General features: G+C 43.1%; 1 protein-coding gene across 50 annotated transcripts; it reads left to right on the plus strand.

Moving 5' to 3' along the window:
* The first annotated feature begins 37,303 nt into the window (after positions 1 to 37,303).
* LRRFIP1 (LRR binding FLII interacting protein 1) lies at positions 37,304 to 224,479 on the plus strand. 50 transcript variants are annotated; one of them, XM_077448303.1, is made up of 27 exons: positions 37,316 to 37,615; positions 37,704 to 37,969; positions 133,192 to 133,278; positions 143,040 to 143,057; positions 143,616 to 143,663; positions 146,721 to 146,765; positions 149,767 to 149,817; positions 150,830 to 150,886; positions 151,117 to 151,179; positions 153,432 to 153,509; positions 154,568 to 154,612; positions 154,728 to 154,787; positions 159,578 to 159,655; positions 164,162 to 164,266; positions 165,240 to 165,275; positions 165,595 to 165,720; positions 180,759 to 180,830; positions 181,020 to 181,190; positions 185,794 to 185,886; positions 186,129 to 186,221; positions 188,226 to 188,318; positions 188,926 to 189,037; positions 199,546 to 199,595; positions 211,928 to 212,027; positions 219,789 to 219,868; positions 220,777 to 220,881; positions 223,130 to 224,479. In XM_077448303.1, the coding sequence occupies exons 2-27, from the start codon at positions 37,880 to 37,882 to the stop codon at positions 223,238 to 223,240; spliced, it is 2,067 nt and encodes a 688-aa protein (XP_077304429.1). In that variant the 5' UTR covers positions 37,316 to 37,615; positions 37,704 to 37,879; the 3' UTR covers positions 223,241 to 224,479. The 50 variants fall into 50 exon arrangements, with proteins under 50 accessions (XP_077304397.1, XP_077304402.1, XP_077304406.1 ...); XM_077448304.1 differs by lacking the exons at positions 186,129 to 186,221; positions 188,226 to 188,318 and having other exon boundaries at positions 37,313 to 37,615; XM_077448255.1 differs by lacking the exons at positions 199,546 to 199,595; positions 211,928 to 212,027; positions 219,789 to 219,868; positions 220,777 to 220,881; positions 223,130 to 224,479 and adding an exon at positions 190,750 to 195,321 and having other exon boundaries at positions 37,306 to 37,615.
* The last annotated feature ends 1,881 nt before the right edge of the window (positions 224,480 to 226,360 follow it).

Consider the following 226,360-nt stretch of genomic DNA (forward strand, 5'->3'; position numbering starts at 1 on the left):
ATGTTTTGGAGCAGTTAGTGGCCGTAGCAGCCCCTTTATTATCAAAATATAGTTAACATGTAAACCAAAACAACAATATAACAACATACTTTTAACTTAACACTGAGCACGTTGGTCTTCCACAGGACATTCCCCCTCCTCACCCATTATCATATTGATCAAACAGGCACTGCGGTGATATTACTGTAACTAGGCCTCAAGCTGACATGCTAGCTCAAAGACATCCCAACTCTTGACCGCAGTGCACCCCATTACCAGTTACCATATAGACCCTCGCTATATGGCATATCAGCAGCGAGCCCATATCTCCAATGGGTCCCGCATCAACAATTCTCTGTGGGGAGGGGTTATCTTCCTTTGCCTGCACCGACCAACACCCGCCACCGCTACGACATCCAGCACTAAGTCCTGAAAGGAAAATAAGTTAAAATCGGAACACCATATGAAACTACATCAAACCCAGGGAGAACCACCGTGTATCCAAACATTGTGCACCCCTCCATGCCCCGCGAGCACCACCTTGCGCTAACAACCCACCAACCAATAATTGCCAGAAAAAATATAAAAACATAAAATGGAAATAAATAATGTAAGGGAGGGAGGGTGGGAATCTTCTCTCTTGCCGACTGACGCTGGGGCGTGGAGCGCGCTCTCCTCCACGCTCAGGCTCCGCCCCCTAAAATGAACTGGCCAATCCCTGCCCAGCCCTCTGTCATGCCTTTACTGCGCCTACCCTTCGGTCTTGCTCCGTGCAGTTCTTGACTATAGTATGGCTGATGCTGCGCTGTTATTCTAAATGCCCACCTACATACCATTCCCGTTCCCATTAAAGAGACCACACATGTTTTGGAGCAGTTAGTGGCCGTAGCAGCCCCTTTATTATCAAAATATAGTTAACATGTAAACCAAAACAACAATATAACAACATACTTTTAACTTAACACTGAGCACGTTGGTCTTCCACAGGACATTCCCCCTCCTCACCCATTATCATATTGATCAAACAGGCACTGCGGTGATATTACTGTAACTAGGCCTCAAGCTGACATGCTAGCTCAAAGACATCCCAACTCTTGACCGCAGTGCACCCCATTACCAGTTACCATATAGACCCTCGCTATATGGCATATCAGCAGCGAGCCCATATCTCCAATGGGTCCCGCATCAACAATTCTCTGTGGGGAGGGGTTATCTTCCTTTGCCTGCACCGACCAACACCCGCCACCGCAATCAAGGATAAAACCTTATCCTTGAGAGCACCTCCACACCCTCAAAGCTCGCTCAATCCCGTCCTGTAAGCCAAGAGTCCACAAATCAATACCAACCGCATTGAGGTGTACCCCATCATCCTTCAGGTACCGCCACGTGTCCACCTCCAGCTCCAAATGTCGAACAGCCAACCCCCCATTGCGCACTACAAAACGGCTAACCTCCTGGTTCACCTTCCTCCTGGCCTTGTTGATCTTATCCACCGAACGCGCAAATCTCCACTGAGTCCTGGCCACTATATCCGACCATACAATAATCATTTGCTGAAAGGCCGCTCGCAGGCGCAAAAGATCATACTTAATGTCCCTAGTGACGTCCAGCTTAGTGCGGAGGCCCAGATCATTGCCCCCCATGTGCAAAACTAGAACGTCCGGGGCCCTAACGAACCCCGCCCCGGGCCTGACCCCTCCCGCCTCCAACCTCCCCACCAGCTCCCGCAACCCCGCCAGGAGACCCGCTAGCCCCCCATCCGCCGGGGTGCGGTCAACGACCGCGTGAGCCAGAGGGAGGGTGGACGGGGAGGGATCCCCCCCGTCGCGGGCAACTCCAGAGCTCCAGACCCGCCCCGCCACCCGACCCCTCCCCCCCCAAGAACCCATAAGAAAACTGGACTTACCGGGCCGCCTGGAAGACTCGCCTCCAGCCGCCGATCCACTCCCGACCGCCGACGGAACGCCTCTCGGTCCTTCCTCATCCGATGACGACAATTCCCCTTCCGACCGGACAGGGCTCTCCTCCCCCACCACTGGCGACACGCGATCCGTCCGCGTTGGGCTGCTCCTGGGCCGTCCTCTGCTCCGCCCCGTGGCCGACTTCCGTGCTGCTTTTCCCCGGCCCTTGAAACTGTATGCTGATGTCGCAGAGGGTGGGCTGTGTGCCGCCCCCGCCCCTCTGTAAGCTTGGCCGCCATCTTCAAGGTCCTCCTGCGCCCAGGCACACGGGCCGACACGGTCTGCAAGCGGGCCCCCGCCCCTGCCGCGGCCGCGACAGGAGCAGGGCCCGAATCCGTTCTCCTGGGCCTTATCACATGTCCTGAGGCCACCGCCGCTCCGGCGGACGGCCTCACAGCGGATCCGCCATCGCCCCCCCTGCGCCCAGAGGCCTCCTCTGCCCGAACGGCCGGCCGTTTCGCGGGCGGCTCGTGGTGGGCGGAGCTAGCGGTGTTAGCATGGCGGGTGGTAGGAGCCCGGAGCGGGTCCGGGGAGAAGCGTGCCGGCGGGCGGGAGCGCCGCGCCCGGACCGCTCCATCCGCCGCCGCCCCGGAATCAGCAGTTCGGCCCCCGAGTACCTCCTCCACCTGCTCCCGGAGCCAGCGTTCCCCGTTCACCGCGGCTGCAGCCCGCAGCTGTAAGACGAGATCACCGAGCGAGGACGCCATCCTTCCGCGAATCTTCTCTCTTGCCGACTGACGCTGGGGCGTGGAGCGCGCTCTCCTCCACGCTCAGGCTCCGCCCCCTAAAATGAACTGGCCAATCCTTGCCCAGCCCTCTGTCATGCCTTTACTGCGCCTACCCTTCGGTCTTGCTCCGTGCAGTTCTAGCAATGAAAAATCTGCTTTTGCTCTGTTCTTTGAAATCTACCATGGTTGCCCTTTATACTTTATTTGTGTATTAGCTATAAAGGGTTTCACACAATTAAAAGCAGTGCAGGATCTAGCTTATCTGATTCAGTGGTGCAATTAAAAAAAAAAAAAGTCAGAGGGCATAATGTCAACAGTATAACAATGATGCAAGGAATCACAATTCACTGTCCAGTCAGTGTGCTTGTGTACCATGAGTCACAACTTGGAGGTATAGTTTGACAGGTACTATAATGCAGATGCAGCTCAAGAGTGAATAGAGAACACTAGTATGTATTAGGCTGTCATTAGATTAGGATGAATAAACAGAACATATGCCCCCTTTATCAGGTGTACCTATCAGAGTTCCCCTGACATCAGGAATTTTCAGATCAGAGTCACTTTTTTTTATCAGGGTCCCCATCTGAATCCCATCTAACATCAGGGTCTCCATCAGAGTACAACCTCAATAAGTATGGAATCGCCAAGCAATTGTTTAATTGTGTAGAAAAAAAAAACATTCCAACCTTCTGGCTTTAAGAAACAGTTTAAAATATTTAAAAAAGAAAGAAAACTGTAGTCAGTTGCAATTGATTTTTCAGATCATGCGGAGGAAAAAATAATTGTGAGGAAAATATTATGGAATCACCATGTACTTTGCAGTTCTAAAACAAACATCTGCATCAGATTACATTCTGAAAAATGATGTCATCATCACCACCAAACAAGCTTTCAATTGATGGAATAAGAAAAGTGTCCAAAATCTCAATATAAACTTGTGCATTTATTGAATATTTAATGACTGTCATCTCCCCCGTACCTTTACCTCACATGCAAACCATTATTAGGGATGGGCCAAACAGACCCCTGTTCGGTTCGCACCAGAACTTCCAAACACCGCGAAAATTCGGACTCAAATAATGAACCCCATTAAAGTCAACTTCATTAATCAAAAGTGCCCATTTTGAAGGCTTATATGCAAGTAATTGGGCATACAATGGTTATAGTGGTCCAAGTCCTGCCCTGGGAGACATGTAGCAATAAAAAAAGTTTGTGAAAAACATAATTTTTAAATGAGCAGTGATTTTTTGATTTTTAAAGTGAAAGCCTTAACTGAAAAATTCCTTCCAATATAGTGCCTGGGGTGTCCACTTTACCTGTAAAGTGACAGATCTGTACCATGTCTAGAATCTGCTGCAGCAATAATTGCATTTATAAAGCCAAAAAAATACATTTTCCCTGCCAGCTGCCTTTATTTTGCTCAGCAACTGCTGGGGAGCTCGTGTCTATGATGAGGCCACAATGTAGTGCACTGGAAAAACAAGATTAGAGATTTTTTGGATACGGTGTCACTTTGACTTTGTATAGAAGTAATGGGTGCGTAAAAATTGGTCTTTGGATGTCGTGGCGCCGTCCCACCGTAACCCTATACAGGTAATCTTGATGAAAGCAAGAATTGGCCTTGCTGTAAAAAATTGCAATGTTTTGCACCTGTCAAACAGGTGCAGAAAAATTGGTATTTGGGTGTCGGTGGCACCACCGTAACCCTATAAAGGTAATCTTGATGAAAGCAAGAATTGGCCTTGATGTAAAACATTGTAATGATATGCACCTGTCAAACAGGTTCAGAAAAATTGGTCTTTGGGTGTCGGTGGCACCTTCCCACCATAACCCTATAGAGGTACTCTTAATGTAAGAAAGAACATGCTCTTTGGGTGTCGAGGGGGGCATTCCCACCGTAACCCTATAGAGGTGCTCTTGATGAAGGCAAAAAAACCTGCAATGATATGCACCTGTCAAACAGGTGCTGAAAAATTGGTCTTTGGGTGTTAATTGTGCCCATGAAACCTATACCAAAAACATTCGTCCAGATGAAATGATTGAATACTCTCAAAGCTAGGCAGCCTCAAAGTCCTGCAGAGATTCCACATCCCAAAAAGACTTAATCAATGACATCAGCATCAGGGGCTTCATAGCTGGTAATCCAGGACTGATTCATTTTTATAAGTCAAACGGTCCACAGAGTCTGTGAACAGACGTGTTCTATGATCAGTAACAAAATCTCCTGCAGCACTGAATGCCTGTTCTGAAAGAATGCTGGATGCAGGGCAGCCCAACAACTCAATAGCATACTGGGCAACCAGTAAGTCAGTGGATCGTCAACTGAAAAGCTCTCCATCTCTGTTTTGGCCCCAAGGTAATCGTCCACCATGTGATGCAGGCGCTGCCGATGGGATGTGGAAGCTGACAGCCCTGGGCGACGAGGACTAAAAAAAATCTGAAATGCCTCACTTAGGCGGATGCCTTCTCCAAAGCCCCTCTCTTGACAAACAGAAGACTCAAAACTATAATTTCTCAAATCGCCTTTCAGGACAACCCCGGAGAGAGTGTAGCTCCACCTTGTCATTAGGAAACACATGCCCACTTTAAAAACACCTCCTCTTCCTCCATGGCTTCAGTTATTGTGTTTCCTCCATGGAGGAAACATGTGCCTGAACCAGGGGAGAGCTACACTCTCTGCAGGGGAGTAATGCCCCGTACACACGAGCGGACTTTTCAACATCCAAAGTCCGTCAGACCGAGTCCGTCAGACTATCCGATCGTGTGTGGGCTGCAACGGACTTTAGCTTCGCAAAAGTCTGACGGACTTTAGAAATGAAGCATGCTTCAAATTTTCCCGACGGAACTCCGCCGGACCCAGGTCCGATGTAGAAGTCCGCTCGTCTGTATGCTGTTCCGACAGTCCTAAAACGACACATGCTCTGAAGCAAGTATGAGACGGAAGTGCTCGGTCTTGTAAAACTCCAGTTCGTATTGGAAGTAGCACATTCGTCATGCTGCAAATTCTGTGCTCGTTTAAATGTATAGCGCATCTTCTTTATAATGCTAGAAGAACGAAGCCTTTTTATTTATAATGCTAGAAGAACGAAGTTGCTTTGCTGCTCATATTCACTCACAGAGTTCTCACCAAACACATTTCTGTTTTATTTCTCCTCATCTCATGAATGATCTTGTTTTTATTTTAAAGCCCCATCTCAATATTTTTTTTTTTTTTTTGACTAATTTTTTTCCTCCATATTTTTGGTAGAATTCTTTACCATGTTTTTCTTGTGATCTCCATATTTAATTATTCTGTCAATTAAAAAAAAAAAAAAAAAAAGTTGTTAACTTGACCGAATAATTAAATATGGAGATCACAAGAAAAAAAATGTTCATGATTTCACAAAAAAATATTGATGAAAAAATTACTCCCAACAAATAAAAAAAATAAATAAAAAATGTTGTTGACTAATTTTTTGCCTCCATATTTTTGGTAGAATTCTTTACCATGTTTTTCTTGTGATCTCCATATTTAATTATTCTGTCAATTAAAACAAAAAAAAAAAAAAGTTGTTAACTTGACCGAATAATTAAATATGGAGATCACAAGAAAAAAAATGTTCATGATTTCACAAAAAAATATTGATGAAAAAATTACTCCAAAAAAATAAAAAAAATAAATAAAAAATGTTGTTGACTAATTTTTTGCCTACATATTTTTGGTACAATTCTTTACCATTTTTTTTTATTGTGATCTCCATATTTAATTGTTCCGTCAAGTTAACACCAAAAACATTTTTTTTTTTTTTTTTTTTTTCATTACCACAATAACCTTTTTATTTTAATTCTGGTGACAAGTTACCACAATAACATTTTTATTTTGTTTATAACCTCAAGGAGGTTAGTGTCCCTTGTTAATTTCACATTGTCTTTTCTAGAAAGGTATTTGACCAAAAAACACATAGGCAATTATATTTTCAAACAAAAATATCCATTTATTCTGGTTCAACAAACAAAAAAATGAAGGCAACACTGGAGAAACTTGTGACATTTGTGTAGCCTTTTGGCCCCAGGGCAAACGTGAAACTCTGTGGAAACGAAAATTCAAATATTACAAAATCCAATATGGTCCCAGAATCCCAGACATCAAGAGCAGCATCAGATGGTATATATGTCCCCAGGCTGTGGTACAACAGGCTGTGTCTTTTTGGTCGGACCAGAGTGAAGCCAGGTCATCACCTTCTTCTCTTCGCTCCACCCTTCACTGCACCCTTCCCTGCAGACTTCCCTGTAGCCTTCCTGGGAGGCTGTGTCTCCGGTGGTGGACTCGTGGCAGGAGGAGGAGGAGGAGGAGGAGGAACAGGAGGAACTTGCTCCACAATATTGCTGTTGGCCGATAATTCTCCACTGAGCCCCTTCTGTAATGCCAAGAAAATGAGCCTTTCACAGTGGAAACATTGGCCCATCTCTAATTGGTGGAGACGGCTGGCGATGTAGCAGCCATAGGCCTCTTCTGCGTCAGGGGGGCTGTTTAAAACATTAGTAGCCTCTCTAATTAGTCGCAGGGATTCCTCCTGTGCCAGCGTATTTTTTTTGGCCCTTTTTGATGGAAGACGGAGGGGAGGCACTTGAGATGTTGTCATGCTTCTACTAGGCCCGGCCACCTCCTGCCTGACAGAGGGCATGGACTCCTCCTGGCTGAGAGTGGGCATAGCCTCCTCCTGCCTGCCACTTTCCCCACCTTCCTCCTGGCTGAGCTCCTCCTGTGTATAAAAAAGGGACATTGTTTTAGTTTTTTGTTCATCAATCCTAAACATTTTTCAGCTCCTGACTTCAAAATTCTGTTAATACATATAAAAGAGTATCATTATGACACCACTATTTCTTGTTTCTGCTGGTGACAAACATTTGTGGCCACTACTGTAAATTGATATGTCCAAATTTTAACTATTTTTTAACATCAATAATAGCGTACAAATTCGAATAACATCTAGTTAACATCATTAATATTATGAATATCACTATTTTTGGTAAAAAAATACCTGGCTCCAGCTGGGTGCATCCGCTTCTTCCAGGGTGGAAGGCTCATCAGCCTCTGCTGAGGCGGAGGGAATGCTGCAGGGAAGGGTGGAGGGAAGGGTGGAGGGAAGAGTAGAAAGCGACTCCCTGGGTTTACACCGGTCGTCCAGGAACCGTAGCTTTTCAAAGTACCACAGCCTGGGTACATATACATCACCTGGTGCTGCTCCTGATGTTTTGGATTGATCGATTTTCCTCTTTTCCTTTCGGTACATATTTTGCAATATTTGAATTTTCTTCTCCACAAAGTCCACGTCTGCCTCTGGGATCCAAGTCTGCACAAATGTCAAAAATTTCTCCAGTGTTGCCCTCCTTACTGGTTTATTAAAATAATCCTTGTGCTTGGCATGCCACAGATTTGACATCTCTTTATACTTGTCGATAAACAGACTTAAAAATTCAGGATCCCTGAATTTTTGATTCATTTTTCTGAAAGACAATACACAAGCCAAAAAACATAATGTTAGCTCAGACTCTCCTAATCTTAGCCCAAGATAGACTCCAGGATCTGCCACTTATTTGGGGAAATGGTTTAAACTTACCTTCGTTTTGCTTGCTCCCAACTTCTGTTCCTATTTTCGCAAACGAACATACGACATGTGATTTTTGTCGTTATATACAGTGCGTACGCGTAGAACTACGCCTGCGTTGCCCGCCCCTGACGTTCTTTTAGTCAAGTTCATGGTTTCCCGCCCCTTTCTGCGCACTTAACGTACGTACGACGTGTGATTTTTGTCGTAAGATCCAGTGCGTACGCGTAGAACTACGCCTGCGTTGCCCGCCCCTGACGTTCTTTTAGTCAAGTTCATGGTTTCCCGCCCTTTCTGCGCACTTAACGTACGTACGACGTGTGATTTTGTCGTAAGATCCAGTGCGTACGCGTAGAACTACGCCTGCGTTGCCCGCCCCTGACGTTCTTTTAGTCAAGTTCATGGTTTCCCGCCCTTTCTGCGCACTTAACGTACGTACGACGTGTGATTTTTGTCGTAAGATCCAGTGCGTACGCGTAGAACTACGCCTGCGTTGCCCGCCCCTGACGTTCTTTTAGTCTAGTTCATGTTTTCCCGCCCCTTTCTGCGCACTTAACGTACGTACGACGTGTGATTTTGGCGTAAGATCCAGTGCGTACGCGTAGAACTACGCCTGCTTTGCCCGCCCATGACGTTCTTTTACAAGAATATTTCCCGCCCCCTTTTCTCTACGGTGCGCAGTAGGAGAAACATGGCGGAAACACAACAGGTGCTTGATCTTAACGACTCCAGTAGTCACGAATCCCCGGAGCCACAAACGTCCCGATCCGGAAAGCGGAGATTTAAGGCCTCAAATATGGCATTTCAAGAGATGGTGGAGATGGTGGCAATCTTGCGAAGTAAAGATTATGATGGCAAGCATGGACCATACACCCATCCGAACTTGCGCAAGGCCAGAATCATGGCCAAAGTAGTTAAGACCCTGCATAATCGTTTTGGGGTACGACGGTCAAAAGACCAATTGAGGAAACGGTGGTCCGACCTGAAATTGAGGGAGCCGGATCAATACAGAAGGATCAAGAAAGTTCTGAAAAAAAGTAAGTACTTGTCGTGTGTTCCTATTTTATGATTATTGCATACAGATCCATATGCTTTACCTTTGTACAATGTAAAAAATTGCTGCTTTCATGTTGTATACAGTAAAAGAATCGTATCGTTTTAACAAACCCTCGTAAATTGTTCGTGGCAAACCTCGTTTATGATACAGGGTTTGAACAGCATTTTTTGGCTGTGTAATTTTTAGGACACAACAAATGATTAGGACATTGTGGTTTAGATGTGTTTTAAAATACAATGACTAGAAAAGAACATTCAGTGTAATTGAAGGAGAGGACACTTGGCAGCTGGGTAAAAACACATCTGCACTCATGAGCAAAGGTGTGGGACACCAGAGAACATTTATTAGGGTAAACCACACGCCACACGGGGTTCCCTGGTATACTTGGGGGGGGGGGGGGGGTTGGGCATGTGTGAACCTTGGCACAAAAAGCAAATTATTTGCTTTTTTGGCAAAGTGAATTGATTTCTCATGTCTTCACATTTTGCATCTCTTCATAAACCGACAATTGTACAACACTTCTAATCAAGGTTTCATCTTCCTAGTTCTGGCCTTAAATATCTGTGTGCTAAAGTATACCTTTTTGTTTGTTAATTTCTCATAGGGGAGAAAAGCCTCACAAAGCAGGATCCCAGGGACCGCCACCCTTGCCAGCAGGAATGTGAGGTTAGCCCCATCCCCCCCGTGGATGTGCATGTGGAGGAAGGAGAGGTGGAAGAAGGAGAGGAGATGGGCACCCCACCAGGTGAGTGTCTGACACCACAGCTTCAGGTAATCGATGTATACCTGCATATTTCCAAACACATTTTTTTACATCTATTTTAGGTGATGTTGTGGTTGTGGAAAGCGACACATTTCCAAGCACCAGTGCCCCCCCCCGAGGATGTCGAGGAAGGAGAGGTTGAGGAAGGAGAGGTGGAGGAAGTAGGGGAGCTGGGCACCCCACCAGGTGAGTGTCTGACACCCCAGCTTGTTGAAATCCATGTATGACTGCATCATTTTTGACCCAATTTTTCCCATCTATTGTAGGTGATGTTCTGTTTGTGGAAAGGGCCCCGTTTTCCAGTGACAGCGCACAAAGGCTGATTGGCCAGATAATGGGCTGGAATGGGGAACTAGATGACATGCGAACTAGCCTGGATCTCATGAAGACTCAGATTGACAATATGCAGCTGGAAATGAAGAACATGATCGATATTTTGGGGAGAATATAAACCGTTTCTCCATAATATCGATCATGTTCTTCATTTCCCTTGTTTTAGTTCAAAGATTGTTACTTCACCAATTTTTACGATTGTGGCTGATTGTTGTTATACATTTTTCATATTTTTTCTAGAAAAATAAAAACCACAAAAAAAAAAAAAAAAAAATGTTTTTAAAAAATTGAAAAAAAAGGAAACAAAAAAATGTTTGGCAAAGAAAGTTAAATAAACCCCAAAAAAAATTTAGATCACTAAATATTCAATGGCACATGTGAATGTGGCCAAATTAAAATTTTGAATAATCAAGAATGTGTGGCGTATTCTTTCAATGCTTAATACCAGTTTGGGAAAAGGGATTTTGTGTATCCAGTGACAATGGGCCTTATTGAATTTAATGAAAATACACTTGGCACTACAAGTGCACTAGGATAACATAGGAGACAGCACAAACCAAAAGCAAGCAAGAAAACACATTTCAGATTTGAGGTTCTTTTATTATTTTCCTCTTTTTAAAAATTAAATATTGGGTGGCATTGCAATGGCCCCCCTACCGTTAAAATAAGTCACATATCTTTCGCGCACTTCACGTGCACTTTGGGGGGCCAAGCCAGTACGGCCAGTATCCAGGCCTGTCATGGATTCTGGACCAACTCCAGCCTCCGGCATTATTCCTGATAAATACGTATTTGAGTATTTGTGTAAAAAATTGTGCAAAATGCAGCACGTAAGTATGACATAGTTCAGTTTGTATTCCGCTAGGTTTAGAGCCGTCAGAAATACACGGAACCGGCTGGCCATTATTCCAAATGCATTTTCCACCACTCTTCTCGCTCTGGCCAGCCGGTAGTTGAAAACCCTCCTCTCCGGGGTGAGGGCTCTTTGGGGGAATGGCCTCATGATGTGGTTGTCAAGAGCAAAAGCCTCATCAGCGATGAATACGAAGGGTAGTTCCTCCACATTCTCCGAATCAGGTGGCAAGCCCAGGCCACCTGTCTATAGACGGCGGTAGAACTCCGTCTGGGCGAAGACTCCTCCATCCGACATGCGGCCATTCTTCCCCACGTCCACATAGAGAAATTCATACTGTGCCGACACCACCGCCATTAACACAATACTGTGAAACCCCTTGTAATTAAAAAAGTATGACCCCGAATGGGGTGGTGGCACAATGTGGACGTGCTTCCCATCTATCGCACCACCGCAGTTAGGAAAGTCCCAACGGGTGGCAAAATGGGATGCCACAGTCTGCCATTCCTGTGGCGATGAAGGAAACTGGGGAGGCAAAAAGCAGAAAAAAAACAAAATAAGTACTTTTGCACATTAAACATTGTACATTACAACACAAACTTTATTTCACGCTTCTGCCTAGTCACATGACGCCGATCGTCTGCTCCCTGTCATTGGGAGCAGTGATCAGGGTCATGTCACTGCTAGCCCATCCCCCAGACAGTTAAGAAAAACACTCACCCAGAACACACTTTAAACCATTCCTTGGCCCCCTTGTGCTTAATAAAACACCTTCACTGCATGTGACATTTTTACAGTAATCAAGACAATTTTTGACAGCATTGATCACTGTATTAATGACAATGGTCACAAAAATGTATGGAAATTGGCCAATGTGTCCGCCATAATGTGGCAGTCACCAGAAAAAAAAAAAAAAAAAAAAACCAAACGGTTAGCAACGCCATTAGTATTTTAAAAAATGGCAAGATTTTACAAATGCCAGCAAAATAGACCATATTTACGAAACGATTGAACTTTTAACCAAAACAATCAAGAAACGCTTAAATTGTGATTCATTTTAACACATTTTTGTTTACTAAAAGACTACGTATCAGCATCAAATGATGTCCCAAAAAATCATGGTGATATATTTTTGTGCCTATCTTTCTTTAGAGCGAAAAGAGAGAAAAAAAAGCATATTTAGAAAAATGCATTTTGGGTTTGTTGGTGGTTAATCACCAAAACTAAAAAAGCAGAGGTGATCAAAGACAACCAAATACAAAATCGCTTTGTGCTAATAAAATGAAGATAATTTACTAGGAGGAGCCATGTTACAAGGACGCACAATTGTCAATTCAAACAACGCACTGCCAAATCACCCAAAAAAGTGATGAAGGTCAGGAAGGGGGGAAAATCATTCCAGGGTTGAAGTGTGTTAAAAATACAATATATAATTCAACATTAATTTAAGGACACACAGACTCGTTGGAATTATATTAAGTGTGTGTGTGGGGGATCCAGTTAAAGGACACACAGACCATTTGGGATACTATTAAGGGGGGGGGGGGGATTCAGTTAAGGGGACACAGACCATTTGGAATAATCTTTAAAATGTTTGGTTTTAGGATAAAGCAATAGAATGGAGCTGACAAAAGACATTTTAAGTGACTAGACTAGGTGGATATGGGCCTACCATAGCATGTTGGTGAGGTTTAATGAAGGCAAATATGCATGAAAAAGAAAAAAGGAGCATTAAAAGATTGCAGCATGCATGAGGACAAAGGGGACATTCACAGCATATTGCAATCATGGTAATTAGAGATTGAGGAAAGAAATACAAGGCATTAGCAAACATTAAAGACAATAAAATGTGATGTTAAATGCTAAATCTTACCTTAATATAGTCCTCCTGCAGGACCTGTATAATGGCAGAACAGGTCTCTGGGATAATGATCCCCAGAGCCTGGGGGGAGATGCCTGTCGAGAACTTCAGGTCCTGAAGGCTGCTCCCTGTCGCCAAGTAGCGCAACGTGGCGACGAGCCTCTGCTCCGGAGTGATGGCTTGCCGCATGCAGGTATCCTGCCTGCTGATATAAGGGGTCAGCAAAGCCAGCAGACGGTGAAAAACGGGGTCCGTCATCCGGAGATAATTCCTGAAATCATCAGGATTATTCTCCCGGATCTCACGAAGCAAAGGCATGTGCGAGAACTGGTCACGCTGGAGCAACCAATTCTTCGTCCATGAACTCCTCAACACCCCGTCCAAGGACTGTTCTTGGGTTGCAGAATGAACTACAACACCAAGCGCAAGCAAAGCACGAACTCGACGACGAGTACGTACACGCAACATGGCTTCAAAACGGTCGGATTGTCAGAGCGAACTTAACAGACGTCACTGAAGAACAGCAAGGCCTGTGAAGAGCGAGCTGAAAGTCAGCGAGCGCAGTTAGATCGCACTGCAAAATACAGAGACGAACTGACTACACGCACTAAAAAACAGATACAAACCTCACAAGCACAAACTGAAAAGCAGTGAAAAACGGTCTGAAAAATACGAGTCTGAAAACCGCGAATCGTCTCTCACCAAACTTCTACTAACACGAGATAAACACGAAATTAGCAGAAGGAGCCCAAAGGGTGGCGCACTTGGTATTGAACTTCCGTTTTATAGTCTCGTCGGACCTGGTGTACGTCACCGCGGACCAGACGGGCGGACTTTAGTGGGATCGTGTGTAGGCAAGTCCGTTGCGTCGGAACTCTGTCGGAACTCCGGCGGAACTCCGGCGGAACTCCGGCGGAAACTCCTTCGGATTTAAGTCCGCTCGTGTGTACGGGGCATAAGGCTTACCTTAGGTACTGGTTGTTTTTTCTTTTGACCCCCAGCAGCATCTCCAGTGGGAGAGGACTCCTGGAGCTCCTGGTCCCGCCATCTCAGGGGACTAAGGACCCTCGGAGTGCCGGCGTCGGGTGCCCGGTGTCCGCTGGATTAGCGCAGGGAGGGCTCTGTCGCTGGCGGAGGTCGCTGCAGGTCAGCGGCGTGGCTCCGGTGTGGCGCTGTGGTTCAAGCGCCTGGAACGCAGGGATCATGGGGCGGGTCAGGTGACCGCGTGCTTCCGCTTCCGGCTGGCCCTGGTGACGCGGCGGCCGGGAAAATTTAAAAAAAATGGCGGAGCTGTTTGTGAATGCTGCCTTACTCAGTGATGGAGGAATGTAAGCCAGCTATGGCGGAGACAGGCGCCCCAAGCACCGGTCCAGCCCAGGTATGTAAGGTGCAGTGGCACCCTCTGCTTCACTATTGGGCTATGTCTTTGTCTGTTCCCCCCTCTTGGGGGCCTGTCGCTGCAGGTCAGAGGTGACTTCGCTCTGACCCTTTGCAGCCTAGTTCTGGGGTCTCACTAGTGGTCTGTTTGGTGGTGGGTCTCTGCACTGGCTTGGTGTTAAGCAACTGGTTGTTGAGAGCTTTTAGTGAGTTAAGCCTGCATGTCGTTTCAGGAAAAATCACTAGGAAAAGCTAGACCAGGTCAGAGAAAATGTCCTTCTTGCAAGACCCCCCTCAGAGATTCGTGGCAGAAGGCAATGTGCAGAAATTGTATCAGAGAATTGGTGGAAGAGGAAACATCCCAGCAGTATAAGAATTTGTTTTCTTCGGTTAAAGAGCTGACAAACTCCTTGAGTTCAGTCAGGTCCATCCTGATACAAAACCCTCTCGCACAGACCGAGCCTCAGAACTTGCCGCCCAGCCCCAGGGCGTCGTCGTCCAGACAGGTGGAGACCGAGGATTCTGGAGACGAATGGGGTAGTACTCTCATCTCCTTCAGGGACTCTGAGGAGGAGGAAGAGGAAGAAGATAGCAGGGGCTCTAAGTACAAGCTATCACTAGAGGAAGTAGATGACATTCTTAAAGCAATCTACACTACTCTAGAAATTCAAGAAGAAAAGGTACAGCTGTCAATTCATGACAAAATGTACCAGGGGTTGGACGAAACAAAACGGAGAGTTTTTCCAGTCCACAGGGTCCTCTCAGATTCGGTGAGAAAGGAGTGGAAGGACCCAGAAAAAGTCCCTTTCATCGCTAAAGCTCTCAAGAGAAGGTTTCCCTTCGAAGATAAAGACTCAGAGGTTTGGAACAAAAAACCCAGAGTTGATGCAGCTTTCTCGCAGGTATCCAGACGAACGGATCTAGCCTTTGAGGATATGGGGATCCTTAAAGACCCAATGGACAAAAAAGCTCACTCCATCCTTAAAAAGGCTTGGGATGCTGCATCAGTCAGTCTAAAGCCAGCTATGGCAGCTACGGTAGTGGCCAGGAACCTGGAATGTTGGGTAGAGAAACTGAAGAGCCATATTGAAGCGGGGACACCCCGCAAGGATCTCTTAGAGTCCTTTCCACTGATCCTGAATGCTGTCAAATATATGGCAGATGCATTAGCAGAATCGGTCAAACTAGCCGCCAGGTCCTCGGCTCTTGTAAATTCAGCCAGGAGAGCAGTTTGGCTGAAAACATGGTCTGGGGACATGGCCTCTAAGGTCAAGCTGTGTGGTCTGCCCTTCTCGGGTGACTTGCTCTTTGGACCCGATTTAGAGTCTGTGCTGGATAGGACGGCCGATAAAAAGAAGGCTTTTCCAGCTAAGAAAAAGCAGGTTGCCAAAAAGAATTTTCGTGCTTTTCAGCAGTCCCATAAAAAAGACCAGGATCGCAAGAGCAGATGGGGTTCGCAGAAGGGCAAAGGCAAGGGTGGAGTCCTTTTTAGATCTCCCCCAGAGCAGACCCCCAAGAGCAAGTGACATAGTTCTACTATGTTTGCATACCAACTTTGGGGTTTATAGCTGCAAGTGGCCCCGAGATACGCGGCCCCAAATTCGGGTCGAAAAATGTAATTTGGTAATTCAGATGCATCCGAATGTCCGAATAATGAAAATTCGTCCGAATTTCAATTCGGGAACTAAACGAAATGCACATGTCTAAAAGGATCCTGATAGGACCAGCTTGACAGAACCTCCCTCTGAAGGGGTCTGGAATGGAACCTGGCCCACTGAACAGCCGGGATTGCTGCCGTAAGCAGGCCCAGAACTGCCATAGCCGTCCTGACCGAGACTGCCTGGTTGCTCTGTATCCGCTGTACAGCTAGCTGCAACTTTTCCTGTTTTTCCAGCAGCAGGAAAACTTTCTGGAGAATCGAGTTTAACGTCTACCCCAGAAATTTCACTTCCTGTGAGGGGATCAGGTTCGACTGCTCTAGAGTTAGAAGCCACCCCAGGCCCTCGAGGTGAGACTGGGCCCTATGGAGATTGACTAGGACCTGCTCCCTGGAGTCTGCAAAAAACAAAAGGTCGTCCAGATAAGGGACGACTGAAATCCCCTTCAACTTCAGGGGCTCCAGAGCCTCTGCCATAATCTTTGTAAAGACCCTGGGAGAGGACGAGAGTCCGAATGGCAGAGCCCTGAATTGGAGGTGCCATACCGAACTCCCCACCTTCAATGCCAGTTGCAGGAACTGCTGCGATGCCTGATGAATGGGTATATGAAGGTAGGCATCCCTTAGATCCAGGGATGCCATGAAGCATTCTGGGGTCAACAACTTTGTGATGGAAAAAATTGTATCCATCCTGAAATGTTTGTACCGAATGAACCTGTTCAGAACTTTCAGATTCAAGATTAAACGATACTTCCCTGGGGGTTTTTTCACCAGAAAAATATGTGAGTAAAAACCCCTGCCCTGCTGGTTTATTGGGACTTGAATTAGAACCTCTTGCTGTATCAGCTCCTGTAATAAAAGCTTCATTGCAGAGGCCTTCTCCTGATCCCTTGGCAATGTTGTCACATAAAACCTGCTCGGGGGTGGTTCTGAAAATTCCAACCTGTACCCCTGATCGACAATGCTCTTCACGAATAGATTTGGAGACAGCCTGTCCCATTGTTCGCGAAAAGCTGACAGTCTCCCCCCCCACTGGGGAGAGAATGTCACTTGCTCTTGGGGGTCTGCTCTGGGGGAGATCTAAAGAGGACTCCACCCTTGCCTTTGCCCTTCTGCGAACCCCATCTGCTCTTGCGATCCTGGTCTTTTTTATGGGACTGCTGAAAAGCACGAAAATATTTCAACCAAATTCGAAAATATTTCTACCGGATTCGAAATGATTTCAACATGATTCGAAATTATTTCAACTGCATTGGAAACTATTTCAACCGGATTCGAAAATATTTTGCGACCCGACTTTAGGGCCATGTATTTCGGGGTCACTTGGTGCTAGAAACCCCAAATTTGGAGATGTTGTAGTGCTAGTTATATTGTGTTTGCAAGCCAAATTTGGGGTTTCTAGCTCTAAGTGACCCCGAGTTGCTCATCTCACTCCCCAATTGCTGATGTTGGGGCTATGGCAGGAATAGATGTGGACAAGGAGGCAGGTTTATGCACTCTGGCAACTGCAGGGGACTGCATGCTTGTCTCTGCTTGCGTGACAGAGGATGAGGAGGACGAGAAAAGTTTAGTAAGCCACCACCTCCTCTAAATGTTGTGGCTGGATAGCACAGGCAAACTCACTAAACAGATGAAATGATGCCTTGCCTGAGGACTGACCACCACATCCACCTTTGCCTGTGGACACATTTGTGTCAAGGGAACGTCTGCCTCTCCTTGTTGTCCTCCCAGACATTATTGGGAGGGAGGGGGCGGTGCTTATAAGCAAATGTAAAGAAGAAGTTGAAATCTGTACGTACAGTAGATGCACTTTAATCAATGTAAAGTGTTGTTTGGTGCACTTTAATTTGAATACTCATACTATACAGACACACTCCACGGATACACTATAATAAACTGCAATATAATGTGTAAAATGTCCAGTGGCGCACAGAACTATATGGCGTTAAACTGGCAGTAACGTGCACAAAAGTAAATAGCGTTAAACTGGCAGTAACATACAAAACTATATGACGTTAAACTGGCAGTAACGCACACAGAACTGTATGGCATTAAACTGACTGTAACTCACAAAACGATATGGTGTTAAACTGGCAGTAACGCACACAGAAGTATATGGCATTAAACTGGCAGTAACGCACACAGAACTATATATTGTTAAACTGGCAGTAATGCACACAAAACTATATGCCGTTAAACTGGCAGTTACCCACACAGAACTATATGGCGTTAAACTGGCAGTAAAGCACACAGAAGTAAATGGCGTTAAACTGGCAGTAGCGCACACAGAACTATATGGTGTTAAACTGACAGTAGCGCACACAGAACTATATGGCGTTAAACTGGCAGTAGCGCACACAGAACTATGTGGCGTTAAACTGGCAGTAACGCACACAGAACTCTATGGTGTTAAACTGGCAGTAACGCACACAGAACTATATGGTGTTAAACTGGCAGTAACGCACACAGAACTATATGGCATTAAACTGGCAGTAACACACACTGTTCTTTGAGCTATATTGGAGTACCTTGATGGAGTTTACACGGACAGAGATCTGAGAGCGATTCCCCGAGGTCCCCCTCCTTCCTCTCTTCCCCCTGTTGCATCTGTAAGGAGGCTGCATATACGCTATATTTTATATAGCGGGGAGGTACTTACCTAGTGTGTACACTTACACGAGGAATCACTTTTGTGGAGGAAGATCCCTTTTGATGCACTTTAGAAGCACGGAATCACTTTATATGCATATGTAATATTGCCAATGGACTGTGTTCACCCAGTTAGATGTTACGCATATTCCTGTTCTTTTGTTTACTATATGCACTCAGCACTTTCTTTGATTGATTTGATTGATTTTTTTTTTGATTATTGTGTGTGTTTTAAGATTTTTATGTTTACTATTGCACTTAGCACTTTTTGTCATATCACGGAGATATAAGTTGCACTTGGCACTTGGATATTTAATTACTATATATACACAGTCCAATCTATACGAACACTCTTATTAGGTGATAGATTAACTCTTTTTTTTTTTTCCAAATAACAGTTTATTTATTTTTCGTAGTCGCATGACAAAAGTAATAGTACAGGCATACATCAACAGCAGTATGGCTCCCAAACTATGAGGGGCCCAGTGCAAGTAGACAGTGCAGAATAACACAGTATTGGGAGGTGCAGCAAGATCAGGCAATCCGACCAAGGGTGCACAGCCGGACGAAAGACACCATAAGTCAGTTATCTGTGCTGGCAACCAGAAGGCCACCCAGGGTCTGCTGCCTAGCTTATATGCCAGATTCAAAACAAAGCAAGGACCATCAACAGTATTGACAATGAGAGTAGAAGAGAGAAGAAGAGAGAGAAGTAAAGAAAAAGAAATAGAACGCCAGCGGTCTACATCACCGTGCCCGTACCGGTTCGCCATCAATCCTCCAGCAGCTGCCATCTCCCCCAGACCAGGTCGTGCTCCTCAAGCCTATCCCTCACCCTGGCAGTCATTCTCTCCATAAGTTCAACATCCTTGATCCTGGAGTATAAGGCCTCTGTGGACGGGGGCAATACATTTTTCCAGTTAAGGGCTATTAGGCAACGAGCCGCTGTCAGGACATGCCTAAGGAGCTTCCGACCTGGCCTGGCCAGTGCGGGTTGGGACAGGCCTAGTAAGAAAAATTTAGGGGAGTGGGGTACAGACACGTCAAATAAACGCTGGAGCAGCCTTCGGGTCATGAGCCAGTATGGGGCAATCAGGGGGCAGGCCCAGTAGATGTGGAACAGAGAGCCCCGCTCCTTCAGACATTGCCAACAGCGGTCTGAGGTGGAGGGGTATATTTTGTGGAGTATGTCTGGGGTCTGATACCAGAAAAGAGGATTTTGTAGAAGTTCTCTTTGTACAGTGTACACAGAGAGGACTTGGCCGCCTGGCTCCACACCCCCTGCCAAGCCTCAAGGGGGAGCTCCTCATCTAGTTCCCTCTCCCAGCGTCTCATGTAGGAATGTTTACCTCTCGTTTGGAAGTGGTGTGTGTTGAGGATGCGATAAATGTCAGAGATCAGCCCTCTGCGATTCCTTCCTTCTAGAATTATCTGCTCGAATGGGGAGGGTGGGGAGAACCGTAGGTGAGGGGCCATGGCTTGTGCGAAGTATCTGATTTGTAAGTAGCTGTAGAACATCTGTCGGGGGAGGTCGTGCTTGGCCTGGAGCTCCGAGAAGGTCAACAGCTTTCTTGTTCTGGGGTCCACCAGATGCCCTAGATGAAACAGGTTACGCGAAGCCCAGGGCCAGGACATCTGGTGAGTCAGGCTAGTCGGCAACTTTGGGTTGCAGAGAAAGGAAGTCATTAGGGAGAACTCCGAGTGGAGACTGTGTTCGCGGGAAAGCTTCCGCCAGAGCAGGCGGAGCTGGGCCATCGGCCCTAGTAGCCAACCCGAATCTATCTCGACGCTCGCGCCCCATAAGAAGCTGTTCGGGTGTACCAGAGCTAGACAGATTTTTTCAATCTCCTACAATTTGTTATATGACCTCTGCGGGAACCAGGAGACTATGGCCCGTAGCTGAGTGGCCTGGTAGTCTGAACGTAGGGCCGTCATGACAGAACTCGGCACCCGGTGTTTTTTGTAGTTCCATACAAATTTCAACAGGTCCTTCTGAAGTGTGCGTAAATGTGCGTATGGGACCGGGATCGGCAGTGTCTGAAATAAATACAGGAGCTTGGGGAGGATCACCATTTTAATAGATGTGATCTGTCCCAGGAGCGATATGTGGTGCGCCTTCCATTTGTGGATTAGTTCCCTAATTGCCCGATAAAGGGGGGGAAATTAGCCTGGTATAAGGTATGGAACGATGGTGTAAGGAAAACCCCCAGGTATTTAAGGGAAGAGCTTTCCCATTTATATGGGAATATGGAGTGTAGGTGGGTCGTCTCAACCGTCGCCATGTTTAGTGGGAGGGCCACCGATTTGGACGTGTTAATTTTGTAGCCCGAAAGCTCCCTGTATCGGTCTAGCTCAGAGTGAAGGTTGGGTAGTGAGGTCCTGGGCTGAGTCAGGGTAAGGATAACATCATCTGCGAAGAGCGATATCTTGAATTCCTTGCCCCTAACCAGGATCCCCCGAATATCGGGGTTGCTTCTAATGGCAGCCGCCAGAGGCTCCACGCACAGTGCAAAAAGGAGAAGGGGCAGCGTACAACCCTGGCGGGTGCCATTAGCAATAGAGAAAGTTGAGGACATGGCGAAGGGGGTCTTAACCTGCGAGGAGGGAGTAGTGTAGAGGTGCTGGACCGCACGCAGAAATGGGCCCCGAAAGCCCATACGGTGTAATGTAGCCTCCATAAAGGGCCAGCTGAGGCAGTCAAACGCCTTCTCGCCGTCTAAACTAAGGACCAGAGATGCTAGGTTGTCCCTATTTGCCACATCAATAAGATCAATGATCTTCCTAGTGTTGTCCCCTGCTTTTCTCAGAGGGACAAAGCCCACTTGATCCTTATGTATTAAGGAAGGGAGGATCGTATTTAAGCGATTTGCTAAGAGCTTCGTGAAAATTTTTAGGTCTGCGTTCAGTAAGGCTATGGGCTGATAACTCGCGCAGGAGGTTGGATCTTTGTCTGGTTTGGGGATGAGGGAAATGAAGGAGCCTAGCATTTCGGTCGGGACCGGGGAGTGTTGGAGAAAGGAATTGAATAGTTTGGTCATATGTGGGCTCAGGAGAGGTAAAAACGCCTTGTAGTACTCGTAGGGGAGCCCGTCTGGTCCCGAAGACTTGTGGGTCGGGAGAGCCTTTACAGTCGCTAGGAGTTCCTCCTCAGTGATAGAGGCGTTCAGGTCCTGGAGGTCCGTGTCTTGCAGTCGGGGTAGTACTATATTTTCTAAGTACTGGGTGATACGATTAGACAGGCCCAAGGTCGGGGGGTTGTGGGGGATGTCCGGCCTGTTGTACAGATCGGTATAAAAGTCCGTCTCCCCCCCATTTTTAATTTGGGCCGGTGCAGAGGTCAGTGCACGGTCCGCCAGTTTCCGGACCAACAGCGACTGCGCTTTGTTTCCCTTGTCGTAGTAGAGTTGTCGCAGGCGGATTAGTGCCTTCTCTACAGACCCCAACGCCAGGTTCCGGAGTGTCTGCCGAGTCTGGACAATGTGCTTAAGGGTGGAGATAGAGGGGGATCCCAGAAGACGGGCTTCAAGGGTCTTAAGCCGTTTTTCGGCCAGTAGCCTGGCGGCCCGTGCGTCCCACTTCAGGGCTGAGGATAGGGCAATACAGCGACCTCGGATGACTGCCTTGTGGGCAGCCCACAGGGTAGCGTGCGAGGCGTCTGGGGTATTGTTCTCAACAAAGTAGTGCCGGAGTGATGTCTCCAGCTCTGCCTTTGCCGGAGCATGCTGCAGGAGATAATTATTCAGCCTCCAGGTACAGGGCTTACAAAGGGGGTGGTCCAATTCTAGGGTTAGAGTTATGGGGGCGTGATCGGACCAGGAGATGGGCAGTATATGTGCAGAGTGGACCGCCCTCAGTGTCGTGTTATTGACAAAAAAATGATCAATACGCGAGTGTGTGCTGTGGGGAGCAGAGTAGAAGGTGTACTGGTGGTCCTGTGGGTGCAGAGCTCGCCAGGCATCAAAAAGGCCCAGTCTTCTGGTGATCTGGCGGAAGAGCTTAGAGTCTCTTAGGGTCCTAGCCTGAGGCTCCCGGGAATCCACCGCTAGGCGATCATAGAGTACGGACTGAGTGAGGTTAAAGTCCCCCCCTATCACCAGAAGCCCGGGGGGTGTCCTAAACAGGCGGGAAAGCACCCTAGACAGGAATTGATGTTGATGGACATTGGGGGGCATAGAGGACTTCATAGGGTCAAAGCCTGTGTACGCCACAGACCATGGAGAATAATGTAGTGGCCCCGTGGGTCTAAGTATACGGAGGTGCAAGTGAAAGGGGCTCCCTGCCGGAAAAGAATGACCACTCCCGCTCTCTTACGTGGGTTGAAAGCCTGATAAATCTGAGGGAAATGTCTGGAGGCGAATGTAAAGGAATCCCCCCGGTTAAAGTGTGTTTCCTGGACCATCACTATGTCTGCCCCCGCCTGTCGGAACTCCCTAAGCCAGGGGTGTCCAAACTTTTTTCAAAGAGGGCCAGATTTGATGAAGTGAACATACTCGAGGGCCGACCATTTTGTCTGACATTCTTTAAACCATTAAAATTCGGTCTAAGTGTGTTCATCCGAGCACTAATACACGGCCCAACAAGAATTCTCTTGCCTTTGTGCTGTGTGTGGTGAACAGATGAGCTCGGGTGTGTTATTTGGATATACTGTATTTAATTGGCTTATACCACACACCTTGACTTTAAAAAGGAAGTCTAAGGAAAAAAAATAAAATAAAAATCTTACATTTTAAATAAAGAAATGTGAAGCAAAATAAGTGTCAGTGCCCATCTGCAGCCCCCAGAGTATTGCCCCCACATTGCCATGAATGCAGCCCACACATTGCCATGAATGCAGCCCACACATTGCCACGAATGCAGCCCCCATATTGCCACGAATGCAGCCCCCCCATTGCCACGAATGCAGCCCCCACATTGTCATGAATGCAGCCCCCACATTGCCATGAATGCAGCCCCCATATTGCCATGAATGCAGCCTCCATATTGCCATGAATGCAGACTCACCATTACCATCAGTGCGGCCTGATTCATGTCCTCTGCAGCCTTGGAGGAGACAGGGAGGGGGGCGGGATGAGCGCAGATAGACATACAGGAGAAACTCCTGTTTCTATTGACGGCCTCTTTAATTGAAAGTCCCGCCTCCTGTGATGGACAAAATGGTTGTCCAATGGCAGCGCAGGACGGGACTTCCTTTACACAGGATGCTGTGTAAACAGGAAATACTCTGTCCTGTATCTACAGCACTCGTCCCGCCCCCTCCATGGGAGCCAGCAAATCTATCTTTTGTGGCCCCCGGCGATCGGGGATTCGTTGGGGGCCACAAAAGATATATATGTGAACATGACCAGACGGGCCGTCCGAAACCGGAACATGGGCCGCGATTGGCCCGCGGGCTGGACTTTGGACATGCCTGCCCTAAGCGCTAGATGCCTCCTTTTCTTGGAGTTCAGACCATGTACATTAAGGGACAGAATCTTAGCCATGATCAAGTAGGGGTGAAGTAGGGGTGATGTATAGTGCCTACTTAGCTTGGTTTGTTGGAGGCCTACGCGCCTCGGGAGGAGCGGCGACCACTGGAGGAGGGCCGGCGACTGGGAAAACCACTGGCAGGGCGTCGCTGGAGGAGCGAGAAGAGGAGAGAACCTAGAGAGAAGGGAAATAGAAACAATAACACAATACAAAGTAAAAGAAAACATTAACAAAAGACAGGTCCAGAGGTCCTATAGGGACACTGGATCTGTACGGTTCCTTAACGGCTCCCCAACCAAGAAGTCCAAAAATTCGGGTTAGGGAGGCACCAACAGTCCACTCCACGAAAGGAACCAACAGGTGGAAAACCACGGGGGGGGGGGGGGCAGTAACCCGGGAGTCGATCCGTCCTTGGACTCAACCTAGGCCAGCCCGGGGTAAGAAAAACAAGTAATATATGTGGCTCCAGCAATCGGGGAAGAAGGAGAAACAGAACCCCAAAAATAGGGGAAAAGAAAAACTGTGGAGGGGAGGCGTCCATTGGACTGGGTGTATACTTCAGTTACGTTTGGTGGGTGGGGATCCGGGCCTCTGTGCCGCTTGGCCGAGTGAACTTTCTGCCAGATCACCGGCATCGGGGGGGAGAGGCAACCAAGTCCCAGTCGGGCTGTTGAGGGACAGAAATGTCCAGAGTGTCGCAAAAGGGGACCAGGTCTTCCGGGTATCGTAAAGTCGCCGACTTTCCTTGGTGTCTAGCGGTCAGGCTGAAGGGGAAGCCCCATCTGTAGAGGACATTCTTGTCTTGCAGGGCCCGGAGAAGAGGCTGCAACAGCCTGCGTCTTTTGAAGCGTGATCCAGGATAAATCCGGGTAAAGCTGAACCGGAGAGTTGTCAAAGGCCAGGTCGTGGATGGAGCGGGATTTGCGCATGATGTCTTCCTTAAGTGGGAAGGAGTGGATTCTGCAGATAACATCCCTGGGTTTTGAAGCCGGGCCTTTGGGTCTCAGGGCCCAATGGGCCCTGTCCATTTCTATGTGCTTGTCCGGGTCCTCCCCTAACATCTCATTGAATAGTGTTTGCAGCGAGGTTTGAAGGTCCTCCGTGGCCTCCGTCTCAGGCAAGCCGCAGATGCGGATGTTGTTTCTGCGGCCTCTGTTATCGAGGTCTTCCACTTGGCGTTGCATATCCCGTAGCAAGAGGCGGTAGTCAGAAGTCTCCAACTGAGCGCGGTGGACCGCCAGCTTAGTCTCCTGGATATCTTCCTCCGCCATCTCCACACGGTCAGCTAGGTGTTTAAGGCCAGTGTGCAGAGTCTGGATTTCAGCGCGGCAAGTGGCTTGCACCTCCGCTACAAGCTGTTTAAAGTCATCCTTCGTCGGTATGGTTTGCAGATACGCTTGCCAGTAGGGGTGGATGGTCTCTTGCTGTTGGAGGAGAGGCAGAGAAGGTAGAGAGTGGAGGGGCGGCTCTCCTCGTGGTGGTCCCCGAGTAGGAGAAGGGGGCCACAATGGCTGTGGTTTCCAGGGGTCTGCCCAGGATGTAGCATGAGGAGAACAGGGTGAAGGGTCCGGTTGGGCTGTTCCTCGAGGGTGGCCAGAGGCCCGGGCCACCTGAGCATAGGAGGGGAGAGCAGCTGTGCGGTCTTTGGCTTTGCTGGAGTCCCGAGAGCGGGGGAGCCTCTGTGCTTTAGGAGAGGCAGGCAATGGCCGTACTGCCCGATTTCCCCCCCCCACAGCAACGGGGGGTGCCCCATCATCCCTACCATGTGCAGGGTCCGAGCGGGCCTGAGAGTCCTCCATAAGGTCCGAGGACGTAGGGGAGAGGCAGGCACTGGTGGCCGTACTTGGGAGAGGAGAGGTGCGGAGGAGGCGTGGGAAGGCCTCCGAGCATTGGGTGTATGGCATAGAAGGTGGTGGATCAGTGGCCCGCTCCCCCAAGAACGCAGGGGGGGGTGGGAGATGGGAAGCCCTGGTGATCCACCCCAGTAAATTGCCTGCTCTGCGGGGAGTCCCGTGGGAGAGCCGGCAGGAGCAGGGGCTGTGTGGCTTCAGGCAGAGGGGAGGGCCGGCGTACCTGCGGTGGCGCTGTGGGACCGGTCTGCGCCATCTTGCTGCTGCAGCCTAGTCCGTGGTGGAGGTCCTGGGCCGGCTCGGCCGGGGCTTCCAGGCAGTCCCGAACAGAGCCCGGTGGGCGGTATGAGGCATCCAGTTCCCCCGCGGCCTCAGGGGGGCGCGGGGGCTGTCGAGCAGGGTCCGGATGGGGATTATGGAGCAGAGAGCGAGACACTGTGGGGACCCGGCGGTGAGGATCTGCGCCATACGGCGCCATCTTGCCCCCGCTGCCCGGCTGAAAATAGGTTTTGAAAGCCGAGGCGGAGCCCAGCGGGGGCTGAGGTGTGCCCCGGAGGGAAGAGGAGCGCGTAGCCCAGCGGGGGCTGAGGTGTGCCCCGGAGTAAAGAGGAGCGCGTAGCCCGTGATCTCCCCATATTTTAGCAGGTGGGACCCCCGATTGAAGCCTCTGTAGCGTCGGGCTGGAGGAGAGCTCTCACTCCGTGCGTCCTTCCAGCTCGGCTTCCGGACACGCCCCCCAAAAGATTAACTCTTATATGTTGTATAGAGGTTTTCTACAAAATTATTTTACATTTTAAGTTTAATGGGTGACTATACACCATTAGATCACACTCCCATTCGAAGGAATCAGCCCTCTGGGGTTCCTTTTTAAGGCTCCACTTCTCTGGAAGCGCAACACCATTTCATTTTTATTTTGTCTGAATACATGAGTTGGTGTCTCGTGAAAGTGTTTGCGGCATCCAGTGTATGAGAATAGTCCACTCTAATTCCATATAAAGCGCAGGAGCCCATCTAACATTTACTAACACACACAGAACTATATGGCGTTAAACTGGCAGTAAAGCACACAGAAGTAAATGGCGTTAAACTGGCAGTAGCGCACACAGAACTATATGGCGTTAAACTGGCAGTAACACACACAGAACTCTATGGTGGTTTTTTTACCCAAAAGTCCAGCGGACTTAGAAAGTAGTTTTGCATCAAAATTTGTCCGCCGGCCTTCGGCCGTGTGTGTGCTAGTCCGCCACACTTTTGAAATGAAAGGGCTTTTCCCGCACTGAGAAAAGTCTGTTCATTTTGAGAGCGGCTCCAGGTAGCCGGGACTAGCGAAGGAAGTCAATGCTGGGGATGCTGGGACTGTGACATCATAATGGGCGGGGACATCACCCCGACGATGTCCCTATATAAGTCGCCGCACACCGCGTCCCTGTCATTGCTGCCAGAGACAGCGACGAGGCAACATCTCAAGAAGAGAAGAACAGAAGAACAGAAGGTGACGAAGACAGAGGCGACAGAAGACCGGGCCACCGCTAGTAAAAGAGGTGGAAAAAGGAGTGGAGGCCCGGCAAGCAGAACCGAAGAGGGGGACAAGACCCCCGAAGTCGGAAGAAGACCCCCAGGAGAAGAAGAAAGCCGAGCTTCTCCGCTAGTAAAAGAGCTAGCAGAAGATAGCAGAGGAGTCCGACGAGAAGACCCCCCAAGACAGAAGAAGACCCCCGGAGCTGTGCAATAAACTATTTTTAACCCTTGTGTGTTGTGTTTTATTTTAAAAATTTTCACAGGTGAATGGGTAGGGGTACCCCGACAACCAACGGCCAGGGTTGTCGGGAAGAGGCCCTTGTCCTCATCAACATGGGGACAAGGTGCTTTGGGGTGGGGGGGGGGGCTGGAAAAATAGCAAAAAAAGAGAAAGAAAAAACACAATGTTGCACCCCCACTGTACCTGGCGAGACAGCCCTGTATTATTATTATTTTTTTAACCTTTCTTTTTTTTTTAAACCATTATACTCAGAGATGGAGGTACCTGACAGTAATTAGTCATGACCTCATCTAAAGTCCCACCCCTCTTTTTTTCAAACAACAATATTTTTTTATTGTTTTTCAACACAAGTTTAAACAGAAAGAAACAACAAGAACAGTACCAGGTGCCCGACAAAAGGCGTTCTGGTATAACAAATTTGAATTGTACAAAAATGAGTGAGTCTCATTCTACTGAGGTATTGCCAGTCCAGGCATGGGGTCATGATTTTGGGGTTGGGTGGTCTCTCAAAGAGTACTCACCATTGAGAGTCTGTGCTACAGTTTATCTGAAGTAGAGTAATGCCTCCAGATACTCCAGATAAAGGAGAATTTTGTATATTTATGTAGGGATTTGGCTTGCATCTCCTCCATAAGCATAATGTCGTTTATCTCGAGGTAGTTTTCCAGTGTCTAGGAATTAGTTGCTGACATGCATTGAGGAAAAATTTTAGGAGGTTGTGCTTTTGAGATTTAACAGTACCAGGTAGTATGGAAAGGAGGGCAATGGAAGGGGAGGGTGTGAGTGGTTTGTCATATATTTCAGTATAAATTTGAAAGATTTGTGCCCAAAATGGGCGAATATCATCACATTCCCACCAGATGTGGTTGTACATACCTTTCGCTGAGTTACCTCTCCAGCAGATGTCGATGACTGATGGGAACTTGATCTTTAGGTTGGTTGGCACATGATACCACCTAGATACCAGCTTGTAATTTTTTTCCTGAGTGTAGTTCAAGATAAATGACTTATGGGTAAAGAGAAAGGCTTTACTCCATTCTGCCTCAGATATGTCTCTCCCAAGCTCCTCCTCCGCCTGGGGGTTTCTGAGAGTGTGCATTACTGTTCAAAGCCAGTCAGGGGTCTATGGATCTGTTTGGAGTCATGACGTTTCTATCAGTAGAAGGACAAATGTAGAAGAGTAAGCCACATTATACTGAAGGTTGTAGTGGTGTGGTTCGTCACAAAGGTACCCTGAGTGTCGTGGACAAATTGTTGTGCTGTGGGCCAGGAGGTTCTGTTGTAATTATATAAGGTTTGGGTTGACCTGCCTTCTGAGAAGGCTGGGTTATCAAATAGGGGGGTGAGTGGGCCCAGTTCAGTGGATAGCGCATAGCTCTCCTTTCTTCGGTACCAGATTACTAAGGTGTCTCTCGTGAGGGGGAACAGTGTTGGAAGAGATTTGTAAGTTCGATTGTGACCCCAGAGAAGTGCTCGGAGGTCGACTGATGACAAAGCTTGTTCCACCAGGGTGGAGGCTTTGATCAGAGGATGGGGGAACCACTCCAGGACTCAGGAGACCACTGCTGACATGTGATAGAGCTCAAAATCTGGTAGGCCTGTCCCACCTTTAGGGGTGGGAGAGCATAAGAGCTTATGTTTCAGTCTTGGACGATTACCCCTCCATACAAATCGAATGGCCATGAAGCGAAGGGTACGTAAGAAAGTGGATGGGAGAGCAAATTGAAATAGATACAGTAGTTTGGGGAGTATGTCCATTTTTTTAGTGTGTTCATGCGACCAAACCATGACACTGGTAGGTCCATTCTGCCTTTAGTGAGACGTCTAAGTTTTGTGAGTAGTGGGCTAAAGTTTAGAGCATATATATCTGATGTGTGTGTTGGAATGGCCGTTCCTAGGTATGATATGGATTTTGTTTGCCATTGAAAGGAGATATTGGCCTTAAGGGAGGAGAGGGTAGGTTGTGTTAAGGAGAGGTTCAGTGCTTCAGTTTTGGAGATGTTCAGTTTATAGTTGCTGAAACTGCCGAACTGGTGGATCTCTACTAGTATGGATGGAATGCTGATATGGGGTAGAGTCACATAAAGGAGAAGGTCATCCGCGTATTGGGAGAGTTTGCATTGAGAGGAGGTGGTTTGTATACCATGTATGTTTGGGTTTGCTCTGATGGCTCAGGCTAAATGTTAAATTATATGTTAAGTCTTTTTGGGCTTTGACTGGACCATTCCTTCCAATTTACAATTATGTGCCACTTTGTTTTGGTCTATCACATAAAATTCCAATAAAATACATTTAAGTTTTTGGTTGTAACATGACAATATGTGGAAAATGTCAAGGGGTATGAATACTTTTTCAAGGCACTGTGTATGTATGTATGTATGTATATATATTGTGGTAGTATGGTACCCCACCAGCGGAAGAATGCAGGGTTCTCAACCAGGCAGGTTGAGGGGCTCCAGGAAAGTTCTTTGTTTGTGAGGAAACTGGCTTTTCAGTTTCCTCATTGTTTTCAAGAATCCAGTTTGGGACCTGGAGCCTGGAGATTCCATAGTGTTATGGGTGGGACGGAATCTCCAATCCTGGGACCGGGTTTTGGGAACAGCCAGAAGTCTTTCTGGATGATTGCACAGGTGGGTCCTGGGTTTAAAACAGAGCCAAGACCATGGTTCTGGGCTCCACCCTCCCGAGGAGTCCAGGCGAGTAAGGGAGAAGCATGCATGTCTGCATGGTATAGCTAGAGGGCCCAAAGCTGTGGGCTGAGCAGCGAAGAACAGAAAAGAGGTACAGTAGTTGTACGACATCCCTGTTATAGGGATAAGAGGGCTGAAGTGTAAGCCTGAACGGCGGTATTGCTGAGGAGAGCCAGGTGGCTTGGTACTTTTCATTTTATGACTACGCTGTTGCTGTGTGAAGCTGAAACCCTCCTGTTATTTGACTTATTTTGTTTTACCTTTAATAAAAGTGGGCCAACAAGCCCTTAAATTATATAACTGGCATGGACTCTGCTCACTGGTGTGCTCTACCCTTAAGCTAAAATAACCCCCAAATATTACAATATATATATCAATAAGTACACCCCTCACATTTTTTGTAAATATTTTATTATATTTTTTCACGTGACAACACTGAAGAAATTACACTTTGCTACAATGTAAAGTAGTGAGTGTACTGCTTATATAACAGTGTAAATTTGCTGCCCCCCTCAAAATAACTCAGCACACAGCCATTAATGTCTAAACTGCTGGCTAGTGAGTACGCCCCCTGGTGTCATGTGACTCGTTAGTGTTACAAGGTCTTAAGTGTGAATGGGGAGCAGGTGTGTTAACTGGTCACTGGAAGTTCAACATGGCACCACATGGCAAAGAACTCTGTCAGGATCTGAAAAAAAGAATTGTTGCTCTACATAAAGATGGCATAGGCCAGTGAGGGTGAACCTTGGCACCCCAGATGTTTTGGAACTACATTTCCCATGATGCTCAGGCACTCTACAGTGTAGTTGAGCATCATGGGAAATGTAGTTCCAAAACATCTGGAATGCCAAGGTTTGCTATCACTGGCCTAGGCTATAAGAAGATTGGCAAGACCCTGAAACTGAGCTGCAGTACGGTGGCCAAGACCATGCAGCTGTTTAACCACTTGCCGACCGCCGCACGACGATGTACGTCGACAGAATGGCACGGGCAGGCATAAGGGCTTACATGTACGTCCTTGCCTGCCCGCGGGTCGGGGGCCCGATCGGGCCCCCGCCCGGTGCCTGCGGCGGTCGGTATTCGTTCGGGAGCGATCCCGGACGAGGGGACGGCCATTCATTCATGGCCACCCCCTCGCGATCGCTCCCGACGAATGAAAATGTCCGGTGACATCACTTCCTCTCCTGTAATGTAAACACAGGAGAGGAAGTGATGTATTCTCTCCTCCGTGTCGGTATTTTTCGTTCCGGCACCGAGGAGAGAGCATCGGTGAGTTGCACAAGCACTACACTACACAGTAGAACATGCCAGGCACACTCACACCCCCCCTTTACCCCCCGATCACCCCCCAATTACCCCTGCCCCCCCAGTCACAGTGACACCAATTGCTTTTTTTTTTTTTTTTTTTTTGCATTGGTGTCATTTGTGACTGTAATAACTGTTAGGGCAGTTAGGGTTAGCCCCCCTTAGTTCTAATGTGCCCCCCTAACCCCCCCAATAAAGGTTTAACCCCGTGATCACCCCCCCTCGCCAGTGTCACTAAGGCTGGGTTCACATTGCAGCGGTTTATGAGAACGAATGTGATTCGCACCGCACTGCAGTGCAAATCACATCCGATCTCTGTGCGATTCGAGTTCAGCCATACAGATAGTATGGCTGAATTCGTGTCGCACCCGCCGCACCCGCCGCAAATTCGCACGGGACCCTTTTTTTTGCCCGCAGCAGAGTCGGATCGCATGGGTGTTCACACCATGCGATCCGAGTTTGCAGATCGCACTGCGATATGCGAACTGATCTGGGGGTGTCATTAACATTTCACTGACACTCCCAGCAGTTCGCATAGGGCAGTGTGAACTGCCGCCGGGAGGCATGCGATGCGGGAACCCGCCGCGGATTCATGGCGTTCCCGCATCGCTCCAGTGTGAACCCAGCCTAATAAGCGATCATTTTTCTAATCGCTGTATTAGTGTCACAGGTGACGCTAGTTAGGCAGGTAGGTATTTAGGTTCGCCGCAGCTTTTTATAGCGCCAGGGACCCCCATATACTACCGCATAAAGCCCCCTGATTTCCCCCTAGTTAACCCTTTCACCAGTGATCACCATATAACTGTTACAGGTGACGCTGGTTGGTTAGTTATTTTTTTATAGTTTCAGGGCACCCGCCATTTATTACCTAATAAAGGTTTAACCCCCTGATCACCCGGGGGGTGTCATTTGTGACTGTAATAACTGTTAGGGCAGTTAGGGTTAGCCCCCTTTAGTTCTAAGGTACCCCCCTAACCCCCCCAATAAAGGTTTAACCCCGTGATCACCCCCGTCGCCAGTGTCACTAAGGCTGGGTTCACATTGCAGCGGTTTATGAGAACGGATGTGATTCGCACCGCACTGCAGTGCAAATCACATCCGATCTCTGTGCGATTCGAGTTCAGCCATACAGATAGTATGGCTGAATTCGTGTCGCACCCGCCGCAAACTCGCACGGGACCCTTTTTTTGGTCCGCAGCAGAATCGGATCGCATGGGTGTTCACACCATGCGATCCGAGTTTGCAGATCGCACTGCGATATGCGAACTGATTTGGGGGTGTCATTAACATTTCACTGACACTCCCAGCAGTTCGCATAGGGCAGTGTGAACTGCCGCCGGGAGGCATGTGATGCGGGAACCCGCCGCGCATTCGTGGCGTTCCCACATTGCTCCAGTGTGAACCCAGCCTAATAAGCGATCGTTTTTCTGATCACTGTATTAGTGTCACAGGTGACGCTAGTTAGGCAGGTAGGTATTTAGGTTCGCCGCAGCTTTTTATAGCGCCAGGGACCCCCATATACTACCGCATAAAGCCCCCTGATTGCCCCCTAGTTAACCCTTTCACCAGTGATCACCATATAACTGTTACAGGTGACGCTGGTTGGTTAGTTATTTTTTTTATAGTTTCAGGGCACCCGCCATTTATTACCTAGTCTCACTAGTGTACCCCTAAATTTAGGGGTGTCTACTTTCCAAAATGGGGTCATTTGGGGGGGGTTTGTGCCATCTTGGCATTTTATGGCCTTCAAAACTGTAACGCCCTTAGAAAGCCTGAAGGCGGTGCTTGGTTTTCGGGGCCCCGTACGCGGCTAGGCTCCCAAAAAGTCCCACATATGGGGTATCCCCGTACTCAGGAGAAGCAGCAGAATTTATTTTGGGGTGTCATTTCACATATGCCCATGGCATGCGTGAGCAATATATCATTTAGTGACAACTTTGTGAAAAAAAAAAAAAAAAAAAGTTTGTAAATTTCCCGCAACTTGTGGCAAAATATAAAATATTCCATGGACTCAACATGCCTCTCAGCAAATAGCTTGGGGTGTCTACTTTCTAAAATGGGGTCATTTGTGGGGGTTTTGTGCCATCTTGGCATTTTATGGCCTTCAAAACTGTAATAGGTAGTGAGGAGTGAAGTCAAATATTTACGCCCTTAGAAAACCTGAAGGCGGTTCTTGGTTTTCGGGGCCCCGTACGCGGCTAGGCTCCCAAAAAGTCCCACATATGTGGTATCCCCGTACTCAGGAGAAGCAGCAGAATTTATTTTGGGGTGTCATTTCACATATGCCCATAGCATGTGTGAGCAATATATCATTTAGTGACAACTTTGTGAAAAAAAAATAAAATTAAATTAAAGTTTGTAATTTTCCCGCAACTTGTGGCAAAATATAAAATATTCCATGGACTCAAAATGCCTCTCAGCAAATAGCTTGGGGTGTCTACTTTCTAAAATGGGGTCATTTGTGGGTGTTTTGTGCCATCTTGGCATTTTATGGCCTTCAAAACTGTAATAGGTAGTGAGAAGTGAAATCAAAAATTTACGCCCTTAGAAAGCCTGAAGGCGGTGCTTCGTTTTCGGGGCCCCGTACGCGGCTAGGCTCCCAAAAAGTCCCACATATGTGGTATCTCCGTACTCAGGAGAAGCAGCAGAATTTATTTTGGGGTGTCATTTCACATATGCCCATAGCATGTGTGAACAATATATCATTTAGTGACAACTTTGTGTAAAAAAAAAAAAAAAAAAAATATTTTTTGTCATTATTCAATCGCTTGAGGCAAAAAAATAAAATATTCAATGGGCTCAACATGCCACTTATCAATTTCCTTAGGGTGTCTACTTTCCAAAATGGGGTCATTTGGGGGGGTTTTGTACTGCCCTGCCATTTTAGCACCTCAAGAAATGAGATAGGCAGTCGTAAACTAAAAGCTGCGTAAATTCCAGAAAACGTACCTTAGTTTGTAGATGTGACAACTTTTGCGCAAACCAATAAATATACAATTATTGACTTTTTTTTTACCAAAGACATGTGGCTGAATACATTTTGGCCTAAATGTATGACTAAAATTGAGTTTATTGGATTTTTCTAATAACAAAAAGTAGAAAATATCATTTTTTTTCAAAATTTGCGGTCTTTTTACGTTTATATCGCAAAAAATAAAAATCACAGAGGCAATCAAATACCATCAAAAGAAATCTCTATTTGTGGGAAGAAAAGGACGCAAATTTTGTTTGGGTACAACATTGCATGACCGCGCAATTACCAGTTAAAGCAGCGCAGTGCCAAATTGTAAAAAGACCTCTGGTCATTTACCAGCAAAATGGTCCGGTCTGAAGGTGGTTAAAGCGGGAGTCCACCGGGAGTCCGCGTTTTTTTTTTAAAAAGCCAGCAGCTACAAATACTGCAGCTGCTGACTTTTAAAATAGTGACACTTGCCTGTCCAGCGCGCCCGCGATGTCGGCACCCGAAGCCGATCTCTCGATCGTCTCTCGGGTGCTGCCGCCGCCATCTTGGGTATGGGAATCAGGAAGTGGAGCCTTTCGGCTTCATTTCCCGGTTCCCTACTGCGCATGCGCGAGTCGCGCTGCGCAATAAGGATGGACCCGCTGCCTCTGGGATCTGTGTGTTTCCCAGCAGGCAGCGGGGGACTTTCGGAAAGGGGCGTAATCTACGCCCCTTTCCGCAGAGAGCTATCCCGGAAGTGGGTGCAGATACCTGTACTGTACAGGTACCTGCACCCCCCTCCCCCCTGAAAGGTGCCAATTGTGGCGCCGGAGGGGGGGAGGATTCCAATGAGCGGAAGGTCCACTTTAGGGTGGACATCCGCTTTAACAGGATAGGTTCCACTCAGAACAGGTCAACCAAAGAAGTTGAGTGCCCATGCTCAGCATCATATCCAGAGGTTGTCTTTGGGAAATAGACGTATGAGTGCTGCTAGCATTGCTGCAGAGGTTGAAGGGGTGGGGAGTCAGCCTGTCAGTGCTCAGACCATATGCCGCACACTGCATCAAATTGGTCTGCATGGCTGTTGTCTAAGCCCTTGTACACACGGTCGGAGAATCCGTCGGAATGTGTCCTATCGGACCGTGTTGTCGGATAATCCGACTGTGTGTGGTATGCATCAGACTGTTTCCGTCGGAATATCCGTCGGACCAAATTTTCCAACTGGTCCGATAGGACATACTCCGATCATGTGTAGAGAATTTCGATCCGACAAAGTGCCACGCATGCTCAGATCAAATTCCCACATCAAAGCTATTGGCTACTAGCCTGAACGTAGTCCCATTGTAACGAAATTACGTCATCACGTTCTGAAAGATCGGATTTTTCGACAACTTTGTCCGACCGTGTGTATGCAACAGTTTCGGACAAGATCCGACGGACAAAATCCGATGGACAAAATCCGACAGATTTGGTTGTCGAAATGTCCGACCGTGTGTACAGGGGCTAAGAAGGAAGCATCTTCTAAAAATTATGCAAAAGAAAGCACGCAAACAGTTTGTGGTCTGATGAGACTAAGATAAATGTATTTGGTTCAGATGGGGTTCAAGCGTGTGGGTGCGTCTGCAGTAAAACGCCTCTATTTTTAGCGGCACTTTACCATCAATTTTGCGCCACTATTCGGCCGCTAGCAGGGTCGTGCTACTCCTGCTAGCAGGGCCGTGCTTACCCCTGCTAGCGGCTGAGAAAGGGTTAAAACCAGCCTAAAAAGGGTTAAAACCACCCACAAAGTGCTGCTGCAGCAGCGCTTTGCCAGCGGTGTAGCTGCGCTGCCCATTGATTTCAATGGGCAGGAGCAGTATACGCGCGGCTCTTTCACCACTCCAAAGATGCTGCTAGCAGGACTTTTTTTAGCATCCTGCCAGAGCACCGCTCCAGTATGAAGGCCCTCAGGCTTTCACATTGGAGAGACAGGAGCGTCTCTTTCAGGGCGCTTTGCAGGCTTTTTTTTTAGCACTGCAGCGCCTGCAAAGCGCCCAATGTGAAAGGGGTCTTAAACAAGCTGTACACTCACTACTTTACATTGTTGCAAAGTGTCATTTCTTCAGTGTTGTCACATGAAAAGGTATAAATTATTTACAAAAATGTGAAGGGTGTGTATATGTATGTGTGTTTGTGTGTGTGTGTGTGTGTATATGTGTATATATATATATATATATATATATATATATATATATATATATATATATATATATATATATATATGTGTGTATATACTGTATACAGTCAGTGGTGATAGTGTAATTGCCATTGGTTTAATGTATTCCTTAATGTGATGGATGGTTTCATTGTAAGAATGTATGGATTGTTCTCTGAAATCAAATTGTGCGTCTACTATAAAATCCTCCCCCTGGCATGTCCTTCTTCCACACCCTCTGATGTCAGCTGCAGAGCTCAGGGGGGAGAGGAGAGATGAGGAGGTGAGAGAAAGAGGAGGGAGACATAGAGGAGTACCCTGCAGAGAGGAAGAGCATCTGACCCATTTCCTTTTGCAATCTCAGTGCTAGGAACAGTAGCCGAGTAGGGGGGGGGATAGTATAACAAGAGTGGGCTTAGATCTGGTGTCATTAGAAGACATGACAGGCAGGTATCTGCATCCAGAGCTAAGGAAACAATATCAGCATCAGCAGGGACGGGATCAGTAGAGGACACGCTGTGACAAGGACAGCAGAACCATAGACACACATATACCGGCAGCAAATACACTGTATTGTGAAGATAAGGAGAGACACAGTGCCACTGTAAGTACCAGATAAAAAAAGAAGACAGGAATGCATTACCGCTTTAGCCAAAAAAAGCAGCATACATTGTTGTATTAACTGTCATTAGGATTATAGGAGACCACGCTGTGGAGGCCAACGCAACCCCCTTCATCACCAAATTGGCTCTGATACAATCATTGACGTGGACTGCTCTATTGCTGTGGGTTTACCTAACGAGGGCTGCATGTGGATATCGAATTGATCTGTCCCTTCTCTTCTTACCACTGCCAGCTTGGAGCTAAGATGGGCACCCAGGGCACCGGTAGGAAAAGACACCCCAACCGGGAAAGACTGTCTGCTGAGGACCATGCCTTGAATCAGATAGCTCGAGAGGTGAGTGATGGGATGCACAATAGATCTGTTTTATAATCAGAGGGTATACTGATGTGTGTACTTGAGTATAATAATATGTAATATATCCAGATGTATCCTACAATGTGCCACCCACATTATCCCTCTGTTGGCACAGAAATGACATTGTGGGGGATTTAGCTGCCATCAGTCTATCTTCTGACTGCTTGTCTCTCAACATCTCATAACGTGTGCGTCTGTCATTGGATTAAAAGAAAGAAAAGTTCCCAGACATTGTGTGAAACTTCATGGTACACAATGGGTTAAAGGCCAAAAGAAAGAATGAGCGATTCCCAGGAGTGCTCCTCATTCCTTGTCATATGGCCAACCTCAGATTGTGACAAGGCTCTTTCAGCTGTCCCGTCACCTGGTGCTGCTGTCAGGCATTAAGATGTCCTAAGCCTTATGTCCCTGATAATGAAGCCCTGTTAACCCCTCCTGTGGTTGTTTACATATGCAGTCTGTCTTTCTTCTTTTGCAGTCTGTATGTTCAGCTTTAAAAAGAAAAAAAAAAGAAGTACGTCAGATGGAAAATGATGTTTTGCCAAATAAGACGTTACAGTTTAAAAAAAAAAACAAAGGACATATTGCGGATGATCTACTAAAAGAGCAGAGAGCATTCACTATGTAAAGGGACTTTTCACTTAGCTTAATACATGCGGTGAACATTTGCTATGCAAAGAATACCCAATCATGAGCAAGGAAATTAAAAAAAAAATATTTTTGCTTGATTGGATGCTAGAAGTCAGGACAACTTTACCACATTCACTAAGCTAAGAGAAAATTCTCCTGCACACAAAAAGTTGACTTTGCAAAGTGAACAGCCTATACTTCTTTAGTAAACGGATGCCATGGTTGACATGTAACTACACTTTGAAGCATTGATCCACCCAGTACTTATATTTCAGTTTAGTACAGATGCTGACAGTGGTGAGATCTTTCTCTGTAGCTCCTAATTATGTTCCTTGGTATTCGGTCTCGCTCCTCCTGCTGCACAAAGACATCTCACTCTCCTTCAACTGCATTCTTTCCTTCATACATAAAATAATTGAAACAACAAAAAGGAAAGTAAAGCTGACCATACAATGAGCAAATTGTGGCCAGTTCCTGATAAACCAGACAAAATTCGCTCAGTGGGTTGACCTTCTGGCTCTGCTCCATCCAACAAAAGTTAATGGATCGATCAAATTTTGTTGAAGAAGCCTGCTGAAAAACTTTATGTCGAACAGCTGCTGCATCCAGTTAAACACAGCCACTGTTGTCAGCAGCTGTCAGAAAACAATAGACCAATTGGGTGAATCACCCATCTGTGCCATTTAGAGTCAAAGAGTCAGATTCCATTTTTTCTGGTCAAAACTTAATTGAACTCGCTGAATTTAGAAGCTGATTGGCTACCATGCTCAGCTGCACCAGAATGTGCATGCTTCAGTTTTAGTAAATCAACCCCTGTATGTCCAACTTAAAGTGGAAGCTCCACTTATCTGTCTCCTCCTGTTTTTGACAGGTACCCGCTCACACTTCCGGGTGATCTCACTACAACAAGATAACCCAGAAGTTTGGCCCCCCCTCCCCTTTGCCCCACCACTGGGCCATTCACAAAGTGCAGTGTGCTTCGCGCATGCGCAGTAGCTTCACTGCTGGTTTACCTTACAAGCAATTGTGGTGGCAGCACCCGAGAGCAGATTGAAAAATTGGATATTCAGGGACAGAGATCTTGCCATGGGGGAACACATGAGTTAGAAAGAAGTGATTAATTCATTCAAATCAACAAGATCCAGCAACAATTTAAATAACTATCACTTTGAAGTGTGTCTTTAAGGGAAACCTGTGGTAACAGAATTATAGGGGCTGCCATTACTGACCTACTCCTAAAAAAGTGCTATTTGCTTGGCAGTCTCTAGCTTCAATACTTTTGACCTGGGCCAAATATGCAGCAACCAAAGTCATAGTTAAAATGACATTAAAGTGGCTGTAAATCTACTCTCATCCTTTCTAAACTACTGCCATAGGGGTTATCTATAAGGATATTCATGCCTCCTGCATGTATCCTTACCTGTCAAATGTCTCCCCTCTGTCGGTTATGAGACCTAAAAAACTGCAGATTCTGTGGGTGGGTCTGTTGTCTGGAGCTCGTTGGGTGGAGTCGTGATGTCAGTAGACTCCCCACCCACCTCTACACTCCCCTTGTCAACATGCATTTCTCCTGTGTATTTCTTACACTGATCTTCTGCTATGGTCTCTAACATCCAGTCAAAACCCAGAAAAGTCACCACATGACTTCAGCATGCCCAATCATTGTTGTGTGGAGCATCCCATCCTGGGGAAGCTGGAGAAGAAAGGAGGAGGGGATCTGAAGTACACAGAATGTCTCTCTCAGGCTCCTGCATGAGATATGTAAATCAGCTGTCACTCACAGCAAGGGGGAAGAACTGACTCTTATTTCTCTGTCAGTTTTTATCTCTGATAAAAGATAAGAGGGCTGCTCAGAGCTGGATTTACTCTTCATGGCAAGACTGGGCATAGATGACATGAAATCCTATATTGTACAAGGTGTAAGCCTTAATTAAAAAAAAAAAAAAAGTTTTCTGGTTTACATCCACTTTAAACTGAAATTAAGAATAAAAAATCTATTCAAGTATGTATTCCAAAACTCAAAAAAGTACCTTCTATTGCTCTTAGCCTCCTCCAAATTCCTTTTTTTTACTGCTGTGATCTGACTTCCTGCTAGAGGATGGCTACATTAATTCTCCATGGTCCCACTGTATGTAGGAACAAAGCCACCCTCTCTTGCCTGCTCCTGAGATGAACTAGGGACTATGGAGTATGGGATTTGCAGTGTACATAGAGCAGTGCATATGACCGCAACTAATGTGCACTGCTCCTGCCAAACAAATAGAAGTGAGGGGAAAAGGAGAGGTTCAGGGGCTCATAGAGGACTCCCAGGCAACTCTATTTCCTCCTTACAAATTTCCTTTAATGTCTGCAATGAACTTCATTTAGATGGATTAGGAAAGATTTCATTAGAAGTCATAACACTCATTGCTCAACCATTGATGACTATGTTTCTGAAATCCGTCCAATAGATTAATCATCTACAAGAATTATTCAAGTATGCCCTGGTATTTCTTATGATACTAAGCTTCTCACCCCGTCATACACTATATATAAATATGTATTTATAGTTATAGACTAGATATAGCTGAAGTCCAGTGTATAAAGCCGGGGTATTAGTGTGGGCAGAGCAGAATGCTTCCTGCTGAGACACGGCCTAAAATAGGCAGCTCTGGGTCAAGGCAGATGGCAGGTCTGTGTTCCAGCAGTCAAGCCTGATCTGTGTCATGTCGATGGTTTAGTGGCAGGCTAATAGTTTAGATAACCCCCAGCTCTGCTTTGGTGTCACTAAACAGTTTGGAAAAAACTCTGCTGTTATTGTGCCAACCCTATCAATTATTTTTTTAGAAAGTGACAGTTTCTCATTTCAATAAATTGTCTACTAATTTCAAATTAACATGCTTCTTAGAATATTAATGTCGTGGTAATTTATGTATGTCTATTGAGATAAAAAGAAGAGATATTGAGGGTTTGACTACTAAATATTTACTGTGTCCTTATTTATTATTTATTTATTTCAGGTACTTATATAGTGCCGTCAATTTACGCAGCCCTTTACATATACATTGAACATTCACATCAGTCTCTTCCCTCAAGGAGCTTACAATCTAATGTCCCTAACACACATTCATACATACACATACTAGGGCCAATTTAGAAAGGATCTAAATAATCTACCAAAATGTCTTATACATGCTTACATGTAAAAAAGTGGCCTCCACAATATTAAAGAGAGAATCTATTTGGTTGGTATGTGCCACAGGACCTGCTTTTCCTTGAGGGTCAAAACATACTTTTGTGATGCAGTGTGTACACTGCAACACATGTTATGTGAATAAGCGTATTGTGGTGCTATTCATTTTGAATGGCATTTCAACTTATTAAGGCAATGCAGCCACGGCACTGCAATACAACACATGGATAGCCCTGCCTAGATACATTCCAGGTACAATAAAGAAAAAGGTGAGCAAAGATTTAAGCCTCAAACACACAATAAGAATTTTGGATGAATGATTGTCCGTTTTATTTGTATGATAGTCTCATATCTAAAATGAGGTTACTAAACTTACAAAAATTTGCATAGACAGAATAGACAGAAACGCTCAGGTGTGAATAGGGCCTTAGGCCAATAGGATTGTTTAATTGCCATTATATTCTAAAAATCACATGCACTAGCAAATAGTTAGAGCCAGAAGAGATGATGTGCATTTATAATGAGTATGAATCTCCTCCTGAATGCAGGACTCTCCATGCAGACTGTTGCTCCTACTCTGCTTAACTCTCGCAATCTATTCCTTCCAAGAATTCCCCATCCTGCACCATGTAAAGGATGAGGACATCACTTTTAACCATGTAAAAGTGATGGTCTCAGAACTTCTCCTCCTGCACAAACGTATTTCCTCCTGCACAAACTTATTAATACTGAGGTTAAATAATGTCACATCTTCTTTTTTGGTCAAGAAGGATCCACTCTGAATGAATCCTTAAGCAGGTTCTGGTTGCTCGCTGCTACTAGGCCTGAGGTCTGCAGTACCTCTCCCCAGAGGCCTAGTAGTTTAAAAGAATTATTTTGGATGGAGGACTACTGTTCCCAGCCAGCCCATCTTGCAAATCCTGTGCCCTCAGGCCACATCGATTTGACACAGATCCCCATAGTCTCTCCTCTGATCCAGGACTCCTCGTCATTCACCATGTAAATGATAAAGACTTTGCCAATGACCTTGTAGAAGCAAAGTTCCCTCCTGGCACATCCAGCCCTCCACTGTGGTAACACTCACCGACCTTTCACTGCCCTGAGTCCTTGATGGAGAACTTGACCGGACCATACGTTCTGACAGCTTCACCTGCCCCTCTGCTCCAGGAGTTCATTATCGACCATCGTGTGATGATAAAGACATTGCCAATGACCGTGTAGAGGCAAAGTTCCCTCACAGCTCTCCCTGGGCCTCCTCCTGCGATTGACGCAGCCCACTCAGATGGGGGTGCCCTCTTGCTGGTGCCTAGTATTCTATCTGCCACTTCACTCAGCCGACATCTCCCCCCCAGTGGCATGTTACCTCAGCTTATATAGTAGGCCCACCCCATGCCAATACCAATTGGGGATTCCCACATGAGCTGCCTGCCACTCCAGTTCTAGGCCCTACCCCGCTTCCAGAACATTCTCCCTGGAAGCAGGGGAGGCGCCTCAGAACTGGAGTACAGGTGGTCACACCCACTGCTACTCTGACCACTCCCAGCCCCCAGATCAAAACAGACATTCCTAGCTTGCAGCATAGGCCTGCCTAAATTTGCCTGTACTGACAGTTCCTAGTAAAAAGAATCTATTACTAGCACCTACCTATTGCCAGAGGGTGCTACACTACAAAACACTTAAGGGGAAAAAATCCATTATTCTCTATGGAGATGGTTCACATCTCCACTCCAGGTCGCCTGAAGCCCAACGCCTGAAGCTCAAACAAGTTCTGGTCCCTTTTTTTGTCACTCGAATCGGGCAGATTTGGGCTTTTTTGGAGTACTGTGTGGAATACTGTGGGTGCTGATATTTAATATAAGGACATTTATTTGTCCAGAAATCCAGTGATGTCCTCAAGGAGCCAATTTTTCAATCTGGTTCGGATGCAGGCGTTGGCATCAAAAGTAAGGGTTTACTACTGCACATGCGCGAGTTGCATTGCGCTTTGTGAGTGGTCCCACAGTCTTCTGGGACATGTGATGTGTCCCAGAAGGCTGTGAGAAAGGAGCCATGGCCTGAACTTCCAGCTTAGATTGCCACATCTGAAAGAAAGTGGGAGCGGGTACCTCCCCCCCCCCCCCAAAAAAAAAGTGTCAAATGTGGCAGAGGAGGCCGGGGGGGGGGGGGATGCAAACAAACAGAACTTCCCTTTTTAGGTGATGTTCTGCTTTAATTACACTGCTAGAAAAAAAACAAAAATGTGTTTATTGCTTTGCATAGATGCTTTCATATCTTTAAAACTCAATTCCAGGTATGTTTTTTTGCATAGATACACCCCATTACCCAAAGTATTGGGACGCCTGCCATTACATGCACATGAGTTTAATGGAATCCCAGTCTTAGTCCGTAGAGTTCAAAATTGAGTTGACCCACCCTTTGCAGCTTTAACAGATTTAACTCTTCTGGGGAGGCTGTCCACAAGTTTTAGTAGTGTGTCTATGGGAATGTTTGACCATTCTGCCAGAAGTGTATTTGTCAGGTCAGGCACTCATGTTGGATGAGAAGGACTGGCTTGCAGGCTCCGCTCTAATTCATTCCAAAGGTGTTCTATCGGGTTGCGGTCAGGTCTCTGTGCAGGCCAGTCAAGTCCCTTCACTCCAAACTCTCTCATCCATGTCTTTATGGACCTTGATTTGTGCACTGGTCCAAATCATCTGGTAGAGGGGGGGTTATGGCATGGGGTTGTCTTTAAGGGGTTGGGCTTGGTCCCCTAGTTCCAGTGAAGGGGACTCTTAAGGTGTCAGCATACCAACTTCATGCTCCCAACTTTGAAGGAACAGATTGGGGATAGACCCTTCTTGTTCAAACATGACTGTGCACCAGTGCACAAATCAAGGTCCATAAAGACATGGATGAGCGAGTTTGGGGTGCAGGAACTTGACTAGCCTGCACAGAGTCCTGACCGCAACCTGATAGAACACTTTTGGATTGAATTGGGGTGGAGAATGCAAGCCAGGCCTTCTCGTACAACATCAGTGCCTGACCTCACAAATGCGCTTATGGAAGAATGGGCAAACATTCCCATAGACACACTCCTAAACCTTGTGGACAGAAAAATTGAAGCTGTTATAGCTGCAAAGGGTGGGCCAATGCTATATTGAACCCTGCAGACTAAGACTGGGATGCCATTAAAGTTCATGTGCATGTAAAGGCAGCTGTCCCAAAACATCTGGTAATATAGTGGGTATATATTGGTCCACTTTGGACCAATGCAAGTATGCATGTTCCATACCTGGCCGATCCCTGTAAAAGCTGGAAATCACTTTAGTGGACACTGTACTACAGTGATCTTCTTTGTTTTCTGGGTCCAATGCCACCATACAAAGCGTTCTCTGATTGGACAAGCTGGTGAGTCAAGGCAGTGACATTGATCGCCACCTCATCCAATAAGAGAATGCCTTGTATTCACTGAAAAAAATACAAAGAATTCTCTGAATGGTGCCCAATGCCCATGCTGAGCAAGCAACCCTTTGCATTCACTATGCAGCAGGGTAGCTGCACAACATGGGACCCTGAAGACACCAAGGACCATTGTAGTAGTGGTGGCTACTACAGTGACCCTCCGCTTCCACGGGGATTGAATACTTACTTACATACTTACTTTGGTCCAACTATGCAAAAAATCCATATCTAGAATTCAGCTTTAACATTTCCTAAGACACAGAATATCACCAGGATAAGAATGAAAATATGTGTATAAAAATATCCCAAAAAATCCCAGTTGTTTTAATACTTGGCCATGACATGTAGAACGCTGCCTGGAATTTGGCTTTAATGCTGAAGTTTGGTAATTTTTTGGGGGATATAGCATCAAACATGCTAGTTACTTGTAAGGATGTGTATTTAATGTCCTGCAAGGCCATTCACAGAACTCATACAGAACACAGATATTTGAAATATCTCTTTCTCTCTTGCTCTCCTACACATACAGTATATAAATATATGTAAAAGATTGACAAGCATTTAAACACAATACATTACGGGCAATTAGCCATTCTCTGCATGCTTCCGTTTACTGTATGCCCATGTGCATGCACAAAACAACATTAGCTCTATCCATCCACTTAACATCACTTACTTCAGTTTAATGATTTATGACACTCATCCTCATGACCACTGTAATGTGTTACAAAAAAGATTGCTCGTTGTTACCTTGTTTTCAACTATGTACATTAACATAACCACTGATTAAATATTTTATGTGTTAGGTGCTTAGGTGCAGGGCTTTTTTTATTGGAGAATAGGTGCAGGAACCCCCCCCCCCCCCGTCTGATTCACCCCTCGTCTCTGCCCTTTACCCACCTCTGACCACCGTCCCTTGATTCCACCCCCTACTCACCACCAGTACTGCCCCTTTTAGAGAATACAGAACCAAGTATAATGTTTTGGTGCTAAATCATTTGTATGGAACATGTTGATGATAAAAAAGAAAGCAGTAAAATAGATCCCCTGCAGCCAGCAACAATATAATCCCAGCAATAGATCCCCACACAATAGACTCCCCCAGCAACAATGGACTCCACCCCAACAATAGATTCCCTGCAGCAACAGTGAACTACCCACAACAAAATATCACACCCAATAACGCAATAACAAAATATCCACGCAAGCAGCATTAGATCCCCCCAGCAGTAACAACAGACCTCCCAGTAGCCAGCATCAATAGATACTCCAGCAGCCAGTAAAAATAGACCTCTCCCTCAACAGTAGATCCCTTCCAGAAACATAAGACCCCCCAGCAACAATAGATTCCCCATCAGCAACAATAAACCCTCAGACAAAATCAGATCCCCACCAGTGACAATAGATCCCCCAGCAGCCAACATCAATAGACCCTCCAGCATACCCTACACCCTATGATATTACATAAATTCAGTGATGGCGGTGCCAGAAAGGCGTTCCCCCGCGTTCCCGCTGAAAAAAAGCCCTGGTTAGGTGAAGGATAAACAAAATATGGTACAGTATTTCACCCATCTAAAATCGAATGTTTAGTATCTACTAATTAAATTTACCACGATTTATTCAAAATAACCTTGAACTCGCATAATGTATTTTTCATTTTGTAAAGATGATTCTGTCATCAGAATTAACCTAGTTATTGATTACAGTACAATAGTGCTCAACATCTGGTATATGGACCAGTGATCCATTGCAGCCAGCCAGGCACAGATGAAATGACTGTTTTCTGTTGTTCTCACATTAAGGAAAAATTCAAAATGATAATATTATGATTGGTAATCATTTTATCTTCAGTGCCAAGCGTGTGCTTGAAGCTTTTTTTCTTTGTTCTGTGGGGGAGGCGGCCAGTTGTAGTTAATACGGTGGGCTTTTAGCCCTCTCTGGCTTGAAGTCCTCTTGGACTAATAAGGTAAATGAGAAGAGGCTGGGCATTGAGCTATGTCTGGTATGCACTGATAGGGACAGCTGGGCCTCTCCGCCAGGGTGTCCCTGGTGACTGAGTTGCCTGTCCTTTAGCTCCAATTCTACAGACCTCATTTCTATATGCCAAAAATTATATTTTTATTTGGGTAAACTTGGATCGCTGCTAGCTAGATATCACAGCAAAGTTCCTTACCAATCTACGTGCGTTACAATTATTAGCGAGAGCTGTTGACTGCAATCATTACTTGTCTAAATAGCTCAAAGTTAATATGTTTGTGTTTAAATAATTGAGACCAGGAGAAATTAATTAGCAATGTTAATTGCATAAAGATGTGGGAGTGCCACATAACGCGTCATATTTATGAAAAAATAGCAAATGTATCATAATCTTTTTTAGCTACATGCTACAAGGATATTTATACCCTTGACATCATCAATTATTTAAATTCCTCTTTTTTTAAGTTTATCAGTTACAGCTGCTGTCTTGATGTTAGTTTAGTATTTAAGCTTGTCACACATGCAATCCGACTAGTGAACAATTCATACTTTGCCTGCAACACATATGTGCTACTTTTGACTTGCAGGAGAGTAAGTCCAGTGCTCCGATAATCATTGTACTCGCAGCAGTGGATAAAGTGGAAAAATGTCACCCATGATAAATGCTTAAAGGTCCCCACTCAGGCTGTCATGGTCCGATGCCTTGGGTGTCGCTGGATAGCGAGGGTGCAGGCTGAGGAAAGGTCTGACCAGTTCCAAAGCATACTGCAAAACTAGGAAGAGATAACCCGAATGGCACACGGATCTCCATGATCAGGCATGTCCAAAGTCTGGCCCGCGGGCCAATCGTGGCCCGTGGTCCGGTTTTGAACGGCCCGCCTGGTTATTTAAACATATACATCTTTTGTGGCCCCCGGAGATCTCCCAGCGCCGGGGTCACAAAAGATATATAGTCCGGCTGCCTCGGAGGGAGGAGGCGGGACGAGTGCCGTGCACACAGGAGGAGAATTTCCTGTTTACACGGCAGCTGTAATAGGAAGTCCCATCTCTGCCATTGGACGACTGTTCTGTCCATCAGAGGAGACGGGACTTTCTCTTAAAGGGGCCATTGTGTAAACAGGAAATTCTCCTGTAGGATGTCTTTGGCGCTCGTCCTGCCCTCCATGGCTGCACTGATGGTAATGGTGGCTGCATTCCTAGCAATTGCAATTGTGGGGCTGCGTTCCTGGCAATGGTAAGTGAATTCCTAGCAATGGTGGCTACATTCCTGGCAATGGTGAGTGAATTCATAGCAATGGTGGCTGCATTCCTGGCAATGGTGGCTGCATTCCTGGCAATGGTGGCTGCATTCCTGGCAATGGTGGGGCTGCATTCCTAGCAATAGTGGGTGCATTCCCGGCAATGGTGGGGCTGCATTCCTAGCAATGGTGAGTGAATTTCTAGCAATGGTGGGTGCATTCCTGGCAATGGTAGCTGCATTCCTGGCAATGGTGAGTGAATTCATAGCAATGGTGGCTGCATTCCTGGCAATGGTGGCTGCATTCCTGGCAATGGTGGGGCTGTATTCCTGGCAATGGTGAGTACATTCCTGGCAATGGTGGGTGCTGCATTCCTAGCAATGGTGGTCGCTGCATTCCTGGCAATGGTGGGCGCTGCATTCCTGGCAATTGTGGGTCTGCAGATGGGCACTGACCCTTATTTTGCTTCACAGTTCTTTATTTAAAATGTAAAAAATTTTTTTCCTGAAGCTTCCCTCTTAAAGTGAAGGTGTGTGTTATACGCCAATAAATATGGTGTATCCAAATAATACACTTGAGTTCATCTCTTCACCACACACAGCCACAAAGGCAAGAGAATTCTTGTTGGGTAGTGTATTAGTACTCGGACGAACACACTTAGACCGAATTTTAATGGTTCAAAGAATGTCAGGCAAAATGGTCGGCCCTCGCACATGTTCAGTTCATCAAATCTGGCCCTCTTTGAAAAAAGTTTGGACATCCCTGAGGACGGGGCGAAACACGTTGGAGTTGTGTTCTGGATGAATCAAGCTGAGACTGAGCTATCTCTTCCTTTTTTGTGGAAAAATTTGAAGCACAAAAGATCCACTTTTTCCTCCAAGCAAAGCTTTTATTTGTTTTCATTAGTAACAGACACTGGTGAAAGTTGTTGGATGAGGGAGAAAAGGAAATGTGTCAGAACTACCAGAGCTAAGTAAAACTAAGCTAAGTAAAACTAAACTAAGCTAAGTAAACTATCTAAAAAATTAAAAAATTCCCCTTAACCTCTTGGCGCCAGCCACACATAAATATGTGGCCTCTCGGCGGGTGGGCTTGCTCACTCCGTACACACAGTTACCGGCGGCTAACGGAAAGCTCCCAAACGCTGCTTGCAATTGGGAGCTTTCTGATCATGTGACTGCCATGATAGCCAATCAATAATTTTTTTTTAAGGGGACTGTGTCAAAATAAAAAATAAAAAGTAAAGTAGATAGAATTTTTTTTTTTAAAGTGCCCCAACCCACCAAGCTCACAGGCATGAGAGAACGCATATGTGAGTAGCGCCCACATATGAAAACGCTGTTCAAATCACACATGCTAGGTATCGCCACGATCGAGAGCAATAATTCTAGCCTCAGACCCCCCTGTAACTCAGAACTGGTAACCTGTAAAAAAAATTGCCTATGGAGATTTTTAACGGTAAAAGCAGGCGCAATTTTAAAGCGTGACATGTTGGGTATCAAATTACTCGGCATAACATTATCTTTCACAATATAAAAAAAATGTGCTAACTCTACTGTTGTCTTATTTTTTCATTTAAAAAAAGTGTATTTTTTCCAAATAAAGTGCGCTTGTAAGACCGCTGAGAAAATACGGTGTGACAGAAAGTATTGAAATGACCGCCATTTTATTCTCTAGGGTGTTAGAAAAAATATATATAAAATGTTTGGGGTTTCTAAGTAATTTTCTAGCATAAAAATATATATTTTAACTAGTAAACACTGATTCTGAAAAATAGGCCTGGTCCTTAAGTGGTTAAAAGAGAAGTAAGTTTTTTTTTCCATATTCATACTTACCTAGGTGGATGTAACATTGGTCCGATGCTGCATCTGTCCCCCTCTACACTGAGAACCGAGCGATCGAACATCACAATGGCTCTGTTCTCTCAGATCCCTGAGCAAAGAGCTGCTGACTGTCAATACGCAGCTCTCCGCTCTGCTCCTCCACACTCACTGGAGCGCTGCATTGCAGAGTGATGAGGAGCGGCCGTCTCAGGCTCTCTGCGGCTCACTGAGAGGCTCAGATGGGAGTCACATACCTCCCAACTTTCAAACTTCAGAATGAGGGACACCTGCGGTGCACGGATTGCGCCGCTGCTACATGTGGTCGTAGACAAACAGTGGGAGGGGCTTAAGGGAATGTCAAAATGCCGATGTGCTTAAACAAAACTCAGGCTTCCTTGTACGTATAAAATATGCTTTGATTGCTTTGCCTGAGCCTACCTTAAAGAAGTACTTCATTAAAATAGTCAGGGATTGCACAGCAACTAGCAACTGTTGAGACAATGAACACTTTGGTGAGCGGTATGTAATGTACAGTAATGTGTATATAGTATAAGAATGTGTAAGGCAGAGCACAGGGGTTGGGGATATCCAATGCAATGAGTGCTGCAGTCAGTGTCTGGTTTAGGATACATAATGCAGAGTACAGGGGTTAGGGTGTGCAATGCAATGTGTTCAATAATCAGGATAAGTATTGCACTGAGGGGCTTTAGTTGTGGGGTTTAAGAGTACATGACACATCGAGAGCAGGGTCCAGGAGTGCAGAAAGCACTGAATGCAGGGGACGGGAGTGTGTAATGCATAGTAAGGAGTACAAAACAAAAAGAGTGCAGGAGTCAGGGGTGTGTAACGCACAGGTAGGGGTAAGGAGTGTGCAAACTCCCCCCCCTACAAGCAATACTTTCCCCCACTTTACCTTTTCAGTAAAAAATCTCACTCACTCCCCTCCCAAAAAAAAAACCATCACTAATTTGCGCACTAACCCCCCCCGGTACAAATCCTCTCTCCCCCTCCCAGAATGAATCCTCCCACACGAATGCCCCCCCCCCCCCAATTTCTTCTCCTAGCAAAAATTCTCTCCCCCTCAAGCACATTTCCATTGTCCAATCCTTCTTTTAGCACAGATCCTTCTCCTCCCAGTGTAAATCATTTTCCTTATTCCCAGCACAAATCTTCTCCCCCCCCCCCCCCCCGCGCGCGCGGTCCATGCTCATTTCCCGAACCGCGTTGGAGACTCACTGCAGTTGTGATCTGCAGCAGGTGTCTATGTCAACTTAAAGATACCCCAAACACTGGATGCAAATGCAGTGTGTTTGCATGTATCGGATCGCATGGTACAAGAATACCATGTGATTTGGTTGCTGTACATTTTTTTGAAGCAGTGCACGCACTACTTTTGATGCGGTCTGGTGTGATTACAGCACACTGCACCCAGCTTACATGTGAATCGTATAGAAAACACAGCTTTTTCCTGTGCGATTCGCCGAGACATATATCCAACCCCAGGGCGGTTCGGCAAATCAGTGACAGTTGGAAGATTGGTGTGTATTTATGAACCCCTTCCACAGGCCAATTATGTTTTGCTTTCATCAAAACAACAACTAAATCAAAGCAGCAATATCCCGGATGACACTTGTTGCTTCATCCCAAAATTCTACTGCAGAAAATCCAAAGGCAGCAAAGTAAGTTTTAGGTCTTTTTATTTTTCACCAGTAAACAGGGAAATGCTGGTAAATATAACTCACCCATTCCTATCTAATAGCATCATTTGAACTCCTGTGTGACTAGCACAATGCTCTACAACATACAATACACAAATTGCAAACACACATGCATGAAATTGGTATTTATTACAGACCTCAGCTACAGAGATCAACGCTGCTCAGACCAGAGTGGTGTGCCTCATCCCGGCCGCCTCCTCCTCCTGTGTACTGGAAAACATCACAGCAGGAGGAGGAGGGGGCAAGTTCAGGTCTCTCCGCTCTGAGTTAGAGGCAGCTAGCGGGGAGAGATGCCAGTGTTCTTTTTGTCAGAACACCGGCTGTCATACAAAGCTTTGTGTGCAGCATGCGGGTATCCAAACACCCCGCATTAGCCGTGGGCGGGTTGTAACAGGTGCTCGTGCTAGTGCCCCTGTGCTGGGTGACTCATTGGAGCTTGTTTCGGCATTCAGTTCCATTCCGGGACTCAGCCTTGATTCGCGGGACTCCGGGATTTGACATACATCAAATCCCGGGATGATCCCGGCGAATCAGGGATAGTTGGGAGGTATGGGTGTCAGTCCAGGCACCTGGCCTATCTATACTTTATTGTCACAATGAAGAGAAGTGTGATTCGTCACTCCAGAGAACACATCTCCACTGCTCTAGAGTTCAGTGGCGGCGTGCTTTACACCACTGCATCCAACCCTTTGCATTGTACTTGGAGATGTAAGGCTCGGATGCAGCTGCTTGGCCATGGAAACTCATTCCATGAAGCTCTCTACACATTGTTGTGCTAATCTGAAGGCCACACGAAGTTTGGAGGTCTGTAACTATTGACTCTGCAGACAGTTGGCGACTTCTGCGCACTGTGAGCTTCCGCATGCGCTGACCCAGCCCTATCATTTTATGTGACCTTCTACTTTGTGGCTGAGTTGCTGTTGTTCCCAGTTGCTTCCACTTTGTTATAATACGGATGGACTTATTGCACAGAGGTGGAAACATATCACAGTACCTAGCTTGAATTCACTGAGCTCCTGAGAGAAACCTCTTCTTTCACAAATGTTTGTAGACTGTATGCCTAGGTTCTTGATTTTATATACTTGTGGCCATGGAGGTGATTGGAACACCTGAATCCAATGATTTGGAGGGGTGCCCCAATACTTTTGCCAATATATGTTCTAGCATGCCTTATTCACGCGTACATTTACATATGTGCATGCCTACAAAGTTGGCTAGGTGTACCAAAACACCTTAAGGAGTGAGTCCCTCCCAAAATCTATTGCTGAAAGATTTTTCCTGCACCCTAGTATGTTGAACTTTGATCTACAGGGCTTCCTGTTGTAGCCTGGTATGATTTAACCTTCAGTCTCCCTTTTTTCTTGGCTGCCTTGACTTGACATTTAGACTTTCTATTGCTGACTTCAGCTTGATTCTGACCTCACTCTGTCTGCTGCTGTAATATCCATGATCACTTGGTACAAATCCAAGATTGTTTATTGATCTAATTGAAGCTCACAGTTCAGATTGTTCTATTATATACTTTGTTACAAACTGTATATCTACAACAGTCCTGTAGTTATATGACTGGGTGCTACATATGGACTGTGTATTAATACAGGTATCACACAAACTGATGAACATGATGGTGGCACACACCTAAAAATAATTTAAAAGATGTAAAAAAATGCAAATTTTTATATCACAAAATCAAAATGATCTTTTGATCAGATCTATCTAAAAAAACAATAAACACTTTTCTAAAAAAAAAGGGGTGTGACTGCCAGTTTGTCAGCTGTCCCCTGAGACCACACTCACCACACTCACCACACTCACATTTCTATGAGAGAAGGCTCTCCTCCATCCCTCTTTCACCAGAGAGGTATTCTCCACCAGAAGGGCGAGAAATCCTAAGGATTACATGCCCGTCCTTAATGACTTTAAGGCCCGTTTCATACTAATGGACATTACACAGAATTCTACAAACAAAAACCCATAATGACAATGTGAAAGAAGTTTGTTTGAAATCTTAGCACATTTATTAAAAATAAAAAATCACATGTGCATAAGTATTCACAGTCTTTGCTCAATACTTTGTTGAAACGCCTTTGGCACCAATTAGAGCCTCGGGTCTTTTTGAGTATGATGACACAAGGTTGGCACACCTATTTGTGGGCAGTTTCTCCCATTCTTCCTTGCAGGAGCTCTCAAGCTGCATCAGGTTGGATGGGGAGCGTCGTGCACAGCCATTTTCAGATCTCTCCAGAGATCTTCAATAGGATTCAGGTCTGGGCTCTGGCTGAGCCACTCAAGGACATTCACAGAGTTGTCCTGTAGACACCTCTTTGTTATCTTGGCTGTGTGCTTAGGGTTGTTGTCCTGTTGGAAGATGAGACTTAGCCCCAGTCTGAGGTCCAGAGCGCTCTGCAGCAGGTTTTCATGAAGAATGTCTCTGTACATTGCTGCATTCATCTTTCCCTCGATCCTGACTAGTCTACCAATTCCTGCCACTGAAAAACATCCCAACAGCATGATGCTGCCACCACCATGCTTCAGTGTGGGGATGGTATTTGGCTGGTAATGAGCGGTGCCAGGTTTCCTGCAGACATGATGCTTGACATTCAGAGAGTTCAATCTTTGTTTCATCAGACCAGAGAATTTTGTTTCTCATGACCTTCAGGTGCCTTTTGGCAAACTCCAGGCAGGATGTTATGTGCCTTTTACTGAGAAGTGGTTTCCGTCTGGCCACTCTACCATACAGGCCCAATTGGTTAGTTGTTCTTCTGGAAGGTTTTCCTCTCTCCACAGAGAAATGCTGGAGCTCTGTCAGCGTGACCATCGGGTTCTTGGTCACCTCCCTGACTAAGGTCCTTCTCCGATCGCTCAGTCTGGCCGGGTGGCCCACTGTAGGAAGAGTCCTGGTGGTTCTAAACTTCTTCCATTTATGGATGATGGAGGTCACTGTGCTCATTGGGACCTTCAATGCTGCAGAAATGTTTCTGTACCCTTCCCCAGATCTGTGCCTCGATACAATCCTGTCTTGGAGGCCTACAGACAAATCCTTGCACTCCATGGCTTGGTTTGTGCTCTGACATGCACTGTTGACTGTGGGACCTTATATAGACAGGTGTGTGCCTTTCCAAATTATGTCCAATCAACTTTATCACAGGTGGACTCCAATCACGTTGTAGAAACAGCTCAAGGATGATTAGTAAAAACAGGATGCACCTGAGCTCAATTTTGAGTGTCATGGCAAAGGCTGCGAATACTTATGTACATGTGATTATTTTTGTTTTTTAGTTTTAATAAATTTGCAAAGATTTCAAACAAACTTCTTTCACGTTGTCATTATGGGTTATTGTTTGTAGAATTTTGAGGAATATAATACATTTAATCAGTTTTGGAGCAAGGCTGTAACATAACAAAATTTGGAAAAGGTGAAGCTCTGTGAATACTTTCCGGATGCACTGTATATCACTCCTTCTGGTTGATTTCATTTTTTCTATTAAATCTAAATTCTAAGTAAAAAAAGGAAAACACACTGTTTTTAAGTTAAAAAAAAAAAAAACAGTTCTAAGTGCTAGAGCTGTCAAGAATCAGAAATGGTATGGAAAGCTGACAGCACTACATTTCAATCTGCCAGAATTTTTTCTGTACTGGTTCTACAATAGATATTGGTGGCTATTATTGGGACAGCGGGTGGAAGAAAGTGCTGTAAAGCAGGTCTCATAAAGGATGCTTGCTATAGCCTTTAGCATTTCATTTATAAGTGAACAGCTAGAATATTGAAAATATTCCTAAAAAAGGGCAACAAGGGCAGCAGATTAAATTTCTACATAAGATTTACAAACAATAATATTCTGATGCAAGCACAAACTCTAACTAGTAGAGTGGATCTTTTTTGTTATGTTCTATGATAGTATTATATAATTTCTTACGCTACGTATGAACTCAGAATCTGTTTTTGCAGTTCCCTATTGCCGAATTGGAGTCTATTGTATAATGTGCCAGCCATAGTATGAACAATGATACATTTGTGTCTGTACATATTGTATATTTCTCATGCAATCCTAGATACTTTTGTTATTATGTATATAACTTTTAATTGTTTGGACCCTGCCAAGGGAAATTATTATGTTACATAAAACAATAATTACTTAAAGCAGTAATAAATCCAAGACCAAAAATGTAATACATTGCAGCTTGCAAATCATTACATGTGCTGGTTGCATTAGTTTTTTTTTTTTCCCCTCCATTTTCACCTTCTAATCTGGCCAGTATACCAAACCTCATGTGTTAGAGCACCTACACTCTGGATGAATGTGTATTAGAGACATCTTTGGATGGCAGTATTGTCTGTCTGGGGGGAGAGTAGTGTTAGTTGTGCTAGCAGATTTAAATACACTAATAAATTGAAGCCAGATTTCAGCTAATACTTTTAAGTAGTTAAAGCAACAGATTTTTCTTTTGGCAATAAAGGTTTTACATGAATAAATAAAAGCTGTTCCGTGAAAGCACCCCTTCCAATGGTAAATGGTTTATCTCAATTCTATGTCTGCAGGACAGCATGTTCTGTTGAAAAACAACAGACTTATTAGCCAGATCATGAAACTACAAGAAAGAAAGCATAAAAAAAAATGATTGCAGCCCTCACATCTAAGAATTGGTAAGCTGCAATATACTGTAATACATGTTTGCTTTTGGGTTTTATACCACTTTAAAGTGGGCCTTCATCCGAACATGATAATCCCACCTGTAATTCTCCCCTACCCAATGTGGGTGGGGGCAATAACACACTCCAGGTGCAATTGAAAGTACTGAAGTAAACTCAAAACAGTTCACAACAAGCCCGGCAGAAGGAAGCCCAAACAGGAACACTCACGGTTGACAGCATCTATCTGGAGGGGCAGAATGCAACAAGGTTGGTCGAAGCCCAAGTCAGGAGGTTTCCAGGAACCTATACACTCCTGTTCCTTGACAGCTGCTGGTCTCTTTCCAGCATCCTGGCTATGATGCATCCCCATCCGTCTGTCCTACTGCAAGGTGATTGATGTGGCCAGTTTCTGGGTGGAGACCAAACCTGATTTAAGCCAGACAAGCCTGCAGTCTCATGCTTGTGACTGGTTACATGTGCTCAAGCTGCCTGTTTTTCTTACCTGCTCTGCTGTTTTTATTCCCTTGTTGATGACCTCGGATTTGATATTATTATTATTTAAGATACTTATATAGTGCCATCACATTCATAAACTAGGGCCAATTTAGAGAGAAGCCAATTAACCTACCAGCATGTCTTTGGAGTGTGGGAAGAAACCAGAGTAACTGGAGGAAACCCACTCAGGCACAGGGAGAACATGCAAACTCCAGGCAGGTAGTGTTGGGATTGGGATTCAAACCAGCGACCCTTTTTACTGCTAGGCAAGAGTTCTACCAACTACACCACTGTGCCACCCCGTATTGGACTATTCTCTGCACTTTGCCTATCTTTTGACTAAGAATTGACCCTGACTATTCTGAACTTTTCCTGGCTTGTACTTGGACTGTCATTGAACCCATCTGCCATCTGCAAGTACCTGCTTGCTTTTCTCAGTTCGTGTCTGCCCTGGAATAGTGGCCAGTCACTATAGCACTGTATATAAGACCTGGGGCAACCAAGTACCAATAGGCCTGCTGGCCTTATGGGAAAAGGGGCTGCAATAGGTGTAGAAAACAGAAGCTATCTATAGTGTCTGAGCACCTACCATAGGGGTAAACTTTTAAACCAGGTCAACGACACTACAGAGGGTAGAACTTCTCCTGGTTTCATGAGATTATCACTTCCAGGCATAAAGCTTGGGTGGTAAAAAAATTGGTAGTTGAGCCATGGTTTTACTAACTCTCCCCTTAACCCAACACAGCTGCCAGAGGGGGGTTGTACACATCACTGCAGAGATGCTTTGCTTCATTGTTGAAGAAAAATTATACCAACTGTTATATTCGGAGGGCAGTATTTTCAAGTGAATGGAGCCATGTCACAACTGCCAATTCAGATGCATGCCATACACATGGTTGCAGCATGGTGGTTCGGGTTAAAACAAGAGATAAGGATGCCATGCATAACCTCCTAGCTGGGCTGCTGCAAGTGTAAATGGGGCCTAATACCCAAGCAAAAACCTATTTAAATATTTAAATCATTCTGCAGAACTTTGAGTGGTAAGTCGAATGCAGTGTTTCTCAACCTTTTTTCAGTTAAGGTGCCCTTTAAAATTCTGCACAATCTTTAGGTGCCCTATTCAAAAATGTAAAAAACTAAACTAAGAGTTTTACAAAACACAGCAACATCCACACTTGTAGGACACCCAACGTTTTTTCTTCTAAAGCAAATGCACTTTTGCACACTGATACTGACTAGTATTCCAATGTTTCTCTTCTCCCTCATTCGCCTAATGTGACCTAATGTGACCCCAGTGATGGGGAGAGGCAAACAAGGATAATGTCATTGGTTGTTAGAAGGCTGGCAGCTGGAAGGTTGTAATGGTGCAAAATTAAAACCTGTGACTTTGTGCAACTAGAGGGCACTATACAATTTGTGGCCAATTTAGACATTTGCCAAGGCACCCCTGAAGAAACCTGAAGGCATCCCAGGGTCCCTGGACACCCTGGTTGAAAAAGGCTGGTCTAATGTGTAAATTACTCTTACCTCCGAGGCAATCTTGTAGATATATTGTAGCAAAACCTTACCGCTCCCCCCTGTTCAACCATTACCTACATGCTTTCAGTTCCTACATGCTGCTCTGGATAGTTGGGAAGGCCTTAAAGTGGGTTGATTTTTACCTATATATAAGCCTATATATGGCTTACCTAAAGGTACAGTAAATATCTCTTAAATGTATTTAGGAGATATGCAGAGTCCTGTGCTGTGACATCATCGCGCCTTGTCCAATCAAAGGACCAAAGCCTGCCAATCCGGAAGGAAGACTGGGTGAAAATGGAAGCCCTGTCAGCAATGAGAGAACGCTGCCGGAGATCTTCGTTTTTGGGGAAGTTTCACATAATGTGCTAGTATGAGGCAACTCTAAAAGGGACATGTACACTGCTAATCAGGGCACTGATTATCAGTGTAGTCCCAACAGTGCCCACCAGTGCTGCCATTCTGTGCCCACCACTGCTGTCAATCTGGGCCCACCAGTGCTGCTAATCAGTGCCCATCAGCGCTGACAATCAGTGGCCATCAGTGCAGCCTATTAATGGCACCTATCAGTGCCCATCAGTGTCGCCTATCAGTACCACCTATCAGTGCCCATCAGTGCCGCCTATCAGCGCCTTCTTATCAGTGCCCCCCAGTGCCGCCTCATCAGTGCCCATCAGTGTAGCCTATCAGTGCAGCTTCATCAGCGCACATCAGTGAAGGAGAAAAATTACCTGTTTGCAAAATTTTATAACAAACTATGAAAACTTTATTTTTTTCAAAATGTTGGGTCTTTAGTCATTTATTTAGTAAAAAATAAATAAAAAAAAAGTAGTAATCAAATACCACCAAAAGAAGGCTCTAGTAATGTGAAAAAAAATTATAAACATTTTGTTTGGGTACAGTACAATGTTGCATGACAGCGCAATTGTCATTCAAAGTATGACAGCGCTGAAAGCTGAAAATTGGCCTGGGCAGGAAGGGGGTTTAAGTACGCAAGTTGTTAAAGAGCCGAGAACTTGTTGCAGTATATCTAACTTAACTTCTCAAAGATTTCTCAACATGCATTTTGGAGTTTAATACTTAAAAAAAATAAAAAAAATGTACATTCTAATCTGTCATCATGCTTTGTAAGATCTAATAAAAATACTGAGCTGCAGTGCAATTGGATGTTTATTTGGTTTTATGCTGAGAGAAATGCTCTGAAAGTTTACTGTAAAAGGAAAGATTCTAAGAATAGCTAATACTCCTGCACATTTTTTCCAAAATAAATTGTCATTGATTTACTGACTGAAAGTATGCTTTCATATGTTGGCATATTTCCTCAGAAAAAGACATTTAAAAACAATAAAATTGTACAAGGACAAAATACAAAAAAGCTGCAACCATCTTACAGATATTAAAAACCCACAAATGACTAGAGTGAAAAAAACAGTTGTGCAAACCTTCTAGCTATTATGCCCTGTACACACGGTCGGACTTTCCGATGGAAAATGTGCGATCGGATCGTGCTGTTGGAAAATCCGATTGTGTGTGTGCTCCATCAGACTTTTTCCGTCGGAATTTCCGACACACAAAGTTTGAGAGCATGATCTAAGATTTTCCGACAACAAATCCGATCATTTAAATTGCGATCGTGTGTAGACAATTTTTACAGACAAAGTGCCACGCATGCTCAGAATAAATTACGAGGCAAAAGCTATTGGCTCCTGGCCCGTTTATAGTCCCGTCGTCCGTGGTTTACGTCACCTCGTTCTGAACGATCAGATTTTCCAACTTTGTGCGACCGTGTGTATGCAAGACAAATTGGGCCAAAATCCACCCGAAAAAATCAGACGGATTTTGTGGTTGGAAAGTGCGAACGTGTGTACAGGGCATTTTTAGGTGGTTGTAAAGGCTAAAGGTATTTTACCTTAATGTATTCTCTGCATTAAAGCGGGACTGTACTGGGGAAAAAAATATTAAAAGCCAGCAGCTATAAATACTACAGCTGCTGACTTTTAATAAATGGACACTCACCTGTCCCGGGGTCCAGCGATGCCAGCAGCCGAGGCAGATCGCTCGCTCGGCTGCTGCTGCCACCATTCTAGGTGAGGGAATCAGGAAGTGAAGCGAATCGGCTTCACTTCCCGGTTCCCTACTGCGCATGCGCGAGTCGCGCAGCGCAATAGGAATTGTCCGCGCTGTCTCTGGGACCCGTGTGTGTCCCAGCAGACAGCGCGGCAGGACAGGAAGAGGCATAGACTCCCACGGGAGTCTATGGCCGGAAGTGGGTGTAAATACCTGTCTTTGACAGGTATCTCCACCCCCCTCCCCCCTGAAAGGTGCCAATTGTGACACTGGAGGGGGGGAGGGTTCCGATCAGTGGAAGTTCCACTTTAGGGTGGAACCCCACTTTAAGTTAAAAAAAAAAGTTTTAGGTGCAGCTCCCCCCTGCTCCCCTAAATACATCCCTGAGCCCAATCTCAATCCAGTGCTGTACCCAAAAGCATCTCTCTCTCTCTCTGCCACCTCATTGAACTTCATTTAATTTACTAAAACTGGAGACTGCAAAATCTGGTGCAGCTCTGCATATAAACCAATCAGCTTCCAGATTTTTTTGTCTAAGCTTAATTGAACAAGCTGAAGTTGGAAGCTGATTGGCTACCATGCACAGCTGCACCAGTTTTATTTTATAAACCCCAGTAAGAGCAGTGAGAGCCATTTGCTTTTGCTGCTGTCAATCAAATGCAGTAACAAGGGAGTGGGGGAGGGGCTGAGCCACACTGTGTGCGTTAATAGATGCACACAGTGGAGCTCGGGATTAAGCCTGCATGAGTATGCCCGCTAGCAAGCAACTTGTTAGAGGAGTACTCGGAAAACAGGAGAAGCAAGTAGCACTTGTGGGGGACCCCAGAAAGAGGAGGGTCGGAGCTGCTCTGAGCAAACCACTGCACAGTGCAGGTAAGTATAACATGTTTGTTATAAAAAAAAGATCCTTTACAACCATGTTAAACACTAAGGGAGGAAGCAATGAATAAGGTAGCTTAAGTATTGGGAAAAATAACCGTTTCAATGTTCTCCCACCACTCTGCTACCCAGGCATGTTCTTCCTCTGCTAACGCCTCCATGCCACAAACCCCAGGAGCCGTGCACTTGATTTTCACTTCAGGTCAGGATCTGCAGAAATTCCCACTGTACCGATCTCAGGCTCTCTCTTTCCAATCACAGTGCTTTTCAGAGGCGAATAAGACCTCGTCACAGCCTCATATCACAATATAATGCTGCACTACCACTCCACAAGCCCATGCTTTGGGACACAGCTCCATTGAACTCATTGGGTGAGTTTGACAAGAGGTGCCACTTGTTAGGCCTCATTCAGACGAGGCGGATCCGCTTGCACGGAGTCCGCCGGCTCAGCGGGAGATCTCTCCGTTGATCTCCGCTGAGCCGGCGGATGACAGGTCCCTCTCTGCTCACTGAGCGGGGAGGGGCTTGTCGAGCGCCGCTGGTTTCTATGGAGAGATTGGATGAAAATGGACAGCAGGTTGGATGTCAGCGAACATGTCACTGCTGACATCCATTGCTCCATAGACCCGCATGGAGTGCCTGTTCAGGTCCGCCATCAAAACTGACAGGCGGCCTGTGTGAAAGAGGCCTAAAAATCTGCACTCCAAGTTAAAAATTCCGCTCCAGTGGCATGTGAACAGCCCCATCAGGCTTTCATTTTACAGTTCGGGTAGGTGGCTGGGTGGGCAGTAAAAATGTACCTCAGTTGCCCGTTTTTACAACCGCCCATCTGAAAGACACCTATTTCATGAGCAGATGTACCTAATATTCCTAGCTGTTTGTTTTCTCTATGATAACATGCTTACAAACTTTACCAGGTCCAAAATTATTACTGAGAAGTATTAAGTTCAGCCCTTCACAACATTCCCAATTTTTCATGTGGCCACTTGGGAAAATGAATTGCCCACCCCTAATAAATTCAGACATAAATAAAGTTAGTAATTGACAGTATCCAAAATTTAGGTCCCACATTTACCACTCCAGTAGACCACATTATTTGTCACAAAATCATTTTACAAAAACTCGACTCTGTGCTTCCTCCAAGCAGTGGAGGACACATTCTTATGCCGCGTACACACGGTCGGAGAATCCGTCGGAATGCGTCTTATCGGACCGTGTCGTCAGATAATCCGACTGTGTGTGGTATGCATCGGATTGATTCCATCCGAATCTCCGTCGGACCCAATTTTCCAACATGTTGAAAATATTTCCCAACCAACTGGGCCGGTCGGACGTAATCCGATCATGTGTAGAGAATTTTGATCGGACCAAATGCCACGCATGCTCAGATCAAATTCCTACATCAAAGCTATTGGCTACTAGCCTGAATCTAGTCCCATCGTAACGAAATTACGTCATCACGTTCTGAAAGATTGGATTTTTCGACAATTTAGTCGGACCGTGTGTATGCAACAGTTTCGGACAAGATCCGACGGACAAAATCCGACTGAGAAAATCCAATGGATTTGGTTGTCGAAATCTCCGACCGTGTGTACAGGGGCTTAGACTGGAATTCTGGCAGCACAGGCTATGGCCCGGGGCGACAAGCTACGTGTAGCTGTACAAAGTCATTGACACATCATATTGTTGAGTGTCGGTAACACAAAACAAAAGGTTCCTGATTGACAACCTACCTACCAGTGCCTCGTCATTGCTGTATCTATATAATGTCTGCATTTTTTTAGAAGTAGTGGACTGTGTCATTGCACTCTAATCATTCCTAGCTGAAATATGTAAAACCAAACTGCTAGCAGAGTAAGCGGGGTACACACTATAAACAAATGGGACAAACAATTCTGTATTCGGAATTTAAGTGTTACTAAACCCAGGACCCTGCATTCACTATATCTGGTCTCCCACAGTACGCAGAACTTGGAAATGAAATTATTTTAGTAAATATAACCTGTTAAATACATTTTTTCATCAGCAATATACATCATAATGTCTTATGACTTCTCTGTGTCTGGTTAAAGCTTGTAAGAGAAGTTTTCATTCTCCTCTGACTGTCCTATGAGGCTGCATGGCCCCTGGCCCTCTGTCTGGACAGTGCTGACTGGACAGTGCTGATTGGCCCTGTGCTGATCACACTTCCAAGAAAAAAAAAACCTCTCTAGCAATACACACAAAACTGAGCAAGTGCAGAGTGACTCCAAATGCTCTGTCTTATCAGGAGATGGATTGGGGACAGTTGAAGAAGGGGAGGATCAGAGAAGATAGGATCAAACAGCCTTTTTACACAATGCAGAGGGGGAAGTACGAATCCGAAATACTAATTTTTATGCATACAAATTCTGTATGAAATACAAAATTTCATTTACGAATTTCGGATCCAAATTCATAACGAAAATTCATAATTGTTACGATAAGTTAACAAACATAAAAGTTAAAAACCCAGGATGTCAACACAGCACAGGGATGGTGGGAACCCCTCATAATGATTAATTCATCATAACGAACATTCGTTATTTTTACGAAAAGTTAACGCAACTAAAGGTTAAAAACCCAGGAAGTCAGCACAGCACAGGGATGGTGGGAGCCCCTCATAATGATAAATTCATCATAACGAACTTTCGCTATTTTAACGAAGAGTTTAAGAATCTAATGAAAATTCGTATTTCGTACGAATCCAAATTGTATTTCGGACACGAATTATGTAATACTTTTTTTTTTTAATACGGAACGAAACTAAAAAAAAATTTTGGATGGTGCCCATGTCTAGTGGTTATGTCGCTATGGCCAATCTGCTGGGATAGGAGGAAAAAACACAAAACAACTGGCCTAGGGAGACAGGAGTCTTGCACACACCTGCCACCACATTTTAAAGGTGGCAGGTGTATCTTAAGCCGAAAAACAGGGGGGAAAACACTGCGCTGTAACTTAACTAAGCAAAAAAACTGCTGCCAACACTTAAAACAAACAAAGTTCAACAATTTTAGGGTAAAGATAGTGTAGCGCTTCTACAATAGTGAATGTGATGAACACACACATAACCAAAAAATGTATAGAAAGTGGTCACATAGGAAAATCCATAATATGGGAGAAGTCCAATTGAAATGGAGGAAAACTCCGTGATGTGACTGGTGCAGAAATAATATCTTAAGCCGGCCATAGATGATACGAGTTTATCTCTTTTGTCTCCAAATCGCTTGATACCCCATCAACACAGTCACTGTGTGCCTGGATCCATATGCTGCCAGTCACATCCTTACCAGGCTCCCTGATCGCTCAGAAAACCAGGTAATGGAGTAGAGGGTGGCCGGAGGGGAGGGATGGGGAGGTTACTTTTTACTGCCTTCAGAATCAGCGTCCGAAAACACTGATAACTCGGTCATTGCTGCAGCTGTGAGAGATGAGAGTAAAAAACTTTGAGCCTTTACAATCACTTTAGCACAGCCAACACTTACAATACTCCACCTCACTCCCTCCCTTATAGGCACAAACATGCAGGTTCATCTGATGCTAGCTTGCATATTTGTATAATGGTCAATCCTTAGAATGCGTGTTTGGTGGCCAGATAGAGCAAGCACACCCATCCACCAAATGCTGTTTTTCGTATTTTGGGTGGGGACAGAGGAAACAATACAGTATAATAATGTTCTACAGGTTCCCAGATCTCTATCTTGGTTGGTGTACAGTAGTTCTTAGTTGTTAAAATCATGTCCATTAAACATACCACCTTCACATGTGTAGCGGCCATAATCCTTTGTAGGGCGGCCTTGACTTACTGGGCTTACCGGTTACCTCCTCTTCGCTTGTTCTTCCACATCTTGGGGTTCCCAGGGTTGATACCCAACAACTTAAAACACTGACACAAAGTCCTTTTTGAAAGGTTTTATTTTGCAGTGATAACATCCAATAACACAGTCTCTCATGGGAACAGAGGGCACGGGTGAAGAACTCAGGTACCTTGAACTGCAGGTCTAACAAAGTCTCTAATTCCACCCAGAGAGTAGCCACTCGCAGCTGGGTACTTCAAGGCTGAACAGATCTCTAGCCAGAGATCATGGCAGTCAGCACGTTGACTCAAAACTTGGAGCAATCCTATGAACGTGTACAGGTTGTAACTGTGAGTGAACAGGAACCTTTTTCCTCAGTACCTGGAATGTTCTCTGTCTCTTTAGTAGTACTGGAAAAAGCGTGGATTTGTCAATGTCCTTCCCAACTCAGTAACCAGGCACTTCTCAGGATGCCACTTGTTGGCCCTCCTCAGAAGAGTCCTCCCCCGGTCACTTCCTTGAGCTGTGGTGCCCCTCCAAGCTGAGAGCACACTCAGACATCTTAAATCCTCCCTCAGTTACTGCGCCTTGGACCAGCCGGTTCCGAGACTCAGCAAAGGACAGATCCCTACCCCAGGCCAGATGGGTCTATTGGGGGTAACTAAAAGGAACATGTTGCGGGATGTCAGACACCCCATGACCGGGACCCCTCACGGGGCTACCCCGATCCTGGAAAAAGAACAGACCACACGGGCCTCACAAACTCCTCTACCTAAACACGTGACCCCAACATCTTAAATACCCCTCCCAGACTCCTCAGCGAGGCCCGGCACTCCTTCTGATTGGCTCCACGAAGGCTGATACCCAAAACATCCAACCAGGCCTGGTTCTGGCCTGTCATGTGCATCTCACCACACACATGACCAAGCAGAACTTCTAACATAGCCCAGCCAAACTGATGTCAAATTCACCCTACATAATTAACCCTCAGAACCCCTACTGTTCTGAGGCAAAAACTAAATTTACACCTGTGTGACACTTTAGCCAAAATGTCACCCGCTACACATGCTAACCACCTCCAGATGTCCCCATTTTGGATCACTCCAATTAATATTCCAAGGGTTATACATAATTATTTGAGAAAGCAGTAAATTCAGGTGCTAGGACCTCTGCACTGGCATCTTTGGCACAGGAATGGTTTGTCTTCAATTTGGTAGATCAAACAAGAGTTGAGTTTACTGTACGTAAGCGTGTTAGCTATAGAGTTACAGGGAGCATTAAAAGTTAAAGAAAGAGTTAGTGTAGAAGGTTTGAATGTGTTAGGTTGGCCATACATGGTTGAATTGCGTTTGTGCGTTTTGTGATCCGATGGTGCCACCATTGATTTTGAAATTCGGCCAACCAAGCCTTCAATTTCACCTCATGTTGCTTCCAGAAATTTTATTTTCTTGCGCATTTCTTTTTCGATTACATTTCTCGCACGATTCTCCCATCATTGATTAGAAAATCATTTGTTTTTCAAAAAATTTCCAACATGTCCGATTATTAAAATTTGATTGCGGCACGAAAATCAGCTGTTGCTGCAGCCCACTAATGGTGCGAAATACAAACGAAAATTCTTAGATAAGATTTTCGAAAGAAAATTCTTTTGAAATTCGACCCATCCATGGCCTGCCTTATGCCGCATACACACGAGCGGACTTCTCCTCGGACTGAACTCCGAAGGACTTTTCCATGGAGTTTCGCCGAAATGGACTTGCCTACACCAAAGTCCGATCGTTTAGAACGCGATGACGTACAACGGGACTAGAAAAAGGAAGTTCAATAGCCAGTAGCCAATAGCTGTCCTTGCGTTGTTTTTGGTCCATTGGAACAGCATACAGACGAGCGGTTTTCTCAATAGGAACTGGTTCCGGCGGAAAGATTTGAAGCATTTTTTTTTTCTTTAGGTCCGTCAGAAAAGTCAGATGAAGCCCACACACGAATGTCCGACAGAATGATTCCATCGGACCTTTTCTGCCGGAAAGTCCGGTCGTGTGTACAGGGCATTAGACATAGGTGCAGGATCAGCAATTAAAAGTAAGTAAAGGAAATGTAACATTTATCTGTACTTGTAGAATCATTTTGTAAAACAAAGTGATTCATTGGAATTCTGTACAGAGTTTGTATTCATAATACTAATTGTGAAGGATTAGTTCACTGACCACTAGTTTTCATAGGGTCTCCATGGAAAAAAGAGGAATGATAATCTGCATTTGGCAGAAGTAAATATAATAGTTTTACTGTTTATTTGACACAGATAATTGTTTTTTTCCTAGTAGAGTCTTTAAAATCAGCATTTCTGTGTTGTTCAAGCAGAACTATACTCTCAATCAACATTAACATTTTTTTTTTTTTTTTTACTCCTTATGCTGCATTAGTAAATAGATAGGAAAAGTATATCATATTTACTTGTTTTAAACTTTTCTTGTACATTTATAGTTACTTCCTGGTTCCCAGGCCTAGGCAAATGTTGTCATACATCCCGGGAGTCTTCAGGAGAGGAGGAGGGGTTTTCCTTAGCTAAGCACACCCTCCTGCATGCCTGAGCATAGGGCAGATGTGTTTAAGGAAATAATTACTACATGAATCATTTGCCCTTACTTACCGTATATACTCGAGTATAAGCCGAGATTTTCAGCCTCTTTTTTGAGGCTGAAAGTGCCCCCTCGGCTTATACTCGAGTCACCGCTGTCTGACTGCTCGATCAGCGTATCGAGCAGACAGACGGCGGACATTAAAATTTAAAAGCCGCGCCTCCTTCTCCGCCTCCGCCTGTGATAGGCGGAACACTGAATTTCCCAGCAGTCAGTGTTCCACCTATCACGGACATCCGCTCATTCTCATACTACGGACGAGTATGAGAGGATGTCCGTGATAGGCGGAACACAGGCTGCTGGGAAATTGAGTGTTCCGCCTATCACAGGCGGAGGCGGAATTTTGAATTGTAGAATGGCCGCCGAGAAGAGCGGCGATCCATCGGCACGGCACGGGACGGAGGAGGCACGGGACGGAGGAGGCACGGCACGGGACGGAGGAGGCACGGGAAGGAGGAGGCACGGCACGGGACGGAGGAGGCACGGGACGGAGGAGGCACGGCACGGGTCGGAGGAGGCTCGGGACGACGGCGGCTCGGGACGGAGGCTTGGGACACAGGTAGGCTGGACACACACACAAGGCTGCACGGACACACACACACACACACACACACACACACACACACACACACACACACACACAAGGCTGCACGGACACACACACACACACACACACAGGGATGGATGGATGGATGGATACACACACACACACACAGGGATGGATGGATGGATGGATACACACACACACACACACACACACACAGGGATGGATGGATGGATGAATACACACACACACACACACACACACAGGGATGGATGGATGGATGGATGGATACACACACAGGGATGGATGGACGGACACACACACAGGGATGGATGGACACACAGGGATGGACGGACACACACACAGGGATGGACAGCCATGTCTCACCCTCGGCTTATACACGAGTCAATAAGTTTTCCAGTTTTTTGGGGGTAAATTGGGGGCCTCGGCTTATATTCGGGTCGGCCTATACTCGAGTATATACGGTAACCTCCCTGGTGGTAAACCCAAGTGTGGCTCGGGGTGAATTTTTCATTACCAAAAGTGGTAACACATTCGGGATTGCATCGCAGTATCCTGCAAAAGTTACCTACCTTGTCTCCCCTCGGTGTGTCCTCCGCTCAACCCATCAGTGTGCCGGCCTCCGTTCCCTGCGAGCGTCACAACGCATGGGGAAGGAGCCCGGTGCCAAATTCAAAAAGGGCAAAAAAAAAAAAAAAAAACACATACAGTATACTGTAATCTTACAGATTACATTACTGTATCAAATTATTTCACATCCCCTTTGACCCAAATGCTTTGTCCAGTGTCCTGCCTACAGTTTAAAATTATATATGCTATTCTTTCTGCCTTGAAACTTGAGATTGCCCATGGCAACCAAAAAGCACCCCTTGATGTCAAAAGCGGTTTTAGACCAGCTAGAAAACAGCAATAGTAATTTAGAATCCTTTACAGAATTGAGCGATAGTGATTCATGGGGAAATTCGTCATCAGACACTGAAAGTAATGACAGTGACAAATTTCAGTGTTTTTGATTTGATTACATTATTGAATACATTTTATTATTATTATATTATTATTTGTTATAATTATTTATAGTTATTTATTATATTATGATTTTGTATTTCAAACTTTATCATACCTGGGATGTCTACTAGACTCTTGTTTGGACAGATTTAAGTGAGTTAGTCCTAATAATTACAGGCCTACAATATAAAACGCCAAATTTCTGAAACAATGTACCACTTTAAGACGCAAAAATCTGACATAATTATACCACCAGGGAGGTTAAGATGGCCATGTCCAGAAATGCTAGGGAGTGTTTTTCAAAGTGATTTCTCTGAAAAATTAAGCATAGAGACATGGTTGGATGGGTTTTTGTTGAATTTTAAAAATGAATTAACCACTTGCCGACCGGCTCGCTCCGATATACGTCGGCAAAGTGGCATGGGTGCACAAAACGACATACTCGTATGTCACTATGTCATCGACGGCTAGCGGGCGTGCACACGGGCACATGGGCGTGGACCCGCGGAGCATGTCCGCGGGGTCCCACAGACCTGATGTCCACTAGTAGCCCGCGATCATGGCTCGGAGAAGCAGATTGGGGAGATGCCTATGTAAACAAGGCATTTCCCTGTTCTGCCTAGCAACATGACAGGGATATATTGCTCCCAGTGATCAAGAGCAGTGATCTGTCATGTTATAGTGAGCCCACCCCCCTACAGTTAGAACACACTAAGGGAACACACGTAACCCCTTGATCGCCCCTTAGTGTTTAACCCCTTCCCCGCCAGTGACATTTACACAGTAATCAGGCAATTTTTATAGCACTGATTGCTGTATAAATGCCCATGGTCCCACAATAGTGTCAAAAGTGTTCTATCTGTCTGCCGCAATGTCGCAGTCACAATAAAAATCGCAGATCGCTGCCATTACTAATAAAAAAAAATTATAAATAAAAATGCCATAAATCTATCCTCTATTTTGTAATCAATATACGCTTACTGCAATAGAAGAAGTAGAAGAATACATATTGGCATAAACTGAGGAAGAAATTTGTTTTATTATATCATTTTTGGGGATAGTTAGCAAAAAGTAAAAAATATTGCATTTTTTTTTCAAAATTGTCACTCTTATTTTGTTTATAGCGCAAAAAATAAAAACCCACCAAAAGAAAGCTCTGTTTGTGGGGAAAAACAGGTGTCAATTTTGTTTGGGTACAACGTCACACCACCGCGCAATTGTCAGTTAAATGGACGCAAGTGCCATATCGCAAAAAAAGGGCTTGGTCAGGTTAAATAGCATTTTTGGTTTGTGGTGCTCAGATGCAGTTGTTTAACTTAGTGTATTTTCTATCTTCACTTCCACAAGTGGTGATATATGAAATACATTGCATAAAGCCATGATCTGTCCCAACAATGATGTACACTGGGGGAGATCTTTTGTGAGATACTGGGCTCTGTGTATATGTCAGTGCAGCCTTAAAGTGAACCCTTAGTTCGCTCATACAGGTTTACTTAACTGCCCATCTGCACCTAATAATTTTCCTTTTTCCGTACTAATTTGGTGCATTGACTACAGTGAGCTAATAGAGGAAGCCCTGTGTAAGCTCCACTTGGATCTTACTCAAATCAGAAGACTGTTGCTCTATATCCATGTGACAAGCACCAGGTGGAGTGGCCCACCTGCTCCACATTCCCAGATGTATCATGTATTTCTGCTCACTCTTGACAAGCAAACAAAATGGCTGGGCAGTGAACATAAGGTGAGTGTGTGGTACTAGGGAGGGCCGACTAAAGTCCTGTTATGAAATAGGGGTTTGGGAGCCTGGTCCCCAAGCGGGACTCAACAAGGGAAAGAGTGGGGGGCAAGTGGACTATCTCAGTACAAAGAAGGGATACAATTAAGTATGTAGACAGTCATATAAAAATTAGAAAAGTTTTATTTATACATAATGCATGCCAATGGTTGTCAGTAGTAAATTAAAAACATAGATGACTTGGTCATGGACAGTATTTCAACTAATTTCGCGGACTGGGCCGCTTCATCAGGAAAACATCTATAATGTAATTGTCACAAGATCAATAACAATATAGTCAATCATATACAATTCAGCAATGTGTACATGTTGCGGGGGGAGGGGTGCAAAGCTGCTTTCCCAAATTCTGGTGTGCACGCGGCACAAGGCGTCACCAGTCGGGGGGTCTCCAGTGGCGACTGGGGGAGACTAACAGACTAAAGTCCTATTATTTACATATAATAGTTCCCAAAGAGAAATACTATATATTATGACTGCTCTACACAATTATATTTTACAGCAAAAGTCATCAAGAAAGGATGGCTTAAATGAAATATAGTATATGTGATATGATGGAAATGCTACAGTATATATTAATTGGGGACTTTACAGATTTAACAGTTATATTTTAAATAGTTGATAATTTTTTTTCTGTATACATTAGAGACGGTTCTGATCATTGTTAGATTTTAACTGTCTGTAATTCTTGATGGACAGGAAGCAAAGGGAAATCTCTCCATGGAGTCATAGACAGCCAGTGGCCCTGCAATTAAAGAAATGTTTTTGATTGTTGTATTTGTATATTTCCACCTCTGTCCCAAGTGGTACCAATCACCAGAACTGGAGGTCAGAGGCAATCTGCCAAAAGAGACCCAGACCACAAGAAATCTCTGATGGAGGTTCTAACCCTTCTTCTCCCTGACTTCAACCCTAAACTTTTTCTGTATGTCCTCTGTACCATTGAGGAAGTAGTCCGATCTTTTACCAAAGTGGATGTATTTCATAAAATGGTAACTACAGTGATACCTCGATTCACAAACTTAATTTGTAAAACGATTCTGGTCGTGAACTGAATTGGTCGCAAACCGAAGCAAATTTTCCCATGGGGTTCAATGTAAATCAGGTTAATCCATTCTGAACTTTTTTTTGTTTTTGAACCACAAAAATATGAAACAAAGTACAGTACAGTATGAAGAGAGAGAGAACACTAACCTTGCTTGAGACCTTCTTACCTTCTTCTTCTTACCACCATACTTGCTCTGAAAAGTCTTGTGACCTTCATTACTGCTCTACACTTTCTTCTTACCACCATGTTTACTCTGAATTTTCTTTGGAGCCATACTGGATGTCCGGTACAGTACAGTATGTGATAAAAAGCACACAAAAAAGCTTTACAGAAAGTTTGCACAGGGATGTACAGTACGGTACTGTACAGTATGTGCTAAAAAGCACACCAAAAGCTACTCAACACTGTAGTGTCTTCACAGTACACTTTCAGTATCTCTCTATGTTTGCGATCTCACCTACAGGAAGTCGCGTGGCTTGTGTTTGTGAACAGAATCGGAGTCCGTGTGCCGAAGCAAATTTTTGTGAACTCTTCTGTTTGCGAACCGAGTTGTTCGTGAAAAGAAGTGTTCGTGAACCGAGGTATCAATGTACTTATATGTAACTGTATGCTTGCAAATTTCAAATGAATAATATTATTTACAGGATGACGTACTTGCGTTTTGATAGAAAATGCTGAGTTTTTTTAACCATGAAGATTATATTCTATAGTTGTACAAATTCTGATATAGAGATGAAGTTGTTAGAGGACATAGGCTAACCCAACTGACCACATTAAAAATACATTTTTAAAATACTGTCTTCCCATCATACACGCATTCCCCTGGTGGATTGTTATAATCTGCAGGTCAATTGCTTTTTGCTGTTCTGCTCCTGCAAAGTAATTAGAGTCATGTAGATAAAAGGTTTTAGTAGTAGATATCTAAAATAAGGAATTTCTGAACAAATGTTCATTTTCAAGAGCTGCAAATAATTAAAGCTAAGTTATTTTAGGGGCAATTGAATCTTTCTAAAGAACTAATTACACTGATAACCTGTTTAATTTGCATATTGCCAGTTCCAATGAAGTGTCCTTCTAACGATCTTTGAATCCCCTGAGCTGAATCAACATCTAATTGCTTCACAGATTAGCAAACAGCCCCCCGCCCCCATTTCTCTTACAATGACCCTCTTCCTATAATTGTGAACAAAGGCAATATAGGTGCCATTTAAACAGACACTAAAACTTTTCCAATCTTCATCAGTGTGTTTATTCTTTAGACGCAACATTCAGAACAAATAAGTGATAACTATTTGTATGGATAAAAGCGCAGAAAACACTATTAGCTTTTTTATTCGTAGAAAATGTAGACATTGTGGGGTGTGTGTGCGCAACTTATGGTATGCTAAGGGCATAAACTAGGTGAACAGCTTTTTTTTCTTAGGCCATGCACATATGTTGGCTCTCAACCACATGGAAGGCTTCCCTGTATGACAGCCTTGAATGAAGAGACTTCCTTTATGGCATGGATAAACAGACAAAAAAAGGCACATCTAAGTGCATCGATAAATGGACCACCCTGGTCCATCATCAGAGTGGTCCAAGTTATGGAGGTCCTTGTGGTGGTCTGATGTGCAGCAGGGGATCCCAGCTGACCATCAGAGGGAAGCTGACTTTTTTAGTCCCGCCTACAGCTTCGCCCCCTGACACTATAAGAAGCCACATATCCTGGCTTCTAGCCATTGGTATGAAGAAGGAATTAGACTTTTCTGAAACGCATCCTGCCCCCTTTCATCATTTCTGGTCCATGTGGTTCACGCTGGTTTTGCTCCCCTTCCGCTGAGGTCACTTCTGGGTCCTGCATTCCACTCTGATCCCGGCAGAGCGGCTGATCCTTTTGGTGCTGGTTGGCTGGTATCCCCAGCTGCACAATTGGACCACCTCCAGGACCTCCTAAACTGTGACCACCCTGATGCTGGACCACCATCCCAATAAACTTACCATAATGAGCCTATTTTCATCGAATGTCTTGTAAGTGTATTTAATCCTTTTGGCTATTAAAGTCATTTGTTGCTGCACTTAGAGGCGCCTTTTTTTGTTTGCTTATCCTTACCAGAGATTGCTTCCCTCATTGAGTGCCGAAGTGTTTGAAGACACCACCTTGCCTGTATTGTATCCATCTTTATTGCGGACATTGCATCTGGTCAGTCCTGGTATCCTGAGTGCCCTACAATATTTTATCTTGTTCCTTTATGGCATACGCCTTCCTTTTGAAAACATGTATTCAAGAAATGTCACTCTTTATATACAGTGCCTTGAAAAAGTATTCATACCCCTTGAAATTTTTCACATTTTGTCAACCAAAAACTTTTTTATTTGGATTTTATGTGATAGACCAAATCAAAGTGGCACATGTGGAAGGAAAATTATAAATGGTTTTCAATTTTTTTTATAAATAAATATCTGAAAAGTGTAGCATGCATTTGTATTCAGCCCCCTTTACTCTCATACCCCTAACTATAATCTAGTGGAACTAATTGCCTTCAGAAGTCACCTTATTAATAAATATAGTAAAGTTGTTGAGAATTTTAAAGCAGCATTCGGTTATAAAAAAATTTCCAAGCTTTGAACATCTCACGAAGCACTGTTCAATCCATCATGAGTATGGGACAGCTGCAAACCTGCCAAGACAAGGCCGTCCACCAAAACTGACAGGCTGGACAAGGAGAAAATTAATCAGAGAAACATCCAAAAGGCCCATGGTAACTCTGGAGGTGCAGCAGAGATCCACAGCTCAGGTGGGAGAATCTGTCCACAGGACAACTATTAGTTGCGCACTCCAAAAATCTGACCTTTATAGAAGAGTGGCAAATAGAAAACCATTGTTGAAAGAAAGCCATAAAAAGTCCCATTTGCAGTTTGCGAGAAGCCATGTGGGGGACAGAGAAAATATGTGGAAGAAGGTGAGACCAAAATGTAACTTTTTAGCCTAAAAGCAAAACGCAATGTGTGGTGGAAAATTAACACTACACATCACCCTGGACACACAGCAGGGACAGGAAATCTGGTCAGAGTTGATGGGAAGATGGATTTAGCCAAATACAGGCAATCTTAGAAGAAAACCTGTTAGATTCTGCAAAAGATTTGAGACTGGGGCAGAGGTTCACCTTCCAGCAGGATAACGACCCTAAACATACAGCCAGAGCTACAATGGAATGGTTTAGATCAAAGTATATTCATGTGTTAGAATGGCCCAGTCAAAGTCCAGACCTAAATCCAATTGAGAATCTGTGGCAAGACTTGAAAGTTGCTGTTCAATAGACTCTTGCCATCCAATCTGACAGAGCTTGAGCTATTTTGCAAAGAAGAATGGGCAAAGATGTCACTTTCTAGATTTTCACAGCTGGTAGAGACATACCCAAAAAGACTTGCAGCCGTAATTGCAGCGAAAGATGGTTCTACAAAGTATTGACTCAGGGGGACTGAATACAAAAACACACCACACTTCAAATATTTATTTGTAAAAAAAATGATTATAATTTTCCTTCCACTTCACAATTATGTGCCATTTTGTGTTGGTCTATCACATAAAACCACTATAAAATACATTTAAGTTTTTGGTTGTAACATGACAAAATGTGAAAAATGTTAAGGATATGAATACTTTTTCAACGCACTGTACCTAAACCATTTTCAAAGGCCTCTGCTACTTATTGACCAGCATGTCAAAAGAATTAGCCTAATTTTTTCATCTATATAGGCCAGAATACTATTTTTACATGATACTTTTTTATGACCCTTGGCCTGGACAGGAAGGGGTTGAAAATGCCCAATATTGAAGTGGTTATTACCTGCAATAGGTAAACAATAGGGATGAACTTTGAGTTCGAGTATAACTCATGTTCGACTCGAACATTGCCTGTTCATTTGTTCGCCAAACAGCGAACAATTTGGGGTGTGAGTGGCAAAAGCTGCGAAACATCCTGTGAAAGTCTATGGAAGAAATATAAAGTGCTAATTTTAAGGGCTTATATGCACGTCATTGTCATAAAAAGTGTTTGGGGACCTGGGTCCTGCCCCATGGGACATGTATCAATGGAAAAAAAAGTTTTAAAAATGGAAGTTTTTTTGGGAGCAGTGATTTTAATAATGCTTAAAGTGAAACAATAAAAGTGAAATACTCCTTTGAATTTCGTACCTAGGGGGGGTGTAAAGTAGCACTTGTTTCCCGTGCTTAGAACTGTCCCTGCACAAAGTGTAGTTTCACAAACAAAAGGGCATGGGGGTCCCCCCAAATTCAATTACCAGGCCCTTCAGGTCTGGTATGGATATTAAGGGGAACCCTGCGTCAAATTTTTAAAAAAATGACGTGGGGTTCCCCCCAAATATCCATCCCGGACACTTCAGGTCTGGTATGGATTTTAAGGGGAACTCCCCGCCAAATAAAAAAAAAATGGCGTGGGGTTCCCCTCAAAAATCCATACCAGACCCTTTATCCTGCAACCTGGCAGGCCACAGGAAAAGGAGGGATGAGAGAGTGCCCCCCCTCCTGAACCATACCAGGCCACATGCCCTCAACATGGGGAGGATGCTTTGGGGGTTTGTGACCTCTCAAAGCACCATGTACCCATGTTGATTGGTACAAGGGCCTCATACCCACAACCCTTCCCTGGTGGTTGTGGGGATCTGTGGGCGGGGGGCTTATTGGAATCAGGAAGCCCCCTTTAACAAGGGGACCCCCAGATCCCAGCCCCCCGTTTAAAATGGTAACGGGTACATTGTACCCCTACCATTTCACAAAGAAAGTGTAAAAAATAAAAAAAATACACATACAAAAAAAAAAGATTCCAGCAGTGGTAATCCACTCTCGGTATCCTGCAATTGGTGGTCTCCAGGGTCCAGCGATGGATGATCTCTCCTCTCCAAGTCCAGTGTCTAATGATGATGTCCAGCGTAGCGCATCCTGTCTCCACTGGGGACACCGCAGGAATCCCGGCAGCCTGACAGGTCTCTTAGCTGAGGACGGGGCCACCTGTCACGTGACCCCGTCCCCCTCTGACGCAAGGGGAAACCCGGGCTTCCCCGGTGACATGCAGGTGACCCCGCCCCACTCTGATGTAACGGAAACCTGCGTGCTTACTATCCTAAAAAAAGAACAAACCCCTTGTTTTCTAAGTGCCGGTTCACATCTGAATTGGAACCGAGTTCACGTGCAATTCCTGTGTGACTAAAGCTGAATACACATTTTATAACTGTAGCAGTACCCTCATAAGAGCTGCTGAGTGTTGTGGTCCGTCTGTCACCATGCCCAGCCAGGCACACACTTTTCAAGCATCCAATGGCATGAAACAGTCATTGCACTTGTTTTTATGTTTTTTATTGAGGGGAATAAACTTGGATGGGGATAGGGAAATTATGAGATGCCCAGTTGATTATTAGTCAATTCAAGGACTTGAGACCAGGCCCGGACTGGGGCAAAAAATAGGAATTTTAGACATTTTAGATTGAACGAAAGAGTGCTCCCCGCTGAAGAGACTATATATCAAAGCATATAAAAATAAAAGAATCTTTGCTAGAAAAAAGACACCAGCTTAGAACAAAGCCCTCCAGTGCCGCACTGCCACCATTGAGAAGGCTTTCATCTTCACCCGGTCTTCCTTCTGGGTTCCGGGTTCACTGTATGCTGGACCTTTAGAAAGCATACGTCGGTGATGTCTGCACTCTGATTATCTCCTAAGCTGTGAAAGTTTAGGAGATATTCAAAGTACCTAACACTCAGGGACAACCCCCCCCCCCACACCTTTGCATTCAGGGTGGGGTAAACTGTGCAATAACAATAGACATATAGGTCAGGTGTATTCAAACTTCTCATCAGGGAGGGGCTGCTGGAGGAATCCCCCCACCCCCCTCCTCCACATAGATATACAGTATCTCACAAAAGTAAGTACACCCCTCCTATTTTTGTAAATATTTTATTCTATCTTTTCATGTGACAACACTGAAGAAATTACACTTTGCTACAATGTAAAGTAGTGAGTGTACAGCTTGTGTAACAGTGTAAATTTGCTGTCTCCTCAAAATAACTTAACACAAAGCCATTTATGTCTAAACCCCTGGCAACAAAAGTGAGTACACCCCTAAGTGAAAATGTTCAAATTGGGCCCAAAGTGTTAATATTTTGTGTGGCCACCATTATTTTTCAACACTGCCTTAGCTCTCTTGGGCATGGGCATTCAGTGCACTTTCAAGTGTACTTGCAGTGCAAAGTGGATTTGCCTTTTAAAAATAACCCCAATATATATATATATATATATATATATATATATATATATATATATATATATATATATATATATATTATACCCTGTTTCCCCAAAAATAAGACCTAGCGTGATTGTCGGTGATAGCTGCAATATAAGCCCTACCCCCCAAATAAGCCCTACCCTGTTTCCCCAAAAATAAGCCCTACCCTGAAAATAAGACCTACAAGGACTTTAACTTGGGCTTATTTTGCAGTTAGGGCTTATATTGCAGCCATCACCGACAATCACACTAGGTCTTATTCTCGGGGGAAACAGGGTATATATATTATATATATATATATATATATATATATATATATACACATACACACACACACACAACATTCCAGTGTGGCTGTAGAGTGAGTCCGATTAGTACAGATCAGACTGGATTTCTCGGTTAGCCTGTGCCCCTATTAGAGACATAGGATCATTTAGACATAGAAGGTGCATGGGGAGCTGAAACAAGGGTTTCTCAACCTCCCCAGGGAATTTTGGGTTCCACGGGCCCCCCGCCCAAAGTGACTCTCATCAAATCTACCATTTTAAATAGACACGAAGACACAGACAGCAGCAAAAACCCTACAGGTTCTAAACCTTCCCTACTCTATCCATAACCAAACCAGCAGTAATGCTGTGCTTTACAGTGCTTCAATGGACGTCTTTTTGATTAATTTTAGCCTCCTCAACATACACCGACTGGTTATCCATTTTAAAGTAGCAGAATATTATAATTTACACCAGTTTGTAAGAAGCACGGTATATTTTGATATGTGTAAGAAGCAATTAGCTGTTTAACACCTGACTTAAACTTTATAGCCTGACAGCTGTTCACCTCGGACTGGATAAGTAACCTGATTCTAATAACTGTCATGAGTGTTGTTGGCATCACCTGTGATGTCACGACAAGGTAAGGTTACACATGGAGACTAACCCAATAGTGTAAGAGCATAGTAATATCCAGGAATAAAGGCAATACAAGGTCGTGCATTCAGCGCTACATATGAATGTTGAGCTCACTGTGTTGTGATCCAAAGGTAATGCATATACATTACTGACTGGAAACTCATCATCTTTACCATTTTTATTTCCAAAAGGTTGTAGCCACAGAGTGAGTAATCATTCGAGTGATAAACTGTGAATCATGTGAGCTGAATCCTGTTTTCATAATGAACATTCTCTCACACTGGCCTTAATAGAACTGTCAGTTGTGCACAGGGAAACAAAACTGAATATTATCACACAGAGGGGGGTATTTACGAAAGGAACATCCACTTTGCACTGAAAGTGCAGTTGGAAGTAAAGTCGCTGTAGATCCGAGGGGGACATGTAAGGAAAATATAAAAAACAGCATTTTAACTTGCACATGATTGGATGATAAAATCAGCAGAGCTTCCCCTCATTTCAGATCTACCCCTTAGATTTAGAGCGACCGCACTTTCAAGTGCACTTGCAGTGCAAAGTGGATTTGCCCTTCGTAAATAACCCCCAGAGCATTATAATGTCTGATGCAGCATTGTACAATACATTATTCTGATACTCAGTATCTTTTTTACCTTATTACAGATATTGTCTTGCTGCCAGAAAACCCCATTACAGGGGATATCTTTCTTTTTCTTTTTTCAATCATGATTCAGGGGTGAGCAACACTCTCTAACCTTCTAGTAGTGTGCTACTTTTTTTCTTTTTTATTCTGATAATTTACCAATAGATTTGGCTTGATGAGGTATAGAAACCCTTTTAAACCTTATGACCCCTTTCACATGCCTGAATGAAGCCTCCTCTGCAAACCCAATGTGAAAGCCCGAGCTTTTTCACACAGAGGCGCTGCGCTGGCAGGGCATCAAAAAGTTCTGCAAGCAGCTTCTTTGTAGCGCTGCAACGCTAAAGAGCCTGAAAAACGCCCTAGTGTGAAAGGGGTCTTAAAGTACATGTATTGAAACTTTTTCACCTGCAAAAGGATTTGTAAATTTGTGCAGTCGGTATTGTGATCAAGGCACCCTTGCCCAGACAGCACAGTCAGTTGCTTGACCTGCACGGCAGCAGTATAGCTTGATTAACCGATTCAGCCCCGGAAGATTTTACCCCCTTCCTGACCAGAGCACTTTTTACGATTCGGCACTGCATCACTTTAACTGACAATTTTGCAGTCGTGCACCGTTGCACCCAAACAAAATTGGTGTCCTTTTTCCCACAAATAGAGCATTCTTTGGTGGTATTTGATCGCCTCTGTGGTTTTTATTTTTTGCGCTATAACCAAAAAAAGAGCAACAATTTTGAAGAAAACGCAATATTTTTTACTTTTGGTATAATAAATATCCCCCAAAAATATATAAAAAAAACGATTTTTTTCCTCAGTTTAAGCCGATATGTATTCTTCTACATATTTTTGGTAAAAAAAAATTGTAATAAGCGTATATTGATTGGTTTGCGCAAAAGATATAGCGTCTACAAAATAGGTGATAGTTTTATGGCATTTTTATTAGTAATGACGGCAACCTGCGATTTTTTATAAGGACTGAGACATTATGGCGGACACATCGAACAATTTTGACACAATCAGTGCTATAAAAATGCATTAATTACTGTGCAAATGACACTGGCAGGAAAGCAGTTAACTACTAGGGAGCGATTAAGGGGTTAAGTGTGTCCTAGTGAGTGATTCTAACTGTGGAGGGATGGGCTTCAACTCACATGACACCAACACCCCCGCAATGATGGTATTTGGCTATTTGAAGAATCTTTCACATTGTGTTGGTGGATGCCATGATGGACGGATGTTTGTGAAACAACACCCAGCTAAGGACTGTTCGCTTTGCCCCAGTGTCTCTTCCGGGTGGGAGCCAAATAGCTCCAACTGCCCATCATTGCGGGGGTGTTGGTCCATTTCTTTAATATCTTGCCAGTTTTCTACCGGAGCGATCTTATGGGAAGACCTCAAGGGGGCAGAACAATCACTGATAACAACTACCCTGGCTCTCCGTCGTGTTTTTAAAATGGAATGTCTTTACAACACACTGTTTTGAAAATATTATATCTTACAGTTGTACATATTCCCTGAAGAAGAAGATTTAATTTCTTTGAAACACGTAGGAACTTGAAGTAACTTATATATGTACAGACTTTCAGTGTATCTATACATTCCTTGTTTTATATATACTCTACTACTTTTGTTTTTATTTTTTCAATAAAATTGTTGTTTGAATCTTTGGAAGAATTTTTTTGGATACCGTATATACTCGAGTATAAGCCGAGATTTTCAGCCTCTTTTTTGAGGCTGAAAGTGCCCCCCTCGGCTTATACTCGAGTCATCGCCGTCTGCCTGCCCGATCAGCGTATCGAGCAGACAGACGGCGGCCATTCAACTATTCAAAAGCCGCGCCTCCCTCTCTGTGATAGGCGGAACACTCAATTTCCCAGCAGTCAGTGTTCCGCCTATCACGGACATCCGCTCATTCTCATACTATGGACAAGGATGAGAGGATGTCCGTGATAGGCGGAACACTGACTGCTGGGAAATTGAGTGTTCCGCCTATCACAGAGAGGGAGGCGCGGCTTTTGAACAGAGGAATGGCCGCCGTCTGCCAGGAGGAGAGCGTGGCACACAGAGAGGCTGCAGATTGGCACAGGTAGGCAGGGATGGACGGACAGCACAGCACAGCGACGGACGGGACACAGGGACACAGCGACGGACGGGACACAGCGACGGACGGGACACAGCGACGGGCGGGACACAGGGACACAGCGACGGACGGGACACAGCGACGGACGGGACACAGGGACGGACGGGACACAGGGATGGACACAGGGATGGACACAGGGACACAGGGATGGACACAGGGACACAGGGACGGACGGGACACAGGGACGGACGGGACACAGGAATGGACACAGGGATGGACGGGACACAGGGATGTCTCACCCTCGGCTTATACACGAGTCAATAAGTTTCCCAGTTTTTTGGGGGTAAATTGGGGGCCTCGGCTTATACTCGGGTCGGCCTATACTCAAGTATATACGGTAGTTATTGTATGTGCCTTAAAAGTCCACCACTAGGGGTATCTTAAAAGTTTCGTCTTAAATTTTGGATGTGGCACACAAATGTAAAATTATTGCCTCCCATACATTTCTTCCCTTAAAAGCAGCACATATAGTAAACACAAACACTGATTAGGCACACATTCAATCCTTTGATCAGCCTAGATGTTCAACCCCTTCCCAGCCAGTGTCATTAGTACAATGACAGTGCATATGTTTACCACTGATCACAGTATTAGTGTCACTGATTCCCACAAAGTGTCAGACTGACCACCACAATATCGCAGTACCGCTGTAAGTCACTGATCGGCGCATTACTGATATAAAAAAATAAAAATAAAAATTACAGTATATTTCCCATAGTTTGTAGATGCTATAACGTTTGCACAAACCAATCAATATATGCTTATTGGGATTTTTTTAACCAAAAATATGTAGCAGAATACATATTGGCCTACATTTTTTGAACAAATATGAGTTTTAATTTATTTTTTTTTAATATGTTTTATAGCACAAAGGAAAATAAAAAGCGCAGCGGTGATCAAATACCACCAAAAGAAAGCCCTATTTGTGGGGGAAAAAATGACACAAGTTTCATTTGAGTACAGAGCTGCATGACTGTGCAATTGTCAGTTAAAGTAATGCAGCGCTGTATCCCAAAAAATGTCCTGGTCATTAAGGGGGGTAAATCTTCTGGAGGTCATGTGGCTATCATGGATTCAATAACAAGATCTAAACCTCTTCCCTTTTCCAATCCACTGTGCAAACTTTACAGAAGGCTTATATCAAGACTAAAACAGTTACTTTATCTAGATGCATTTAAAAATACATTTGATGATTTATTTATTTTTTAATTAAAGCTCAACTCTTGACTTCACATTCCTCCCAAGCCACCCTTCTCCTTCCCATGTAGCTCTCAACATGTTTTATTGATTACTTTTATTTTTAAAGTTAGCTTTTGTGAAGTCTCCATGAGTCTTGTTGATCCACAGGGTCCTTTTCTGTCTCACCTCTTGTCTGGGCTGGGTGGCTCTCCTGAAACATATACAGTAGAAGTGCTCATTTTACACCAGTACATTGTGAAGGAAGGGCACATTAGGGTCCATGACACCCTATGTTCACAGTTGAGTTCTCAGCCTTCTAAAATAAATAACACTGGGCACTATTAACCTGGAAGACTGAGGACACTTTGTGGCTAAAAAGAGTTACTGAAGGAGAAAGCTTCAAATTGAAGTTCAGGTTTACATCCTGAGCTGCAACACCTGGAGGACATTTATACCATAAATAAATGTAACCAAGACTTGGGTTTTAACGGCTACGTTTTCTTAATATCAGCTTCCGTATGTACCAATACATCATTAATGTATCACGAGGAAATGATTCCAGATGGATGCACTTCCAAAAATCCTTTTATTGAAGCTTCATATGACAAGCGGTTGACAGATGGAGCAGGGGACAAAGAGGTAGATGCGTTTTGCGCAAATGTTAGCACTTAGTCATTTGACTAAGCGCTAATATTTGTGTGAAACGCGTCTACCTCGTTATCCCCTTCTCCATCTGTCAACCGCTTGTCATATGAAGCTTCAATAAAAGGATTTTTGAAGGTGCAGCTGTCCAGAATAATGTCTTTATGTTATGCAGCATGCAAGCTGGGCTAGTACCTGACTAGTGTGTGTGGGCATTAACTTGACAACTTACCTGGAGTGGCTTTTTTGTTTAATTGAAGACCATTAGGGTACCTCTGTTGCAGAAAAGAAAAAGCTTTCTTTATATTCTAGGACAGGAATTACCTCGGCCTCTAGTCTCCTATAGAAGACTCCTCCATTAGGTCATGCTATTTGTCCTGGTATTTGAAACATGAAAACTGTTAGACCCCTTTCCGATTGAGGCACTTTACAGGTGTTATAGCGCAAAAAATAGCGCCTCTCTTTCATACTGGAGCGGTGCACTGGCAGAACATCAAAAAAAAGTCCTGCTAGCAGCTTCTTTGAGGCACTTTAGGAGCGATGTATACACCACTCCTAAAGCACCCTGTCCATTGAAATGAAGGCTTTTAATCCTTTTTTCGGCCGCTAGCGGGGGTTAAAAGCTCCCCGCTAGCGGGCGAAACCCGGCACTAAAACTACGGTAAAGCGCAGCTAAAAACATAAATCTTGTTTTTAAACTTCCAACTTCCTGCATTTATCTACGGCTAACAGAAAAATACTCTACTACTACATGTAAGGTATGAAACTGTCAGTAGAGGGTACTAGAGAGTTATGGAGAGCCCTGTAAGTTCATGTAGATACAGGTAACCAGAATGAATGAACACCCATGGAACTCTTTTGTTAGTTATCAGGAAAGATCTGAATGTTTGCAGTTCTCAAGTGAATGGAGTAAACATATTTTGGCATAACTGAAGACTTCTTCAGCTGGTGTTGATTTATATTGTTGATACCTTAATAACAACTGAGAACAGCTATAAATGTGTATGTCTAGTACTTGAATGCCTAGAACACACAATCAGATAATTGGATGACAAAAATCGACAAGTGATTGTACAATAATCTAATGGTTAGTACATGAGAGCGGATGATGACAATTCACCCAACAATATCTGAAGGGAAAAGCACGAAAACCTTTCTCGTTCAATACGAGATCGTATAATTTTTCTTTAATTGGTATAGTATTTGTGTGAAAAAAGTCAGAAGACCAAGACCACGCAGGGCTTGGAAATGAAAGCATAGATTACAATACAATACAACACATTACATCACTTCCGAAGTTGTATTCTGTCGTATGAGAATTTTTGTAAGCTTAGTAACCTCTTCATTTTCGATATGAGACTAGCATGCAACAAAAAGCGGGCGATCATTCGTCCGATAATCTCATCGTGTGTACGAGGCTTTACAAGCAAACAGTATATAGTTGGAGAGTTTATATACATTTTCTTTTTTGGAACTGGATACTTTTTTATATCTAATTTTTTTCATACACTATATTACCAAGTATTGGGCCACTATTTGACATGAACATTAATGTCATCTCAGTGTTAGTCCGTAGGGTTCAATATTGCGCTGGCCCAACCTTTGCAGCTATAACAGCTTCAACTCTTCTGGGAAGGCTGTCCACAAGGTTTAGGAGTGTGTCTATGGGAATGTTTGACCATTCTTCCAGAAGCGCATTTGTGAGGTCAGGCACTGATGTGGACAAGAAGGTCTGTTTCGCAGTCTCCACTCTAATTCATCCCAAAGGTGTTCTAACAGGTTTAAGTCAGGACTCTTGCAGGCCAGTCAAGTTCCTCCACCCAAACTCACTGATCCATGTCTTTATGGACCTTGTTTTGTGCACTGGTCCAAATAATTTGATGGAGGGTGGATTATGGTGTGGGGTTGTCTTTCAGGGGTTGGGCTTGGCCCATTAGTTCCAGTGAAGGGAACTCTTAAGGCATCAGCATATAAAGACATTTAAGACAATTTCACGCTCCCAACTTTGTGGGAACATTTTGGGGATGGCTCCAACTTCCTGCTCCAACACAAATGCACAAATCAAGGTCCAAAAAGATACCCTTGAAAAAGTCATGTGTGTTGTGATGCAACATGTCGGGAGGAGCCGGGTGATGTCACTTCCGGTCACGGCCGAGACCGGAAGTCTTTGCGTTTGACACATTTTCTCAAGTATGCTGCTGACTCTGCCATTTTTTAGATGTTATCGTGTCTATTTTATATAAAAGACCTACGATTTGTTAAACTACTGCACCGTGGAGGTTCTTTTATCCTTTATGTAACATCCTGGATCTGGAGATAATATTGGAAGAGTTTGTTGTGGAACATGGACCGTATGGGAAAACATCCATCCATCCCTTGAGGCTACAGTTGTTCCTTATCCCGCTGGGATATTTCCATTGAGGAGGAAGATAGCACAGTTCACCAGGATCCAACATCTTGATGCATGACTAGACCCATTGGGGTGTATCCTTGATGTGAGAGGCTAGAACACACTGGGTATGGATTGTTGGAGATTATCTACAGGCTATCATCACATTTTGTCCTGCTGATTTACACTTGGACACTTTTTTCTCCTCCCTCCCCCTCCTATTTTTGGCACTAATTTTGCACAATTGAGACTTTCAATCCTTGTGATATTTGATACACATTTTTTATTGTCATTGGACTATTTTTTGATGATATATGATTGTACTTTTGCACATTGACATGGGATTTGTTTATTGCATTTTCACTTTATTTTATATATAGCACTTTATATTGTTTTAGTATTGGTTATGGTTATAGTATATAGCGCTGCTTCACTTTACTATTTACATATCTGTTGGTGCTGGTGACACTCTAGAAGTTCAGCAGCTATATACACCTTGATTTACACTACTTTAATCGTCAACAATTCTAGTAGTGCATAAGTACTTCACAAAAAAAAAAAAATACATTCCCATAGACACACTCCTAAACTTTGTGGACAGCCTTGCCAGAAGATTGAAGCTGTTATAGCTGCATAGGGTGGCCAACTCAATATCGAACCCTACAGACTAAGACTGGTATATCATTAAAATCCATGTGCCTGTAAAGGCAGGTGTCCCAATACTTTTGGTAATATAGTGTAGCTGTATGTTCTATTGGAAATTAACATTGTTGCAGATTATTGAAGATTCTCTAGGGTTTTACTTTTGAATTTATACTGTTACTATTTACAGTATGTATATATTATAAAGACTACAGCTGGTGTGCACCCCTGGGAACTTGAGTGCAGAGATCTTGCCACCAGTGTCCCTGAGAGTTGTACAGTTTGTAAGCAGGCAAGGTAGCAGGAAAGAATGTATGATTCATTATTACTGACAGTAACTTTTATAAAAATAAAAAATAAAATATATATATATATATATATATATATATATATATATATATATATAGAAAATTTTGAATGTGACACGCACAGGATGTGGGTAAGTAGAGTTCCATGATCTCCACCCTCTAAAGCTTCCTGACACTTCTTATTCCACTGGCAACAATAGAAGGTGTTGGCATACAAAGATGTTTCATGAGTAGCGGAGATCAGAACTATGTACAGCGAGAGCAATGCAACAAGGGTGTCAAGATGGCAATACAATCAGTAGTGGATGATGCGTAGATTTTGCCAATGGATAGAAGAGGCCCAGCAGCATCCTCCCATATTCAGCCTTGGTTCACACTGTTGCTGGATTAAAATTGTTTGAGTTCAGCTGAACTTGCACAATTTCAACCCAGCAATGCAGTCTGACTTCTGCGGCATTTGACAGACATCTGTGCGAGTTCCTGCACATATGTCTGTACAAATCACCCCTCAAAGTTGGCAAAAGTAGTACAGGAATTACTTTTGGGAATCGTTGCCATTTCGGATTGTGCCATTGCCAGCAATAGCTGCCGATGTGAACCTAGGCTTAAAATATAAGTGGAGTAGACAGATCCTTTAGAGCAGGGATCCTCAAACTATGGCCCTCCAGCTGCTGCAGAACTACACATCCCATGAGGCATTGTAAAACTCTGACATTGACGGACATAACTAGGCATGATGGGGATTGTAGTTTCTGAACAACTGGAGGGCCGTAGTTTGAAGACACCTGCTTTAGAGTAATGATTTCTGTTTTACAGGTGGATCTCTGTGAGTAGAGGGTTAATTCTTTGTTTGGTTGATGGCAGAATGTAGTTAATGCTTTATGGATTACTGCCAGTGTAATCTCTCCCATGAAGTGCTGGCGGCCCATGGTTGTGATCTCTCTCGTGTTTATGCACAGCTCCTAAACTAGCCTTATATGGTCACATGCATGACATCATGAGAAGGAACTATGGAAACGCAGAGTGACTTCACACACAACACTAGCTGCTTTATATAGCTTAAAGCTTAACCAAAAATGAAACTTGTGAGGATGAAAATGTGTAAACTTCCCAAAAATGTAAAGATTTCTCTTGGGTCCCATGGGTTGCAGGAAAGAAATTCACTTGATTCCCGCATCAACACAAAAAGTGTTGATGCAGGAATCCCTCCTGCAGAGCCATTGCATACCTCCCAACTTTTGAACTTCAGAAGGAGGGACACTGGAGGAGTAAAAAGACCTGCGGCGTGCTACGTCACAGGAAATTATGGACGTGGTCAAGCATCTAGCAGTGGGAGGGGCTTAAGTGATATGGTTAAACAAAACCCATGCTTCCTTGTACCTATAAAAAATGTTTTGATTGCTTTGTCTGAGCCTAACTTAAAGAACTTCATTAAAATAGTCAGAGACTGCATAACAGAGGTATGGACATAATACAGAAGATGGTCAGAGACTGCAGACATGATATAAGAGATGGTCAGAGACTGCAGACATGATATAAGAGATGGTCAGAGACTGCAGACATGATACAAGAGATGGTCAGAAACTGCAGATATCATACAAGAAGTGGTCAGAGACTGCAGACATGATACAAGAGACATAATACGGGAGATGGTCAGAGACTGCAGACATGCTCCAAGAGACTCTCAGAGACTGCAGACATGCTCCAACAGACTGTGATGACGCGTACACACGGTCGGAGAATCCGTCGGAATGCGTCTTATCGGACCGTGTCGTCAGATAATCCGACTGTGTGTGGTATGCATCGGACTGATTCCGTCCGAATCTCCATCGGACCCAATTTTCCAACATGTTGGAAATATTTCCAGACCAACTGGGCCGGTCGGACATAATCCGATCATGTGTAGCGAATTTTGATCGGACCAAGTGCCACGCATGCTCAGATCAAGTTCCTACATCAAAGCTATTGTCTACTAGCCTAAATGTAGTCCCATCGTAACGAAATTACGTCACCGCGTTCTTGGCAACCGCTAAATCAGACAACTTGGCCCGACCGTGTGTATGCAACAGTTTCGGACACAATCCTTCGGACTAAATCCGACGGACAAAAAAAAATCCTGGAGGGATCAGGCACATGAGTTGGGACTTGTATCCCCCGAACATGCCCGATCCCATCTCTATATCATTCGTTCTGAACATTTTGTCTAGGTTTTCTAGTATTGCTCACTGGTTTTAGCATGTGGCCTTGGATATATTATATATAATTCTTAAGAAAGCGAGTTACATTTTTAATCAAACCTGATAAAAAAAATGTAGTCAATGTTTTACAGTGTTAAAAATATTATCTTATCATACAACACCAATTCAATTAAGAATATATGAGATCTGGTGACTTCTTTTGTATTATTAAACCAATCCATCTGTAATTTCTAGCCCTGGGGCAGACAGTAAAGCTGGATACACACTATACAATTTTCTGTAGATTTTTTCCTTTAGATTTACTAAAACCATATAATATGAGGTCAAACCTTAGGGGTTTGAATTTGTATGCAATCAGGCAGGCCCTTGCACTACATGGTTTTGGTAAATCTAAAGGAAACCAGACAATAAAGGTGATCACCTTGTAATAACTATAGCAGACCTGTAACTGTACAGGTCACAATTGTATTCACTGCAGAAAAGTACAAAGAACAAGAGTACTTGTAAGAGCTTCTTATCAGATCTTACACATGCTCTAGATTCCATTATAGTGTGTAATGCTGATAACATTAGGATTAGAATGTGCTGCCTGCCATATACTAAAATATTTAGCCTGGTTGTCAGCTTGTAAGAATTACATTCAGTAATAAATTTGTGATTACTGCTTAGATAATGATATAGTCTATTTAAAGAAAATGAAAAATAAAACCAAAATGTATGTACATGTACATTCGAATGGGGCAAAAAAACAAACAAAAGTTTTTAGGTTATTTCCTCTGCTGGTCAGATGTTTTTCCTTGATTTAAAGTATAAAATATTGCATTTGACCACTAGATGGTATGAAAAAAATGATACCGTCAGACCTTAGGACAGCAATATTGGAGCAGTGGTTATGCCACTCATTGTGCAATTGTCATTAATGATAGTTATTTGCGGTTAAGGAAATAAAGGTAAGTATAGGCGGGTACTGTTTAACAAAACACAACAGTTTTAGAATTCTATAATTTGAATCCAGCTTAAATGTAACACTGTCTGACATCAGCCTTAATCACTTGACCTCCAGAAGATTTACCCCCCTTCATGACCAGCCCATTTTTTGCGGCATGGCATTGCGTTACTTTAACAATTGTGCAGTCATTTAACGCTGTACCCGAATCAAATTTATGTCCTTTTTTTTCCCACACAAATAATGCTCTCTTTTGGTGGTATTTGACCACCTGCATTTTTTCTTTTTTGTGCTGTAAACAAAAAAAGACTGACAATTTTGAAAAAAAAAAAAAAAAAAAAATTTTTTTTACTTTCTGCTATAAAACATATGCAATAGCAAAATTGAAAAATCGAACGTCTTCATAAATTTAGGCCAAAATGTATTCTGCTACATATTTTTGGTAAAAAAAAAAAAAAAAAAAAAAAAATCCCAATAAGCATGTATTGATTGGTTTGCACAAAAGTTATAGCGTCTACAAACTGTGGGATATTTTTATTTATTTTTTACATTTTTTTGCGGTGGACATTCAGACACTAACTGACACTTTTGACACTTTTTAGTTACCAGCGATCGGCTTATACGGTATATATATGATCAGGCGCACAGGTGCCTCCCTGTAGCAGTAAAACTGCTATAGGGCGAACCTAAAGGGGTTAAGCTGAGTACACACAGGCCGAAAATCGTCAGAAAACCATCAATTTGTCAGGATGCAGGCAACTTTTGGGCCGTGTATACAGCTGTCTGTTCGACAAAAGTCGGTCTCATGACTGGTTTCTGTTGAATGGGCATGCTGGAAAACCAACATTCGACCACCATCCTATCAGCCCTGGCAGCCAATGGCAGACTACCAACACTGATCAGTGTGTTCGAATGGGGGGGATCCCCCTGTCACAATGCAATAGCACAGTGGGGGAGATCACCACACTATCATCGCTTGTGTAAGTACAGTGATCTCTCGTTCATCTTTAGTTCAGGCCGCTGGACCCCACATTAGAAAATAAGGACGTTCATTTTAACGAAACGCGTCGGCTGGAGTCTATGTCCGTGAGGTATCACGCACAACAATCAGTATATAGGTATCAGTATACTGGTCGATCAACTTCTGGAATGTTTTGGATCTATTAATGCTTGTTTTTCCTGGATTTCTGCCCTATTATGGAGTAAACTTTACCATCAGCTATGACAGTACCACCACATGCAATATTATAGAGGAAGCCGATTGGACCTTCTATACTTGCATATTATGACTGTCTAGACTTTTATAATTTGGAGTCTAGACCTCTTGTAATTAGGCATTTTATATGAATATTGGTGGAGGTGCACTTGGGTGATCAAAATAAACATCAGTTATACTCATTGTTACCGGATGTTCATCAAAGAATTCATCGGCACTATTTAGAACAGAACCAGTTGCTCACACTTTATGGACACTTGTTTATTCAATATCTATGTACATACTGTATGCTAGAGCTTATAGATGTTTAGTATTTGTCAGTGACATGTTTTGCTCAATCCTAGATGTGAAGTCTATAGTTATATATTAAGCTATCATCCAGCATTTTCATTCTTTCCTCTGTCACCTTCCCATTTTGCCTGGAAAAGAAAAGTATACATACAAAAATAGCCCAGAGCAGGGTGTGTCTGTGGAAGTCATCAGCCGCCCTCCCTGCAAGCCTCAGATGTTATTAATAGAGCGTCCCACATTAGCTGCATATAATATACAGTGGTGAGTTCTGTGTATAGAAAAGAGGAATATTGTACCATAATGAATTGTTTATCCTAGGCTATAGATTATTGGACACCTTCTCTGCCTTTACCATACTATGTTACCATTTACTAGATGCTTTAGGGCCTGTACAAATGGACGGCCCGGAGGGTGGTAAAAGCAGGTGTTTGAGCTGCCGTTTTACCTCCCCCCAACCACCTGCCTAAACTAAGGCAGGCAGCCACTCAGGGCTGTACAGCGTCATTGACATATTCAGTGGGCGATACCATCACTGAACGCAACCCATTTAAAACCGCTTCAATACCGGGCCTATTCTGGCACTTCTCTCCTGCATGTAAAAATCATAATTTTTTTGCTAGAAAATTACTCAGAACCCCCAATCATTATATATGTTTTTTTAGCAGACGCCCTGGGGAATAAAATGGCAGTCATTGTAACTTTTTATCTCACACGATATTTGCGCAATAGTTTTTCCAACGCCTTTTAAAAAAAAAAAAATGGTTTCACAAATTAAAAAGTAACAAAACAGTAAAGTTAGCCCAATTTTTTTGTATAATGTGAAAGATGATGTTACAGCGAGTAAATAGATACAGTGGTGTGAAAAAGTGTTTGCCCCCTTCCTCATTTCCTGTTCCTTTGCATGTTTGTCACACTTAAGTGTTTCGGAACATCAAACCAATTTAAACAATAGTCAAGGACAACACAAGTAAACACAAAATGCAATTTGTAAATGAAGGTGTTTATTATTAAAGGTGAAAAAAAATCCAAACCATCATGGCCCTGTGTGAAAAAGTGATTGCCCCCCTTGTTAAAACATACTATAACTGTGGTTGTCCACACCTGAGTTCAATTTCTCTAGCCACACCCAGGCCTGATTATTGCCACACCTGTTCACAATCAAGGCATCACTTAAATAGGAGCTGCTTGACACAGTAAGGTCCACCAGAAGATCCTTAAAAGCTACACATCATGCCGAGACCCAAAGAAATTCAGGAACAATTGAGAAAGAAAGTAATTGAGATCTATCAGTCTGGAAAGGGTTATAAAGCCATTTCCAAAGCTTTGGGAATCCAGCGAACCACAGTGAGAGCCATTATCCACAAATGGCGAAGACATGGAACAGTGATGAACCTTCCCAGGAGTGGTCGGCCGCCCAAAATTACCCCAAGAGCGCAGCGACGACTCATCCAAGAGGTCACAAAAGACCCCACAACAACGTCCAAGGAACTGCAGGCCTCACTTGCCTCAGTTAAGGTCAGCGTTCATGCCTCCACCATCAGGAAAAGACTGGGCAAAAATGGCCTGCATGGCAGAGTTCCAAGGAGAAAACCACTGCTGAGCAAAAAGAACATCAAAGCTCGTCTCAATTTCTCCACAACACATCTTGATGATCCCCAAGACTTTTGGGACAACATTCTGTGGACCGATGAGACAAAAGTGGAACTCTTTGGAAGGTGTGTGTCCAAGTATATCTGGCGTAGAAGGAACACTGCATTTCATAAAAAGAACATTATACCAACAGTAAAATATGGTGGTGGTAGTGTGATGGTCTGGGGCTGTTTTGCTGCTTCAGGACCTGGAAGACTTGCCGTGATAAAAGGAACTATGAATTCTGCTGTCTACCAAGAGATCCTGAAGGAGAATGTCCGACCATCTGTTTGTGTACTCAAGCTGAAACGAACTTGGGTTCTGCAGCAGGACAATGATCCTAAACACACCAGCAAGTCCACCACCGAATGGCTGAAGAAAAACAAAATGAAGACTTTGGAGTGGCCTAGCCAAAGTCCTGACCTGAATCCTATTGAGATGTTGTGGTATGACCTTAAAAAGGCCGTTCATGCTCGAAAACCCTCTAATGTAACTGAATTAGGACAATTCTGCAAAGATGAGTGGGCCAAAATTCCTCCAGGACGCTGTAAAAGCCTCATTGCACGTTATCGCAAACGCTTGGTTGCAGTTGTTGCTGCTAAGGGTGGCCCAACCAGTTATTAGGTTTAGGGGGCAATCACTTTTTCACACAGGGCCATGATGGTTTGGATTTTTTTTCACCTTTAATAATAAACACCTTCATTTACAAATTGCATTTTCTGTTTACTTGTGTTGTCCTTGACTATTGTTTAAATTAGTTTGATGTTCCGAAACACTTAAGTGTGACAAACATGCAAAGGAACAGGAAATGAGGAAGGGGGCAAACACTTTTTCACACCACTGTACCTAACATGTCACGCTTCAAAATTGCGCACACTCATGGAATGGCGCCAAACTTCGGTACTTAAAAATCTCCATAGGCGACGCTTTGAAATTTTTTACAAGTTACCAGTTTAGAGTTACAGAGGAGGTCTAGTGCTAGAATTGTTGCACATGCCCTACCGCACGCGGCGATACCTCACATGTGTGGTTTGAACAGCGTTTACATATATGGGCGAGACTTTGTGTGGGTTCGCTTCTGAGCTTGAGCTACCGGGGATAGGGGCGTTTTACATTTTTTTTTTTTTTTTTTATATTATTATTTTTATTTTACTTAATTTTTTTTTATTTTTACACTTTTTTTACATTTTTTTTTTGATCACTTTTATTCCTATTACAAGGAATGTAAATATCCCTTGTAATAGGAATCTATGAGACAGGTCCTCTTTATGGAGAGATGCTGGGTCAATAAGACCCCACATCTCTCCTCCAGGCTGGAAAGCATGAGATTGGTAAAAAAAAATTCACCGATCTCATGCTGACAGCCGCGATCGCGGCTTTGTTTACATCCAGGAACCCAGGTCATAACGTCATGCCTGGTCATAGAGATGACTGGTGACCATCTGGTCACCAGAAATCTCTATCGTAGTCATTCGGCGTGGGCCAATTCTTTCTCTGGGCCCCTGATGGCATGGGAGAGCCCGGAGAAGCACAGGATGGCAGTGGGGGGGGGGGGTCCCCTCCCGTCGCCTATAGGAATGAAGTGTGGAACTGCCGCTATTATAATTCTTATGGTGCACAGAATCGCTGGCTGGAAATAAGGATATCTGAATGATGCCTCTAACTGCAGGCATCATTCAGATATCCCCTCACAAATTCAAAGACGTAATTTTACTATGGCCCGGTAGGGAAGTGTTGCCCTGTAACAATGTGCAATGCAAACAGTTTCAGCATGAGGGTCATAATTTGAGTATAAAGCCCTGTACACACGGTTGGACATTCTGACAAAAAAATACATCTGATTTTTTCCGATGGATTTTGGCCCAAACTTGTCTTGCATACACACGGCCGTACAAAGTTGTTGGAAAATCCGATTGTTCAGAACGAGGTGACGTACAACAACTACGACAGAGCTATAAAGAGACCAGTAGCCAATAGCTTTTGTCTCGTAATTTATTCTGAGAATGTGTGGCACTTTGTGCGTCGGAATTGTCTACACACGATTGGAATTTAAAAGATTCGGATTTTGTTGTCGGAAAATTTTAGATCCAGATGTCAAACTTTGTGTGTCGGAAATTCCGAAAGAAAAAGTCCGATGGAGCCCACATACGATCGGAATTTCTGACAACACAGTCCGATGCACATTTTCCGTCGGAAAGTCCGACCATGTGTACAGGGCATTAGAGTGGTAGTAAAGTTGTGTCTGCCATTTTTACCTACAGGTAATCTTATAATAAAGCTTACCTGTAAGTAAAATGAATATCTCCTAAATGTGCACCATTCAGGACAAGGATCTCCAACCTCCAGCTGTTGCAAAACTACAAGTCCCACAATGCCTTTGCCTGGGGGAGTCATGCTTGTAACTGTCAGCCTTGCAATGCCTTATGGGACTTGTAGTTTCACAAAAGCTGGAGGGCCGCCAGTTTGAGACCCCTGGTTTAGGAGATTCCATGGAGCAACAGCCGGTGACGTCACTGGTGAATGCGCTCTGAAGGAACAGCATACAGTGCCTTTCCTTCAGAGGTCTGTGCCGTAAACAGTGACTCCCGTGCGGATGCACAGATGGACAGAGTACACAAACCTGGAAGACTGGGTGGAGATGGAAGCCCTGTCAGCTGTGACAGCGCACTGCTGGAGGGCTTCATTTAAGGTAAGTCTTTCATAATGTACTAGTATGCATCGCTTATTAGCACATTATGACATTGTCTTGCAGAGTGACATTCTTTTTTTTACAAACTTTACTACCGCTTTAAAACAGGCAGTGAGGAGGTGTGACATATCGCCTACTCACCACTTTTCAACGCTTTTCAGAAGGGAAACAATAATAGCTGCACATGTGAACAAGCCCATAGACCACATGGTTTGGAGCCAGCCAAGAGAAATTATGTATGTGCATGTTGATAATTTCTCTTCCTGTAAAATCTAGGATAAAATGTAATTCAAACCAAATGACCAGTGTAGATCAGTTGTCCCACCTTCTTTGTTGTCTGCCCAACCATAGGTACTCACCATATCCCTTGCTATTACCTAAATTAATGAGACCACACATGAACTGAAGTATAAATGGCCATAACAGCTTTTTTATTAACAAAAACAACTTATTAAAATTCACATTATTTTTCCAACATCTGAAACACAACTAACAATCCTCAGCCTGTTGGTCTTTGACGGCACCCAGAATTCCAACTTGTTCCACTTGTAACACTGCGGGACCTTTTACCATACTAGGCCTCCAGCTGTAACACACCAGCTCGGAGACAACCCACACCCGCAGCGCAACCATTACCATATTCTAGCTAACCTTAGTTAACTGGAATAAACAAGAGGGGAGCATACCACCAATGTGTCCCGCACACTTCAATCACTATCGTATTTTCTTCCACCTTCAAAAGACCAACCACTGCCACCATCCACTAGGGGGACACACTACCCTTGAGGGCCCCTCCACACCCACAATGCACATTGAATGCCATTCTGCAACCCCAGGGACCACAAATCAATACCCACCACAGATAAATGGACCCCATCCCCCTTAGTTACAGTCCGGTATCTGACTCCAATTCTAAATGGCGAATGACCATGCCCACATTCCGAATAAATAATCGAACCCACCACTTTATTAACTTTTATCCGAGTTTTATTAATTCTCGCTACCGACCGTGCCATATGCCAAGTCGGCCGAGCCACCATGTCAGACCACTGGACCAGCATATCCGGGAAGGCTGTATGAATTTAACCTCCTGAATGAGCTCCCTACTGGAGCGAACCCCCAGATCGTTCCCACCAACATGGAGTACCAGAATGTCCGGTGGCCTGTCAAGCGTGCAAAGTGATGCACCTCGTGCACAACCCTGCTCCACATCCTCCCCGGTACCCCCAACCAGCGGACTCCTCCTGGAAATACCTAGCTGCCTGCCATCCGGCCTAACATAAGCTCGCCTGGCCCCCCAAAAAACATAACAGTGGCCCAAGATCCAAACGAGGCGTATCTGCACTCCATCTGAAAGGAAAGAACAAAACCACTGGATAACACCCACACCACCATAAATACTAGCCCAGTATGATAAATCCCCCCCCCCCCACCATTTTTCAACAATTAATCAGCCAACAAATGAGGGCAAATGTAAGTACGGAATCTTCTGGAGTCCTATCTTAACAGCCGCCTTATCCAACCCATACTGAGCATCCTCTGTGACTGCCCCGATATGGAAGGAGTGCAAGGCATACTGTTTTTCCTCCAAACTCGCCACCCGTAGACCCTTCCGGAAAATGGCTATAGACTGAAACTAGGACAAAGGAGACCCATCCCCATGTAACAGAAATGCCCCCCCCCCCCCCCACTATCGGGAAAACCTCCAAAAACTCCCTCACCACCCTCACCGGACAAACAGGAGAACCTGGCAAGGGAAATAGTTGTACCCATGCACCACTGCCCTCCTGGTCCGTTTTTGACCTGCGCAGCAATACGCGCAACATCTCCCTACTACAGATCACATCCTGTACCCAAATACCCCCCTGAACCTTCCCAGATGGACTGACCAGCTCGCTAATCCGAAATGCCCCCCAAAAAAAGACCAGTGAAAAAGCCACATTGAATAAGGCAACTTCGGGGCTGGATGAACATAAATATCCCAGCTGTGCAAAAATGGCCTGTAAATTAGCAAAGGACACAGGCCATCTAGCATCCTTGCGGTTATGTGACTTCTGATATCCTTTTACTGCCTGTCGAACCCAAAAATCTTTTGTAAAATCCACCCGCCCTATAACTTAAAGAAAAACGCTAAGCCTGCCAGCTTCTTCTCTATGGCGGACACCGACACACCCTGCTCCATGTTCCTAGAGACGAAGTAAAGGACCATCAACCTTACCTCTAAATCTACCTGATACACCCCAGCTAGCCACCACATCTCCAATCACTAGCCGCCATACCTTGGTGTTAACTGTCCACGTAGCCACACTCGTTGTCCGGCCAACAGAAACCCCCTTCTTAGTGGCCGTTTGTCCAGGGGAAGCTGCACCACCAGGCCCTTCTGGGAAAAAATGGTTTGGGGTCTGCGCTGAGGACATGAGCCGCATCCAGAGGCTGATGTCTTTGTGATTCCACCAAAGGGAAGGTCGGGCGGCCCTCCACTGCTTGAACTGTTCATCGTACTGCAGCCAAGCAGACCCCCTGTATACTCTATGGGCTTTACTGACAGCATCCATATAACAAAAGAGCGCTGAACAGTGCTCTGGGTTCTTCTCCCCTATGACACTCGCCATAATGGCAAATGCCTGTAGCCAATTGGTGAAAGTCCTCGGTATCAGTCTGTACCCCTGCCGTTCCTCCTTCTTCGAGTCATCGGGCTTAACCCTATCTAGGTTAAACTTCTCAAGAGGTAGCAGGGAGAAAATCTCTACAAACTCACCCTGGCAAATCTTATGCCGGACATCCTGCTTTAAGTTTGGCCCTTCAAAGCACACATAAACCTCGCACTTAGCTGCGTTGGCAATCCGGACAGCGTCCACCTTTCCCAGGACCTCCTGCAGCATTCCGGCCTTCTCCCCTGTCGATACTTTGGGCCCCATGGTTGTGGTCACTACTGCCGTAACCAGGGGGAGGGGGTACCACACTGGGTCCCATCCCTATCTTGTCCACGACTACTCTGACACCCAGCTGAACCCACGGAGCCACTTGAAATTGCCCCCCCCCCCCCGCAAACCAATGCACCAAATCTCACAGACCCCTAATAAATCCTGCAACTGCACATCCATTCTGGACGCGGCAGGTGCAACACCTGCCACCTGTGGGCCAGACCCTACCCGCGACATGGCACCGTGAGGGGCTACCACGCTCCCATCAGCTACCCCCAACAAGCTACCCAATATATTGCCAACAGAGCTGTTAACTAAATTAGCCGACTTACCAACAGCCGCTGCTCCAGAATCCTCCGTGCCAGATGTCCCTGCAATTCGTCTTCTTTAGAATAGGACAGTTCATCCTCTAACCGCAGTTCTGGGATCTGTGCGAGGAAGGCCCAGATGCTGTAGATCCGTGCCTTACCTAGCTCCGCTTCCCCGTACTGGATCCGCCCATTGATAGACCTCCAGGATGTACTCCTGTCTGGGGTCACCGCCGACACATTGGAGCCACTGGCCGCGGCTGATAACAGCCCAGCGGCCACGACATTGCTCCTCCCACACTGAGACTCCCCCCTTTCCACAGCATCAGAAGGGGAGGAGTTCGCTAGCTCTGGACAAAGCGCACGCTTCCTGATGCCTCGCCCGCCAAGCTCTGCCCACACCGAGGATTCCGTCCAGGTCCACCACTGCGAAAGCTTGTGATCGCTTTGCCAGTGGTCCTGATAGGTCCTGGGCAGTGCTCCTACACTGGCACAAAGCTCGGGGGAGGATCCAGGGGTAAAACACTTCGGTGGCCGAGACCGCCGGACACATGGGATGTTCTGCCCCCCCTGCTGCTGACCCAACGCTTTGTCCTCTAGCAGGGCAGATACCTGGCTTTAAAGCCACTCTGGCCCATTGGAAGCTGCCAAAGCCTGCAGCCGTGCCAGGATCCTGTCCACCTCAGCCATGCTGCTTGTCACGATATTTCTTGTGGCTGCTTGTCACCTGTCCCTCCTCTGCTGCCCAGATGACCCCACCTATCCCTTAAATAAACTCCAACAAACCCCTCCTCATCCTGTTGCTCCAACCAATCCTACATCTCCCCTATTCTCCACCTACAATCCTTAACCCCACAGTTGCTTCCCCTTCTCATCCTGTCATGCCGCCCCTACACTATCTTTCATTTTATTTCTCTCACTCCGGGCCTTATGTTCAGTTGTACTCTGTGCTTTGACCAACCAGAATGCAGGTATTACAAACAGTAAAGCAAGAAAGACAAATTGTGATGTCAGAATGTTCGTAACTATACCTTCATGAGTTTTTGAGTATCACATTTCTTTCTTTTGTATGAATACAAAGACGAAAGGAATTAAAAATTTATTATAAGGACATGAATATTGGATCTTGGTCATCAAGGTGACACAGTAAAACTAACCTATAGGCTCACATCAGTAAAGCCATTGCTCCTTTAGGCCTGGTTCACATCTATGCATTTATGTGCGTTTTCAATTTTGCAGAAACACACTACAGTCCATTTAACATGGTTTCCTATGGATGTAGTTCACATCTGTGCATTTTGTGGAAAGGGCCAGGGATTTTTTTTTTACGGTTTTTGGTTCCATAGTCCTCAATGGATCAAAAATGTGTGTTGAAAAACACAAAATGCACCTGGAATATGCAAACTGAAACCTGCATACGTGAGAATCAGGTCTTAGGTCAGGTTCACACTTATGCTAATTGTATGCTTTTCCCGCATCTAATTTGCATAGCAGGAGATTGTGACCAACTCTCTATGGAGGCTCTAATAGGCTTCAAAATAGGTTGAGCTTGGGGCGCAGAGAATGCACTCGGAGCCCACCCAGGTGTGTACCAATAGCGAATGAATATTCACTGTTGTAACACTGATCCTCCTCTTGGCCAATCAGGAAGTGGGTCTGAGACTCGTCACCCGATTGGCTGATAGGACAGGTGATCCTATTGGACACTTAGGGGAAGGGGAGTATGGAGGAATATGGACACAGGAGCCGCTGCCCGATGCCTGCTGCTTAGATGGAGTAAGTCCCGGACTGACCAGCAGACAGCGAGGGGGGGAGGGGAGGTTTGAGGTGCCGCCAGGGGTGGCTGTTTGCCACCCCCTCTACCTCCCAAAAAAAAAACACATTAGATCTTTGGTGGTGGGTCTTGGAATCAATCTTGATTTGATGTGTTTTTCTGCTTTAATATTTTTTACTACTCTGGATTGCCCAATGTCCTCTCTTAGGCCCTTTTCACACCAGGTTGGGAGGTGCGTCGGCGGTAAATATTTAGTAGAGCTTTACCGTCGGATTTGTGGCGCTATTCGGCTGCTAGCAGGGTGGTTTTACCCCCCCACTAGCGGCCAAGAAAGAGTTAAAAACCAACACAAATCGTCTCTGCAGAGGTGCTTTGCAGAGGTGCTTTGCTGGCGGTATAGCCACACTGCCCCATTGATTTCAATGGGCTGGAGCAGTGAAGGAGTGGTTTATACACCGCTCCTTCACCGCTCCAAAGATGCTGCTAGCAGGACTTTTTTTTTACTGTCTTGCTAGTGCACCGCTCCAGTGTGAAAGCCCTGGGGGCTTTCACACTGGAGAGACAGCAACAGCTGTTTCAGGTTGGTTTGCAGACGCTATTTTTAGCGCAATAGCATCTGCAAAATGACCCAGTGTGAAAGGGGTCTTATACACCAAATGTTTAAACTTTATTTAACTTGTTTTTTTTTTTTGTTTTTTTTACTGTGCGACTCTGAAATTGCACCAGTGTGAACATAGCCTTAACCACTTGCCACCAAATCACGTACATGGTACATCATTTGACTTCAAGTGGTTGTACCAGGGATTATGCATGCAGCTGCTCTCTTCTAATAGCAATCAGAGTCGCTAACTAGCCACTCAGTTGCTATTACAAGCAGCGGGACAATCCCCCGCCATCTCCTGTGGCTCTATCAGGCTCTCCCGTACCACCAGGAGACTCAAGTTATTAGCCGTCATGTCCACCGGCCTGGCTGGAGAGCCAAACAAGACCGGTGTTCTATCAGAAAGGGCAACCAACGTGACGTTCCATCACAGCCATCTTGGTACACCGACACCTGTTCGCATTAAGCCTACAGTCAGAAGGCGGCAAGTGGACATCTTTTTACACCCACGAAGTCTTGCATTTCACACTTAATTTTATCAGTAAACTAAGCATTTATAGTGAAATACAGTATCTTGAAATCCGTCAAACTGTTTTGATGTTGAATCTTAAAAGCAGCGTTGTTCTGTCAGATTAGCAAACCTGTGAGATCAGCAGGCTTGCCTCTGCTTTTAAAATTCAACATCAAACAAAACAGTGTCACAGATTTCAAAATACTGTATTTCACTATATAAGCTCAGTTTACTGTTAAAAATATTTGTGAAATGCAAGACTTTGGTGGGAGTAAAAAGATGTCCGCTTGCTGCCTTCTCATTGTAGGCTTACTGCAGGCGAGTGCGGGTGTACCAAGATGGCCACAACAGAACGTCACTTCCGTTGCATTTTCTAATGGGTAGCGGCTTTCTGACAGGACACCGTAAGCGGCTTTGAGCTGGTCTCCGCTACGCTAACCCGGAAGCGATGATCTGACATCACTTCTGGTTTACCTGGCTGTCAATGGCGCCATTTTTTGAAGATGTTAAGTATTCAAAAACGCATATCTTAGTGTTTTGAATACTTTCAAGTGCAGAGGAGGGATTTGAGGTCTTTTAGACCCCAGATCCCTCCATAAAGAGTACCCGTCACATGCTTATTGCTGTCACAAAGATGTTTACGTTCCTTGTGACAGCAATAAAAGTGATATAAAAAAAAAATTGAAGCAACAGTGTAAAAATCTTTTTTTTTTTTTTTTATTGAAAAATAAAGAAATAAAAAAGTTTAACCACTTCAGCCCCGGAAGAATTTACCCCCTTCCTGACCAGAGTACTTTCCCACAAATAGAGCTTTCTTTTGGTGGTATTTGATCGCCTCTGCGTTTTTTATTTTTTGCGCTATAAACTAAAAAAAGTGTAAATTTTGAAAAAAAAGCTATATTTTTTACTTTTTTCTATAATACATATACTCAAAAAATATATAAAAAAATGAATTTCTTTCTCAGTTTAGGCCGATATGTATTCTTCTATATATTTATGGTAAAAAAAAATCGCAATAAGTGTATATTAATTGGTTTGCGCAAAAGTTATAGCGTCTACAAAATAGGGGATAGATTATGGCATTTTTATTATTAATTTTTTTTTTTACTAGTAATGGCGGCAATCTGCGATTTTTATCATGACTGCGACATTATGGCGGACACATCGGACACTTTTGACACCATTTTGCGATCATTGCCATTTATACAGCGATCAGTGCTATAAAAATGCACTGATTATTGTGTAAATGACACTGGCAGAGAAGGGGGTCGATCAAGGGGTTAAGTGTGTCCTAGGGAGTGATTCTAACTGTGGGGGGGGGGGGTGGGCTTTCACTGACATGACAGCAATCACCACTCCCAATCAAAGGCAGCAGTAGATCTCTGTCATGTCACTAGGCAAAATGGGGAAATGCCTTGTTTACAAAGGCATCTCCCCATTCTTCTGCTCCCTGACAGATATCGAGTCTGCGGGACCTGTGGGCATGGTCACGGAGTACGCAGCAGGCGCGCCCACAATGCTGCGATTTAAAGGGACGCACCTGTATGCCCGTTTGCCCAGCCATGCCATTGTGCCGACATACATCGACCTGCGCTGGTTGGATAGTGGTTAAATTGCCCCTTGCCTGCGTGCAAATGCAAACGCGTGCGTCGGTCCCGAATACGTGCAAACAGCGATCGTCTCACACGTGTGGGGTATCACCGTGAACGTCAGATCATGGGCATTAATTCTAGCACCAGACCTCTTCTGTAAATTTAAAGTGGTAACCTGTAATGGCTTTTAAAACATTGCCTGTGGATTGTAAAAATGACGTCGTTTGTCGCCGCTGTGCAGGCGTGCGCCATTTTAAAGTGTGACATGCTTGGTATCTATTTACTCGGCGTAACATCATCTCTTATATTTAAAAAAAAAAAAAAAAGGTTATGTATTATGTTGCTTTGCATTAAAATTTAAAAGAGTGTATTTTTTCCACAAAAATTGTGTTTGAAAAACTGCTGCCGTGTGACTTAAAAAAAACAATATATATATATATAATGTTTGGGAGTTCTAGGTAATTTTATAGCAACAATAAAAAGATTGATACAGATGTATACAAAAGTGTCAGCGAAGGCCTGGTCTTCACGTGGGTAAAGTTAGCAGCCACAGTGCTTGTAGTTGGTGATTTTTACTTTTCATCTGGGGATGAGGTTCCTCAGATACATGGTGTGGGTCCTGAGGGGTTTATTTTGTAATGTTCAGGTTACTTCTTGTATTATTTGTATGTCAGTGTTATAATACAGTCTGTAGCGTTGAACATGTCTGTGAGTGGAAGGAGCACAGTGCTGAGTGACTAGAAGGAGAACAGTGCTGAGGTAGAACTTCTCCACACTGGTGACCCGTGCAGTAACCAGAGCCGCCGGGGTCATGTGACTGCAGCCACCTCCCACACATGTCGGCCAGTCAGGGGGTGGCGGGGAAAGAAGCTCGGACACAGGTTGTTGGTAGAAGGCAGAGCTCCTGTTAGGGAGATGTGATGAAGTTGTGTGTCAGTTAGGGGGCGGTGCTGAGTCCGTGAGAGGAACTCGTCTCCTGTGTGCTCACACTTCCCGCACCTCCTCCACCTGCCCGGCCGGTGTGTGCGCTGTGCTCTCCTCACTGAGTCACCTGCCCGGCCTCCCTCACCCCTCCCGGGGGCGGCACATGACTGGCAGCCCCGGAATAATCCTCTTCTAAGCGGCTGAACCCGGAGTGTGACCGAGCGGGGTACATGAGAGGAAGGCTGCCGGAGGAGCCGCCATGCAGGACATATCGGACTGCCTCAGCCTGGAGGCTCAGAATGTGGTAAGAGAGCTGAGTGTGTGCTGGTCAGTTGTTGGGGGGCAGAGCCCACCAGGGGGCGCCTCACTGAGGAGTGGAGTGTCTATAGGTCTCTATGGGTGGTGTGGAAATACAGGGACGTCACCCAGTGCTGATCACACACACACACCCAGCAATCTGATTGTACAATCATCATGTAATGCTCCCTCACCACATACAAATGACTACCTGTGTTTAGTGGGCCCCATTCACACCTGTGCGTTCCCACAGCTTATTTAAGTGGATGGGTTACCTTTATGCTGTTGTGCCAAAAACTTGTATGGGAAAGACTCGGTTCACACTGCTGCTACCTGCAGTGCGACTTTGCCTGCTGATTTGTTGATGTGACTTTCAGGGAAGGCCTGGGTATTCTTCCTGTAATGTCAGATCCAAATGACATCAGTATTATAGACGAGGATCCGACCTGGAGGGGACTTCCATTAAAGTCTATGGACACAAGTCGGATAGAAGTCGCCTTGAAGTAGTGCAGGAACCTTTTTCTAAAGTCGGAACAAGTTCAGTAGTAGGGATGAGCTCTGGAGTGTTCGCACTGCACATGTGCAGAGCCCGCCAGGAAGTCAGCACTGCGCTAATCACAGGCAGTGAGACATTTCCAGATCTGTGCAGCCGCGCGTCGGGACAATGTCTCGCTGCCTTGATCAGCGCAGCGCCGACTTCCTGGCGGGCTCTGCACATGGGCAGTGCGAACACTCCGGAGCTCATCACTATTCAGTAGTGTTAACACAGCTCTCATTGACTAACATGGGATTTCACATGTCACACCACTTGGGAGTCTCACAAGTCGGATCTCAAGTCGCAAGTACGACTCTGAAGTTGTGCTGACTTTGAAGTCCAACTTTGGATGGGTGCAACTTGGATAAGGCTTTGACTAGCTATAATTGTCAACTCTTGCTTTGTATAACATTCAGGTACAAATTTCATGCATTTTTTGAGGGTTAACATTGAAGTCTATGGTCCTAAAGTTTCAAGCACATTTGTTCACAATGAATTGGAATTGTGCAACTTCATCTGAGATCGCACAATTTCAAAGCCGCATGTCGGTGTGACTTCAGATGCGACTTTGAAGACATCTTTGCTGCTTCATGTACAGATGTCTATTTAAGTCATACCGAAAATTGCCAAAATGAGTGCAGGAACGACTTTTTTAAATTGATGCGGCACTGCAAAGTCTGTGTCTCATTGATTTGAATATGGCCATTGCCAACAATAGGGTGCAATTTGTCGTGCCGTTTGACCTGTCAAATGGTATGACCAGTTTCTCCAATCTAACCGGGGGGCTAACAGTTGGACATATATGAATGGGTATCATTGGAAAACATGGGGAGTGACTTGTCCAAAGTTGCATGACATATTGCATGTGTGAATGGAGCCTTAGCTGGAAAGACAGTGGCTGGGGGTGTGCACACGCTGCAGCAAGACCACCCACCAAATATGACCCTTTCAAGTGAATAGGGGCACTCTGCAGCCTCCCCACAATGCAATGCACACAGTTGCAGTGGGGAGTGTGACATTTAGGGGGTTAAAAGATGAGAAGGTGATAAAACGCCCCCTTCCTGTCTGTCTCATATTTTTTTTTGAAGAGCGATCTGGACGCAGGGTAATTTTTCAGAGAGAATTGCTAGTTGAAAGGAGCCCTAGGGGGGGCATTGTGCCCTCTACTATAAGGGGGCATTCTTCCCGTTTACCCCCTAAGAACTTTAGCAGGGCCCCCCCAATACCTGAAAAATGAGTTCATGGCTTTCTATAGGGTAAATTAATAAAATACAATTGACAGGCCGGTATAGCAATTGTGCAATCGCATTGTATGGCCAGTTTAAGATTTTGTGGCAGATGTGATCTGTCAGATCCGAGTCAGTGAAGTGTGAGGTCTTCTGATTGCTTGAAATATGAATGAATTGCTCAGGTAGCTGCTCATTATCTGTCTATGTAAAGTATGATCAGACCCTCAGTAACGCATACTATGTTTACTTGCAAGTGTATCTAAACTCGGGAGCAAAAATGTAATCTAATCCCTCTCACTGGTCCTTGGATACGATTGCTGCATTCGTTTTCATTTTAGTCTTTTTTTTTTTTTTTCTTTTCCTTAATGCCTCATTCACACTGGCAGTGTTGGACCTGCATTTGGGTGCTTTTAGAGGACATTTCTATACACATATAAATGCATGTTCAATGGTGTCATTCACATTGAGTATTTACCTGCATTTATGTGCAGTCAGTTTCACTGGGCTTAGACAAAATAAAATTCTGTGCATCCAGAATCTGATTAGACGCTTCAAACGCAGCAGAGTTAGTGTTTACATATACTTTGAGCTCAGGTAGCCAGTGTTCATTTTGGCAGCAAATTTTCGATTTAGTTTTAGTCTTAGGACTAAAATGGCATTTTAGTCTTCTGCAATTGTTTTAGTCGTTTTTTTAATAGTCTAAAATAGTATTCATTTAGTCAACTAAAATGTTTTAGTCGCTGAAATTAACACTGCAGTTAGCTCTGCATGATTGCTTTTTTCCCCCTTAGGCTCGGTTCACACAGGGGCGACTTGTCCAGGCGACTTCGCCGCCTGACAAGTCGCGCTCCATTCTGTACTATGGAACCGTTCTAATAGGAGCGACTCAAGCCGCTCCGACTTAGAAAAAAGGTTCCTGTACTACTTTTGCGGCGACTTCGGGCGACTTGCATTGACTTCTATACAGAAGTCGTTTTGCAAGTCGCCGCTGATCGTGTGCAGGTCGCGATGCTGCAAGTCGTGCCACGTACTGTGTGAACCGAGCCTTAACCTCTTCCCACCGACATGCTCATGTATCCTGTTGGCAGGTGGGCTTTAACGACGAGAGGCCGGAAAGCTCCTAATGCATACTGTTTTTTTTTTTTTTTTTAAATTCTTTTTGCTCCTAATGCATACTTAAGATTGGGAGCTTTCCAATCATTTGATCGCTGTGACAGCCAATCACAGTATTCACATGACTGAAATGCCTGCCTCTGCCACCCAACATTTAGAATCTCCTAAAGGGCTGGGTGGTGGGGAGAAGTTAAAGTGGCATTAAACCACCTTTTTTATTAGTATAACAAACATGTTATACTTACCTGCTGTGTGCAATGCTTTTCCTCTGGGGTCCCCTGCTGGCGTTCTTTGGCGGTAGTCCCCACGGAAAGCCATTTGGACACCGTGCATTCTTGCCCCTGAGTGGCCCTGTCTGCGTCTATTGACACGGAGCAGGTGGCTCAGCCCCACCTTCTGCTCCTTCGTCATAGAATTTGTTTGACAGCAGCAGGAGCCAATGACCCCTGCTGCTATCAATCTGCCCAGTGAGCAGGGAGATGGCGGCGAGAGCTGCTACTCTTGTGCTCATCGGTGGATCGGATTGGACTCTGGTAAGAAAAAGGAGGGGCTGGGGGGATCCTGAGGGAACAGAAGGTTTTTACCATAATGTGTAAAATGCAATAAAGTAAAAAACCTTAGGGCTTTAGAACCCCTTTAAATGCATTTTGTAATTTCCATCAACTGTCCCAATATATGTGGCAGCTTAGCACTGGGATGGACCAATATTCTGCCATTTATATGCACACAGTGTTGCTGTTCTGTGCTGATAGAGTAATTGTACACCTCTAGCACTGTGACCAAGCTATCACTGACATCTCCTGCTCACTTTTTAGCTGGTAGGATGGGGTTCCAGTCACAGTGACCACATGATCAGGAAGCCAATCAAACTGCCTGTGGCGTTTGGATGTCTTTTTTTTTTTTAGGTTCCATTTACACTTCATGACTTGGAATTGCAGGCAAAATCGCTGCGATTCTGCCCGTGATTCCAAATCACATGGCGATCCCTGCACAATGTGCAGCACACGTCTGGGTGCCATTATCCCTTAATGGCACCCCAAGCCCACTGAGATTCTGCTGTGATTGTCACGCTACAGGACGGTACAACAGTTGTCAAACTGCGCTTTCCAAAATCGCGTGAAGCTTGTCACCCAAAAAAGGAGCTTTTTTTTGGGCGACAAAGGAGTGTAGAGTAGCCCATTCAAGTGAATGTACTGGCCCTATGCGACGCACAAATTTGCTTGCAAGTAGACGTTGCAGGTTAACCTCCATGGAAGGGGATTAACCTAATTCTGATGTATTTTGTATTCCAACACATTGTGGCTGTAAAACCCAAGTACTTTCATTGCCTGTGCAGGCCTCATGTCACTTTTCTCTGCAGATATTCTAAAGAACTACAAGTTCATGTTAGTGGTATGCTGTTCAAATAAGAGATTGCAGAGGCGATTGGGTGCACAAACCGATCACGTTATAGTCCATTGCGCTGAGATCACACAGCTTCAGCATGCAGACCCTGGAAGGCAGCATTGTCATCCTTTTATAGGAAGTGACTGGACAGACTTTTGCAAGTACAATTAACACTATGACACTGAAAACCTGCACAGGAATAAGTACTGTTATAGAAATGATTGAAAGGTACAAATATGTTCTCTTAGTCTTTAGGGTTAAAGGATAGGTGCTTTAAAAAAAAAAAAGTGAACACCTGCTTTAAATTCTCTTGTTCTGACAGATGACATCTCCAACAGAATATGAACAGTCCAGGACCAGTTACAGCCTCATTTTACCTAAACCTGGATTGGCGGATACAATTTGAAATAATTCCGTTCCCATCAGTCAGGTCAAGACATGAAATCTGATATGTAGTGGTGGGTTGCTGCACAACACTGATGTTTTATTATCACTGCAGTGCAGAGCACCTGCTAGGGCTGGTGTACACAGGCGGTTTGTCTCATACAGCATAAAAACTGGGCATTTTTGGGGCACAAGGGAGGCCAAGGCTTCACCATACTAGGGCTGCAACTACCAATTATTTTCATAATCGATTAGTTGGTCGATTATTATTTCGATTAATCGGTTAGTAACCTTTTAAAAAAGAAATTTTTTTTGCTACGATCTGCATTTTTACATTTTTATGGGCCAATTTGTTGTTGGGCAGATTAAAAAACACAAATTGCCGCAAAGACTCATTATTACATGCTTTTCTGCAGCTTCTTCATTGAAGTATATGGACCCAAAAAAAAAAAAAAAATAGCACCGTTTTGCCTTAAAAAAAAGGTCCTTGTATTTTCCAAATACGCAGCAGCTGAAAAAAAATCATGGATGTGAACGTGTCCCATAGAAAACCATGTAAATGAATTGTAGTGTGTTTCTGCAAAAAGCACCAAAAAACAGAGGTGTGACCCAGGCCTCAGATGTTTAGTAACATAATGGGGTTAAAAAAACTAAAATTAGTACAAAAAGAGCAAATAATCACTACTGTAAGGGGTTCATTTTTTACTATGGGACAGTGAAAGTAATATCTTTACAGTAGCAATTTGCTCTTTTTGTACTATAAAGGGCTAATTTTAGTTTTTTTAACCCCATTATATTAGTGGGCGATTAATCGATTATGAAAATAGTAATCGATTAATTTCATAATCGATTCGTTGTTTCGGCCGTACACCATACAGCCAAATGCATGTATTAATAACCGATGCACACATACAGCAGCTTGCCATTGTTCAGAGCGGTACTTGTCTTTAGGGCCCTATGTGTTCAGAGATGTATATTCCCCCCGAGTGCAGAAATTCAACATTTGGGTCATACGTCCCTGAATACTGCTCCGAAGAGTGTACCGCTACTATGTATATCAGCCTGTCATTGATTTTTATACACTGCACCCAAAAATATTTTTTACTCTCTCCATGTAAAAATGCACATGTGGCTGAAGCTTTATTTTTGTAAAAGATGCTGTCTTGATGTGCAGTCTGTGGCTTTTCTCTACTACTGCTTTCTGGCGGTGTCATCGCTTGAGTAACAGGAAGCTGTCACTGCATCAGTTTCCTTGTACAGAGATAGTGGAAAGTCTATGTAGAGTCATGTAGTCAAATTCAAACTGCTTTTACTACATCCGCTTCATAAGTTCTGCAGTTGTTTAGTACATCTGATTAACTCAGTTTTGCGAATACGTGTTTTAGTAATTCATTTGTTTTATTATCAGCAACTGAATTTAGGATCAGCAATACAATTATTTTACTACATGTGCTAGTTTTACAGCATACAAACCTTTCAGTATCATATTTTACATGCATGCTGAAGTGCAGGTGTTTCCCCCCTGGTATATATCACATGTCATAGATAGTAGTATTCCCCCTGACAATGCCTTCATTGTTTATCTCCCCAAAAGGTACCATCTTTGTTCATTTTGTATTGAAGGTCCTCATCTTTGACCTGGGCTAAGGACTAGGGTTGCCTGAGGGGTGACAGTCATGAAATTGTTGCTTGCACAGTAATGCCAGGTATATATAGATATATATAGATTAAGGCTTACCTGTAGGTCCAAGAGTATCTCCTAAACCTATACGGTTTAGGAGATATTTGCCCGAAGACAGGCACCATGCGCCGTAGACAGAGGCGCACTGAGCGCGGCATCGTCAATGACGAAGATGTCGCGCGGGTCGGCTCCCGTGCGCATGCGCGGGAGTGATGTCATTGCGGCTTTGCCGAATGACAGCGGCGGAGCTGCGAGACCCCACCGAGAAGATGGATGCGCCAGACTACAGGGGACAGCGGTGACTTCTCTCGCTCCTGTGTCAGGTAAGTGACACATAATGGACTACTATGCGATGCATAGTAGTCCATTATGCTTTGCCTTTGCAGGGAATGAAAGAGGAAGTAAACCCATCAGGGTTTACTTCCTCTTTAACTGAGCCCCTCTCTGTCCAGCGTTGCTCTCGGCCATTTCTTTGGCTGAGATGAAGAAGCTGCGCGATTGGCTCCCGTGCCTGTCAGTCAATTAGCAAATCGTGGGAGAGAGGGGGCAGGGCCAAATGGCAACTTTGTGTCTGAATAGACAAACAGAGCTGCTGCTTGCTGTGGTGGCACTCGACAGGAGGGGCCAGAAGCAGCAAAGAGGGACCTGAGAAGAGGAGGATCCGGGCTGCTCTGTGCAAAACCAACTTTACGTTTTTTTTTTTTGTTTTTTTTTTGGGACTGTGGTTTTATATACTGTTGTATAAATTCTATAAGATCATGTACACTAGTGTCTAGGGTTGCACCGATACCAAAAGTATGCGCTGCAGCTGGATCACGTGGTACTGTGGTACCATACAATCTGTTGCAGGCAGATGCACTGCTTTTGCGGTGTTAAGAATACAGTGACACCTGCAGCAGCTCCCACACCCAGTACATTTTGAACGCGATGTGGGAAATGTGCAAAGAACACTGATATCCTGAACCACTTTGGTGTGAACGGACACTAGTAGAAGAAAGTGACCTGGAAGGAATAAAAGCTGTTTATTTCCCCAGATCATTTCTCCTGCGCCTTAAAAGCTAAATTCAGTACTGCCAGTGTGCATGAGGCCTAAACCAAAACCAAGACATAAAAATAGAATGGAATAAGACAATAAAATAAGGTGTGACCTGCAGGACTGCTGTGTTCTTCTTGCAAGAGCAGAATGGCAACTACAAATATCCATATGTCGGCACATGACTTTGGCTGTTCTGGGTGGAGTACAGTTGGTACTGCTTTTTCAGTTTTGCTCATAAAATTTATGAATCCCAGTAAGAAACAAGCTTTGTAAGATATCATACAAATATATATTATAGTTTAGGAACTAATAAGCAATCCAGACAAGACGAGATTATATATAAGGCCCCTTTCACACATGCGGACGATATGTCCGTATTTCATCCATCCGTTTGTGGATGAAATACGGGCATACATTCATCCCTATGGGATAGCGGGTGTCTGCGGATGAACATCCGCAGACACCCAATTTCATCCGCCTCCGCTACTGTCCGATTCTGCAGACGGAGGAAAATCCTATTTTTCTATCCGTCTGTAGAGCGGATCGGATGAACACGGACAGACGGTCCGTGCTCATCCGATCCCCCATAGAGGAGAGCGGAGAGCTGACAGGGCGGTCCCTGCACAGTGTGCGGAGACCGCCCTGTCCACAGCCAGCTCACCGGGGACAACGGAGCGATCCCCGCTGAGCGAGCGGATCATCACGGGGCGGATCATTACTGATCCGTCCCGTGTGAAAGGGGCCTTAGGCTGGGTTCACACTTGTGCGATGCAAATTCAGCCATACAAACACTATGGCTGAGATCGCATCGCATTCACACCTGAATGGCGCAGGACCCTTTTTTTTGGTCCGGACTGGAATTGGATTGCATGGGTGTCCACACCTATGTGATCCGATTCATGCACCATTTTGCAGTTCGCACTGCGATGGGGATGAAACAACGAATTGATCGACAACTAATTGATTATGAAATGAATCGATTATGAAAATAGTAATCAAATAAATCGGCCAGTAACATAATGGGATTAAAAAATACAAAAAATGTGTCCTTTATAGTACAAAAAGAGCAAATCGCTACTGTAAATATTTTGCTGTTCCACAGTAAAGAGAAGGAACCCTTACAGTAGCGATTATTTGCTCCTTTTTGTACTATAAAGGCCTCATTTCATTTTTTTTTTTTTTTTTCCCTTGATAATGTTACTAAACGTGTAAGTCCTGGATCACACCTATGTTTTTTGGTGCTTTTTGCAGAAACCCACTACAGTTTATTAAACATGGTTTCCTATGGGATACTGTAACATCCTATGCTTTTTTTTTTTCAACTGCTGCATATTTGGAAAGGGTCAAAGACTTTTCAACACAAAAACAGTGCTTTTTTTTGGTTCAATATACTTCAATGGGGAAGCTGAAGAAAAGCATGTAATGCGTTTTTGCAGCAATTTGTGGTTTTTAATCTGCCCAACAAATTGGCAAAAAAAATAAATAAATAAAAAAAAAAGCAAAATTGCGTGCCCAAAAATCAAAACGCACAGCAAAATCAGATCAAAAGCAAACTGCATGGAAGTGTACTGAGCATTATGCTGGCCACACGGATCAATTTTCAGACAAGGATATTCATGCGAAAAATATTTTTACATTCACTGAATGAGAATTTTGTTTGAAAATGTCACTTGCTTTTAACATTCTGTTTTAAAAATTAATGTAATTTCTGAACGAAAACCACATACACGTTCTAAAAATTCCTTTGACCAAGAAGTTTTCTATTTCTAAATTTTCCCATCACTGTGGTTGTAAACCAACATCGATTTGACCCCCACTAACAATTAGAAAGTCGAACGATTGTTCTTAAATTTACATTTTTATTTGAAGGAAGACATTGTTTTTGTATATTACAGTTCTGTTTGAAAATCTGCAAAACAGTCTAACTGATATTTACCAGATTCAACCTTCTAATAGTATATACAGTATATCTCTTCTGTCATTCTCAGAGATTTTGCTCCCTAGCAATATAGTTGGTTATTTAGATTTACCACTGCATAGAGCTATTTAAGAATAAATTGCCTTTTTTTTTAAACTTTACATATTAACTAAATTATACACCACACTTTTTTTTTTTTTTAAGATTATTAACCGATTAATCAAAACCATAATCAGCTAGCTAATTGATTATGAAAATCGTTAGTTGCAGCCCTACACTGCGATCTGCTAACTGATCTGGGGGTGTCATTAACTTTACATTAACACCCCTAGCGGTTCGTCAGTCTGAACCAGTGTGTCTGATTCAGGTTCAATGCGGGAACCCGCACTGAATCGCAAGGTTTCCCACATTGCACCAATGTGAACCAGGACTAAAGGATAACAAAACCTCTCTTTTTCTAATGAACAAATTAATCACTTGAGTGCTAGCCTGAATGTACCCCTTTATTACCAGGCCATTTTTCAGTTTTCAGTGCTGTTGTAGTTTGACTGACAGTTACTCTGCTACCCAAATTAATTTTATATTGATTTTTAAGACGGAGCTTATATTTGGTGACATTTAATAATCACTTTATTTTTTACTATCTAAGAGTAAAAACGCCAACCGTTTTGAATCCGAATTGTTTCGTTTAGCAAATGTATATGTATGTGTATACAGTGCAGGAGTCGGGGCTATTTATTGCACAGAACATCTTGCAGATATGAGAGGTCAGGAATTCCTTTGCTGGTGCTTGGTGGTGTGTGTCTCCTTTTTAATGTTGCAGGTCAGTGGTGTTTTCCCTCATAACATTGGTGGTTGTTGTGTGCTTATTGATGCTCAGTACTCCTCATTCTAATCCATTCCAACTATTCTAAACTAGAAAATATATATATATATATATGTATGTATATTTTTTTACCTTGGCACACTTTGTCTACATTTACATCTTTTTAATGCTTCAGTTAAAGGGGGGGGGGTGAGAATTTTCCAGATGTCTGACAGCTGCGACCCTGCCAACTCCCTGACCTCGCATACAGTTTACAGTAGGTGGGAGACTATGTGGGAGACTTGATGGGGTCAGGCAATTTGTATCTATGGCTACCTTTTTAGAGTGTAGAAACGCCTGCCCCCTTCCCATTTCTTTATTTTTTTTTTTTTTTTTTTATTCTGATAGAATTGGAAAAGGGTTAGAATCCAAGGAAGTATTCCTTCACTTACTCTCATGGAGACATAACAAGAAGTAGCAATCTGTATAAAGTGTGTGGGGGGGGGGGGGGGGGCGCGATAGGGTTTTTTTTCCCCTCACTTTGTGTATGGCAATAATGGTCACCAGAACAAATCAAGAGAATGCATCACCCCAGGGACACAGGTGGCAATAAAAACCTGGCATTGCTGTCTAACCCCCTACTCTATCCAAAAATAGAAGGTTTTGGATGGAGGTACACTTTTTAACAAGTGATCATCACCCCTCCGTCCCCCTGTTCATGTACCTAGAAACCATAAATCATGCCGAGTGCCAGATTAGAGGGTTGATTTACTAAAGGCAAATATACTGTGCACTGTAAGTTCTACTTGCTCCAGAGCTTAGTAAATTGGGTAAAGCTTCACTTTGCAAAGAATGCTCAATCACATGCAAGTAAAATAAAAAAAACAGCATTTTTGTTTACATGATTGCATGATAGAAACTAGCAGAGCTTTCCCTCAGATCCTAGAGCAAATGCAAAATGCAAAATGCAAAAATGCAAAAGTGTGCAGTATATTTGCCTTTAGTAAATTGTCCTCTAGGTGTTAAAAAAAAAGAAAAAAAAAAAAATAGCCAGAGGGACAGACTTAGAGATCTAAAACTGGTGCATGTGTGTTGTCGCTAGTTATATTGTGCTGCTTCTGACTGGAAGTGAGGATATGATGTGTTTCCTGCAGAAATGTAGTGTACCTTTTGTAAGTGGGGCCTGAGCATTTGAGTCACTGACATTCTCTACAGTACCAAATTATTTGAGCTTCACATGTAACAATCATCCGGGTTTCCAACAGATAAGAACTGTCTGTATTGTTTCATAGCAACAAAACAACCTGCAATGGAAATTTACAGTCAGGAAATTAATGTGGAAGTACAGTTGCTGTGATTCGGGACAAATAGCTCTTCTTATCAGACACATTGGTTGCATAGATCTTGTATAACAATTTAAGGTCTCCTAAAGCAGCCCAAAGATGACAGTTTTTTTTTTTTTTTTTTTTCAACCAGCGTGTTAGAATATAATAGCTCAGAGGGGAGGGACCCCCCCATCTACACACTTGATCAAGTCTGTTATTGTTTTAACAGCGGGGAAACCTTCCTGCCAATGGATTACACTGAGCGGTGTTGTAGGTTACAACCTGCAGCACTGATCGAGCAGAGAAAAACTGATAGGGTAGTTGATTGATAGATCTATGCCTGTACAACCACAATGCCATACATCAAAATTCATCCAGTTGCTGCTAAACTGGCTGAATTTTGATCCATGAATGAGTTGTCTACCACATTAGAAAGTTAAATTTAAAGGTTGTATGGCTCAGAACAGTGGGAAACATTCTTACTTTGGGAGTTTGCAGTCAGGGTGTCCTAGCCGAGGTGTTCTCCCACACCAACAGTCATCAAGAAAAGGAAGCAGCCAGCAACTCCATAACATCAAGCGTATTTATTGTAAAGCCTTCACAGTGACTACAGTCAGCGGCGGACGTGTTTCAGTGATGAGAGAGTTATTGCCGAAATGCGTCTGCCACTGAATAGTCACAGGCTTTACAATAAATACGCTTGATGTTATTGAGTTGCTGGCTGCTTCTTTTTCTTGATGAACATGAGAAAGTTATCCTTGTCCGTACATGGTTCTGTTTTTTTTTTTTTTTTGTTAAGTATAAAAACTGAACCGATTACCCTATCCACACATTCAATATACATTGGGGAATCCTCCCCTCCGTGTCATTGTATTCTGACAATGGGACTCCCCTGCCATCAATACATTGATCGGCTCTGCAGTCGTCTAATCAAACGAAAACTACCAATTTACCAACAAGCTGGTTCTTGAAAAAGTCAATCAGTAGACTGTATTCTAATGAACGGGAGTGGCCATACATTCGTCTAGTTCCTGCTGACCTGGTTGAATTTTCAATCTATGAATTGAAAATTCTGGCTATAGAGTGAAGTCAGAACTCCTGATCTGTTTGCTTGCTCTAGATCAGGAGTCTCCAAACTGCGACCGGGGGCCAGATGTGGCCCTTTGCTGGCTTTTATCTGGCTCTTGGGGCACTATTTTCATCCACTAATGCCTACAATGGGACATATTTACCCCCACTGGATACCATTTGAAAGATCGGAATTCTTCCCACTGATGCCAAAAATGGGGCTCCAATGAGGGGGTGCTACTCCTCCTATGGACACCAAAGATGCAGCATTGTTTGTTTATTCCCAAGATCCAGGTCTTTATGGACCTTGCTTTGTGCACTGGTCCAAATCATTTGGTGGAGGGGGATTACGTGTGGGGTTGTTTTTCAGGAGTTGAATTCCAATAGTTAGTTCCATTTAAGGGAACTCTTAAGGCATCAGCATACCAAGACATTTTGGACAAATTCATGTTCCCAACTTTGTGGGAACAGTTTGGGGACAACTTCCTATTCCAATATGACTGCACACCATTGCACAAAGCAAGATGCATAAAGACATGGATGAGCGGGTTTGGGGTGGAGGAGTTTGACTGGCCTCTACAGAGTCCTGACCCCAACCATATAGAACACCTTTGGGATGAATTAGAGTGGAGACTGTGAGCCAGGCCTTCTCATCCACATCAGTGCCTGACCTCACAAATGTGCTTCTGGAAGAATGGTCAAACATTCCCATAGACACACTCCTAAACTTTGTGGACAGCCTTCCCAGAAGAGTTGAAGCTGTTATAGCTGCAAAGGGTGGGCCAACTCAATATTGAACCCTACAGACTAACATTGAGATGACATTAATGTTCATGTCAAATAGTAAGTGTTGCTCTGCGCTGATGGAAAATCCTTTTCTGAAGAAAGCTGCTGCCTCCACCGTGACACCTACCTAGATAGGGTCTGACTAGTATAAGCGGAAAGGGTTAAAGGTGGATGTGGTGCTGCTCTGGGATTCTATTAAAGTGCTGTAATGTGACCTCTGTACATGTATATACAACAATGTGTAGGTAAAAAAAAAACAACAACCCTTTCAATAAAGTGACAAGTGCAAATATAATAGATGTGGCTGTCAACAGCTGTGGCTGTAGCTCCTGGAGGTGGGAACAGGATACCTGCCAAAGGTGGCATCGGGGGGAACAAATGAGCGGAAGTTCCACTTTTGGGTGGAACTCCACTTTTAGGTGCAGGTGCTTCACTCTGTGCTCTCCTATATATATAATACACTCACCAGAGGGCTCTCCCCTTTAGGGGGTGTTGCGCCTTCACTGCTACACTGCTGTATGTGTATATAGACCTCCTCTGTGTTCTTCCTTTATTGGCCCTTTCACCTCCGGTAGTAAGCAGTATATGCAAGAAGAATAATACTCTGTAGTCCAGTACTGTTAGGACTCCTTTTATTTGTAAAAAAAAAAAACTTGTGGTTTTACATTTAGTGCAAAGATAGTAAGCAATGAAAAACCAGGAGGCCCGTGATTCCCCTGTATTCCACGGACCACAGCCGAGCCTCACTCGTGAGAGAAGATTTTATACTCACCGAATATAAAAATGGGATACTTCATAAGCTTAAGTTCTTTTGGAGGGCAATCTTTGTGTTCACAAGGCTGTTTGACTTGGTGTAAACAGAAATAATCACACAGCGCAATATGTTTTAAATGTTGATCAAACACCAGTAGGGAAATAGAAGTGCTCACACACACATTAAGGTGCTCGTCTGTTAGCACCAACAAGTACAGCAATCTTTAGCCGGAATTGAGACACAGTCTCTCCACCTCTCAGCATGCATTCCACCCCAGCAAGATCTGGAACAGCCTGAATTGGGCTGTTTTTGGGTAGGCCAAGGTCTGCCTGAATGCACCTCAGTTGCTGCGTTACAAAGACTGAATGGTGGAAATGGCCAGCATGCCAATTATATCTATCAAAGCACTCTGGCTTGACAGACCATTTTACCACAAGTTGCAGGGTGTGTGCCATGCAACCGAGGTCTGACGCTTCAGCAAACCTCATTCCTTTCACCGTGTTTGTGCCGCTGTCATGAAGCACAAGCATCACTTGAGCTTTGTTTATTTCCCAGTCTTGAAGCATGCCTAGAAACATTTCTCTAATGTACTCCCCAGTGTGGGATCCTTGCATCACCTTTGTATTCAACACCATTTGCCTTTTTGTCCATCCACTGTCAAGGAAGTGGCATGTAAAGCTTCATACACACAATCGGACTTTGTACAAACTTTCCCATGGACTTTTGTACAAAGGGCGTTGGCTGTAAGTTTGTATTGCATATGCACGATCTGACTTTTTAGGCAACAAACACGAACGTAGTGATGTTTCATCGTACTGACGACACTTCAAAAGAGCACGTTCAATTACTCCAGCGCCACTTTTGGTCAACTTCTGTATTGCCTGATCTTTTGCATTGGTTCTGAGCATGCGGGTTTGTACAAAAGTCAGATGGTTTTGTGTACAAATGATCAGACTTTGCTCCATCGGATTTATGTTGTCAAAAAATTTGTCCGTTCGCACAGCCAACAAAAGTCAGATGAAAACTGAAAAAGTTTGTCCGATGGAGCGTACACACGGTCGGATGTTGCTCCAAAACAGCTAATTTGCATTTTTGTTGTCAAAAAGTCTGATTGTGTGTATGGGCCTTTAGAATCATTAGTTACTATGTTGGTCCTGACCAGTAGTCAGTCATGAATGAATGAATGAGTGAGTTTCAAGCATTCTCTGGTTGCAGTATAGCCTTTACTATCTCAACTACCTATTTTGGTGACTCTTTGCCGGCATTTCGGTTTGATAATACTTTTCACTCCTCAGTGAGTATCTTTGCTCAGCTATGGACATCGACCACAAATCCAGAGTCAGACACCATTGTAAATGACTAGTTATCTGTAACCATCTCTGTGATTTCTTTGTTCAGATGTTGGGATCTTCCATCCTAATTTAGCCACTTAGCTTTTTTTCTGAAACATATTTTTTATTGTTTTGGTAGAATTGTGGTATTTCACTTTGTGATTCAGTTTTTTTCTGTACTTCATTATCTAATTCAACATGAACTCTAATGCCATGTACACACGGCTGGACTTTTCGATAGCAAAGGTCTGAGGGAGCGAATCCGTCGGACAATTCGACCGTGAGTGGGCTTCATTGCTGTTGAAAAATCAGATGGACTTTAGATTTAGAACATGTTTCAAATCTTTCCGATGGACTTGAGTCTGGTGGAAAAAATCCGTTCGTCTGTATGCCAGTCCGACGGACAAAAACCGATGCTAGGGCAGCTGTTGGCTACTGGCTATGAACTTCCTTATTCTAGTCCGGTCGTACGTCATCGCATTCAAATCCGTCTAACTTTAGTGTGATTGTGTGTGGCCAAGTCCGTTCGGAAAGTCCGTCGGAACTCCGCTGAAAAGTCAGTCGGGAAGACTATCGGACCTAGTCTGCTGGAAAGTCTGGTCGCGTGTACATGGCATAAGGCGGTAAGAGGTTGTAAAAATGTCCTGTGTACATGAAGCCTTAGATGGGCCCAAAGATTTGACGTATTTTTGTATTTTGCAGTTGATCCCATGCTCACTTGGTTTGTGTTTTTTACCAAAAACTGAGGAAAAAATTATTATTATTTTTTAAATTGTCGCTCTTTTTTTTGTTTATAGCACAAAAAATAAAAACCGCAGAGGTGATGAGGTGAGGTGAGGTCAAATACCACCAAACGAAAGCTCTATTTGTGGGGGAAAAAAGGACATCAATTTTGTTTGGGTACAACGTCGCACGATCGCCCAGTTGCCAGTTAACGCGACACAGTGCTGTATTGCAAAAAGTGCTCTGGTCAGGAAAGGGGTAAATTCTTCTGGGGCTGAAGTGGTTAAAGTGAGATCAGATTTTTACTCTGTTGGTTCACGTGGCATGGATATGGATCAGTTCCAGAGACTGAGGATTTGACTCGCCTAGCCCCCAAGTCTGTGGTGAGTTGTATGCCGGATAATCTCACTGCAGATGAGAAAATGGCAATAAAAGATTTCAAAGCTGATGACAGTATTGTCATTAGAAATGCAGACAAAGGAGGGCTAATGGTCATCATGGATAGTGAGGCATACAAGGCCGAGTCTATGCATTAGCTATCTGACTCTGAAACATACACACGCCTCAGAGGTGATCCCACACAATCATTTATGAAAGAACTATCATTCTTAAACAGGGGAGTCACAGATGGCATATTCACAAGTATGGAAAAAGATATGTTCATTCCAGAATACCCCATTAAACCCATTTTCAATTTTTTTTTAAATTTTTTGCCCAAAGTTCACAAAGGATGTAACCCCTAATAGGTAGACCAATTGTGGCTGGCATAGGCTCATTGAATGAACGCTTGGGTCAATGGATTGACTATCAGTTACAGCCTTTAGTTGTCACCCTTCTGGGCTACCTTAGGGACACAAAACAACTCCTCACTAAATTTGGGGATTTCACATGGAATAATGGGTTTAGACGGGTGACTTGTGATGTCACAAGCTTGTACTTGAGTATCCCCCATTCTGTGGGTTTGCGGGCAGTGTGCGTCTTCTTGTCGAGATACAGTGGCTATTCATTGGTACATAAGGAGTTCGTTCTATTGAGTATGGAATACCTCCTCACATAATTACTTCATGTTTGACAGGGACTATTACCTGCCGAGATGCGTGGCCTCGATGGGAGCCAAGTTCTCCCCTTCCCTTGCCAGTCTCTACATGGGATGGTGGGAGAGGTCCCACATGTGATAGCCCCTGTCATTCTGACATCCTTTTCTACTGTCGCTACATAGATGACTTGTTTGTTGTTTCTAAAAAAAGCTGGTAGCCTGGAAGAATGTTTATCGTTTCTAAACGATAACTATTTAAGTCTGAGATTCACAGGTTGCAGTAGCTCCATCTTGGTTGATTTCCTGGATGTTAGGTTAGAAGGAGAATGCAGAAGAGTGAGAAGTCTCTTCCACGGCTGGCAATGCGCTCCTACATGCGGATTCCAGCCACCCCAAACGCACCCTAATGCCACGTACACGACCGGATTTTCAGGCAGAAAAAGTCACACGGAATGATTTCATTGGATATTGCGATTGTGTGTGGGCTTTAGCTGACTTTTCAGAAATTCTGACGGACCTAGAAATAGAACATGTTTTAAAGCTTTCTGACGCAATCAGTTCCTATCGGGAAAACAGTTCGTCTGTATGCTATTCCGATGGACCAAAAGCGACGCAAGGGCAGCTATTGGCTACTGGCTTTTGAACTTCCTTTTTTCTAGTCCCGTTGTACGTCATCGCGTTCTAAACTAACGGACTTTGGTGTGATCGTGTGTAAGCAAGTCCGTTTCAGCGGAACTCCGTCGGGAAGACCGTCGGTTTATTGTGACGGAAAGTTTGGTTGTGTGTAGGCGGCATAAGAGGAATCCCCGTTTGGACAATTTTTGAGACTGAAATGGATTTGTAAGGACAGCAATGATTATAAATGGGAGGCAGAGATTATGTTTAAACAAGTTGAAGACAGAGGCTATTATAAAACAATATTACATAGAGCCATAAATATTGCTGATAACGCTCCACGGGAACATTTGCTACGATGGTAAAGGCAATAAAACGAGTGACAAAATTAAAAATCTGGATAAAAATAGGAACAAACGCACTATTACAAAAAAATTGAGGCAGGATCCTTACCGCTGTCTTCTTCACCCTATTCAGCTTGGAGTTCAATAAAATCAAAAAATATTGTTTTAAAATATCTACCAGTTTTATCCAATGATCCAGTTAATGCTGAAATTCTCTGTAAAGGGGCTAAATCGCGTAGAGCCACCACCTTGGGTAGAACTCTGTCACCCAGTCTTTATACAAGTAAACAAGTATGACCACACTGGCTACAGTTCAAGGGCACCTTTCCATGTGGGTCCAACGGGTGTTCATGTTGTTCGCATGTTTTGAAGGGGGATATTCAAGCCACTGCCTTCAACAAATCATCCAGAATAAAATTTTTCATTAATTGTAGCACAAGATACCTGGTGTATGTCATTACATGCAAGTCATGCCGTATGCAGTATGTTTGGCCGAACGACACGCAGGTTGCGTGATTGACTTGAGGACCACTTGTATGACATACAAAAAGATCACAACACCAATGTGGCCAGGCATTGGAATGAAATACACCATAAAGATGTTTCCGATCTAGTCATTCAGGCAGTTGAAAAAATAGTCTCACCATTTAGAGGAGACAAGTTCAAGATCTTGTGTAAAAAGAAGTTTATTGGATCTTCTTTTTTTAACACCAGGATACCATCAGATATGAACTTTGAGTGGGATGTCACTCATTATTATGAGTAATCTCTTATATCGACCTATTTGGGTCTAAAATGGGTTTTCATGTGAATTCCAATAGGGTGCATAGCTAGTTGTTTTTTTTTAGACAATGGTGATTGTCGTTCAAACACTTCAATTCGGATCAAAACCAGTGAGCGTGGTAATTCGTACCACTACACTGGTTATATAAATATATATAAAGAATACACTTTTGAAAAATGTTGTGCAATGTGCACCTGTATGTGTATACCTATGTTATGTAGATGCCATACTTTTATATTGGCATTTTTTGTTACTACAACAATATACTCTCTCCTTGTCCCCTGATGCGCATACATATTCTCAAATCAGAATGCTTCGGATTCATCAGATTTGACTTCAGAAGATATTTAAAATGTCAGCATCGTGGGAGATTATGTCTGATGACGGTGTCAGGAGTGTTCTGCATTTGGCCGGGGGTTTATTTGTGCTGAAAACCCTACAGGCTAATTTTCATGTATGAAATACACATAAGCATAATATTTTAAATTTGTTACCTAATATAACTTTATGTCAGGGTTTCTTTTTACAAGTGCTGCACATCAATCCCCCCCACCAGCTTCAATGTACATATGTACACGTCAATACATGTGCCTCGTTTTCTTCTGATGGTTTTATTGTCTGTTTTTTTTTTTTTTTTTTTTTTTTTTTCTTGGCGAGTTGTCGTTTACTGGCAAATCCTTATATTATGAAACGTATGTATCAAAGTAAGGATTTGGAGTTTGTTGCCTAAACCACATCACCAACAATGAGACTGCTATGAAAATCTTAGTTCCAGCTGATTCACCTCAGTGTTTATCTTGGTGTTGATCTAAGCCAGATTGCCACCTGCCATGGGTGTATGCCAGTCTTTCAGTTAAGCCCATGTTGTATGTATTGGTATGTGGTTCTATAAGTCATTGTTGTTAGTTTAAGATCTAGCTATGAGTAAGCACCAGTAGTTACCGTGTGAAACGTATTGGCGATCTGTTTTAGCCTTGTTTCTGTATGGACTGTTATTAATAAAGAGATTTTTGTCGAAGTTTGGCCATCAAGATTATAATCTTTGCTATATGCTATTTGCATACTGAGCCGTCACCCGTACCTGCTGGGGGAGGAGATATTGTGGCTCAGACACCTGGAGCGGTTTTCTCTGTCTGCACCCTGCTGTGGGTGACATGTTGGCTGGCACCCTGCTGTGGCTGGCTTGCTGGCCTGGCACCCTGCTGTCTATCCGAGCCTTGAGGCGAGGGGGGCCTTTCAGACTCAGACCGTTAGGCCCAGTGGCGTAATGATGTGTGCGTGTCCTGCGCCCTCCTGTGCACTGGGTCTGCAGGCTTCTGGGCCCCAAAAAGATGCCCGCGGAGACCTATATCGGTCTAGTTTGGGACCGATGTTTCGAAAAAATGCTGATATTGGCCTACAGTAATCAGCCTTACCATTAATCGATCGATCCCTAGACGCAATGACACTGTGGCTCCGTCCTATGTGTTTCACCATCAAGGCGTCACGGGGAGCGGTGAGTGCATTATAAATAGGAGAGCACGGAGTGAAGCACCTTAATATATACTCTAGTAATATGTACCATAGGAAGCATGGAGGAAAAGAGGAACAAGTCATCTTGTTTTTGTGTGTTGCGTGCCACATCCACCTTTAACCCTTTCCGCTTATATTAAAAGTTCATATGCGTGTAAAGGCAGGCGCCCCAATACTTTTGTTAATATTGTGAATATATTTAAATACTAGGTTTGTAAATGTAACCTTGTTTTCTTTTTTCCAAACACTTGTGCACATTAAAAAGGGGTATTTACATTAGGCAGACTCAGAGGTGTGTATACATTTCAAAGACTGAATTCTTTTTGTGCTCTCCAGTTATGGAAGAGGTTTCTTGTCCTGTGCCCCGCTGTATTACGTTTTTTCAGTAGCGTGTATAGTTGGGGTTGCTGTCATTCTCAGGTTTCCTGTGTTAGTTAAATGTGTGTGTTAATTTTTTTCTTCCTTCCTTCCTGTGGGCGGATGAGTTGTTTAAAAAGCTTTTTGGGTTGCTTGTCTTTTTAATCATTTGCTGTCCTTCCACCTTGTACGCAGACCCACCTGTAATGACACAAGATTATCAGCCTATTTTGTTTCAGGCTAAATGAAAGATTAGTTAAGTCTCCAGCATTGACATCTATTTATCTTGTTATTTTTTAAGAAATCCTTTCAGGAAAGGAATATGAAAGGGTTTTTAACCACTTTAAATGATTCAAAAGGCAAAAGTTTTTTTTTTTTTTCTTTAATTAAAAAAGAATGTTATACTGTCCACTTCTCCCAGCGGGTGCCCCCATAGCAAGCCGTGGTTTCTTATGTACTGTAATTATGTAACTATATTTTTTAAAACTAGAACATAAATGAAGATATGTATTAAAAGCTTTTAGGCCCAGTTAATATCTGGCGTTTTAATAATCTCTGCTGTGATTCTGCCTCAGAGCCCAAATTGCAGTGCAATAATGACAAAACGCACCACGTGTGTTCGGGTGCCATTCATTTTCAAACATAACTAAATGCGGTGTGGTGCGGTTTTGTTGTGTGGCAAACTGCAATGCTCAAAGCTTGTCACCCAAAAGCAGCTCTTGCCCCCCCCTCCTCCCGTTTAGGGGCCATCGAGGGACCCCAGAAGAGGAGGATCGGGGCCACTCTATGCAAAACGAACTGCACAATGGAGGCAAGTATGGCATGTTGTTTAACCACTAGGCGTCCGCGCTATAGCCGAAAGACGGCTGCAGTACGGGAGGCCGTCCCTCGACACCCTCCTGTTTACTTCTGTAATGCACGCTCCTGCGGGCGCGCATCAGGGAAGTCCTGTGCTGGTCGTGTCCCTTGGACACAGCCAGTCACAGATCGCTGTAAATGGCCAATCACAGCGCTGTATACAGAGCGATCAGCGTGTCCAGTGAGAAATTATCTCGTATGTAAACATATGTGATCATCTCTCATCGCCGGCTCTCCCTCCTCACACAGAGACAGTGTGTGAGCAGGGAGAGATGAACCGCTGCAGTGGTCAGTGTAGCCCCCCCCCCCCGGAAATAAAGTGCCACATGTCCCGCCATCTGTCCCCAGTGCCACATATAAGTGTGTGTCAGTGCTATCTGTCATCAGTGCCACGTCAGTGTCACGTGTCATTGTCCTGGTCCTCCAGGGCCTTCAAAAGTTTAATAGTCAACAAGTTAGATATGTAATTTATGCTCCTAAAACACGTGATGACACGTGTCCCTGCATGTTGGGCCTCTCTATGTGGCTAGGCTGTGGAAAAGTCCCACACGTGGTATCGCAATACTCAGGAGGATTAGCAGAATGTATTTTGGGGCATTATTTGTGGTATACACATGCCATGTGCGAGAAATAACCTTTACAATACCTTTAATCACTTCCATACCGCAGAACATCATATGACGTCCTGGACTTTCAGTGGTTATAGCTGAATGATGCCTGCAGCAGGCATCATTAAGGTATAATTTCTTTCAGCCAGCTTTCGGTGCTTCTACAGGCCTGCCTGTACAATCAGCGAGCCAGAGAAGGGATCTGCTGGCGCCAGAAGTTGGTCATAGAGAAAACCAAGGGCCAGACTGTCCCAGTTTGACTCTCGTAGGCTTGATTTGTGCTCTGACATGCATTAACTGTGGAACCTTATATAGACAGGTGTGTGCCTTTCCAAATCGTGTCCACTCAGCTGAATTTACCACAGGTGGACCCCAATCAAGTTGTAGAAATATCTCAAGGATGATTAGCTGAAACAGGATGCACCTGAGCTAAATTTTGAGTGTCATGGCAAAGGTGTGTATATTTGTGTGTGTGTGTGGTGTGCGTTTTTTTTTTTTAATTGGCAAAGATTTCAAACAAACTCCTTTCTTATCGTATATCACGGGACACAGAGCCATAGTAGTTACTATGTGGGTTATAGGCCACCTTCAAGTGATGGACACTGGCGCGCCCTAAATGTAAAAAGGGCACTCCCTATATAACCCCCTCCCACTGGTTTTTCGCCAGTGTCTAAGGTGTTGGTCCCGAGTACCGAATTGAATGGTACCCAGGCCTCGTATCCGAAGAAACGAGTTCTTGCCTGAAGCGCTTCTCTCTTTAGAGCGCTCAACCCCGGGATCCAGTACTTTTTGGTATTAAGGCCATAAAGTTTTATTGGTGGAGGTGCTATTACAGGTCCAAGATTGTAGGTGTCCTCGAGGATCCCCAGCTCCTGAAGGTTTAATGGAACCCACCGTGAAGGGTGAAGATTGGGTCTGTTGGTTTACCACAGAAAACCCAGTGGCGGGAAAGGTAAAGGAGTTTTTCTAAGACATTTTCTAATGAATGTCTCCTTTTAATTAGTAAATGTTGTCATGCCTATGTGTCACCACTGGGGGCTGTATAGAGCACTTAAGTCTCATGCTTCTCAGAGAGCCCACGATGTGTCCAGGAAACAGCATTTTTCTCTTCCTCTGGCCAACAGCAGACCTCCAGTAAGTCTGCAGGGGTTTTGCCTCCCCATCAGACGCCCCCCTGTGCTGTTTTTTTTTCTTCAGGGAAAGGGCGCTCAAAGAAAAAAAGAAGCGTGAATGGCATGCCGCTCAGCGACTTCTAGGTCCCCGGGTCGGAGAGAGGAAGGGCCGTAGCGACGTGGGGGGCAGGGCTTAGCCCGACGTTGGCGTCCTCCAATGCTCAGTGCGGAGAATGTGTGTTTTTAAAGGCACCATTTTTGCTGTTTCAAGCTGTGGAGGGACACGAGAGTGAAGGTATATATGAGGTTTGGTGACATTACTTTGACACATTTGCTACTGCATAAGGCTGATCATTAATAGTAGCAGCAGAGCTGGACTATTGCTCAAGCAATGCATGCATTCCTTCTGGTAGTACTTGTGCATCAGGCTATGGTCGGAAGGGAGGTTAAAATCACCTCAAAAAAGGGCTCTAGAATGACTATAGTCACTAGGGAGCCTAGACCCATCTCAAAAAAGAGGTCATCCTCTCCTGAGAGTAATATGGCTGGTCAGAATGAGCCATCAGTAGGGGCAAGGGTTGCACCTGCTTTGAGCCTTACAGCCCCTGTATATATGACTAAGGAGGTTTTTTTCTCCAACCAGTCTAAGTTTGGAGCAAAAAAATTGATGCTTTAATCGTATCCCACACTGGGACTAAGCATACCAGGTCTCTGTCCATTGCTCAAGACCCTCATGCTGAGGAACAAGGGGCGAGAGATGACTAATTTCTCTCAAGGGACCAAGAAGAGGCTGATGTCCAAAGAACCTAGTAGGAAAGGATTAGGCTCGCACGAAAGGTGGTTGGTACAGTCTCTCACTGAATTGGTCCGCTCCACATTTTTACTGCCAATAAGCACAGTCAGTCGATGAGCCCCCTTCTGGTTTGGGTTTACTAAAGCCTCCTCAATCTGTTCATGCTTCTCCTATCCATTCTTGGCTAAAAAAGCTTATGTATTCTGAGTGGGAGCACCCAGATAAACAGTTTTTTCTTTGTCCAAAAATGTTTTCGAAACTTTCTCCTATGGAGGAAAAGTTCTATAAGAAATTGGGATTTCCAGCAGTTGACGCTGCTATATCCTCTGTACTTGACTTGTCCAGTAGACAATGCTCGTATGCTAAAGGATCCAACAGATAAGAAGTTGGAATTCCTTTTTTAAAGCTATATTTCGCTCTCGGGTTTAGCCTGCACTGGCAGCGATTACAGTATCTCAGTCCTTAAAGGACCAGTTTATGGAGGTACCGGTCACTGACAGTTTTTATTTATTTTTATTTTTTTCAGCTTAATGTATAGGATGCATTAGGGCGAAAAAACACAAGGGTTTACAACCCCTTTTTTTAAGGTTTAGTTCACATCTTGGCATTCAGAATCGTAAGCCCACTTGCCGCGATTCTGCCCACGATTTTAAATTTTGGGGTGCCCGTTTGATCTCCGTCACTTTCAATGGCCCAATCGTGCCACTAATTTTGCCGCGCTTCGTTGGGCAACAAGTTCTTGTACTACTTTTGGGCGACCGGCGTCCTGCAGTTCTGTTTGCATGATTTTACCGCGGATGTCACCCAACAATTCGCTGCATAATCGCACTGGTATCTGTGTTCCATTGGAATTGATAGGGATCGCACAGGCGTCCTGTGATTTGCTGCTATTTTAAATTGTGGGAGAGACGGGCAGAGAGGGCGAGAGAGATGGAGAGACGGGCAGAGAGAAAATCCATAGTTAAAGCACACTGCACTCTCTTCTCTCTTTTGCCTGCTTTGTGGACATTTTGAGGGTCTCCTGAGGTTCTTTAACCACTTCAATACAGGGCACTTAGACACCTTCCTGCTGAGGCCAATTTTCATCTTTCAGCACTGTCGCAATTTGAATGACAATTGCGCGGTCATACAACACTGTATCCAAACTATTTTTTTTTTCCTTTAGTTCCCACAAATAGAGCTTTCTTTTGGTGGTATTTGATCACCTCTACGGTTTGTATTTTTTGCGCAACAAATAAAAAAAGACTGAAAATTTGGAAAAAAACACGTTTCCTTTGTTTCTGTTACATTTTTTTGTAAATAAGTACGATTTCTTCATTGACAGCCACTGATATGGCTGCACTGATGAGCACTGGTATGCAGCACTGATGGGCACTTATGGGTGGCACAGGTAGGTGGCACGGATGGGCACTGATAGACACTGGGTGGCACTGACACTGATGGGTGACATTGCTGGGCAACACGTTATATAATGGTTCCAGTCAGTGCCCATTTGTGGGCACTGATTGGCACAGATTGGGCATAATTTGCACATGTGGATGGCCATGGGGTACATACCTGGCCATCCACATGTTGCCCCCTTCCCTGGTGGTCCTGGCGGTCTAGTCGGGGCATCCGAGGGGGTGCTGTGCTGATAATCGGCGCAGACTCCCCCTGTCAGGAGAGCTGCCATTCGGCTCGCCTCTACTCGCGTCTGGCTTTTCCTCACTCGTGTCTGACAATCAATGGCTTTTCCTGTTGACGTCGTGACCAGCCGTGATTGGACACGGCTGATTACGTGGTAAAGAGCCTCCGTCGGAGGCTCTTTACCAAGAACGGTGTAGCGGTGTGTCAGACTGACACACTGCACCACCGATCGCCGCGATGTGCTCCCCCACGGGCGCTCTGCGGCTGTTATCCTGAAGGACGTCATGGCGCCCAGTCAGGATAACTGAACCACCCAGCCTATAGCAAAATGACTGCCGGGCGGGAAGTGGTTAAAAAAGCTTCTAACCTCAACTGCTGATAACTGCCGCTAAACACAGTATGTAAAAAAAAAAAATGGACATCAGCTGTCAGTTTCCAGCATTCAGAAGAGGTTTTCAACTGCCCAGTGTACATGAGGCCTAAAGGTTTAAACCTTTTAAAAATCACTGTGCGTGAAGTGACGCTTTTAAAGTTACACTAAATATTTTTTTCTGAAGTGAGATAGACTAGGTTCTTTCTGTGCTGTACTTTGCTTATGTAGTTGCTTCACTTCTTCTGTTTCCATCTATGGTTTGTTTTGTTTTCCAAAATGATATAGTGCTGACCTATTCTACAGCACTCTACAGAATACTGTCATAAATAGAGGACTGCTGGTCGGGGCCTGGAGGATTGACTCTTGGGGTCTGAGGCTCTCATGAAATGTGTGATTATTTGTGTATATATATATATATATATATATTATTATATAAAATAAATGTATTTATAATTTTGAACCACATGCAAATAAGAGAGTGAAGGTTTGCTTCATATGGAAGTAAAACCATGCACACTTGAGGAGAACATTAAAATGCGATATAGCAAGTCTTGTTTTTAGAATTCAATTCAGCATACCAAGGTCACTGTACTAACATTAAGACCCTTTTCACACTGAGGTTTTTTTTAAGGTGCTAAAGGGCTCAAAATAGCGAATGTAAAACGCGTCCCCTGCCACCCCAATGTGAAAGCTCGAGTACTTTCACACAGGGGTGCTGCGTGGCAGGATGTTAAAGTCCTGCAAGCAGCATCTTTGGGGTGATGGAGGAGCGGTGTATACACCGCTTCTCCATAGTCCCTGCCCATTGAAATGCATGGGCACCACTGCCCGAAGTGCCTACAACACGCTTCAGGCGCCTTTTAACCCTTGGGGCGCTAGCGGGAGTGAAAAGCGCCCCACTAGTGGCCGAATAGTGCCACTAAAACTAGTGGCGCTTTACCGCTAGCGCTACACGCAGCTCAGTGTGAAAGGGCACTTAAGCTGTTGATTTATATGCAGTATTCTTTCTTTGATGTTGGTCTTTGTTTGCATATTACACCCAGTTATTTCCAGAAATATGTTAGAACCTTCTTAATTATTACAGGTACTTCTCCTTATTAGATGGTAAGCTCTTCTAAGCAGGGCCCTCTTAATCCTCTTGTTTTATTGTATTGTAACTGTATTGTCTCCCTTTTATATTGTAAAGCGCTGCGTAAACTGTTGGCACTATATAAATCCTGTATAATAATAATATAGGGCCATCAATTTACACAGCACTTTACATATGTATTGTAAATTTACATTAATCCCTGCCCTCAAGGAGCTTACAATTCAAGGTCTCTAACTCTGTTTCATACATACACATACTAGGGCCAATTTAGACAAGAGCCAATGTACCTACCAGCATTTCTTTGGAGAGTGGGAAGAAACCAGGGTACCTGGAGGGAACCCATACAGGCAGAAGGGTAACATGCAAGCTCCAGGCAGGTAATGCCATGGTTGGGACCCTAGAGCTGCTCGCTGAAAGTGCTAACCGTTTAGCCACTGTGCTGTTCTATAAATAGTAATGATAGTGGATGTTTTGGGGGGGATCTCCATTTGAAGCCTGCTGGATAATTATTAAAATATAAAAATTATATATTTGTTTTGACAGGCAGAGGCAAGGTTGGCAGCAAAGAGAGCTGCACGGGCTGAAGCAAGAGAAATTCGAATGAAAGAGCTGGAGCGACAACAGAAAGAGGTAAAAACAAACTATACACAGATCCCTGTTTTGTATTCACAATGTTACTGTTCTGCTTTCTTTTTACATTTTTGGATTGTGGGGGGATGGGGGAGCCTGTGTTCTACACCTTCATCTAAAGCTAAACTTTAGGTAAATCATTAAATACACAGATGGGAATTTTTTTTTATGTATGTGTATATATGTATGTGTGTGTATATATATATATATATATATATATGTGTATATATATATGTATATGTGTGTGTGTGTGTGTGTATATATATATATATATATATATATATATATATATATATATATATATATAGTATGTATATATATGTGTGTATATATATATATATATGTCACTATCTCCTTTGTGTGTGTACAGTTTCCCCGAAAATAAGACCTAGCATGATTGTCTGTGATGGCTGCAATATAAGCCCTACCCCCCAAATAAGCCCTAATTAAAGTCCTTGTAGGTCTTATTTTCAGGGAAACAGGGTAGGGCTTATATTGCAGCCATCACCGACAAGCACGCTAGGTCTTATTTTTGGGGAAACGGGAGATATATAATATATATACTGTATACTATTTTTAAAATGAATTTGAGGTATACCTGCTTGTCGTTCAGAAAACACTTTGCATTTTCTTAGTGAGTGCAAATAGTTTTCTGATTGGACAAGATGTAGATCATGACATCATGACATCACCGCCTTGCCTCTCCATCTTATTGAATCAGAGAACATTTTACATTTATTGAGAATATGCAAAGCAATCTCTGAATGATGCCCATGCAAAATGAGTGACCACCTGTGTTCACAGTGCAGCCGCTGCACTGAACCTATGCAACAATATCCATACCCGGAATTCATTGTTAACCTTACAAAGGATTTGTATATGTGACTTCCTTTTCTAAAAGATGCTATGACACACCGCAAACAGCCCTGGCAGGAGAGGGAGAGGGGTTCTGTAAGCAACCATCCTGATGTGCATTTTCATTTTGTTATATTAAACACATTCATTACTATATGCCTGGAGTTTAGCTTTAAAGGCCATAAATGAATAGTATTTCAAACGCAAATTCTTAGGAAAAAGGTTGTTGTTGGGAAGCTTTCATTTGCTTTTGAACATTCAATTTTGGAGTAAATGGACTTTAGTGAACGAAAACCGCATACACTGCTAGAAATTTGTTCTTTTGAGAAGAATTTTTTCAACTTCACCACAGTTGAAAACGAACATCGATTTGACCCCACTAATGAGTGGAAAAATGAACAAACTTTCTTAGAACCTTCTTTTCCCAAGAATTTTCCTTCAAAAACAGGGGCTGCATCCAATCAGAGGCTTGGGTATTCTGTTGCCTGTCATACAATATCCCAGTAGGGGAATTCGTCCATCCCTATTGTTCAGCAAGGATGAAGGAATCTGTTTGCTTTCTTTTGGTTCCACCTGCTGAATGAGAAAAAAAAATCTTTGCACAGCCTCCTTTATTTTCTATCTAGTTTTTAGTTTGAATTGCTCTGAATCTGAGACTGTTAAAATACTGTATGGTCAACGTATACCTATTTCTGCACTCCTTGTGTATTAGATGCTGGCCTAGCACATCTTGGAAGAAGGTGAAAAGGCAAATTAATATGCTTGCAATGGACTACTTTTCTTAGCATTTCCAAAGCTACTGTGTTTCCAAAATGGCATTCAGCAGCAAACCAAACAGTTCTTTTGGTTTTTTGCTTGTTATTGAGAATTGCTAACAATAACCCCCCCCCCCCCCCCCCCCCCAAGACTGTTTCTATCTCTAGTTCAGGTATCATCCAGGGTCAGTTTCTTCATACAGACCTGTAACTGTGGGCCAAAGATGTTGTTCATGATGCTTGTATAGTAGTTTTTTTTTCCCCCACACTGCTAGACAGTGTAAGCAAGCCATACACACCAACTTCTCCATCAATGTTAAACTGCATAGATGGAGACATCATCTTTGCTATTGTATTCAAACGGTCGTGACATACAATTCTGCTTGAATTCCTGAACAGTGACTGCATCTGATAGTTGCAGACTGCAGTCACTGTTTAGCCACTCAGCTCCTTTAAATCTTCAAAGTTTGTTGAGCCAAGTGGCGTTGTCAAGGTTACCCACAGCTTTAATTTTTGCTAATTTCACAGGCATTCAAGCTGTGTATGGATAGCTTAAAGTAGAACTATAGGCAAAACATTTTTTTTTTTCCATTTATTCTCACCCCTGTAAGGTTTATTTTATTTATTTTGCTTTTTTCCATTGTGGAAATTTCCTTTCACTTCCTGTCCCACAGCAAAATCAGGAAGTGAGTGTAAATCTCAGCAAATTAAGGTTATCCCTTGAGGCCCCCCAGGTCCACAGAATGAATGTCCCTCTTGGGACTCTTCTTTTACTTTCACTGATAATGATAAATGGGACAAATCGTTTCCTGTGCCCCCGTGAATTTCCTTCATGGGGCCCAGACAGCTATAAAGACCTGACGGGTTCTAACCCCTCTCTCCTCTATCCAAAACAAAAAAAAGTTTTTCCTTTTAGTTATACTTTAAGAATCCATTGCATTCACACTTACCAATAGCCCCAAAAAGACATTGGGGTTTATTTACTAAAGCTAGAGAATGCAAAATCGGGCTCACTTCGGCTTCTAACCTCAGCTTGTGCAATTTAGCTTTGGCAATAAAACCTTGGAAGCTGATTGGTTTCTATGCAGAAGTGAGCCTGATTTTGCACTCTTCAGTTTTAGTAAACAAACCCCATTGTCAGGCATGTTTTTTTTTTATTTTTATTTATTTTTTAGCCCCTAAAAGTATAGTATACAGTATATTAGTTATGTGCTAGGAATGTATTTATGCAAATGTGTATAGTCTGGGTGGTTTGAATTTTTTTCATACAGTTTTATATCTAGCTCATTTGCCTTGCCTTTCTTACACAAATTTTAAATATGGAGATATTTTTACTTGGGACCGCCAAGCTTTCTTCTGTCACGTTACTGCTTGAACAAAATGCTGTTTACGTGTTGGTGATTCTTTCTTTCTTGTCTGCTTCTCAGGCTGGGTTCACACTGCTGCGGGGGGAGATCCGGATGTGATTCGCACCGCAAATCACATCCGATCTCCGTAGCGATGCGAGTTCAGCCATACAGATAGTATGGCTGAATTCGCATCGCTCCCGCAGCAAACTCGCACGGGACCCTATTTTTGGTCCGCAACAGAATCGGATCGCATGGGGGTTCACACGCGATCCGATTCCTGTGCGAGTCGGCAGATCGCACTGCGATATGCGGACGGATCTAGGGGTGTCATTAACATATCATTGACACTCCCAGCCGTCCGCATAGGGCAGTGTGAACTGCCGGTGGGAGTAATGCGATGCGGGAAAACGCCGCGGATTTGCGGCGTTCCCGCATCGCAGCGGTGTGAACCCGGCCTCAGTGCCGAGTTGCTGGATCACGGTTATATTTTTTACAGTTCGTGCCTGCAGAATTTTCAATGCCTAGCGTAAATTTTTCTGCGCTGGGGGAACTGCACATGCCATATACACCTTGCCATACATGTGAATGGCTGTACATTACCATACTCTTGTAAATGCTGTTACAGTATAGTTCTGTGCAACATGTGCACTTCCACAGGCATGGAAAGCTCCTGGAAATGTATGCCAAGGATAGAAAATTCCTACAACTGTCCTTGTGCATGAACACCGTATGTGTATGTTTGTATGTATATATATATATATATATATATATATATATATATATATATATATATATATATATATATATATATATATATATATATATATATATATATATATGTGTATATATATATGTGTATATATATATATATATATATATATATATATATATATATATATATATATTATAATGTATGTATATGTGTGTGTTTTAACTGTAACGATTCTACCATCTATGCTACATTGTAATTTTTCACCTTGCTCTTTAGATTTTATTTATTTTTTTAAGTTGAGGGATGCCGGAGGGGGTGTTGGGGGAGATGGCAAACAGGGCCATCCATTGAGTGAGTTTATCTGGTTCAAATTGGGCAAAATTCACTCCATGTATGGCCAGCTTTACTGTCACATATACAATTTTAGATGACCATATGAGTCCATTAACTGAGGGCTAACAAAGCACACTCTTGTGTTCCTAAGCCATCCACAAAATAAATTAATATTTTAATAGCTACCACAATGCTTGCGGTCTGTGGTTGGCAAGTTCTGCGCTAAGTAGACTCTGTAGTGTTTAAGAATCGTTCGTTTATGGCATCTGTATATGTATGGACTTTGCAGTCCCAGAATTTAAATTAACTTTGCCAGTTTGCAGGCTGGGTTGGTCATTTGGCTATTCTTATATTTGCTAGATGTCTGAATGTATTAGCAGATTGTTTGGAATCCTCCTATAGGATGCCTAACTTCAAAATGGCATGATGCCCTTAGAAACGATACTAAACTATACTAAATCATCAGTAGTGTTTTAATTAAACAATAGAGTTGTATTAAAGAGGAAGTAAACCCTGATGGGTTTACTTCCTCTTTTTTTCCCTGCAAAGGTAAAGCATAATGGACTACTATGCATCGCATAGTAGCTCATTATGTGTCACTTACCTGACACAGGAGCCAGCGAAGTCGCCGCTGTCCCCTGTAGTCCGCCGCATCCATCTTGCTGGTGGCATCTCGCAGCTCCGCCGAATGACAGCGGCGAAGCCGCGATGACGTCACTCCTGCGCATGCGCACGGGAGTCGCGTCTCGCAGCTCCGCCTCTGTCATTCGGCGAAGCCGCGATGACGTCACTCCCGCGCATGCGCACGGGAGTCGACAAATTAGGCAGCTCCATTCTTGGACTTGCCGCATTTAGTGCGCCTGCGCGCCGCTGTCTACGGCGCATGCGCCGTAGACAGCGGTGCCCATTTTCGGGCAAATATCTCCTAAACCATATAGGTTTAGGAGATATTGCTTGGACCTACAGGTAAGCCTTAATCTAGGCTTACCTGTAGGTCAAAGTGGTTTGTAAGGGTTTACAACCACTTTAAGCATGGTTGAATTAGTTGTTTTATAAATATGCTTATCTCAGCCTAAAGCCGAACTAAACCTCTTGATTGAACCATTTCCCTCCTAAACCAGTGTTTCTCAACTAATGTTTGGTGTTCTGCCCATTTTCAATGCGCTCCTCTCTAAAATGCAAAAAATAAATAAACAAATAGGTTTACATAACGCAGCAACATCCACACATGTAGGACACCCAACGTTAGAGGGGAATTATTCTTCCAAAGCAAACCTCTTTGCACACTGGTACGGACAAGTATTCCAATGTTTCTCGTCTCCCTCACTCAGCTCATGTGACCCCACTGCTGATGGAGAGGGACAAACCAAGATACTGTGCAGGTGCATGACATCCTCCTTATCAACCAATGACACCATTGGTTATTGGGATGCCAGCGGTAGAAGGTTGTAATGGTGCACAATGAAAACCTTTGGCTTTGTGTATCTAAAAGGCAGGCTTGTATACAATTTTTGGACACTTTTTAGACATTTTGCCAGGGCAAAACCAGAAGGCACCCTGGTTGAAAAGGGAGATGACCTGGTTGGAGGAGGGAATGACTTCCCAGGAAGGGCATTTGTTTTAGCAGCATAACACATTATACTTTTTCAGCTCCTCTGACATTAAATTCATCAGGTGAGCCTTCAACTGCCATAGAGGAGATGTGCAGAGGCAGACATGAATAAAGAATTCACATCACCCGCAAGGCCCATTTCCTGCCAATAAAGCCCAATATAATGTGGATCAAATGTTACACCCTATAGATGATGGGTAGGAACACTGTATTAGCTATCCCTTGCCTGGTTTTCTTTTCCTTTTGGACTGTTTAGTAAAGTCTGAAATTGTAATTTGCAAAATGGTTGCAACATTGAAATTCCTGAGAAAGGGTTGGTCATGTTAGTAAAGTATTTCTGTACCTATTATACAGTTTGCTGAAATCCTTCCTTATCAGGCAACCCGATAAGAAAGAGGAGGAGGAGAAGCTACAAGCTGAGCTGAAGGAGAGAAGGTGCTAGAAGTCTTAGTTTAGTTATTACTCAGCAAAGAAATGTTATAGCAAGAAGGATTTTTATATTCATCATTGTCTACTTGGGAGGTGATACCAGTAATAAAAATAGTATCATACCATAGGATATTTAACATTAGTTACTACTGAAGATGCACCTTATTAGTTAGACCATTTTTTTTATTTTTGGATGACTGGCTATATATTATGAAAAACTGTTGTTGCTGGAAGTATATTGCTTGATTACAAGTCAGAATCATTTTACAGCTCCTATCAATCTTCCTGCTCCGCTTGGAAATGGATTGAAGTTGGAATCAGTATAATGTGGATGTTAGCTTTGACACATGCCTATTTTATGTTCTTAAATCTTAAAAGTATTTAATCCTGCAACTGATCATTCTAAATGATGAATAAATTACTTTAAAAGAGAAGTATGGGAATTACCGTATTTATCGGCGTATAACGCGCCCCCCAAGTTTAGGAGGGAATTTTAAGGAAGAAAACTTACATTTAAATGCCCATCAATGCAGCCTTATCAGTGTCCATCTGCAGCCTTGTTGGTGTCATTTGCAGCCTTGCCATTTAAAAAAATGGCGCCACTGAGATACAGAGCCGGATGTCCTGCGTATCTTGGTAGCTCTCGGCAGCTCACGTGGGACTGCGAGAGCGGCCGAAAGCCACCAAGAACGGCCGAGAGGCTCACAATCACCGGGGGATCGACGTATAACACGCACCCGCGATTTCCCCCTCATTTTAAGGGGAAAAAAAGTGTGTGTTATATACCAATAAATATGGTATTTTGTTTTCTTAAAATCATGCTTACCTAGAGGCTGTGTCTGTCCCCCGCCAGGTCTAAGGCTTAGAACCAAGCAATCAAAGACAGCAGATCGCTCAGTTTTCAGTGCTTCTTGAGCAGAGAGCTGGTGACTGTCAGTCCCCCCCCCCCCCTGAGCTTACTGGACTGTGGAGGGGTGGAAGCGGCTGCCTCAGGCTCTCAGCGGCTTGCTGAGAGGCCGAGCCGGGTGCTGGTCCAGGCATCTGGGTGAATTCCAATCATATGGCTGCAATCTTTCCTGAGCCTGGACCGGCTCTGCGACGTCAGCTGAGAGCGGGATTCAGCCCGTTGTCTGCTGAAAATGGGTCACAGAAATGCAAAACTATCTGCACGTCTGTGATCCACAGGAGAAACTGAGCCAATCAAGCTTTGGGTGTAGTTCGCCTTTAAAGTTACAAAGTGGAGAGGCTTATGATACTACAGTATGCCAATATTTTTCATGGATTAACTTGAAAATGTATTTCTGAAACGGTACCATTAAACCCTGGGCATTATTCTGGTGCATGCATTGTGTATTAATAATCTAGATTATTTCTGAAGAATTTACTTCTTCTTATAGACATTAAAGCTGAGTTTTAGGCAAACTGCTAGAACCACAGATGACTTGCATATAAGGGACCATTTTACCTGCCAAAAATGTTTTTTTTTTTTTTTCTCCTTCCATTTAATGGAGTTTTACACAGTACAGCCCTGTATGGAAATACAGTATACCTGACATTTTGGTGCTGCAGTCCAATAACACCTCCATGTGCCTGGACGGTAAAAGGAGAAGCAACACATTGATTTGCTTTTTGCACTACAGCACAAGAAATTGGTTTCCTTTTGCTGCTTCTCCCTCCCCAACTCTGAGCTCTGCTGTGGGACTGCTGACACCAAGTAAAATTTAAATACTTGCACTGCTTTCTTTAAAAATGCTTTTAAGAAATAATAAATACATATTTGCATTAATTTGTGTAATATATTTGCCTGGACTTCTGCTTTATCAGTATCGGTCTGATCCCGCACTAGCAGAGCACGTTATGTCTTTATACCATTATTATAAAAGACTGACAGCTGCTCTCCAAAGGTGTGCCCTTGTGCTCCTTCATCCAGAGTGAGGGCATTCTAATACAGGAGATGTTGTTACTGGCAAGATCACCAGGTGAAAACAGAGAAAAAAACAAAAAAAAAGAAAATGAATGCAGCCACTACCTGTAAAGATTGGTAAGCTGCAACATATTGTGTGTTTGGTTTTGAATTTATTAACGCTCTAGCGTACCTGTACTGACGTATGTCCGATGTCATGCAAGCCGCTGGATCCAGAAGAAATCTTCTGTGCCTGATGACAGGACCTCATCCTGGCACTGAACTTTGGCACTGAGGGAGTTAATAGATTTGGCTCACTGGGGAGAACACAGTAGAAAAAGCTCCCTCTTCTCCATTGAGAATAGCCAGTGCATAGTGTACCTGATCTGTATATCAATGTAGCTCAATCTGTAAATGGGTAAGAGAACCTTATCGTTCGTGCGACTTTCCTCCATTCACAGATCGTTCTTCATGCAGTGTAAACAATGCACATCCTATTCTCAATGGATGAGGAGGGGGCGGGTCCCCGTTGGGAGCTTTTTCTATTGAATTCAGCCCAGACACCCCCTTCAGCACCAAGGAAAAGGAGAATTTCTCTGGGATCCTGCAGCCTGCACTACGTGGGACATACCTCATTACAGGTAAGTCACTAAAGCTGTAGGGAAAAACATTTTTTAGCTAAACCTCAGCTTTAAATATCCTGCCTGATATTTTTCTATTATTGGTTTGGGCTGGTAGTGTAGGGCTGATTCTTTCCTGAGATGTGATCACTTTTTAGAAGTGTTTTTGTTCTTTGGCGTTATTGTAAGAGTGGCAGATTCTTCTCACAACCCCTCCTGCTTCCATCCGATTAAGTCATTAGCTTCCTCTCTGTATAAAAACATAGGGGGAGGGAGGAGTATTACCTGTGTTTGTTAGCTCTCAGTGACTGGACGAGAGTGCTCAGACCTGTCTGGGTGGTTATAATAGCCACCTTTGTTTATGTACCGAGTTGTGCAACTGTATCAAACCTTGCAGGCTGGGCAACTCTGCTTTATTCACTAATAAGAGAACCATTAGGTTGGCATTGCACATACTGCAAACCTCCATATAGAGGATTTGTCAGCGCTGGGTGGGTAATATATTAAGAAATTTTTTTTTATTAGAAGAGTTTACAAAGAGCCTATTGTGTTCTTTACTACAGACCTGAAAATGGGCAGCCTGGCACATTAACAACAAGTACATTTACATCTCTAGCTCTGGTTACTTGTAACACAAGTCGGCAGCACAGCTCAAATCACAGACCCAGTGGTATACTCTAGGTTTGTCATGTGCCAGCCTGACCTAAATTGTACCCTTGATCCTGCCAATCCCAAGTGTTGGAGGCTGAGGGGTTGTCCACACCCCCTCTCTTAGGATTGTGTATATATAAATGTCTCCAGGCCTCTCCATGAAAGATTCCAGAGATAGCAGGTGCCCTGCGAGGAGATTGACTGTCTATAGCCACACCATATTTAAACACCTCCCAACACAGAGAGCCGTCTCCAGGAGAGATTGTTTGCAGCTTCTCTTTTGTAACTGAGGCAACCGTGAGAAATCCGACTCATGATCTCTTTCTGCTAACTTACTCCTCCGATGTTATACTGCAAACGTTTACTGTACTTGCTGGAAACACAGTGACAGAGTAGCAATTGATGTAATAATCCCAGTAAGGCATTGGACACAAACAACAAAAAATTGCTGTAGTTTACATTCCTTTTAGCTGTACACATCTGTCACTATAACTCTGCTTGCTTGTTTCCCTCTGACTCTTCTCTTTTCTCTCTATATACAGATCTACCAGGTTCAGAAGGTAATGTCTGTTTGTGTGTGTGTGTGTGATTCCATGCATGACTGGGTAGTTATCTGTTTATTTACTTCACTCTTTTTGTTCTGTATTCGCTGTGTGGCTTATTTTTGTATTGACATTGTTTAACAGTTTCTAGAATTTGTTGTGCTTGTTAATGATGTAACCTGAAATTCTACGGTGCATCTCATAGAACAGTCATTCAAATGACAGGTGCCTCACCCAGGATTTTACTGCATGTTTTGAGGTAATCAACATAAGCATACACATTATATGTAGGTATTCTGTTTTATATGGAGTTGACATTGCCTATTTGAGCTTAGGGTTTATGTGTAGGCAATATATTTTACTGTGATGTCTATATCAATTCTATTTCAAGCATATGCAAAAGAAAAATAGATTTGTACTGTGCTTTTATGTTTTGTTCTTGTAGCCTATAGTGACATCCTGACCTGACAGCTAGTGCATGGAGCTGTATACTAATCAATTGTTTGCTGTGTGTGATGTGCTTTTTTCTAAATGTTTACCAGTCTTGCTGACCTGCCACTTCTCTTCTTCCTTCAGAAATATTATGGTTTGGATGCCAAGTGGGGTGACATTGAGCAGTGGATGGTAGGCTTTAACGAACAATCCCTGTGTGTTATGTTTAATAAACCTTGTGAGCTGCATAATGTCAGAGACAGTCGGTGCCAAATCGCTGTATGAAGAATATGTCTATGAGCTGCATGCTCAAAGTGTAGCTATCCCAAGGCAACTGTGAAAGCTGGTTCTATGCTCGCCATGAAGAAGCAATAATGAACAAACTTTTAAAATCCAAAATATTCTGTATTATTTTGGAATTCTAAGGCTCCTTTCACATCAGAGGTTCGATCAGGGTCTGCCTGTTTGTTTTTCAGGAGGTTACGATTTCACCACCAATTGTTCTTTATGGCGCAGTGGATGTCAGCAGACGTGTCGATTGTCACTTGCCGGCATCCGCTCCGCTAAAGACAGACGGATCGGGATTCATTCACCCGCTGTTGATTAAATTGGGTGACCATTGGAGGGAAAAACGCTCTGCATAAAGAACATGGACCTGTCATGTTCAGCGAAGAGATCCCTCACTCTGCAGGCGGATTCACTTGGACGGATTCCGCCCCGTGTGAAAGGGGCCTAAATACTGTCCAGATCAAGGTGTCCTTTTATGAAGCAGTGAAATCTATTCACTGCTTCATTCTCCGGCATTAACAGAGGAGATCTTTCTTCTCTGTATGCCAGTTTATAAAGCGGAGTAGATCGCTTCACCCTTGGAGGAGTGAAGCGATCTACAAACGCTTCTAACACTGGAGAACGGCCCCTAATACTGGAATCTCGTGAGACTTTACGAGATTACAGTACTAGAAATTCACCGATACACAGAGATGTCAATTTATTAAGCAGTGATAAATTATCACAGCTCAATACACTGACACACGGTGTGATGTTAGTAAAATAAAGCGTCCCCCTACATAATATATACATGTATATACACACACATTATATATATATATATATATATATATATATATATATATATATATATATATATATACACATACATAAATATGACAGGGGGACATGGTTACAGTGTTGGGGAGTCTGAACGAGGCATAGGGAAGTTAATTATCTTCCTCTTTCCTCCTCAGATCCCCCCACATTCTCTCTTCACTCCCCGGTTCTCCACCTCTGAGCTGGTGAATCAGGGAGTGTGAATTCTGACACAGATCGCCAGTGAAGCGCTGAGATCTCATAAACTGGCCGTTGCTGTGTCATTCTATGAGTATTCTCAGTGTGCGGAGATAATCGGCGGGAGAACAAGTTCAAACACTTCTCCCCCGATTATCTCTGGTTTATAAACTGTTTATAGGCTGTGATCAGCGGCGATCCTCTGGATCTCCACTGATCACTGCTTCATAAACGGACACCATAGAGTAATAAAAGTTCTGTAGCTATTTATTTTTGTTAGAGATAAAAAACAAAGTGGTCTGCCTTATTTATCACATTTGTATCCATATTTATTTCTTGGCTTACTGCTAAAGTATAAAAGAAGTTCTGTGGAAAACCTGTACTGAGATTTCTGTCCCCCATCTGAACACATACGTTGCCTGGATAATTTTGGCTGTAATGATTGAAAGCAACGCTTTTGCTCCTGTGTAAAAGAAGTAACCTACTTATCTTTCTGGTGGCCTATGTCTTCCACCTTCGCTTCCCCTGAAGGACACCAGCAGTTGATCTAGGGCAGCAGTCTCCAAACTTTCTAAACAAAGGGCCAGATTCCGGTCCCTCAGACTTTGAGGGGGGGTGGGCGCTGGTGTCAGTGGGAGGAATAGTACCCCATTGTTGTCAGTGGGAGGAATAGTGTCCCATCATTGGTGTCGATGGGAAGAATAATGCCCCATCAATGGGGGAAATTCTGTCCCATTGTTGGTTTGTGGTTGGAAACACTGCCTCAAGGGCCGGATTAAAGCAAACAAAGGACTGCATCTGGCCCGCTGGGCCGCAGTTTTTTTTGACCACTGGTCTAGGGGTTGAACAATGGAACTGCAATATGCGGTGCGGATCACAGGTATCCAACACTACCAGAAGTGTTGAATACTGAAAAGTCTAATGGAGACTGGAGCACTGAATCAGAACAAAGGTAGAGACAGGAACCATCAGAGGGGTGAGTATAATGGGTCTCCCACAAGGACCTGCATTTATGTTTTTGGGTGGTGATGTCACTCTGAAACACTTGGCTGGAGCAAGCGTGCAGATCACAGGAGTCGGCATACTTGTTCCAGGTCAATAATTGAGAAGCGCTGAAGCAATTGGATCAACCTGACAGCCAGGGAACTAGTATTTTCAGGGGGAGAAGTTGGCAGTGGCAGTCTTCATAGTTCCTCTGTACTGGTTTCATTTAACTGTTACATGGTAGGAGAACATATAATGGCATGTTTATGGACTATAAAAAAAAGGTTAGATGTTGCCTTCAAAGGTTAACTCCCCTAAAACTGTTATTACAGATTTGGTGGGTGCAGGTTGGTTTAAACTGTGCTGGGATAGGGTCATCCAGTGCTCAGGTCAAAGATGTTACCTGTGAACCTAGGAGAATCAGTGGGTGGGGGTAACATGCCAAAATGTATGGTGGTAAACGTGGCGAAGGAAGGATTGCCCTGATATTGGTGTTAAAAATGCCCCTGCGTTGGTGCTGTCACTGGAAGGAAAACGTGTCCCTGAATCAGTGTTTAAAAGAAAAAATGCCTCTTTGTCTCTGGGTGAAAGGTATGCAGCTGCATTGGTAGTGTTAATCTGAAACTACTTTTCACTTGATGTCAGTAAGATATAGGAGGGGGGGGGGGGGGGGCTCTGTGGGTGGCATTTAAATAAGAGGCCCTGTGTGGCTCAAGGGGCAAGAGGGTAGCTGAAGGGTTCTGAGATTGGCAGCAGGGTTATGGGACACTTTGGGGATTTGAGAGAAGTTTTTCACTATTTGTAGGTTTCTAACATCCTGTGTTCTTGTGTTTCATCATTACACTACTAGCTTACCGTGCCCCCATTCCCTTGTTTTACTTTTCCCCTGATCTCCCATCCCTCCTTGTCTCTTGCCTGTTTTTATCCTCTTTGCTGTGAACTGCTTCATGTATTTTTCTTGTCCCTGCAATGCTTTTCCAGGAAGACAGTGAGCGATACTCACACAGACCACGGAGGAATCTCCAGGTCAGTCTTTACCCATTTAACATTATGTAAACCATGCAAACCTACTGGTCTTTATAATCACTTAAAAAAGTGCATCAGTGCTGAGCTGCATGATCGTCCAGTACATTTCTCCTTTTACTCATTTATCCTTTGTCATTTAATTTTCAAATTTTTACCCAAATGGCTTTTAAGCAAGGCTTAACTCTCTCTATCACCCAACTACACTTCAAACCAATAACAAATGATTGAAATAACTTGATTAAGACTTTACCAAATGTATGCTAATAGATGTGTAGTTTCTTCTATGGGCCTACCCTTTTTCATCTTTTACAGATTAATGTGGATCTCCAGGCAAACGCCTTTTAAAAGGATTTGTAATCTTGAAATCCCTTTTTACAATTTAGGCCTTGTTCACACTGGCCTATCTATGCTTACACCTGTGCGAAAGGCTGTCTTTGCCAAATCTGGTTCCAAAGGAGTTCTGTGCGTCCACTTACAGGCAATCCCATTCATGTCCCCTGCGCAAAGGGCCATCTTGGACTGCATTAGATGCGCAGAAGTTCCATGTAGCCACATGCAGGCAGTCTGTTGGGATGCAGCTACTGCAATTACTTCTTTCATTTATTACACTGTTAATAACACGATCTCTGAATGGGGACGAGAATCCTGTGACTAATCAGACTTTTCCCAAGTTATGTTACAGGCAGAACCCTTTTCAATGGGGGATGAGGAAGAAGGGGGCACGTCCTCATTGGACCATCTGTACTAGTTTTCTGCCTTAATGGAAGATAAATCCACTTTAATTCATTCTTGAAGATCACAACAAAAACTCTGAAGTGGTTTCTGTGGCAGACCATACATATTTCATGTTTTTTTTTTTTTTTTTTTTTCCGTTCAACCACGGGTTGACTGAAAAAAGGAAAAAAAAATTACTAGTTTCCACCATCCATATACTTGATGTGGATAGGGAGATCCTTCCCGCTTTATTGTAGTCTGACAGTGGGAATACTTCCCTGCCACCAGAATACACTGATCAGTGTTGCAGGGTATAGCCGGCAGCGCTGATTGAGAAGGAAAAACCCAACAGGCTGGTTTGTACAAAAGATGATTAGTAGATCCACAACTAGCCTGCCTATATTTTGACCGAAATTTGTCTGGTCCCTGCTGAACCACCTGAAATTCGTTCCATGTGTGACCGGCTTTACAGTCAATGAAAACAATACCCTGGCTTTAGGCTACGCTCACATGAGCGAATAGGGCTGGTGAAAATAACTGCGGTGGGAATCCATTGCTGTCTTCCCAGCCTACCTTGTGTGTGTCCAGCAGTGATCACTGCAGATAATCGCTGGCTGGACAACGACGGATAGCTGTGGTCACCGACCTGTCATTAAAGTGTACAGGGCTCGGCAGAAGCAGTTACAGGTGACAGAAACAGTTGAGGAAATCGGCAGATTCCTGACGCTGTCATTTGTACTGCCGCTGGTAAACTACCTGTGCTGTAAACTGTGGGAAAAAATTCTCAATGCAGATACATAGATGAATGAGGGCTTGTTTTAAAGTGCCTTTACATTAAAACAAATCTTCATATGCGTTTTTTTTGTTTTTTTGCTTTTGTCCTGCTGCTCCTGTGGAACACAGTAGTGCAGTTCCTTCTACACTCCTGTGACCTATTTTCAGCCGACAGTGGGCTAAACTCAGCTCGTCTAGGTTTTGGAATAATCTTTACTTTACCAGCGGTATCCACTCGGATGCCTGGACTGGCAGCTGGCTCAGCCTTTTGGCGAGCCGCTGAGAGGCTGAGCCAGATGTTCCTGTCCCCTTCGCAGCCCAGCGCTCCAGTGAGAGCTGGAGTAGAAGAGAGTGGTGACTGACAGTAACCAGCTCTGTGCTCAGAGCAGAGGTTAGAGCTGAGCGATCATCAGTGTTTGGACGCACAGCTCTCAGTAGAGCCATCGGGGGACAGATGCAGGATTGGACCGATGCTGCATCCACCTAGGTGAAAACAAATGTTTATTTTTATTTTTTTGTCAACCTGAACTTTTAACAATTTACCTGGAGTTCCACTTACTGCTCATTGCATATAATAAAATCTAGGATTGAATGATCCCTTAACATTGGTTTTAAGAGCGCCTGTCCATGTGCGCATAGGACACGTTGAAAGATTTTATAGAGAAATGAAGCAGATCTAAGGAGATTCTGGTGTACTCAGTGTGTGGCACCGATCATAAGACCAAGCATAAATGGCAACTTCCTGCACATAGAAATGGCCAGCTATTTATCACAGTTTATAGACAAGATTTCCTTCTTTTCATGGTGTAAAATAATTGTTTGCACCTTGAAAGAGGCACCACCAGCACTGTTTGAACATTGGGGATTAGCACTGACTATTCTATTTATTCTGCTCTTTATAGCAGTCTTGAAGCAAACTGGATATTTAACCTAACATTTTATATTTTTTTTTTTTAGGAAAGGCATGTGAGGTAATGGCTGCAATGTGTAGTGGTTTATGTGAAATTCCATTTTTTTTTTTTTTTTTAAAGATCTAGCTGAATGCATTGTATGCCCTTAAGTTTGTAAAATTGCAAATTTTGAACCTGGAATAAGTGTGCAAAGGTTATTCTGATATATTTTTAATAAACTGAGCTGCCAGAAAATCTGTCGAGACTGATGTGTAGCTGCCATTGATAAGTTTCTTCTGAAAAGGCTAGTTGCTATTCTGTCCTTGTTTTCCATACTGAGTCACTATCTCGAATTAGGCATGTGGCCAGTGAAGCCATAATTGCTGATGCGAATACTTTTTTTGGTTCAGAGACTTAAAGCTATTGGATTGGAATGATAGCCAGGCAACTAGAATGTTCAGTAAAAAGAAACACTAGCATTGTCAATCTTTCTCTTCAGCCGAGTTTCCTTCAATCAAAGTATTCCTTTTCTGTGAACTAGGAGCATCCCTCCAGAGTGATTAGTGATTTCTTGAGCCTTTTTATTAATGATTATTTAACTTTTTGGCCTTTTCCACCTTCAGGTTTCAGATGATGATGATCTCATGTCTGTGACTAGCAGAAGCAGTCTTAGGGTTAGTACCCTGTGCTTTTCTATGTGCATAATGAGTGTTGTGCATTATTAATTGAAAAGTAATGCATGTGAAACTATTGTGATCTAAGTGGTATTGTCTTGTACCAGTTACTCCAGCATAAGGTACAATACAACTTGTCTGTTACCCATAAAAACTAGCATGTGATGAGTAATCCATGTGGCTGTAAGCAACAACTGCACACCCTGCGTTCTTAAGTGTTCACTTCCTATTTCATTAGCAGAATAGCCATTTTCCAGAAACTCACAAGTTAGTCATGCTGCATGCCATTGTTTTACTGTGTAGAATGTTTAGCTCTTAAAATGAAATTCTATTTGAGATATATACTGTGTGTGTGTATATATATATATATATATATATATATATATATATATATATATATATATATATATAGTGCGTGTATGTATAGGATGGAGTTCTAATCGGTATGCTTTTTCCTCCATTCAGCCAGTTTCCACTGCTAAGCTGACCACACAGTCAGATTTTGTTACTGGATGTAAATTGAATGGTTTGTTAGGTATTTAGGTAAGACCTCACAAATCAAGGTCACATCACAGGTCCCAGGAGGCTGTGGGTCCATTCATAAAGTTTAGTATAGCCTGTGCATGCATAGGGGGATGCTGGCTGGAAAGTGGCATGGAGTCACAGCTGGCTTCCCACAGTAGACCTGGATCCCTGGACATGGAAGTGTCATTTCATTCAGCTGACCTAATGAATTTTTTTTTCGTTTTTTTTTTTTTTAAGGCTGGGGAACCTTTTTAAACCACTTTGGGCCCTACAGGCTTATGTGCATATGGGTTCAGCTATAGATGCAAATTCAACTTTTCTGTTTCTTTGGGGGGGGGGGGGGACTTTTTTTTTATATACACAATGATAAATGAGGCTCGTTATGTTTGGGTGGTTTCTTGTCTTGCTATGTACAGTCGTGCATTCTGTGTAACTGGCTGCAGCATGGTTTTTCTTTACTTTAGCCCTTTTTTTCTTTTTCTGACAGACCAATGGTTACGAGGATGAATTACTTGGACCATCACAGTATAGGAAGTCCAGCAGGGTCAGTTAACAGTCCAAGCTTAGCATGTGGCCTCGTATACAATTGGGTTGGACATGTACTTTATGTGGACACTAAAACCGTTGTAAAGACCAGCTTTATTTTTCGATGTTGGATGCTGATTTTAGGGCATCTGTTGGCAGGTTTTACAATGGCCTGCTTAATTTACAAGGCATGACCAATGCTCGGTGTCTTATTTTTAACTTTTTTTTGTTTTTGTTTTTTTTACTCAGAGCTCCACAGGTAGTGGAGAGACCTTTCAGTCATCCCGGGGGGCACGTAAAGACGAGCCAATGGTTGGTTGTATACCTTCAGCTTTTGCCTCGTTTGTGTGGAGCTGGTGCATGGGACCCATCTATAACAAGCCATTAATGTGTGCTTTATTACAGCTGAATGTCACAGCTGTTTTTATTTAACCAGATTATACATTTACAATTAATATTAATGATGCGAACTAGACATTTATGTTGTCTGTTATTGTTTTTGGAGCCTGAGGATACTGACTCAGTTGTATGCTGCGAGGAATAAAGGTAAAGGTGTTGATTGGCCATGTTTACTGATTTTCAGCAGCTCCCAGCTTTTTTTTTTTAAATTAAACTGTAGTTTTCAGAATGTGAATATTCTGCAGCAATTGGCTGTGTATCTAGGCGAGTCTAAAACTGGACATGTGTATATGATAAGATTTACAGGCACAATTTGGTTCTCTGGAGATATGTCTACTAGCTGTCACTTTATGCAAATGGAGCTGACTTATTTTGGGGACGGAAATAACAGGGGGACAAGGTATCGAACCTCTCCCACTGATTCAACTTTGTCTCCATGGATGGTGTCATCTATCTACTGCCACAGAGAGTAGATGATCCAGTCGAAAAACGGATGTACTGACCGCTGTATAAATGATGGCCTGTGTGCCGTAAAATAGTATTCCGTTATAAAAAAAATTTATATAGTAAAAAAAACTGATTTGTTGGACAAACATTATCTTCTCTCTATGGGTAGCTTTATGGCGTCGGGGTACCTGCACATTGAACCATCTGAGACTTCTTTGCTGGAGGCAGAACAATATTTGACATCTGGGTGGATGGCAACTGATGATCATGATATCATGCAGGGAACAATAAAATTTGTGTTCGAAAGCTGTGTACGCATAGTGGCGTTCCTCGAACAGTCGATTTTCCATTTCATCTAAATGTGATTAGAGCAGATTTTGTAGTAAGTTGTCCGATACATGCTCTGATCAGTGGTAGAGAAGGGGGAAACAAATGATCCTGAACTAGTATGTTTATTACTTTGCTTGTGAATGTGTTGCTGGTAGGGAGAGTACCTGTCTATGTCTGAGCACCACATCTGCTTGTGCAGGCACACAGTTGCCTGCAATAATACAATACAAGCGCCTCTTCTTTATAGTATATTAATACAAAATATAGTTGGTGCAACATTTAACATACCGCGTTGTCATTCCTATGGAGTAAAGAACAGCTTGGCGCATACTGCACCACTTTTGGTGCTAGTTTCTTTTAATTCAAACATCTGTCAAAACCATAGTAGAATTGTTTTTTATTTCATCAGTATTATAAAAAGGAGGTATTTGCCAGTTTCATTGCCATAGTTTTGAGGAAGTATAATTTTTAATCTCCCCACACGCCTAGTATAAGGGGCTTAGTACTGGTGACCAACACAAATCGGGAATAACCGAAGCTTTACAGCACATTAAAATGACAATAAACAAAGCATCATTTTACACAAGCTTTATAGTGCCGGTTCACACTGTTGCAATTTCTGATGCAACTTGAGTGACACAGAATTGCTTGACAAGGAAATCCACATTTTCAGTGGTGCCCATTCACATCAATGCGACTGTGCTGTGCGGTTTTGTAAAAGGTTCCTATGCTACTTTGATGTGATTTTAGTACAATTTTTGGCTCCATAGAATATGCCACATGCAAAGTCGCACTGCATAATTGCACTGAAAAGTGCATCAAAAGTGCATTGCAGTAGTGTGAACCGAGCCATAGTAGACAGACAAGTTACAGCATTTTTGCATACACTCATCGGTGTAGATCCGAATGATTGTGATACATTATTTATTTATATATATATATATATATATATATATATATATATATATATAATTATAATGTATCTATTATACTGGTGCCGTTTACAATTTAGAAGGGTTAATGAAATGAAACTGAGTCTACATGCATATAGTTTGAGCATCACTTTTTGAGTAAACGTGTTAATTAGTTGCACAGTTCAAGAAATATTTTATTCTGAAAGATCATTTGTAGGATTAATAAAATGTATTTAATATGAGCCAGCAGATGTCCTATAACTGTACACATCAGTTCCTGCATGGAAATGTTATAATGGGAGTGCATGTCACGGCTTCACTTGCTAACAGGCATCAGCAAGTAATGTTAGATTTATATACATGCTAAGTTGTGAAGTGAGTGTTGGTATGTTTTTACAATTGAAAGGTTAAAGTTGTTGTTGTGCATGAACAGCTTCCATCTTTCATGGCTTTTCCTGTCTCCTCCATACGCAGAGCGCTTATTACTCTGACCTTAGCCTGGCCAGTGCTTCTCTCTCCAAGCAGCAGCAATCCGTGCACAATGGAAGTCGGGTCGGTTACTCCACATTTTTCCTCTGTCACACATGCGTAGCACGTAGCTCATTTCTTCTCTGTCTTGCTCGCTCTCTCCTGTGCCCTATCATTCTTTTTTTTTTTTTTCTTGTTTTATTTCAAATGGAGATAAATTTGATTCCGATATTAACATTGACATGCAGTGAATGACTCTTTACTGATACTTTAGTATGGGTTGTAATTATAAAGTCACAATTTGGACACGTGTTAAAGCTGAACTCTAGGCAAATAAAAGCACCCCATAGTCCAGAGTTGGTGATCTCTAGATTGGGTCTATTGTGGTCACTTGTGGGATAAAGTTGAGCATTGTGACCTCATCAGTGAATTGCATTTTTTTTTTTTTAAGTTTTTATTTCAGTACCCTTTTTGTCCAGTTACATGTAATACAAGATCATTTAATGTTAACATTACCGGTCATCCTATAATCTTCTGCAGCATGAGATGAGCATGAGATCATCCTAGGAACTGACCCAGGGTCTGTTGAGTTCTGCCAGTCTAGCTTGTTTCAGGCAATAGTAGCTATAAAGGGTAGCTGTTGATACAGCTTGTATGGGCAGACACGGACAGGGAAGACTTACCTAATATATTGACACTTATAGCTCACTGAGCAGACAGCTGAAAAGCTGCTTCTTGGAAATTTGGTATTCCTGCTTACCTCTAAGTTGCTGCAGAAGTATAATACAAAACAAATCATTTGGCAGGTAGCAGGGTTCTTGTATATGTATTTCTGCTGTGAAGTACATAGCTGTTTGCATGTAGTTTTACTTTAATCATTTAATCAGCCCCATAGTGAGCACACAGTTGAGTATACAGTAATAAAGTAGGCAAGGGGCAGTAACACAAAGCAACCAATTGAAATTCTTATTTCACTGACCTGACTCTAGAAGGTAAAGTCTGATTGGTTGCTGTGGGTTACTGCAGTTCACCTTTACTTGATGTCCGTGCTAATTGGGGATCATAGAGTTTATTTTTAGCCATTATTTGAAGCTTGCCCTATCACAGTTTACATCTGCTTAATGTATTCCTTCCTTTTCCAGCCTTCACTTCTGAACTGCAACTCTCTGCCTTCCAGATCTCAGCGGGTGGGTCATTTATTGCACTCTTTTCTGCTGTTAAACATTTCATGAATCCTTTCCCTGTCCCTACCTCTCTTTTATGTTTATATCTGACTGTTTGCTCTCTGTTCCTTGGTGCTAGGGGTCCCTGTATGAGGAGGGTGTCAACAATAGCAGCCGTCGTTCTTCCAGTTCTCGGCCTGTGAGAGTTTCTTGGTTTTATTTTATCATCTGTATATCTACTTGTTGAATACAGATCCAGCATAAGTACTTTGTTCAGTAATGTAGTTGTAAGCCTATCACAAATGTAATTTTGTAAGCTAGCTTTTTTTTTTAAATTACAGGTCTTATGAAAAATGTACTGCATAAATTGTATATGCTTATTAAAAAGGGTAAATTTCCCCAGACATTTTCACAGTCTTAGGCCATTGTCTTCTCCCAGTGGGGCAAGCTGTCCCTGCCAGGAGAAGACGGTGATTATTGCTAGCAGCCGCTAGCAATAATTGTGAGTAAAACTTGGCATGCTGGTTGTACCCAAGTTGATCGATCAACTTGGTACATTCAGCCTGCCCATACACGCTTTGAATCTTGGCCAGCTCCTACTGGTCTGACCAAGATTCATACTGTGTATGGACCTGCCTTAGATTCAAATACATACAATATTTTAAGGGAAAGCTGTTGCTAAATTATTCATAGCCATAGGGCTCATTCACATGGGTGTTAAAAACCTCAAGCACAGATGTGTAGAGTGTATGTTGTATGCACCGTTTTTCAAATTTATAGATTCATTTTGACAGCTGCACTGGCAGCGTAATGTTGTGTTGCATTCAGCAGTGTAAACAAGAGAATACAACACAGCCTGTGCCTAGGGCCAAAAATCCATATAAAATATAGATCGATATAAAAATGTGCTAATGTTTACATACTCAAAGCGTTATTGCCCCTTGTTGGCCATAGCCATCGTTTATTCAGTGTGGGCATGTCAACATCAATAGTGTTTAATAAGTGGTGCAGGTGCTGCTGGCTACACAATGTTGGCATTGACATGTCGCCCCCGAGCAGCAGCCAAAAGGGTGCATTAAATTAGTACTTATGTAATTGTTGCAGAAATGTTCCATCCTCATCATGTAAAGATAGGTTTAAACACAGAATCTTGCTTTAAAGAGGAAGTAAAGGCAAATTTTTTATTTTTTTTTTAAAGCACACCCTGTAAGGCAAAGGCATAATGAGATAGTATGCATAGCATACTAGCTCATTATGAATAACTTGCCTGAGAACGAAGCCCTCGAAGCGGTCCTCCATCTTCCTCTTCGCCGCTGCCATGGATCCCAGAGTGGCTTCCGGGTCTCGCGGCTCCGGCGCTGTGATTCGCCGGAGTCGTGATGACGTCACTCCCGTGCATGTGCACGGGAGCCGACACTCACGGCATATCGCCGCGATCTGCGGCCTGCCCAGTGTGCCTGTGAACCGCTGTCTACGGCGCATGCGCCGTAGACAGCGGTGGCTGTCTTCGGGTAAATATCTCCTAAACCGTGTAGGTTTAGCAGATATTTCTTGGACCTACAGGTAAGCCTTAATCTAGGCTTACCTGTAGGTCAAAGTTGGTTGTAAGGGTTTACAACCCCTGAAAGAGCTTTGGCTAGCAAGATCCTGCATCGGTAATATGCCCGTGTGAATAATCCCTCAGATCATGTCCAGTCCTGTTGAGTATATTCCTAATTGACAGCCGGTACGCCTCTGCTGGTACATTGATTACCACTGTCAACTAGCAAGACGCAGGTCAAATTACAGCATAGATCTACAAGGCTGGCTGCACATAGACAACCATTGTCACATGATACAGCTTGTCCTGCTTCATATATGTGGAGAGCTAATTCCTGAAGGGAGAGACCAGATTCAACTAAAGCTGGGAACGCCATTGCTGACCTATCAAGTGCTAGTTGCTTGACTGTTATGTTGACCCACTGGCTGCCAAATGCCAGGTTTTTGAGATGTAAAAAAAATCTGACAAAAATAAATCACTATAGAAATGTTTTCTACCTTTTTTTAAATGTGATCTTTAATCTGTGCAATTTATTTAAAATCAACTGAAATTGTTATGTAGTGGCAAAAATAAAATGTGATTGCATAGGTGTATGCAGCCTTTTATCATTAGGGATGTGGCTGTGTGTAGAAGTAACCAATTACATTAACCGCTTGGTGCCCATACTACGTCTATTGACGTCATGGGCTTTGTGGCGGTATATCTGAATGATGCCTGAGGCCACAGACATCATTCAGATATCGGCGTTTTCAGCCGGCAATTCCCTGCACCATAAGAATGATCATAGCGGCTGTTCCGCCGCTTGATCGTTCTTACGGGAGGGGACGCCCTCCCGCCGCCCTCCGGTGCTTGTACCGACTTACCGCTTCCATCGGTGAGTCGGTCACAGGATCCGCCGGCCCCCCAGAAGTTGCCATAGAGATTTCCGGCGGACCAGATAGTCCCCGGAGTCTCTATGATCATTCGGAGGCCGGGCGCGATGTTATGAAGTCACGCCTGGCCTCTGCATTCAAATTAACGGCGCCGATTTGGCTAGGAAGGCAGGATCATTTATTTATTTTTTTATTATTTTATTTTAGGCTTCCCAGCCTAGAGGTGAGATATGGGGTCCAATGTTTGGCGCCATTCCACGAGCGTGTGCAATTTGAAGCGTGACATGTTGGGTATCTATTTACTCGGCGTATCTTCCTCTTTCACATTATGCAAAAAAATTGCGCTAACTTTACTGTTTTTTTTCTTTTTCTTAAAAAAACGTGCTCGAAAAATTGCTTCACAAATACCGTGCGAGATAAAAAGTTGCAACGACCGCCATTGTATTCTCTAGGGTCTTTGCTAAAAAAACATATATAATGTTTGGGGGTTCTATGTAATTTTCTAGCAAAAAAATTAGGAATTTTACATGTAGGAGAGAAATGTCAGAATTGGCCTGGGCGTGAAGTGGTTAAATAGTAGTGGTTTTAGTCAAGATGGAGAGACTTGTCAACAGTTCCAAATATCAGTAAATTCTGGTATAAAACCCTAGGCCCCAGGCATACTGAAGCTCATTAACGGACGTTTTTGGGTGTTTTTTTTTTTTTTTTAACAGGCTGTAAACTCCCCTCTGTTATCCTATTTGTTCATGCACACTTGGATGTTTATCAGCAGTCGAGTTTATGGGCCATTTTCTGAACATCATAAAATCGCGTTCAGGAGTTAATTTTGCTGACCACAAAAAACGCTAAAAAACATAGCTCACCAGCGGTTTTAACATTATTTTTTTTAGCCATTTAAAAAAAAAAATGAAAAAGCTAATGCGGAAAAATGCTATTGCAAATACGTTAAAACGTTGAAAGACTCACTGCAAAGCTACTTGAGTTTTTATAATATTTTAACGTCCTGTGTGCATGGAGCCTTAAGGCCTCTGCTGGAGATGAGAGGAATTTCACCTTTCAGCAGGACAACAACCCAAAGTATACCTCCAAATCAATAAAAGAATGTCTTCATCAGAAGGAAATGAACGTTTTGGAATGTCCCAGCCAGGGTCCAGACTTGAATCCAACACTGGAGATGCCCTCACAATTTAACAGTTGGAGCAACTTTGCAAGCAAGAGTAGGGAAAAGGCAAGATGTGCCGTGCTGATGGACTCCTGTCCCAAAAGACTGCGGTCGTAAACTCAAAAGGTGCTTCAAAAAAAGTATTCTTTTAAGGGTCTTTTTTTATTTTTTTCCCCTTTTACAGACTTCAGTTTGTTTTTAATTGAGATGCACATATTATAGGTCACAGGTGGAAGTAAATCGGAAGTGATTTATCTTTGTCTGATATTTTTTTTTAATCTCTCAAACACCTGGCATTTATACAGGGGTGTGTAGACTTTTTAGGGCCTCTTTCACATGGTGCAGACTCTACCAGCACAGCTGGGAATCTGTCCGCCGATCTCCACTGAGCAGGCGCGTGTGGTTTGTCTGTGTACACTCTGCTTATGCTGTCGTACTATGGGCCGTCGGATGTAAACAAACCGCCTGTCCTTGTACACTCGATGGCCATCCGATCTGCCAGACAGATGGGTGACCCTCATCTGTCTGTTTTTAGCGCATATGATTGGTCTGCCTGTGTGAAATGTATCTTGTATCCATTGTATATGAATATAATCAGCAACTCAAATTATTTAGACAAGATAATTGGCATTTTACAGCAGTTTACAAAGAGATCAATAATGGTAGACTCTGTTCTAATCTCACAAGTTTCCTTTGGAGTTGGCGTATAGGTGGGAATCTGTTTTAGTTATATTTTTTTTTATTTTTTATTTTTTTGTGGTAGAGATGAGGTAAAATATTACCAGATAGGCTGTAGTGAAGGGGGTTTCCTATAAATATATTGGATAGTAGATGTTGTTGCAAGATTTCCAAGCCCCCTTCACTGCCCTAAGTATTAAGTTGTTTGATGTAACATCCTTTCCAGCAGCTTTCAGCAACTCATCTGAATGTTTGTTTTTATTTTTTTAATTATGAATCTGCATAGTTTATATAAAAAAAAATTGTACCACCTTAAAGTTAGAGTATTTTGTATGATACGCTGTATATTCGTACACTGGTAGTGTTATGATCACTGCATATTTGTAATCCATCCCCTGAGATGGCTTATCTAAGCTGTATTTCTAGTAACCTCTTGCACAGCCAGTTATTTTTAGTAGGTTGTGGTTTCATAGGAGGGGAGGTGGACAGTGGAGATTAGGCCAGATTTGCTGGTAGATGAATGTCACAGCTTCACAATATGCTGCAGGTTATTATATTTACATCATTCTTCTGCATGTTTTGTCTGTGATGAGAAGACAAGGGTATCTTTTTTTCCTGCTTTGCTCCCTTTGCACCATCCTGTGTGATTACAGTTTTTCTCCACTCACTTGTTCTTTTTTTTTTTTTTTTTTTCCCACACTGTCTCTCATGCTGTCTTCTCTGCCTTTCTATGGAAGCCCTCTGAGTACAGCTGTTACCCGGGCTCTGGATCTCGTGCCTCCTCTCGTGCCAGTTCTGCCCGTGCCAGCCCTGTGGTGAGGATTGCTTTTATTTTGTTCCCTTAGAGCAGAGGTCTCAAACCTCCAGCTTTTGCAAAACTACAAGTCCCATGAGTCATTGCAAGGATGACCGTTACAAGCATGACTCCCACAGGCAGAGGCATGATGGGGCTTGTAGTTTCGCAACAGCTTGAGGGCTGCCAGTTTGAGACCCCCTGCCTTAGAGTTTGTGAAAAGGTCATCTTTAAGACATAAGTGTGGCAAACCCAAAGAGAAGGTAATGGGCAGCAGTAAGATGAATGCATGCGGAGTTGCCTTTCTATGTCACGTTTTTAAAATACTGTGAATCCCTCTATGCATGATTATGTCTTTCTAAACTTTTGAAACCATAACAAGTTTATGGAAATTGCTGTTCTACTGTTCTTACTGACCCCTTGTGCTTCTGTAGAGATTAAAAAGGTTTATAGCTTATGATTTGAAATAAAGTACTGAAGCCCCCATTACTTGTTTATAAACCTGGAGGAATATTTAAGTTGCATCAAAGAAAGTTGGTACAGAAGGTTTTTCCTGAAATACTCTTTATTGTTAAAACAAAAAACAATAGCATAGCATTTTTACAGGGACAGGTTCTCTTTTAGACAGCAGGGATCTTGGTTCCCTAATATCTCCCCTGCACTCCTCTTCAGCTAATTGAGCAAAAATGATGCTTCATTAGCTGATTTCCCACTCAGAGATGCTGGAAAGAGACCGTTCAGTGCTAGGAAGTAACCATGTTGCTTCCCGGTTCATTCATCAGAAGGAACTCTCGTCCACAATATCCTGTGAAATCTGCTATGCTGTTGTCGGACTGACACACTGCTCCATTCTGGTGCCTGTAGAATCCCTTGCAGGAGAAAGGCGCTGGTCAGCTTGTCACACGCTGTCCTGACAGCCACAGGTGTTTAAAAGCAGTTGCTATTACCAAGCATTATGTTGGTGACAACCAATGGGTTAAAGTCGTATTAGACCCAAAACAAACTTTTTTTTTTTTTTGCTTTTGCTCCTTACCCACTTAGATGTGATGGCTGCATTCATTTTCCTAGGCTTTCTTTTGTTTTCACCTCGTGATCTGGCCAGTAAGTCTGTTGTTTTTCTACAGAACAAGCTGTTCTCAAAATGTAGCAGAGAAGTGAGACAAGCCATTTACCACTGACGGGGGTGCTTACAATGATCAGGATTTATTCATGTAAACCCTTATCTCAAAAGAAAAAAACGGTTGTATAACTGCAGTGTGAGTTGGAGTTTGGCTTCAATTTGTGTATATAAATCTGCTAGGACATCTAACCTTGGTTTACCCCCAGATTAACAATGTTGATGTGCCCCTGTGCTCCTTCATCCAGAGTGGGGTCACTGTAATACAGGTGTCTTACTTGCTAGATCACCAGGTGGAAACGGAAGGGAAAAAAACAAAAAAAATAGAAAACAAATGCAGCCATCACATCTAATGCTTTAGTAACCTGCAATATATTACATTTTTAGATTTTTGGTTTGATACCCACTTTAAATCTAACCATGAGCTACACAAAGATTTGAAAGTGTCAACCTTTATTAATACCAATATGATGTTGACCTCTACGGGGTTTCTTTTCTTATTTGAATTCTATAAAGCAGCAGGTTCAGTCAGACCTGTATGAACCCTCTGCTGGGAATAACTCCAAAGGTGACATCTTCAGGAGAATAACACACTATAATAGAACAAGTTTTTGTTTTCATAGTAATGGCCTTTTCTTTTTTCTTTTTTATGACGTTTATCTGTATTGTATGATCTGCATTGTAATATGTACATTGTTGTTAAGAGTATTGTAGCAGGCAATATGTTCATATTTTATTGGTGTGCTGCAAGCATGAATGTTATTTCAGGTGCAATGAAAGCAGTTCCTAGTATTATGTTGTCTTTCAAGGACACCGTAGTTTAAAGGGTTAATCCTTTTAAGACAACCTTTTGAGTTATGAGTGAATCTTAGCAAATCTACCTACTGGCACCTTATATGACCTAGAGTGCCCTGGTGTGGTGTCACTATAATGGGGTTGATTTACTAAAGGCAAATCCACTTTGCACTACAAGTGCCCTTTGAAGTGCAGTCTTTTCATTTGAGGGGAAGATCTGAAATGAAGGGAAGCTCTGCTGATTTTTTCAGCCAATCAAGTACAAGCAAAAATGCTGTTTTTTATTTTCCTTGCATGTCCCCCTCAGATCTATAGAGACTGCACTTGTAGTGCAAAGTGGATTTGCCTTTGGTAAATAAATCCAAATGTATGGTTCTGCTACTTTTTGCCTGAGAGTCTGTATTCTTGCTGCAAAATAAAACACAATCTTAGTGCCTGCGAAATATAAGTAGCTGTGAAAACACAAAATTCAGTATCTCAAACTAGAATATTACATAAGATCAATAAAAAAGGCTTTTTTAATACAAAAATGTTAGCTTATGGAAAAGTATGTCCATGTACAGTATGCACTCAATACTTGGTCGTGTCTCCTTTCACATGAATTACTGCATCAATGTGGCTTGGCATGGAGACAATCGGCCTGTGGCACTGCTGAGGTGTTATGGAAGCCCAGGTTGCTTTCATAGTGGCCTTCAGCTCATCCACATCTTTCTGACAATACCCCACAGATTCAATATGGGATTTAGGTGAGGTGAGTTTGCTGGCCAATCAAGCACAGTGATACCATGATCATTAAGCCAGGTATTAGTCATTTTGGCAGTGTGGGCAGGTTCCAAGTCCTGCTGGAACATGAAATCAGCATCTTCATAAAGCTGGTCAGCAGAGGGAAGCAAGAAGTGCTCTAGAATTTCCTGCGCAGACTTTGGACTTGATAAAACACAGTGGACCAACACCATCAGATGACATTGCTCCACAAATCACCACCGACTGTGGAAACTTCACATTGGACCTCATGCAACATGGATTCTGTGCCTCTCTACTCTTCCTCCAGACTTGCTGCACCTTAATTTCCAAATTAATTGCAAAATTTTCCACAGTCCGTAAACATTAAAGGGAGTCATGTTATCTTATGGTGTTGGCCCACTGTGTTTTATCAAGTCCAAAGTCAGCACAGCCCTCTAGAAGGAAATTCTAGAGCACTTCATGCTTCCCTCAGCTGGCCAGCTTTATGGAGATGCTGATTTCATTTTCCAGCAGGACTTGGCACCTTCTCACTCTGCCAAAAGTACCAATTGCCTGGTTTAATGATCATTATATCACTGTGCTTGATTGACCAGCAAACTCACCTTACCTAAACCCCATAGAGAATCTGTGGGGTATTGTCAAGAGAAAGATGAGACGCCAGACCCAGCAATGCAGACGAGGTGAAGGCTGCTATCAAAGCAACCTGGACTTCCATAACACCTTAGCAGTGCCACAGGCTGATTGACTCCATGCCACATCGCATTAATGCAGTACTTCATGTAAAAGGAGCACCTACTAAGTATTGGTATATTGCATACTATACCATACATGGACATACTTTTCAGTAAGCCAACATTTCTGTATTAACTAATTCCCACCCAAGGTACCTCATATGACATCCTTGAATTTGCTGGGGTATATCTGAATGATGCCTGCAGCTACAGGCATCATTTAGATATCCGCTTTTTCAGCTGGCGATTCCCTACTCCATACAAATGATGTTCTGCTGCTTGATTGTTCTTACGGGCGGTGAGATATCGCTGCAAAGATTAGAGCGAGAGCAATAATTATAGCTCTAGACTTCCTCTGTAACTAAAAACATGGAACCAGTAAAAATGTTTAAAGCGTTACCTATGGGGATTTTTAAGTACTGATGTTTGGCGCTATTCTATGAGTGTGTGCAATTTTGAAGCATGACATGTTGGGAATCTATTTACTCGGCGTAGCTTCATCTTTCACATTTCGCAGAAAAATTGGGCTAACTTTAATATATATTTTTTTAAATATTAGAAAAATTGCTGCACAAATACCGTGCGAGATAAAAAAAAGTTGCAACAACCGCCATTGTATTCTCTAGGGTGTTTGCTAAAAAAAAATATAAATTGTTTGGGGGTTCTATGTAATCTTCTAGCAAAAACATGATGAAATTTACATGTAGGATAGAAATGTCAGAATTGGCCTGGATGGGAAGTGTTTAAAATAATTTTTTATTTTTTTTATTGGTCTTGTGCAATATTCTAATTTTTCTGAGATACTGAATTTTGGGTTTTCACAAGCTGTAAGCCATAATTATCAAAATAAAAAAAATAAAAAAATGTTTGAAATATATCACTCTGTGTGTAACGCATCTATATAATGAGTTTCACTTTTTGAATTGAATTACTGAAATTAATGAACTTTTTGATGATCAAATTTTATGAGATGCACCTGTATGTGTGTAAAAGCTCAGCGAAAATTGGCAGTGCTATAGAAGTACCTGGAATGAATAAATAAACATCATCATCCTCCCAAAGCTGAAATAAATGTTTTGGTTAGAGATAAACTTTTAATATGCATATTCAGTTTTAAAAGAGAAATGTCCTCTTTATGCAGTCCTCGGAGCCCCCTGGTCCATCTGTAGTTCGTCGTGGCTCCAACAGCGCCAGTATTCCTTCACTTAATCATTCAGACGACGTGTCTATTCCTGCTATGAGCAGAGTGAGTGCGCCTGCGGGTGTAGACTGATATGACAGAGTGCGCTTTGTTTGCTTTCTGTGCTAAATTTTATATATCTGTTCAGTTTGCTGTATTTTCAAAACCATATCTTTTTTTTTTTTAGTTTGGTATAAACTTGTATATCTACACACTCTGCATAATCTTGTTAATGGTTTAAAATCCTTGTGTGTTTGCATGTGCATATTTACTTGTTGCATTCACAGGTTCTGCTTCCCGTTTAAAGGACTGTACTGAGACAAATATGAAGGTTTAAGGAGAAGGTCACCTTTTGGGAGAAATAATTACACATTTTTGCAGGAAAAAAAGTGCATTTATTTTTTCTCTAAGGAGCCTGGAAAGCATTACATCCATGATCAGGAGTGCGGTGCCAGACTCTTGCAGACAAGCCCTGCAGCTCTCAGCCCGTACCTGCATATGGGCTGACTGTTTACACGCTGCAGGGCTTGTGAATGAATTACTGGAGCGCTCATTAGTGACCTCGCAGCACGTTCAGAACTACAAGATAAACTTATCCTGTAAATTGCTGATCGTTTACAGAAAATGCTAGTTTCCTGTCTCTGGCTTCCATATCAGCACATCACTGGCTAAACGCAGAACTCCAGATCAGCTGCTTGCTTTAGGTCACGTCTCCAATAAGGAAGCCACAGGGTACGAAAGGCAGGAAACTAGAATTGTCAGAGGTCAGTCTGGTTTTACGTTAACCATTCTGCACAGTGATTGGGCTTTACTGCTGCATGCTCACTATGGGGTGGATTCAGCCTTACTTGTTTTGCTTAACAACCGTTTTGTGTGTCATAACTATATGGTGCGTATACAAGTTGTATAATTTTTGAAATGGTGACTAACATTCTATTGCTGATTCATTTCAGGCCGATGAGTGTAAACTCTGAACCATCATGGTGGTTAACTGTTTCAACAGAGTTTAACTTGTGTTTATTTTTCTTAACTCTTACAGGTGGAAGAAAGATCAGACAAAGATTTTGGAGAAAAGGTAAGGATACTGTCTCCCACCTCACTGTTGCCGCATTGTGTTATTTGTGTTGTGGACTCTAAGGTAGAACTTAGCGTAGTATATTTTGCATTGTAAAAAAAAAAAACATACTTGGTAACACAATATGCAGTAGAAGTTTATCTTGAAGAATGGCACACTAAAGTATCATTTAGTTGAATAAAGTGGTTTCATTTTATATTTTATTCACGTTCTCTGGTAGATCAAAGTTTTTTCTTTAGTCTTGCTACAGTGGGAATTTCACAAATCGTCTTCCTAATGTAATATATCTCGTAGACCCTGATTGTTTTACTTTTTTTAGGGTAGTCGTCCAGTGTCCAGCTTGTCGGCAGCTACACTTGCTTCATTGGGTGGGACGTCCTCACGAAGGGGCAGCGGAGACACTTCAATTTCTGTAGATACAGAGGCGTCTATCAGGGAAATAAAGGTAGCTGCAATCAGTTACAATGACCTTTTTTAAGGGATACAAGTGTAACTGCATGTCCATTACTGTTACACTTATTTTTTTGTAACCCCCGCCCCGCCTTCCCTGCCAGCCTTGTACTCGCCTTTCTCTGATACACTGGGATCTTGGCTGTGCAGTTTCCTTGGTGTCACAGATTCTCCTCTGTTGTTCTCATGCATGCAACCCTATTTGAAAATCCATTACCATATTACCATGCTCTGTGTTCTCATACAGGATTTTTTTTTGCTTACATGGAAGCTGTGACAGGTCAAGCCCCTTCTATTTCTACAGCAAGCAGAGGCTTGAGTGTCTGTCCTCCCTCAATGCTCTGTATAGAGTTAGGATGGGTTTACAAAAGGTCATTCTCACCATCTTAATTTGTTAACATTCCACGAGGAAGTGAGCTGCCATCTAAACGGGAAGGCCCGTGGATTTAGTTTACCTGGATTTTTGCAAAAGCATTTGATACAGTCCCCCATAAACTCTTAGGGCCGGTTCACACTGCAGGCGCGGCGAGGCGTCTCCGACTTGCCTCGCCGCGACCTGCGGTGACCTCAGCGGCGACTTGCAGAGGACTTCTGTATAGAAGTCAATGCAAGTCGCCCCCGAAGTCGCCCAGAAGTAGTACAGGAACCTTTTTTCTGAGTCGGAGTGACTCGAGTCGCTCCTCTCAGAACGGTTCCATTGTACAGAACGGGGGCGACTTGCGCGAGCGAGGCGAGGCGTGTCGCCTCGCATCGCCCGCTGTGTGAACCGGCCCTTAATCTACATGCTGAGTTCTGCAGGCGTGGACCATAAGGTTTGTTCTTTGGTTAAAAACTGGTTACAGGGATGTGTCCAAAGGGTAGTGATAAAAAATGTGTACTCAGACAATAACTTCACATCAAGATATACATTTTACAGAAAGACCTGAACAAAATAATGGAGTGGGCAGCTACGTGGCTGAGGTTTAATGTGGAGAAATGTAAAGTAGGGCACTTGGGGGCAAAAAAAATAACTGCAAACTACTTACTAGAGGGAGAACCGATGGGAGAATCAAGGATAGAGAAAGATCTGCGGGTTCTAGTAGACAGAATGAGAAATATCATGCAATGTCAAGCTGCAGCTACCAAAGCAGGCAGAATATTAGCATGCATAAAAAAAGGGCTATATGCCAGAGATAGAACAATAATCCTGCTACTTTACCTTGGTTAGACCACATCTGGAGTATTCTGTCCAGTTCTGGTCACCAGTCCTCAGAAGGGATGTGCTGGAACTGAAGAGAGTCCAAAGCAGGACAACAAAACTAATAAGGGGACTGGAGGACCTAAATTACAAGGAAAGACTGCAAACACTAAACTTATTCTTGCTGGAGAAAAGATGCTTGAGAGGGATATGCTAGCGATTTACAAATCCCTCAATGGCGATCCCAGCATAGGAAAAAAAATGATTCGGTCTCATCTAGTGTAAGAGGACAAGGGGCCGCACATTCTGATTGGAAGAGAAGCGGTTTAATCTTAAACTGTGAAGGGGATTTTTCACTGTTGGGGCAATAAAGATGTGGAACGCTCTTCCACAATTGGTGGTGCCTGACCTACTATGATACAAGGAATGGTTAGAACCCTAACAGGGTTTTCCAGAGTTTCCTGCTCACAATTTTTTCAATTCCAGCAAAGTTCTGCCTTAAAGGAGAAGTCCAGCCTGAGCTTGTTTGGCTCCTATGGGTCACGCATCAATAAAGTCTGGATCCAACAGGGGCCTGAACTGATACCCATCTCAGCCTCTCAGTGAGCCACTGAGAGAGGCTGAGCCGGCCGCTCCCCACCCCTCCATAACTCAGCATTCCTGTGTGTGTGTGTGTGGGGGGGGGGGGGGGCTTAAAGCCTGCTCCAATGGCTTTAGGAATGTCCATGACATCAGTTTAACATTAGTTTGAGACTCTTGAGGTCATTCAGATTTCATTGATGGGTGCATTTGAACTTTTACTGAACCGCTTTCGACCCAATTTATGCAGTTTGCATTTCTACAGACTTGTGGGAATAAAAAAAAAAAAAAACACTTCAAGGAAATCTAAACCTTCCTACCTGTACCTTTTGTGTTTTTCACATGTATAAGATGTGCTTTGATCATTTAGTTTCATGGTGTCATTTTTTGGCCTGTACGCACAAGCCTACAGTAGTGTAAATCTTCACATTACTGTGTCAGAACTTTGCGTTCAAATACGAGGCATGCAGCGATGTACTGCACAGCTTAATGCATGACCTCTGTAGTCTATAAACCAACCCTTCCTATGAAGAAACGACATATTGCTAAATCACTGGGTCTCTCAATCTAGCACTAGTATAGGTGCAGTAATTTGATTTGACACAGCCACAGGCAGGCCATTCATATATAGGCTACCATGCTGGAAGACATGTTTTCATCACAGTAGCACTCCCACATTTATGATGCAACACAAAGGAAATGGCAAGGCATGCATTGGATGCTGCTTGACCCAGAACAGAAAGTGGCATTTCTCTATTTTAGCGAATAGGGACAAGCTAGGTAAGAAAATACATGGACATAGGGGAGTTGATCTGCCATGACACTAAAAAATGCAACCATGACATGTGAGTAGAGTTGCACCGATACCACTTTTTTTACAAGTACCAATACTTTTTTTTTCAAGTACTCGCCAATACCAATTTAATACTTTTTTTTTTTTTTTTTGTGTCTGATTAACTTTTTTTTTATGTCATGTAAAAGTGGCACTAATATTCAGCAGTGTCCAGTGTTTTTTTTTTTTTTTTTTTTTTACAATTTAACTTTTAAATATTCATTACGGTACTTTTTTTTGTTTGTCTGATAACAGACCACTGATATCTCCCATTTGAGATAGGGAAAGGGACTAAGGACACAGATTCCCCAGTCCCTTTCTCTGCAGCAGGCTCCGCTGTACTGGAGATGAATGTACAGGAGACAGAGGCTGCTCTCCAGTCATAAACTTAAGCATCGTAACACACAAGGAAGGAGGTGGTAAATCACATTTACTGTCTCCTTCCTCCGCTCCCCATCCTGACAGGTCAGGGACCGGGGGACCTGGAGGAGGACACGGATCGGGACAATCAGTGTGGTGGGGGGGGGCAGTTAAAGGTACAAGTACTCGTGCAAATGCTCGCTATCGGCACTGGTACCAATACTAGTATCTATCGGTGCAACCCTACATGTGACCCCATCAATTTAATAGGTAAGGTAAATGGATTACACAGGGAATAATACCTACACTAATACTTAGTTAAAACAACAAAAACATTTGAAGGTGTATAATGCCTTTAACCGCTTCCCATCCTTAGGTCATCTATAAATGGCCTAAGGTTTACGTGGTTATACCAGGATCATGAATGCAGCTACAGCTTTACAGGCAGCAGGAGGTTATCTCTAATAGACCCCAGATCTACCCATAAAGAATATGTCGGGGCCCATGCAATCACAAAGGGATGTTGTTCATCCCATGTTATAGCAAAAAATGAAATAATAATTAAAAAAATGTAAGCGCCCCCGTGCTCACGCACAAAGACCAATGCACTTGCCAGTCCCGCACACTTCTGTACACGCCTATCACATGTGTGAGGCATCACCGTGAAGTCAGAGAAAAAGCAATACGTCTAGCACCAGTCCTTTGTAACTATATTGGTAACCTGTAAAGGCCTTCAAAGTGTTGCCTGTGGAGATATTTAGGTACTGTAGTTTGGGGGGCGTACGCAATTTTAAAGCATGACATGTTTGGTGTCTGATTAGATGAAATAACATCTTTCATATTTTGCCAAACAATTGGGCATTATATTCTTTTTGTGCATTAAAATTCATTACAAAAATTGTGTTTGAAAAATGGTTGCGCAAAAATTGTGTGACCTAAAAATATGCAACACCCACCATTTTATTTTCTAGGGCCTCTACTTACAAAATCTATAATGTTTGGCGTTTCTAAGTAGTGTTCTAGCAAACAAATGCACATTTTTACATGTAGGAGAGGAATGCCAGAATTGGCCTGGACTTGAAGTGGTTAAAGCAAATACGCCCTCAGCTATCTTTAGTGGAACAGTTTTTCATGTGGTAGATGGGTTAGACTGAGCCTATGCCTCCTATTCTGCAATGTCACCGGAACCACATTAAAGGAGAATAGCTTTTTTGGCCATATGTCTCATGCAATTCACAGGCGTGCATTTAGTCTTACACTCCTGTGCCCCTGATTCATCTAACATCACAGTGCCAGTCCAGGCTCTGTAAGAATCCCAACTTTGATGTTGGGATCAGATGCCAGGCCAGGAACTATCTCAGCTTTAGTGCACTGCTGAGAGCCTGAGCAAACTCCTCTCGCTCCCTCTTTGCTTGCCGCTCCAGTGAGTGCTGGAGGGGCAGAGCAGAAAGCTGGTGAACGACGGTCAAGGCTCTCTGCTCAGTGAAGACAGAAGTGAGCGATCAATGGTCATGTAATCGCTCAGTTCTGTCTTAGAGCTGGTGGGGGACAGCTGAAGCATTGGATTGAGGCTGCAGGCACATAGGTGAGTATAGATGTTTTTCCATATCCCACACGTCTCTTCTAGTGCAATAGATCAGGGATTGTTGAGACCAGCTGTGTAATTTGTACTTTTATAGGACAGAATTAAAAGTAAGATTGGTAGTCCCCTTGTTTGTGGAATATACATTATTCATCTCCTCACTATAATCGGAAAAATAATTTGAGTATCTGAACAGACGTTCCCTTGCAACTGATGACGACGTGGGTCAAAGCTTCTTATTACATCAGAAAACCTACAGAAAGATTAAGATTTTGATTGAAGAAGTTGATTAATCTGATCAGTTTGAAGCAAACTTCATCTTACACTATACTTTAGTTTTGGGAGGACGACAGCAGACCAAATTTTCTTTGTGCCTGTAACCCAGTCCTGTGATGGTGTTTAAGACCTCGTCACAGCAGTTTTTTGTCTCCCCTCCCCCCTTTCCTTTTTTTTCCTTCTTATTACATTACAAGCAGTGCATCAGGAGAGAGCTGCATTCTTCTCTCTCATAAAGAACTCCACTGAGGCAATTTTACATTTGAATCAAAACTATGATACCAGATAAACAAGTGCTTATTTTGGAAAATCATTTGGGGATTCCTATGCTGCTGGCTGCTGTCAGGCACCTGTGAAAGAATTCAAGAAAATTTAGCTGTACATAATTGTTCCCCAAAATGTCACAGATGTAAAGTTTTAAATTAGCAAATTCATGAACCAATAGTCACTTGCCCTGTGAAAGATTCCTTACCCCTAACCTCTCGTACACCTGATGCTATGGCTTCACGCCATATGCTTACTAGTGTATATATGGTCATTTCTGCTGTGTGCAAAAGACCTTGGTAGAGTTGTAGTTGATTCTCGTCATTCCTGCCAGGCCTCTATGGATATTATAAGAGACCAGCAAAATCTAAAAAAAAAAAAAAACATTCCACGTTGAACAAAAGGATGAGTAAATGTAGCAATTTGTGTTTCTTCTGAAAAGGTCTCCATCCCTCTGAGAATCATTGTCTAGCTTTTCTCAGTTGTAAAGAAATGTACTAAAAAGTAAACTGTTCCAGTAGTAGACCCTGCTTTCTCAGTCTTAAAGTGATTGTAAAGTCTTGTTTAAAAAAAAATAACAAACATGTTATAATTCCTTACCCTGTGCCGTTGGTATTGCACAGAGCAGCCTGAATCCTCCTCTTCTCGGCTCTCTCTTTGCTGCTCCTGGCCCCCCCATCTATAGAGATCCCATCCATCTATTGAGTGCCCCCCACAGTTAGCAGCTTCCGATGGGGGCACTAGAACCGCGTAACCGCTCCATGTGTCCATTCAGACACAGCCCCGTGCCCTCTGTCCCCTGATTGGCTGACTGACTTTGACAGCTGTGGGATCCAATGGTCTGCTGTGTCCCAGCAATTAGGAGGAGTGTCCGTGATGGATTAGACATTCGTGGACATCGCTGATGAGGTAGAACAGTGGTGTAGTGGGTAGCAGTAAAAAGGGTCACTGGTTCGTATCCCAACCACGACACTACCTGCCTGGAGTTTGCATGTTCTCCCTGTGCCTGAGTGGGTTTCCTTCAGGTACTCTGGTTTCCTCCCACGCTCCAAAGACATGCTGGTAGGTTTATTGGCTTCTGTCCAAAAAATTGGCCCTAGTGTATGAATGCGAGTTGGGGACCTTTGGACTGTGGGCTCCTTGAGGGTAGGGACCGATGTGAGTGTGTGATGTATGTGTGGAGCGCTACGTAAAATTGATGGCACTATATGGGTACCTTTTTAAATAAATGAATAATAGATGAGCATCTTAATGAGACACAATGTATAGGGATAGGGACAGTTGTAGACAGGCACCCACACTCGCTCAGGTTGAACTGGATGCACTGGTGTCTTTATTCAACCTTACTATGAGACTCGGGTAAGTAACTAGGGGGGTGTTGGGGTGCCTGCCACATGCAAGGTTTTTATCTTTATGCATAGAATGCATGAAGAAAAATAAAAAAACTTCCGCCTTTACAACTCATTTAAACAAACATCTTAGTGTGCCAATAGAAGATGTTCATTCATGATTCTGCAGACAGAACATGAAATGCTTTTCTTCATACTTGCAAGTTCAGGCCTGCAACAGGATTTGTTGGAACCTGTGTGTGTCAAACAGCTAATTGGACTAGGGCACTCAACTGGATCCTGTCTTTCAGGACAAAACTCTAACAGAGCACTTGTAGACACTGCCTTACTTTTCTGTGTTGATGCCCAAGAACATGCCACAACACAAATTTCCAGAATGGCTCTTATTCCTGCGAATATGCACAGAATCTTATGCTGAAAGCCTAGGCAGCTGAAGTTGCATGTTAAAAACACCTCACTCGTAAACCCTTTGAAGAAGGATGTCTCTTTGGTGAACACAACAGAACAAATGGGTTGCTGGATTCAGATTTTTTTTTAAAGGATTGCTGAAATTGTAACAGAGCACACTGGATCTGGTTCAGCTGCACTCCATAAAATAGGAACCCCCCCTCAGAAAAAAAGGAAAGGACCCATAGTCTAGAATCCATGCACATACAACCCAATGAGAGCACAAAATGTCAGAGTCCAAAGTAATTTTAATGATTGAGTCATAGCAAACTAGGGTCAACAAGTTTCAGGGGGGGGGGGGGGGCTTCATTTTGGTGCACAATGAAGTGGTACCCTTGCTCCCCTCATGGGCTTAAATCCCTAAACAAGTACCTTTTTGTGTTCACAGGTTTTGCATGGAATATGCAAGGTCAGTTTTTGGCCTCTCTGAGACTAAGTTGAATACCTGGCATCGGTAGACATTCAAGATGCCTACCTCCATTTACCCTCCTCATCAGCACTTTCTGCACTTTGTAGTAGGATGCAAACACTTCCTATTTGTCACACTGTCATTCAGCCTGTCATCTGCCCCCAGTGTATTCATAAAGTTCACAAATGTGTTTGTGCATCTTCTTGCTGTCCTAAAAATGCATGGCATTTGGGTACGTGGACAACCTTCTTCTGAAAGATTTATCTTCCTCGCAACTGACTGTAAACATCCAAAGGCCATACACATTCTCATCCTAGAAGAGGTCAAGCCATGGGTCTTCCTTTTGCTAAACAAGCCTCTCTTTCTAAAGCCTTGTGCTCTGGCCTTAAGATCAAAAAGTCATCCCTCTGTGGGATTCTCCATGAGCTCCAAGCCTCATGTTTTCCTCTTTTTTTTTTTTTTTTAAAGCTTTCCCTTCACTCGGTTACACAAAAGGCCCTTCAACATTCTATTGGCCTGGACCAAACACTCTCCACTCTCGCTTTCCCTGTGCCTCTTTCCAGCCAAGCAAGAGATGCCCTGGCTTGGTAGACTAACGAAACCTCATAGGAAATTAGTCTTTCCTCCCACCTTCGTGGAAGGTGGTAAAAACAGATGCCAACCTCACAGGCTGGGTGACTGTTTTTCAATTTCTCACAGTTCAGAGACTCTAATTAACCTTAGAAGTAAAGCTGCACATTAACCTCTTGAAGCCCAGATCCATGAACTTGGCTCTACCCTTTGGCACCCTTCTGCAGGGACACCCAGTCAGGGTGCAATCAGACACTGTCACAGATCTTAATCATAAGGGGGAAACAGGAGCCAGGCAGCCTTGATGGATGCAAGTCTGATCAGCTCCTGGGTGGAAAAGCACTGCCCAGCATGGTCCACTGTTCACATCCCAAAGTGGATAGAATTCCTCAGCCAGTATCATCTGGACCAAAGGGAATGGGGCTTCCATCTGCACATCTTCAATGTCAGAAAAATAGGGTCACAGATGTGGATAACCTGGCCTTCAGTTTCAACAAGTTTTTCACAATTTGTGGCCAGGACAAGGATTTTCTAACACTGAAACTCCGGTAATCCCAATAATTTGCTTCAGGTTAATATATGCCTTCCCTCCAGTGTGAATTCTTGACTCCACAAAATGGTGGAAAAGAAGAACCTGGTACACAAGATCAAACAGGTCAGACCTGCTATCTTTTTTACCTGTACAATTTTTCTTCTCAGTCAATGGCTTTAACAGCAGGGCTGTTGAAGCCCCAGGTCTTGAACAGGGGAATATTATACTCTTGTCATTCCTACATTACTCAAGGCCAGAAAAGCCACTTTGAGAAAAATGAAATCTACTACCGTATCTAGAGATTCTTTTTCGCCTGTTACTACAGCTTCTATGAATGAAACCAGATCAATGAATGGAGGATGGGCAGATGATTGATAGGTCCACTCTCACCATTTATAAATTCTGTTTGTCATACCGTAGGATCTGTAGCATCAGTAAATTCCAGGTACAGGGTTCTGGGTACAGTGCAGAACACAAACCAAGCTCCCCGCTATTTATGTTATTCTGCATTGCTTGCTGAATAAAAACATGGAACTCGCATACTGGAGTAGAGTTTGGACAGGTTCACACTACAATGGACAGCTGCTAGCATTCTGCGGTGGGGGAAATGTGGTTTGTGCTGCAGCACATCACCCGGGTCCCTTTTACAGAAGATACTAAACTTCATCTATGGCAATGTACAGCAGTGTGCTGCACTGATGTACAGTGTAAACACACAGAACGTATTGCACAGGTATAAAGACTAACTATAAAAGTGCAAGCTGCTGGCAACAACGCAACAGGACAGTCATGATAAATGTGAAACAATAAAAAATATTGCCTCTAAACATGGATATTCAATAAACTAGTGTCCATTAAGTTTGGTTCTGTTCTAAATAGTGCAGATAAATTCCTTGATAAACATCCAGTAATAATGAGTATAATTGATGCGTGTTTTGATCACCCAAGTGCACCCCCCATCAATATTGATATAAAATACCTCCTTACCAGAGGTCTAGACTCCAATTTTATAAGTCTAGACAGGCGTGATATGCAAGTATACAAGATCCAACCAGCTTCCTCTATTATATTGCAGGTAGTGGTACTGTCATTGTAACATTTACTCCCAAGTAGAGCCCATGAAGGAAAGCTAAAACAGCCACGTAGTGTAAACTGCTTAACAGTTTATTACAAGAAATCTGTGCTAAACTCTTCCAGAAATCCAGTATAAAACGAGCATTAATAGACCCAAGACATCCTAGAAGTCGATCGACCAGTATACAGGATTGGCTTGCGTGGTACCTCACGGACATGGACTCCATCCATCCGCTGATGTACAGTGGCATGCTATTCGGCGCGTGCATTGTAATAAAATGAAGCATGTCTGCATTTTATTGCAGCGTGCTGCAGCATAGCCCTAGGGTGCTTTGCAGTGTTAATGGGACATCTAGGAAACAATTGTTTCCTGTGTGTCCTTGTGGTAAAAGATGTTTTTACATTACAGTAAAACATCTCACCCCACATAGTGTGAATTCAGCTTTATAGGTGTATGCCCAAGGGAGGCATGTCCAAAAGCTTTGCCAGTGTGTAATCACTTGAAGGTAGCATCCTATAATCCAGCCTGTCTTGTACTTTCCTGTAAATTCTGTTTCTTTAAAGTAAAGTCGGTTCTTTGTCTTCCTCTGGATCAAGCACAGGTGTAGGGTTGTGAACACTTAGTTTTTTTTGTGGACCAAAGTCTGTGTTTTTTTTGTTTAGCCTGAGGAACTTTGTTCAAGCTGGGTGGGTGGACTTGGTTGCTAAATTTAGATAATGGGCTGAAGAGTCTGAGTAATTTTTAAGTTTCAGGCAAAAGCTTTTTTTTTCTGCTCTTGAAGATGAGAAAACGACTCTCATAATGATTCTTAATGTACAATGTTTACCTCTACTTCAGTGTACCTATATATAGTTCTTAAATACCTGCACAGACTTTGAAGTTGGTGTATATATGTGCATAATTACTGCATGAAAGCCTAGATAAATGAAGACTAAAAGACACACTGCTACTTGGAGTTTCTGTATGACTTGTTTAGAGGGAGGTGTCTGGCTGTGTGCAGAGAATTAGGCAGAGTACCTTTCCGTGGCTTCCCCTTTTTTTTATGATGCTCTTGATCTATAACCTGTTTAGTCATGTTCTTTATTTTTTTTGCCCTTTGTTTCTGCAATTATCTTTCTTTTCAGTATTCCAACTTACCACAAAATAATTTTTGCTAAAATAACCAGACACCTGTGCCCTTTGTTCAGACTCTGTTACCTGGGCTGCAGCATTCTTTACCAGTCCCAACAGGCTTGTTTCTTTCTTGTATTGTTAAATAAGTTGCTGTTAATGCCACCATAAAGGTCTCACTTTGGATGTGGCCACGCGACACATTTTGTGTTGATTTAGTAAAACTGGAGAGTGCAAAATTTCGTCCAAATGTACAAGCCAATCAACTTCTAACTTCAGCTTGTTCAATTTGTTTTCCCCATAAAAAAAAAAACTGAAAGCTGATTGGTTTCTATGCAGAGCCGCACCAGATTTAGCATTCTCCAGTTTTAGTAAATCAGCCCCATTTTGCACACAATGTACACACTGTATTCCTTTTTCTCCACAGAAATGCCATAGAGGTGACACCTTTCTCCACGTTTTTACAGCAGCTTAATAAAATATTTGAGCGCTATAATAACTATTGGACAGGCTGATGTGCTGGTCATTACTATGTGGTTAACCCCTACATGGCAAGTTCTCGTGAATGATGCTTGACCTACTTGTATCATTTTCTGGAATCGAGCTGTGTATGCAAACACATCTGTAAGTGATCACATGTCTCTCTCTGCACTGCACAATCTGCTACTTTACAAGAGGGTGAGGCCGCAGTATCCCAGTGCCTCTTAAATAAAATAGAAAAGCACAACTTGCTATTCCACAAAAATATAAATGTCATGAGGAAGGTTTTCCATTTTAAATTCCCTTCCTTTCAGCTGGGAGGTGACATTTCCTTGTTTTTCATATTATGGTACTTATTTAGAGTCTCTAAAAGGAAACCTGTCATGAGAGAAATATTTAGGCTGCCATTAGTGGCCTCTCTTTCTGAAAGTGCTCGTTCCAAGACTTTCATTGCGACTGTCTAGCAAAGCTGAACAATGTATGCAGCTTTTTTTTTGTATGCTTATTCTGGGACTTAAGTGGTTGGATATGATTATTGTATGGCCTTATATCCATGAGACACTCAAATGAAATTGCCTTGTTGTTAGTATGCGAATTGTGGACATGTCCAAAACAAGTTGTCATTTTAACTTGATTTATTTTAATAGTGCTGCTAACAGCAATCTTGGTTTCTTGGAACCTATTAAAATTAAATATGGTGGCTGATTTTCTAAAGGAGTAGAGCATGGGCACTTCTCTGAAGCCTGGTACATGCTCCTGAAGAGCACAGGAGGAGATCCTGTACAAACAGTCTGATGTTAGTACAGTGACCTCCTCACTGAGCTATTGTGTTCTGACAGAGGGATTCCCCCCACCCCCACAACACACTGCTCAGTGCTCCCATTGGCTGAGAGCGCTGATAGGGTCCTGATCAGCAGACTTTTTTTTTATTTTTTTTGTTCATGCCCCTCTGACAGAAGGTAGCCCGTCTGCCATACACAAGGCCAAATATCAGCAGGTTGCTATTGAACCGACAGGTGACACCCAATACGTGTGTATGGCCCTTTAGTCTTGATTTTGTGATTTTCTCTTTCTAACACTTGGTAGCTTCTTTTTTTATTTATTTATTTTGATTTCCCTCCCTGTAATTTGTAGTGTTGGTTAGAAGGTTTATTCATGTCCATCATAACCACATTTCTGTCCCAGCAGTTGCAAGTGTTTTTTTTCCCTTCTGGCTCTTTATTTTTGTTTTATGGTAAGAAGAATACAACAGGCAGAGTAAGGCTCGTTCACACAGGGGCGACTGCGATCCGACTTTAGGTCGCCCCAGGTCAGACAACATTTAAAAATCAATGTAAGTGAATGAGAGCCGTCTTAATGCACGCTACTGAAGTCGCCTCCGACTTCAAAAGAAGTCCTGTACTACTTGAATCCGACTTGTAGGCGACTTGTACCCATTGATTTCAATGGAGGTCGCCTCCAAGTCGGATCTCTGTCTATACGGAGGAGACTTTGACAGAATTATTAGCTCTGAAGGGGAAACTCCACGCCAAATTTCTGAAAAAAAATTTGGTGTGGGTTCCCCCTCCGAGAGCATACCAGGCCCTTAGGTCTGGTATGGATTCCAAGGGTAACCCCCTACGCCGAAAAAACGGCATGGGGGTCCCCCCCAGATCCACACCAGACCCTTATCTGAGCACGCTACCCGGACGGCCAGGAAAGGGGGTGGGGACGAGCGGGCCCCCCCCCCCCTCTTGAGCCGTACCAGGCCGCGTGCCCTCAACATGGGGGGGTGCCGCCCCCCCACCCCAAAGCACCTTGTCCCCATGTTGATGAGGACAAGGGCCTCTTCCCGACAACCCTGCCCATTGGTTGTCGGGGTCTGCGGGCGGGGGGCTTATCGGAATCCGGGAGCCCCCTTTAATAAGGGGGCCCCCGGATACCGGCCCCCCACCCTATGAGTATGGGGTACAATGTACCCCTACCCATTCACCTGTAAAATAAAGTACAAAAAAAAAACACAACACACAAGATAAAATAATTTATTGCACAGCTCCGGGGGTCTTCCGTCTTCGGGGGTCTTCTCGCCGGACTCCTCCGCTATCTTCTTGTAGCTCTTTTACTAGCGGAGGAGCCCAGCTTTCTTCTTCGTCGCTGCGGCCTCTTCTTCCGACTTCGGGGGTCTTGTCCCCCTCTTCGGTTCTTCTGCCGGGCCACCGCGCCTTCTTATAGCTCTTTTACAGGCGGTGGCCCGGTCTTCTGTCGCCGCCGCCGCCTTCCGTTCTTCTTCTCCTGGAGATGTTGACTCGACGTTCTCTCCGGCCGCAATGCCAGGGGCGCGCTGCGCTGCCACTTATATAGGGACAAGGGGCAGTGTCACATGGGTTGATGTCACATGGGTTGGTCACATGGGTTGATGTCACATGGTGACCCCGCCCCCTTATGATGTCACAGTCCCGGAGGATGCTGGGACTGTCGCCATGTGACATCAACCCATGTGACCCTGCCCCTTGTCCCTATATAAGTGGCAGCGCGTCCCTGGCATTGCGGCCGGAGAGAACGTAGAGTCAACATCTCCAGGAGAAGAAGAAGAACGGAAGGCGGCGGCGACAGAAGACGGGGCCACCGCCTGTAAAAGAGCTATAAGAAGGCGCGGTGGCCTGGCAGAAGAACCGAAGAGGGGGACAAGACCCCCGAAGTTGGTAGAAGAGGCCGCGGCGACGAAGAAGAATGCCGGGCTCCTCCGTTAGCAAAAGAGCTACAAGAAGATAGCGGAGGAGTCCAGCGAGAAGACCCCCGAAGACGGAAGACCCCCGGAGCTGTGCAATAAATTATTTTATCTTGTGTGTTGTGTTTTTTTTTTTTGTACTTTATTTTACAGGTGAATGGGTAGGGTACTCATTCACATGGGTGGGGGGCCGGTATCCGGGGGCCCCCTTATTAAAGGGGGCTCCCGGATTCCGATAAGCCCCCCGCCCGCAGACCCCGACAACCAACGGCCAGGGTTGTCGGGAAGAGGCCCTTGTCCTCATCAACATGTGGACAAGGTGCTTTGGGGTGGGGGGGCCGCACGCCCCCACTCCCCCAAGGCACCCCCCCATGTTGAGAGCACGCGGCCTGGTACGGCTCAGGAGGGGGGGGCGCCCGCTCGTCCCCACCCCCTTTCCTGGCCGTCCGGGTAGCGTGCTCGGATAAGGGTCTGGTGTGGATCTGGGGGGGACCCCCATGCCGTTTTTTCGGCGTAGGGGGTTCCCCTTGGAATCCATACCAGACCTAAGGGCCTGGTATGCTCTCGAGGGGAAACCCACGCCAATTTTTTTTCAGAAATTTGGCGTGGAGTTCCCCCTTCAGAGCTCATTCTCTGATTGGCCACGGCAAAAGTCGCCCCAGGTCGTGTCTAAAAGTCGTGTTTAAGTCGTCTCCAAGTTGCCTCACAAAGTCGTCCTGAAGTCGTGTCGCCCCTGTGTGAACCGAGCCTAAAACTCATGAAAGACTTGTATTTTCAGCATGAGGATGTCACCACTAGTGTTCCCAAAGGATATAATAATCGGCCCATCAGCTCTGAACAATTAATATAATTTTTTTAAGGCATGTCCCTTTAGGGGGTATTTATTTTATTTTTGACAGTAAATGTTGTATCAGTTTTAGAAGACTATAGCAGTGAAGTAAAACACTTATCTTTTATGGGAGTTGTGTTCTCCCTTGGAAATAACTTCTCTCTTTCTTGCCTTTTTATAATTGTATATTTTCTCATTTTCTTCTGATGTCATGCAGGGAGTGTCTGTACGATGTAGGTTCTGTGTTCTGGCGGAGTTATAATCCAGCTGCAGACAGCTGTCTTACCCAGGTCTACTGGGCTTCTGACACTGGCTGAAGATATGGGTGACGTTCTGTTTCATCCGCAGTAGAAAAGCTACTCTCAACAAAGTTTAAATATGTGTGTGTGTTCTGTTTTCTTTCATACCTTCCTTTGTCTGCCGCTTCATCCCTGTGCATTCTCTCACCCCGTCAGGAGATCAGTGAGTTGAAGGAGCAAATTGAGGATGTAGAAGGCAGATACATGCAAGGGCTAAAGGAGATGAAGGTACTAGTTTGCGTTGCACTAATCCTGTCAAAGGGCACGAAAAAAGTGTAGCTTAACCATTGTCTGTCTGCAGGGTTGAACAAATGTTTTAACCTTGAGTTCACTTCATGTTAATTTCATTACCATTATCTTGCTTTATTTTTCTTTTATTAAACTGTTTCTAATATCACCGATTCTTGTATTTTCCAGGACTCACTGGCAGAAGTGGAGGAGAAGTATAAAAGGTCTATGGTAACAAATGCCCAGTTAGACAATGAGAAAACATCTTTACAATATCAAGTAGACACACTACGGGAAGTTCTCTTGGAGTTTGAGGAGGAACTAGCAGAGTCTCGGCGTCAGTATGAAGATAAACATAAAGTGAGTGATGAAACCTCTCTTCAAAGTCTAACTACACTGTTCAGCTGGATCTACACTATACAATCTGATTGCACAATCCCTGTACGACCTCCTTTTTATATCTACCTTCACTAATATAATGGACAAACATTAACAATTCATTTAATTATTATCATACCAGGCAGGCCCTTACACTGTAGTTGATGGTGCAGTTTGATTGTATAGTGTATGGTAAGCTTTAGAGTCTACAGGTCCAGTGTCTGAAAACAAAGTGCATCTTAAGACAGATATGATTAAACAACCTTAATCATAGCAATAACATCTGGCCAGCATTAATATTTCAGACTCCACTAAATATAAATTTACTTCACTTTACGTCACTCTGAATTGGTGAACTTGGCACATCTTTCATTTGAAAAATCCTTAAATTATTTGCTTATGTGTGCCAGGCCCTTTTTATATGCATACATGTTGAGTAGCATCTTCGGCTTGATATAGTAAATTTCACTTGAGTTCTAATTGCAGGATTATAACTCATACCTAAAGGGTATGTCCATTTGTTTAATCTGCCTAGTAACAAGGAGATATCCAGTCACTGCTTCCCTATCGTAAACAAAAGCAGGCTCATCTATTGTTTTTGTCATTCAGTTAGAGGTTTAAAGTGGGAAGCACATTTTTTAATTCCTAAAAGTTCCTTTAAACTGGCTATATACAGTTACAGGCGTTATGTTGGGTTCCAGCACCTATGATATTTATTTTTTATAGTATGTGCACTCAAAATATAGCAGTTAAAGCAATGTTCCAGCCTCTTAAAAAAGAATTCTAAAAGGTCAGCAGCTACAAATAATGTAGCTGCTTAAAGGGATTGCAAAGTGAATTTTTTTTTTTAATTTTTTTTTTTAAATAACAAACGTTATACTTCCACTGTGCAGCTTGTTTTGCACAGAGTGGCCCCGAGCCTGCTCTTCTGGGGTCCCTCGGCGGCTGTCTCGGCTTCCTCCCGCAGGTGCTTCTCCTGTTCATGCGAGCTCCCTCGCATGGTGAGAAGCATCTGCGGGCGCGCTCCCGTGATACAGCCGGCGGCTATAGCCGCTCGCTGTATCACACGGCCCTGCCCCCCGGTGCCCCGTGTCAGTGGATGTGATTGACAGCAGCGCGAGCCAATGGCTGCGCTGCTTTCCATCCAATCCAGCCAATCAGCGGCCAGGCTGAACGGTGGAAAGGACGTCGGGGGACAAGCGCGGGACTTTCGAGGGGTGAAGTAAGTAAAAACGGGGGGGCTGGTGGCGCAGGCACTGTGAGATGTTTTTTCACCTTAATGCATAGAATGCATTAAGGTGAAAAACATTTACGTTTACAACCCCTTTATTATAAGGACACTTATCTGCTGCAGGGATCACACTTCGGCCCACCGAAGCCGATTCGTCCATCAGCTCGGGAGCAGGTGCTAGCATTGCAACTAAGGGAAACTGGCAGTGAAGCTTTCAGGCTTCACAGCCAGTTTCCTACTGCGCATGCGCAAGTTCCACTGTGCTTTCTGAATGGCCACAACGTCTTCTGTGACACACACAGGTCCCAGAAGGCAGTGGGGGGACAGGAGGAGGGGCCAATGCAAATCCGAAGACTATGTACCTTGCCGCGGTGGTGTAGGGCAGAAGCCTTGCTCCCTTTATACCAAAAGGTATAACCCCCCCCCCCAAAACGACATACAAGGGGAGTTGGGGTGCTCGATTGGATTACACCTACTTTGATCTTAGCCTGGAACTCTGCTTTAAAAGAATCTGGATGGGTTGCATATAAGATTTCCGCTTATTGCACGCTGTATCTGCTGTGCCATCTGAAAATCTTATCACAATCACACCTATTGCATTTCTTGATCTGCGCAAAACTATGTCTGACCAACATAAGCATCTGAGGTGTCTTAAAAAGGATCCAATGCTGCTGAATGTAAGCCTTTCTGTTGCCATCTTTAAAATTATTCTAAAGCCAAACATGCCTAATAACCGAAACCCTGAGAAAATAGGTATCCATAAGATCCCTTTCACACTGGTGTCGCCCGTGCATTAGCGGTAAAGCACTGCTCTTTTAAGTGGCGCATTTTGGCTGCTTGCAGGTCGCTTTTAATCCCCGCTAGTGGCTGAAGAAAGGGTTAAAAACGCCCGTGGTGTTGTGCTTCCGAAGTGCTGCCCTTGCAATGGGCAGGGGTATTTTGGGAGCGCTGTATACAGCGTTCCCAAAACCGCCCCAAGCATTCTGCTTGCAGGACTTTTTCTAACGTCCTGCGAGAGCGCACTGCCACAGTGTGAAAACACTCAGCTTTTCACATTTGGGCTACATGGGAGGCCGTTTTCAGGCGCTATTTCTAGCGCTAAATAGCTTGAAAACTGCCTCAGTGTGAAAGGGGTCTAAGAGCTAGTGAGAGCCTCTTATAGAGAGAATGCAGAGAGAGCATTTTAGTCCTATACATTATGCATTAATCTAGCAGGAATTTGGCAGTCTTTCAAGTGCAGAGCTTTAATTGCATAAACATAAGTTAGCCAAAAGAAGTGTTTATTTACTGACACTATGAAAAAGATATTCCCATCCCTGACCCAGTCAGTTTTATTGGCCTAGTATGAACCCAAAGGACTGGCCAGCCTGTGCTCACTAGAAACCGCCTCTGACACAAATATTCAGCCATTCTTTATGAAGAGAGGAGCTAGATTGTATATGAGTCATACAGTAAGTAGTCTCTAGATACCTAGGCAGAATGCTTGTCTTCAGTTCAGCATTCAGTCAATAGAACTCCTAATACATTTTGAAGGATACTTTCCTTATAAATACAAAGTAGTTGTTTTTTTGTTAGACTTTAGCTTGTGCAATACCCTCTAATTAATGGTGTGGTGAACAATACTGTTCACCACACCAATAATTTGATTGTATTTCACAGTGTATTCTGGCTCCAGTAATGTATTAGTTCTGGGTGGTGCTTGGAGTTTAAGTGGTTTTTAAACTTAGACTTCAGCTTATGAACAGTGATGAATGGATATTGACAATCCACTCCACCAGCAGTTTTGTGGAGCTGACATTGACAGGCTCTACAGTCCCACTTTGTCCAGGAACTGTCTTATAAGTTAGTATAGTACTTCCTTTTTAAAGTGATGTCATTAGGGGTTCAGGAATGCACCACACAATTAGCCGTGCTATTTGCTTAAGTATGTGTATATGCAGAACTTCGTTTTTGGTAGATCTGAGAAGAAATAGAAATCTTGTAGGGTTGTTGTTGCCGTCTATCTGCCCTCTTCTATTTGTCATGGTGACCACTGTCATAGGTACAGAAAGTGATTGGAAACCAACATTTTACGGATTCTCCAGAAACCAGAGGTGAGGGTAAATCATCCAATGGGGACACCTTTTTAACTGACAACTTTCTAAGAGGGCACTTGCCTTAATTTTTAGGCAACTTCCTCTTACTTCATGTTGTGTCTCCAGGTTGGGAAGTGAAAGGAATACTATATTTTGACCACACACACACACTTTGAGGCCGGGTTCACACTGGAACTGGCCGCTGATTGCACAGGAGCGCTGTGTGTCCCTGTTCCCCATTTCAGGGACGAATCTCTGCCTGAATTCAGACCTGAAACTGAGCCAAAGACTCGCAGCGTTTCTGTGCAGTGCACTCCGCAGCCGCAATGGAGATATGTGAACCGGCTCCATAGGGAGCCTATCACATTCTCCTGCTATGCGAATTGGATGCAGGGAAAACCCACATCTAGTTTGCATAGGTGTGAACCCAGTCTAAAAGCAGAGTCCCTTTCAATGCATGAACTACAGGTTATTGAATGGGTACAGGGTTCCCGTCCTATGGGAGAAAGTGCAGACTTCCTGAGAGAACTGTAATGGAACTGAAAAACTATGACCATTATATCAAGCACTGATTGACTTGTTAAATGGATCAATAACAAATATTTTCTTCCCATTCAGTTGGCCCAATCCATGGTTGAGAAAATACTTTTAGTACTAATTACACCAGTATTTCATTTTTGGAAGGTAACATGCAGAGAATGATGGGGTTGATTTACTAAAACTGTAGAATGCAAAATCTGGTGCAGCTGTGCACGTTAGCCAATTGGCTTCAAACCTCAACTTTTTCAGTTATGCTTTGGTGTTGGAAGCTGGTTTCTATGCAGAGCTGCAAACCCAGTGTGTAGGCTGTCATCGACCGCTTGCTGAAATTGCTAAATGCCTGGATGTATTTGGCTTCATTACTTTGGGGTTGATTTGCTACAACTGGAGAATGCAAAATCTGGTGCAACTGTGTTTTAGAAATCAATCTGCTTTCCTAATTTTTTATTTTTTTTGCCAAAACTTAATTGAGCAAACTGAAATTAGAAACTGGCTACCATGCACAGCTGCAGCAGTTTGCACTCTCCAGTTTTAGCAAATCAACCCCTATGTGTCACTGACCCAGATAAAGCTTGTGGCAAGTGAAGTTTGAACCTCTGGTTTGTATGGTTGTTACAGGTCAGTGACTTTTGGGGCAGCATAACAGCCAGGAAATCTTCTCCTTCTCCTTCTCTCACCCTCCTGACAGCTGATAGTGCATAGTAAGGTCTGTATCTTATGGAATATGTTTTCTTTGCAGGAATGCGAACGGCAAAAACACGACCAGAATATCTTGCATTTCAAGCTGGCTGAGATGAAGGAAGCATTGGAGCAAAGAGAGTCACTCTTAACAGTAAGGGAGGATGCATGCTGAGATTGTCTAATTATCCATGAAGTGGCAAACATAGACTCACTGTTTTGCAGATCTTCAGATCTAAGCTATTTATAAAGAGACTTCAGTACAAGGGCCACAAGCATATTTACCTTTTCCTATTTTGTATTGTTTCTTTTATCCTCTTTATGTAATCTTTACTGTTTACTTTTCTTGAATTCCTTCTTTGCTTCTTCACTTGCTGCCTGACTGCTGCCCATTAGGAGATCCGCCAGCTGCAACAAAAACAAGAAAACGGTGACCGAGAGATCTGTGACCTCAAAGAGACCATAGAATGGAAGGATAAAAAGATAGGGGTATGAATCCCTGTTAAGGATTGTTAGAAATTGTCCCAATTTCCCTTGTCAAATCAATCATACAATGTAAGGAAATAGACCGAGAATGTTTATTAAATGCACTGTGAAAACATGACTTTTTGAAGCCACTTGGGGGGGGGGAAAGAATCCCAGACTTAATCAGTTTAATATCGCAGCTGCAGTGTAGTTCATGAAGTAGTTTTTTTTTTTTTGTTTTTTTTTACGATATGTCTTCCTCACAATTACCAATGCTACTGCCCATTACTAGTCTCTAGTATACAATGTACAAAGTACAGTATCCCATTGCAAAAAATTAAAGTGGTTGTAAACCCTTACAAACCACTTTGACCTACAGGTAAGCCTAGATTAAGGCTTATATGTAGGTCCAAGTAATATCTCCTAAACCTATATGGTTTAGGAGATGTATCCAAAAAGACAGCCACCGCTGTCTACGGCGCATGCGCCATAGACAGCGGCACACAGGCGCACTGGGCAGGCCGCAGATCGCGGCGATATGCTGCGAGTGTCGGCTCCCGTGCGCATGTGCGGTAGTGACGTCATCGCTGCTCCGGCGAATCACAGTGCCAGAGCAGCGAGACCCGGAAGTCATTCCGGGATCCATGGCAGCGGCAGACATGAAGACGGAGGACCGCTTTAGGGGCTCCGTCCCCCCCCATGGGTTTACAACCTCTTTAAAGCGGAGGTCCACCCTAAAGTGGACCTTCCGCTCATCGGAACCCTCCCCCCCTCCGGTGCCACAATCGGCACCTTTCAGGGGGGAGGGGGGTGCAGTTACCTGGATAATCCAGGTAACTGCACCCACTTCCGGGACAGCTCTCTGCGGAAAGGGGCGTAACTTACGCCCCTTTCCGCAAGTGCCCGCCCCTTCCCGCAAGTGCCCCGCTGCCTGCTGGGAAACGCACAGCTCCCAGAGGCAGCGGGGAGCGTCCTTATTGCGCAGCGCAATTCGCGCATGCGCAGTAGGGAACCGGGAAATGAAGCCGAAAGGCTCCATTTCCTGATTCCCATACCCAAGATGGCGGCGGCAGGACCCGACAGACGACCTAGCGATCGGCTTCGGGTAGCGACATCGCGGGCGCGCTGGACAGGTAAGTGTCACTATTTTAAAAGTCAGCAGCTGCAGTATTTGTAGCTGCTGGCTTTAAAAAAAAAATAAAAAAAACGCGGAGTCCCGGTGGACTCCCGCTTTAAGTGATGGCTTACTGAAGTCATGTCAAGTTCGACTCATTCCTCTGGCACCCTTATAAAATAAGCTTGCTTGTCTCCATAAATTATCAATCTGTTTAAATGATATGGCTATTAGTTTATTATGCTAGACAGAAAAAAGAAAAACACTGCTCTACAATATAAAAACGTGATGAGCAGCTAGCACTCAAACAAAGTTGAACAAGGTGATGGATAATTGGTGCAGCGTTAAATTCAAATATGTGTAGTAATGTAATAAAACACACCACAGAATAATACACAATGTGCATAAAAGACTATTTTCACATGATACATTGGAGCTTAGTTTTTCAGTGTGAATTACTTTTATTAGTTTTTTTTTTTTTTTTTTCCTGTTCACTTTTATGCACACTGTGTATTATTCTGTGGTTTGTGTTATTACATTACTACACATATTTGAATTTAGCGCTGCACTAATTATCCATCACCTTATGCTAGACATCTCCTTATTTTAACTAGAGAACCTTTATAAATGATTACAGACCTAAGCTGTGAATTTTCCACAATCTTTACTGTTTGTATCCATAGCCATGTGTTCAGAAGTGAGATGTGCCTTGAACAGTGGCAGACCCCCTATTACAAGTGTGGGGAGGCATTATGATTCAATCCCTAAACCTGTCTAGGTTTCTATGCTGCATCTGTGTGCACGTACAGCTGTACTGTTGTTTCTTACCTTTACCTTTGAATTCACACCTTTTTATTTTTACCTATCTTCTTCCGCGTCTCTGTGTAATCTTCCTCCTATCTGGGGAAGTGCAGGCTCTAGAGAGACAAAAAGATTTTTTTGAACCAGTTCGCAGTGAACGCGATGCCCTCAGGGAAGAGGTGACCCGTCTGAGGGACGAGCTAAAGGTACAATAGATTTAACATTGACAGTGTGGTATAAATGTGTTCCTTTTTAATCCTTTCCATGTAAACCACATTTATTAACAATAAATCTGTTTTCAGACAAAGATTTGGGATATTATGATTATAAATGCAGTCTGACCTTTTAACAAGAATCGCCCTTTAGCTGTCATGCTGCAGAGCCTCCCACAGTGTGTTGTCAGCAGCCAGATGACTAAAATAGTTTGACTAGCCTTTAAGATTAAACAGCAGCAGACTGCTGCTAAAAAAAAAAAGAAAAGCGAGGGAAAAAGTGCAAGACTATACCAGTTGTATGAAATAAACTTGTTTTACTAAAGCATTGTTTGGTTACAGCAGTGTTAGTCCCCCTCTGTGGCAACCAATGAGGCTTGCACTCCACACTTACAGGCTGTTGTACCATTACATTGCATATTTTTAAAGACTTCGCTCTATATATTTCACCTTTGATCATGAAAAGAGAAATAGAACACATCAGCTGTTAAAAGTTCCTGGAGAGCAGTCACAAAACAATGCTACGCAGAATGAATATTCATTTAAAATGCTCAATATAGATTACCTTGCAAATGATGCTTAGTTTGTTTTCTCTCTTTAGAAACACGGCATAGCACTGGATTCTGTGGGCACCCCCAATGGAGATGCTTCTGTAGAACCTCATGTAAATGCAGATGGCCGTCCTGATCCACCGATAAGGGCAACATCCATGGGTAAGTGGTTTTGTGGGTCATTCTCTCTGATTCTTTCTAGCAAATCCTATTCTGAGCTTTGGTAACTTTGCACTAACCCTGCTTGCTGTGCATTGTGTAACTCTCCTAGTGCGTTGCCTTGTAAGGGGAATTTTTGATACAAAACAGCTGCCCTCCTCCAAAGTTAAAGCAGACAGACATATAAAGACATAATACACTATAAAATAAGTGCCACAGAGATAGTATTCCGGAGTTCTTCCATGTAGTGAAGATTGTCTTCCCTGGATTGCCCTGCTGGTAATTATTAGTTTGCTGTAATTTATCAGCACATTCTGTTGAGGAATATAAGAGGTGGGTTGCTTTGTGCATAAACATGTCTCTACTCTTTTTTTTTTTTTTTTTTTTTTAATCAAGTTATGGGAGAAATTGCCTTTTCATTTTGAAGTTTAAAGATGGAGACTGCTTTGGGGATCTAATTCCATCTTATATTCTCAAGAAGGTTAACCTAATGATCTTAGAGGTTGGATTTGTTTTGTTGGGTAAAGGTTAGCACATAGTTGGGGTGGTACATGTCCTAGCGCTTGGAGATACAGGCCTTGTTATCCTACATGAGGATTGGAAGGTTCTTATGCCTGGAATATTCTGTGTTTTCTGAATACCAATGGATCATTAGAACGCAGCTTGGAAGTGATGGCTGATGTGGTATTTGATAGTCCTTTCGGTGAGTGCAGTATCTTGTGTACATATCAGATCTCTGAGACTATGTGGCCCTTGCCAAAAAGGCAATTCCAGCGGAGATTCAAGAGCAGGGAAGGAGACACAGGGTAAAGCTGAAGCATTTTTCCTACATGGTATAGGTTGGTGGTACACTAATCCCACAAAGACTGCATCAAGACTGTGGATTGTGTAAATATGGGGGCCACTTTGCTAATGTGATGGTGGTTCTCAATCCAGAAAAAAACTGAGACATTGGTTAAGTGCAGTAGTGTGGATTTTGTGGCCTTTGACTAAGGCCTATTTGTCCACATTCAGAGAAACAAAAAAAATATTAACCTAATGCTCCATGGCCACACTGAGAGGGCAAAGGGCAAAAAAGTTTTTTGTTTTTACAGAACAGTGTTTAGGTTTGTTTAACAAACCATATCCATATTTAGATTTTAATGTAGCTCATCTATCAATTTTACAGCAGTTTGCTAAGCAGCCTTTTAACCTTAAAGGAAGCCTGTCACAAAATAATTATATGGTCTGTCTCCACTGACTTCTCCATTAAAAAAAGGCTATTTGTCTGCCTTTCATGCCTAATGTTTTCACCTAAGTACTTACTGAGACACTGATCCAAAACAAATACTAAGATGATCCTTTGTCTCTGTAAGAAATGTTGCTCTATCTCTGACTTTGTTGCATTCTTAGTCTGGGTTTGTAACTCGGTAGTAGAGCCGTATGCAACCAACTATCGTTTTCAGAAATGAGCCAACAGTGGCAGACCACATAGTTATCCTATAACAGATATACTTTTTAAACCGATAAACTATCTGCTTTGGTTAACGTTTCTTTTTTACACAGCTGTCATCCAGGATGACCTTTCTCCTGCACTGTCCAACCTGTTGCTACCTACTCTTCCTGGGCAGAAACTTTGATTCCTCCACTTCTGCTCTGTCTCTTTCTGAGCTCTTTTGGGCAGGTGGGTTTAGATATTGTGCAGATATTTCATTTTCTTGTCCATGGTTTTTTAGGCCCCTCAGAGGAAGCAGTGGAGAAAAAAGAAACTATGTCAGTGGTGGGTGAAATTCCCCCCTCCAAGACTGAACAGGCCAATCAGGAAGTACTGCTGACTGCTTCATCAGAATCGCCACTGAATGCAGAGGTTGGAGATGAAATGAAAGAGCAAATCATTCAAGAATTTGCTCACAATTCAAATGATGTAAATACTGTTGGTACTGTCAGTGGCTGTCAAACAGATCTAGAGCATCATGGAGCTCTGTCATTTGATTCAGCGTCAACAAGCAATGAACGTGAAAATGCGGTGGATGAACATGCTCCAGAAAATGTACACAAAGAGAATTTAGAGCTACGTTTTTCAGAGATGCCTAAAGAGACAACAGTGGACCAAAGGAACACAAGCCCAGTAGAAAATGATGTCTTCCAAGATGCTCTGGAAAATGTTGTTCAGTCTCCTTTAGTAGCTGATCAGTTCAGTGAAGAATACGCAGTTTCTTCGGGTGATTTTAGGAGTGATGACTATAACTTCAGCCAACAAGACTTAAATAAGGAAGAAGACCAATGTATACAGAGCACATCTATTGAAAGTAACAGTGTTCCCAAAAATGGAACTTTGGAGATTTCAGATTGCAAAGACAATGTTGTCTTCATTACAGATGATGTAGGTGACCTCCATAAAGACACAAAAGATGAGCATGAAACAAGCATCTCTGATGATTCTAGTAAGGATGATTCAGAAGGGAGTACTGCTGATGAGATGACAGCTACAGCTGTAAAACATGAAGTGTGTGAGGAGGAGGTAAAGCATGAGGAACAGTCTGTTCTTGTTGAGTCAGGGTTAGAGAGCAGAGAGGATGACTCGGAAAAAAAAGATAGTAATACAAACATATCTTCTGAGGAGTCTGTATCTGCAGAGGCAATAGTTCACACCGATGCATGTGATGTAGCTGAGAAGAAAACCACAGATGAATCTCCTGAGCAGTCAACTCAAGACATCCAGCTTATAAAAGAAGATAAACAACTGGTAGACCGTGAAAACAATAACTATGGTGAGGTTTCAGAGCCTTGTGTTATAAGTAACATGCAAAGCGCAGTTAAGAATGAAGTACTAAAAAAAATTGAAGATGATAGCATTAGTCACCTAGACCAACACAAAGGTAAAACAGATGATGGAAGGATTCATGCTAATCTAGGAAGTCAGAAGAATGGAAAAATTAATACTGCATTCCCAGATATTCCAGGGCCCGAGTTACTGGATAAAAGGGAAGAAAACACATTTTCTGACACTCTAGTGTATGACGAGAGTGAGAGAAGTAATAAAAAAATGAATACTATCTTCTCGGATGCACCAGACACTGTGGTATTAGATGAAGGAAACCTAGACAAAATTTCTGATCATCCAGTGTGTGACAAGAGTGAGACCATAAATGAAATAACAAATCCGGTCTTCCCAGATGTGCCAGGAACTGAGTTATTGGAAGAGGAGAAACAAGACAAGACTTCTGATCATCCAGACGGATCATCATCCAGTGAGAACACAATTGACAACATTCCAGTTGTTACAGAAACTCAAAAAGACTCTGTTTCCAGTGAGACTGTAAGTAGTGAGGGTGAGTGTACACCAGAGGGGGAAGAATCTGATGACAATGAAGATGTGGCGGTACGAAGTGAAAAATACACTGGAGAAAGTCTACCATTGGGATCATCAGTGGACCATGGATCTACAGATGACATACGTATGGAGGACAGCTCCGATAAAGCTGTCAGAAAAGGAAAAGGCAAAAATAAAGAAGACTGTGTGGTTTCATGAATAAAAGAAAGATAGTTAATGCTATGTAAACCCCTTGTGGCACCGCTGAATATCCTCAACAGTTTGCCCAATTGCACTAATTCCTTTACACTTTAGCTGCCGTGTCTGTTGTGAACACATCCCTGCACTATGGGTATAACATTCTGAAACTTCTTTTTCACACTCTAAAGTAAAAACAGGTCCCCAGGATGGTTATGCCACTGTTTTGCTGCAGCCCAGGGGTGAGAGAGAATTATTTATCTGTTTGCGCTCATTCCTTTTGAAACATTTTTATTGGTTTGCACTTGTATTTTCTCTTTGTGCAATATGGTATATATCATCGTAATATTTTTTTTTTAAATGTATTCTAGATTACTATGGCTCACTTTCTAGCTCTATTGCACAATTTTTTTGAGAATATGAATCTATTTATATTCTTATTTAAAGGGTTTGTTTGCCTTTACTGACTGCCAAAAAGCTCCCTATGCATTAGTGTCAATACATTAACACGCAAAGCTGCTTTTTGTTAAAGAATGCTTACTTTTTCAGCTGCTCATTTCATTGCCTTCCGCTCTTCATCCTGCCATCTGCAGGATGGAGAGGGGAGAGCAGTGTACTGATCAGCTAAAAAAAAAAAAGTTTATACAAAAGATTATTGCATGTTCATATATTCAGGATACTAATGCATACAGAGGTTTGTGGCAAATGTCAGCAAAACAAATGTGAACGAACTCTTTTGATAAAGAGAAGTGCAGTAGTAACCCACAGCATCCAGCTAGAAATAATATTCAAGTGTTTTGAGCTGGTGGACTGAAGTTTAGTTGTTATGGGCTACTCCAATATGGAAGTAACCATTGTTCTTTGTAGAACCTTATTAAGATGAACTATAGATTCCATTCTTTAAGTGCCTTAATTACTATGCCCTATAAATCCTAATTTCTATTTCATGCAGGTTCCTCTGTTGAGCAGAGGTACCTAATTTCTTAATGCTATAAAATATCTCTTACACTGTTACAAAATTAGTCTTAAATTGCAAAGAAAGAATAGAGATTAGTATAGGATGGGGGTGGGTTATTTATTTTACATACCTGTCACTGGATCGTTGTATTGTCATAATCTTGCACTCCATGTTAATTTTACCTGCAATGCACAAAAGTAGACTGAAATCCATTTTAGTAGATGTGTATGGATAAGTTGAATTGGAATATATAATATTTAGGGTTTACTAATAAGTGCAAATAATTGTTCAGATGCTGGCAGCCTATTACAGGAAACAGCAGAAATATTTGAAAGTGTCATAAAAATGTACACCTGTTCTTGCCTACTATTGCAACCTTTACGTTCTCTGTTAAATTTTTTATTGTATTTTTTATGGGCACCAATAATGTGTCCAAGAATCACATTTAGTATAAGTAGAAAATGTTACATTACTAATTTTTTTTTTTTCCAGCCTAGCAAAGCTAGGTTCTCAGTATGACAATTGGTTTTAGGATTGTGCCTGATTGTTAGCTGCTTTTAGCCACAAAAATTAAATTCTCTCATTATAAAAAAAAAAAAAGAAAAACGGCTCTGCGAGTATAGCAGCATTTTTCTCATCTGCTGTCAATCAAGCTTTACTGCACTTCTGCAGACCATCACTATGCACTGCCTAAAACGATTTCTTCCTAATAATACTAGCAGTCACGGTTTCATAAACTTAGGAGATACATAGCAGACTATAGCAGACTATAGATTAAATGCATGCCACTGCAGTGTGGGTTCTATTTGTTTTATTATTACAGCGTTGTTGAATCCTCTCTTAAAGTCCAGTCCCTACCTGATTGTAGCCTTTTAATGGCATATGCCTAGAATATGTTTAAAAATCTGTCTTGCTGCTGTAATGTGCTGTGTACTATTATTATTTATAACATGTACAGCCCCTTATTCTTATGAAAAAGAATTGTAGTCTAAACAAAAATCTTTCTATAGTTTTTAATTGTAGTGCAGATTTCTAATAACAATTTGTGATTATCTGGCAATCTGTATTTAAAAGATCATTCCATGTAATATTGTGTCACCACCTTGTGGTAGAATACAGTTACTGTCTTTTATAAGTTCAATATACATCATCAGCTGAAGTTCACACCTCCTCCTTCCTCCCTCTTTTCCCATGTTTTTTTTTTTTTTACTTTTTATTTTGGGGAGCAGGCACCTAGTTTAAGCAGGTACTAACTCCCACTTTTCACCCCCCCCCCCCCCCCATCCGTGTGAGACATGTCGCAGGTCCCAGAATGCTGCAGGTCCATTCACAAAGCACAGCGCAATGGGAAGCCACAAGCAGTCACTGCTGGCTTCCCTTAGTAACATGCTGGCATTGAGGACCCGAAGACAGGCGAAGAACCAGCCTGGAATGGGACAAAGACAGCAGCTGTAGTATTTGTAGCCGCTAAGCTTTTCTTCTTCTTTTTTTTTTTTTTTTTTTTTTTGACTGAAGATTCGCTTTAACAATAGTTAAATTGTAAGTTTTATTCCGGCAGTTTATCAGAGATGTGGTGTTCAGTTTGCTTTGAAATGTCTAATCGATCATGGTCAGCTTTGCTAATTAAGCTTTCGTACTATATGCACTGACCACGCCCTGTTTGCACTGCAGACATTGACATGATAAGTCGGCTTTGCTTATGTATACACTGTCTGTTACAAACAGAATCTGCTGCTGAAATAGGGGGAGTTTATCAATATAAGATTTTGGACAATAAAAAAAACTGTATTGCTATCTCAGGCTGTATATATTGGAAATAAAGCATTTTTATTCTTTGGATGTTTTTCTTGTTCCATTTGTCAAGCACATTACATTTAAGTGTGTGTTTCTATTTCATTGTTTGTTATGCACCTGACATTGAGATTCAGACCACATAACATTAAGATAGGACAATCTGATCAACCACCCTGCACTGAAATTATCTGACATGCAGATAGGCTGCTTCAGTGCTATGTGGAGAAATCCTGGGCTGCTCAGGATAAGGAAAAGTTCACTTAAGGGCCATACACACAGATCAAATGCCAGACGGCATTGGTCAGTTCAATAGAAAACAGTTGACATTCAGCCCACGTGTACAGAACTTATGTTGGATCGGCTTCTGTCAACAGGGCATGACCATAGAAGGTCTGCCGATCGGAATCCGATTAGTCTTCTCAGCCAATGGCTGTGAGTTACTGACTGGTGTGTTCTGGCCGACGGAGCGTCCCCCTGTTAGAACACAATTGTTCAGGGGGGGGGGGGGGGGTTGCTGTACAAACGCCCGCTAGGTTGAACAAAAAACACAAAAGTGTGTACTAGGCTTTAGTTGACTATTGGTAGATTTGATATTTGTTTTCCTTACTGTACTGTGAGGGATAGTAGCGGCAGGAACCAGAGATTCCTGCTGGGCCTCTTAGCAGCTGGTGCAGCTGCCGTCCCTGTTCACTACAATGACAGGTCACAAATTGTTGAGCAGCATTCCCTGCAGGTAATTGCTGGCTGTGCAGAGAGATGCGAATGGCTGCGGTCGCCAGCAACCTGTCACTATAGTGAAAGGGGCTGGCGGCCGCACCGAGATGCAGCAGAATTTTTTTTTCATGACGCTACTATTCACACTGGCCCTAGTCCCCAGTGTGAATGTAGCCTGCATTGTACAAAACAGTATAAACTAGTGTCAGGCAGACTGGCAAGGTTATTGGATTGAAATCAATTAGGCAGAGCGATTGGGCAATTTACCATTTATTATAATGACCAAGCATGTAAACTCACAGGTAACCTGTAGAGCCAAACAGCCCCAATGTGTCCATGTGCCCAGAGACAAACTTCAGAGACAATTTTCTGTAAAAATGTATGTATGCTGTGAAGTTACTTCAGTCTATTGTCTCCTCCTCGACAATTCCATCACCTGATGATCAATTATTAGTTTGTGAGTGGATGCTAAAAAGCTGCTGCTTAGCACTATTAAACAGAACTAAACTCTATCTTAACACCACAACCTGAAAACCTGATTTAATTCATTTTTTATATTCACAGCAAACTCATCCATCCATGTCTACATGCTTTATTTTTTATAAATCCCTTTGCAAAGCCCCCCTAGCATTGCTAGCCATGCCCATCTTAAATAAGGGCAGATGATTCATGTAGCATTTGCTTCCTTGAATCCATCTGTCCTTACCTTGGGCATGCAGGCAGGAGGGTGCGTTTAGCTGACTCCTCTCATCCTGATAAAGGAGAACAAAGCTGCCCATGATGACTTCTGGGATATGACATTTTGCACTAGGCCAGAAACCAGGAAGCAACCGAAGAAATGTAAAAAAAATAAAAAAAGTTTTATATAAAAAATATATATCTATTCACTAATGCTAGAAGCATATGAATTAAAAATGGTTCATGACTGAGAGAGTTTAGTCCCACTTTTTAACTTGCTGTGCTGAATTGTTAAAATTTTTATTACAAATCTTCAGGCTTCCATGAGCCAAACATCTGATTATCCAGGGAAATTAACTTCACAGCATACGCAAACTGTGACACTAGGAGGCTGTCACTGTTATGGGCCAATCATAAGCAGCTGAGGCATTCCCCACTCTGCAACCATACATATTTTATAGTAATCAATTTGATCTAGGATTTAGGGTTGATTAAACAATTCTTATAATCTCTGCTGCTCTAAAGTAGCATTGAACAAGTATTGATTAATTGTATGAATGTTTAAGTGGGCAACTGTTGTGAATACAATGATGAATCTTTTAGATGTTTGGACAGCTGTGCAGGTTGCACACGCAGGGATGAAAACAAACTCAAATTCTGACAGAGTCCCTTACAAAAAAGCATCTGGATCTGCAAAATCTTGGTGCCTGATTCTATAGGTATCCAGGTTGAATCCCTATCCCATCTTACCCCATGTAAAGCTTTCTTTTGAAAGTTGAACTCTAGTCAGATATTCAGAAAAGAAAACAAATGCAGTTATGTATGTATTAAAACCAATAATTTTTTGACATTGAGGTGGTGTACTATAAATACCTAAATTGACTTAATATCAGTGTTTTGTAATGCGCTGTACAGCGGTAGGTGAGGTAGGGTGCAGTGCATGCAGCCAATTCGGTGTCCTACACACACACACACACACACACACACACACACACACACACACACACACACACTACAATACACACATACAGTGAGTGGAAAAAAGTATTTGATCACCTGCTGATTTTGTACGTTTGGCCACTGACAAAGAAATCATCAGTCTATAATTTTAATGGCAACTTTTATTTTAACAGTGAGAGACAGAATAACAAAAATATCCAGAAAAACGCATTTCAAAAACTTTATAAATTCATTTTCATTTGAATGAGTGAAATAAGTATTTGACCCCTTTCCAAAACATGACTTAGTACTTGGTGGCAAAAGCCTTGTTGGCAGAGGTTTTTTGTAGATGGCTGTCATGTTTGCACACATCTCAGGAGGGATTTTGTCCCACTCCTCTTTGCAGATCCTCTCCAAGTCATTAAGGTTTCAAGGCTAACGTTTGGTAACTCGAACCTTCAGCTCCCTTCACATATTTTCCATGAGATTAAGGTCTGGAGACTGGCTAGGCCACTCCAAGACCTTAATGTGCTTTTTTTTGAGCCACTCCTTTGTTGCCTTGGCCATGTCTTTTGGGTCATTGTCATGCTGGAAGACCGCTCCAAGACCCATTTTCAATCCTCTGGCTGAGGGAAGGAGGTTCTTATCCAAGATATGATGCTACATGGACCAGTCCATCATCCCTTTTGATGCAGTGAAGTTGTCCTGTCCCCTTAGCAGAAACCTCCCCCCCCCCCCCCCCCCCCCCAAAAGCATAATGTTTTCTTCTCCATGTTTGACAGTGGGGCTAGTGTTCTTGTGGTCATAGGCAGCATTCCTCCTCCTCCATACATGGCGAGTTGAGTTGATTCCAAAGATCTTGATTTTGGTCTCATCTGACCACAACACTTTAACTCAGTTCTCCTCTGAAATCATTCAGATGTTCATTAGCAAACTTTGGACGGGTTTGTACATGTGCTTTCTTGAGCAGGGGGACCTTGCGGGCGCTCAGTTCTTCACAGCGTAGTGTGTTGCCAATTGTTTTATTGGTGACTATGGTCCCAGCTGCCTTGAGATCATTGATCAGATTTTCCCTTGTAGTTCTGGGCTGATTCCTTACTGTTCTTATGATCATTGAAACTCCATGAGGTGAGATCTTGCATGGAGCCCCAGACCAAGGGATATTACGTTTTTTTGTGTTTCTTCCATTTGTGAATAATCACACCAACTGTTGTCACCCTCTCGCCAAGCTGCTTTGGCGATGGTCTTGTAGCCCATTCCAGCCTTGTGTAGGTCTACAATCATGTCACTGACACGCTTGTACAGCTCTTTGATCTTGGCCATGGTGGAGAGATTGGAATCTGATTTGCTTCTGTGCACAGGTGTCTTTTTTATATAGATAATAAACTGAGATTAGTAGCACTCCCTTTTAAGAGAGTGCTCCTAAACTCAGCTTGTTACCTTTATAGAATACACCTGGGAGCAATACATCTTGCTGACTGATAGGGGATCAGATACTTATGGATATTTTTGTTCTGTCTCACTGTTAAAATAAACCTTCCATTAAAATTAGACTGATCATTTTTGTCAGTGAGCAAACGTACAAAATCAGCGGGGGATCAAATACTGTGTATCTTTTTTTGCAATGGTGCATTTTTCTGTTTTCCAAGAATTTAGCATAATAGCTATTTATCACATTTATGAATACTTGCCTGGTTAAACATTTAAAAATGCCACACATGCATGTACTCATGCTTGCTTTATGTATTGTCTCCTTCAGTCTAACCTGATTTTCAACAAGAAATCCTCTACTAAAAATCATAAATGGGATTGGCATGTCAGTGTCAACTTGCATGTTAAGTTTTCACAGTTATATATTTACTGGAATAATTTTTGTTCACATCTCCCCCAATTTCTACATTCTTAACTTCCCTTTCTGACTGTATTTTCTATTTGAAGAAATCAGGATGAAGAAATTAATGGATGAGAGGGAATGCTTCCTAGAGCAGGTAACGCAAGACTAATTGGATACAGTTCCTAAAAAACCCCCCCAAAAAACTGTAACTGTCATTGTGTCATTTCTCAGTATACTTCACACCATGACAGATCCAACTTGGGATGTAGAAAGGCTCTTGGATATGGAAAGTTAAAATCTTAATTCCAAAAAAGTTGTGTAAAATCTTCATAAAAAGAAAATGTAATGATTTGCAAATCTCATAAACCCATGTTTTCCTCAAAATAGAAAACATATCAAATGTTTAAAATGTACCTTTTTAGGAAGAAATAAAGTAATTTTGAAAATCATGGCAACTACACCTCTCAAACAAGTTGGGACAGTGCAAAAAAAAGTATGGTACTAACAAGGAAGAGCTGGAAGAACAATTTGCAACTAATTAGGTTAATTGGCAACAGGTCACTGACTTGATTAGGTATACAAAGAACATCAGTGGGCAGTAAAGTTAGGCAGAGATTCACCAATCTGAAAAGCTGCATTTAAAATTTGGTGTTTTCAGAATAACCTTCCAAATTGCAAATACTTTAAAAATTTCATATACAGTACACGGGCGGCACAGTGGTGTAGTGGGGTAGCACTCTCGTCTAGCAGTAAAAAGGGTCACTGGTTCGGATCCCAACCACGACACTACCTGCCTGGAGTTTTGCATGTTCTCCCTGTGCCTGCGTGGGTTTCATCCAGGTACTCCGGCTTCCTCCCACACTCGAAAGCTGGTAGGTTAATTGGCTTCTGTCTAAATTGGCCCTATTATATGAATGTGAGTTAGGGACCTTAGATTGTAAGCTCCTTAAGGGTAGGGACTGATGTAAATGTACAATGTATATGTAAAGCGCTACGTAAATTGACAGCGCTATATAAGTACCTTAAAAAATATCAAAAGATTTGGAGAATCTGGAGAAATCTCTGTGAGCAAGGGACAAGGCCAAAAGGCACTATTAGATGCCTGTGATTCCCAGGCGTTACTGCATTAAAAATGGGCATGAGCTGATAGAGAAAATGAAAATAGAGTTGTTAGGTGTGGGTAGAATAGGCTTCTCTGGACAGATTGGGGTAAGGCATTCCATAAGATTGGAGGGGCTTTGGAAAAGTCCTGGAGGCGACCATGGGAGGAGTTGACGAGGGAGCTAAAGAACAGGAGGTCTTGAGAGGAACGAAGAGATGTAATGAACATCACTGCATGGACTCGGGAATACTTTTCATAAATCACTGTAAACAAGGTAAAGCTCTATCGTACAAAGAAGCCATATCTGAACATTACTCAAATGCAACCATCCTCTCTGGGCCAAATCCACTTCTTTAACTGCTTCCGGACCAGCCGCCACAGGTTGGCTCCCCTGCATGAGCCATCGTAGCTGTAGGTCGGCTCTAAGATCCCTCTGGCGCACACGTGCCCAACAGCCAATGCGCGTGCCCAACAGGCACCCGCAATCGCTTGTAAACCCACAAATCCCAGTTCTGTCGGGAGAGGAGAAAGATCGTTGTTCCTACTTAATAGGAACAACGATCTCTCTCCGCTAGTCAGCCACATTCCCCCTCACAGTTAGAACACACCTAGGGAACACATTTAACGCCTTGATTGCCCCCTATGTTAACCCCTTCCTTTCCAGTGACATTTATAGAGTAATCAGTTATTTATAGCACTGCTGTATAAATGTCAACTATCCCAAAAAAGTGTGTCCGCCACAATGTCTGTCCCCCCTAAAAATCAAAAATATGTAGAAGAATATATATCAGCCTAAACTGATGAAGAAATTCGTTTTGTTTTGTTTTTTAAAAAACATTTTTGGGATATTTATTATAGCAAAAAGTACAAAACATTGTTTTTTTTTTTTATTATTATTATTGTTGCTTTTTTTATTTATAGTGCAAAAAATAAAAAAACGCAGAGGTGCTCAAATACCACCAAAAGAAAGCTCTATTTGTTGGGGGGGAAAAAAGGACCTACGTTTTGTTTTGGGTAAAACGTTGCACATTCACGCACGTGTCAGTTAAAGCGACGCAGTGCCGTTTTGCAAAAAATTTCCTGGTCATTAAAGGGAAAAACCTTCCGGGCTGAAGTGGATAAAATGGTCTGTTGGAAAGTGGAAAACTTTTTTGTGGTCAGACAAATCGAAATTTGACATTCTTTTTGACAACCACGAGAGCTGCATCCTCCGGACGAAAGCGAGAGGGACTTTCTGGTTTTCAAGCGCTCAGTTCACTAGCCTTCATCTCTGATGGTATGGGGGGGGGGGGGGGTGGTCATTAGTGCATATGGAATTGGCAGCTTGCACATCTGGAAAGGCACCATCAATGCTGAGATATATCCATGTTTTAGAGTGACACATGCTCGTATCCACACGTTTTTCAGGAAAGACTTTGTATATTTCAGCAGGGCAATGCTGAAATGCATACTGCATCTGTGACAAAATCGTAGCTTTGTAGTACAGTGGAACCTTGGATTACAAGCATAATCCATTCCAGGAGAATGCTTGTAATCCATAGCACTTGCATATCAAAGCGAGTTTCCCCATAGAAGTCTATGGAAACAAAGATAATTTGTTCGGAATTTACTTCAATTACATGCAATACCGCATGTGGCGGTCGCCGGAGAGCCTTGGAAATACTCGGACAGCTCGGTTGAACTCTGAAACTGAATTTTTCCGAACCGTTCCGAGTGTCCCCGGCGCCATCCGCACCTCTGGCCAAATGCGCTACTGCACTGCCCATTAGCTTAAATTCTGCTAGTTTTGCGAGACAACACTCGCAAACCGAGTCAGTATTAAAAAAAAAAAAAAAAAAGTTGCTTGTCTTTCAAAAAGCTTGTTAACTGCGTTACTTTTAAACCAAGGTTCCACTGTAGAAGAGTCTGGGTACTAGTTCAGACCTTTTACCAGATGAAAATATTTGGTGCATCTTGAAACCAAAATATGACCAAGAACACCCAGGATTGTTGAGCAATTAGAATCCTATATCAGGTAAGAATGGGACAACATTCCTCTCCCACAACTGGTCTCCTCAGTTCCCAGATGTTTACAGAGAGTTGTTAAAAAAAAAAAAGGGGATTCTACGCCATGGTAATCACGGCCCTGTCACGACTTTTTATTTTCTTACATCAGGGGACACAGAGCCATAGTACTTACTTTGTGGGTTATAGGGCCACTGATATGTGATGGACACTGGCACGCCCTAAGGCAAGAAGCGTACTCCCTATATAACCCCTCGCACTACTGGGTGTCGTCAGTTTTTTTTGCCAGTATCTAAGGTGTTGGTCACGAGTAAAGATGTGCTGAGCTCCTCTACTGGAAGCAATCCTTGATGGGGCTAGCCATGCTGACTGGATCCCTTCAGAGTATCCTTTCATGGGTTAAAGGAATGGTACCCAGGCCACGTGTCCGAAGAAACAAGGTTTTGCTTGCGAATGCTTCTCTTTTTAAAGAGCCGGACCCTGGGATCCAGTACTTTTTGGTAGTAAGGCCATAAAGTTTTTACTGGCAGGGTACTGTTGCAGGTCCAGGATTGTGGGTAACCTCTAGGTTCCCCTGTTCCTGAAGGTTTCGGAGCCCACCGGAAGGGTGAAGATTGGGTTTATCTCCGATAACTCTACAACGAGTAAAGGTAAGTGGAGATTTTCTTAAAGAGGAAGTAAACCCTGATGGGTTTACTTCCTCTTTTTTTCCCTGCAAAGGTAAAGCATAATGGACTACTATGCATCGCATAGTAGCTCATTATGTGTCACTTACCTGACACAGGAGCCAGCGAAGTCGCCGCTGATCCCTGTAGTCCGCCGCGTCCATCTTGCTGGTGGCGTCTCGCAGCTCCGACCAATGACAGCGGCGAAGCCGCGATGACGTCACTCCCGCGCATGTGCACGGGAGTCGCGCCTCGCAGCTCCGCCGCTGTCATACGGCGAGGCCGCGATGACGTCACTCCCGCGCATGCGCACGGGAGTCGACAAATTTGGCAAATCCATTCTTGGACTTGCCGCATTTAGTGCGCATGCGCGCCGCTGTCTACGGCGCATGCGCCGTAGACAGCGGTGCCCATTTTCGGGCAAATATCTCCTAAACCATATAGGTTTAGGAGATATTTCTTGGACCTACAGGTAAGCCTTAATCTAGGCTTACCTATAGGTCCAAGTTGTTTGGAAGGGTTTACTTCCCTTTTAAGAATTTCTCCTTTTGAGTTATAATGTTGTCATGCCTATGTGTCACCACTGGGGACTGTACACTCACCACCTGATGCTGGAAACAGCACTGTCAGAAGCCTTAATTTCTTTTCTCCTCCGGCCACAAGCAGATCCTCCGGTAAGAAAGGGGGGACTGGTCTCCTCCTGCGCCCCCAATGCTGGAATCTTCCCCTTCAGGGGATTTTATGGCAAAAGCCCTTTTTTTTTTTTTAAAGGACAAACCGTGCGGCTGCTCAGCAGTAGATTTACCCTCCTGCCATATCGGATGTTTGCAAGGCGCCTGATGTTCGCCGCTCGCGCGGGAAGACACACTTTTGAATGGGGTGCAATTAGCGTGGAGGGCGAGGGGGCTAATGGTGTCAGACGCCGGCCACACGTGGAGGAAGCTGTTAAAGAATTGTGTGTAGCTGCTGCTGGCTTTGGAAGGACACATGAGCAGGAGATTGGCTTGCTTCAGGTTTGGTGACACAGGCATTCCTTTTGACACATTATTACTTTACCAGGCTGGGTATTAATAGCAGCTTATAACGCTGGACTATAATCTAGCAGTGTACATTCTCTTTTGCTGGTAGTGCCTCTGCTTTGTGCTTCATGCTATGAGTGGTAAAGGGACCAGGAACTCCTCTAAGGTTATATAGGGTCAGTGGTTTCACAACAAACTAAATCCATTACCAAAAGAATTTCATCCTCCTCTGAGAGTGATGCGGCCGGTCAGATTGAGCTTTCAGGGGGGCTGATTGTTGCAGCTGCACTAGATACTTCAGTCCCTGTATAGATCACACAAGAGATTTTTTCTTCTACCATTTGTAATTTGGAAAAGATTGATGCTATGATATCTCTCCATAGTGAGGCCAAACGTAGCAGATCCACATCTAGTGCTCAGGACCCTCTTATTGAGGTGCAGGAGGCTGGGGATCAGGTAGATCTTCGCCAGGATTTGGAAGATAGTTATTTATCCTCCTCCGAGGATCCTAATATAAGGGGTAGCATCACAAGACAGGTTGCTTGTGCACTCTCTTACTAAATTGGTTTGTTCAACCTTTTTGCTGCCTGCAGTGCAGGCTCTTGAGGAACCCACCTCTAATTTGGGATCATTAAAACCTCCCCCATCTAGGGATGCTTTTCCTATTCATGCATGACTAAAAAAGCTTATGTATTCTGAATGGGAACATCCGGAAAAACAATTTTATCCTCCTAAAAAATTCTCCACACTTTATCCTATGGAAGAGGATTGCTATAAGAAATGGGGGGTTCCAGCAATTGATGCTGCAATCGTGAACAAAAATCTCACATGTCCGGTGGATAATGCGCTAATGTTAAAGGATCAAACAGATAAAAAGTTGTAACTTCTTTCTAAAAGCAGTATGTCTTTAGCAGGTTCAGTAGCGCAGCCGGTTCTTGCTGCAATTGGTGTATCTGTCCATTAAGGAACAGTTTGTAGAGATACCTAAAATTCTGCCTGATCAGCAGGCCCAGCAATGGGCTGGTGTATCAGACACACTGTTTCACAGTAGATGCTATGAAAGTAGGCGTGCTGCCTCATCTGTGTCGGGGCATCAGCCTCTAGGCAGTCTCAATGGCCTCAACCTTCAGGTTCAAGGGGAAGACCCCAAGGGCAGCACCAGGGTCAGAAGAGATCTTGGGGCAGAAAGTCCACAAAGCAGAATGCTAAAACCTCCTTATGAAGGGGCTCCCCCGCTCACTCGGGTGGGGGGAAGGCTCCTGCAATTCTCAAAGATCTGGCAGGAACAATGTCAAGACAGATGGGTGGCTTCTGCAGTTACTCTAGGTTACAAACTAGCGTTCCGAGAGTTTGTCTCTTCGTTTTCTAAGGTGGAACGTTCCCAAGGATCCAGAGAAAAAGAAGTCTCTCTCTAGCTCTGGATCATCTATTATCCCAGTTGGTGATATCAAAGGTTCCCTTAGTTGAACAGGGCACAGGTTTTTATTCAAACCTTTTCACATTTCCAAAACCAAACAGAGTTAAGACCCATTCTAGATCTCAAAGATCTGAATTGGCACTTACAGCCTATCCTTTCGCATGGAATCAATCCAATCGGTTGTTTCCATTCTAGAAGTAGGGGAATTTTTGGCTTCAATCGATATCAAAGATTCCTATCTCCATGTGCCAATATTTCCCGCTCACCAGAAATTTCTGCGCTTCGAAATAGAAAATCATTTTCAGTTTGTGGCCCTGCCATTCCTTCTAGCCACAGCACCACGGGTGTTCTCAAAGATTCTGACACCTCTCTTAGCCAGATTAAGGGCTCAAGGCATAACGGTCCTGGCCTATTTAGACAATCTACTTTTAATAGGTCATTCAGTCTCAGGTCTAAACCAGAGTCTGGTCACAGCTGTCAACTACCTGGAATCTCTAGGTTGGATACTCAACCTAGAAAAATCCTCCCTAAAACCATCAAGGAGATTGCAGTACCTGGAGCTGGTCATAGATACCATACAGAAGAAGGTATTCTTACCCCACACAAGAATCAATTCCATTATAGGACTTATCCAACTTATCAAAGAAAAAAAAAATCCTTCCATTCGGTTGTGCATGAGATTGTTGGGGAAAATGGTGGCCTCCTTCGAGGCCGTCCCTTACGTGCAGTTTCACTCAAGACTGCTTCAAAGCACCATCCTGTTGGCCTGGAACAAAGATTCATTCCTTGGATTTTCCAATATGCTTGGCTCCCGACATACGTCAGAGCCTAAATTGGCGGTTAATATCCAGCAACCTCCGAAAGGGAAAATCTTTTCTACCAGTTTCCTGGAAAGTGGTGCAAACAGATGCCAGCCCGTTAGGCGGTGGAGCAGTCCTGGAAGAAGATTATGTCCAGGGGAGATGGTCCAAGTTAGAGAGGACCTTTCCTATCAACATGTTGGAGATTCGGGCAGTACGTCTGGCCCTAGAGTCTTGGATGGTCAGTCTATGGGATTTTCCTGTCAGGATTCAGTCCGACAATGCCACGGCTGTGGCTTACATCAGTCACCAGGGGGACACGAGAAGTCATGCAGCCCAAAAAGAGGTGAATCATGTTCTAGCTTGGGCAGAACACAACATTCCTTGCCTATCGGCAATATTAATTTCAGGAATAGAGAATTAGCAGGCAGACTACTTGAGTCGCCAACAATTATTTCTGGGGGAATGGTCTCTTTACCCTGACATTTTCCTAGCGATATGTCAGAAATAGGTTATTCTGGACCTGTTCGCATCCAGATTCAACAACAAGGTCAACAACTTTGTGTCGAACGAGGGATCTGCTAGCATGCGGAACAGAAGCATTAGTCTTCCCATGGGATCAGTTTTTACTGATCTATGCATTTCCTCCAGTTCTGCTACTTCCCTGTCCTCTCCGCAGGATCAAGCAGGAACGGAAGGAGGCCATTCTAGTGGCCCAGAAGATCTTGGTTTGCCGAGATAAAGATGGCAGTAGGAGTCCCTTGGACCTTCTCACACAAGGTCCGGTATTCCATCCTACCTTTTATAGGCGTTAAATTTAACGGTTTGGCTATTGAGACCCACAGTCTAAAGGATCGTGGGTTGTCTCTTTCAGTAGTGTCTACCTTGATTAATGCCAGGAAGCCGACCTCCAGAATCATTTACTATAGAGTCTGGAAGGCATATGTTTCTTGGTGTGGTTCCAGGGGTTGGCACCCCAGGAAATATGTCATCGGTAGGATCTTTGATTTCCTGCAAATGGGATTAGAAATGAAGCTGGCCTTGAGTTCTATCAAGGGCCAGATCTCGGCCTTGTCAATGTTTTTTTCAATGGCCTCTTGCTTCCCACTCTCTGGTGCATAGCTTTCTTCAAGGGGTAACATAGATTAATCCCCCTATCGAGGCACCTCTACATCCTTGGGATTTAAATTTGGTCGGCTTTGCAGAATCAGCCGTTTGAGCCTTTTACGAGAATTTCCCTTGGTTCTTTTGACAAGATAATCTTTCTTGTTGCCATTTCTTCTGCTAAGAGTATCGGAACTAGCGGCTCTGTTTTGTAAAGATCCATATTTAATCATGCATAAGGATAAGGTGGTCTTACGTCCTCATCCTGATTTCCTACCAAAGGTGGTAACAGGTTTTCATTTAAACCAAAATATTTTCTTCCTCCTTTCTTCCCAGAGCCTCTATCTAGGGAAGAAAAGGCACTATATTCCCTTGATGTAGTAAGAGTGATCAGAGTCTATTTAAAGGCGACCGCTCAGGTTCGCAAAACAGATGTTTTATTTGTGCTGCCAGAAGGTCCAAAAGGGGACAGGCAGCATCAAAATCTACTATTTCCAAATGGATTTGTCAAGTCCTTATTCAGGCTTATGGCTTAAAGAAGAAAATTCCTCTTTTTCATGTTAACAGATTACCCGACCGCCTCACGCCGATATACGTCGGCAGAAGGACACGTACAGGCAAAATCATGTACCTGTACGTTGCCCTTTAAGAGGAAGCTTTGCGAGTCGGGTCCCGCGGACTCGATCGCCGCGGTTATACCCACGATCGCCTCACGGAGTGGTAGAACGGAGAGATGCCGATGTAAACGGCATCTCCTCATTCTGCCTAGCAACAAGTGGCATTGATGTCTGCTCCCTGTGATTGAAGCAGATATCAGTGATGTGCACAACACAGCCAGGCCCCCCACAGTTACCACAGTTAGCAACACGCTCCTAGGACACACTTAACCCCTACACTGCCACCTCCTGGTTAACCCCTTCACTGCATTTGTATAGCACTGATTGCTGAATAAATGACAATGGGTCCCAAAAATGTCCGATGTGTCCGCCATAATGTCGCAGTCATGATAAAAATCACGGATCGCCACCATTTAAAAAAAATATATATATATATTATATATATATATATATATTTACTAAAAATGCCATAAAACTATCCCCTATTTTGTAAACTCTATAACTTTTGCTCGAACCAATCAATAATCGCTTATTGCGATTTTTTTTTTTTTTTTTTTTTAACAAAAATATGTAGAATACGTATTGGCCTACACTGAGGGAAAAAATGTTTTTTTTATATATTTTTAAGGGATATTTATTATAGCAAAAAGTAGCAAAAGTTAAAAATGCTTTTTTTCAAAATTGGCACTTTTTTTTTTGTTTATAGTGCAAAAAATAAAAACCACAGAGGTGATCAAATACCACAAAAAGAAAGCTCTATTTGTGGGGAAAAAAGGACGTCAATTTTGTTTGGATACAATGTCGCACTACTGCACAATTGTCAGTTAAAGTGACGCAGTGCCGGATCGCAAAAAGTGCTCTGGTCAGGAAGGGGGTAAATTTTTCCGGGGCTGAAGTGGTTAAAGCACACTCAACCAGGGCGATTAGTGCCTCTTTGGCGGTGCATCATCAGGCCTCTATGGCTCAGATCTGTAAGGCTGCAACTTGGTCTTCAGTTCATACGTTTACCAGATTTTATCAAATCAATGTTAAAGGTCATGAGGATATTGTTTTTGGGCGCAGTGTTCTGCAGGCTGCAGTATGAGTCCTCTGGCCTCCTTTTTTTTTTTTTTTTTTTTTTTGTTGTGTCTCCGTCCCTTCAGTTCCATTGCTATGGGACATCCCACATAGTAAGTACTATGGCTCTGTGTCCCCTGATGCAAGAAAAGAAAATGGCATTTTTAAAACAGCTTACCTGTAAAATCCTTTGATGTACATCAGGGGACACAGAGGTCCCTCCCTTCTTGGTATACACTTGTATTGCTTGGCTACAAAACTGAGGACTCCCAGTAGTGGAAGAGGTTATATAGGGAGTACACTTTTTGCCTTAGGGCGTGCCAGTGTCCATCACCTATCAGTGGCCCTATAACCCACATAGTAAGTACTATGGCTCTGTGTGCCCTGATGTACATCAAAGAAAAGGATTTTACAGGTAAGCCGTTTTAAAAATCCTGTGTTTTGAGAAGTGTTTCTGCCATCAATTTCAAAATTTACCTTTTTTAAAAAAAAAAATAAGTTTTCTCAGTTTAGGCATTTGATAGCTTTTCTATTGTGAATAAAATATGGGTTTTTGAGATTTGCAAATCATTGTATCAATCTGTCTGTTTTTATGTACATTTTACACAGCATCCCATGTTTGTAAGATTTGGTGTTGTACAAAGGAACACTTCCCAAAGTTTGTTTTATGAGCAGAATATTTAGCTGAATGCTAAAAAAAACTTGTGAAGTGGACTGCAAAGCATTTGTGTAAATGGACCCCTAATTTTAAAATATTAAAATGGATTGCAGGTTCAGTTTAATTTAATCCAAATGTGAATTGGACTGTGCTTTTAAAACACAATGATGCTTCAAGTTACCATGTAATAGTAAAATTCTGAATAAAATCTATACATTGTAATATGTACACTCAAACTCTGTAACTACTGGTAATGTCCACCAACTTTTTCTCATCGTATGTTTATAATTTATACAAATATAACATTTTCTGGTGCTCTATCATATTAACGCTACTCGTGACGTTCTGACCCAAAAACACTTTCTGCGCATGTGCTATGCATTCCATACACTTCATGATCTGACGGGAAGCAGTAATCTGATAGAACAGCCATGTGGACATCATACTACACCCAGCTACGTCTTAAATTTCAGAGTAATTTTAGCAATAAAGTGAGAGTATATAAATATAGTATATTGACATCTGTGATGCTGTTTGGATGTTACATTTTAACTGCTTCAGCTCCAGAAGATTGTACCCCCTTCCTGACCGGAGCACTTTTTGAGATTCAGCACTGCGTCACTTTAACTGACAATTGAGCGGTCATGCGACGTTGTTGGAAAAACAATATTTTTTTACTTTTTGCTATAATAAATTTTTCCCCAAAAATATATAAAAAATATATATTTTTTTCCTCAGTTTAGGCCGATGTGTATTCTTCTACATATTTTTGATTAAAAATGCAATAAGCGTATATTGATTGGTTTGCGCAAAAGTTATAGTGTCTACATAATAGGGGATAGTTTTAGGGCATTTTTATTCTTAATTTTTTAATTTTTTTTTTACTAGTAATGGCGATCTGCAATTTTTATCGGGACTCCAACATTATGGCACACACGTCGGACAATTTTGGCAGATTTTTGGGACCACTGGCATTTTTACAGTGATCAGTGCTATAAAAATGCATTGATTGCTGTAAAAATGTCACTGGCATGGAAGGGGTTAACACTAAGTGGCGATCAAGGGGTTAATTGTGTTCCCTAGTGTGTGCTCTAACTGAAGGGGGGAGGAGTGGACTATGTAGGGGAATAGATAAATCGCTGGTCATACAGAGTATGAACAAACGATTTGTCACTTCTCCCCTCAGATAACCCGGTTTTCCATGTTCCCTGAGCTATTGCAGGAGCCCAGCGATGATCGCGACCGCCGGGCACTCGCATCGGCTCTGTGGGCGAGTGTGGGGGGTCGTGCTCCACTAGTGGCCACGGGGCGGCATAACGTCGGTTCGCCCAGCCGTGCCATTCTGCTGCAGTAAAACTGCGGCGGTTGGTCGGCAAGTGGTTAAAAGAAGCTGGACGCCAGCAGTAGGAAGGAGGGGGAGGCCATGTTGGTACACTCCACACTGCTTAGAGCTAATGCTTTGGGCTTTCAAAATTTAAACATCCAAACAGCATCACAGATATCAATCTAATATTTTTATTTATATACGCTCACTTTTTGGCTAAAATTACTCTGAAATTCAAGATTTAGCTGAGTTTATTAATCTGTCTGCATGGGTGTTCTATCAGATTACCGCTACCCATCAGATCACGAAGTGTTTGGAACGCATAGCGCATGCGCAGTAATTCTTTTGTGGTTGGAACGTCACTTTCGTTGTACGATCTTGCAGTGTGTGATAATCTGATAGAACACTGGCATTTTTATTAATTTTTTCTTGCACTTTTCCTATAGATTTTAGCATATGCATTCAAAAGTATTTAAAGAGTCATGTTTTTTCTCAACAAAAGTGAAGTTCTTCTTTAAAGCAGTCAGTGAGGCTAAAATGCAGTAATCTCAACACTTAATTGATCAATTACTCACGGTTTGCAAATAGCTGAAGAAAGTAAATGGCCCCAAATGCATCATATGTCTTTTGTGTTATGTTTAGATACTGTGGTTATGTTCATTTTGACTTATGGTAAATACTGAGCTCTATACCAACATTTTGAATATTCTTTCACTCCAGATTAAAAGACTGAAGAGCCAACTAGAAGAGAGAAACTTCAGAAACAGAAGTCCTGATAACCCAGATGGGGACGATATGGAAAATGGCACTGATGTGCAAAGTGAGCGAGTTATACCCACCTATAACTTAATATTCTGAAGCCATTAAAGTGTTGCTTCTTGGTGTTTGCTTTTTATGGCCCATATTTTGGCTACATATAGGCACATGTTTCACAATATAACAGTATAGTTATAGCAAAATACAGTAGTCTATTTCACATTTTGCCATACCTCTAATGCCCCGTACACACGATCAGATTTTCCTACAACAAAACCGTGGTTTTTTTTTTTTCCAAAGGATGTTTGCTTAAACTTGTCTTGCATACACACGGTCACACAAATGTTGGCCCAAAATTCCGAAAGTGAGAATGCGGTGATGTACAATACGTACGACGAGCCGAGAAAAAGGAAGTTCAATGGCCAGTGCGGCTCCTGCTTGATTCAGAGCATGCATGAACTTTTGTGCGACAGACTTGTGTACACACGATCAGACTTTCCGGCAACCAGTTTTGTTGTCTGAAAATTTGAGAACCTGCTCTCGAACATTTGTGTGTGGATATTCCGACAGAAAATGTTCGATGGAGCATACACACTGTCGGACTTTCCAACAACAAGCTCACATCAAATGTTTCCCGGCGGAAAAAACGACTGTGTACGCGGCTTTTAGGTCTAAGCTTTGCGTGTAGATACAGATCTTTGAAGCATACATTGCAAGTACATGTGCAAGCTTCAAGACTATGCCAAGGTTCCTCTGTATTATGTAGTCTTGCTCCAATCTATTAATGCATCCATATACGTTAACAGAATTAAAAGCAATTAGGTTAATGTGTATAAACTTGCTAATACTTGGAAGTTACTTTTTTTTTTTCTTGATTATGGCATGAACACAAAGAATCTCATACATGGCAAAATGCAGCTAAATGCCTTTTATCCTTCTGCTCCAAATTTGACAGGATGGGCACCTTATCAATAGAACTTTGCCTAGCACTTGTCCTACAGAATATACAAACTCCCTTCATAAGAAGAGTACTGACCCATGTGTTCAATTTATTGAATGGCCACTCCAAGATATAGAATGGAGACTACAACTGAATATTTTGGAATGCTCTACTGCCATCTCATGTAGCTCATTTTCTAAACATGAACCAAGTAACGTGCTAACAACTCCCTAAATATTTGAATCAATGCATAATTTTCATCTCTTGGGTTACAATGGCACTCTTTCAAGATGCAAGCTAGCTAACTGCAAGCAAGTTATGAACATTAACCGCTTGCCGACCGCCACACAAAGATATACGTCGGAATGACACAGATAGGCAAATGGGCATACAGGTATGTCCCTTTAAATTTGCCTCCTAACACGCACACCGTGGAAGCGGCCCCGGCAACTCGATGTTCGCCAGTGGCCCGCAATTGCAGTGTGGAGAGGTAGAATGGGGAGATGTATTTCCCCATTCTGCCTAGTGACAAGACAGAGATCTACTGCTCTGTCACCGGGAGCAGTGGTCCCTGTCATGTCTTAGGTAGCCCATCCCCCCATAGTTAGAATCCCTCTCTAGGACACACTTAACCCCTTGATCGCCCCCTAGTGTTTCACCCCTTCCCTGCCAGTGTCATTTACACAGTAATCAGTGCATTTTTATAACACTGATCGCTGTATAAATGACAATGGTCCCAAAATAGTGTCCGCCATAATGTTGCAGTCATAATAAAAATCGCAAATCGCCGTTATTACTAATAATAAAAATGCCATAAAACTATCCCCCATTTTATAGATGCTATAACTTTTGCGCAAACAAATCAATATACGCTTATTGCAATTTTACCAAAAATATGTGGAAGAATATATTTTGGAGTAAACTGAGGAAAAAAAATGTTTTATATATTTTTGGGGGATATTTATTATATTAAAAAATTGCGTTTTTAAAAAAAGTATGCTTTTTTTTTTTTTTTGTTTATAGCCCAAAAAATACAAACCGCAGAGGTCATCAAATGCCACCAAAACAAAGCTCTATTTGGGGGGGGGGGAAATGGGATAATTTTGGGTACAACGTCGTACACCATATCGCAAAAAATGCTCTGTTTGAAATGTCAGGAAGGGGGTAAAATCTTCCGGGGCTGAAGTGCTTACAGCTACAGTTAATATTTTTTTTATTCTCTCTAGTTTAAGACAGAATAGGAAAGGCATGGAAACATCTGTCATTTTTAAATTCAGTTAGGAGGAGATGTAGGGCACTGAACCATTTCCAACAACTTTTCTAGCATTTGCTAGAGCCAAGGTTGAAATCTATATTTTAATTTTAGGCAGCTTTCCAGGGAGTGATGACTGTAGGATGGGGCTTATTTGTGTAAACTGGTGTATGGTGAAGAAATCTCCAGTGGTTTTATTAAGTCCAAATATATTGGAAGTTAGCTAAAATTAGCCCCTCTTCATCAGCGCTTCAAAACAGATGCTGGATTTGTAAAGGGTGAAGTGATCCCATAAGATGTTCGTAAATAAACATGCAAACAACTCTGCTCCAGACATCAGTTTTAGAAGCCTAGGCTGTTAAATCCAGAATCTAGAAAACATCCTTTTACTTGTTTGTTTTTGTATAGTTATTTTGCTTATGCACCAGACATCGGTTTTAACAGCCAAGACTCGTGAAACTGGCATCTGAAGCAGATCCTTCTATTTGGGATTACTTCACTCAAGTCCAGCACCCATTATCTTTCTTCTAACATTTGTAAGCCTTGATGAGGAAGGACCCCTTAAGTCCCTGAAATGTGTTGATTTTTATTAAACATAACTTACAATAAGACTTAAAGCGGGGTTCCACCCTAAAGTGGAACTTTCGCTGATCGGAACCCTCCCCCCCTCCGGTGTCACAATTGGCACCTTACAGGGGGGAGGGGGGTGGAGATACCTGTCAGAGACAGGTATTTACACCCACTTCCGGGCATAGACTCCCGTGGAAGTCTGTCATTTCCTGTCCTGCCGCGCTGTCTGCTGGGACACGCACGGGTCCCAGTGACAGCGCGGACAATTCCTATTGCGCTGCGCGACTCGCGCATGCGCAGTAGGGAACCGGGAAGTGAAGCCGTTTCGCTTCACTTCCTGATTCCCTCACCTAGAATGGTGATGGCAGCAGCCGAGAGCCGAGCGATCGATCGGCCTCGGCTGCCGGCATCGCTGGAACCCGGGACAGGTGAGTGTCCATTTATTAAAAGTCAGCAGCTGTAGTATTTATAGCTGCTGGCTTTTAATATTTTTTTTTTAGGTGGAATCCCTCTTTAACTTCTGGACCTAAATGTGGTTGCTGCAAGATTTTGGCCCCATAAACCTCGCACACCAAAAGGCATGTACGTGCTTTTTTGCCAGTGTTTTGTGTTTTGTTAGGAGCCGGCACCCGCTACCATCCTGGGAAATGAATGTAAACAAAGGAGCCCATAAAAATAAAGCGTGGGGGCCCCCCCACAATCCATAGCAGGCCTGTCTGGTATGGATTTAAGGGGAGCCTTGTGCTAAAATAATTTAAAGGATGGTGTGAGGTCTGCCCAAAATTCATACTAGACCCTTATACGAGCTTGCAGGCCAAGAAAGTGGGGAGGGCGAGCGTGTGGCTCGCATCAATGACGCACTACAAAATCTCACTGAAAATCAGATCAAGTTGCAGCTGCACTCGTGTGAACTTGGCGTAAATGTCAGTGGTTTGATTGAGTTGCTGTTTATGGTCTGAAACTCATAAACATAAACTGATGGCAGAAAAAAAAAGAAAAATAGTCCATCTAGTCCAGGGGTTGCCAACTTACTAGGCTGCTTATAATATTTAAAGTGTAGTGTTAGAGAAGACTGTCAGGCTTACTAGATTAAATTATGATTTGTGACTGCTACAAGTGTGGTTGGAGACATGCTACAGAAAACTTAGAGAGACTAGGGGCATGTTACAAAAGGCTAGTAGTGATTATTGCATTACAAATCCATGTTTCCAGTCCTGCTACTGCTTACTTAATTTACTTAATGTTTGTTCACTTATTAGCTCTGCTGGATGTATTCTCCAAGCAGCAGCTATACTGTAAAATTATTCTTTGTTGCTCTTGAAACGTTCCTGCTGTAGTTTAAGGTCCTGTCCCAACATTCTTGATCTTGGCTTGCATTGAAAATACCCTCCCTGCACCTAGTAAACACCCCTAATGTATAGGTTAAAATCATGCCCTTCTTTTTTTTTTTTTTTTTTCTTCATTTATTGAGGTTGTGCATGTTTTTGTTTTTTTGTTTTTTTTCTTCTCAGACATTGTACCATTTTTGTTGCATATCTCTGGACTTCTCAATTTCTTTTCCTGATGGTACAATGCTGGTCACAGGGCTCTTTAAAGTGTATATGTTTTTTTTTTTCAAATATTTGTGTGTGTGTGTGTGTATTTATGCATATATAATATATATGTATGTGCTGACCTTACTGGAATCAATTTTCCTCCATGCCTAGTGTGGTCAGTTTGAAATAGGAAAGCAGGTGGCTGGCAGATCACCAGGTATTTCACACAAAGGAGGCAATTCAAATAGAACAGGATACTCTTTAATACAAGTACATGGTAGCGGACACATCTGAAATATATTGTGAAATGTTTGGGTAACATACACTTTCATCATTACAATTTGGTTATATGCAACTACCTTCAGGTGATTGGACACTGGCAAAATGAGAGGCTGCAAGGATATCCCTCTATACAACCCCTCCCACTTCCATATACTCAAAGTTTTTGCTAGCGTCCTTAGATGATGGACTTATTCTTTATAAAGAGAGAAGGTTACCTTCGTGCATTAAGGTTTTTGTCTCTGACACTGGATGTTTTTTCCATGATGATTTCTTGTATGATTTCATCCCCTGGCTGCACCATAGACTCTGCAGCTTGGAGATTGGTAGAATCCCCACCAGAGCCTGGACGCTGCCTGATGGAAGATGTGGGTCTGGCTTGCAGTGTTGCTTTACAGTGGATCCTGCCGTGGATGGCATGTAGTGCCGTGTGTGGAGCTAGCCGCAGGGTTGTCTAGGGTCATGGTCTGCCTAGTTTGGATCCTTGTCTGTAAAGAACTCTGTGCAGATATGCCTACCATGATATGCCTACTGTAGGTGGGTGGGTGGGGGGGGGGGGGGGGTCAGTATAGGGTTATACCTGTTCTTGTTACCAAGTTTGGTAAATATTCTCCCAGGGTGTCCTTTTTAGGGGTGTGCTGAGACCACTGTCCAGCTTTCTGGTGGTGTGGTCAGACATTCTAGGATTGCTAGGTTAATAGCTTTTGGTTCCCTTTTTCACCTGGTGGTGGTGCTGTAGTGTCCTTTGCCCTCTCATCTGCATCGCTGTACAACACATGGGCCACCTCGCTTTGAGTAAAGTTACTGCGTTTACACACCTTTCCTCTTCCTCTTTGGATTCAGGACACCGGTCAAGCAATGTCTCTTGGTTCTCATCATGGCAGGCACACAAATAGTGGTTTACTTTGGCTAATTCTGGATTACAACAGTCTTCAGGTGCTTTCACCAAATCACCTTATGAGGCATCTGATCAGGATGATACACTTTCTATTGAAATCTCTCCAAAACGTATCCAGAATTTTTTTTTTTCAAACTACACTGACCACCAGGCTCAAATGCTCCATCCTGCTTCTCAGTCACTGGGTTTAACAGCATGGCTGTTAAAACCCAAGTCCTAAAGGACAGGAGTATCTTTTTGTTATTCCCACCTTACTCAAGTAAGTAAATCCAACTAATACAAGTTTTTAACATTGCACATGGAAGGACTTGTTTGCATGGTGTGAGAACATCTTCCCTGAGTACCCTCAAGGGACAGTTTTCTGCCTTCCTCTTCCAGAAAGCTCTTGCCTTGCTGTCCTTTTTCAGGACTTTTCTACAGGGAGTTGCTCATATAATTTCCTCAGTTCGACCTCCTGTGTCACTTTGGAATCTCAGCCTGCTGCTCCCTGCTCCTCAGAAAACCCCCTTTGAACCAAGTAGAGACATTCCATTGGAAGAACTCGCCTTTTAAGGTTGCCTTGTTGGTTATCATCATGTCTGTTAGGCGTGTTCTGACTTTAGCAGCTCTGTCTTGTAAAGAGCCTTTTTTGTTTTGAAAAAGGACACTGAGGTTTTGGTTTCCAAACCACTTTCTTCTCACTTAAGGTGGTCTCTTCCTTCCACCTCAATGAGGATATTGTCCTCCCTCCCCGCTGTGTTGCCCCAAAACAAAGAATTGTTTTGATGTGGTTAGGGCTGTCAGTCTACTTGGCAGTCATGGTCTTTTTCACAAGATAGAGTCCATTTTTTGTTCAACCTGGAGGTCCTCATAGAGCACACCCTGCTTCCTGCTCCACCATTACTGAGTGGATGATGGGACAGATCGTTTCCATGTCCTACATTCTTAAAGAAAAGCTTCCTTTCTTTACCATTTGCACCAGGGCTGTTGGTGTCTCCAGGGCTATATGTACTGTACTCCATGATAAGGAATTTACAGGTAAATCAAAATTCCGTTTTTTTTTTTCCTTGCCAGTCAAATCTGTTTCTTGGAGTGCAGTACAGGGCACAGGACTGCCCCCCCCCCCCCCTCTTTTCTTATGATCTCCCTAATTCTTTCCACAAAAATTAAGCAAGATAGGAGTGGGAGGGGTTTTATAGGGTGATGTCCCTGCAGCCCCTCTTTTTGTTAGTGTCCAGTCACCTTAAGTTAGCTGTATTTACAGAAGGCAGTGTCTGTACTCTACTGCAGGAAGTGTATTTTGCTGTCAATTTTTTGTCGGGGTCTGCAGAACTAGACTCTGTGTTCTAAATAGTGTCTGAATAAAACGTTTAAGTGTTTTATATGGTTGCATTTGCCTCAGTGGCATGGTCCTATAGTGTCAGTTTTAAGAACTTCAGACAAAAGTTCCTTTCTTTTGGGAGGTTTTGATTGGGTAAGGTTTGCACATCTGTCAGGTTTTTATTTCTCACTTTTGACTTTTAAGAACATCTCTCCCCTTACAGTTTTTCTAAGAGGACCTGAGAACTTCATAAATTTCCTTTTTTGAAAGAATCCTAACGCTTTCTGTAAAGGATCTGGCTCTTACACCCCTTTCACACCGGGATGTTTTTTCAGGCATTTAGCGTTAAAAAAAAAAAAAAAAAGCGCCTGTAAAGTGCCTGAAAGGAGCCTCATCTGCAATCCCAATGTGAAAGCCTGAGTGCTTTCACACTGAGAACCCTTTCTCACTGGCGTGTTTTTCAGGCGCTTTAGCGTTAAAAAAGAGCCTGTAAAGCGCCTGACAGAAGCCTCATCTGCAATCCCAATGTGAAAGCTCAAGTGCAGCGCTGCAATACTGCCAGCAAAATGCCGCTATTGCGGCGTATTACAGGCGGTTTTAACCCTTTCTTGGCTGCTAGCGGGGGTAAAAGTGCCCCGCTGGCAGCCAAAATGCACTGCAAATCCGACGGTAAAACGCCGCTAAAAATAGCGATATTTTATCACCGCCGCTATGGGCGGCTTGGTGTGAAAGCCGTCGTAAAGCACTTGGGCTTTCACATTGGGCTGGCAGATGAGGCTCCTTTCAAGCGATTTACAGGCGCTTCTTTTAGCGCTAAAGCGCCTGAAAAACGCCTTAGTGTGAAAGGGGTCTAAAAGTCACAAATTCATTAGTTAAAATGCTGGATAGTCCTTTCTACCTACGTTAATAGTGTAATAGTTTGTACAATATATCATCATAGTCATTAGAATGTTGTTGGGCCTTGAGTGTTCTTTCTTCATTCTAAAGGTTTTCTGTGTGATGTCATGAACTGAAATTGCTATTGCTTTATGATGATTTTTTTTTTCCAAAGGAGATGCTAGCAGACAAATCAGTGACCTCAAATTTAAAATCACCAAATCCACTCAAGAAATAACTGCCTTAGAACAGAATGTAAGTTTTATTTTATTTTTTTTTGGAAAAAAAAAATACTGCAGAGCATGTATAGGTTAAGAGAAATGGTTTCTTCGTAGTAGAACATCCAGGGTGTTTTTAAATTCAGATGGCTAGTATTTGAACTCTCTATAGATGTAATATCCTAGCATGTTCTGGCAGAAAAAGTTTCTCTAAAATGTCTTGAATATTCTTTGTTTAAGGGAAAAAAAAACCTACAGAAGAAATCTCATGGACACTTAAGAGAATATTGGGCCTAGATTGCACTCCCTTGTAACCTCCTCTTAAAAACTCTCCCTTGAATTCTGTGCTGGTTCTATCCTATCAAAGACCTTCAATTGTCTATTGTACATGAACAGGGACCATGATAGATTGTTGGTATTACCAGAAGACTTTAAATCGAAGCTCCACCCAAAAGGGGACGCTCCGCTCTAAGCACTCTTTCCCCCCCATGCCACCTTTATGGGGAGCGGGTACCTAGTTTTGACAAGTTCTTTTGTCCCCCCTCCCTATCTTCTGGGACACGTCACAGGTCCCAGAAGATTCGCCAATGATTTGGGAAGAGTAACGTGGCTCACTTCCAGCTGCGGAGTTACAAGCTGTCACCGCCAGGTGCCCACTGTAATGCTGGCAAGATGGAGAGAATGAAAGGTTCGGGCGGCCACATTGCAGTATGCTGGGACAGATGAATGTGTATTAAAAGTCAGCAGCTACACTTTTTTTGTGACTTCATAAACACAAAAATTACAAACTCCGCTTTAACAAGTTTTCAACAGTAGAAGGGCTCTGTGCTCTTTGGTTTATGTTTTGTATTTATGGAGTTCATTTTGTTACTTTTGAAATGCTCTCATTTATGAATCAGGGGTAAGGTAATGCCAGTTCTCAGCTTCTACCAATTTATTTGTCAGATTATTCGGCTAGAGAGTCAGCTGTCCCGTTTCAAAACGTCTGCAGAAAATGCTGAAAAAATAGAAGATGAATTAAAAGCTGAAAAACGAAGATTACAGAGGGAGGTGAATATTGATGTTTTTAAGTATTTATACTTCCTTCTTTTTTGTATACTTTACTTTAAATGTAGTTGAAAGCCATACACTGGAGTTTAGGGTTTTGAAATACTAATAGCTGAAGTCAGAAAATGATTTGGTATCTTAGGTTAAGAGTTGTCCTTGTAGTGTCTGGTAGGATTTCTCCAAAATTGGTAATTTTGTCCTGGGATTTGGTTTAGCTGCTAAACCATCTGCATTTGTGAAATATTGAAACCAATGGACATAGATCTTTTTTGGCCATATGCAACAAAATAGAGCTAAAGTTGGGTAAAATCCTTTATTATTAATTAGTGTATATAAACCTAATCTAATATGCTTCCTTTCAGTCTGTAATATATACTACTGGAAGCAGTTGGTTTACTTCTGTCAACTACAAGACAACATCTCTGATATGGAAATGACAGCGCTGCTCTGTTGTCTCACACCCCTCCTGTCCTAGGTGACAACACTTCTCTCTAAATCTAGTACAATGAGTAAATGTGGTCCTCCTAGGACAAGACGTGTGGTAAAAATAAAGTTAAAAAGCCTGAAAAAAAACATGCAGCCACCATATCAAAGGACTGGTGAGCTGTAGTAATTTGGGTCCTTGGGTATTAGATACTCCATAACATACAGGATTATATATATATATATATATATATATATATATATATATATATATATATATATATATATATATATATTCTAGAGATTCAGAAACCTCTGATACCTGTCTCACTAAGTAGTAGTGTGGCAGCTGGAAGATTGCTACTTGTAGTTGGTAGTTGTTTCTTGAGGTCCAGCAGTTTAAATAAGCTGTAGCTTAAGCAGCTTACAAATGTCTTACAAAGATCTCCAAACGGGCCTCCAGTTGTTCAGCAGCTACAATTCCCATCATGCCTAATCATGTCTATGAATGTCAGTGTTTTAGAAGGCCTCATTGGATCTGTAGTTTTGCAACAGCTGGAGGGCCTTCGTTTGAACATCCCTGGTCTAAAGGACCATGTCTTAGACTTGTTTCCAGTAAATGCTTAGATTACAATTGATGTAAATTATAATAAGCCCTGAGCTTGATTGCAGGGTATCTCTATTTAGAAGTGCTTATAGGGAGGGGGGAAAAAAAGAAGCACCTGATAAATGGTAAATTGATTTTTGTAGTCAAATCCTGATTTCCCTAGGATTGTGACAGGTTTACTTTAACAACTTTTAAAATATACAACTGTGACAGCTTCAGTATTAGTGGCTTGAATATTTTTTTATTGAAGGTAAACAATTTTGAGTGAAACTTGTGATTTCTTAAGGCAGTGCAGTTAAATTTTCTCAGTTGTTTTTTTTTTTTTTTTTTCTCAGCTTATGTAGAGGGTCTTTTATGAGGGTAACCTATCAATATACATAGTTGCATAGTAGGTGAGGTTAAAAAAAGATGCAAGTCCATTAAGTCCAACCTATGTGTGTGATTAAATGTCAGGATTTGCGTTGTATATCGCTGTATGTTGCTTTATCTAATAGTTTTTTTGAAATGATCGATGCTCCCCGCTGAGACCAATGCCTGTGGAAGAGAATTACACATCCTTGCCGCTCTTACAGTAAAGAACCCTCTATGTAGTTTAAAGTTAAACCTCTTTTCTTCTAATTTTAATGAGTGGTCAGGTGTCTTGTTAAACTAACTTCCGCAAAAAAAGTTTTATCTCTACTGTGGGATCACTAGTATGGTGTATTTACAAATTGAAATCATATCCCCTCTCAAGCATCTCTTCTCCAGAGAGAATAAGTTCGGTGCTTGCAACATTTCCTCATAACTAATATCCTCCATACCCTTTATTAGCTTAGTTGCCCTTCTTTGTACTCGTTCCATTTCCAGTACACCCTTCCTGGTGACTGGTACCCAGAACTGGACAGCATACTCTAGGTGCGGCCGGACCAGAGTCTTTTAGAGCGGGAGAATTATAGTTTTATCTCTGGAGTTGATCCCCTTTTTAACGAATGCCAATATTCTGTTTGCTGTGGTCCCACGGGTCCTTTTCCATCCTAGATTCCCCCAGAGGTTCTCCCCCTCCCTCTCCCCCGGAGTATAGATTGCATTCATATTTTTGCTACCCAAATGCATTATTTTACATTTTTCTACATTTGAACCTCATTTGCCATACATATAGTTGCCCACCCCATGATTTCTTTTTTTTAATGTATCATTGTTTCTGTGTTTTTTTTTTTTTTGTTTTTTTTTCCTTGTATGCAGCTCCGTACAGCCTTGGATAAGATTGATGAGCTTGAAGTAGGCAATAGCCATTTGGTAAAGAGGTTGGAGAAGATGAAGGCCAATCGAAGCGCCATCTTGTCCCAGCAGTGACTTTTGTGGTGGTTGGAACATGTGAATATAGATAAAGAGCACGTGAAGTGCCATTTTTCCAGGCTTCTGCTTCTGTCAAAATAATGTAACCACCAGTATGATGGAGCCATGAGACGGAACAGAGGGATCTATTGCCAATAGAGTATTTATTAAATCCACTCACTGCCTGTGGCAATAGCAATGCAACTTACATTCTTTACAATGTTTTCCCTGTGGCACCAAATGTTGGGAATCACAAGTATACCGAAGCAGGTGACTCCAGCATCACAGTGTGGCTTATCTTATGGCAGAAGAAGCAGAGCCTTGCCATAAACTCAGAACAAGGACAGTCCTGGTAAATAATTATGATGGAATTGGGATTAAAAAAAAAAAACTGATTTTTCCAAGTTTTTACAAGCTTAAACAAGCAATCTCCTTTATTTCCCGACTCCCAGAATTTGACAGTCGCAAATAAGGCCATTGCCAAATAATCATAACCTTACGGGTTTAAAAAAAAAAACAGTACTGCAGCATAGAGGCAATATCTAAGGCACTGTAAATTTGGACAATATACTACATTTTTGTACCTTTTGCTGTGAACATAAGCACAATTTGAAAAGGTGTAAGGTATTGGGAATCAAACTCACAGCAGAGTTATGCTACACATTGGCTGTGTCATCCTGCATGGCTACCTGCTGCTACAATTCATCATCATTCTAAAGAGTTCAGCTACAGAAGTTCTCTGCTGTACAGAAGCAGCAAATGTGCCTCACTGTAAACAGAACATTGAGGACAGTGGTGACCCCAGGGACACACTGCTGGTTTTCCATTATGATGTGTGCAACTGAAAAAAACAAATGCTGTATGTGATTTGTCCTTGTTGCTCTTGGACTTTTTTCAGACACTTGGAATGTTCCTATTTATTAATGGGGGGGGGGGGGGGGGGAGAGGGGAAACAATGCAGTTCACTGGAGGAAATTTGCAGATGCGAAAATCACCCAAAGATTAATGTGTGTGTGCGCGCATGTGTGTGAATAATTTTTGGAGACACAAGCCATGGAACAGACACTCACTGAATGTGTATGCATTCCCATTGTCATTCTTTTTTGGGGGAAAGTGGCCTTATTTGACTTGTGCTGGACTCTTGATAAACAAGCATGAAGCTACAGCTCTATCACTTCTTCAGTCACTGGAGTTTTCTCTTTCAGGGTTAATAAAAGATAAACTCATCACTGAATAAAAAAGAGAACTCAAAACTTAGATATGCATCCATTCTTATTTATGAAAATTGTAATTGTCCGAGTGACTTTCTATTGATCACGCTGCAGTAATAGACTACCAAGGTAAGTGGAGTTTAAAGGTTTACGTGCGGTTATGCTGGACATAAAGGAAATGATAAGCAATCAGTCATATAACTGTTTGTGTCAGATCTTTCATTCTAAATTATCATTACTACAGCTAAGGAAAAGATAGGTACAATATTTTCATCTAAAACATCATTATATTGAACAGATGTATCCTTACATGAATAGATGTTTATCTAAGGAGAAATAAACTTGATGTAACAGATGGTTCTGATGTGTGTTAGCTGCCCCATAACTGTCCTGTTTAAAAAAAGAAAAAAAACATCTCTAGATGTTTAACCACTTCCCATCCGAGCCAATTCTGGCACTTTGCTCTTACATGTAAAAAAGAATCATTTTTTTTCTAGAAAATTACTCAGAACCCCCGAACATTATATGTTTTTTTAGCAGAGACCCCAGGGAATAAAATGGCGGCTGTTAAAATTTTTATATATCACACTGTATTTGCGCAGCGATTTTTTCAAACACGTTTTTTGGGGGAAAAATTATAAATAAAAAAAATAAAAAAAAACAGTAAAGTTAGCCCAGTTTTTTTGAATAATGTGAAAGATGTTACGCCGCGTAAATGGATACCCAACATGCCATGCTTTAAAATTGCGCACACTGATGGAATAGCACCAAACTTTATCTCCATAGGTGACGCTTTAAATTTTTTTACAGGTTACCTGTTTAGCATTACAGAGGAGGTATTGGGCTAGAGTTGTTACTCCCACTGTAATGTTTGCAGCGATACCTCACGTGTAGTTTAACACCATTTACATATGTAGGCACGACTTTTTTTATTTTGACACTTTCCCGTTAAAAAAATTTTTTTTGCACTTTTATTCCTATTGCGAGGCATGTGAACATCCCTTGTAATAGGAATAGTGCATGGCAGGTCCTCTTTATGGAGAGATGTGGGATCTATAAGATTCCGCATCTCTTCTCCAGGCAGGAAAGACTGAGATCAAAAGAAAAAATAAACAATCTCAGCCTTTCCAGCCAAGTCCCCGGCAATGTTTGCTTCTGTCAGGCTGGACATAATAACTTTGGGCTCCGGCCTCTGAAGGTCATAGAGATTGCTGGGGACCATCTGTGCTCCTCAAATCTCTATGCTCAACATCCAGGAATGGTGGATTCCTTTTCCGGCTCACAGATCCCACGGGCGAGCCAGTAGAAGCACCGGGGGGGGGGGGGGGGAGATACTCAAGTGGCTGAACTGCTGCTATGATTGTTATGGTGCAGGGAATCGACAGCAGAAAAAGATATCTGATGCCTGTAGCTGCAGGCATCCTTCAGATATCCTCACTAAAATTCCAGGGTGTCATATGACGTACCTTGGGCAGGAAGTGGTTAATCCCTTCCCAGCCAGTGTCATTAGTACAGTGACAGTGCATATTTTTAGCACTGTATTGTGTCACTGGTTAGTGCAAAGTGTTAGTGTCCGATTGTCCATGGCAATATCACAGTCCCACTATAGGTTGCTGATCGCCACCATTAATAGTGTGTATACACCATAGTTTGTAAATGCTAGAACGTTTGTGTAAACCTATCAGTATATCCTTATTGGCGCTTTTTTTTTTTTTTTTTTTTTACCAAAAACATGTAGCAGAATACATATATGCCTAAATTTCTGAATACATTTGAATGAGAATTGCTACTTCATCCATGGAACCAGATATTAATGCGTTTGTCAAAAACAATAGTTTAAACTTGCACCTTTTAATTTTATAATAAAAAATATTACAAAAAAACTATCAGTGATCATTAACTTGTGATCTGCCTGACTTTTAGTAGT

The sequence above is a fragment of the Lithobates pipiens genome, unplaced genomic scaffold (genome assembly GCF_037356315.1).
Source record: "Lithobates pipiens isolate NorthernLeopardFrog02 unplaced genomic scaffold, aLitPip1_a1.2 Scaffold_22, whole genome shotgun sequence".
Lineage (NCBI taxonomy): Eukaryota > Metazoa > Chordata > Amphibia > Anura > Ranidae > Lithobates > Lithobates pipiens.

Bases quoted from the DNA above. Each gene is read 5' to 3' on its own strand.
- LRRFIP1 (XM_077448255.1), top strand. From the start codon at position 37,880: ATGGGCACCCAGGGCACCGGTAGGAAAAGACACCCCAACCGGGAAAGA. The intron at 164,267-165,239 runs GTGAGTGCGCCT...TAACTCTTACAG, and splicing joins CTATTCCTGCTATGAGCAGA to GTGGAAGAAAGATCAGACAA. The intron at 189,038-190,749 runs GTAAGTGGTTTT...ATGGTTTTTTAG, and splicing joins GATAAGGGCAACATCCATGG to GCCCCTCAGAGGAAGCAGTG.